Source organism: Mustela erminea, chromosome 19 (assembly GCF_009829155.1).
Source record: "Mustela erminea isolate mMusErm1 chromosome 19, mMusErm1.Pri, whole genome shotgun sequence".
Classification (NCBI taxonomy): Eukaryota; Metazoa; Chordata; class Mammalia; order Carnivora; family Mustelidae; genus Mustela; species Mustela erminea.
The window spans coordinates 33,202,144-33,438,270 of record NC_045632.1 but is presented as its reverse complement, the minus strand read 5'-3'; the positions used below and the strand labels follow the sequence as shown (position 1 = coordinate 33,438,270).

At 47.5% G+C, this 236,127-nt stretch overlaps 1 protein-coding gene, 1 long non-coding RNA gene, 1 other non-coding gene and 1 pseudogene across 5 annotated transcripts; 1 reads left to right on the top strand and 3 right to left on the bottom strand.

The window, feature by feature from the left end:
• Positions 1 to 3,365: 3,365 nt before the first annotated feature.
• GNAO1 (G protein subunit alpha o1) lies at positions 3,366 to 169,407 on the bottom strand. Of its 2 annotated transcripts, XM_032325123.1 has the most exons (9): positions 168,559 to 169,407; positions 168,291 to 168,333; positions 86,236 to 86,377; positions 29,382 to 29,542; positions 24,336 to 24,464; positions 22,351 to 22,480; positions 9,131 to 9,284; positions 5,788 to 6,003; positions 3,366 to 4,693 (listed from the first exon to the last, which is right to left on the bottom strand). In XM_032325123.1, the coding sequence occupies exons 1-8, from the start codon at positions 168,674 to 168,676 to the stop codon at positions 5,816 to 5,818; spliced, it is 1,065 nt and encodes a 354-aa protein (XP_032181014.1). In that variant the 5' UTR covers positions 168,677 to 169,407; the 3' UTR covers positions 3,366 to 4,693; positions 5,788 to 5,815. The 2 variants fall into 2 exon arrangements, with proteins under 2 accessions (XP_032181014.1, XP_032181015.1); XM_032325124.1 differs by lacking the exons at positions 3,366 to 4,693; positions 5,788 to 6,003; positions 9,131 to 9,284 and adding exons at positions 12,270 to 16,449; positions 18,437 to 18,590 and having other exon boundaries at positions 168,559 to 168,676.
• LOC116580348 lies at positions 43,326 to 43,434 on the bottom strand. The gene has a single exon (XR_004281606.1). It is a non-coding gene; the product is annotated as a U6 spliceosomal RNA (small nuclear RNA).
• A 263-nt stretch (positions 169,408 to 169,670) lies between the features above and the next one.
• LOC116579589 lies at positions 169,671 to 225,204 on the top strand. Of its 2 annotated transcripts, none has more exons than XR_004281330.1 (3): positions 169,671 to 170,248; positions 171,306 to 171,408; positions 225,128 to 225,204. It is a non-coding gene; the product is annotated as an uncharacterized LOC116579589 (long non-coding RNA). The 2 variants fall into 2 exon arrangements; XR_004281329.1 differs by lacking the exon at positions 225,128 to 225,204 and adding an exon at positions 197,268 to 197,442.
• LOC116580412 lies at positions 204,112 to 204,268 on the bottom strand (annotated as a pseudogene).
• Positions 225,205 to 236,127: the final 10,923 nt, after the last annotated feature.

Genomic DNA, 236,127 nt, shown 5'->3' with positions numbered 1-236,127 from the left:
ACGGAAGTACCCAACTTCACCGCTGGGTACTTTCGATGGTCAGACCGCTGCTCTCGGTGGGGAGGCACCCTAAGGCCACAGCCCCAGGCTCCCGGAGCCCCAGGGCGGCAGGGCATCTTGAAGTGACTCTTGGTTTGCTGGGTGGAGCGGAGGAGGGGAAAGGCCAGGGCGCTAGAGTGGGAGGAGGCGGCCTGCCGTATCCCAGTCCATCTGGGATAGCCTGCCGAGCCCTGGCCCAAAGCTGGCTTTCTTACCGGTAACGCTGGGGCTCCAGCAGCTCATGAGCACCGTTGCGTGTCTGTCCCCGGCTCTGGAGTTCACGGCCCCCCACCCCAGACACGGGGGCTGAGCAGCAGGCTTTGATTAGGATTTGAATTCCTTGGGCAAGTGAATGAGGCGATGCCAAAGCCTGTGGATTTGGTCCTTAGAGAAGAGGAGGACCTTACGCACTGGCCAGTCACCGTTAGAGGGCTTTCTCGGAAAAAGAGATCTCTCTTGTGTCTCTCCCGGAGCTCTTCCTGTTTGTCACTTTGCTCCTGGTGGTTTCATTAAACATAGGTAGGACGTTGAAGCCACCTGCCTCGGAACAGACCTGGGTCCTGAACCTGGTCTTCAAATTCTTCACACGTTTAACTTCCAGGATTTGAAACACGCAATCACAGGCTACATAGTTCAGTTTTATGTCCTCTTGGATTAAGTTTTTTTTTTTTTTTTTAATGTTTTAAAGCATAGTTTTATGATAGTCTTTTGGGGAAGAATCCAGTATTATCTAAAATTATTGGCAAAGTTAAATGTATTTTACATAACTGAAAGTTTTTGGAATGTTGACAAGTAATTGAAAAGAGTGATGAGTAAATGTTTAGGCCAGGATAATTTATTTGAAGAAATCTTTCAAAAGCCTTACCTTGAAATGCTGTTAGTAGATTTCTGTGATTTTTTTAAAAAATTGGTTTTGTTTTGCTGAGAGCATAGCTATTTGTTTTTATTGTAAAACAATAATAATAATAAAATGCAAACTCTTCTAGTGTGTTGTGTGTGGCTGGAAGCTAAGGCAGTTTCTTTTCGAGGGGCCAGAGTTGAACCCCACTTTGATGGAGGGTGTTTCCCCATCCTGACATCCTAGGTGTTGCACACATTAAAGATGACCCTCATTCTGTGTGTTCTTAGGTTTCAAATGTGTGAAAAGAGGGAATGGCTTGGAGACTGTTAGAGGGTCTTGAGACATTGGAATAAAGCTGTCTGCCCGTGATCAAAGCGGAAACCTGCCTTCTGTAGCTTAAAGTGACCCAGGAAGAGAAGCCCTCAACGCGCCCTTAGATTTTGTACCTGGACAGGAAAGAATCCTGGGCACTGTATAGTCGCTTGGCTTTTGTCACTTCTTGGGGGAATCTGGGACAGAGGCTCAGGGCAGGGCGGTGGTTGGAGGCCAGGCCAGGGTCTGGCCACACTGGGGCGGGGTGGGGGGGTGTTCATCCTGTGCTGTCTCCTGTGCACTGGCGGTCTCCGGGGCTCCAGCTCCGATTTGTCAGCTACGAACAGGTGCTGTGGGGAGTGACGGTGGACTTGCCTCTGCCCTCTTCACGCTTTTTTGGAAGTGGTCCCTGTTACCGCTCCATTTTCTTATAGGCCCTGTTTTGTTGACATCTTAGGTTCTCCAAAGTCCCTCACCCTCAGCCCCCGCCCCCCCACCCCAAATTTTGAGGCTTTTATGAACCCCAGAACAGTGGGTCTTTCTTGGGCTGATAGAGATCCTAGGTGTCCAGGTGGCCACACGGACCTGATTTCTTACCTGAGCTGTGTAGACCATGTGCCGTCATCCTCAGCCAGCAGACGCCGTCCTCGGGAGTGGAAGGCAGGCCGAGGGCTCTGCCAAGCGGGGCATAGCACATGCAGGGAGCCACGGCCTTGTGACCAGCGGTGACATCGAGCGGTGACCTCTGCCCGCCTGCCCTGCCACCCTTCCTCGTCTGGAAGCCTCCGTGTCTCATCTCATCGCCCCTACTCGTGGTAGGTAAGAAGTGGTTCCAACCTGACTGCGCACTGGAGTCACTCGTGGCGCTTCTAGAAATCGTGAGGCAGAGGTTGCCGCCCCCTAGCTCATTGTCCTGATTGACTCATCTTTCCCTGCACTCTTTCCCCCAAAATACTTCCTGACTTTGTAAAGAGGATAGGGCAGAGTCCTGTTTGTTTTTACCTACAAAACTCATCTGAAAGGTAGGAAAGAACCCTGTTGGAATATGGCTCATTTTTAGGGAACTTTAGGTAGACAAAGTCACAGCAACTTCGACCTTCTGTCTTCATGCTGGTGTGCCCCCAGACCGGTGTTATGTTGTCCAGTTGCAGGCCATGCGGGCGACCTTGCTGTCACCAGAGATGGTAGGGAGCCTCTGTGCAGGCTGGTCAGGGGCTGCTGGTGGGAAAAGCACAGGAAGGGGAGGAAGGCCAAGGGTGTCGGATTGGCTCTTTCAAACAGGGAGGCCTCTTGTTACTCCTAGCTCTGTGCCACAGTATAGACAGACCTCTACCACACCCACCCCAAAACTCAAAAGACCCTTGGGGTTGCATCTGTTCGTGTGGGGAGGGAATCCAGCCAAAGGACCTGTCTGTGACCCTCCTGTCCCCCTAGATGGCTGTCGCACTGACTGCGTGGCTAAGAAGTGATCCATGGACATGATACAAGGACTTGGCTGGGCTGGGTTCCCTCCAGGTCCCAGTCTCAAGTGGTTTGCTGGTCATTCTAGCAAAACCCAGCGAGCTAGGGGAAGAGGGTAAGGCCTGCAGCCTGGAGGAGCGGAGAGTCTGATTTCCTGTGCCAGGCTGAGCTGATCTGTTATCCTGTGTGTTCCGCCTGCGGTGGGCTTCCTAGCAGCCAGGTGCAGTAGGGGAGGCTTTTAAAGGTGTCCAGGTGGATGGATGTGACCCCTGTAGGTGCAGGAGGCCCAAGCAACTTGGCCTTGTTAGGACCGACCACCCACCTTCTCACTTTAGTGGGAAGAAACAGGACGGTATCTTAACAGAAAGTTCGGAATTACCTGCTTTGCCCATCCCACCCCCCATTTCCCCCCCATTCCAGTCCTCAATGCTACCCTCCCCTCAAACCAGCTGAGTGAGGGGAGGCGGGGGGGACCGGGAGGAAGAGGGCATCCACAGGCGGGGGAATGGCCAGCCCATTCCTATGCCCTCCTTGTTCCTAGGTGGCTGAGCTCAGTGGGCTCCCCTTGGTGGCAGCACTGGTGGGGGGGGAGGGGGTGTGCAGAAGGTCAGGCATGTGGTTGGGGGGTGGGGAGAGCCTCCCGGTGTCTGGCCCAGTCAAATCCCTCCTTCCCTCCTGTCAGAACGAAGCCCGAGGGTGAGAGACTCAGGAATACAGACAAACATTCTCTTTATTGAGCTACACATGAATTTTCCATTAGTCAGAGAAGTAGACTGGCAGTGTGTAAGATATCACAGAAACCTCACCGATTGGGAATAGAAAGGCTTAGAAAGACCCGTGGGCTGTTTTTTTTTTTTCTTTTTTCCTTTTTTTCAAGTTTTTTTTTCTGTATTTTTAATTTTTTTGTGTGTTTTGTCTTTTTGCCTCCTCTTTATCTGAAATGGCCGTGACTGGTCTTCTTCAGCCAATAGTAAGTCTTAAAAGTGACACTGTGAAGAGGTTGGGGGTTTGGATACTAGTCAAAGTAGAAATGACATAGGACGGATCATGGAAACTGGCTTTCGTGTAAACACTACATTCCATCTGTTTTTAAAATTTTTTTTTTGCTTTTTTTCCATCGTGTGGTATTTAAAAACTTTTTTTTGTTTGTTTGTCTTTTTATCTGCAGCACAAACATCCCCACATGAGAAGGAGCGAACACAGGTCACTGAAACAGAGGAGGGGGAGGGGGCACACACACAAAGGAAGCATCCATGGGAGAGACTGAGAAGCAAAAATGTTAAAGGAAAAAAAATCCACAACCCCGGTTCCCAAAGACTATGAAAGCTGATCCGGTGTGTGATACGGAGTGCTCACTGGGACAAAAACAAAAGCAAAAACGAAAACAAAAACAAAAACAAATCACAGAGGGAATCTGTAGAAAGGAGGTCGGTGGGAAAATGGTTTTCTGTAGGGCTCTATCTACATGTTCCATCGGTATTCTTTTAGGCAGCTACTGGCCAGTGATAGCTGTGCTTTTCTAGGTGAACCTGGAGTGAGCCTGGGGCAGGCTGGCACATGGCAGGTGGGGCGCTCTGGGAAGCTCAGCCTGACCACGCTCCCCAGGACCCACGTCCCCAGGAGGGGCGGGCAGATAGGTGGCACTTCTGCAGGTGTGGGAGGGTGGCTGGGGGGGGGGGGCGGCTCTACACTGGGGATGGATGGGGGTACAGGTGCAGATGTGTATGCTGCTTTATTTCCAAAAAAGAAAAAAAAAAGAAAAAAAATGGATGAAATGATTTTTCTTTTTCCTCTTTTTTTTTTAAGCTACAAAGCACATGAGAAATGTTCTTTTTTTTTTTTTTTTCCTTTCAAATTCTAAATGTAAAGACTCAACTAAAACCAGATTCTACAGCATTCTACAGAAATACACAGCCGTCAGTCACTCTGGGGTCGTAGGTTGGACAGGGGCTTGATACAGAAAGGCTGTGTGTCTTACAAAGGCCAAAAGGTCATGCTACCAGGAGATCAACGTCAACAGCAAAGAGTCCGTGAAGCAGTCTGTAGAGAGAGAGATAAGGGGGTCCGGTCTGACCATTTTCTTTGATTTTAAAAACCAACCAACCAACCAAAAATAAAAAACAAACAAAAAAACACAAAACCCTAGAAAGTTTTTAATAATGTGGGGGGTAGGACAAGATGGGGCAGCGTCACAGGAGGGATCAAGAACTCCAGAAAAGCCCAGCCCAGGCCCCCTGGGAGGCCTCACCCCACGGGACCCTGACTATGGTCAGGCCTACAAGTATCCGGCCCTCCCCAGGCCTCTGCTGTCCTCCTCACCTCCCCCCTGCTCCCTCTGGGCCCTTCTCTTCTCCAGGGGGCTGGCTTCAACTCTGCAGGTGAATTGCAGCCATTGTTTCAATGTCCCCTCCCCTCTGCTGCTTCTAGAAAGCAGGCCAAGTCTCCAGTTCCTCCAACTCTCGCCTTTGAATAAAGAAAACTCAAGAGACAGTGGATTGGTCGGAGCAATGATTCTTCTAAATCCTTGAAATTAACAACCACCGCCACCCAAGAGAGAAGCATCCTTGGTTTTCCTGTTGTTGGGAGTAGAGGGCAGGGAGGGGTTTAGGGTGTTGGCCAGTTTTTGAAGGGCTTTGGAATTTGCACAAGAGCAGGACAGAACTGAGACCGCACAGCCTCGTGGGGAGTGGCAGCAGAGGCTGGACCCCCGCCAGGCCTCTCTTTGCCCTCCCTCTGCTCACAGATAACGGGTCTCAGGGTAGAATAACGTGGCTGTTCTTAAAAGGATGGACTCCCAAACCAGGACCCCCACCACGACGTGTGTGTGTGTGTGTGTGTGTGTGTGCGCGTGTGTGCGCGTGAGAGAGAGTGAGAGCGCGTGTGCACGTGTACAAACGCACGCTCAATTGCTGTCCTGGGAAAACTCTGATGATCTATGGGATGGTGGTCAGTTCTGTCCGAAGCTCTTTCTAATACAAACTAAAAAGAATTTTTTTAATATATATTTGTATATATATAAGGTCTTGTTATACCTTTTTAAAGTTTATTTACCAACTTGCATTTGTCAGTGGTGTGTGTGTGTGTGTGTGTGTGTGTGCACGCGCAAGCTTTTCTGTGAGTGCTGGAGTCATTACCAAATAGGGTGCTATACAGGACAAGAGGTCAGTACAAGCCGCAGCCCCGCAGGTTGTTGGCAATGATTATGTCGGTGACGGCGTCGAATACCACCTGGATATTATTCGTGTCTGTGGCACAAGTCATGTGACAGTAAATTTCTTTGTTGGGTGAGCGGTTTTTGCTTTCAAATTGTGCTTGGATGTAGGCGGCCGCGTCCTCGTACGTATTGGGGCCTGCAACAAGACAGAATAGGGGGGAGGCCCCTGGTGAAAGCTGCAGTGGCAGGGGGGCTGGGAGAGAGGCTGGGAACCCCCTCCCGGCAGAGGCGCGGGCTGTGCGGTTCCGGACATGGTCGCATCTTTCAGGAAAGACCCCATCAGCTTAGCATTTGTCTGGTTCTGGCCTTTGTAAGGCCTTTGACTCTGTTTCCACACTGGATCCACCCAGGAGCCCTGGGAAGGCTAGGGCCATAGTCACCCCTTTTGCTTTTTAGGGGAGCACACCGAGGCTGGGGCCCAGGCTGCGTGTCCCCACACTCACCCGTGATCTAAACCAGGACAGGGATTCTGGTAGAAGAGCTCCTGGGAAGGGGCTGCCCCAGAACTCGTGGTGTTCCAGGCTGTGGTGGGTGACGAGCTGAGGCTGCGCTCCTTTCTCTAAGGCTTCCTCTCCCGAGAAGCCCCTCGGCAAGGCTGGGGTCTGGGAGCAGTGGTCTCCCTGAGTGGGAAGTTCGAGGGGCTTGCCGTGTGTAACTGGCCTGGCTGCCCTCCACAAGCCCTTGGCTGTCCCCTAGGATCCTGGCCAGGGCCTGGTAAGGGCAGTTTTCCAGCCAGCTACAACCTAAACCTTTGCAGTTCTGCCCTGCAGACCGCTTTCAGTGACCATGGAAGGTGGACCAACAGAGAACTGCCTGAAAGTCCCGTGGAAGGAAGATGCCCCGTTTTCACTAGCGCAGCTGGGATCTGGCCGCATGAAAACGATCGGATCTTTCTCCCCCTGCCCTAGCCTGCCCTGGCCCACTCTCCAGTGGTAAGGTGTGAGCCATGGGGGGGCGGACTGGGGCTTGGGCGTCTGTGGCCAGAGTCTCGAAGAGGAGACGTCAAAGTTAAGGGGGTGGGGAGGTCTCTGAGGTGGGGGGCAGGGCAGAGGCCTCACCCCCACTCTCAGCTGGGACCAAAAGCAGAAGTGCCTGGAGTGGCAAACGGTGAAGATATCAAGTCAGCGGCAGCTCAAAGATTAGACTCGGCCCCGGGTGGACCCCGTCAAGGAGCTTCCTGCCCAGAGAGCACCAAGATGAGGCGCTGATGGAGGGGAGAAGCCCGATGGGGCGCCCCAAGCAGGTGGCAGGGTGCCCAGCTGTGACTTCTTAGCATCTGCGCGGTCCGTCCATCCCTTCGAGCTTACCTCGCACCCCTAGCCACGCCTGCCCCTTGCCCTGTGGCCCGTTTTGTGTCCCACGGGCCTTGGCGCCCATGCGCCACCGTGTCAGGGACTGTTTGTTACCCAGCGAGACTGTTTGAACTCAAGCTTGATTCCTCTGGAGGCCCTGGAAAACTCCCCATGTTTTCCCACATTCAGGCTAACTTTCTCTGGGGGTGTCCAGAGCCCTACACCCCCAGCACCAAGACGGACCAGTGCTCGGACCAGGTCCCAAACTGGGCTCCCAGGGAAAAAGAGTCTGGGGACAAGGAAGAGCTTAGGGTCAAGCCTGCCCTGTAAGGGTAGCACTGGCCTCAGGAGGCCTGCTGGGGCCCGTGGCTTCCAAGTCCCTCTCTGGTCACCACCACTTTCTAAGGACCTGAACTGGTCCTAAAGGGCCTCAGCTGAGGCTGCGGGAGGGCAGGAGTGTCCGTGAGAGCAGGCTGCAGCCAGGCCGCCCACAGGCAGAGCCTCCCTCGGCCCCGGGGCAGCTCGGGGCCAGGCCTTTCCGGCTCGCCCCCATGCCCTCCCGGACTCTCTCTAGCTCCAGGGCCAGTTCCCCTTTCTTGGTTTTCATCCTCTGAGTAACATTAGGAAGTAGGCTTGGTGCCTGGCTCTGGTCCTTCCATTGACCCAGACGGCCACCCCGAGCAGTGGGCATTATTGTTAGGTATCGCGGTGCCTGGATGGAAGGCGAGGCACAGGTGACAGGTTTGCCCACAGTGGCAAGCTGCCTGGCTCCAGGAGCCTGTGCCCGGGATGGGGGGGGCGCCCTGCGGATCCGCAAGCAGTGTGGTGCCTTGATGAGGGGACAGGCCGATGGGTCCTCCTCCCCGCCAGCGATGAGAGGGCTGACTCTCTTCCTCATAGTAGAGGGGGAAGAGGGGGCAGCCCCTATTTCTTCTGGAATCTGGTGGGGTTCAGGGACCTGTGTAGCCCTGGGAGCCGAGTCCAGGCCTTTCTCCCTCTCTGGGGTTGTCAGCATGTGGGTTCCTGGCGGAGCCAGCTTGTGACACGTCCTCTTCTACCACTGCCCTAAGGGCCACTAGAAGCTTCTCAGTCCCCAGAAAAATGAAGGCTGGGCTCTGGCCTCCCATCAGCGCTGTTTCAGCCTTTAGCAGCAGCCCAGAGCAGGGACGTCCTACAGCAGCTGCCCTCTGCCCACTGAAGGAGGCGACCTGACCCCTCACCCGCCCCCTCAGAAAGAGCTTCTTCATGGGGGTGATGGAGGGGTCTGTGACGCGTCCTCCTGGAGCCTGATGACAGAGAAGGTGCCCCACCCCCACCCTGAGAAGATGGGAGAGAGGCAGGTAGGGAGAGAGGAGGTGTGCAGAGAGCTGGAGTGGTTTGACTTGAGGAAAAGGCCTTCACAGGAAGAGGACAGCAGGGATGTGGGGGGAGGGGGGCAGCGGTGGTGAGGGAGGGGTAGAAGGCCCTGGCCCGGCACAGGCAGGCGTGCTGCACACCATGCACCCAAGCAGGTAGGGGCTGAAAAGCAGCCCAGATTGCCTCGCAGGCCACGTGTCCATGCTTGCGAATTCATGCCAAGGTGCTGTGTGGCCCGGCAGCCTGCTGGCGCAGGGGTCAGGGGACACCACTGGCGGGAGAGCCTGGAGGAGGCAGGAGAGTTTTTCTAGAGGGTGAGCAAGATGAAAGGGGAAGCCTGTGGTCCTGTCCTGCCTCCTGAGTCCTGCCAAGGTGCTCTCAAGTCACGGCATGGCAAATCCAATGGATTGGGAGGGTCCACTTCCCACCCCACCCAGGGCTGTGTCCTGGGAAGACCCAAACCGGGTCATACCCGACTGTGCGTCTCTGCATCCCTGCTGTCCTGCGGCAGAGGCCAGGCAGCCCCGCCCTGAACCCACGGGCAGTCAGGGCTCTGGTTTGGGGCTCTGGAAGAGACCAGGTCCCAGGCAGAAGCGGGGCCTCCCCGACACCCACCTGTGTATTCAGGAAAGCAGATGGTCAAAGGTGACTTCTTGATCTTCTCACCAAAGAGATCTTTCTTGTTGAGGAAGAGAATGATGGAGGTATCGATGAAGAACTTGTTGTTACAGATGGAGTCGAAGAGCATGAGAGACTCGTGCATGCGGTTCTGCAGCCCCAGGTGGGGGAAGGACAGCCAGACAGACAGCGGGACGGACAGACACGGAGACAGGGAAAGAGAAGAGGAGAATTAGGTTTGAGAGGGAGGGTCGGGGCTGCTTAGCAACTCAGGCAGGGGCTCCTGGGCCCCCGGGACCCCTCCAAAGAGGACAGTAGAGCTGCGACCTGTCACAGCACAGGGCCACTCAGTCCAGCGTTCGGGGCCGTCTATACCGTTGTCCCAGGACTAATGGCAGAGACTGGACTGGGTCGTGGTTATGGCTCCCTGGGTGAGGCTGGGACCAGGGCAATGCGGGCCCTCCTTGGGACAGAGTCCCCAGCCACGGGAGGGGCTCCCTGCATGGGCAGGTGTGTGGGGGTGGGGGAGGCTGTGCTGGATGGAACCCGGGAGCTGGGCTGTGGCAGTTCCAGCCCAGGTCTTTCCTCTGGGGCCCAGTCTGCCCGTGATGTCCTCTGGGAGTGGTGAGGGGTGGAGGGAAGTCAGGCCAGGCTCCTGCCAGCATCCTTGGGGGCCACCACTGTGGAGAAATGGTCCTGCCCAGGCTGCCTCCAGGGAAGGGCTCTGGGGGCTGGCCAGACTTCCTCTGGCTGGGTCCAACTCAGCTATGTTGGATGCTGCAAAGGGTTTGAAGCAATGCAGGTATAAAGTACTGTCTCGCACGCCAATGGCTAGCAAAGGAGTGACTGTGGTAGGTGCTCCCAATGGAGCAGATCCTGGGGAGTAGCCCTTGGCCTGGTCAAGGCCTGGCTCATTCTATGGTAGGGTGCCAAGCTTATCAACTTGGGTAGTATCTCTTGGCAATGCAGGGGAGCACATCTCTCCATGAGTGAAGCCATTTCTGCTGGGAAGGTGGTTCTTCCACGAAATGTGCCTTCCTGGGGGAAGGGACAGCCACTCAATTTCCCCCAAGGACCGTGTCCTTGCCTGGGGAACTTATCCTTTCCAAATCCAGCTCCGTGGTTAACTCCAGGCCACGCTGTCCCTTTTTAGTAAGAAGACTGAGACAAATCATCGCAGAGAGCTGGCGTGGGCACCACGGGGCATTATTCTGTGGGGATCAGCTCATTCCCCGGGGCCCAGCAGGCAGTGGGAGCTGAGTGCATTGCTGGGGGAGTAGCTGTGGCCACCTTCCTCTAGCTGAGTGGAGGGCGGGCGGCCACCACTGGGTCACCGGGCACCAGTCACCAGGCCCCGCTCTGCCGAGCACCCAGCTCAGCACTTCCCCTGCCTCACGACCCTTAGGGAAGAGGGAGAGCTGGCAGAGCCGAGACCCAGGAGAGCAGAGATGTGGCCCCAGCTCTGGATCTGAGCCAGAGCTTATGACCCCAAACGGGTGTGTCCCACCAAGATGAGCCGTCTGCAGCCTTTAGAGGAATAAGTCAGAAGAGGCTCACAACCAGGTCTGCGCATCTTCAGCCCCTCTCCTGTGACTGCATGAGTATCCCAATGACCTGGAAGGGTCTCCCAGCCCCAAACCCTGTTCTTACGGCTCCGGCAAGTTGCCGGGACAAGGGCTCACCTGCCCCTTGGGGGCCTTCACACAACTGGCGTTCTTAGCCCCTCTGCGAGCTGTGGGACGCAGCCTTGTCCTCCTGCTCAGTAAACCAGTTCAGTAAACACCTATGATCTTGTTACCCTGCCCGCCTCAACCAGCACATTCTGTTCTCAGGCCCCCAGCATCGGCTCACCGTCTGTACAGTTGCATTGGGGGGCGGGGGTGGCTCCTGGGCCACAGCCGGGCCCCAGCTGGCTCCCAGGGCCTGTTCAGATGACAGGCAGAGGCCAAGTGAACGGAAGCCCGAGGCCAGGGGCTGGGAACTCTCCGGCTCATGGCGCCACCTCTGAGGGCGGAGGACGGATGCTCGGGCACCCAAGGACCCATTAGGAAAGAGCCTCCCACCGCACAGAGCCACCTGGTCCTGTAGCTGGTCACCAGGAGCGGAAGCCCACAGCCAGAGGCCCAAGCTCACTCCAAAACTGTCCCAAATATCATTTTGGTCTTTGGACACCATGGGATACGGTGGGACATATGCTGGAGCGCTCCCAGGACCAGAAGGGATCACCAGGGTGACCTGAGCCAAGGGGGTACTGGGTCCCTTTGGCACATGGGCCGGCCTAAAGGGCTTGCAGGAGATGTGGGGGCCGGCCATTGGGGCCCCACATGTCCACTCTGCTAAGACTCGGCCCCTCCACAGCCTCTCTGCCCAGCAGCGCCGACTGGATTTGCGTGCAGGGCTCTGCCGGGCTGCAGGGGGACTGGAGGACGAACAGCTCAAGTCCTGCTCTTGAGAGCTCACAGTCTAGCTGCGGAGATGGCGCCCACACTGGGACGGTCTTTGGTCTGCAGAGGTGCTCTGCATAGCTGGGCCTGGTTTTGTGAGGAGGTCTCGGAGGACAGCAGATCCAGGCAGCACGGGGAGAACACGGGGGAGGGGAGGCGCCGGCACTGAGCCCCCTCCGCACCCACAGGCCTGGCTGCCCTCCCTCCGCACACGGACTGGAACCCACCACCCGCTCCAGAGCTTCCCTGGAGAAAACGGGTGCAGGAGTAGATGCCAAACGGAGACGCAGCACTTGAGAAAAGAGAAAGAAGGCAGAGATCACAACCAGGCGACAGCCACCCCCTCCTGCCCGCAGCGCTTTCCTGCCCACCCCCTCCCAGGCCAGCGGCCGCAGGAAAGCTCCATGGGCCTGGCCGCTGCATCCCACAGGGCAGGGGTGAGGCTGCACCAAGCGCGCGAGGACAGGAAGGTAGGCTCGTGGCTGTCCCAAGGGGTCAGCAAGGTCAGGCCAGCCACCCCCAGAAGCCTGTGCCTGTCTGCCAGGCGGCCCGCAGTCCTGGCCCAGGGACCAGCCGGGGGACAAGCACGGGGACCTGTCATGTAGGTGCTGACGCAACGCATCACGCTGGAGGAAGCTAGCACTCTTTATTAACGGCAGGTCACTAATGAATACATTACGGCAGCCAATAAATTATTACAATAACTAGAGATTTATTAAACCAACAAGTCACTCTTCTTACAAAATTACAGTTAATGTGGAGTGGACGGCGGCAGGGCTGGGAGGTGGGGCTTGCTAAGGAAGGAGAGCAGCGCCAGGGCTCCCCTCGGCCTGGGACAGGAATGAGAGTGGGGAGGAGGGGGGAGGGGCAGGGATGAGCCAGGAGAAGAGCGGGAGGCAGGAGGATGGGGTGGGCAGGCGGAGGAGAGGACGGGTCACAGCAGTGCTGTGAAAAAGGGGTCTGGGCTCCTGCTGGTGGAACTGAAGCACTGGGCCTGCGGCTGAGCGCTTCCCCTCCAGAGGGGAACCCCCCAACCTGACAAGAGGGCCCAGGACTTAGGACTCGAAGGCTCTTTCTGCTTCTGTTCCAGCCTGCCCCTCCCTTGACTGGGTGTTTGTCTGGCTGGGGCGGGGTCTGTCTGGAGCCCCGGAGCCCCCAGAGGGAAGGCCACTCAGGACAGGGTGGCTCAGGACTTGCCTCACTGCGGGGGTGGGGAGTCGGGGGCGGTAGCTCCCTCCGCGGCCCTGGTCCCTGGTCTGTGTGTTGTGCCCCATGCCGCCACCCTGGGCTGCTGTAGGCTTGGGCGCTGACTGGGGGAGCCGTCTGTGGGCGCTCACCACTCGTGCCCCAGACTGAATCGAGGTGGCCACCAACCAGAATTGCGGGCCTCTCCATGCCTGAGAGCTGCCGGCTGCCCCTAATAACTTCCAGAAGCTTGGAGAAGAACAGTGCATCCTGACTTCTCAAAGGGGACCGGACAGACTCCCCCACCTGGTTGGGAGCAGGGGCTGAACTGGAACTGGGTCGGGTTTACTGACCAAGAGGGAGGGACAGGGAGGGAGGCTGGGGCTGGGTGGGCGGGGCAGGAAAACTTGCAGAATCAGCCACTGGGGGACAAGAGTAAACACTCCTGGGGGCAGCCCCTCCCTTCAGGGCTCATCCCTGCAGAGGGGAAGTGCCTGGGTGACAGGACTCTGGGGCCTTCCCTGTTGGGGTGTACAGCCAGATTGCTTACCAGGGATCCCGTTGCGGGGAGCGCTTGCTGTCGCTGCCCACCGTGTGGGAGAACCAACTATTTCCCAGTACGGTTGTGGAGGGCCTGGGTGTCTCCAGTTCCCGCAGCGGGGTGTGGAGCTGGGCTGGGGGAAGAGGCAGGTGTGGCCTTCTGCCAGGGCACTGTCCCCACTTGTGGGTTGGTGTATATGGCTATAGGCCCTCAGGCTCCACTGGGGCCAGAGAGGGCACAGAGGAGGGGGCATGCAAGGCCTCCATGGAAGATGGCCAATGAACCCAAAGTGTCACAGCTATTGTCGAGGGACCCAGAGCTCTGCTTTCTGCTCAGGCCTGGGGCAGAGCCCACACCCTCCGCAGACAGGTTCAACCGAGCCCCTGCTTGGGCCTCAGGCCCCGCTCCCTCCAGCCAGGCCGGAGAGCCCTGGGGACCTCTTGGTTCTCAGTAAGAAGGCCAAGACCAGGCTTTTGTGAGGGCAGTCAGTGCGGGGCACAGAACTGGCCCACAGGCATCTAGACGGCAGGCACAATTGTCACGGGTTTGGCAAAGGCGCTCCTCCTAGAAATCCAGTTTCTCCTCAGCCCACTGAATTAGAGCCATTCACAGACTTGCAGCATCGTCCTTTTGGGGACGCGCACGGGGCCACTGCGGACGAGAGACCCACCCATGTCTGGTCTCTCACACTCTCACCCTCCTCCCCTCATACCCACCCCCGCGGCGGAGCCGAGACTCATCACTGTCTGTCACCCCTCCCCATGCTGGCGCACTGGGAATGACATGGATGGGAGACGCAGTGGACAGGGAGGGACCTTCGTCCCGGGTACCCTCTCCTTGTGCGCTCCCACTAGACAGCAGGGACCCCTGCTGCAGGCGGAGCGGGACAGCGGGAGCATGGCAAGCAGCAGCAGGGCGTCCCGGGGCACAGAAGGGAGAGAAGGTCCCGAGTGACCAGCCTTTCCTTCTTGTGCTGCAGACGGGACGGTCCTGGGCCCAGGCGGCCGGGGGCTCCCACCTCCAGGGCGATGGCGTCAGAGGTGGGGCTGGACAAGCAGCCCTCCTCTGGGCCGCTGCTTTTGGGTCTGGGCTCAGGGGGCTAGTTAGGGGTGTGGCCGGTCCCTGCCAGGGTGGTAATACCGGGAGAGAACGGCTTTGTCTTAAATGGCCTTGCTGGCGCTGGCCGCTTGTGATGGGACAGGGACCGCTGGCTCTCGGGGCCTGTCCTCTGGCGCGCCAGCAGCTGGTATGAGGTGCTTCACATACAAGGCAAGTGACATTGAAGTGCCCTCAGGCTGGTGGGGTGGTTCCTGCAGCCCGGCTGCCCTGTGTTTCCCACGAGGCTGGGGGCAGCAGTCAGAGCCCGATGAGGGAGGGGGCTTACCAGGGGCGCCCCTCCCTGTAGGCATCTGGCACTAGGGGGGACACCCTGGGCCTGCCGTGCAGCAGCCAGAGCTCCGTGCCTACTGGAGCTGAGAAGCCTGGAGCTGCTGGCACGGGGCTCTTCCTGGCTCCGGGACAGTCCGGGGGCTGCACTGGGAGCCCAGGACTGGAGCCTGGAAGGCAGGCTAGGAGAGCAGAGGGCTGGAGGAAGGAGCCTGAGCCTCTCCAGGGACAAGTCTGACTCCCGAGGCAGAGCCTGCCCTACAGGCACACAGGGCCCGCCTGGAGAGCTGGCTGGTGGCGCTGGCCCACGGAAGCTCCTGGGTGAGAGAGGGAGGCGGGCTGATGACCCGCGGCCAGCCGGGGCCTGGCTTATCAGAGTCACCCCACCCCTTTCTGCTCAGTATAGCAAAGCCCCTCCAAGCCATCCTAGGATTCTCTCTCGAGAGAAGGGAGTGCTAGTGCTGGCTATGTGTCTGAACCAGCCTGGGCCCCCCTCCTGGTGTACGTTCCAGCCGGAGTCCCACACGTCTGTCCTCTACCCCGACGGACATCACAGGCTTCGGACAAACTCTGATTTCTTCACCAAGACAAAAGGAAGCTGGGGCCTTGGCTGCAGGGGCCACATCAACACCGGCCCTGGGTCTCCCCAGCCTCAGAACACGGCACCTGAAGGGCCGCGCCTGCCCCTGCCCAGCCAGAACTCGAGAAGGAAAAGCCTGTCTACCCACTTTCCGCAGCAGCTGCCTGGAGACCCAGGCGATGGGAGAAAGCGAATGGTCCCCCTTGAGCCTGCAAGCACGGGGCGTGAGGCCCCCAACCCAGACAACACCAGAGCTCCTTGCGCTCAGCCTCCCCTCCTCCGCCGCCTCCCACCTCTTCCTTGACCTCCGTCTAGGCGCGGGACTCGACCCCTCCCACCATCAACCACATGCCTTGGCAACACCAGTCTCAGAAGCATCTCCACACCTATGAGGAGTCAGGGATGGGGTTCCCCAGGAAGGCCACAGGACCCTCCGAGGGTGTGCAAGGAAGGATGGCCTGGATTAGAAAGGGCTGTGCCTGGGGCTGAGATCCAGGCGGAAGCAGGGGGGAGGCACTCGCCAAGGTCGAGCCCTGGGACCCGCACACACTTGCGCTGGTCCCACCCTGGCTTTTGGTGACGGAGCTGCCCCGACCAGACAGACCCCAGAAGAAGCTGAGCAGTGGCTCCCGCTGGCCTCACCCCGGCCAACACGGTGCCCCCCCAGAGACACCCCCACACAGGAGCATGCCCGTTCTGGACCAAACGGCGGCCAACCTCCTCCCCCCCCTTGCCAGATAAAACCCTCAGAGATGAAGCGGAGGCCCAGGGGCACTCAGCCCCCGTGCCTGGCCCCTGGGTTACCACGCGCTCCGATGTCTGGGGAAGGGGTGGCCCGTGGAGGCTGTGCTCTCCTCCCTCCTGGGCACCAGCCGGGAGCTGCTGTGTCAAGTGCCGAGAGCGGCTGCGCGGCGGCAGGGCTCTGGTTCCGGGGCAGGGGTGGGGCAGCAGGCCAGGTGGGGAGGCAGGCAGCTGGGGGGTGAGGCAGGGGCTCAGTAGAGGCCGCAGCCTCGCAGGTTTTTGGCGATGATGACGTCCGTCACGGCGTCAAAGACAAACTGGATGTTGTTGGTGTCGGTGGCGCAGGTGACGTGGGTGTAGATCTCCTTGTGAGCGGACTTGTTCTTGCTCTCGTACTGGGCCTGGATGTAAGCCACGGCTTCCGTGAAGGCACTGGGGCCTGTAGGAGAGACCGGGTGTGGGGCCGTGAGGTGAGGCCACTGCGGGGCCTGGGCCTCCCCGCGACAACCCCGAGGGCACAGCCTGATTGGGGAAGGGGCGTGATGGCCCCCGCTGAGCCCATGGGGTGTGTGTGTGTGTGTGTGTGTGTGTGTGTGCGCTATGAAATCAAGTCTGTGGTCCACGTCCAGTTTGAAAACAACGAAGCAAAATAACAAAGCTCCCGGTGGCTCCTCTGGATGAAGGGTGAGTCCCGTTTCACAGAACTGCTGTTTTCCTTTTGAATCTGCACCCACTGACTCCCACTGCGAGTGTGCGAGAAGGCAGTCCTGTCAGCCCGCAGGCCTGTCCTCCGCATGTCACCTCCTTTGGCCACTGCTGGGCGCCTGTGAGCCGCCTTGGCCTCCCCGCTCCGCCTCCTCACCCCTCCCTTACTCTGGTTGCTACTAGGGATTAACTGCCGCCTGGGGGAGCCACGCTGCCCGGTTCCAGGTGAGCCCAGGGACAGGTGTTTCGGGAGAGCAGCTGCTGTTGGGGGGGAGGGGAGGGACCAGAACTGGACTCCCGACTTTGCACTGGAGCCCTTGTCCCAACTTTGCACTGAAGCCCCCAAGGGCTCCGGCAGCCAGGTTCAAGACCTGGTAGGGCCGCCACCACCCGCTGAGGGCAGGCAGGGAGTGGGGCTGGATCTTAGAGCCCCAGTGCGGGGCTGGGTGGGAAGCCTCGGGGGGGACATATGTGGAAGGGGGTCCCGGCTCCTCAGGCACATGGGCACATGGACCTGGCCTTGAAGGTCTGCCAGACCACAGCTCCTTCTGAAATCAGGGCTGGAGGTGAGGGAAAGTGTCCCTAGGACATACAGGTCATCACTCAGACCTCCGGAGCCCCAAACCAGCCGTGGTGACCAACACATCTTGCCTGCTTCTGCTGTGCCATAGGCCACAGCCCAGGTCACCGAGGACAGGATCCATAACCCCCTACTTGGTGGCCATGAGGGCTTTGTCTGTCTCTGGTCACACGCTAAGTGGGGGCCTGGCCTTGAGTGAGGGGGCCCATACTGCTTGCCTGGCCCCAAGCTATGACCCCCATATCTCCTTTCAAGGAAGTGGAGTTCAGCCTGGAGGCTCCCCTGAGAGGCCTGCCTTGTTGGGACTCTGCCCCTGCCCTGTGCGTTCCAGGCCGGGGGCTGGTCGGGCTGGGAAGGCCCATTTCTCCTCCCACTCACCCCTCTGGCCAGGCTCTGACCATCTGGAAAAGCTGGTGGCCACCCTTGCTGGTGCATGGGGCCCTGGTCAGGCTGTCCTCCCCAGCTGCCCGTATATCCCGCAGCTGGGTCAACCATGGCAATGGTATAGGCGGTGGCTCTGACCTCCTCAGCCCCTCTGCGGGGAGCCCAGGGTCTCTACTGCTCAAGAAGCCCTGTCATCGCCCATGGTCACTCGCCGCTTGTAGAAGCCCATACGGGAGGGGCTTGTTAGTTACAGGCACCACGACAACAGGCCCGGCATGTGTTCAGTGAGTTCCTACTATGTGCCAGCCGCACGCTAAGTTCTCCCTGCTCACTGGCTCACTCTGAGTCCTGAGGGAGGGCCACAGAATCCCAGGGATTACATGACCTGCTCTGAGCCGCAGGGCTGGGCAGGACCCTCAGGCTGCCTGACTCGAAGCCCCTGCTTCTAAGCCCTTTATCGTCCTGGTGCTGTCACCTCCCTGATAATCTGTGTTTCCAGATGGCCAAGACAGGGCTCCCAGAGGGAACCGGGGCTCCAGCCGGCCTCCCCTGACTGCTTGGCCTGCCTCCTGACAGCACATTCACAGGGACGGCAGGGGGGTGGGGGGGCGTCTTTGTTCTCTTCCGGAGCCTTCCTCACAGAGCCCAGTGCCTCCTGGAGCACCGTGAAGGCCCACTGGGCTCGGCCGAGGGGCGGCTCCCTCAGGAAGCAGCTGCGCAGGCTCCAGCTGTCCCTGCCGGGACGGGGACTCTCTACCTGTGTATTCGGGGAAGCAGATGGTGAGCGGGGACTTCTTGATCTTCTCTTCAAATATGTCCTTCTTGTTAAGGAACAGGATGACGGACGTGTCTGTGAACCATTTGTTGTTGCAGATGCTGTCGAAAAGCTTCAGGGACTCGTGCATGCGGTTCTGCAACAGAGCGGAGAGGCAGGTGAGGGCTGGCAGTGCCCGGGGCCCCGACCGCCCGTGGCCGCGGACAGCACACCAAGCAAAGGCAGGGCCCTCCGACACGGCCGACCGTGCCACTGGGGGACGGAGACGGGAGGCCCCGCGGGACAGACGGACACGCTCCTCACTTCATTCCACACGCAGGCAGGCTGGGGGGCAGAGCAGGGCGGGCAGGGCGGGGAACGCTGCCCACCCCCCCCACCCCTGCAGAAGGCCGCCCTGGGGTGGGGCAGCCAAGTCCCCTGGAGGGGCTCCAGCTCATGGAGAGGACATGCACCATGCACGCGGGGGCAGGGGCAGCACCACCATCCAGCATGTCTACACAGAACCACGGGCCATGCAGAGTTCTCTACCGGGGTCTCATTCAGTTTCACCAGCGGGGGTGGGAGGGTGCACGCATTCCTTTGGGAAACATTAACCGAGGACGAAGAGATCCTCGAATTAATCCAGAGTTGGAAGCAGACACCAGGGGACAGCGTCTGGGGGGTGATCTTGCTGTGGCCTTGGTGCAGTTGGGGGGTCTGGTTGGTTGGCTGGGCCGTGGCTAGGCCAGCGGCCACTCTGGGTGGCCTCGTTGTTGGGGCTGGTTTCTCAGTAGAGTGGCCAGAAGAACCCCAAGAAGAAGCCCAGCAAAACAGCTTAACACAGAAAAGAAGATAAAAACCCAGAATGCAGGAGGAAAAGCAAGAGGAAAAAAACAGAAATACTGGTTCCACCAGTCTCGGGTCCGGGAAGTCAAGGGCAGCCCATCCTGAGGCCCCCACACAGGCTGGCAGAGGACAAGGACGTCGGGGGTGGGAGGCGGGAGTGGGCGGGGCAGGCCGTCACAGCAAGTCACCCGGAGGGGCCCTGACAACCTGGTGCTTTCAACTCTTAACTGATGGTTTCGGTTGGAGGGAGGCGCTTCATACCTGCCCAGCTTGGAGCGTCTCCCAGAATCTGCACATGGTTTTGGCCTTGGTTTGGCCAGTGAAGGCCCTGTAGGCGGCGGTGATGGTAGTGGCCTGAAGAAGCAGTGGCAGGCCGAGGCCTGGGGCTGCTGGAGCCACCAGCCTGGGGTATGAGGACAGGATGAAACCCTCGGGCTGCCGGGGTGCAGTGGGCGGGGCGGCTGGCTGGTGGGAGTGGGGGGCAGCCCCGAGGCCCCCGGGACCCCCAGCCAGGCTCCAGGAGCTGTCTGTAGACTCTTCTGTCCCCGGCAGGCCCCGCTCCTGCCCCAGGCCAGGAGGGACGTGCGGGTTGACCACGGAGGAAGTCTGAGGACCAACGATGGGTCAGCAGGGTCCTGCCTTTGCCTCCCGGTGCGGAGTGTCCATGTCCCACAGCTTGTCCTTTCGCCACACGCTGGGATGGAGCAGCCCGACTGCGGCCGGCTCCTGAGTGCCGAGTCCGATGGGCCTCACCGATGCCCACAAGGCTGCTTGGCCACTGTAGCCATTTTGCGAAGGAGGAAGGGAGAGGCTGCCACGCTCACCCCGTGGCAGGGCCAGGGCCTGGCTCTGCACCAGCGCTGTGTGGCTCCTCAGCTGCCCAGCATGGCCGTGTCCTGGCCACACAGATGTTTGCCGAGCTCTCTCGCTGTCCCCGTGGCAATGAGCTGCCTTTGTGAGTGGCTGTCCTGTAGCGAAGCCCATTCGCTCTTCCCAGGGGGCACCGACGGCCTGCTTCTGGGTGGAAAGGGCTCCAGGAAATGCCTGTTCCTGACCTTGGCTTCCCCAAGGTCCTGTGCTTCAGCCCTTGTGCAACAGGGGCCGGGAAAATGGGGCAGGAAGACGAGAGAGGGTGGAAGGGGACAGTAAAGGCAAGAAGAGAAGGAGGCGGCGGGGCCCGTGGGCCGTGTTCCCCAGAAGGTGTGCACATGCAGTGATGGGGCTGGCGAGGAGCTTCCGGGGGTCAGCCGGGCTGGACGGGGAGGGCACCTAACCAGGCCACGGACACGGGTGACCGACGGCTAAGGAGCTTGGGGCCCCGTGGCTGCCAGACCCACACGGATGTCCCTTTGCTTCGACCCGGTGCTCCAGAGGTGAGTGAGAGGCCCTGCGCCACGGCTGTGGAGCCTGGGACTCAAGGTTTAAGCTGCGCGCAGACCCAGGAGGGCAGGTCACAGGGGAGAGGCGAATGGAGGGAGCGGGGCCCTCCTGCCCTCCGGCTCTCTGCTTTCTTTGCAACCCGTGGGTTACAGACGCGATGCTAGCCCAGCCCTGCTTCTTACTCCCGGGCTTTGGAGGGAGGAAAGATGAACCGAGTGGAGCCCAGACCACATGGGTGGATGCCACTGTCAGTGAAAAGCAGCTTCGAAACCATAGAGTCAACCGGCGGAACAGTGAGAGAAGTGCCAGGGCCGTCCCTGGGCAGGGGTGCATAGTGGGTGCAGCCGGTGAGTCCGGGTCCCAGCACAGCCCAGCGCGGGCCTCTACCCACCACCTGGCTCCAGGGATCCGAGACGCAGCAGCCGGCCGAGGCCACTGACAGTGACTGCTCTACCAGAACGAGCTCCCAGCCAAGGCCCTAGGAGCCTCACCCCTAGACAAGGCAGGGCTCAGGGGCTTTGCTGGAACCCAACTCAGGGGTGCAGCTGGCCCCAAAAGAGGAAGGACAAGGCAGACCATCATGGGGTTCACCCCCGGCCCCTTCAACCCCCTGCTGGCGGCTCCGGTCCCAGTCTGCCGAAAACCTCATCCCGTGCCAGTCCCTCCCCACAGCGCGGCACCCCAGCCCGCAGCCCACCAGATGTGCCCAGAAGGCCTGCAGGACCAGTAGGCCAGGACTGAGACAGGACAGACGGCAAGAGACCACCTTGCTCAGGGCCTGCTGTGACGACCGACACATGGCTTCACGCCCTCAACGCTGACTCTGAGAGGCTAGGGCCCAGGGTTTGCACGTGCGTCCCACAGATGGGGCTGACCCCACAGCCAGGACCCCGTGACCCCCTGCAGGTGCCACGGGCTCGTCTCCAGGGACCCCGCAGGTGCATCACGCCGACACCCAGCTTCCCTTGCAGGCTCCATAGACAGGCCTGCTGCTCAGTGGACGCCACCCCCCGACACATATAGGGACAGTTGCCGGCGACAGTACAACCACCAGCTCCGCGGTTCTGACGGTTTCACGTGCATTCTCTCAACGTGTCACCGGCGGCACCGAGACGAAGTACTATGGTTACCCCACTCCGGCAGATAGCAGTAGCCGAGGCAGGGAGCGAGCCGCCAGGACCTGGCAGCACAGCAGGAGCAGGCCCAGAGAAAGGCCGCACCTCTCTCCAGCTGAGGGCCTCTCTTTGAGGCCAGCGTGGCCAACCTCCTCTGAGGAGGGGCCCCGCACCCCGTGCACTCCCCCTGCCAGCCACACGCAGCGCCTCTGGCCACAGCCCGGTCGGTGCTGGGGACAGGCTGTCAGGCCTGAGACTGGCTATTTCTGTCTTACATACATTCTTGCTTGGCTGCACCTTGATTTCTTTTAGGACTGACTGGCTTCATTTGGTTCTGGCCTGGCAGCTTCTGGGCCTCTGCTGTGTTTACCGAAGAGGCACTGACGGCCCACAGCGGCCTCTCCTGCAGCCGCATCACGGGGCGTCTGCTTGGCCCCCCTTCACAGGAGGGAGCGGGCCTGGCTCCCAGCGGCAGAACCCCAGCCAACACAGCTGGTCCCGTCCTGGAGCCCCCAGGGCCACTGAGGCCGAGTCTCTCCATGCCACCACAGGCCCGGTGGGCCCAGGGCCACTCACCGTGGTCTCGTCTTCATGGAGCACCTGGTCGTAGCCGCTGAGCGCGACGCAGAAGATAATGGCTGTGACGTCCTCGAAGCAGTGGATCCACTTCTTGCGTTCAGATCGCTGGCCCCCGACGTCGAACAGCCTGGGAGGGGAGAGAGGGAAACTGTGAGTGGTGGGCGGTGGGGTTCAGGCTGGTGTGGGAGTGCCTGGTCAAGCCCCGAGCCTCCCGGAACACCCTGTCATAGGTGCTGATGGGCGGACTGGGTCGTCTGCCCCATGATGGGCTGTGCTCATGTTGGGGCTCAGAGACCTGCCCTTGCACCTCGAGAATCTTACAAAGGGGGCACCTCAGGTGGCCCCCAATAATCGCTTCTGTGAGGCGCTTCTCTTGGGCAGCACGCATAACCTGTTGCTGGCCTTCAGCGTGTGCGGTCCTGTCTGTGGTCTGGGCAAGCCCCCGGTCCTGGGGGTGTCAGGTGGGCAGGGATCAGTGCCCATTACGTGGGGGGAAAGGGAGGCACCAAGGGCCTTGTGAAGGGCCAGTGGTCCTGATGAAGGCTGGTATGGTAGAGCGAGGGTCTGACCCGGATCTGCCTGCAGACAAGACAGCCCTGCTCCATGCCACGCCTCCCCAGCAGAGGGCTACCTCCTCTCTCCCTCTAGACGCCACCCCCAGGACATAGGTGGGCTGTAAGAGGAGACTGCGGGCAGGTGTGACCGCGTCCTGGAGGTAAGAGTCAGTCTCCTACCCTCATGGCCTGAGCAAAGACCCTCGGCCTCGGAGGCCTGGGCTCTGAGCCAGTGTGCGTGGGGATTGCAGGCCCTCCCGACAGAGGAGAACCCCTGTGGGCAGAGGCCAGTAAGTTCTGTGCAAAGAAGTAGGCTGGTTCCTGTCCTACTACCGCCTCCCATGGCTCCTTCTTCTGCATCTGAAATATAGGGTCATGGCCCCTGGCCTCTGTGAGCCCTCCCCAATGCTTATTCTCACTCTCTGCCTGCTGGCAGCCCTGAGTCCAGGTCCCCTCCCTATGCCCAGAGGCGTGGGCTGGAGACACTGAGGAGACCAGAAGGTTAGAGACACCTTGTGGGGCTGCTCAGCCGATTGCTGCACTCTCCAGATTCAGGGGAGGCTCTGGTGTCCAGCGCTGACTGTTGGGTCCAGGGCCCCCAAGGCAGAACTTGAGCCCCCTCAGTCTGTGTGAGAGCAGGACGGGGCTAGGGGGCCAGTGTGGGGTCCAGCCCTCCCAGGCAGGGCAGGCGGCCACAAAGCAGGCCCTTACACTGGTTTACAGGCCTGTAGTCCCTGCCCCCCAACCTCTCCTCCTGCTTTATGGACACCCAGAAACCACATCTGGAAGGTAGGTAGGAGCAGGACAGGGACTCTCAGGCCTCAGCACGGGAGGTTAGCCCAGGTGGGGACACAACTCTCCAGGAGGGCCTGAGAAGTCCAGCTTTCTGCCTCAGGCTTCTAAGGTGCTCTGAGCTCTTGGACTTGAGTTGTGTCCTGTGTTTGGGGACAGCCTTGCTCCTCCCAGCCCTTGGTTTCCCCACATGTACCTAGAGACGGTGGATGAGCTGATCTCTAAGACCCCTCCAGCTCTGAGATTATCAGGGTTCTTGGCGTCTCACTGTTTGGGCCTATCCATCCTCCTTCCCTCCCCCTCCCCCTCCCACAAGGAGGACTTCAAGGGGCCACCTGGGAGATTTGCCTCCCTCCTCCTCAGAAGTCATCTAGGGACAGGACTCCTCTCCTCTGTTCACTCCAATCCTCTCTGTTCCTTGGAGACCCACTCCAGAATGCCTCTTCCAGGAAGCCTCCCTGGTCGTCCTGGCCCCTGAACTTGGTGGAAAACACACACAGGCAGGTCCCTTCTTGTATCTAACTGCCTGTCCCAACTGGAAAGCTCCCCAAGGCAGACGAGACAGGGCCGAGAGGCCGGTGTTTCCCATCTGTCCCAGTGCCCTCGTCAGGGTTCGGGAAACTCCCTGGGCCTCACCTGAAGTGGAGGTTCTTGAATGTGAAGTGGGTTTCTACGATGCCAGTGGTTTTGACCCTGGTTCGGAGGATATCCTGCTCGGTGGGCTGGTAGTCGGCGGCCCCGATCCGATCCAGGCTGTCCAGGTAGCTGGGGAGGGCAACACAAGGGGCCCTGGAACAAGCTGGCCCAGTCCCGGGCAGCGCCCCCTGGGGGCCGGCCGGGGAAGCAACGGCGCCCTGGCCCCCCACCATCCATTGCCCTGTGGTTGGGGGCAGAGAGTGGGAGGAGCTTATGTTCTACCCTCACATCCTCAAAGAGCCTCTAGCTCAGACCAAGGGCTGCTTGCGCAGCGCCAGGGGCGGTGCATTTAGAGGTCAGACTCTTACATAGTGGCCAACAGTTACCTTTGACTCTTGGCATGTGTGATCATGTTTCACCCTTAGTTGCCCTGAATTATATGAACCGTTTTAGAGATTAGAAAACTGAGGATCAACAAAGGCCCAGCTGGGAGCCGGGGGCTCCAACCCGGACATCTGGTCCACCCCCTAACAGTACTCCCGAGTGCTGCCCAGAGGCCTCTGGGCATCCGCCGGTGTTTCCAGACTTGTTTAGTCTACCGGGGCACTGGTCCTTGGAAGAGAGGATCAGAGGTGACACAGCTCAGAGGTGACATGGGGATGGGACCCATGTCTTTGGCATCAGGGCTCTCTTTTCATGTCACCACTGGCTCTGGAGACAGACCATGTCTTTGCACTTTACCCATCCAGCCGGAAGGGCTTCGGGGTTAGGTTTGAACCCAAAGCAGGGGTGGGATCTGGAAAACCAGGAAGCAGGGAGGTGGGCCAGGCCTGAGGAGGATTCAGTGATGCACAGGGCTGGCTGGGCCACTTACCCCCTTGTGTTGGGGGAGAACCGCACACAGCCCACAGGGGAGTAGTCCCGAGGGTCCAAGCCCCAGGTCAATGTGGGGTCCTAGTTTGCGTGAGGAGGGGCTACCCTTCATTGGCACTAGCCCTGGGACCTGTGAGGGTCAGTTTCTCAGCCTGAGGATGCTCATGGGGCTGGAGGGGGAAATGTCTTCAGCAATGAGGGTTTCCATTGATAAACCAATAATCCAGGCCCCCCTCAAATCCTTGTGAGGATTTTCCCTGAAGAAATAAAACTGAATGAGGGAATCCCAGGGGTAGGAGGCATAAGCTTGAAGTCACATAGTTAGAAAAGGGACCCTGCTAGGATTTGAGCCTGGATGTGCCTGACTCCAGATCCCGTGCTCTTCGGGCCTGGACCTGGCAGCTCTGGCTGCCTCAGCATCTCCCGACCAGGCCCCTGGGAGTGTCTGGACTCTGGGCTCAGCCTGGAGGAGCCCCTCCCGGCCTGTCCCAATCCTTCTAACCTCTCTGGGAATGACCCCTCACACCCCCCTCACTCCCTGCCCCACGCCCACTGCCCCTGCTTAGGAGCTCTGCTGGTTTTGAAATGACCCTCGTTCTGTTGTCTCCAGCTGGATACCAGGACGGGGGAGTCTCTGGCCTTGGCCCCCTTGGCACCCCCCCCAATCCCAGCTGGGGAAACCTCTTTTAGACAGAACATCTGGCCCTCTGTCTCTCTGTGCTGCTGAGCCTCACATATGGACGTGGCCAAGGGAGGGGAGGGTGAGCAAGTGGAAGAGGCACCTACTTGTTCCCCAACCCCCCATCTCCCTGGGTGCTGGGATGAGACAGTGAATACGACCAGTACCGTCCCCATCTCCCCAGAGCCTACATGTGTTTGTGTGCACATGTGCGTGTGAGATAATTAACAGTTAAGTAAGAAGGAAAGACAGAGGCAGTTGGTAAGGAGGAGGCCTGAGGAGCATTGCTATTGGGCAGAGGCGGGGCTGGGGAAGGCAGGATGACACTGGAGTGGAGGCTGAGCCTCTCCCCTTGCAGGTACAGAGGACACCCTGCGGTGGTGGAGGGGCCTGGGACGCAGGCCCTGGGCAGGGGTGGTGTGGTGGGAGGAGGGAGCTGTGGGACTGGAGTGGGGTGATGGAGGCAAGGGTGGGGCGCAGCTTGTAGGCACTTGGGCTTTCACGCTGAGCAAGATGGGAAGCTTCTGGAAGGTTCTGATGAAGAGTACTGGAACAACGAGTCTGCTGCTGTATGGAGAGCAGATCAGGAGGGAGGAGAAAGGACCCCTGTTGGGAGGTTGCTGCAGCCCTGCAGGTGAGAGGCCGCTACGCTGGGGCCTGGCGGAGGCGGGAGTGGGAGGCAGAGCCCATTAAAGCCACCTCCTTGTGGTATAAGGAAGCTGCTCTTAGTGGGAAGAAGAGTGGGGCAGAGCGGTTTGGGGGAGGGAGGAGCTGGGAGTCCGGTGGCACATATTAATTTGGGAAGTGCTGAGATGTCCGAATGGACAGGGAGGAGGCAGGAGGGAGGGCTGGGCTGGCCCCACACGAGGGAGATCTGTCGGGCGCGTGAGGAATGGAGGTAGACGGGGCTGGAGAAGCTCACCCAGGCCCTGAGCATGGACTGGAAGAGGTTCAAGGGTTCCAGAGAGGGCACAGGCAGGAAGTGGGGAGGGAGCAGGCATGGGGGTGCTACAAGGAGGGGGTGGAGAGCCTGAGCCATGTCAGCCGGGTGCAGGAGCAAAGCCCGAGGGGTGGGCTCTGGAGAGAGGGCAGGAGAAGAAACAGGCCCAACCAGACCATGGAACTAGCTTGTACAGCCCCTGCCAGGACGTGCTTAGGTTCCTGGGCTCCCGGGGCTTGTCTCAGCACCATCCGGAGGGTCAAAGGGAGAGCCAGACCTACCCACAGAGGCCTGGGTGGAGGGAGCCTGGCAGCACCGGCCACTTCCCTGTTCCCTCAGGGCCCTGGTGTCCTCACCAGTTACGTGAGGGGATTGGGCTGGGGGACAGGGGGAGTCACTCACACCACCCCTTGGAATTGGGCCCTGAGTCAGCCCTATGGGGCTCTCTCTCTCTGTCACAACAAATCCGCTGTTAACTGTTTTGTATATTGCACCCAGGATTCTATCAGAAAAGGGGATCTGGCTGCTAAGACCAGGGTCGCAGAGCCACCCTGGACCAGGCAAGGTTTAAGGCCCTTCCTTACCTGACTGCTGTGGGTTCCTGCCCTGGCCTGTCCTGGGACCCTGTCCCAGAGACAGACACACAGAGAGAAGGAGCCAGGTTTCCTCAGCTGACTTGGTGGGGAGTTGACAAGTATTGACTCAAGCTTCTTACTTAACGTTATAAAGGCAACCACCAGAAGAACCACAGGTCATCCCTTAACTAGCAAGAAGCTGGTCATGGAAATGGGGCAGAGACATGGGAGGCAGGCAGGTGAGCCGAACTCCGAGCCCATCCCGGAGGCCACTAAATACTATGGCTGCTTGGAGGGTCAGGTTTTCCTGGACAACACTGGGACAGAGAGATGAAATAATTACGAGTTGGAAGGGGACAGACCTGGAAGAAGGAGTTTACTATTACTTTTACACCTCTCTGTAGTGTTAAAAAATTTTTTTTCCAGTGTATTTAGGTTATAATGAAATGGACAACAATTTAAGTGGAGACCACTATTTGATGGCCTGAGGGGAGTGGGGGGTGGGTGGGAAGGCCCTGGACTGGGGCCCAGCCGTGGTGGGCAAGCCATCGCCCCAACCCCCAATTGGCTCAGGGGGACGACCTGGGGCCATTGGAGGAGTGACTTGAGCGTGCGCCGGCAGCTGTAGGCACAAATCCCCATGCTCACACCTCTGCCCACCAAGGTAGCCCTGGGGGGCTCATCAGGGCCCCAGGGCCCGGCTCACTACCACCTGGGACTCCCAGAACCTAGCGTTGGCCCAGTAGATAGTCTAGGTGTGCAGAACTGGGAGGGCACTCTGGCTCTTGCTCAAGTCTCTAGTTTAGTAGCTGTCATCATGGCCAACGGACATGGCCCAACATCTGTGAGCAAGTGCCATTTTCTGGGCCCTTGCCTCTGCGACACCACCAGGGGGTAGGCCGGGATTTCTCAGGCTCAGCACTACTGACATTTTGGTCCTGATGATTCCTGCTACGGAGGGCCGGCTGATGCACTGTAGGACTCTCAGCCGCATCCCTGGCCTCTGTCCACTAGATGCCAGCACCACCACCCGAGTCGGGACAATCAGGAATGTCTCCAGACATTGCCAAATGTCTCCTGGGGGCATAGTGGTGGAGCAGCAGGGGTGAGGACCGCGGAATGAGACCGGTGGTGGAGCACACACGTCCTGAGACGGTGGGTTCAAACCCAGAGGCTCCCACTGACAACTTGGGCACAAGACTGCAAAAGTGGGGTGTGGTCCCAGAGTCTCCAGGACAGAAGACCTGCCCGCAGCCTGGGCAGACCATTCCCCGGGGCGTGGAGCCCCTGCTCTGAGGAACAAGGGCATGTAACCTGAGGGACACTTGAAGTGACAGAGCTGCTGTCACAGACGAGCCCCCACAGGCTACTTTCTCTGCTCCCCCCTGTGTTAGTCCCCCTCTCAGCCTCTCTGGCTCCCACCAAGCCTCTTCCCTCGCCTTCACTCCCCCTTCTCTCTTCTCCTTTCCTTCCCCGTATTTGGTTATAACGCACTATCAAAGGATATGTTTGATCATTTCCTTAGTCTTATTTAAAATATTCATTTTAAAGATAGAGGAATGGAACGTTTATTTCCTCTAAAATGAAACAGAAATGGCATCATGTCAATTACTTTCTGCCCATATGGCTCTTGGTTTGTACTTACAGGGTCAGGGCTTCTCCGGAGGGAAAAAGCTGTTAGACTATAGACTTTCCTTCTGGAGTGCCAGGCCCTGTCCAGGGCAAGGTGCTGACGGATCCCGCCCTCTGCGAGCCCTACTGTTCACTGTCTCTTGTGTGTTCGGCCTCCCCGGCCTCTTACCCCGGGGGTGCGAGGCGAAGCCCTTTCCCTCTCCTTCCAGACACCTTTCCTGACACCCGTGGCAGAACATGTCACGGCAGTTCTGACCTCAGCCGAGGCCCCCTCCCTGCGCGCCCACCTCCACCTCCACGCTGGCCTCTGTGCCTGCCGGCGGCCACCCCAGCCCCAAGACACTCACTATTTGGCAGAATCGTTGAGCTGATACTCCCGAGACCTGTTGAAGCATTCCTGGATTCCTGAGTCGCCCCAGAGCCGCATCATGGCGGAAAGCAGTTCTGCAGAGAAGGGCTCGGTGTCTTCCATCCGACTTACCACGTCACACACCATCTTGGCGTCAGCCTGTGAGGAGACAGGGGTGGTCTTTGAGGCTTCGGTGGGGTCACAGCCCTGGCTGGGCACAGGCTAGGGTACTGGGACCGCGGCTCAGCCCTTGGCCTGCTCAGGAAAGGCGGGCCACTGGATATAGTGGGGATGAGAGCCATTGGAGCCTTCTGTCTGGCACGGTGACTTTCAATGTGGCAGTTTCAACTGTGCCCCATGCAGCCTGATTGTCTCCTGTGGGCAGGAGGGGAGCGGATAGGGCTCAGTCCTCCGCCCGCCAGCTCAACCAAGGCAGCCGTGCTTTCATCTCTTTTGAAAATGGTTTTGCGGAGTATTCTTTTGGGGAAAAAAAAAATCAATGTTTTTGACTATTATAATTTTCTCTACTTCTTACCTAGGTGGAGCAAAGTCCCTGGAATTGGGCAAATCAGGAAGAGGGATGTTTTGGTTACTTGAGAATTCCAGGTAGCTGAGGGCCTGGCCCCCAGGGGACCTGTGCCTTGGGGGACGGAGCATGAAGCATGAAGAGGCTGGTTCTCCAGTTACGTCAATATTCAATGTCAAGAGCTGAGGCCCCTGGCTGGCCCAAAGCTAAAACTTAAAATTTTTTTTAAAGATTTTATTTATTTATTTGCAGCGGGGAGGCAGAGGGAAAGAGAGAGTAACTCAAGCAGACTCTGCGCTGAGTAAGGAGCCTGACGCAGGGCTTGATCTCATGACCCTGAGACTGTGATCTGAGCCAAAATCAAGAGTTGGTCGCTTAACCGACTGAGCCACTTAGGCGCCCCCAAAACTTAATTTTATTAAATTTTAGTTACTTATTTGCCGTTGGCCTGTGGCCTACTTCTCCCTGGGGGCTGGAGAGGCCCAGTCCTGGTTAAACAAGGGAAGGGCAGAGGGTGAATAGAGAGATAGGGAGTTTGCCTCTCTCTGCCTCTCTCCCCCTCCTCCTCGGTCTGACGGGTACCCCAGGGTGCCCCGGGAGCCCGACACTCTGCTGCCCTTGCACGGACATCATGGTATAACGAGCAGGCGTCTTCCCCCTTCCCTTTCTCTGGGATACCACACAGGGTCCCCATCTTCAGAGATGATGGATCACGGACATGTAACCTCAGACGGGGAAGGCTGTGGTCTCTGGAGACGCAGGGGCTCCTGGAGCAGTCACAGGACCTCCCCAGGCCAAGCACCTTGCACACACACAGAGCACTTCACAGCCTACAAAGCATGCGACTGGGCGCGCACGCGCGTGCGTGCACGCGCGCACACACACACACACACACACACTCACACACACACAAAGTGCCTCCTGGAGGGGTCGGGGGAGGCTGCAGTAATGGGCCTGGCTCTCTGCCTGTCTGGGTCCATACGCCCTTCGCTTCCCGTCTTTGCAATTTCTGCCCCCTGAACGCAGGACACAGTTCCTCTGTCCTTGACTGTGAGCGGCTGGGGCCCATGCTCCGATCCATATAAGGATGTGGAAGTTCTCTAGCCTGCCCTTCTGAGGCCTTGCAAGACCCCGCTTGTCCTGTGGGGCCTCCGACATCGTCATGAACATGCCCGGTCTCCCCCGTTCATCCCAGCAAGAGGATGGGGGACACATGGAGCACAGCAGAGGCACCCTGGGTCTCTGATCCCCAGCTGAACTCCTTCCCCGTGGAAAGAAATAATTTCTACTGCAAGTGACCGAGTTAGGGAAGGTTTCTTTGTACTGTTGTGGCCATCACTAACTAGTACAGTAGTCTCTGTGTTCCTGTCCCCATTTTACAGGTCGGGAAACCGAGTGCCAGAGAGAGGAAGGCACTCACCTATGCTCGCGGGTGGGGAGTGCCAGAGCTGGGAGTCGGCATCAGGAGGTTCTGACCCCAAGGCCAGCCTCTGGAATCAGACCCACAAGTTCTGAGAGCAGCTGCCCAGCAGTACCTGTGAGGGCCAATGGTGCCTCACGCAGGGTCCACACCAAGGGCAACAGGTGCTAACCACAGGCTCTGCGCTCCATTGGAGAGAACTGTTGCTTTTAACATCGAGATGGGAGCGGGAGCTGGTGCACCTCACTCATACCTGGGCACTTGTCCCGCTTGCCTCAGAGGGTCCCTGCAGAGGGCCAGTTTCCTGGCCCGGCCTCACTGGCCCTCTGCTCCCACCGTGTGGCAGGCTGCACGGTTTGGGACTTAGTGTTCAGGAGGAACACTAAGGAACACTCCTGTGAGCAGGAGTGGGTGCGCACACAGCCGGGCTGCCTTGCCCTCCTAGAGAGGTGACTCTGAGACGCGTCTACCAGGCTTTTAGAAGACCCTGGATGCCCCAAACCCCAATTCCTGCCCCCTGCCCTGCACGAACATCTGCGCTCCCTTCATTTCCCTTCCCTTTCCTGGGTCACCTACCCTGTCCCTTGGTGCTTCCTGAAATGACCTGAAATTCCTTGACTTAAGGTCAACTTTTCGAGGAACCCAAACCAGGACAAGAAGGTGCCCATTGGAGCCCAAGCCCCAGGCAGACCTTACCTATGGAGTGTTCCCATATTTCTGCCATCACAGGGCCTGCCCCAGGTCACTCTCCCGACCCCACCACGCAGCCCCTCAGCACAAGCCCCCCAAAGGTTCAGAAGAACATGTCTGCCTCGTGGCTGCTGCCTGCCCCTCCACCCCGGGGGACGTCCTAGTGGCCGGGGAAGAGGAGAGGCTGGGAGTGCAGGGCAAGGAGTGGGGGTGGCTGCCCACTGGCTCCTTCGTGCTCACATGTGCACAGACCAGCGGGGCCCAGGCCATCTCCCAGTACAGGTCAGGGGCCTAGGGTGGCAGGTGTGGAAACCTGAGGCAAGGAAGCCGAGAGGGGGCTGGCAGGCACATGCCCTACTCTGGGCCAGCTATGGGATTTTTCAGTAGGATCAGCCCAAGAGGATGCGCCCCTAGAGTCCGCCGTATCACCAAGACCTGTGTCCTGCTCCTGGCTAAGCCCCCAAGAACGAAGCTAGCAGAAGGAAGCAGGCCAGTGTCCTGGGTTCGGGCCCCTCATCCTCTCTGCGGCATGGCTCCGGACAAGACAGGTCCAGGGAGCCGAGTGGGTGCAGGGCAGAGTGGGGCTTGCGGCATCTACCCTGGCTGGGAAGTTGGTGTTGGCATTCCAGGGTCCCCTCCTCTGGCTGCCTTTCCCCGTGTTCAGCATGCACGGGCTGGAGCCTGTGGTGGGTGGGGCTGAGCCCTGGCTGGAGTTTGGGAGTGGGATGCCCCAGGCCTGCCCTATCCCTGACCTCAGGGGTCCTCTGGCCTTGGGTCTTCATCACTAGCTGATCCCTCTACCCTCAAGCCCTTCCAGCCCCCCAGTCCTCTGACTGGGCTAGAGGAAACACAGACGACTTCACCCCTGGCAGGTGGTTCAAGAAGTGAGGGAAATTGCTAGAAATCTGCAGGTGTTCCTTGGGTGGGAGAGACACAAAGGAGATGAGGTTTAGCATCTGGGCACTCCGTGTTTGACAACAGATTCTATACAAAAGGTAAGTGGGGCCAAAGCCTTCTGTAGAGACTTTCTAGAACTGAGCTGAGCAGCTAGGTAGCTATGTACGCATCAGAGGCCCGTTTACTGCGGAAGGCAGAGGGGCAAGCTCTGGCGGCCGTCTACCCGGGGAAGGAAGCTGCAAGGGCCTGGAGGCTAGCCGGCCAAGCCCACAATGCCAGCCCTGATCCAGCTTCCTTGGGGTCCCGTCCCAGAGATCCTAGCCTTCCACCCACAGTGGACATGGAGGGCTGCCCACCAAGACAGGCTGGCCCCCAGGTTCTGAACCATGCTGGAGAGGAGTTTCTGCAGCCTCTGAGCCTCCCCTGGGGCACGGACCTGGAAAGCTGGCCCTGGGGCCTGGGTGATGGGTGCCCTCGGCAGGCAGTGAGTGACTCAGGCGGGGTGGGTGAGCTGGGGTGCTGCCTCCACCTGGGGCTAAAAACAGGCCTATGAATCAGGGGCCTACATGCTGACTCTGCTCTCAAGTGCCTGGGTGACCTTGGGAAACCTCGGTCTTCCTCAGCTCTCCACGTGCTGGCTGCCTGTCCTGTGTGTGGCCTGCGGTGCGGTGGTGAACTTGGCCAGAGCTTCCCAACTTCCTCCTTTGGGCCCCACCTTCCTGGTTTCCGCCGGGTCCGTGACAAGGGAGTCAGGATGTGCAGGAGGGCGGAAGACACCCTCGGACCTGGGTTAATAAACCACGGCTACTCTTGACCCCGTTGTTTGTCCACCCCCTCCCCCTGCCGTGTCCCAGCATTCCAGCAGGATGACAGCACAGTGCGGGAAAGGCTGGGACAGCTGGCTTGCTGGGCATTCTCCAGGGGACAGCCCAGGGGCTGGAGCTGTCCTCCTGGCTTCCTCTCATCCCAGAGGTGTGGCAGTGGGGACGGGGATCCTGTGCCGGTGGCGCCCCCCACCCTCCCCCAGCTGCCCGTGCTGTCTCTGCCCAGTCTCCCCCAGCTCAGTGTCCAGCACCACCACTAGCTCAGCTGCCCAGACACAGACTAGGCATCGCCCTTGGTTCTGCTGCTTCCCTTCCAGGTCCGGTGTCCTGCTGGTTTTTCCACCAAAGCTGTGTTCAGTCACACCACTTCTCCCCATCTTCTCACACACGTTCCTGAGGCCAAGCCAGCACCATCTTTCTCCTGACTGCCCTCAGTCCCCCTCCCAAGGGCTCCCTCCCTCCCTTGCTTCTCTCTCGTTTGTTCCTCGCACAGCAGCCAGCGGACTGTTAGTGTGACATCAATTCTCCTTAGAAAAAGAACTGAGCACATGGACATCCAAATAAAAGACTGCATTTCCTCACTTTGCTTGCTGCTAGGTGGGACCTAGTGACAAGTTCCACCCAATGAGAGGTCAACCAAAGTAGAGCACCCTTTTGAAAGGCAGGTTTTACTCTTTTCTCTCACTTCTTCATTCCTGGAGCTGGAACTTGGTTGTGATGGCTGGAGTTCTAGCAGCCAATTTGGACCATGAAGATGAGGTCCATAACCTAGAGAGTAGAAAACAGCCCTAGGTCCTTGATAACTCTGTGGACACTCCAAACCTTCCGGAGATTTTTAAAGAGTTTAAAGTAAATTTATTATTGAAATCATTATTTTTCAGGGCTCTGATATTCACAGTCAAACCTAATCCTAATGGTTACAATAGGTAACCTCTGTTTAAACTCTTTTAATTGCTTCTCATCATACCTAAATTCCAAACTTATTACCTTGGCCTCCAGCGCCTGCCTAGCTCTCTGTCCCAATCACTTCGCACCTTTCCCCTCTCATGGGGGTCCAAACACATAGCCCTTCTTTCTGCTGCCCAGGCAAACCAGGGTTATCCCACCTCAGGGTGTTCTGTTGGCCAGCTGATCTGTGCCTGGGCCCATCCCGACAGCACACTGGCCACAGGCACAGCTGGTGATGTCATGTGTGCCTGTTCCTCAGGGCAGGGACGGGTTCCTGATTTCTCACAGTTCCCTAGGTCTCACAACGTGCCTTGCATATAGCTGGTGTTCAGTGGCGTTTATGGGACAAAAGGGTTTTTGGCACTTAAATATCAGTCATGGCCCCAGTTTCTCACTCCATCCTATCTGTCCCCTGACTCTTCTTATCTGGTTGATTTAAACAGTATCTGTGGCTAATTTAATCATCACGGTAACTCTATAGGGAGCCATCCTGTTTAACAGACGGAGAGACTGAGGCTCTGAGGCAAGGGAACTTGCCCAAGACCATGCAGCTAATAAGGAGGATAGCATGAGGCCAAGGGCAACCTTCCCTGCTCTCCTCTAGTCAAGAGCCCTGGACTTGTCCTTGAGGCCAGAGTGGAGGATGCACTGGTCCTAGCCCAGCTCCCTGGAAGGTAAGAAGGAACAGTATGAAGGGTCAGGCTTGGAAGGGAAGGAAGGACCATGCCAATTTGCTCTGGGACCCTGCAGAGGGAGCTAGGCTGGTGCCAAGCTTAACAAGCAATTAATAGACCCAGCGGAGTCTCTTGTCCCTTTGTCTACCAGCTTTCAGGGACCCCGGGGAAGGTGCTCACACTGGGCCTGACCTTCCCATCCAGGTCTCCTCCTGGGCCAGTAGTGAGGATGTACCCCCTCCCCCAAGCCCATTTCCTCACCACTGAGATGTCTTCCATTCCCTCATTTTCTGGTCCTAGAGTCCAGCTTCCCTGAAAGAGAGCACTTCCTCTGATCTGGCCTGAGCAGTTCAGGTGGGGCTGACTCTGTCCCCTGGTTCCAGCAGGGGGCACATGGTCTGGGCCCAGCCAGTCATCCCGCTGGCCTCAGTGAACAGTTTGGGATAGACAAAGAATCCATATTTGTTAAATTAGACTACAAGCAGCCCCACTAGCCCAGACAGCCCCAGGACATTTGTAGAAGCAGTCACATATACTTCCGACTTTCCAGTTACTTGAGTCAATCCCTTGATTTTTTCGGGCCACGCTGGGGTGCTGACCGAGGACAGCCGGCATCAGCCCCGTTGAGCGGCTGGAACGAACAACCCATCCTTCCATTCACCTGCCAGATGCTGCTGGAGCCTTGGAAGTGCCCAGGTGTATTCATCAGCTGAAACTACGGTGGCTAACTGCACTTTTAACTGAATGCTTGGTTCTTCCAAACCTTTCCCTTCTCTTCAGGGCACTATGCACTTTTCAAGAGACAGCGGCAAAAGGCCTTGGAGCTCAGGTGCGACAGAGAGCCTCTCCCTTCATCCGCACAAGAGATGAGATGCAAAGGGTGTGTGTGTGTGTGTGTGTGTGTGGGTGTGTGTGTGTGTGGCGGGGGGGGGGGGGTGAGCAGGACTTCTCGGTCGGGTGACCTGGGTTTACATCCTGGCTCCACAGCTTTCTAGCCTTGCGACCTGGCACTGCCCATGGCACCTCTCTGAGCCTCTGTTCCCTGATTAGTTCTCCCCTCCCAGGGCTGTCTGGGCAGAGGAAAACAGCCGAGGGACGTGACGCAGCTTTGCAGCACAAAGAGCCCTGCACATGTTCGTTATTATAAGCTAAGATGAAGTCCCCCAGACACAAACAATAAGCTGACATAAAATAAGCCCGCTTTTGTACAAGACTTTTCAGGCAAGCAGGATCGTCTTGATAACAATAATCACAGTGATTATAATAATAACCCCTTTCATTTGAGGAGTTGCTTTGGATCTTTCAGAGTTTTGCTCCATCTCTAATCTCCCAGGCTAAGTGAAGTGTGAACACACGGATGTACACGCTCATGCACACGCACGGACCTAGTCTTCTAGGGGCAGGGAAAAGCCAGCACCTGGCCCCACCCCACCCCGCCCTTTGTGCTGTAGTTACCTGGGCCCCCGCCAGGGGGCAGGAGCACACAGGCCAACGGGAGTGGGAGCGCCTCGGACAGCCTGAGCGCAGAAGGCCAGACAGGGCAGGGCCAGGCAGGGCAGGGCCAGGCAGTGCAGGGCCAGGCAGGGCCGGGCAGGGCGGGCGCAGTGGGTGTCTCTGCCTCCCTCAGGCTGCGAGGATGTCCTCCCAGCTCCTCTAGGGGAAGACGCACAGAGACCCCAGCTGCTGGAGGCCTGGCCTCTGACTGCAGTCCTGGCAGGTAGAAAATGGTGGGCTGGGCACTCAGCAGCGGTTGGCCCAGCCCACCCAAGCCTGGACCCTTGGACCCCTGAGGCAGCAGGGTGGTCGTGTTCTCTCTCACACGCACACCCAGGGGAAAGCCCTCGCTTCCTGTCTCCTTGGGACCGTGGGTGGAGAGGGGGCCACACCCTCACCCCTCTGGTAGGGGCCCACCTTTCTGGCCCTGGGCTGGCAGATGGCTTCCAAACTGTGAGCCTCCGGGAGGGGCTGCACACCAGGGGCAGCTGAGACGTTTGTGAAGTGTGTTCGTGAGTGGTGACCGTGGGGGCCCTACATGGCATGTAGTGGCTGAGGGCCAGATATCCTTGGGGCTTTCTTCACTTGGGCTTCCGGGTTTTAGCAAGGCCTGTGTCTATAGCACACTGTCTGTTCACAGGGTCTCTGGGGGGAAGCTGGGGGACATCACAGGTCTACCACTTGCCCTAGGGAAGGGAAACTTCCTGGGTCCCCAGAAAGATTCTGAAGCGGAACCAAGGATTTGGTGGTTTCTGATCTCACTTCTTATCAAATCTGCCCATCCATCCATCCATCCATCCGTCCATTACTGTACTACCTATTGAGGGTACCTACCCACCACACGTCACCCATCCACCCCTCGGCCACCCAACCATCCATTACATCATCTACCCATCAGCCACCCTCGTTCATCTAGCCACTCACTTCCACACCCACCCACCTGTCCCTTTGCCTCTCTTCTATCCTACAACAGCACCTGTCTGTCCCTTAATTACTCATTGCCATGCCCATTCCTTTCACTCTGCCTTGACCTAGCTAGCCACCCACCCATTCATCCACCCATTTACTCATTTACCCATTATACGCCCACTAACAAGTGCAGTCTCGGCCTCAAGAACTTTCGCGTTTGGCAAAAAAAGAACATACCGCCTAAATCTCCCCAGCCTGTTAGCTGGTGCCCCAAACACAGCAGGGGAGAACTGCCCCCTTGGCCTTTCCTCCCTATGCCCAGGTCCCCATCTTTGTCAGGGCCCTGCAGTCTTCAGGGATTTGTCCCAAGCCCTTCTGAGAACCTTCTCTGTTCTGGCCCAGGCTGCCTCCTGGGGAGGTGGAGAAGGCCGGGGTTTTCTGAAGGATCACACTCTTTGCAGCCTCAAAACCCTTGGATCTTCGAATTACTCAGAAGCAGCTCTTTCTGCTGGCTCACGATCCATCGAGCCAGGGCTTATAGTGGAAACTGTGGGCTGAATCCTCTGAGACCCTTTCACTGGTTCCAGTGCTCAACACCTAAATGTTTCCTCTCCGAAACCATCCGTCAGCCCCTGTGACTGGTCATGGGGTCCTACCCCCGGCCCCAGCCCAAGTGAGGCAGAAGGAGCCGGGGCTAGTCCAGTCATTGTTTCTTCCCCACAGGCTGGCCGGATGTCTTCTTGTGCTGAGCCCAAGGCTGGGGGTGGGGACCCACCAGCCAGCAGGACCTGGGCCTTGCCGGCCCAAGCCTGTAGTCAGTGGGGGCATTGGACGTATTAACTGATCTGACTTCTGGGAGGAGGACACGAGTAAGTGCTGGGCCTGGTGGAGAAACTGGGGTGGGTGGGGGGATGTGAGAGAGGTGTGTCCGGGGCACAGGCACTGGGGTCAGCCATGTCCAGGAGGCAGGGCACAGTCCAGAGACGAGTCTTCCTTGAGGAGGGAATTAAAGGGGGAAGACAGAGACCCTAATGGGAGTGTCCTCGAGGATGTCAGATGTCTCTCTGGCCACTGGCTGGGCCTGAGGCCTGGAGGGCCATGCTGCCCTTAGACATTAAACTAGGAATAGTCACCTTGCCTGCACAGGCGGCCCAAGGGGTGCCCACACAGACTGCATCTTGTAGGGCATCTGTCCTGAGCAGGTTAGTGTGAACGTGTGCACCTCCGTGGGGAGAGGGCTGGAGGCAGCCTCGGCCCCCTGCTGGGACAGCTCTGAAAGTCAGAGTCCCGCAGAGTGAACGCTGATGCTCCCTGAGTGCGGGGCCTGGGAAGCTCTCTCCCTCGGCCTCTCCTGCCCTCCTCTCAGTGCCCATCCCCTCCCGGCCCCAGCTCTGCTGCTCTCAGATGGCAGATGTCTCCCAAGGCTACCCCTGCAGGGTGTCCAGTGTGAGGCTGCGGAGAGCCACGGGAGGGTAAAGGGCGGTCGTCAGTCCACAGCTTCTGAGTGGGGAGGTGCTAAGGCTGGTGCAGAGTGGACTGAGACCTGTGGAGGAGGCCTGCCAGTGCACAGATGGGAAGACCATGCAGGTGACTGGCAGAAAGGGGGGGATACAGGACCGAGGCTTGCCAGGGCCCTCAGCGGGGAGTTGATGGTATGTTTACATCACCGAGGCTTCCGATCACCTCAGATCCTTGAGGATGAAGTGGAGACTCACCCCGGTCCAGAGGTCCCGTCATCACCTACTTTGGGACAGCCCGACAATGGTAACCACTTTCTCTTGGTGCCTTTCACCCCTTGGCGGGTCCAGAACCTGCCAGGCTTTACCTCCTGGGCGTCTCTCCTAGACAGGGGTGCGGGGGACAGCTGAACCACCAAGCAGGCACTGTTCAGTCAGAAATAAACTTTAAGGTGAACGGGACAGAGATTTCCAAATCTGTGATACCCTCACCCTCCGCCGCCTTTCTCCTGAGCACAATGTTCTAAGATAGGAGAAAAGAACTAAAATTGGAGAGGCTAAATTTCTAAGAAACGAACAAGGGCAGAATAAAATTACCCACACAGAGCTCAGTCAAAGGGAAAGAAAAGTGATAATGGCCAACCTCGTCTCGTCAGAACACAAAGTGACGATGGTTTAATTAGAGCCGCCTCACTTGGGAGATATTAGCAACACAATTATGTTAGAGGGAAGATGGAAGTTGGACCACCACACACATGGCAGGGGTTGGAAGAAGGCCGGCAAATCTGGAAGAGGGCAGGTATGGCCGACTGGTGCCTCTCCCCAGGCTTATTCGTTGATACCCCTTCCTGTCTCCTTGGCCCCTAGCTGGAGGCACTTGTTCATCATTACCTTGATCAGATACTGCCTTTGTTCAAAAAGGAGCGTGTCACCCTGCTTCTGGGATCTCAGGGACATGGCCTGGAGCAGTGCCTCAAGTGTCAGAAGACGTGGCCCTGCCTCCAACCTGCTCGGGGACCCTGGGCAAGCCTCAGCTCCCTCTCAGGGTCGCAGGGTCCCCAAAGGCGCGAGGACAGGATTGGCTACACCAGTGGTTCTCAAAGTGTGGGCTGCACCCATGGGGGTCTCCGAAGTCCTTGTGGGGGTCTACAAGATCAAAACTGTGTTCGGGACGACGCTAAGGCGCTATTTTTGACATTCCTAATAGCATCACAGCTTGCACTGATGGTGCAAAAGCCACAGGAGAGAACACCACTAGCTCCTGAGCCGCAAGCGGGACCACCAGACTGTCCCAGCAGCCACCACGCATTCCCGTGGCCGGTCACAGAAGATGCCACTTTTACTTAAGAATGTCCTTGACGAAGTAGTAAAAATCATGAATTAAAGAGCGATCTCTACCCCGAGTACCCATCTTTTTCATATTCTGTGGGATGAAATGGGAAGCATGCATAAAACGCTTCTGCAAACCGAAGGATGATGGTTTTCTGGAGGAAAAGCACTTGCAAGCCTGAGCTGCCAGTGAAAATAGTGCCTTTCTTCGTGGGACACCACTTTCATTTAAAAGAATGCCTGACAGACAGACAATGGTGATTCTGATCTGGTCTCTGGAAGACATTTTCTAAAAACAAACCAAGCGAGCCCATCATTTCAAGGAAAACAATGAACATATCTGTCGCCAAAATGAAAAAAAAAAAAAATTCCAGCTTTCAAGTGAAAGAATTTTGGAAAACCTGTGTTTACCATCTTGAGCTTCATAGCTTCCCACTACCTGGAGGCTTTTCTGATGAGGTGGGTGTTGACGTTAACAAACATGAGTTTTTAATCCTGTGTGCTGAAACATGTCAACACTTGGAAGAACCGTGTAACTCTGAACTAGCATTTTCCAAATGACCCAAATGGTGTTAAAAATCATGCATGGTTAAGAGAACCATTCAAAGCGCAAAGCAGATCAATGGACGTTTTCAAGAGACTTTACTTTTTAAGAGCAGGTTTAGATTTATAACAAAACAGAGAGGAAGGTGGAGGTTTCCTACATAACCCCAGCCCCCTCTGCTGTCCACACCCCTCACCAAAGTGGTCCATTCGTTGCCAAGGATGATCCTACGTGAATACATCACACTCACCCGAAGTCTGTAGTTAACCGTGGGGTTCACTCTTGGATATTGTACATTTTGTGGATTTGGACAAATTTATAATGCCCTGAATCCAGAATTGTGGAACCGCACAGAGTATTTCCTCTGCCCTAAAAACCCTCCATGCTCTGCCTATTCATCCCTTCCCCTCTCCTACCCCTGGCAACCATTCTGATCTTTTTACCGACCCCATTGTTTCGCCGTTTCCAGACTATCGCACAGTTGGAATCATACAGTAGGCAGCCTGTTCAGATGGGCTTCTTTCACTTAGTAATGTGCATCGAAGCTTCCTCCATCATGTCTTGTGGCTTAAGAGCTCATTTCCTTCCAGTGTGGAATAGTATTCCATTGTGTGAATGGACCAGTGTCCTTCCCCACTCACCTGCTGGAGGGTATCCTGGTTGCTTCCAAGCTTTGGCAGTTATAAATAAAGTTGCTATGAACATTCACGTGCAGGTTTTTGTGTGGACAAAAGTTGTCACACCTTTGCAGACAATATGGAAGAGCCTGATGGCTGGATCCTATGGGAGGAGTATGTTTCATTTTATAAGAAATTGCCAAACTGTTTTCCAAAGTGTGGCGCCATTTTGCCGTTTCCCCAGCAACGAGCGAGAGTCCTGTGGCTCCACGTCCCCGTCAGTATTTGGAGTGGCCAGTGTTCCAGATTTTGGCCACTCTACTAGGTGCGGAGTGGTAGCTTGTTGTTTTAATTTGCATTTCCCTGATGGCATATGATGTGGAGATGCCGTACGCTCTCTGCCATCTGTACATCTTCTTTCGCGGTGTGTCTGTTAGGAGTTTGGCCCATTTTTTTTTTTTTAAAGATTTTATTTATTTATCTGACAGAGAAAGATCCCAAGTAGGCAGAGAGGCAGGCAGAGAGAGAGAGAAGCAGGCTTCCTGCTAAGCAAAGAGCCCGACGTGGGGCTTGATCCCAGGACCCCAAGATCATGACCCAAGCCGAAGGCAGTGGCTTAACCCACTGAGCCACCTGGGTGCCCCATCTTTGGCCCATTTTTAAGTTGGGTTGTTTTCTTACCATTGAGTTTGAAGAGTTCTTTGATTATCATGGGCACCAGTCTTCTCGTAAACATGCTTTTAGCAAATATTTTGTCCTGGTCCCCGCTTCTTCTTCTTCTCTTGATGGTGGCCTTCACAGAGCAGTTTTAAATTTCTGTGACGAGCACTTTATCTACTCCTTTATGGATTGTGACTTTGGTGTTGTGTCTACAAGTCATCATCAGATCCAAGTTCATCTCGGCTTCCTCCTATAATCCCTTTGAGGAGTTTTATAGTGCTGACTTTTACATTTAGATCTACCTGTGATCCATTTCAAGTTAATTTTTGTGAAAAGTGGAAAGTCTGTATTTAGACTCTTTTTTTTTTTTTTTTGTATGTGATGTCCCAGTTGTTCCAGCAACATTTGTCAAAGAGACTGATGGATTCTGATGTGACAGCACAGGGACGGGTCCCTGCTATAGTTTCAGACTGCAAACATCCTTTCAGAAACCACCATTTGTCCAGTTTGGGTAAGTTTCAAAGAAGAATTATCTGAAAAGGCTAGTAAAACATTCCTTCCTTTTTGAAATATGTGTTTATGTGGGGCCAAATTTGATTCCTATTCTTCAACCAAAACAACGAATCATGACAGACTGAATGCAGAAGCACATATGAGAATCAAGCTGTCTTCTATTAAGCCAGCCATTAAAGAGGTTTACAAAAATACAAAACAATGACGTTCTTCTTACTACATTTTTAGAAATCAGAATAATTTTTCATAAAAATGTTGTTTATGTGTAATAGGTTTATCATAGTTATTTTTAAATGAATGAAGATTTAAAATTTTTCTTGGTTTTCATTTTTTTTCAACAAACAAATATTTATTGAGCGCCTATTATGTGCCAGGCACTGTTCTAGGAATACCCCCTCCCTAGAGGGAAAAAAAAACCAAAACAAGATAGAGGCAGAAAATAAAATGTGGGCTGCTTCACAAATTTGCGTGTCAGCCTTGTGCTGGGGCCATACTAATATTCTCTGTATTGTTCCAATTTTTAGGTATAGGTGCTGCTGAAGTGAGCACTCTTGGTTTTCTTTTCTAATGCAATAATAGCCTACATTAAGAAATTTTGGGGATGCCTGGGTGGCTCAGTTGGTTGGACGACTGCCTTCGGCTCAGGTCATGATCCCGGAGTCCCGGGATCGAGTCCCGCATCAGGCTCCCAGCTCCATGGGGCATCTGCTTCTCCCTCTGACCTTCTCCTCGCTCATGCTGTCTCTCACTGTCTCTCTCTCTCAAATAAATAAATAAAATCTTAAAAAAAAAGAAATTTGGGGTCCTCCATAATTTTTTAAGAGTTTAAAGGGGCCCCCAAACCACAAAGTTTGAGAACCACTAGACCAGATCATTCTTTCTCAAACATTCTCCCCTAGCATCTTTATAACTTCTACAAAAGTCCTGTTTCATCTATGACTACCAGTTATTAATTTTCTTGGACACATCTTTGTGCTTTATAAACCTCATATCCTTACAGTCAATGAAAAGCCTGCGTGAAGTATTCAAAAACGTTAGACACCCATGAGAACGACAACGACTGCGAAAGCGGACACTAACGTTAAGTTCTCGCAGGATCCCGCTGCCTGCTGCAGGCTTTTGGCCTGGAGTCGTTTTGTCTTTGTTAACGAGGGGGAGAGTTCAGAGGTGTTAAGGGGACACTAGCACCAGCCTGAGACTTTCTTCTCGAGCTTCGCAGGCTGACCGAGAGGAAGGAATCGCGTTCTGACTCGGCGAAGCCGTGTTAGTAAACGTAGTGACTCTGTCCACCGTCCCCTCTCCGCGCTCACACCGTCTCATTGCACAGAAGGGCAGCCAGCACCCCCCACCCCGGGCATAGGGGCTCCCCGAGCAGGGTAAGAGGGAGCTGATGAGGGTTCCACCTGCATAAGTGTGACTGAGTCACACACCCCCGCGGGCTGAGAGGTGGGACACAGAGCCACAGCCAATACCTCTCGGTTAGAAAATGGAGAATTGCAAGTTTTTGCCAGTGGTGGTGGACAGCTGCCAGCGCTGGGGTTCAGGAGGAACCTCTGGGGTGAGAACCCAGGGCAGGCCAAACCAACCGGGTCCAGAGGATCAGCAAGTCCCGGCTACTGCTGTGTCCAGGGTGAGCACTGGAGCTGGCAATACCGTCCCCCACACAGAGACACACTCATGGACATGCCTGCCAAGGAGGGGCCCCGAGACATAACCACAGTAGCCAGTATTTAGCGAGCACTCCCGTGGACTTTAGTTCATTTAATGTTCGTAAGTATTACCGTTTGGTCCTTTTATAAAGAGACAAACCAGAGGTCGGATGGGCTGTGAGACGGCCCAAGGTCACTCAGCCGGCAGGTTGGTGCGGCTGGGGTTCGAACACCAGCTCTCTGGCTCCAGAGTTTGCACAGCCCTGCTTCCCACGTCATGCTCTGGGGGCACAACTGAGGCCTGGGTAAAGGAGGTGGGGCCTTGTCCCAGGTCACCCAGCAAGCCTGGGGGCGGCACCCGCCGGCCGGAGTCCTGGTCTCCCGGCTTCTCCTTGAGGGCGGGGTCTGGGAAGGCCGCCCTCCTGGGCTTCCCTGAGCCCCACCGCTAAGGGGACAGGGCTCCCAGGCGGTGCCCACTCCGGGACCCAGTGTTAGCGTGTTGACGCTGGCACTGTGCACACATGAGGTGGTGGGATGGCAACAGGTGGTCAAAAACAAGGGTGACAAATAGTCTCATCAACCAAAACACTGGAGAGGCAGAGTGGCAGCTGTGGCTGTGCCCCAGCTGGGCCGGGCAGAGCGCCAGCGGGCCACCCTGGGGGCGGCAGGAGGCGGAAGGCATGGTGGGACCAGGCCAGAGGCCGGCTCCCCGGGCCCCCAGTGCCTGGCCATGAGACAGGAGCATGGGGCAGGGAGGCTGGGAATTGGGTGAAGGCGGCCTGTCTCTCATGTGAGGTCAGCAGGGAAGGGAGGATGGAGCGCCGCACCCCGTGGGGTCTGCAGGCAGCTCGGGGCCAGGGGGATGAGAGCTGCTCCATCCCGGGCGCCACCTCAGAGGCTCTCTCCAAGGCGTGGGACCAGGGTACATGGCCTCCCCTCCCTTGAGGCCCCGCTGCCCTCATCTTCCTGACATTGACCCTGGGTGATCAAGGGCATGGGGTAAGGACAAGGTCCTAGCTGCACAGACCTGGGCATGGGAGGGTGGTCAGGGGCCTCAGAGCCTGAGGCTCAAGTCTGCTGCACAGGGCTCACTGAGGAGAGGGTGGGCCGTGGAACACCCCTACCCCTGTGGGACGAGGTGTGCAGGGGCTCAAGCCAGCCCTCACAATCTGAAATGGCAGGGCCATCTGGTGCTTCCTGGGCTCAGGTTCCTCTCCCCTCCCAGACCACTCTTGCTTTCTTCTGTCCCTCTGTCTCCTTTCTCTCTGTTCCCACGTCCTCTGCTCTGGTCCCAGCCAGGGTAGAAGCCAGCCCCACAGCACCTTTGTCAGGGTTAGGAAAAAGGAGTTCTTTCCTCCATGCTACACAGTCTGGCAAGGGGAAGGTGGGCCTAGTTTCAGCCCTCTCGTGGCCGCTGGGTTAGAGACCCTTCTGCAGGCCACCACCTGCCTTGTAACTGAACTAGAGTCAATGAAGTATGAAAGTGAAGTGCGTCGCCTGTCGGCCAAGGTTCCCAAGATGTAACTGTGTCCCCGAGTGCACGTGATGACAAAGTCCTGGGCGGCAGTAGTGCCATAAGATGGAAAGAGCTGGCCCATGAATCACCACGCGGAGGAGAGCCACCCACCCGGAGCACCTGCCCTAGACTATCAGATGGGCAGGAAAGAACCTTCTGTTGCGTTTGAGCCAGGAAACGCCGGGCATGATTGTGAGAGGAGCCAGGGGTGCCCTGTCTCTGTGTCCTGCTACTGTTCCTCCTCTCCTGCTTCCTGGACAGGAAACAGAGTGCCCTCTCAAGAAGCCGGCCGCAGAAGGGCAGAGGCCTGTTTTCTGGAATATCAAAAAAATCTGTGATCCCGCTCCTCTCCCCTGCAAACAGGAAAGGAGGCCCCAGAGCAGCGCCTCCTGGGCCTCAGCCACTCACATACCTGCCACAGGCATAACTTTCGTTCACCACTGCATCTGCAGAACCCTGCGGGGTACACAGCAGGCGCTCAAGAATGATGTGAAAATTCGGCTGGGTTTGGATACCACCTGTGCCACAACTGACTTCATGATTTTCTTTGGACTTATGCCTACTTAAACTTATTTTAAGAGAAAGGAAATGTAGTATCGCTAACAATAATATATTCAGAAGTATATTCTATAGGTTAGGTTTTTTTTAAAAAAAGATTTTATTTATGTATTTGAGAGAGAGAGAGAGAGAGAGAGAGAGACAGAGTGCGTGCACAGGCTCGCTAGCTGTGGGAGAGGCAGGGGGGAGAATGAGAGAGAGAGACAGAGAGAACAAGAGAATCTCAAGCAGACGCCACACTGAGCCCGTAGCCCAACGTGGGGCTCCATCTCACGACCCTGAGACCATGACCTGAGTTGAAATCAAGAGTCGGATGCTTAACTGACTGAGTCACCCAAGTGTGCCAGTTTTTATCTTTTTCTAATATGCACTGATGTTAAGAACTACTGAGATAGAAATCAACATGTGCGTCCAGCATGCTAGCTAAGGTCTGCCCACTTCCTCCCCTTGGGAAGCAGCTTCCTGCAGCAAGCAGCATAAAGCAAGCACCCGGCCAGCGTGTCCTTGGGACTCGGAAGGGAGCAATGAATCCGGCTCCGGGCCCTAGGTGGTAGGCTGGGAACATCCCCCGATTCTGCCTGGCTTTGACTCTTTCCCACCAGCAGGGCCTTGGGTTGAGGTTCTGTGGGGTTTGGAGGATCACCCAGATTTCTTGGGAGCGTGTACTGCCTCCTGGGGACAGCACAGGGTGGGAGTGGGCACACCCTGGGCTCCAGGTCTCTTGGGCCACAGACTTCCTGTTTCCTTCTCTCTCTCAGCCTCCCTCCTTGTTCCCTGGTTTTGGTTCCACGAGGGAATGAGCTCACCGGTGGTTGCAGGTTCCAAGGAGTGTGTGGCATTCTCACTGGAAGGGACAGGGCACCTGCTTTTCTGTCCTGATGGATGCCCCCATCTCCCCACCCCCACCAGCCAACTTGTGGCCTCAACTTTGTTGAGATGACTGCCCAAACTGCTCAGACACAGATGCAGGAGAATCAGGGCCTCTGGCCTGCTAAGGAGCTTTGTTGTCATGGGTACTTCGGGTCTCCTGGCTGCCAATGTCCTCTTAAAGGGGAGCGCGAAGGTAAGTGCCCAGCACCAAGGCCAGCAGGGAAGACAGAAGGAAGGAGGAAGGGACACCCATCCTGCCCACCTGTCCCCAGCAGCTTCATGGCTAAGTGGGCATTTCCCCTCCAGTGAGGTGGGTGCCCCCCAAGCAGGGGCTGTAGGACCCTTCTCTTGGTATGCTGATGGGGGCCAGGGGAGAACCACGCCTTCCAGGGAGCCACTGAATCCAAATCTAGAATTGCCCCTTAACAAGCCTCTGAGCCCTCATCTAGCCACCAATTTAACTCCACAAAACCCCCAAAAGGAAAACCACTGTGGGTTTCATTCCTTAATGTGGATTAAGACCTGACCTTCTGAAAAAGTGGTCCTGACTCCACTTCTGTTCAACCTCCGACCCGCTCCCCCACCAATCCCCCCTTGGGGCCTTCTTTCTCCCTCTAGCTTCCACCTACACCATGCTCTGGCCTCCCATCCTAAGCCCATCCCTGACACCAATGCCCCCTGCAAGCCTCCGTCTTCCTTGCTTCCTCCGTTTGTCCTGCCACCTCCCTGCCTACCTCCGGCGGGGGCTTTCACTGCCCTCCCCATCCCCTGCTGCTGTCCGCTCACTTCTCCTCTCTCCGGATGCTGGGCCCTGTAGATGCTACTTCCTGGTCAAGGCGCTGTCTTCTAAGTCATGTGAGTCCACTGTGGGCTGTCTCCTATGTGGGCCTCTGTCGCTCCACCCAACATTTAGGTTGCTGAGGGCTCAGTCCTCAAACACCTTCTTGCTTTTGTAAGCCGCCTTCTCCCTGGGTGGGACGTCAGAGGATCCTCCTCTATGCAGGGGGCTGCCGAGTGGCTCCACCTGACCTCTGGTGGGTTTACTGGCTCCTCCACTTGGCTCGGCATGTTCCCAGTCTATCCCGCCCTCTCCCCTGCGCCTGGGTTCCTGGGCCACTGTCTCCATCACTGCCTTCCTTCCTGTCTCAGTCCTGTGATGGCTGCCAAAGTAGCACATGACCGTGGCTATTTCCTTAATTTTTAAAAATGACCTCAAATGGACTCATTTTAAATAATCAGCTTATCCTAAACAATAACCTCCATGAAATCAGAGGTCTGTGTGTTAATTTAACACATAAAAGTCCTCCAATGAAAGCTGTTGGTCTGTAGGAACGGCCCCAGGAATGCCCGCGCCACTCCACGGGGACACATGGCCCTTGTGCAATGGTAATTCTGTGCTTCCGGTCACGCAAGCCAGAAACCCCAAAGCCAGCTCCATTCTCTTCCCTTGTTCTGTTCCTCCAGCCAGTCTGATTCCCAAGAACTGTCATTTGCCCCGAGGAAGGTCTGAACTCAGACCCTCCCAATCTCCCTGCAAGGTCACTCTTGCCTGTGGATGACAGCAGGGGTCTAGCCCAACCAGTCTCCTGGCCTCCAGACTGTTTCTTTAATCTACTGTCAAGAAAGCATTTATTCACACCTCAGCCCTCCACAGCCCCCACATTTTGGAACCAAGGCTGCCCTTCTGGAGCTCATTCCATTACCCCCTGCCTCTCAGCCCCCTCACCACCCTGCCGCCCTCCGTTCGAAGGAATTGGGTAGCGACCTTTGCAGACAGGGACATGTAGAGCGGAGGAAATGGATGGCACAGAGACCCTGGTGGGTGATCAGGAGGGCGGGGGGCAAGTCAGGGGAAGCAAGTGGGAGGAAGGGGCATGAGGTCGCTGGATCTGTGGAAAATGCCAGGATCTGGCCTCCGAGGGCTCATCATTTCAACTCCGTGACTTAGTTTCCTCAACTATAAATGGTGGTGTTCCCCACGCTGTGTTCTTATCCAGGGTGCGTGAGAACCCAGGGTCTGGATGGGTGTGCTCTGGGAACCGGGCATGGCTTAAAGCATGCCGTGTGGGTGTGCGTGTGTGCATAGAGATGGGTATCGGCAATATGAGAGAGTCGGCCTGGTCAAGCTGTCTTTGTGAGCTAACCCAGGGTGCGCAAAAGGAGGGGCACAAAGGAGCTTCTGAGGGAATCCTGAGCATCATACCTGGAGTGACTCTGTCCAGAAAGCAGAACGATATCCTGCATTTTGGGTGGCTCCCTGGGCCAGCTGGCCCCTAGCCCTCCCACTCGGGAGCTTACCCTCCACCTTCCAAGTTGAAAGGGACTGGTGTTGCCTCTTCCAGGAGTCTGGGAGGGAAGGGGCGGGCCTTGTCCACCTTTTTGGGGCTTAGAGGCTGGCAGGGAGGAGTCCCAGAAGGCAGCGGCCCCTCCCCAAGAGGATGCTGGGGGCTATTACACAAGAACCAGGCCTGTTTCTATAGCACAGGGGGAGACTGGGGTGGGGTGATGCCTACAGCCAGCCCAGGCCACAGCTCTGCCCAGTAAGTGCCCCTAAGATGGCCCAGGCTGGACAAAAGCTCATTCTTCAAGGGCAAGGCCGTTGCTTCAATTAGCTCTCCTCCCAGGAGCGGGTCCACTGATCCCCTAAAAGGCGCAGCAGGCTCCCGAGGGCTGCGGCCCCCTGCGGCCCCAAGCCTTTGCTCCAGTCCCAGCCACATTGTGCCCAGAGGCCCCATGCTGCTCTTTTCACTCCCTTTGCCTGGCCAGCGGTAGGCGATGCCTTTGAAGTCGGTCCTCTGTTCCAATTGGAAACTTTGTTCAGAACCAAAATTAGAGAGGCTGCACAATCAGCTTGCAATTTAAAATGCCACCCAGGCCTCTCCCTAACCCCCCCTTTGCAAAATGTCATCTTAATTAGATGGAGCCAGGCTTCATGTTTTCCGAATTTCAAGGTAATTTCTCTAGGACATTTCTCCCCTTGTAGTTATTTTTACCTTCCGCATAAGGCGGGGGCAGGGGGTAACGTGAGGCCCATCTGCGGGCTGTGTGCACCTCCATCCTCCAGCCGCTGGCGTTAGCTGCTCCCCCCAACACTCCCCGGCTCCCCAGGAGGCTGAACACACTGATCTGCGAGCTTTCCTGGGATATCTGTTGAGGGTTTTTCCTCGGTTTAATTCATCATAACACCTTCCAGACCTCTCTGCCAGGCAAGGGGCTCTGCTAGGGGTTGGGATGGAACACTGCAGAGGCTGCTGGGGGCCCAGCCCCTTCCTCACTCAGGCTGTCACTCGCTTTCCTGCCCCCACCGGCTGCCCTGCCCCATGTGCTTGAAGGAGCGTCCCCAAAGTGTGGGCCGCTGGGGACCCTATATTATGCCACTGAGTTACACACCTGGGAGGTTTCTAATTCTCTTTCAAGGATTCTAAGTAGTCGTGGGTAAGAAAGTCTCAGTTTGGTGCCATGAAGTCTTTGACGCCCTTGACCATACTAATCATCTCCTTGGACCAAGAGAGGACAGGCTGCTTAGGATGGGTCTCCTCCAGGCTCCCGAGGCATTTTACAAACGCTGATCCACAACCCCAACCTACTCTCAAGGAGCACTCCAGGGAAGTCTCCCATCATGGGCTGAATGGTGTCCCCCCCTCCCCGCTGGATTCATGTATTGAAGCCCTAACCAACCAGTACCTCAGAATGTGACTGTACTTGGTGGTCGGGGGGTTCTTTAAAGGGGTAATTAAGTTAAAGTGAGGTTTTCAGATTGGGAGCTAATCTATTACGGCTGGCGTCCTTAGGAGGAGATTAGGACACACACAGAGGGGAGACCATGTGATACAGGGAGAAGACGGACATCTACAAGCCAGGGAGAGGGGACTCAGTGGAAATCACCTCTGATGACACTAAAATCTCAGATTTTTAGCCTCCAGAACTGTGAGAAAATAAAGTCCTATTGTTCATGCCACCCAGTCTATGGCATTTTGTTTAGGCAGGCCTAGCAAATGAACACAGCTTCCAAGAATGGGCTCTCCTTTGGGCTGGAAGCAGGGTTCTCTCTCCATCATTCTGAACTCTACCCACAAAGCAGTGCAGGATCTGGGTCCTGTCTCCTCTTAAACCTCATCCTGAGGCACCCTTGCCCTCACTTACCACCTGCCAGCCACCCTGCTCCCTTTCTAGGCTTTGCAACACACGTGCAAATTCATTTCCACCTCAGGGCCTTTGTACGGCTCCTCCTGCCACCTCAAGTCTGCAAGACTGGCTCCTTGTTTCTTCTTCCTATCTCAGTTTAGTATATGTACTGCCTGAGCAAGGGCTTCTGGTCTCGGTTTAAATATAACTCCTAGAGAAAGCTCTTCCTGACCACACCCTTCCCTTCGGAAGCAGGTGCTCCTTGCTGTCCCCTTGACGGTCTTCTTTTCTTGAATAGCTCTTATTACAACATGTAATTATGTATACTTGTTTCCTCGCTGACTCTTTCTCTTCCTAGAAGGATGGTGAGCTCCAAGAGGGCAGGGCCGCATCTGCCCTGTTGCCCATTTAGTTCATTCACGAGGTGCTGCTTGTGGAATGAATGAATTCTAGGCCGTAAGTGGAGATGGATACCAGGTGCCACCCCCTCATCCTTGGGAGGCCCAGTAGCACAAGGAGCTAAAGGTGGGGCAAGAAAGCAGAGAAAGGACCACCCAGAGCCTACCCTCCAGGTCACTGCTCAGCTCAACAGGAAATGTGGGGAAGGAAGCGAGGTTAGGGGACAGACCAGTGATGAGCCAACACGCCGCAGGTATGAATGGAAATATGATGCCAGGTGACCCCCACCTGTCCTGGACATCTCCAGGGCAACTGCAGGCAAGTGTGCTGGCCCCACTCCAGCAGAGGGAGGCAGCCTCCTCCGCAGGGCCTCCCTCTGCCAGCTGAGCAATGACAACCACATCTGTGTGTGGAATGCACATGCACCCGTTCGCAGCCAGTCCGAGATGGGCGCTCAGAGAGGTTCTGCACCTGAGTCGTGCCTGGGTCAGGGCCGTCTGCAGGGTGAAGGGGTTGGGGCTCTCCTCTCAATTCCAAACCCTCTGATATTCCTCTGAAGAGACTGTCTGGCTTGGAACATAGGGATCCTCCGCTTTTCGAAAGTTTATGTTATGCCACTTCTCTCTTACGAAAGACCCATGTTAGCACCTGTTTTCTCTAACCAGAAGTCATCCGAGGAGGATTTTCACTTTTACAGAAACCAACAAACAAAAAAGGCACAAAGCAAAACCAGCATTCAGCATTTCTTTTTCAGGGAGCCCTGACAGAGGCAACACGTACCCTGAGGAGAGAGCGGGAGCGGCCCCACCAGGCTCCTTCCCTGGAAACTGCAGCCTGCATCTCAGCCGCCATAGCTTTGAAGGTGTCTCTGAGCCCGTGCTATTGCCATTCATTTTGTGTACCCGTTAGCAAGACGCATCTCAAGGGATCAGAAACGCCTGAGAATAAGGTTATTTTGGGGGTCTACAAATGCTCAAAATTTTTCCCATATAAATTAATAGTAATTGCTTCTTTGCTTTATGTCTTTGCTTACAAAAGTTTTTCTAAGAATGCTCTGTTTTTGCGTAGTGGGGGAGACCTGTCCTGCAAATGGAAACTGAAGAAAGAACGTGAACCTCACTAAAGTGGAGAATGTTTGCCAACATTAAAAAGAGAGAGAGAGAGAAGGAACTTGTAGACCAACTTTGGAGCCTAACTCTATAGTTATGTCCACATGGGCTCAGATCCCAAAAAGTTAATGTAAACTTAAAAAAAAAAAAAAAAGTCATGTTATGTTCAGTGCATCTAATAGAGCCCTTATTTTGAACAGTAAAGAAACACATTTTCATTAATAGAAAATTAGTCTCTCCCTGGATCTGCCGAATAAAGGACGAACACTTCGAGAGGACCAGCTTGAAGAGGGATCAGTGCTCTGCCTGCCTGGGACGGCCACACGTCTTGGTCATCCCTAGAGACAAGACTGGAACCGGGGGCAAGGACTTGAGCAAGGAGAGAACAGAACACAGGCGTCCAGCTGATGGGCCACGTCCCTGAGAAACAAGCGAGGCAGAGACAAGGGGCTCACTGAAGTCTGGGGTGGCGGGATCTCAGCCTCACACCCCAGCCCCGAATAAGGGTGGTACTGAAAGAAGCTCTTACCACCTTCTAGGATACGTGTTTCCCTGGACCCTGAGCTCCTGCGACACCAGACTCCTTGCATTTAGGATATACCACTGAGCTGGGCACACCGCAGGGGCTCAGTAAACATTTGCTGAACAGATGAACTTGGTAGGTAAAGAGTTAAAAAGCATTGTACCAGGCGGCTGGGAGACTTGGGGCATAAAGAGGTATTCTCCCTGCAGCGGCCTTCCAGGTTGCTTTCCTCTGCTGTGTTCTGTAATGTAAGGGAGCTGTACCGGGTTGACCAGAGGTGGGAAGCTGGCTTCAACTTGAGGACCAACTCTGATGGAGCTGTTGGCCCCTGGGGGCACTGGTAACCTGAGAGGAGTCAGGAGAGGCTCAGTGCTGTGACAGATAAGCAGGGGCTGCCGGAGTCAAGGGCTGGGATCAATGGTAGCCCACACACCCCATCTCTGCCTCTCTTTGAATGTGATCATATCTGAGGTCACTGGTACCACCTCACTCCAAAATGCTGCAATTGGCAGGCAAGCACTTAACAAGTTCTACCATCACGAAGGGCTCTCTGGCCCCAGAGGGTGAAAGCTTCACCCAAGGCCTTGCCACCTAAGATGCCAACTGCAGCTCTGCTGCCTCTAGGCTGGGCTTCCCACCCTTGCCCGTGTTGTAGAAAATGATGGCATCTGTACAGAACCTTGCAGTAAATGTAAGAGAGGGTTCCTTGGGTGTGCCCATAGCACATTTCATGCCCCAGGACGTGACGGTGGAGGGTCTGCTCTGGGAAGGCTCTGCTCCAGCTTTCATTCCTGGCTGTCTTCTGGGGTCCTATCCTGGGCTCCGGAGCATAGTCAGCTGCTGAATGGACTTCGCTGTGTCAGTCTGGAATGCAAGACTGTGCTCCCCTCTTGGGGAAGGAGCTGTGTCTTCTCTTGGTGCACCCCCCTGCAGCCATGGGCCAGAGCACAGAGCTGGCCACCCAAAAGGTGGGGCTGAAGTCATGTGAAACTGCCCGGAAGTGGCAGAATTAGTAGTTGAAGGCTCCTTATGACGCCTGTGGCCCTTTTCCATGGGTTTCACCTTGATTGGCCCTCAGCGGTCCTGTTTCAGGCTGGGGGGAGTTCCAGAAATGGCACTGGGAGGTCCATGAACTAAAGCTGGGAAGCTAGATGATATGCTCTGGGTGTGTGCTGGATGGACGTTGGCCACAGCATTTTATTCTCCCAGAAAAATTTGAGGTGGAATTATTTATAGATAGGAAAAAAGTGTTTTTCCATGATTCACTCAATTAATTAGAAGCAGCTGTTTTTAATAATTTGGGGGCATGGAAGAAAAGGGAAATGTCAAGGCAAGGCGTACATCTAAAGTTAAGGACGCAGGTTAGGGGAGGAAAGGATACACACAGTGATGGTCATCGGCAGGGCGGGAAGTGGGCAGGCGGCGGGCAGGCGGGCTGTGCTCGAGGCCCTTTCTGAGCAGCAGCCAGTGTGAGACGCCGCAGCACGCAGGGTGCCACTGACCATGGAAAGGGGGTAGACTTTTATTTTGGGTGTGGTGGAAAGCCACAGGAGGGCGGCGGGAGAGCCAGAAGTGAGGCCACAGAGAGGAAAAAAGGATTTCACTGCAATTATCTATGCTCCCTCATCATGCAAGTTGGGAAAGTGAGGCACAGGGAGGAAGGGGCTGGCTCAAGGCTACAGGGTCAACGGTGGCTTAGCTGGTAGCTCCCAGCATGGAGGTGGGGGCAAGCTCAGACTAGCCTGGAAGCAGGAAGCAGGGCTTGGCGGTGGGGGGAGGAGCAGGTGGTGGTGGATCCGCCTCCCTCCACCGCTGTGGGAGAGGCCACAGTTCACAATGCCAAGTGGCCAGGGCCTAGGGAACCTCAGCCTGCTGGTGCTGGCCCTGGTGTCCCTGAGAACTGCAGACTGCCAGGGGCGGGCGTGGTGTGGTGGTGTCAGTGGGGCTAGAAGCAGCAGACCCTGAGCACACTGAGAAGACTGCTCAGGTCTTCCAGACAGCAACACTGGGAGCCGAACCTGCCCTTGGAGACCAGGTCTTCTTAGTCTTCAGTGGTAAAATGGGGATGATAATAGCACCTCACTGCGTGCTGTGGGTTTTAAGTGAGTTACTGTAGTCAAGTGCTAAACCCTTCAATCATGTGCAATGGCTGAGCTGTGTTCCACTTGGAAGAAATGCACAGTAAAAAAAGTTTAAGTCAGGAGTCTAGCTAAAAATAACTTACCAAAACAAAACAGAAAAATCACAATAGCCAAAAAAAAAAAAAAAAAAAAAACCAAAAAAACCCAAAAACCAAACACCAAAAAAACCCCAAACCAAAAACTGCCAATCTCTCTTTACACACAGAAACACACAAAGCAATAATAAAAAAAATCACCTGCTTCTGTGGTAAGTGCTTAGAGAGTCAGCAGCAACATGGTCCTGCCTGCCTCTTCCTCCCCTGGATAAGCAACCGAGAGCAAGGCCAAGGGAAATGGAGGCTAAGAGATCTCCGAGCTGGAAGCTAGTGCTGGAGCGTGTCTAGATCTTCCCAATCCCCCAAACCTGTGCTATTGGCTCTACCGCACATCCTCTGGAAGAGCCTTGATCTTCAAAGGCACAACCGAGTCACCTCAGTGGACGTCATGAAGTGTGTTACACAGTCCCGTCATACTCCCGGGGGCTCAAAATGGAAAACCCTCCATCAACTGCATTGCTCAGGGGCCCACAGCTCCATGTTCTAGGCCCCTGTAGCACTGAGAGCGTTAGCACTGCCGCACTGGCTGGTACCGATCACGGTCAGCATCAGCTGGCCTGGGCTCTTATGGCCGCAGAGACTGACTTCAGGGCACTGGGCAGTCCAGGGGGATGTGGCCTCACGCTCAACTGTGACAGAGCCACTTGGGTGGCGAGTGGGCCAGGGAGAACTAGGTCCCCAGACAATCAGTGGGGGCAGGGGCCATGCTTCTGGAACGGACACTGAAGATGCCTGGGAACCCCCACGAGTTAGTGGGCGACGGTCAGACCCTAATTTGTAAAATGAGGCTTAGGTAGAACTCCTCTCCTTGGTGGTTCATTGGGAGCCCTGAAACCATCCAGGAAAACACAGGGACACCTATGGTCCTGCCACAGACACGTATTAAGCTCCATCAGGCGCTGCCGGGCCAAAAGCAGGGGGATGATTTTCTGATACTTAAGTAATCTCTACACACCCAATCTGGTGCTTGAACTCACAACCCCAAGATCAAGAGTCGCGTGCTCAACTGACTGAGCCTGCCAGGCGTCCCTAAAAGATATTCTTTTTGCTTCTCTGGGATATTTCACACATGAGAAAGCTGGAATCTGGAGGTGAGTATTTTACCCAGTGAGACAGCTGGAGGGGGGGCGTTGGTTTGGGCTCTGCCACTACTGTGTGACCTCACCCAGCCCTAGCAGCCCAATCTGCTTAATAGTTCCAACTTCTTGGGGGTGTCATAAGGATCCAGGGATGAATATAAGCCATATGGACAGTGTGACACCAGCAGAGGTTAGCCGTAGCAGAAGCCAGGTGGCTCCCACCCTGACTTCAAGCAGCCCCCCATTCCCTGCACCTGCTTCCTTCAATCCTTTCCATTGTGAGAGCACAGTATGGCTGTTGTCCTTAGTTGCTGGTTTTTCTTCTCTGAGCTCTAATTTCCACGAGAATTACTCTTCTCAAAGGCTTCAGCTAGCCTCCTACACACTCCACATAGTAGGTCTTTCATGGAACATTTTCAGGATTATAAGTGGTGCCTCCAAAGGGTCTTTGAGAAAGCTAGAGGCTCTCTCCTTCGAGAAAGCACACAGCCCAAAATACACAAAACCACACGCGCCATATCTACACATCCAAATGCATGTGTGTGAGTGCACACACACACATGCACACCGCAATTTTCCTCTTGTTTGGGGGTTACAGCCGTAGAATCTCTGGTTAGGAACCTGGCCAGTCATAAAACACAGGGATGCAACTGGTTTCTAAGCTGCAAGCTTTGTGCTGATTGTCTGGGGTCCCGGGAAACGGGGCTGGTTTCTCCCAGTGGAGCAAGAAACCCGGCCACGTTGCCAGTGTGACTGTCCCCATCTGCTGAAGATGCTAGGCCCTCATAATCCATGCTGCTGGAGGAGGCTCTTTTGCCGGGTCCCCATGCAAGTTTAATAACGTTCTCAAGTCTTGGTGCTACATAAATATAAACGCGTTTCCCACTCTGAGGCTTCAGTTCTCAGGGGGAGGCTTTCAGAAATCATTCCCGGAGTTATTTGATAGACTAAGTAGACAGCTTATTGGAAAAAGTGATTCAGAGGCAAGAACGAAAGAAGAAAAGGAAGCGCTGGGAGGGGCCCTGGAAGAAGAGAAGGGGAGGCACGGGGCACTGGTGGGCCAGAGCTGGGACCGCTGGCCCCGGGGACAACGGGGCAGTTGCGGCTGTGGTCACATGCAGCGGCCGCGCCAGGCTCTTTCTGAAAAGGCTTTTCTTTGAGAGAATTAGACGCTGACTGGAGGAAGCAGGCCCAGGGCCCCACTTCCCCAGAGTGGGGTTCACCTCCATTAACCTTTCCGTAAAGAACCAGAAAAGCCTGGTTTCTCCCAATACAGCCAAGAAAAGGGCTTCACCTCGGAAGTAAAGACGAGAAGGTTCACCTGCGTTGTGTGCTCTGAACCACCCTGGGGCTGCTGGCCTGCCTTTGGAGTCAGACGGGGCTGGGGCTTGGTCCTGGTCTCTTGTCATCTATCAGCTGTGTGATCACGGGCAAGGCACTCACCCTTTCTGAGCCTTATCTGTAAAATGAGGATGATCACAGACTCAGCACGCTCCTCTGGGCAGGTGAGCGTTCCTGGACTTCAGTCCTCTCTGTCCTGCGTTCAGAAGTCCTGCCTGATCTGTGTACCAACTCTGCCCTTCAGTGCACAGTGGGTTTTTGTTGTTGTTGTTTTTTACTTGACTCACTTCTGAAAAAAGTTAAGTCCTGATTTGGGACTTCTAATATCTTGGCAATCATGAGCTGAATAGGCTACATATTTTTTGGAGTTGTATGAAAACAGATATATCACTATTATGTGAAGCAGGTCAGTCACAGTAATAATGGAAGCAACAGGGTCTGGCACAAGCCTCCCTTTACAGGGTAGCTGGTCACTGCCCTGCCGTCAGCACGGTCACTCATTAGTGCAAGCTGACGGGGAGGTGACAGTGGGGCCTGTCCAGGCACATGCGGGCTCCTAAGACTCTTCTTGCCAAAGCCTGGACCCCAACATGGGTTCCCCTTTACCTGTTTCTCCCCACGTCTCCCATACTGCCTCATGTCTACGCATACAGAAAATCACCCTATATGAAGATAACTACATTTTTATTGGCTAGTTGTACATAAAGGAGGGAATCTGTCCTCCCTGACCCAGCACAGCTGCACACATTTTCGTCTTCACAACTCCTTCCCCCCAATTTGGTAAAACCTGGAATTCTAAGGAGGGAAAAAGTACTCTATCCAGCACTCCCTGGTTATTTGTCAATTCTGCCGAGCTGACTAACCCAGAATTTCCTAATTACAACTCCACCAGGAAGCTGTAACAGTTTCACTTAAAAAAAAAAAAAAAAAAAGAAGAAGAAGAAGAAAACCCTCAACACCCTCAAATTCAAACCTCAGCAAAAATTCTCACCTTATAAAAACAAACAAACAAGCCAATCAAACAGTGGGTACACTGTACCCATGGCTTCTGCGCAGCTGGAGTCAGTGTGTGCAGAAGAAACAGGGAACAGGGCTGGGTGGGACTCCAAAGTCCCGGCACCAAGTTCAGGATTTGGACTCACCATCGGTGTGATGCTGGGCAAGGCCCTTGACCTCTCTGAGCCTCACTGCCTCATCTGCAATGGGGGTCAAGGCAGGCTGGCTGGTGAGGCTGCAGTAGGGACAAAGGGCAGGGTATGAGTGCCTTGTGAGGTGTGGGGCACCATGGAACCATTAGAGGTGTGGGCTGTTTTCTGGCGTAAGGGGTTACTTTTGAGCCTGGCCTTGACTGAGCAGGGAGGCAGGGAGAATTTATGTGACCCCACCCGGGGCACAAGGAATCCCATAACTCTACTTCCAAAGGGCTGTTTTCTCAGTTGGCCAATGGCTAATCATCACTGGAAGATGACTCTCAATCCAGGGGTTTTAGTACTTTAACCAGGATTCCTAGAGACCTAAAAGCCTTTTAAACCTGAAGGGCTCCATCTCTAACTGGGGCATTTTAGGCGTGCGGGGACAGTGGTGAGTGGGGCTCCATCACCCCCTTTTGGATAACACGCCCTTTGTAGGAGAGTTCTAGGATGGTTACGGCTTCCAGAGAACTGACAGCCTCCTGTTCTATTCCCAGCAAAGGAACTTGGGTCCCAGAACCAGCTCCAACTCTGGCCTGGAGCCTTGGGCCAACTCCTACCGCAGGCTCTGTGCGGTTTTCCAGAAGTCCCCGAAAAACCTACTTGGACGAGACCAAGCTTTGCTTTCCAGTCCCTCCCTGCCCCGGTCCTTGCCGCTGGGCCTGGGAGGCTGCAGCTGCCAGACAGCCGGCAGGTTCTGGGGACAGGTGACCACCTGGGGCAGAGGCATGGTCTTTCGACTTTCGGACTCTAGGCCTCGGCATCTGGGTGTCCCCTGGGTAGGCGCTGGAAGCGGGCAGAGCCCAACCGCACTGCTGAAGCTACTCTAAAGTGACCAGCCAGCCATTTCTGGGTCCCTGCTGATGCGGGCGCCCTTGAACGCTGCTTTCTGAGGCCACTATAGCCAGACTCCACAAGGGAAACAAAGCTGCTCCCTTCAGAGCTGAAGGACTTTGTTTCGCTGAGCTCTGTTCCCTGGAGCCTGTCGCCCTGGCAACTGGGTCTTTGGGGGATTTACATCTCCTGCATCACAACAGGGAACAGCTACTCAGCCAGTGGTGGGGGGAACCCACAACACAAAACCCATGCATCGTCCCCCCACCCCAAGAGTGCCGCTGCAAAACAAAACAGGATCAACAACAACAAAAATCTCCCACAAGCCCATTTGGCCTTGGCTGGCAACCGGCCAAACAGGAATTCAAACTTAATCAAACTTTCATGTCTCCCTTGTAAAGCTCAGGAAATCAGTAATTGGTTTTATAATTGAATTTTCTGATCACGTATTAAAGGAATGGGTCCTGCCAAAGGCCAAGGAATGGCCTGTCTCCAAGAAGGACAGCCAAGGTCCCTGACGGAGGCTCTGGAAGGTAGGGGCGGGGAGCTGACGGCTGGTGGGCTAAGAATAGGGCCTGTTATTTATAACCAGAGAAGAAGCTAGTGACAGCTGAGCCTTGCCCTTACACAGTGGTCTCCCCCAAACAGCCACCCCAGGAGCCCTGGGTTTCTGGCTCAGAAAGGAAGTCTTTGGCAATGGTGGCCGTGGCGCGTGGAGCGCAAGATGGGGTCGGCAGAAGACCGGGACCGTCTTGGTAAGGAGTTGAGTCCAAGAGCGCTGGAGAGCAGGAGGAGGCTTGACTGGGGCGGGGGCCCACACAGAGAGACAAAGATGATTCAGGAGCCATTCTGGAACAGGAAGTGAGTGAGGGGAAAGGGGGTTCCGAGGTTTTTGGCCTGAGTAACGGGGAGGGAGGCGGTGTTTTCAGTACAAAGAAGGAGACCAACAATACACACATATTGAATCATGATGTTGTACACCTGAAACCAATATAATGTTTTATGTCGAAGAACAAAAGAAGGTAGAAGAAAGCTGCTCTGTGCGGCCAGTTCTGCATGGGTTGGGGTGGTGGGGCTAGGTGCTGAGGGGTCTTAGCGACAGGGATGCTAACAGACACAACAGGGCTTTTGTGCCTTCTCCCTAGGTGCGTCGCAATCCTCGTGTCTTTTCATCTTCACACCAGCCAACGAGAATGCGTTCAATGCTGCCATTTTCCAAGCCAGAAAAACAAGGTTCAGAGAGCAGAGGCGAAGGATAAGCCAGGCTGGGACTAGGGCCGAGACCGCCTGATCCCAGAGTCATAAACGCAAGCCCTAAAGCCATTCCACCTCTTTACCTGCAGATAAAGTTACCCCACAGGTGGACAGAAATAATTAGTAAAGGGGTTCCCAACCCTCAAAAGGGAGGTACGGGCCAGGATGGGAAGCTTGAGAGTCTACGTATCAATATCCATTAAAAATGTTCATTGCAAAGGCAAGTCCCGGGCTGGGGAAAATATTTACAGGACACATACCTGACAGAGAACCTGAATCCAGGATCTATTTTTTTTTAAAACCCTCTTCCAGGTCAATAATAAGAAGACAACCCATTAAAAGGAAAGAATAAGAAAGATGTGAACGGATCCTTTACAAAAGAGGGTATAGGAATGGCCCAAAAGCACATTAAAAGGCACTAAATATCATTAGTCATCAGGAAATGCAGATGAAAATCACAGTGAAATACCACGCCGTACAAACTGGAGGAGCTAAGAGGAAAAGGGCCGACAGTTCCAAGTGTCAATGACAGGCCGGCACAGGCGGGAAGTCTCCCACATTGCTCATGGAGTTTTAAATAGTACAGCCGCTTTGGACCGCAGTTTGGAAGCTTCGTATGTGGTTCCCATTCCCCTGCCATATGACCTAGCAATTCTACTCCTGCCCATTTACCGAGAGAGGTAAAAACACGGGCACACAAACACCTGTACGGCAATATTTTGGCGGCATTATTCTTTTCAGCCCTGAGATGTCCACTGACCGATGAATAGATAGGCAAACGGTGGTCTGTGGTCTGGAGTGAGTCTGAAGGCTAGCCACAGGGGAGTGACCAGGTGTTACGGCGAAAGACAGCTGTGAGACTCCTGAGCCAGGCAGAGGATCCGGGGGGCCAAAGCTTGCAGGCATCCAGATCACATTCTGTCCAGTTGTTTGTTTGTTTGTTTTAAAAGCAAAGGCTTCTACAGTGATTGATGTGAGGACAGTAGTCCTTAAGTTCTGCAGGCTGGGTCCTGCACAGGGCACTAAGCTGGTCCCCGCTCCAGGCGCACAGGCAGCCTCGGGCTCAAAGAGGGATGTGGCATGCTTAAGTCAGCCCCACAGGAAAGGCTGGAACTGGACTCCCCTTGGACAGCCCAGCTTCTGAGTCAGGCACATCGGGCTCAGAGCCTCGCCCTGCTGCTAGCTGGACAAGTGACTTCTTAGCCTTTCTTTGCTCATCTGTACAATGGCGTTAATAGCACCGATCGCAGGACTATTGGCACGGTTAAATGATATGATGGTTTTCTTAGTAACGACATTAGTAACTAGTACCTAGTGAGCAGATAACATGTTATCATTTGATCCCTAACTGCCCTCTCTCCAACATATATATATCTATATCTATATCTATATATATATATACACACACACATATATATTATGGGGACATGCTACAGAGGAGGTAACAGGTGAAGACGGTCATACAGCTGGTGAGCTCTGGAACCATCAAGGCAGACTGGCAGCTGAGCCTTTTTGTCCCATGTCATGTTCCCAAACTCATTCACTCATGTGTCTTTTATCCCCATATCAGTAAAGCCCCCAAATCAGCTTCATCTTGAGTAATAATTTATGCAAAAGTTATGGGGTTTAAGTGTTAGAGATTAAAAAAAAAAAAGATTTTATTTATTTACCTGAGATAGATAGAGAGTGAGAGAGAGAGAGCATGAGAGGGGAGAAGGTTAGAGGGAGAAACAGACTCCCCGCAGAGCCGAGAACCCAAAGTGGGACTCAGTCCCAGGACTCTGGGATCAGGACCTGAGCCAAAGGTAGCCTAACCAACCGAGCCACCCAGGCGCCCAGTGATTTTTTTTTTCCCCTAATACACATTATCATAAATATATAACCTCAAAAGTAAAAATAAAAGGTTTGTATGTATCACTTAATTTCATAGGCACTGAAGTATGTGTGTCATGCCAGAGTAGCACTGATAGACAAGAGAAGTCCCCAGAACATTGGCTCACAGCGCATGGGGCCCAGGCCCCCGGGCAGTCGTGCAGCCAGCACCAGGTCAGCCCATGTTTACAGAGCTCGGATAAAGGAACCAGAGAAGCGTGGGGCAAGGGGAAGGGGACATTCCACCCCAATGGCCACCAAGTGAGCTTGACGCTTTGCTCCACCATGTTCTGGACAATCAATGCTCTTCAACCTCTCAGTCGGGCCCCAACGTGGGGCAGAAACAGGGCCAAAAGAGCCAAGCAATGGACTTCTCACCACCCTAGAGGCGGCATTTTGAAGAGCTGGAAGCCATGTCGCTAAAATTCACATCTGAGCCCTAGGGCAAGCCTGGCTCCCTACACTCAAGAGTATTTTGACTTTTCCTCCTGAGGTCATAACCAGACATTTCTGAGACCTCCTGGCACTTAGAAGTGACCAAGTGACCAAGTTCTGGTCGATGAAGAGTGGCCTGGCCTCCAAAAGCTTCCCTTGTAATCTTCGATGTGTCCAGCAGAAGACCCCAGGGGTCTGGCAAAGCCACAGATCAGAGAAGGAGCTGGCTCCCGACAGCATGCACTAGCCTGCCCCACCAGCTTTGACATCAGACCATGATGTGAACGAGAACAGATCCTTAACTGTGTTTAGCCGCTGAGGCTGTGGACTGGTTTGTTGCAGCAGGAGAAGTTGGGCATTTTCTGAAGTGTCAGAAAGCTTGTGTAGCCACTGTGCTGGGACTTTGTCCTGAGGCGGTACCAACACTTTCTCTAGTATTTCTGAATGACCCTGGGCCTCTCCCAGAGTAGACATTAACCAAATGGGCTAGGAGACATATGCCCCTGAATCAGACATGTGCAGTACAGTGGTGGATGGCAAATTCTGGCTGCATTTTATGCACAGGGTAGAGACAGGGTAGAGACTAGTGTTTTTTCACTGTTCTGGGGATGTGATGGTTTAGTGCATGCGAAGCTCCGAGGACACAGTGGTTGCTCCCTGTATGGTGCTCTCCCCTCCCCTTGCCCCACGCTCATGCTGTGGGGCTGTGGGCACAGCTCAGCTCACAGCCTCAGAACTCCTCAAACCCAGGGACAACCGCAGTCTGGGTGCAGGTCAGGCTGCTGGCTGGGTGAGGACCTGTTGGCAACACTGGGAGAGGATGTCCTCAAAGCAGTAAAGAGCCTGGTCCTATGACCCCAGAAAAGTGCAAGTCCCTAGAGGAGAACAGGGAAGAAAGAGGAGGAGGCCCAGAAAGGAGAGGGAGGCCCAAGGGAGAGGGCAGGGCAGAAGTGGGTGGGACATCTACAGGACAGCATCAAGGAAGAGGAAATACAACCCATAGAATGGAAGAAGATATCTGGAAGTCATATATACATATCTGAGAATGGACTAGTATCGACAATACATCAAGAACTCTTATCACTCAACAATAAGATAATCTAACTGAAAAATGGGCCACGGTTTTAAGAGTTTCTCCAGAGAACATATACAAATGGCCAAAAAGATACGACAAGATACTCAACATCCTTAGTCATTAGGGAAAAGATGTCAGAACTGGCAGGGATTTACTTTTGTGCCAAGCCTGGAGCTTGGAGCTGGGAAACACAGGGTTTCCGCCCTTAAAGGGGGCTCAGCACGGAGCTGTGTAGTGGGCAAAGGCTATATACAGGCCAGGTCAATTTATCACCAAGGTCAGAAAGGCTAAATAAATCTTTTTACTAGAAGTCTATAGAGTGAATATATGTAACCACCCAAAATTCCTATGTTGAAGGCTGTATTTGGAGTGAAGAAGTAATTAAGGTTAAGTGAGGTCATAAATGTGGGGGGGCCCTGATCTGAGAGGATTAGTGTCCTTATAAAAAGAGACATCAGAGAGCTTTCTCTCCCTGTTGGGAGCAGGTACCTAGGAAAGACCGTGCGGAGACATAATGAGAAGGTGGCATCTGCAGGTTAGGGACAGGGCACTCACCAGAGACTGAATGGGCCAGAGCCTTGACCTCAGACTTCCTGCATCCAGAACTGTGAGAAAATAAACTTGCTTTTCTTAACCTACCCAGTCAATGCTTCGTTAGGGCAGCCTGAGCAGATGAATAAGGAGCTTGCACATACCGATGTTCTGGGCAAATGGTCAGGCCCTACACAGTGTCCCAAGCACAAGGTAGGTACCACTTTTACTCCCCAGGTGACAGCTGAAGGAAAAGAAGGGCAGAGCAGATTGGCAGTTCCCCGCTGGACACACTGCTAGCTGGCAAGCTGCACCACCAGGCTCTGTGAGGAGGCAGGGACAGAGGTTACTTGCACGGGCTCTGTAAACACTGGAGGAAGGATGAAGAGATGTCCATGCCTAGGCCATGACAACAGGGAGTTCCAAGGCCACCAGGGCCTCCAGCTCCCCCACAGCAGTCTGTGTACTCTCACTCAGTACCCTGGGGGTTCTTTACCCCCCTGTTCAGGACCCGTGAATGCTATGCAGAATCCAGGTCAGGAGACTGTGCTACTCAAAGATAAATTCTGGGTGGTTCTTTTGGTGGCGCTCTCTCCTACACCCATGGGAAGCCTCCCTGCGCATCTGTGGGTGCCATGGTCCTGAGGGTCTCGGGATCCACACAGTCAGCTCGCTGAGAGACCCAGTGAGAGCATGTATTCTGGGGTTTTTCAAAGGACCACGCAGCTAGTGACTAGGAAAGCAGGACTTTTCCAGAACTCACACCAACCTGAGAGGTTGTGGGGAGGAGGAATGGGCTGGGTGCCTGACACCCGGACTCCGCCAAGCCTGTGGGGCTCATGGTGCAAGGTGTCCACAAGGACTCTCGAGTTTGTGATGGTTACTTCTTGAGGCTGGAGAACCGGGAGGGCTGGATAGGGGAGAGCTCAACAGAGCTCTGTAGGCTCAATAGAGACACTGGCAAGAGGGACCTTTCAGTTTCGGAAGGTGCGGTGCACCAGACATATATGAGATAAGTCCATTCTGACCCCAGCAGACAACTTAGCCGCCATGGGCAAGTAACTCTGTTTATGGAGCAGAGTTTAACTGAGCACCTACCTGCCCTGGGCCAGGCACTAGGCTACGTGCTGGGTACTCAGTCCCCTTGGAGCCACGCAGGCACGGTCCCTTCCTTCCCTGCGGTCTAGCAGAGGATCAAATATTCTACACACATACATTTACAAATGTGGCAAGGCCGTGAAGCAAGCTGCGAGGGCTCTGAGAGCCTCAGGACAAAAGGCCTGGCTTGCTGTTGGGGGATCAGGCAAGGATTCCCAGAGGTGACAGTAGAGCCCAAGTCTAGGGAGACAGGGCACAGGGGGCAGGGATGGATGGGGGGAGCAGGCGTGGGAGAAATGTCTCCTGCGCAGGTTCTGGGGCCAACGAAGTTACAGAGTTTAAGGCATGAGAAGCAGGCCCTGTGGCAGGAGCACAGGCCCAAGGCCGGCAGGGCTTGGTTTTGAGGGACACAGAGGGCTGTGAAGCAGAGATCAGCTACACATTTGGAAAAGATCTTGCTGGCTGTGGCTCGGAGCACTGACTCCGGGTCAGAAGAGGCTGAGGGCTAGTGAGAAGACTCCGGGGGCTTGAGCAGGGCAGGCAGGGCACAGAATGGGTCTGGGGGAAATTCAGCAGCGGCACTGGCCAGTGCTCTGAGCTCTGGGTGCCTGGAGGGCACCACAGGACATCTGCCCATGTGCTCTGGGTTTGGGGTGTGGGTCTGTCACTGACATGTGTGCAAAGCATTTGTGACAATGCCCAGAGGTGTCCCTGGCATCACCTCCCCCGCCGCCCCCGGAGCCTGTGCCGTATGCCTTGCCACCTCCTTCTTGTCAAGCGAGCAGCTCCTGAAATCCACCTTCCCTCTCCCCACCACCCAGGGAGCCTTCCAGATTGATCAGACCCAAACTGACAGCTTCACCCGGCCATTCATGGGCCCCTGTCACCCCGCAACACGGTTGCCCTTGACACAGACGCAGCAGTGGGAACACTTGACAGCATTTTTCTGCCTGGCTTAGTAGCTTCATCCCCACGGCTCGGGGCCTTACACACACAAGTCCACATGGGGCTCCTGTGGGCCTGGGGCCACGCCCATCCTTACAGCCCCTTTCTGGTCCCCACCCCAAGCTGCAGGCCCTGGGTGCTCATGGAGGACCCCCACCGGGGCGGGTTGCCGCCCTCTGCCGCTAACAGCGACTCCCACCTGGAAAGAAGTCAGTCCAACTTCCAACTTCCACACATGTCCTGCTTTTGAAACTCTGCGGTTCTTTCTCTTTTGGATAAAAGGGAAGAGCCTTGTGCTGGCAATCACCTAACCTTAGCAATTAAGCTCTGCCAGGAGAATTTATAGAACTGTTTAGAATTTATAGAACTCACATGGGGGAGGAGGTGGAGGGGAGATCTTAGAGGCCATCTGGTTCTTCTGTAGGGCCCTGTGGGATAAGGGACATGCCTGAGGTCACACAGCCAGCCGGGAGTGGGGCTGGGCCAGGAACTGAGCTTTTCTGCCATGAGCTGAGGCCTGGCAGGCCTCTGGCTTGAGAAGGACCCTCACATGATTAAGACCCCAGCCCTCCCTGATGAGAACCTGGGGATCCCAGGCAGACTGGGCTCTCGCCCCTGTGGATGTCAGGGTCACAGCGAGGAAGCCTGGCTCACACCAGCTGTTCTCCCTATGGAGCTAGGTGCCTGGTGGGGTTAGGACTGGAGCTGCATTTTCCCACTTCCCCCACTTTCCTTGCGGAGGCAAGGCCTGATTCTCTTCTACCTTTCTAGCTTGAAGACCTCTAGGACTTGGAGCCCAGAGACATGTCCTGGGCTTGCTTCCTGGCCTGCTTTGGATGGTGACACCAGAACAGTCTTTCCACCCACTCACACCTGTGGCTGGCAAGGCCCAGGAACCAGTGAAGGGGGCAGAAGAGCTGCTCGGTCAGCACCTTGACCTCACCTGCTGGCGGGCTGGGTGACCACGGCATGGTGTCAGTTGATGGCTACAAAGGCTGGCCCTTTCCTGGTCTTCCAGGAGTCACTGGTTATCTCTACGTACACAGCTCAGTGCCTGGTCCCAGACCGTGGCTCGCAGAGATCTTCTTGGTGGGGGGCGGGGGGCAGATGGAGAATGTGGGCCCACATCCTCGCTAGACTGGTTGAGAGCACACACTGCGGGCCGGGCTGCCTGGGTTTGCTCCCGCTCCGTAGCAGTGTGACCTTGGGCTTCACTGTTAGCTCCTCTCCCTGAACTTCAGCTTTCTCATCTGCAGAACGGGGGCATAACGGAATCTATGTATCAGTCAGGGTCCCACCAAGAAGTAGGAAGTCCTCCAAGGGGCAAGACGAGGACCCGATGTGTTCCCATGGAGACAGTGCTTGGACCAGTGTGGGCACAGAGGTGTCCAGGGCTGTCCTTCTCTGCACTTCTGGGCCCAAGCAGAGTGCGGGTGAGGGTGGAAGTCTTCGAGGGATAACCCTGGACCCACTCTAATTCAGGGACGGCAAGATCGAGAGCCCCCGTCTGGTGTCGCTGCTTCACTCTTAGTCCCAGGGGTCACACCTCCTACCCAGGGAGGCAACAGCAGCAGAGGGCTGGGGAGACCAGACAGGCAGCGGGGCGTGGGGCAGGGACTCTGGAGAAGGGAAGGAAGCTCGGGAACAGTTACTGGTAGGCGGGAGTGTGGCTCTTATTTCCTGTGACCTGTGATGTGACCTCGTGCGAGCCTCTCCTCCCACTGTGCCTCTGTTTCCCGTTCTGTAGAAGGAAGGGCCTGAACAAGAACGCAGGTTGCAGGGAATGCTTACATAACTTCATCAGATGACTCAAAAAAAAAAAAAACAACCCAGCAGTGGGAAATTCGGGGTGAGACACATACAACAAGCTTCCTTTCTGGAGGGCCTGGAGTGTCTTTGACAGTGCGAGGGGCATAGCGCTTCCCCAAGAGGAGACGCGATCTGGGTTCCCAAGCTCACTCGACAAGACAAACATGTTTTGCGCGATCACGTCACGGGACTAATGCCTGAGGAGTCCCAGGCCAGCTGAGTGTCAATGAGACTCCCAGCACAAAATCGTATGCTTATGGCAAGTGCTTGCAGAGAAAGCTGTGATTATAATCCAAGGGACGCGGAGGCCCAAGGAAGGGAAGCGTCGGGAAGAGCGGCATGCTCGGAGATGCTTCTCTGAGGAGGGGCCAGAGGTGCTGGGCGAGGTAGAGACCAGTGCTGCGGAAGGAGGCTGGCCACATGGGTCCTGGCCAATGGGGCTCTGAGACCCTGATGTTCAGAGAACTGCTGGGCTGTGGATGAAAAGTGGATCTGAAGCAAACTGACACAAAGCAACAAGGTCCAGGGAAGACATGGGCCGTCCTACCCTCCATGCAGTGCTAGTGGAACGCCGCTCGGCATGGGCTCTTACCCTGCTCAACACCTCTGAGCTGATGCCAGGGAGATGCTATCCTCCTTGGCCCGACACTCAAGGCCTTCAACAATCCAACCCCTCTCCTTTTCTGACCCCACTGCTTGCGATAAGGGGCAGCTGGAGCTGCCTCTCAGGCCTGAAAGGAAACAGTGACCCTGAAGGTGACAGAGCCTCTCAGCTGTGGACAGAAGGGCGTGATCCTGGGTACATCTGGGCAGCTGAGGCCAGAGAGAGACGCCCTTCTCTAATTGATGTCACTGTTACGTAGGGGTCTTGGTTATAGCAGGTAAGCCTGTATCCGGATTGAAATCCACTGTTTTTTTTGTTTGTTTAAGATTTTATTTTTAAGTAATCTCTACACCCAACCTGGGGCTCGAACTCACAGTCGAGATCGAGTCACATGCTCCACTAACTGAGCCAGCCACGTGCCCTTGAAAGACACTGGTATCATTTTTTCTATATATGAGAAAACTGTGGTTTCAGGTACACAAGGAACCGGCCTGATGTCACAGAGCCCAGAAAGCAGGGTCTGGTTTTGACCGTGTACCTGACTCCCGAGCCTGTGCTCTTTGTCCACCACATCTAGAGCTTCGTGTGGAAGTGGGGCAGACCATTCTCCACGTGTGGATACAAGAGTCAGCTCCCCCGCCCCCCCCACAAACTCCTGAACCCGGTCCTGGGGAGGGCAGGATCTGGGAGTCAAGGTACTCCGCCACTCGAACACCCAGGCCCAGAACCTGCAAACGGCGGCAGAGGCCCCAGCAGGCTCCTCGGGCCCAGACAGCTCCTTCCTTTCCTTGGCCAGTTGTCATTAGGAGAACCAGCTGGTCTGGGCACCGTGCAGGGAAGTGTGGCAGGAAGGAGAATAGAAGGAAGACAGAGGGCTGGGGAAGGGGAGGAGGCGCCCACAGAGCTGGAAACGCTGGACCTAATTTGGCAGTGAGCTATTTCAGGACTGCGCCCTGGGGACCTGGGACCAGAGACACCAGGGGGAGGGCATTCTGGGTGTGTGAACGCTCTCTGTCCGCAGCTCCTCAAGAAGCCGTCAGCCGCTGCTGGGCTGCCTGGGGAGAGAGGAAGGGAGGACCGTGGTCTGCTAGCACTTGCGCTGGGTGACGTGAGCTGGCTGGCTGAGCCAGAAGGGCCTGTGGGCGTCAGTGGAAGTAACAGGCTCACGCTGGGTTTGCAGGAGCACATTGCAATGAAAGAGCTCCCTGTCCATGGTTATTTGTTATCAGAATGACAGAATTATCTCGAGTTTACCGACGAGGAAACTGAGGCTAAGCATAGGGGTTTGAGGAAGTCAAGGCTAGAACATCCAGAAGGGACTGAAGTCAGGGGCTGGGATGGGGAGGCCACAGCACTCCGGAGGCACAGAGCCCGGAGGAGGTTCCCCCGAGGACTTCCTGGATGCCCAGAGCAAGGTGGCCAGCGCTGTCCTTGTGCTCAGGGCTTGGGGTCCCCTCTGTATCGGTTAGGCTGCGGGGGTGGAGCAGAACTCCTTCCACTCACCCAACAGACACCTGCAGGCTCTGGTAGGCTCTGAGGCGGTGTGCCTAGAGGAAATATGGCCCAGTGTCACATGTGAGGTGGGTGGTGGGCAGACCTGGGAGTCCCAGTCCCTTCTTGGGACAGACTGTGTGCCTCTTTCTCTCTGGATGCCCACAGGAGCCTCTTTACTCTTCCCCTGTTGCCATTCTTGCTGCCACCTAGCCATTCTCCATCCAGCAGCCACAAGGAAAAATCTTTAGTGGCTTCCTTCTGAGCTACGAACAGAGCCAAAATTCTTCCCATGGCTGAGAAGCCTCTCTCATCTGGCTGGCCCCTCGCTCCTTCTTCAGCCTCATCTCCTACCCCTATGCCCCCTCGACCTGTGGGCCTCAGTCACACTGGCCTTCTTCAAGACCCTTACACTTGGTCAGGACTCCTCACCTCAGGGCCTTTGCATATGCTGTTCCAACTGCCTGCAATGTCCTGTTTCTTCTCTCCCGCTCTTGTTTGCCTCATTCACGCCAGTCCCTGCTGCTCTTTGTCAGACACCTTGTCCTCTAGCACAGGCCAGGCTGGGCCTGCAGCCAGGATGTTTTCAGCTCTCTAGAGCTTCTAAGGAGTGTCCATCTCTTCCCAGACTGAGCTCTGGGACAGCAGCACCCCTGCCTGTTTCCGCTCACCCAGGGCTTGGCACTTGGCCAGTGCAGACATGGCCAGAACACAGGCTTCCCAAACAAATGGACGAGTGAACGAAAAAGAGAGACAGACGTGGGCATGTCAGAGAGGGAGCAGACATTTGTATGCGGAGGGCCTAAGGAGTGGCTTGCCATGGGAATGGCATCCACACAGCCACACAGCCCTAACACAAATTACCAGCAGCTGCCAGGCACTGGGCTAAGCCCCTGCTGACTCAGGGACACCTGATGGCGTAACCCTTCCACTGGTGAAGAACCACCTCAGGAGCTCCCCAGCCCCCTAGAACCGTCTGCCTCCCCTCCCCCTCTCTGCCGCCCTGCCTCTTCTTCTTGTTGTTCCTTCTCTGGCTTCTCTCAGGCCTGGCCAAGCTCTGACTCGGGAGCTGTGCTCCTCAGCGCCACTCTGGCCAAGCCAGCAAGAGCAGGAGCTGAGGCTCCAGAACCAGAACCAACAGGTCCGGGCAGGAGGTGGGGCGTGCGGGGAGGCCCCCTCTTTGACCTGCAGTAACTCAGAGGCCTTGGCACTAACCCTTCACGCCAAGTTTGAAACACTGTCATGTCCAGACTTCTGGTTGTGGCTCCTCCCCAGACAGGCAGTGAAGTGGGGTAAGAGGAGAAGGAAGCGACAGCTGTTTGCGGAGCGTGTACCTCGTACCGGGCGCCTTGCTTAGCTCTTTGTCTGCATCATTGCTTTTAACAGAACAAGCTTGTCAGCAGGTAGTGCTGCAATCCTCAGTTTTTGGAAGAGGAATCTGAGGTGCCCTGGGCTAGATGAGCAGCCTGAAGTCCAATGTGGTGAGAGGCAGGGCCAGGATTCAAGGTCATGTCCCTCTGACTGCAAAGCCCGGCTCTAACCCCAGGTGAACTCTGGTCACAGTGAGTGGTTGAGGGATGGGCCTGTGGTCCAGCAGGACCACTGAGAGAGGGACCTCCAGGACCTGGGGAGGTGCTTAGGGAAGAGCCAGCAAGGTGTGGCCTATCTCCGTATATGCCAGGACGCTCGCTCCTAGGTCAGGTGTGGTGGGAAGAGGTAGTGAGTCTACTGCTGTAGCCAACGATAGGCAAGGTGAGAGAGCAAATTCATGGAGCCCAAGGTAAAGATCACACAGTGGGACACAGTAGAGAAATGAGGAGAAGCCAGGGATGTCCTGGGAGCGGCTGAATCAAGCCACACCTGCAGTTGTCCCTCTAGCCTTCTTTTTTTTTTTTAAGATTTTTATTTATTTATTTGACAGACAGAGATCACAAGTAGGCAGAGAGGCAGGCAGAGAGAGAGGAAGAAGCAGGCTTCCTGCTGAGCAGAGAGCCCAATGTGGGGCTCGATCCCAGGACCCTGAGATCATGACCTGAGCCGAAGGCAGAGGCTTAACCCACTGAGCCACCCAGGAGCCCCCCGTCTAGACTTCTTAATCCCTGGGCCAGATGACTTTTTTTCACAAGCCAGTTTGATGGTACCTTCTGCACTGGTGACCAAAAGAGGCCCACTTTGTCCGGAGAAGGGTCTTTGGCAACGACACCAGGCCACTGTAAGTTGCCTTGCCAGTAACACGAAGGAGGAGGAAAAAGTCAAGTGCAGGGTGAATGTGTACGTGACTGTCAAGGGGCAGACGGGTTTGGGTTTTGCCGGGAAGCCAACCCCACCCTAACGTGTGCGGAACTTCCTTGGTGCCTCCTGGCCCCACCCCCACCTCCAAAGAAGCAGGGCCGCTGAGCTGGGGAGAGACCCGGATACCACCTTGGCCATCCCCACGTGGCCTACGATCGTGGTCTCCCCCATGTGATGCTGCTGCCTTGACAATTCTAACCCCTTTCTCAGTCCCCAGTGCCCACCAACAAGCTGGATTTTAGCAAACAGGCTCCTCTGTGGTGTCCTGCTCCTCTGTGGTGTCCTGGATCCCCAGAAAGGGACTGTACATTCACAAAGGGCTCAAACTGGGGGCTTGGAGCAAGTGAGGTAATGGACATAGTTGGAGAGAGAGCACGGTAGTAAAAGGTGACAATGCAGGTCACAAAACTTTCCCAGGTGACCCACTGCAGGACCACATGGCTGGCACTGCCCTGTGAAAGAATACAGTAGGCCTGGAGCTGATTTTTAGGTAGCACAGCTATAGTGCATTGTGTCTGCAGTGGGTCCAAGGTATTCACTGTTAAGTATATACATTTAAACTACACCACACTTTTGTGACCTTGACTTGGGCATTCTTTACTTTTTGATATGCCAGGAACCTCACAGAAATGGCATTGGTCAGGCAGGCTGTCTCTTAGCCATCTTTGGCTAGTTCTCTGCCATCTTCAGGCTGTCTCTTAGCCATCTTTGGCTAGTTTTCTGCCATCTTCTAAGGCTGAGAGGTCCCCTTGGTAGCTCGCTTGCCCCCTTAAAACCACTATGCTGAGCCGGAAGGATGCATCCACAGGAATGGCTCTGCAGAGAGGAGGCCAGCCGCTCCTGCCGTGGGGCAGCCAGACAGACACGGGACGGGCTGTAATGCAGGGGCCTCCCGGACATCACGGGAAGGGCCATGTGGGGCCCCACGTCAGTCCTGATGCTACGGGATGTTTCTTTGCACGGCTATAACATTCTCCCACCGTCAGAGCAGAGTAATTAGTGGCTTGCAGTGGGTGGGGGGAGTAAGCGAGCATGAGAGAATCAGAGAGAGAGAGACAGAGAGCCACGCAAGTGTGAGGCATCCTTGCCTGCGGCATTCATTGACTGCTCACTGCCTTGTGTTCCTACAGGGGCTCTCCCATTTATGCTTCCTTTTCCTTTTGTTTTAAAAATCCTATGGCCCTTTCTATAGGCAATGAACACATGAATGGGCAAAGGCCACGGTGGCCTGGCTTAGCACCCCTCTACTTGACATGCCACGGAAGGGGCGTTGGGGCCAGATGGGGGCCAGGGCTGGCTGCGGCCTCAGCCACACCTCATAAGCCACTGAAGCTGGGGTGTGGGGGTAGTGCAGGGCCAAAGGTGCCTGACCATTGGGCTGGGCCCGGGGAGCCCTGCCCCATGATGCTCCAGATGGATGTTCTTCCCCTGGACTTCGCCACCAGCTTTAGGCTGCTGGCATTCACTGGCCGGCAGCTATTTTCTTGTCTCTGGTGCCCCTGGGGACAACACTGACTTTCCGTGTCTCTGTGGTGCTACAGATGGATGTTTGTGTCCCTGTTGCCCTGCAAGTTCCTGTGTTGAGACCTAATCTCCAGTGTACTGGTATTAGAAGGAAGGTCTGTGGGAGGGGATGAGGTCATGGGGGCAGAGCCCCCATGGATGAGGGTCCCCCTAGGATGGGACGAGGGCCCAGTAAGCCCACAGAGCTCCCCCATCCCTTCTGCCATGTGAGGGCCCCGTGAGGAGACAGCTGCCCAGGAACCAAAAGGTGGGTCTGATCTCCAACTTCCCAACCTCCAGAATGGCGAGAAACACGTCTTTATTGTTTAAGGCTGTGGTATTTTTCTTATATCAGCCTGAGGAGATGAAGACAGTGGGACTACGGCAGAGCCAAAACCAGAGAAGAAATCAGGCCCCTCCTCTGCCATCGCCTGGAAGGACAGGTCACCCTGGAGTCCCCATCCCCCAGATCACCCGCCGCCCCCACCCCCATGGGCTTGGGGCTCGGCTTCCCATCACCTCGCATGCCACCTTCATGGGCTCTCTGCTTCTCACGGGTGCCTGCAGGGAGGGTGGCAGGCGGTACTCCATGTTATCCCTGAACTGCTCTCTGCCTGTGTCCCACTAGAATGGCAAAAGGGTCCACAGTTCTGTCTTCTCCGCTCCCTTACTGTCAGGCCAATGTGGAGTAAGAAGTCGGGATGCTCCGCTTCTTCCACCGGCCTCTGGACTCCTCGCGAGGAGGTGTGTTTCCTGCCATCTTGGAACCAAGAGCACCCAGAAAGCCTCCAAGTGCAGACCCGGGCCCTGGTGCTGAGCCCTGGGAGTGCCAATGCTCGGGCCTCCCTATCCACAAGACATTGACTGTCCTTACAGTTCCGGACACCGCTGGGAGGGTGTGTTTTTTTCCTCATGGCCAAAGGCATGCTAACTTACCTGGTGACACCTGGAGTGACTGGCTCAAGCACTTACCACTTAGAGTTAAGGGCACGACTACCTGAGATCCGAAACATCAAACACCTCCCTAACCATGATGGCCGCCTGCCCTGCTTCTCAAAGAACAAGCTCAGGGATTGTGCTCAGACTTGGCCTGGCATCTCTGGGTCAAGGGCCTCACGGCAGGAAGAATGTGGGCTTTCTCCTAGGTAAACTGTTTTCCTCAAAAACTCTGTCCCCAAAGCAAAGCACTGTCTTCAGAAGGCCCTGGGGCAGCATACTGAACCCAGTGTCCTAGGAGAACGTCCTTCACCTCTGGGCCTGGACCACAGTCCCCCATGTCCAGAGAGAGGATCCCAGGGCCCAGGGTGCTCCTCCATCAACAAGCGAGACCAAGGTGTGTTCTCAACACTAGACTACTAAGGCAGGCATGGCATGGCCTTTTATCAACATTTAGTAAAAGGTTTTCCACAAAGCCTTTAGCAAAATCCAAAGTCCACCTGAGAAAGCTCATCTTCCCCCTCAGCAGCCTCTCGTCTAAGGGCCAGACGTGCGTGAACTGGCTCGCTCGAGCCTGCTCTGGCTTCCCTACTATTCCTCTAGGATGGACAGCTGACCACAGGACAGAACCTAAGCCAAAGCTGTGTCACCCTATGTGTTCTCAGCTGCAGTGACCGTCTGCCCAGAAGGCCCGGACCTGTCTCCCTCCTTCCCCTCAGCGGCCATGCCCAAGCAACCTTTTAAAACTAGAGTAGTTGGGGGCACCTGAGTGGCTCAGTGGGTTGAGACTCTGCCTTCGGTTCAGGTCATGATCCCAGGGTTCTGGGATCGAGTCCCGAATTAGGCTACTTGTTCAACAGGGAGCCTGCTTCTCCCTCTCTCTCTCTGCCTGCCTCTCTGCCTACTTGTGATCTCTCTGTCAAATAAATGAATAAATAAAATCTTAAAAAAACAAGCGAACAAATAACTAGAGTAGTGGTCACTTTGCTTTAAGGCATATGATCTGAATACTAAGTCGCCTCTCCTGAGCACCTACTGTGTACCAGGCCCTGCTCGAGGAGCTCTTGCTCATGTCGTTTTCAGACAGCCAGGAGTTAGGACATGGTTACTACGTCTGTCATCCTCAGCTGCCTCAGGGCTCATATCACCGTGCTTCCATAAAAACAGGAAGTGCCTGAAGTGTCTGTCCTGCTTGCTCGTGCCCCTTGAGGGCAGGGGCTGTGTCTGTCCTATTCATAGGAATGCCCCTAGCACCTAGCCCAGCACTTGGCCTGAGAGGGCACACACCTGGAGTCACTCGTGAACCCGTCTGTCCACTGAGCCCTACTCTGCACTGAACACAGTGATGCGGGGAACGTGTGGGCAGATGGTGCTGCTGCCGCAAGCCTGGACCAAGCTTCCTACAGCCGGATCTGGCTTTGGACCGCAGGGAGGGGGTGGACCTGGCTGCACTGGGTCCTGCAGAGCTGGAATGTCAGGGCTGCTTGAGGCCTCAGAAATCAAGAAATCTACCTTTTCTTCCCAGAAACACGATCTCTGCCGAAGCTAGGGAGCCCCAACACCTTTTTAATCTTTGTAGCCAACCCTGCTGGATCATAATGCATGGTCTGCCATGAAGTGAGTGCTCGGTAAGTATTTGTGAGATGAATGACTGACCAACTGAATGAAAGAAAATGAGGCCCCACACGGGCTGGGTGATTTGAGGCAGACTGGTCAGACGGAAAGAGAAGAGAACCGTGACTCCAAAAACCTGACATTCTAGTCCTTGGCTGCCTCATCCTCTCTGGAGTAAGTCCTTTTCCTGTTTGGGCCATATGGGGCCTGTTTTGCCCCATCTGCAAAATGGAGCAGTAGAATTACGATGGTCTTGAATGGAGGAGTTTTCAGGTCTACCCATCTGGCCAGGCCAAGGATCAGAGCAGGACTGGGCCTGGGCTGGTGTGGCTGGAGAGCCGAGGTGTGCAGGGCGCGGCAGGCGTCCACGCTGCTGCCCCACGGAAGCCTCTTCCTGGCCTCAGGTTTGGGCACAGGTGCACGGAGGCCGTCATCCGTCACCTCCCCCAGTCCCCATCAGATCTGACAACCACCCCTGAGGTTTCTCCAGGCGGACACAGGCCAGACAGCATCCTTGTTTCTGCCCGATTCAGAATTCATGTAAACTACAGGGCAAACGCGCCGTGCAGATGAGGCCACAATATTTCCCTGATTAAAAAAAAGATAGGGTTCTGAGCTCCGCTGTGTGAATTAAATGTCAAGATTTCTTGTACCAGAGGAGATCTGATGACATTCTGGAAACCAGGTGTGAAATGTGATTCTGCCTCCCTAAAGAGCTGCATTTATCTCGGGAGGGGCGGGGAACGTGAGGGAGGGGGCAGTTCTAATGAAGCCCCTTGGTGGGACAGAGGAGCACCAGGCAGCCATGCCAACCAGCACGAATCTTCAGTCCTGTTTAGGTCAGTAACCCGGTTATTGTGCCTCTGTTTCTAACATGCAAAATGCAGATCAAACTGTACCCACTCCTCACCAAGGCCCCGTGAGGATAACTCATCAAGATCTTACCAATAATTATAAACAACAAAACCAACAAAAAAGAACAAGAGTTAATATGTGCTGTGAACTTTCTATGTGTCGAGCACTATCCCAAGCACTTTGTGTGGAGGCCAAGAAAAACAAGGCTGTACCCACCTTGAGTCTAGCCCTGACATAAATGCAGCCATCTTGATGTTCCAGATTATCACAAAATATTTCTTGGGTTCTGACCTACTCAGGTTAGCACTTTAAACAGTCACTCTCTACTTTAATGATTGATTTAAACCCCTGGACTCAGCTGCCTCTGTCTTTCATAACTCCCCTACACATTCCCTAAATGATCAATGTTGACCTGAGTAGGTAGGGACAACTCTACGCCCCTATTCAGCAGGAAGAAGTTACAGAAGATGAGACCTTCCACCTTCAACAACCTTAAAGATTTAAGGGTCAAAATTGTTCAGGGGGAAATGTGGAGGCTGAGAAAATTAAGGCCATCCCACCTCAAGTTTAGCTGATGTGGGAAACAGAGGCAGAAGAAAATCATTAAAATTCCTTACCTACTGACAAGCCCTTGAAACAGACAGAGTGGCTCTCCCCTGGGGACTTAACTGCCCTCACCTTGAGGTTTTGCTAAGGACAATCCTAGCCTGACCGACCCCCTACCCCGACAGGTCCGACCAGGATCCTGTAAGTCTACTTAAACAATTCCTTTATCTCTAAACCTCCAAGATAGTGTCGAGAATCATTCCCAAGCATATGGCCCACTGATACACACTTAAAGGGTCTCATGAGAAGATTTTTGTTATTGGTAATAAATAACCTTTCTCCCAACAATAGCTAGTCCCTCAAGGTCCTGGAGACCTTGCTTCTGAAAGTCCTTGGAGACTTACATCATCCATAATCCCCCTTGTCCTCAAGCACCCGAGTCTACCCCTACTCTGCCTTTAAAAATTCTGACTGCAATCTGGTTCAGGGTCCAAGTCCCTACTCCGCTGTGTCGGGTATACTTGGGCCCAAGCTTAAGCTTGTCAAATAAACCCACGTGTGACTGCATCCGTGCCTGGCTCCTTGGTGGTCTCTCTGACGCGAAAACTTGGGCATAACACTTTGCAAGCATTATCTCATTTAATCTTATAGCAGAAGAATGAAGAAGGTATTAGGATTATGACCATTTTGAAGACGCAAATACTGAGCACTGAGGAAGTTCAATAATTTACCCAGGGTCATAGAGCTGGTGGTACAGCTGGGCTATGAACACAGTATCTAATACTTCTTGTGTCAGGCATCGTACTGAAGATCTCTATTCTGTCCTTGAGAAGTTCATGATTTATTGAGAGAAACATGCACCTGTACAGATGGCGAACAAATGAAAGTGAGAGTATTCTTCACTGAATAAAGTCTACAAGTTCAAGGCATTACTTCTTCCTATTGCCTGGCTAGTTTACAATGTGTGTTACATACCTAAGTATACAGACATGCACATCAGTGTTACGTATGTTCATATGTACGTGTGTAATAAAATCTGTGAACGTGGGGTTGTGCCCCCATCCCCCCACTGGTCCAAGCGAACCTTCTAACCCTGTAACTGTCCAGTTTCCCCCAGCTTTTTCTTTCTTTTAGTGTCTGAGTTCAGGCCAGTTCTGCCAGACAAGTTTCTCTGCTTTTGTGATGCAGATGCAGGCCCTGGGCTGAGAACTGAGGAAGCAGGAGAGAGGGAGAGACTCAGCTCCAAAGGTTAAGACAATTTACATGATAATGAGCGGGGTGGAGGGGTGGGGCGTGTGAGGCGGGAGAGCGCAGAGGGAAGCAGAGGAAGGGGAGGGAGGAGGAGAGGGTGGGAGAAAGGAGGCGGTGGGGGGAAGGAGAGAAGGAAGGAGAGGAACAGATGGAAAAAGGGAGAGAGGAGACGAAGAGAGGGAACCTCTTGCAGGTTACAGAACAGCCTCCCAACAGAGAGGAGAGGAAGAGAGAGGGAGAAAAACGGTGGGGGAGAGAGACGGAGAAAGAGGCCAAAGGAGGAAAGCCTTGAAGGCTGGGAGTAGAGAGGGGGTGCCTGTGGAATTTGGGGGGGGGGACAGCTCAAGATGGTGGGGGTGAGCAGACAAGAGAAAGACGACGGGAAAGGATATATGGAAAAAAAAATAGGAGTGGGAGTTGTCCTTTGGGTCCCTTTTCATATTTTTAGAGAGACTTAGGATAGAGAATTGAGATTCTTTTAAAGATCTGGTGTGCGTGATTTTGCTGTGCCTATTTAAATGGGACTCTGCTCTGGACTCCAATCACAGGGCCGACAGCTTTGTTAGGAGTCCTATCTAGATCATATACCTACGTATTTTGCCTGCAGGACCTTGAGCAAGTCACTGAGCCTCATTTTTTTCACTTGTAAGGGATAACCACAGCACAGGTGGTTGTTAGGATTCAGTAAATAGTGTCAACTGTTTAAATGGGGTCCTGAAACATACAGACCAGAAGTCACTATTATCACCACCTTTAATTCCTAAAGCTTTGGTTCTCTGATCCATCTGCTTGCTGATCACTCCCACCGGGCAGCCCACTAGTTCGCAAGGAGACTCAGCACACTGGGCCCAGTCCAGCCCCATCTCCTGCTTGCTGCTCCAGGTTTCACACGCGCTCAGTGAGCCAGTCTCCGGATCCTCACCCTTCTGCCCCAGCAGCCCATCAATCCCGGGCCCTCACCTTCCTCTCATCACCACACATCACTTTGCTCCCCTTCCTTTCCAACTGCCATGGAGAACCGAGCTCTGCATGTGTGTCATTCCCTGTAGCTCCCAAGCCTTCCTCCCTACCTGTAGTCCTCCTCTTACTAGTCCCTCCACCCCTACACAAACCATCATGAGACTCTCCTAAAAACTCACTGTCATCCCACCCCTCCCCAGAAGTCCTCAGAAATCTAACAATGGCTGCCTGTTGCCACCAGGATCAAATCCAACCTCCTCGGTGCACCTTCCAAGCTCCCGCATCCCCCCCAAGTCTGGACCCCACTGCATCTTCTAACTCTCCCACACCTCACCATATCCCAACCCTCCGTTCTGGCCACTGGCCTTCTCTGTCCCTCAGATCGGTTTTGGTTGCTACCAACCCACTGCCTTTACTCCTGTTCCTCCTGCTTCAAGTCCTTTTCCTTACCCATATCTGCCCTTGTCAAGCTACATCCCTGCTTCAAGGTCAATGCCAGCCTCATTTCCTCGAAGAGGCTCTCCCTGACTGCCTTGTAATGGCTGAGTGCATTCAGCTTGGGAGCCCTGTCTTCCCAAGGAGATCAACTCCCTTTTCCCCCAAATTCTAGTTTGTTAACATATAGTGTAATATTGGTTTCAGGAGTAGAATTTGGTGTTTTATCAGTTGCATACAACACCCAGTGCTCATCACAACAAGTGCCCTCCTTAATGCCCATTACCCATCTAGCCCATCCTCTACACACCTCCCTCCATCCACCCTCACTTTGTTCACCATTGTTAAGAGTCTCTTATGGTTTGTTTCCCTCTCTCTCTTTTTTCCACCTTCTTATATGTTCATATGTTTTAAATAAACTCCTTAAAGATCAATTCCTTAAAGGCTCTGTGTCACATACCTCTGAACACTTAGCACAAAGCCTACCCATAGTAGGTACTCAGTCAGTATCTGCTCATTTAGTGATGAATCACAGGTTCTTTTCCTTTTTTCTGTGACAGCTGAGGAATTGAGACATGTCATTCCACTCAAGGGGCTTTTTGTGAAGGCCTACTATATTCTGAGCCCTGTGCAGGTTGTTTGGGTGAGGAGGGGAGTGAAAGATGAATGACACAGGCTTTGGGCAGAAGGATGTAAAATCATGAAGGAGTTCTTATTCCAGGCTTTATGAGTGCCAGAGCCCCCTGAAATTGTATGTGGGATTTCCCAGATGTGTGCATGTGTGTACTGTTCTGGAGAGAAGGCTCACTGCTTTCATTAGCTGCTCAAAAGGGTCTTGATCACCCTAGAGTGCAAGGGTCGCAGCTCTAAGGAAAGAGTAACATAACCAATCTTCATGCTGGTGCATGGGTAAGCGCTCAATGGAGGGAAAGCCTTGAGCTGAGTTCTGCTGTCAAGGGGATGGAAGAGAAAGGAGCTAAGCTGGGCCTCACTCAACAGGAGGAATTCCAGGAGGAAGAGAAGGGGCGAAGGGCACTGGAAGCAGATGTATGTCCTGAGCTAAGGCCTGGAGGCATACGAGTGTCTGGCGTCTTTGGGGAGAGGGTCTGTGGTCTGGTGTGCCTGGGACATGGGGTGTGGAAGCCCCAGACTGCTGTAAGGGGATCCCAGATACTTGCCCCCATGTAGTGGCTTCTTCAGGCTTAGATTCATGCACAGAGAGGCTGAAGGAGAAAGCAGTCGCTCCTCCCTCTACTGGAGAGCCAGGAGGGGTGATGAGCCAGCTACCAAGAGAAGTCAGGGACACCTGTTTTAATGAGATACAGCAAGGGAAGCTTCTAGATGCTTCTTTGTATGGAGACTGCAAAACTGGCTGGCCCAAGCAGACTCTGGATGTGAGGCTGTCTTCCTCTAGATGTTTCATGATGGGTTGTGGGAGGAGGGCAGAACGGGAGAAGCCAAGAGAATAAAGGAGGTCTTTGGAGGCCGAAACACGAATCTGGCTCTGCTCCACATGGGGCACTTTTCACAACATCCAAACAGCAGATACTCCACGTAGGCCCCTCCCGGGGTCCTGAGAGAGGAAGGAGAAAGCTATTGGAGACCCAGGCCTGGGTCAGGGCATCTGGGCACCATCTGGCTGGCTGTAGGCAGATCTGACTGGAAGGCATCCAGTACCCCAGGGCCCCACCCCTCTCCCAGGGTGTGGTTCAGGCATTCTCTCTTCCAACATGCCAGCCTCACTCCTTTCTCAGGACCTTGGTGCCTTGGTGCTTACTTGGAAACTTTGTTCTCCTCTGCTCGCATGGCTGGCTCCTTCTCAGAGCCAGGTTTCATCACAAATGTCCCTTCCATGTCCAGGGGAAGATTTCAGTCTGAAGTAGATCCCTGCACTCAGCTTCCCAGACGGCAAATCCATGCCAGCGCACTTCCAGAAAATACCTTCCCCAGATGTCTGGCTCACTTTGGCCTGATCTTGGGTCAACTTTTCTGTCCCTCACAGGGGACATGACAGAGAGGTGCCCAAGGGCCTGGAGGCCTTTGTCAGCCAGGAGGGTTGTGCCTGAGGAGCTGGTGCTGCCCTGGGGGTGGGTCAGACACCCCACTGTGATGCCACCCACTGTTAACAGGACTGGCCTCCAATGCTACCATGTCCAGCGGACTCTTCCGGGCATCTCCACTCTGTTCCTGGTGTCCCTCTGTACTGGTACCTTCCCTGGCCCCCTGCTTGATGACTGTCCTAACGGGGAAACCTCAAAGAAGAGAAAGACCCACAGAGGCCCCAGAGACCCCCAGCGCCGTCCTTGATACACTGTATTCCCAGTGATTCCCAAGCAATCACCTCTCTGTTCAGCATAATCAAATGGTGGGGAGGGGGACGGGAATCCCACAGGAATAAGTCGTGCTTTCAGAACTGAAGGAGAAAAGAATTCCAAAGTCAGAATGAATTTCCGTGTTTTGGTCAGGGAAGGAAGTTTTTGGGAGGGAAATGGTTGGGAGGCAGGCATGGCAGTGAACACACATCCGCTTGGAAGAGTGCATGGGCCGTGGACGTACGTATGTGTGTGTCTGTGCGGCGGGTATGTGCTGTGGACATATGTGCCTCTTGCACGGTTGCTGTCATTTGGGGGATGGAGATTCAGGTACCTTGTTCTCCCTCTGGCCAAGAGGCCTATGGCCTGTCCTTGTTTAAAGATCGCACTAGGCATTTCCTGCTCTGGGTTTTCAGGGCTGAGTTAATGAAAATGAGTTAGCATATGTAAAATGCTCAGCGCAGAGCCTGGCAGCAAGGAGGTGCGCCATAAAAGACAGCCCTTCCTATTATCACTGTGACCATTACTATTATTAAAAGAAATGGAGCCTTGTAACCTGCTAGGCTGATTCTGATGATGGGAGTATGTATGTGCTAAATGCCTGGTTTCTCGGGGTGCCACCCCCACTGGGTTCATTCCTGGATCCCCAGCAGCCAGCACAGTGTCTGGCCCACTAGAAGCTGTCGGCTTATATGTAACGGAAATAAGACAAGCACTAGTGGTACCCCTCTTTCCACAGGCCCTGGCTCTATGGCCAAAACCAAAGCCGGTCCCCACAGTGGGAAGAGCTTCCTCTGCGGAACTGGTTGCAGAACTTGGCCTCCCAGAGGAGCAGTGGGAGGGGCCCTGCTTCCCTAGCCCAGGCTGGCCTTGGACACACCCTCCATCAACAAATCACCCCCCATCCACACCACCCCCACCCCCGCCATGGAGGAGAAGCCCATGCTGGAGCTGGCATGACTCTGCCCCATGGAGTTAGAATGTTGTGCATAAAATACTGAATTTTACACTTACAGCTATCTATCAAAGTTTCCTCATCAGACCCAGAGGCAAGGATAGTTTTCCTCTGGGAAGGAGATGATTTTTTTAGCAAAGACAGGATATGTACAACGCACAACTGAATCACACAGTAATCAGAGATGAATTCTCTCTATCCAAAGGCTCCAATAGGCGGGTCTGGGCACTCAAAGACCTCCCCATCTGCTCTCCTTCTCTGCCCTCCAGGACATAGGGAAAGGGTTGCTGGGATTCACAGTGCACCAGGAGACATAGAGCCACTTCTGGATAGAATTCTCTAAGACTGTTTTTCCTTCCTTCCCTCTCTCTTTTATTTAGCTTTGCCAAGTATAGCTGTGTATGTTTCAGTCTTATGGTTAATGCAAATGTTTGCAAATAAGAGGCTTTTATACACTTATTCCATTCACTACTTATCAGACACCTGGGAATTCAACTGAAAAACAGTCCCTTATATGTAAGTGTTGAATCACTAAATTGTACACCTGAAATGAATATTAACAGCGTATGTTAACTCACTGGAATTTTAAAAAATTTAAAAAAAAAGTAAAACAGTCCCTATTCTAGGTTATCAACTTCCTGCAGGAAAGAGAGCCCCTTAGGCCCTCCAGCTCACCCGGGAGAGGCAGACAACACATCCCCTGGTGTAAAGGAGGATAGAGAGTCAAATCCAAATGGCTACAGCCTGCTCCCAAGAAGGCAAGGGATGCTCTCCTGAGGAGGGGAGATGGTGCTCAGGTATTTCTCGTCTGGTTTGAGAAATACTTCGGTTCAAGTTAATTGCCCAAGGGCAAGTACTTGTATAATGCTGCGGGAGTCCCAATTTAAGACATCAGCAACCCTCTGTCATATGCAGAATAAACCCCGGCATTGGATGGCTGTCGTCTTTGTTGGCGACTTTGCTTTGGAGGTGTGCCCAGCACCTACACCCGTTTGACCGAATTTGCCAGGCTGACTGGTGCACTGGCTTGGGCTGGAGACTAGACTTCTCTATCACAGATAGCACTCTCTTCTGGTTCCTATAAGGCAGCCGACAGTATAAGGAGGACAGGCCTTCTCCTTACAGTGCCCATGGGCTCAGCAGCCTACCTTTCTCTCCTTGTCACCATATTCGATGCCCAGAGTGTCCATGGCCCGGACGATGGCTGCCAGTGACTGGATGGTGTTGCTATAGACAACAGGCTTATACTGTTTCACATCTTCTCCAGAGAAGCCATCTTCGTGGATGATCCTAGAGAAAAAGCACACAGGCCGTATCTGATGAGTACACTGTTTTCACTTGGCACCAAGAGCCCACGACCTGTCAAGCCTCTGGGGCCAACCTCCTGGCTTAGCTGGCCGAGGGCAGGGTCCAACCTGGATGCGGAATTCCTGAGCTGAAGGAAGACTCTACCTGAATTACTGAAAATTCAGCAGGAAAACAGAATAGTGGCAAAAAGAAATGTAGTCTTTTTCCATTCCTTGTACACAGTGAGACAGATGGTGTCAGCAAGGAGCTGAGTGTACCTGAAAGTGCTTTGAACGGTGGTGGTGAGGGGCAGCAGTTGGGGGGACATACAGTAAGAATTCAATATATGTAAGCCGTTAGTATTTTTAAGCAAAGCTCAGGGTCTTAACCTAAATTTCCACTTAGAATTATGTTGATGAAGACCCCTGCAAAAAGCCTGCAAACGAATAATAATTTTTCTTTTGGGGAAAACTCACAGTGCTTGAAGGTAAGAGGACTCACTTAAACGAACTGTCTTCATCTTTGACCATGGAAGACTCCACAGAAAGGGTGTACCTGCTCTTCCATCCTCGGCTGGGATTTGACTACCACGTCACCCTTATTCTGGTGGCTCTGAACAGTGACACAGGGGACACATAGGTGACATTATAGTTCCCAGAGGCCTTGTGACACTCTCTGCTCTCCTGTTCTCAGGTTCCTCTGAGGTCAGGGATAAGGCTAGATGTGCCCTAATGTCCCTTCTCCCTGCACACAGTAGTCACTCAATACATGCTCATTGCTCCCCAGGTTCCAGAGAGGAGAGAAGGCTGGGAAGAGGTGATAAAACTAAAACTTGGCACGGATTCTCTTCCGGTTGAAGTAATTAAGAAGGAGCGAATGGTGTTGAAGACTAACCTTGGACAGGAGCCACCACCGCCCCCACTCTTCACGGGTCACGTGTTACTGTTCAGGATTGAATACGCCGTCCAGTACGGACATACATCAATCTAAGGGGTGAGGCTTCTCTTGCACCCCACCACAGCACCTTCCCATTCCTTCATTACCTTCAGCGCAGAAGGAAATCGCTCGCAAATTTTTTTTTTAAAAAGAGTTTTACTGAGATATAATCCACATGCTATACAATCCACCCACTTGAAGTGTGCAAGTCAATGTTTTTTAGTCCATTTACGAGCTTGGGCAACACTACAGTCTAATTTTAGAACATTTCGTCCTTCTCCAAAAGAAATCCTCTATCTATTAGTAGTCACTCCCCGCCCCCCATGCCTAGTAAGCAACCACTAATCTGTATTCTGTTTCTACAGATTTGCCTATTCTGGATGTATCATATAAATGGAATCATACACTACACAGTCTTTCATAACTAGCTTCTTTCACTTAGCACCATGCTTTCCAGATTCATCATGCTATAGCATTTTCCAGTACTCCATCTCTTTTTATTGCGCACTTATATTCCATTGTATGGATATACCACATTTTATTTATCCAACCACCAGCTGATGGACACTAACAATTCTTGTAAAATTTGACTTGATAGTGGGTGGTGAGTCTTTAGCTTGGATTTCTCTAAGAAGCAGATCAGAATGACCCTTCTGACTTTTCTTAGACTTCTTTAACCCTAGATCCAAGTTTCTAGAGGGAAGATACACCCAGACTGGATCATTGGTGCACTACCCCAGAGGGATCTTAGAGGAAATTGCTAGCTCCCACTGTAAACAACTAAAAAATGAGAAAATATATATACCAAGCAGTTTCAGGCACAGTACAGGACTGTGATCCTGGAGATAAGGGAAACAAATATGGTGAGTCCTCTGGTTGTGACGGCTTTCCACTTAGGAGTCATGTATCAGCCCTCAATGAAGAGAGGGAGAGCCCAAGCAGAGCAGAGCAGTCTTACTTAGCTGATGAGGTAAAGATCAAAATTCAGGAAGGCTGAGGTAGCTGGGATTCCATGGGCAAAGCACCAGAGAGAAAAAAAACACAGACAGAGAGAGAGAGAGAGAGAGAGAGAGAGAGAGGAAGCTCTCCATGCATGACCAGGCATCTCTTTGAGTCTTGGGCTGAATAGGGTGGGATTGCATGAGCTCAGCAAGGAGCAAGCATCAGGGAGCTTATAAACTGGACACTTCCCAAAGCTCACCCAAGGCTGGGAGATGTACAAGTTCTGGCCAGGCAGAGTGGAGAGCCCTTATTAAACCCTGAGGACACTCAGCAGAGACTCCAGAAGGTTCATGCCATAGTAGTAGGGCTAAACTGGCCCTAGAGTCAAAGTTACTTCAGAAGTGCCCTGACAAAGCTCAAAAATTAGATGCAAAAACATCAAGCTGATCTACAAGTAACTTGATTGCCTTAGAATAAAGTCCAACACTCTTTAAATGAGGACAACAAAATTAGACACCTAACAATATAATATTTTTAATATGTAGCATCCTATACAAAATTCCTGGCTATGTGTAGGAGCAAAGGGCGACCCATAACCAGGAGAAAAATCAGTCAATAGAATCAGACTCAGGAGTGACAGAGATGATGGAAATAACTAGTAAGACTTTAAAAAGACCCATTTAAAATATTTTCAAGAAATTAAAGAAAAACATGGACATAATGAGTAGAGAAATGGGAGACATAAAAAGAACAGAATGGAGTGGCTAGAGACGAAATATCTGAGATAAAAATTTCACTGTATGGGATTAACTCCTGGAAGATTAGTGACCTTGAACAATAAGCAATAGAAATGATCCAAACTAAAGTAAAAAGAGGAAAAAGGCTAAAAAAAAAAGGTATTGTGATATTTATAACATAAGTAAAACGAAAACTTACGCAACAATAGCACAGAGGATGGGAGGGATAAAATGGAAATATACTGTTGAAAAATTCATATACACGAAGCACTTAACAGTACAGCATGGTAAGTTAAGACATATAATATAAATTTTAGACAACTTAAAAGCTATATAAAAAAGCCCAGTGTTGCCCAGGCTCCAAGACCAGATTCCCCTCCGAGGGTGGGACACGCTGGGTGACCTGAGAGGAGCAGCTGGGATCTGTGACTCCCCATGATACCCTCTTACAGGAAGCCAGTACAGTGAGTTTCTGATTCTTCATTTTGGTCCCTGGGAGTACTTTTCAGACCCTTGGTGGCCTTCAGAATTTACCCCCACTCGGGACAGAAGTATAATTTTTCTCACCCATTAGTATCCGTCATGATAGCACCTACTAAGGCCGGGAGGCCAGGTTTTTTATTATACCTACTTGACATTAGAGGAAGTGAGCCTGAGAGAGATTAAGTAATTGGCCGAATGTCTTCTCCGTCCAGGAGTAGAGCACGGGCTCCCTAGTATACTTCACTTTTCTACCCCACCTCAGTCCTTGGGCTGGACTGGGTAGAAAACTACCTGGAAGGTCTCAGCCTGGTGCCCGGGCAGAGGGTCGGGGGGCTAAAATAAAGAAACTTCATGGGAGGTTTGCAGAAATGAGGCAATACGGGGAAAACTTGCTCTAATCACGACTACTAGTTCCATTACTTGTTCAAACGGGCGGACAGTAGCTTAAAATTGGGCTTCCTGTTTCAGGGTAGAATTTTATGTTGGCCTTTACCAAGTAGTAAGTATATTGGTCTTACTACCAGTAAGGAAAGTTGGACGATATAAGACAACACCAAAGCCAAACCAAACCAAAACATACTATTAGTAATCCCACCATTCAGGCAAAAACACTGATGTTTTTAGTGTCAGCCCTAGTATTGCTTTCATGCCACCTTCCTCATCTTCTCCCCCCAACAGGGATTTGAGTCATATATCCTTAAAAGTATCACTTGAGGCCCCTTCATTTTCTATTCCCCATGTCATCCGGAGAGGCAGAGAAGAGCAGTGGGAGGCTGACTTCTTGGGCTCAGGAGCCAGACAGATGTGGGCAACCCCAGCTCTATCCTGATGAGCTGGGTGTCACTGGTAAAGGATTTAAACCTTCAGGTCTTAGGTTTCTCCTATACGACGAGCTGTTGTGAGGAATAAATGCAAAATGCCTACTATATAGTAAGTATATATAAATAATAGCTGTGAGTAGTGATAGTTGCATTCTAAAGCCAGAACCCCCCCAAACAGAATTTCCTTCATTGGTATCAAGGACCAAAATAAGAACAGTGGTAGATGTTGGAGGATTTACTCTCTGCCTTCTGTGCTTTACACGTACCCTCTCGTTTAATCTTCAAAACAATCCTAGGAGATGAAAACTATTATCATCTCTTTACAGATGAGAGAACTGAAGCTCAGAGAGACTAAGCCACTTACCTGATGTCACACAGCTGGTAAGCATCAGCGTGGCATTCGAGACCCTACTTGTGACCACCAGACAGATGCAGAGAGGCAGAGCCGCTTCTGCCCTAGATCCCTGTATCCAGGCTCCCAGAGGATCCAGAGATCTCACACACAAAGTGAGTATCAGAACATGTCCTACGGTATCAGTGCAAGGAGTGTGGGGCAAGGAAAAGAGGCATCTGGTCAGGGTTATTTTTATTTATGTATGTATGTACGTACGTATGTACGTATGTATTTATTTATTTAAGGAGGCTCCATTCCCAAAGTGGGGCTTGAACCCATGACCCTGAGATTGAGAGTCACATGCTCTACTGACTAAGCCAGCCAGGTGCCCCTGGTTAGGGGTTGGAGAGGCAGCCCAGGGGAGTCTAGGCTCTTGTGACAGCTTAGGTCTGAGCCCTAGAGGACATAGCACTAGGATTTGGAAAGCAGGAGTAAGGCTGCGTGTGACAGCTTAACGACAGTCAGTGGCATTTCCAGTATCCTAGTGCAATAGCCCCAGAAACCGATCTTCATCCGAGGGTCAGATCACATCCCAGAGACATCCTGTGAGCCACTGGATCCAGTCATACCTGAAGCTGATTCTATCTCTACATTTTTGAGTGACAGGAGCCCAATCATTCTCTTAATTTGACTTGGGTTTCTGCCACTTACAACTGATGGAGTCGTGATAAAACATGCTTTGCACCTTGAGAACCACAATAAGCAGAGATCATCTCCTGCTAGACTTGTTTATTAATCTTCTGTCTTTACCACCAGCCTGTCAGCCCCTGGAGGTCAGGTACCATAGCCCAGCCATCTCGCTTCCTCTTCTCCGCGTTATTTGGCTCAGTGCTGGGCTCTGGACAGCGCTCAGAGAAAGTGGGACATAACTACGTGAGCCAGGAGTAGACAGACGCACAAGCTCCACCCGTCTCCAAGGAGCTCACTAACTGGAGGCGGGTGTGTGTGTGTAAGTGTGAGTGTGAGTGTTGGGGTGGGGTGGGAATCCACCAGATTTCTTACGCCTGCAGAGCCAGGCTGGCAAAGGGAAGCCAAGCTAGATGCTGCAATGGCGCCCACACCAAAGTCAGGGACCCTGAGGGGAGGACCAAGGGCTGACTCTGCAGCCCTGAGTGTTTGACTTCGGACAGGCGCCACCGGCTGGTCTCTGGAAAGTCTCAGGAAACCTGGCGAGGCAACTGCGGGAGGAGATCTCAAGTGGAAATGGGGAGAGAGAAGGAGGGAGGGAGGGAGAGCAGGTCTGAGATTTCTGGGCAGAGGCAAACAAGGAGGGACCCCCAGCCTCCCCGGCCTTGGCTCCTTGTCTCTGGGGCCTTGGGGACCTTGCAGGAGGCCTGAACTTGGGCTCTGCTCTCTGCTTTCCCCCCTCTCAGGACGCACTCCGTTGCAGTGAGACTCCCTGGGCACACTGGCCTTATATGGTCACAGAACCACAGGCTCAGGAGCTGGAAGGGACCGAGGAGGATCGTCTGGCCCAGCAGCCAGACAGCCCAAGTTGGAACCACAGATGCTTCTGAGATGGTGACAAACGCACCAACAACCAGTTTTACTCCCAGCTTCCGGTGGTTCAGAAACTTAACGGTCTGAAGTTGCTGGAACGCGGGATTTTCCATGCCATCTCCAGGCTAGACTGGATTCCTCTCCTCCGCTTCCCTTTCTCCTGCACTGGGGCTGTCTGTCTGTCCCCCACCATAGTCCTGTTAGGGATCTAGATTAAGGGGGTGCTTTGGGAGCCAGACTTGAGCTGTGGGACTGAGTAATTTAACTGTTTAGCGATTCAGCTCCCGCAGCTTTCCGTGGAGATGAGCCGGTAACACTAATTCTCCTCTCCAGTTGCGCTGTGTAAAGGCAAAGTGCGGGGCATGGCAGGCATTTGATCGGTTCTGCTATTATTATTATTATTGTTGTTGTTGTATTTGGTAGGGGGGAGGTGCAGTTGGCTGGCTGTCCCCGTCGGTCCTCTTGAGGAGGGGGTGTAACCTGGGGCCACAGAGCAACATGGCCAGGAGGCCACGGGAGGACTACTGCCTGCAGGGAGCAGGAAGCCACAGCCTCAGCCGCAGAAAGAAGATGGGGCAGGGAGAGGGGGCGTTCTCGGAACTGGAGTAGATTCGAACATCACAGGAGCAGCAGCGAGCTAAAAAGCTGAACTCCCTGATTTGGGGGCTGCTTAATGGTATTACAAAATGTGTTTCTGATCACAGCCGAAGGTTCATATGCTGACTGTCTAGGTTAGAGTCGGTGTTGAGTGCCTCACTATGTGATCCCTGACAACGGTTCCCTGTCGTCAGGGAGATGTGGTCAGCCGCGGGGCTATGGCCCTGGAGCCACACCCTTACCACGCAGGGGGCGGGGGTGGGGTGGGGTGGGGAGGACTTCCCTGGATGCACGGAACACATTTTTAACCCAACAGTGAATGGTGAGATGCCAGTGAGTCCATGACTCACACACAGCGATTAGGGGCTCCACAGAACCGATCGGACAGCACGGGGCCCGGACAGGACTGGAACATGAAAACACCAGGAGAGTATAATCTGTGTCCTGTAAAGCCACCTTTATAAAACTACATTTGTGTGTGAAGATTTTGGTAGGAGGAAGGGGTGTGGAGGGAGTAGGAGGAAGGGGGGCGGATGCTTAACAAAATATTGTCAGTAATCATTTTTGGGCAGTGGCATTCAGTGACGTTTTTCCTCTTTTATTTACATGTTTGTTTTGTTCCATTAAAAAAGCTTGCATTTGTTATTTGAAAGAACAACACATACTTCCCAGTGGGAAATAGACACCTCATGTCTAACCAGGGGCATTTTGGCCAGGGGAGAGGACTAAAGTACAAAGGGGGAGAGTCATTAATCAAGAGAAAATTTCTGACATGTTTCACTTGGGTTCAGCCTGATGTAAGGTCTTATGAGACCTTGAAGCCTGTGAAGCCTGGACTCTGCCTCCCTGGGGCCCTCCTTCTGTACGATAAGGTGCGTGTTGAGAACACCAATGCTAACGACGTAAGGTGGTATCTGCCTAGGGCCAAATGAAAGGTCCCAACAGCCATTCCCTTCTCACCATGGTGAGGTCCTCTCTCGGCCTCCCTTGCAGCTACGAGTGACCGTGTAAACCAGTTCAAGTAAGACTGAAGGGAAGTTGGCTAGAAATGCCTCTGAGAAATGGTTTTCCTTCTTGGTCCAAAGAGAGAGGTTTTTGAGAACAGCTTTCCTGCCTCCCTAATCCACTGCTCCCCTGCTCCTGGCTGTCCCTCTACCGGCCATTCCCTGGCTTCTTGCCTCTCTACGTGATTGTGTAAGAAAGTGAATACTGGCACCATGGCAGCCATCTTGTGACCTTGAGGTTAAATGCCAGCATCCTGAAGATGGCAGATCTAAGGGCTCCAGGGGTTTCCCAGGGACACCGCCGAACTGCCAAATCAATGCTGGGGCCTTCTGATAACAGAGGGCATGCTCCTACCACGGTGCCCTCTGCTGGGACAGGGAAATGTTCCTCCTTGGAGCCAACATAGAAATAGTCAGTTTCCAGGCGGGAACCAATGACTTAGAGAGAAAAGACTTGCCTACAGGCACATGGTTAGCTTGTGGCAGAACACGGACAGAATTCCTATTGTGCCTCTGAATTCCTGTAGTGCTCCCGTGAGGAGGGGGACGGGTGGGTGACACCAGGTGAGAAAAACATCTATTGGTTGCAAAGCAGAAAGATTTTTTTCCCCCACTTCTGTCTTAAAATCTCTAGTTCCCAATGATTTGGAGGCTTCTTTGAGGGTATTCTGTAAGCATCTCTGTCCATTCATTCATTCACACATTCCCTAATGCACTTTCTACACACTGGGTAGCTACTACCCGCACGGTACCAGGGACTGGGGATCTCAGATTGAACGGGAAGACACAATGGAGCTTGAATTCTACTGTAGAAGGTAGACACTGAATAAGCAATTTCACAAATGAGTAATTAAATTATAATTGGAGTAAATGTCACCAAGAAGAAAAATACCAGTGGCGAGAGATACAAGAGGAGGCCCTCCAGCATGGGCTTGGCTGCACACACAGGGAGACAGGACTCCAGAGAGGGGGACCAGCACATGCCAAGGTGGCCCTCTCTACGTGGTCCCTGCGTGTCTTCCAGAACCTCCTCCCCACCCCCAGCAGGCACACGGGGTACTAGGGAAATGGGTGCTGAAGGAACAGAAGCCTGGAAACCAGAGATCCCAGTCAGGAGGGCTGCTCTGGATCTGGTGTGGGCAGAGGTCTGAGGTTTCCTCCGGAGGGAGGGTTCCACCCAACTTCCTGGAAAACCTGTAAACAGCAAGTGTGGGAAAGGTTGCAAAAACTGGCCAGCCTGAGAGTACTGGCAGGAACAGCGGACCAGCTTGAGGGGAGGCACCCAGGGACAAGGGGCCTAGAGCACTGCTGAAAGCCCGACCTCTCCTCTTCCCTGGGGAAGCTCCCACTGACGGTTCTTGTGTCTACTTACACTTGACAGAGGGTCCAAGTGCCCTGCCCAGTGGGGTGCGACCTGCAGGAGAGACCCTGGCTCCTGAGTCTGTGGATGCCACCAAGAGTGAGGAATAAGCAGAGTGGTCAACAGGGGGCCAGAAGGTACTGTGTGTGCAGGGCCGGAGGTGGATGGGAGGTGGGTATTTCCAGCCTTGCAGCAGCCCCAGGTCCCTCAATGACTGGCTGACTGACTTCCTCCCTCCCTTCATTCCACGAATAGATAACGAGTACCTGTTAGGGGCTGGACACACCCGGACGCTCCTATTGCTAACAGTGTGGACTCGGGCAGGTTGTCAACCTCTGTGAGCCCAGGTCTCTACTGTCAAGTGGGGATAATGCCTCTGTCCGAGGGCAGTCAGCAGTATTAAAGAATGTGTGGGGAGGACCTGGCACCCGCTCAGGCCCATTAATTGCCAATTGCGGGTGTGATTTAAAAGTCACAGACCAGGATGCCTGGGTGTCTCAGTTGGTTAAGCATCTACCTTCGGTTCAGGTTGTGATCTCGGGATCATGGGATGGAGTCCCACATTAGGCTCCCTGCTCAGTGGGGAACCTGCTTCTCCCTCTCCCTCTCCCTGATACTCCCCTGGCTTGTGCACTCTCTCTCCCCTTGCTCTCTCTCTCTGGCAAATAAATAAATAAAATCTAAAAAAAAAAAAAAAGGTATAAAAGTCACAGACTGATCAGTACCAAAGCAGGGCTACACTTCTACTCTTGTCTCCTGGGTCTGGGTCCCTCTCCAACCCAGGGCAGCAGGGCCTTGACCTAAATGAATAAGGTGCTGGGGGCGGGGGGGCAGAGAATATCCATGTTCTGAATGACAGGCTCAGAGACCCCTGACTGGGCAGAGGTAAGATGTGTGTGTTTACAAGGTAACTATGCTGAGACCCTGATTTCTGATTTCCCAGAGCTCCAAGAGAGCTGAGCCAGAGGCCCTGGTGGGAGGTCAGAAGGTTTGCTCTGGTCTAAGCTTCCTTGAATAGCAGAGCCAGAACTGTCCTCAAGGGGATGGTTCCCTCTTCCTCCCATCCACAGAACTGACTACAATGTGTCAAGTGCTGTTCATACAGGCAGTGGTGAACAGGATGAACATAGCCCTTGACTTCAAAGGACTCCCTGTATAGCTGGGGAAGACAGAAAATAAAGAACTAAATGAATAAACATTATAGAGTGATAAACACAAAAAGGAAGAGTGATGGGGGTTAAAGTTAGGAGCCAGGAAAGGAGGTGGTGTATGAAAATGAGGCCTGAATGATGAAGACCAAACCTTACATACATGTGGGGAAGACAATTTCGAATAAAGAGAACAGCAAGTGCAAAGGCCCCGCGGCACCCTGTGCATTAGAAGAATGAAGAGCCAGTGGGGCTGTAATGGAGTAAGTACCAGGGATAATGAGGGCAGTGTAAGTTGTAAAACTTATATTTTTTCATAATATGCATTAAAACAAACTGCCACCTATTAAAAAAAAAATGTTTCCCCCATAAACCATTGTGAATTCTGCCATTGGTTCTGCTCTAGGTGTGGATCACTTTTAAATGGCAGCTCTCCCTCCTCCTTCCCTGACTTCTCCAGCTCTGATGAAAAGGCCTGTTGCTGGAACACTTAGGGATTCCAACTTATACAGCTAAGCAAAAAAGAAAGAAAAAAAATCAGCCATCATCCCACCACCTGCAGGGAAGCACCATCCACATGTTAGTGTATATTTCAGTCCTATTATCTGAGAGCCCATAAGTGTACTGTCTTCTGAAGCAGAATCACACGGTGTGCTTCCGTATCACCCAGCAGTTGTCACTGGCTGCTTGGTGTCCCATCATCTGATTGGGGCCTGAGTCATTCGGCTGTGCCCCAATCAGCGGACTCTCGGGTTGCTTGTGGACGGGAGCTTGCCCCAGCTTCAAAGTCAGCTGTTGGGGAGGCTGCCTGACCATGAGCCCATGTCTCCTAATAAAGGCAGAAAGCTACAAAACCTGGACGGGACAAGCTAAAGCCTGGGTGACCCCTGGCCTTCTGGGCTGGGCTCGAGAAAAGCATGTGAGCACAAATGGGACCTTTCAACTAGAAAGGAGAAGAAAGATCCAACTTAAAATCTAGCTATTTCATGGTGGGATGAAGTTGTATGGTTTGAGAAAAGTTATTTAAAAAATAGATGAGATCCCTTAGTAATTAGGACTATATTTAATACTTGATATTCTTAGAATAACATAGAATAGAAGGGTATTTAAAATAATGGTATTAAACCAATCAGTCCCCCGGGGGAATGACTGGTACAAAACAAGGGATATGTCCTGTTGACAGTGACTTGCAGAAATCTGTTATAAAGATGCCAGTTTTAATAAGGGGTAGCTCGGGCCAGAAGCAGTGATGTCAGCTGCCAATTGTCACCAGACAGAGCCAGGGGCAAGGCCAGGACTTGTTGTGATTCCAGGACAGAGCCTCTGCTGCCATTATCTGGAAAACAGAGTGGACCTTGCCCTTTCCCAAGACTCTTGGTGCTGGGGGTGAGGGGGGTCGCATGCCAGCTCTCATTCCAGGAGGGTGTGACGCTCAGAGCACTGCCTTCTAGAGCCCTGTTCCATTTTCTCTTCATAGCAGAGGGGCTGGTCTGAATCCTGGGACCCTGGCCTTGGATTAGAGACGTATGTCATGTCTTGGACTTGGAGACAGAAGACCCAGGTTCTTAGGCAGTGTGACCACTAACAAGTATCACAACCCCAGGTCAAGCGGGCAGAAGAAGTGCCCGGAGAGCGGGGGAGTCCGGCCTAGCCCTCTTTGGTTAGCGCCATCACCTTGGCCTGGGGCTCCACCTTGGTGCTAGAGGTGCTCCCCACTACGAGGATAGCCTTGGCTTCCTAATCCAGTGTTTTTAGGAAACGCTCCATTTACTGTGATGGCTTAGGCCCCAGTTTGCTCAGGAGACCTGAGCCTTGGGTCTACCTTTGACCAGGTCTGCGAACTTGGACATGTCCCATAGGTCTTGTTCACCAACCATACTGCCCCAAGCAGTGCCTAGACATCATGAATGATCAGTTAACGTTGGCTGAGGGTGCTGAATGAAACGCGATTGTTTAGGAACTCTTCAGCTCTAAAATGGTGGCTCTACACGTGACTCCTTCCTGGGAAGGTAGCTGGCCTTTAAATTGTGGGCCAGGATGAATGTGCTTTCCCGACCCACCCACTACCTCCACCCCCGGCTGTAAATCCCATCTCCCAACCTTGGGTGCTGACTGGTCTTCCTCCTTAGGGGCCAGAATCTGTGGCCCTTTTCCTACCGATGTTAATTAGAATTACTCCCTCACTCACTGATGTGAGTTCATTCCCTTTTATCCCTGACCTTGGTTCTCACGGGTTTTCTACGGGTAAGGACATACAGACACCCTATGTTGCCCACTCTACGTTCACTTCCCGGAAAATCCAAAGCCACTGTGTTAAATTCATTGGTTATGTTGCGAAGACATGACAGAGAGTTTTATGGCTTCTGAGCCCTTTTTACCATGCCTTATGTAAAGACGTGAGCTTTCATTAAACACAGTAAGAAGAGCCTGGGAGTGAGGCAGATTGGTTCAATGTTGATTTTACTGCTTAAATCTAAGGAACATTTCTGGTTTCCCATCTGCCCTATTAGGGCAGCTGCTAGATTGCCCTTTTTTCTGCTGACATAATGAAATGAAATATTCTTATTAGTTCAATGTTTCATATATGAATAATATACATTGGGAGGCCGTGTGCACAACTTTTTAATTATATTTTGTGGAAAAGGAACAAGTGAGGCTGCAAAGCTCTGCTCATCTTGCTCAGTCCTTGGGGAAAAAACAAAACCAAACCCTTCTCCCCACCTGTCTACCGAATGTTTGTTCATTATTTATGATCCCTGTTCAATAGCCCTGGATCCGGTCTCAAGAAGCACAGGAAAGGAGACAAGAACACTCGAGCCCACCGTCTCTGGCAGACAGCTCAGAGACAAGACGTTCGCCAGCTCGAGCCACCTAAGCTTCTCCTCTTCCAGCCCCAGGATGACAGGCTCTGTCATCTAGGCAGTCCAGGTGGGACTCTGACAATCTGTGGGAGGGCTCCTATCTGGGTTCCTCGCGGCTCCCTTGCCACTCGCTGTGGGGTGCAGCGGTGACTCACTGCAGATTCCGCCTATGAGCAAAGACGAGCTTTGTAAATGGCACATGAGGGCTGTCGCGGACATCTGCTGTTTTTGTTTGCCCGACTTCTACTCTCCCCTCCTTTGGAGAGCACTAGCCTTCCTCCCACCATGGGGACTCTCCCGATCTCTAGTCTAAGTTCCTGGGGTGAGCCCCTGCTCCCCACCTGCCCAGTCAGGGTAGAACATCCCTGGATCTCGACATGTCTGGCTACTCAGTTACACGAGTCGATGGCATTTCCTTCCATGCCTCAGCCACACTGAAATGATAATGACAGCAGAGCCCTCAGGAGTTTATTTAGAAGGACAGTGACAGGACACGGGACAAGCTGAGCTGACTTCCTGATCTGAAAGGGGTTGTCTAGTTACTGCTTAGCTTCTCGGGGCTCTGAGGGCTACGACACTACAGGAAAGGATGGACCCCAACCCCACTTCGCCAGTGACCAAGCCAGGTTGCCGGTCACTTTGTCCTGTAGGCATTTTCGGGGGCCAGCGGCTCCCCAAGCACTGTCCACTGCCCTGCAAGCCCAAACAAGCACCAGGAATGTCATTCCTCTTGCTTCTCTCCTAGATTACAGACCTCGACAGCCTGGAAAAGGCTTTTCACAGGCTCTTGGTTTTCCCCTTCCTGTTCTTTTTTAACCAGGGTTTGTTTTTCTTCCACTTCTTACCATGTGATTGGGAGGAAGGACACCAAAACACCACCACCAACTTGCAGAGACAAAGTGGCATGAGAAGAGTCCCCCATTCTCCACTTCAGGTGGCTTGGCATGCACTCAGGGGACAACTTGGAGATCTGCCATGGACCTCCCCCACCCCGCCATCTTCCCAGACGGCAGACAATGCTAGGTGAGTGTTTTATTCTGAAACAAAGAGATAAACAAAAAGCACCCTTCTCAGATCTCTACCTAGGAGACTTCAAGGCAAAATGTAGAGATCACCAAAATAGGGCTCTTTGGGGGGAAGTCACAATGTCCGCTGGGGGCAACGCTTGTGGTAATGTCTGCCAAAAGCAAGTCTGAATCCACATTCCTCTCCAAGGTAACTCATGTCTCCCTCAAAGCAAACAGCAGCGGTCAGTTGTCATGCCAGCTTTTGCCGGACACAGACGGCCACGTCTGTACTCGGGTCCCTGAGCCTTTCTGTGCCATGTTCTTCCGGTTCCCTCTGCGTCATCCCTTTATTGAGTCTTTAAAAGAAGGTGAGGGAGGGGGCACCTGGGTGGCTCAGTGGGTTAAAGCCTCTGCCCTCAGCTCAGGTCATAATCCCGGGGTCCTGGGATCGAGCCCCACTTTGGGCCTCTCTGCTCAGCAGGGAGCCTGCTTCCTCCTCTCTCTCTGCCTGCCTCTCTGCCTACTTGTGATCTCTGTCAAATAAATAAATAAAATCTTTAAAAAAAAAAAAAAAAAAAGAAGGTGAGGGAGAATTCCAGGTGAAGGCCTGTCTTGCCAGACCAAGAGAAATATAGTCACAGAAAAACAGAGCAAACCCAGCTTGGCCAGCCTTCCTTCCCTGGCGGTGGCCGTGGCCCAGAAAGGATGCTAGTCTCTGTGTGGTGGAATGAAATGGCCCTGCCATGGCCTCTGGGGCTTCCCACCCCAGCCTTTCTCAAGCAGATGGAAGCTCCTTGTTAATAACCGCTAAGGTATGGTCACAGCCCAAAAAGGAGAGTCCACAGAAATCACTTTGTGGGCTTCCACATCCATTCCCCTCTCTAGGGATGCTGGGGTGGGGTGGTGTGTTCTGCTCTTATGGCCGAAGTAATACATTCAGCCTGCAGGCGGGAGCCCGGCTGTGTCCTCTTGGCCGATTTTTGCCTCAGCTGGGCTTAACATGCAATGGAGTTGGGGCTCCATCGATGGCTCTGTTGCTCACCTGCGAGGCCGACAGGAGGGTACATAGTTCCTGATCCCTCGCGGTCTCCAAGCCTGTTCTGAGAAGACCGGCTTCTGGGCCAGTGACTAGCAGATGAGGGACTGTGAATGTGAATCAAGCCTGAAATTGGCAGACTGAAATCAAACGTTCCAAGGAGGATGGGCCTCTCAAGTACCATCCTGGGAATCCACTGCTCGGTCAGATGTTCATGAGCATCTCAGGTAAAGACGAAAGAGACATGCACACTGCTTACTGTCTGAGCTCTCTCGAATGCACGCCACTCAGCACACAGGGGGCAGTGAGGCTGAGTCGTGGGGAGCAATGGTGGCACCCGTTGAACCCCCACAGGCTAACAACATGTGCTGAGAGCTTCACCCACATTCAAACCTTCACTCCTTCCAGCAGATCCTCGGGCCTCACCTCCCGGCACCCAGCCTTAGGGAACAGTTTAGTTTTCTCGAGGAAACTGGCTAACAGAGAAGTTGAAGAGCTGTCCCAGGGTCAGGAAAGGCAGGTCTTCCAAGTCAGAGCCAGTGTGACGACAGAAACCTGACTGTTGAGACCTCTTCTTAATGTGGAAACGCCTTTCCCCCTCCTTTCCAGTTGGCAGTCCTCTTGCCCCTCATCAGCCCAGTCTCCATCCCCCGACTGTGCTGGAAGGTCATCAGTGCTTCTTGGAAATGGTGGTTCACAGACTTTCCATAGAGTGGTTGGGGGCTCTAAATCTTATCAAATGAACCTGTATCCTGGCTCTTCTTCTTCTTCTTCTTTTTTTTTTCCCCAAAGTATTTTATCTATGTATTTATTTGAGAGAGGGAAAGAGAGCACGCGAGTGGGAGGAGGAGCAGGAGACAAGCAGACTCCCCACTGAGCTCAGAGCCTGATGTGGGGCTCGATCCCAGGACCCAGAGATCATGACCTGGGCCCAAACCAAGAGTCAACGCTTAACTGACGGCTCCATCCAGGCGTCCCGGTGCTGGCTCTTCTGCCGACCCCTCCCAGCCCTGTACCTGCTCCACTCAACGCCCTCTACCTGATACTTCGATTCCTTGTGATGCGTCTCCACTCTCTCACTGGGCTGAATGCCCCAGAGGCAGACACGAGGTTGCGGGAGGTGTGGACGACAAAAGAATGGGTGGAATATGTCCGGGGAGATCCCTGCCCCTGCCAGGTGGCTCTACCACATTCACTCCCGCTTGTTACGACCAGGGCCAACTGCTGAGACAACTGCCCTAGGGTACTTCTGCACCCCTGTGCTCTGAGCTCCTACAAGCTCCCTCATCAGGATGGTCTGGGAGCCGTGTGGTTAGGGACTGGGAAGGCTGGTGGGAGGGGCAGAGTGTACACACAATTTGTGTCCAGCATTGGACACAAATAGGACTGCCGAATTCAATTCAGTAAACACCTCCTAACACCCCCGAAGTGCAAACAAGGCATGGTCCCTTGTCTCTTCGGTGTGTGGGGAGGTGGCATTCCTGCAGTGTGTGAGGCTGATGGTGCGCTGGGTCTAATTTTGATGTGTGGCTCCGATTCCTGGTGGGTCTTCCTGGGTGGTGCTGCCTATGCCCTTGGAAGGCTCCAGCCTTCCCCAGCTCCAACATGGACTTGCAGACTTGCACGGCTCGCAGATCATCCTTGGGGTTCTCCCAATGGCCGTACAGGAACGCGTAACCAAATATTCAGCTGCAGGGGCGGGGGTCTGTTGTTGCAAGCCTGTTACCATACTCTGAGCCTCAAATAATGGGCCATCGGAAGCCAAGTGTGTGCCTGGCAGTGCTTTCTACAAAGAACAAAGAGCTGTGTGCAGGAGCAGCTTGGACCGAGCTGTCGCCTCAAACTGAGAAGCGCCAACGGGGCTCAGGGGCCAGAGCTAAAACGGGGCTCCCCTGTCCAACCTCAGACGAACCCCTCTCCCGGTCCTGCTTTCAGGCAAGAGGCACAGCGCGCACGCATCCCTCATTGCTCTCGAAGGAGAAGACGAAAACTCTGCGTCTGTTTCCCTAGCGCCCCTCAGTCTCCTTGATGGGGAGGGCTGCCAGTCCCCAACACCAGCTCCCAGGGAAGCTGTGGGGCCACAGCTCTGGGTTGTCCTGCACAGCAAGTCCCAGGACGTCAGGAATATTATCACTGCCCTTGCTTTCATGAACCAAATAAAGGTGAGACGGCTGAGTGAGGCCATTCGTGGGAAAGGCCTGCTGCCTCCCACTGCTGGAGGGACAAAGCGAGGGGTTTCCTGGTCTAGCTGCTGTGCCACTGCCCCTCACGTTGATGAATAACCAATGCTTCCTTTTAAGTTCTCCCAGCATTTCTACAGATACTATTTGAATAATAACAGCTCTTACTGATTAAACACTAACTTTGGACTAGGTATTTACATATATTATCTCACTGGATCCTCATAACAGATCTCAGGGATGAGTAACACAGTTATCCCCATTTTACAGATAAAGACACTGAGGCTTAGGGAGGTTAACCAATTCTTTGGCCAATGTTGCAGCACTGGTAAACAGTAGAATGGGGGAGTGAAACAGAGGTTCCTCCATTATCTCCATTCCAATGGCCCTGATAGTGGCCCTATTTTCCAGTAATGGGGGGAGATACAAGTATTAGGGTGATGAGCTAGCCCCCTGTCCCAGAGCAAAGGCCTCAAACTGGCCATTTGCATCGTGGACTTGGGCCAGAGAGAGGGAGACGTGTTTTGTTTGGTCTGCAATGGTTTTGAGTTTTTTGAGTTTGGTTTTGTTTTTTATTGGAGCAAATGTATATGAATCAGGAGATTTCATTTTTGGCTTCTGGAAAAAGCTGGACAGGCTGATGTGCCTTTTCGGATAGGACCTGAGTCTGGCCACCTGCTGTGGAGCAGGGCCAGGGTGCTCTGGAGACCAAACAGGTCCCACCAATGTGCCACCCTCAGCTATGGCCCACTGGCCCTGTCGGCACTGTCACCCCTTCAAAGAGCTGCTTAAGTGACATTAGCCACATGTTCCTGGCAGAATAAACATTCCCAGCATGTTAGTAGGAAGGAAAAGTGCTAAACTCATGGCAGGTTTCTTCTTCTCCTCCTCCCTCTCCTTTTTTGTTGTTGTTGTTGTTGTTGTCCTAATAAATATGGGAGCGGCCAGGAATTTGACAGGTCCAGTGAATCTGGAACATGTAGTAGGAACCGTGTTCAAACTTGTGAAACAGGTCCACCTTGCTTCCATCCTTTCAGTCAGCCTTGTTGGATGATTCCACACCCCCTACGGATCTGACAAGATGCATAGCCAACCCGAAGGCTCTGCACAGCTGGAAGTTTGGCCACAGGCCAGGTCTGCACTTAAGTAAGTGCTGCTGGGTTAGATGCATGGAACACTAATGACAATCACGTGGCCCCGGCTGCCGAGAAGTGGTCCAGAAGTGATGGGAAGCAAACCTCTTGAGTTAGCCAATGCAAAGGCACTTAGCCAACAAGTGGGAAAGGTACCTATGCACTGGCTGACCGTGAAGAAGGAATCCAATCTCTAAACAATGCAATGCCCCCAGGGCTCAGGCTTTGGATTGCCTATCAACATCTCCACTTACTTTTTTTTTTTTTTTTTAAAGATTTTATTTATTTATTTGACAGAAAGAGACACAGTGAGAGAGGGAACACAAGCAGGGGGAGTGGGAGAGGGAGAAGCAGGTTCCTCGCTGAGTAGGGAGCCTGATGTGGGGCTCTATCCCAGGACCCTGGGATCATGACCTGAGGCAAAGGCAGATGCTTATAGACTGAGCCATCCAGGTGCCCCTCAATATCTCCACTTAGATATGCACGAGGCGCTGCAGACCAAGAGGTCCCTCACTGAACTACTGATTTTCTTTCTAAATCTCCTCCTCCGTCAGCCTTCCCCACCAGCTAAAGGCAAATACTGTTGCCTACCAAAGACTCTGAGCATGCCACCTGATCTCTTCTTGTTAAAACGGAGATTAATAAGTGTTAAAGAAGTGTCAAAGACATAGTAACACCAAATTCAAGAATTTCTATTTCTCATAATCAGAAGAATGGAAAGAGAACTGAAAAAACAGAACAAAAACTTGCCCACCATGGGCTTCACTGTAACTGAACACTGTGTCCCTGTTACTAGAACAAATCATCTGAAGGGTCATCAACAGCTCCCAGGCCGCAATGCAAGGGACCCTGGAACAAATGGTTCTGGAATCTAGTCCAGTGTCTAATCTGATTCCAGCAGATAGAAGAGTGGAGGGGGTTTTGGGGGCAAGGGGCTGGGTGATAAAATCCCTGGGCATAATGACAGCCTGCCCCTAGGAAGGAAAGCTCAGGGGTTATCCAGTCTCAGCTGACCCACAGGAAACAGAGAGGATGACAATGACTCTGAAAACAGAGCAACCTAAAGGGAGATTAGCATCTCCGATCTATCTGCCCATCCTGAATCAGAGAACTGCTGAGGCTTTTGTGGTGGGAGTATGTGTGGAAGATACGGCTGAAAAACTGGTGTGGGGATCTCTCCCCTTTACTTGAAGACCTACTTCACAGAATATCAGAGCAAGGAGCAAAGGCTGGGAAGAGCCTACCCAAGGGAGGCCTGTGGAGCCCAGTATGTATGTGGGAGTTGGGGAGGAGGGTTGGGAGGGGATCTTTGCTTGACTGGCCAGGTATCCCTGGAGCCCAGGGGGCCAAAAAGTAGTAGAACACATAGGCTGCGTACCACCTGACCCTCTGCCTCTGGGGCTGAAGGAGAACAGGGAGGCCAAGGGGGAAGGATTTTTTCAGATGACCCAAGAGCATGCTGGTGGCTCACCCGCCTTGACACTCCTGGCCACGAGGGCAAGGGGAGCTCCACTCCCCAGCGGAGTGTTATCGCTGGGGCACCACAGTAGTCTCCACAACTGGAGGCACCAACAAAGAACAAAGACCACTCACAACAGGCTTCCAAGACCCACTAGCAGAAGATCAATCAGGATAAGCAGTGCACACATGTGCTGAAGGAGGGCTGCTCCAAGAGACAAAGGACAGGTCAAACAGAAAATCACATGTGCCTTAAAGCAATTCAGCGCACACATGAAAGACTTACTGCATATTAAAAAAAAAAAAAAGTCTTGCCAACTATAGTAGGTGAATTCCTGTTGAGATGTGAGTTAGTGGCCTGGACGACCAAATGGAAAAACTCTCCAAGTCTAGAGCCAAAATACAGAGACAGAATTCATGAAGGAAAAGATAAAAGGCCTGGAGGACAGACCCAGGGAGATCTAACCTGAGAATGCTGGGAGTTCTAGAAGAAGAAAAAGGAATTGATGGAGGAGAGCCAGTAATTAAAATGACAAATAGAAGAGAATTCTCCTGTGTTGAAAAAAGACCTGAGTCTGCAGACTGCAAAGAGCTCACAGAGTTCCAGGAAGGATGACAAGAAGAAACATACACATAGGTTATCCCAGAAAGTTCCTGAACTTCAAGAATGAACACAAAACTTTAAAAGCTTCCAGTCAGACTTGATTTCTGCTCAGGTCAGGATCTCAGCGTCGTGAGGTTGAGCCCTGTGTTGGGCTCTGTGCTTAGTGCAGAACCTGCTTGAGATTCTCTCTCCCTCTGCCCTTCCCCTGTGTGTTTTTTTTTTTCTCTCTCTCTCTCTCAAATAAATTAACTCTTAAAAAAAAAAAAATAAAAGCTTCCAAACAGAAAGAACATATTGCCTACAAGAAAACAAAAAAATCAGAGTGACATCAGGCTTCTCGTCTGAAGCACTAGAAGCTAAAAGAGCATGGAATACCATCTATAGACTACTCAGGAAAGAGAACCAAATCCCCTCAAATACTCTGCCCATCATTTTTCATGGCAAAAGATATTTTCAGGTATACAAGAATTCACAGAGTTTACCACTGACACATGAAAAATAAAGCAACAAACAACAAATGCAGCGGAACAGAAACCTTGCTATGGGGAAAAATGAACAGGTCAGGAAACTATGATGAATACAGACACTTGCTTGCACACTTGCTCCCTCCCCTTTTTCCTAAACCTAAATGGAACTGGTAAATAAGGACTCCGAAAATAGAAGAGCCATACTACGAGGGGAAAATTCCAACAGCAGCCCAAAGCTAAAAATATTAAATTATCCTAACAAATCAAGGAGTTGAAGAGGAAGGGAATAAAAGTCTTCCAAGGTCTTATCTTAAGTAGTGGACAGGGAAATAATTCGAAGGTCTCATCCCACTGAAGTAGAGAAAGGCAGGGAGGAAATGAAGCATCCTGGAGGGAGAAGTAGTTATTTCGTGTTATCTTGACTTCAAATTATAGTGGAGCAATATGCATTTGATTATGAAGTAAGAGAAAAAGAATGCAACATTTAATACAATGGAAAAGTAGAGAACTTCCAGACTGACACAGGAAAAGAAGGGAATGCAAAGCCACTACATCAAACTAGCACAAACAAGAAGAAAGAAAAACACAGAAATAATGATGCACGAAATTAAAGACATACCATTAGACAGCAGGAATAAAATCAAGTATATCAGATAATGGGCTAAATGTCTCACTAAAGGACAGCAAAGGTCAGATTGGGTTAAAAAATTAAAACAAAAACAAAACCCAGGTACATGATATTTATAAGAAAACTAATTAAAATAAAGATATGCAGAAATGCTGAAAATAAATGCATAGACAAATAGATATCAGGCACACGCAAACAGAAGGAAAGTAGGAATGTCAAAATTAATTAGACCAGGGGGAATTTTAGTTAAAAAATTGCAGAGGATAAATATATCTGTAATGATAAAAGGAATGCTTTTAAAAATTTTTATTTATTTGAGAGAGAGAGAGAGAGAGAGAATGAGCAGTGGGGAGGGACAGGAGGGAGAGAGAGAGAGAGAAGAGAGAGAGAGAGAGAGAGAGAGAGAGAAGCAGACTCCCTACTGAGCAAGAAGCTTGATGAGGGACTCAATCCCAGGACCTGGGATCATGACCTGAGTCAAAGGCAGACACTTAACTGACTGAGCCACCCAGGTATCCCCCTCTGCCCCCCACCACCCTTATTTTTTTAATGTAGGCTCCAGGGGCACCTGATGGCTCAGTTGGTTAAGCGTCTGCCTTCAGCTTAGGTCATGATTCCAGGGTCCTGGGACTGAGCCCCACATTGGGCTCCCTGCTCAGAGGGAGCCTGCTTCTCCCTGTATTCCCAGCTTGTGCTTTCTCTCGCAAATAAGTAAATAAAATGTTAAAACAAACAAACAACATAATGTAAGTTCCATGCATGGGGCTTGAACTTATGACCCTGAGATCAAGACCTAGCTGAAATCAAGAGTCAGACTCTTGATCGACTGAGCCACCAGGTGCCCTGATACAAGGAATGCTTTATGAAGCAGTTACAATCATCTGAAACCTGTAGACATTAAACAAGAGAGAAGCTAAATATAAAGCATGTATTAGAAATGAAATAAATGCAATTTTAGTGTGAAATTTCAAAGATGTCTATTTCAGAAATGAACACATCTTCAAGGCAAATATTAACTAAGATAACAAAGGAAATGAATCATATAACTTGAAATACTAGAAATATGTAGAACCTCACATTCCTTGAATACAGAATGGACTACTTTTAGGGAACTGGATCATTTACAAAAATTGATCATGTATGGGGTTTCAGAGATAAAACCTGAACAAATTTTACAAAGGAAAGCTTTCATAGACCACAGTATCTGAACACAATCAACAAAATTGGAAATTAAAAAAAGTTGAGAAGAAAAATATTGACTTAGAAATTAAGGAACCCACTCCTAGATAAATCTAGGATTAAAGAGGAAATCAAAAGGGAAATGACAAATTATCTAGAAAGCAGTAAAAAAGAACATTTCATATCAGTTCTCACAGGACAGAGAAAAAGTCATGCTCAGAGGAAATTCAAAGCCCATATAATTAAAGAAGAAGTATGAAGAATAAAGGGACTTTTAGTCCTTTTCTTAAGAGATCACAAAAAGAATGAACCCAAACAAAAGAAACTATGATTGTAAGTTAGTAAAGTTAAAAGTTGGAATTCATAAGGTAAAGAATAGTGGACTAGCGGATAAAATAAATAAATATAATAAGTAAAATAAAACCCAATGTGATTGATTAAGAGCAAATATACAAAGAACAGAAATGAGAAAGGAGACCCACCCACTGCTGCAGAAAAAAAAGAAACATAGAAGAATATTACATGCAGTTTTCTGGCCAAAAACATGAAAATCTGATAATTCCCTAGCCAAATATAAATTACTAAAATTGACCCAATAAGTAGAGGAACACTTGATAAAAACAAATTACCATAGAAAAAGTTGGAAAGGTGATTAAAGATCTGTTACTGAAAATGGGACTAGGTATTTAGCACCAGATAGATTCAGTGAGTTTTATCCAACCTTTAGCAACAGAGACTTCCAATATTATTTCAAGGATCCTTAGTCGTACTAATAGATGGAGAATTCCCCAATTAGTGGTATGAGGCCATCATAACTTTAATTACTAAAACATGAAGAAGCTAGCAGAGGAAGACCATTCTCATTCATTAAAAGTGATGCAAAAATTATTTTAGAAAATTATCACATTGAATATACCCAAGTCGCATGAGAAGAAACATGTTACAATGAAACCTGTTCATTTTAGGAATGTGAGTAGTTGCACAGTATTATCCATGGCAACCACAAAGAGGGAAAAGCTATTTGCTCACATCAATAGATGCTGAAAATATACTTGGTAACATTGAAATCATTCTTCATTAAAAACCAGGAATAGAAGCTAATTACTGACACAAAATAAAAACTGTTTACCAAAGCCCAACAGAAAATATGATTATAAACAGTGACATTCTACAATCATTTCCATTAAAATCTAGAGCTGGAAAAGGGTGGTAGTAATCACCATTAGTACTTATCAAGATCTACTACTACAACCCAATGTAGTAAAGCAAGAAAATGGTATCAGTGATGTAAAACAAGAGCTACAACACCTTTTCGATGATCTCTGTGTAACCAGAAAAACTAAGAGACTGTTGTCTCTCTCTTTTTTTAAGTCTATCATAATTAATAAGAGAAATGGTAAGGTGGCTGAATCTAAGATAAATACTCAAAAATTAATGTTTTTTTCCCCTAGCAGCAAGTCCCTAAGAAAGAAAAGAAAGCAAATAGCTCATTCACAACAGTGACAAAATGATAAGCATCTAGGGATAAATTCTATAAGAAACCTACAGAACCTACATGAAAAAAAATAAAAAAATAAAAAATCTACTATCCAACAGTTCCGTGTTTGGTGTATACCCAAGAGAAATGTTTACATGTGTTCCCCAAAAGCCGTGAACAAGAACGTTCCTAGCAGCACTAGTGACAATAACTCAAAATCAAAAGTCACCTCCATCATTTGGGGAAGGAATAAATAGAATTGTGGTCAGTCCCGCAATGTAATATTATATGGCAATGCAGAGGAACGGCCACAACTGTATACGCAGCAGAACGGATAAACCCGAATGTTAAGTGAAAGACAAAGGCATACCACAGGATTCTATTATTCAAAATACCAAAACTGGCCAAACTCCTCTGTGCCGCTGGAACTCAGGAGGATGGCTTCCCAGGTTGGGGGAATGAAGAAAACACAGCAGTGCCAGCCATGTTCTATGTCTTGATTTGGGTGTCGAATACTTGGGTGTGCTCACTTTGTGAAAATTCATCAAGTTGTACATTAGGATTCGTGTATTTTTACTAGATACTTTATACTTAAAAAAAAAAAAAAGATATTTTACTGAAGGCAATAAAACAGATTTGAAGAAAAGACATATGTTCTTGAATGGGAGCACTTAATATTATTAAAGAAATTCCCCCATATATTGGGATTTAATACAAATTTCAATAAGGTATTTATTTATTTATTTATTTATTTATTTATTTTAATTGGAAGCTTGATCCCAGGAAGACTTGACATCTCCCTCCTACTTCCAAACTGAGGAGGAGGTAGAGGCTCGATGTTGGCTTGTCTCTCCCACTCAGCCACTCACATCCCCCCCAACTCCAGCTGTTTCCAGAAAACGACGCAAGTGTACAGCCCATGAGGTCAGAGTCCCACCCCTGCCTCTTACTGGGGGTTGGACCCCAGAGGGACCCAGCAGGGTGACATAAAGATCGCCACCGAAACTAAGCTGGTTAGTCCAGTGAGAATGCCTGCTTTCACCCACCAAAACCAAATGGATGGAAAGTGCTATCTGCCCCCCACTGGACTGTGAAAAAGAGTTCTACTTCTCAGATTCATCTCTGGCTTTCTTTAAAAGCTTCTCAAACACCTAAGCATTTCATTATGGGCTAGCTTATTTGATAGTCACACATATTCTGTTAAGGAGAAAGGACAGCTATCCTCTTTCTCCCCGTCTTCTAGGAGAAAAAGCAGGAGTTTGGAAAGGTAATATGACTTGGTCAAGGTCACAAGCTGACAGGCAGCCCGTGCTGGGCCTCCCACTGTGGTCTTCTGACTCCACATCCCAGGCTTCCTTCCTGCTAATCTCTGTGATAAGACCAGTCACAAGTGAGATGGGGGAGTGGTGTGGGTGACTGGTCCTGGCAACGGACCCAGGGTCCTTGAGAGAGCCTTTTTGGGAGAGCTGGCCAGATCCCGGACCAGGCTAGGGGAGGCCCGGAGGAGGGTGATGCTGTTCCCTGCTCAAGCACTTGGCTCCAGAGGTGGCTGCCGCCACTGCTATCTCATCGGACACTCAGAGGTCAGGAGAGAGCAGCTCCCCAGATGAACTCCTGGAAGGAGGCAAGTGTGTCGGCCCCTCACCCGTGAGCCCTACTGCAGCCTCAGAGTCGGGCTCCGGCATGGCACTTCCCTGGGGCGCCCTGGACTCCGCCTGCCAGCAAGGCCCAGTGAGCGGCAGGAAGGCAGCATACCAGAGCAGCTGGGTGCCCCTAGCCTCTGCACACAGGGCCCACCCAACTGCCCTCGAGGAACAGCAAGACTGGGCCGACACCAGGAGTAGGCGTGTAGGGCGTCCGTGAGTCCACCTGAAGGTCCCAGTGAGGACACTGGGTGAGCTGCTCCCCAACTGACAACTCAGTGAGGGGATGATCCTCAGGGAGGGTGAGCCCTGAAGCAACACCCGGGCCCCTGAGGGGGGGACCCAGACCCCAGGGTGGGACGGAAGAGGTGGATAGCCGAAGGGGAACGTGCTGAGGAACCGCTTTGCTCTGTGCCCTAGATCATGCTCAGTGGTTCACAGGCCCCATCTCCTTTCAGTCTGGCTCTCTGAGGAAGGTGCTCTTCTCGTCCCCATGTCACAGCGGAGACGTGGACGCTGTGAGAAGCGAGCTCATTTGCTCACGGTTACCCAGGTTGTAGGCGGCAGAGCCAGATTTCTGTTGAACTGTGAAGCCTGTGGCCCACCTGAGGTAGCTGCGTGCCCCAGGCCCTCCCGACCCCCTCCTGGGCTGCCCCTGCTCTCCTTGCATCCCAGGGCTCTACTCCGCTCAGCATGGGGCTCGCTGACTCCCCGAGCCTTCAAGCCTTCGTCTGAGAGGCTCCTGGGAGAATCTTCGTATCTGGGGAACTGACCGAGGGGGTCAGAAGACTCGGGTTCACACAGGCTGTCCCACTCGGTCCTGTTACTGCTCTGTACCCAGAGACTAGTAACCAGTGGGGACACAGCACGGCACCTATAAGTCACCTCAACACCTTCATGTGCATTCTTCGTGAATTAGGAATTCACGTTTCTGGCCTGATCAACTCACTTGACGTGGGACTTCCCTCCCTCCTCCTTGGTGTGATCCTACTTTGAGGGCAGAGGATAATTTCTTCCTCCTTATAATTTCTGCTCTTGCTCCCTCTGTAGGGGACATGTCTGATTTGTTGACCTCATGACAGGGCCTCCGAGAACTGGAGACAATTCTAGTGCCTTCTGGCCTAAAGCCTTCCGGCTCTATCTGGACCTCAGGAGAAGTATCACAAACACCCAGAAATGTAACAGGGTGCCTTTGAATCCACCTGGAGATGCCTCCTGATCAGAGAAAATGGAACCTGGCTGGCCAGCTGGAGTTGGAGTTCAGATGAGGCACATAGTCCTTCATGGTACTGGAATGACTCCCGCAGGGAAAAAAAGCTCAGGGTACCAACCTTGGGAGCAGAATGAATTGTCACATGATCTGCAGGCCTATCACCTGACAATGGTTTGTGTGAGGGCAAGGGGAGGGTGGGGTGCGGAGTGCGAGGGGGCTCATCCCCAGGCAAGCCCTTCTTTATAAAGGAGGCTGTTAGGAAAATCCAGCTCACACGTGGCCACCTGGGGTTCTATACTCTAATCCCTCCTAGGACCCATTTCAGCAGAAGGGGGAAATATTTGCTGACTGTGTTGTACGAGTTAATTAACTGTTATTAAAACATGCCCTCGAGCTTAATGATGTTCTTTATTTTACCATTTACATATCGCAAGCCTTCAAGTGATGGTAACTCCTTGAGCTGACTCTTCAACTTGATTTCATTTGTGCCGTTTCGAGAACTTCTCTCTTCAAATATGCATGCAGACTCGGAGGGAGTCATAAATGTCATGAGCAATTTTCCTGGCGGAGTAGGCTAGAACACTGGTCTCGGCGCCGTATGACCCAGATTCCAAGGCCAGACCTGCTCTTCCTGTCTGGATCACCCTGAGTAAATAATTCGATATCTCTGACCCTCCTCTGTAAGGTGGGAGAATTCCCACTCAGCCACCTTCTTAGGGATATTGTGGGGATTAAATGAGAGGTCTGTGACGGCTTGTTATAGGGTGGAAAACATAAAAGGGGATGGTGGGGGAAAAGAGGCTGGACATCCCTCAGAAGTGGAGGTAATCTTGGATTGGATGTTCGTGACGTGGGACATCCTCGTATCTTTGACCTTTTTGCCAGCTGCGTTCTGGGGTCTGTAACTCCTCTATCAGGACTTTGCAGCGTCACCCCTCTCCAGCTCTGGGTCAGTGTCGTGAAGGTGAGATCCAAGCACACTGCATGCCTCAAAGCCACGGCCAGGTGGTTGGTTCAGGGATAGGAGCATCAGCCAATTAGAGTCAGTGAGAAGCAATAAGCCTTTTCCTGGGACACCCAGGAAGGAAATGGACACTTTGTAAGGGGATTGAAAGCTGAGGCCAGAATGGCCTGAGGCTGAGGTGGTCCACTTGGAGGCCCTGGGGGGTGAGCCCATCTGAGAGTGACCTTAACTAGAGGAAAGCTGAGAGGAGACATATCAAGTGCCGATGATGCCCCGGGAGCCCTTGGATCCAGACTTTTCAGTGACAGGTGTTGCTAAGTTTCTTTCTTATTTAAGCCAGTGTGGGCAGGATTTCTACCACTGGTGACTGGAAGGGTCTGCTAACAACCTGAGTGAAAGATGGGACCACTGAAGACTCAGAATCAGTTTCTGGTTATGTCGCCCAGAGGAAAGTACTCTATCCCACGTGCTCTGCTTCCTGCCCAAGAGCCAGCAACTAACCCTGGCCTCAGCCCAGGATTTAAGCTGAGGCCATTCCATCCTCAGCACAAAGTAGAAATGCTTAGGAAAATTATCACTTATTTCATATTATTACTCATCACTTGTTACTTAGGAGTAGTCTTTCTTATTCTAATTGTCCAAGACTGCAACAATTCCTTCCTTGAGATGGAATGATCTTTGAGATCTGTGGTTTTCAAGGACTGTTCTGAAGACCCTTGATTATCCAAGATTACCCACATGTTTCGTGGTTATGGTTTCTTCCTCCCCTCTCTGCCACACTGTGCATAATTCATCAGCCCAGCCTCTTTGTCCCATGGACCTGCTTTGTATTTCATGCTTCTGTGCTTCTGCTCAAACTTTTCCTCCCACCTGGAACACCTTCCCTTCCTACTTCTCAGCACCGATTCCTCCCGACAATTCGAGGCTGGACAGACACTGTCAGTGGCCAAGCCATCCACCGTGTAGCCTATCTTTGCCGGCCAAGTAGCCGTGTTCTGATGTCTGCAACTCTTCCTGACTGTTCTAAGCTCCTCATGTAACTCCACCTGCCCAGCTGGTGACTGCCTTAAGGAGAGATATGTGACCCATATCTGTCCAATGAGACTTAAGGGCCAGTCTACCAGCAGCGCTTCTGGAACAAGGGTTAGTCCCTTTATTGCACCTGGATTTAGGTGTGTGACTCCGTGCTGCCTGGAGCTGCCACAGCGAGGAGTCAGCTAATGTGCTGAGGCTGGCAGAACGCAAAGGCAGGAAGACCTGGGTCCGTGATGGCTTCATTGGGCAATGCGGGGACTGCTTCATTTCCAGACTTTTTGGCCTGTGGGCTAGTAATTTCCTATACAGTTTAAGGCACTTTGGGCTGTGTTCTTTGTTACCTAAAGCCAACAGCCCCCTAACTGACACAAAAGCTCACCTCGAAAATCGCCTCATCCTTGGAGGTGTCCTAGATCACACCAGTCCATAGGAATAGCGTCTTCCCCAGCACTGCCCTCCCTAAAGCACATTCACTGGGATTTTCTGTCAATGCCAGCAAAGTGGAACAGTTTCCATTCTAGGAGTGAGTTTCTGAAGCACGGTGCGGAGATGTGAGGGCTACATTTCAGCTGAGCTGGGAAGAGCACTATGGCAGTGGCATGACTTTAGGAGGAAGCATATCTGGCTTAATGTGTCTAAACACAACTCCTGACCTTGCCACCTGAATCTGTTCCTTTTGTGGTCTTCCGTGTCTCAGTGAGCAGCATCTCCATTTTATCAGTTACTCAGGCCCCGGACCTTGGACTCACCCCTGACTCCTTCTTTCTTGCACACTCACAATCGATAGGAAAGGAAATCCTGTTGGCTTGACCTTCAGAACATCTCCGGAACCTGACTGCTCTACCGCCTCCCTAAAGCACTATTGCCCTAGTCGAGGCCACCATAGTACCTCCCCTGAGTAACTCCAACAGTCCCCTAAGCTTTTTCCTGCTTCTACTCCTTGTTCCCAGGCTGTTCTGTACAGTGAGATCAATACTTTCCAAAGACTTTTGTCAAGCTCAGAATGGAAACTCAAGTCCTTGCTGCGGCCTCACCCATGGCTAATATGCCCTCTCCTGACCTCCTCTTTCCCCACGCCACCGTTCGCCAGCCCTTAAACTCATGAGGCCCCCCTTCAGGGCCTTTGCTATTCCCTCTGCTGGGAACACTCTTCCCACTCTCCCACATTCCCTTCAAATCTCTGCTTAGAGTTACCTTGGAGGGGATGTCTCTGACCACCCTCAGCTCCCTCTAACCCCCTTCCTGGGCCTTACTTTCCTTCTTAGCATACCTGCCCCTGACATACTTTACTCCCTCTTTGGTGGCTCTCTCTTAGTCACTGCTGCACCTCCGAGACTAGAGCAGCTCCAGGCACAGAGCAGGGGCTTATTCAGAGGACAAACTCTGTAACCCTCAGGAGATGAATACATGCCTCTTTATACAGGGCTTCAGGGAAGAAGATGTGAGTTGGGCTTTGGAGGACTGTTCATCTCATTGTAATCCAATTATTTGTTGAGCGTCTATTATGTGCCCAGTGCTCTGCTGAGGCCTTGCAACTTCAAAGACAGGGGGTGGTGTACAAAAGGTTTATAATCCCATATGTGAGATAAGATCTGGAAAAAGACTAACCTTAATAAAAAGCAGCAAAATGTCAGATGTCGCAAGAGAAAAGAAAAACCACCCATGTTCTAAAGGGGCTCAGAGGAGGAGGAAGCTGAGGGAGAAATCAGGTGGGGCTTTGGGAAAACCATGACACTTCTCGGCCTAGGAGAGGTGGGTGTGACAGGCAGAGATGTGGGACATGTGGGTGGGGTTATTCCAGGTAAAGGAAAGCGTGCACTCCAAGGCAGGGAGAGAGCAGAGCGCAGGGTGCTGGTGGTAATGTTCCGCTCAGAAGGGCCAGCCCCGGCCTGCGTGCTCTGGGGAGTACAGATGGGGTGTGTGTGTGTGTGTGTGTGAGAGAGAGAGAGAGAGAGATAGACCAAGGGGAGTGGAGCTGGGCAGAGGCTGCTTCAGCAGGCATCTGGACACTGGATTACACTGGGGAGAAAGGAGAAAAATGACCACTTAAAGAGGCTGTCATTCTAGGGCTGGGTCACGTAGGAGATTTAACTCAGCCAAATGGGCTTTTTATTAACACTTTATATTGATGTCATATATTCTTTTTATATGTACCGAATATTACATCGTAAAAAGGCCTATTTGACCAATTTATTTAATGAACAAACACAAATTAAACTTTTGCTCTTAAAAAAAAAATCTTTGTGAAGAGGCGGATACCCAGGAGAGAGAGCGGGGAGGGCTGGAGCAGGGGCAAGAGTTGAGGAAAGGAAGCGGGGAGGAGGGCCACAGCGAAGACGGCGGGGGGCCGCCTTAGCTTGGGGGGCCGGGGGCACATGAGGGAGAACGAAGAGCACAAACAAGGCCCACAGCAGAGTACTGGGGGGACAAAGGTGTTATGAGCTATTCCTAAAGGAAAATCCTGGGCAGAGGAGAAGCATCTTTGGTCCATGAACGTACTGGCTTCTCTCCCTGCCCTGGGCCGCCACCAGGAAGCTCCCTAAAGCTGCATGGAGCCAGGAGGCCCTGAACTTGATCATAAGCCCATAGATGGTGGCAGGGCCTGGGGGTTTCTGCAACTGGATCCCTGCTTCTGTGTACCGGGCTCTGGGTGTGTCACCATGAACGCAGACTCCATGCGAGAGATTTTCCTCACCGATGCCCTTTGTGATTACAGATGGCAGATTTAAACAGGGGTTTTCCACAACATGACCTTTGAGGAAAGATTAACGACGGTTTTAGGAGGGCCGGAGACTCACGAGCCCTGAGTTGCTGGATGAAAAGGAGAGTCTGGATGGTAGGGCTGCTCTCTGACTTCACCTCAAACAGGTGAAGGGAGGTGGGAGTCATATTTCCCCCAAGTCAAGCAGGCAGGTACACGCCCTGAGGTCATAAGCTGAGGGGTGGCCGGGCTGCGAGGAAAGGAGGTGAACCCGGGGGCTCTGGAGACCTAACATCTGTCTCTGACTGACTCAGGGACCCTACAGAGATCTCTGTTGGGAAGAAGCAGACTATTCGTGAATTGCGCTCTGGACTCTGAAGATCTGGGTTGGAATTCTGCTGCTCCTTCCCCCAAACCACCCAAACTAAGTTACCACCCTCCCACTAGCCTCTCTCCCAAATGCCTGTATTTTCCCCAATTTCTAGTGGGATTGCTTGTGTGTTTATTGTTGCTCACCTCTATAAAACCTTCCAAGCCCCATTAGGACACAGGCCGCGCTTGTATTGCTCATCATTCGGTCCCAAGGGTGGTACCTGACCCGGCACACGGAAGTATTTATTCACTGTCTGCTAAGTGGATTGATGTACCTCGTGAGCTAACGCCTTGACCTCCCTGGGTGTTCCTGGTGCTCACGAAGCACTCAGCCCCGTGTGCCGACACCATACCCATCAATGGATGGGAGCTGCCCATTAGAGCCTCTGAAAAGACAAGGAGCTTGGGGCTGGGTTTTCAGAAGTTAGAGAAGAAAGCAGATGACCATCTGTCTCCCTAGCCCCATCATTTTGAGGATGGAGAGCCCCGCACAGAGAGGGGAAGTGATTTACCCTGCCGAGCTTCCCAAGGAACCTGCCCTTCCTCCACCCCCTCAGCTGTAGCCTCCAGACTTGTACTCTGACTGTCTCAACTGCTATTTTTCTGGTTCTCCGTGGGCCATGTTTTGACAGACAAAGTACACCATATCAGTTCCCAGATCTTACGAATTCCTGAGGGGCCAGCTCAAATGCTATCTCCTCCAGAAAGCTCCCCGGGCCCTCGAGCATCCAGTTGCCGTGCTTTATATTCGAGAGCCCCAGCCCTCCTTCTGGCCCAAGTGATTTCTGCCCTCGCATTTAGGTGATTAGAGCATGTGCCGGCAAAACCCTTACCTTCTGGCTCAGGAACACATGCACAGCAACCACTGCCTGCTTCCCAAACACCGAGGGGAAGGCTGCTGAGTTTATGCATTAACGAGTCAGTGCGCGAGATGTGCTAGTTCCCCAAGGGCGCGCCACTCTTTAACGGGTCAGGGCCATGAACTCTTGTACAAAAGACCCGAGCATCACCCCAGCCAGGCTGAATCAAATGTAGCTTCAAAGCTGTGATTCCAAGACAAATCCATACAAACTGAATTTAGTGCCTTCTCAGAGCAGAGGCCACAGTGACGGGTTTCCACGGGTGGCTAAATGGTCCTGATGAGTGGAAGCAGCGGCACTAGCCTCCGGGAAAGGCCACATCTCCCTGGACCAACAGTGGCAGAGGAGGTGTCTTTTAAACAAGCCCAAAGGGTTTTCTCATCTAGAAGAATAAATAAATGTTGTTCAGTGGCTGCTTCTTGGCTCAGTTGTCTTGGGGCTCCAGTGTAGGCTGATCCCAAAGGCACTCTTTTACGCAATGGAGACATTTTAGTAAAACAGGTTTTGAGAATTAGTGACATAGCACACGAGTGCTGGAATAGGCCTGAGGGGCCATCAGTGGAGCCCGTACCTCAATTACTCCTAATCCGGTTTATTCGCAGAGCTCCCCAGGCACAACGGAGGATGGTGCTAGTGAGCGGGCCTGGAGCCTGGCCTTCTGCTGGAAGAGAAAAAGCAGTGGTGGCTCAGAGCATTGCGGGCCCCGCCCATTGTCCCATTGGCACGGGTGCTGGGCCAGTCACCCACTGGATGATTGTCCCAAACTCCTGAGTGAGGAGGAGAGGCCTCCTTTGCTGGGACTCTTTGCTGGGAAGCCGAGAGTCCAGGGCCAGGCTAGTCCCCTGGGGTCCCCTGGAGTCAAAGGACCTTGGAGGATCACTAGCTCACAGAGAGGCAGAGGCCTCCAGATGCGTGCTGGCCTCACCCAACAAGAGGCCCAGAGAACAGGCTATGGAGGACTGCTGTACCACGTAGCACTTCCCAAGCAACGAAGGATTCCATTTCTCATTTTTGCCAAGCACAGTCAGATATGAAACTGCCAATCAGAGCTTCTCATCAGCCTGAGGTAACCAGGGTTACTGCCCGGACTAGATGTAATTCCAGCCAGGAGCAAAGACGCTCCCCAGTTTCATTAGACTGCAAGGCCTTTCCCCAGATAGGATCACTGCTAGATTTTTTTTTTTTTTTTTAAATGCTAAAGGTTGTCCACAGACCTGTATGACTAACTTCAAAAACCCCAGGATGGGGCCCTCTTGCATCTGGCCTGGTTTAAGAGAAGAGGTTTAAGACATGGGTTAAGAGAAGAGGAAACAGGCCCAGTAATGCTGCACCTTACCTAAAGTCTGTGTGAATTAGTGTACATGGTCATCCACAGTGTTTCCTGGGTGTCTTTCTCTTTTACGCGCATGGTCAAGTAGATAGTGACTCCCTAAGGCCAGTGACCTCTTCCCTTTATATCTGGCACAGCACACCAGGTGGCCAAGAGTGGCGGGGTCTGGTGCCAGGCAACAATTCTGCTTCCTCGTGTGCTGGCTACATGACAACAGACACAGGACTGCAGCTCTGTGCCTCAGTGTCCTTAGGGGTTAAGGTAAGGATAGTACCTGGGGCAACTCTGTTTTAGCTTCTTCAGCTGCAAAATGGGCGAGATTCATATAAGAAGGCATACTGCCTTGGGTGACTGTGAAAATATTCAGTTAATAGAGGTAAAAAGCTTAGAACTGTGCTGGCACTTAGTACTCAATAACTATTTTTAATTGCTTTGTTGGAATTTAATTCAAATACCATACTGGTCACCTATTTAAAGTGTACAATTCAGTGATTCTTGGTATATTCACAGATATGTGCAATCATTCGCACACTCAATTTTGCACCACCAAAAAACGGTGGCCCGCTTTTTCTCAAAAAGAAAGCCTGTAGCCATTAGCTCTCACCCCTCTCTGCACCTCCCCTCCCATGTCCCTTCTCATACCTAAGCAACTGGTGAGCAAACCGATTTTCTGTCCCTACCAATTTCCCTCTTCTAGAGTTTCATATGAATGGAATCATAGAGTATATAGTCTTTTAGGACTGGCTTTTCTCACTTAGTATAATGTTTTCAAGGTTGATCCATGTTATACATGCATCAGGATTTCATTTCCTTTTATGGTCCAATGATAGTCCATGGTATAGATGGACCACGTCTTGTTTCCCCATTTCTCTATTTGGGTTGTTTTCCAACCATCAGGTCATAAAGTCAGACCGCAGAGGCACAAGGTAACTCTATGTTTAATTGTCTGAGGCGTTGCCAGATTGCTTTCCATGGAGGCTGTACCAATTTTGCATTCCCACCAGCAGTGTACGAGAGTTCTGATTTCTCAGAACTCTCTCTTGAGAGTTCTCTTGACCCGCACTGGTTTTCTGACTAGCCATCCTAGTGGGTATTAAGTGGTATCTTGTGGCTTTTGTTATTTGCATTTTTCTGATGGTTAATCATGCTGAGCATCTTTTCATACACTTCTTGGCTATTTGTAGATCATCTTTGGGGAAGCATCTATTTAGATCCTTTGCCCATTTTAAAATTAGGATATTTGTCTTTTGAATTATAAGGGCCTTTCATATGTTCTGTATACAAATCTCTTATCAGATATATATGAAATGCAAATATTTTTTCCCATTCTTTGGGTTGCCTTTACATTTTCTTGACGATGCCCTTTGAAACCCAAAACCTTTTAATTTTCACAAAGCCCTATTTATCTACTTTCAAATTTTGTTGCTTGTGCTTTTGGTGTCGTATCTTAGAATCCTTTTCCAAATTCATAAAGATTTATCCCTGTGTTTTATAAGTTTTTGCTCCTGTATTTCTTTGATTCATTTTGAGAAAAATCTAATATATGGTATGAGGTAAGGGTCCAACACCATTCTTTGCCATGTGGCTTATCCAGTTGTCCCAGTACTGTTTGTTGAAAAGACTGTTCTTTCCTCATTGAGTGGTTTTGGCATCCTTGTAAAAAATCAGCTGGCTGTATGTTTGTTTCTGGACTCTCAATTCTATTGCATCGAAGTACACATCTCTGCTGTGCCAGTACCACACTGTTTGATTACTGTTGCTTCGTAGTAAGTTTTGAAACTGGAAGGTGCAAGCCCTATCTTCTTTTCTTTTTTCAAAAAATTTTAAAAAGATCTTATTTATTCATTTGACACAGAGAGACAGTGAGAGAGGGAACAAAGATGGGGGAGTAGGAGAGGGAGAAGCAGGCTTCCCGCTGGGCAGAGAGTCCGATGCGGGGCTCGATCCCAGGACCCTGGGATAATGACCTGAGCAGAAGGCAGTCGCTTAATGACTGAGCCACCCAGGCGTCCCCTTTTCAAGATGGTTTTGGCTACTCTGGTTTCCCTGAAATTCCACATGAATTTTCAAATCAGCTTGTCAGTTTCTATAAAGAAGGCATCTGGGATTCGGATAGGTTTTGCAATCAATCTGCAGATCATTTGGGGGAGATTATTGAATAAATATGAACTTTTCTCTCATCTTTTTCTTCTTCCTCCTCCTCCTCCCATTACTACTATTCTACTATTACCATTAGCATTAGGAGAAGTAAATAAGACCATCCTTGCGAAGTGTCCGCACGCAGTAAGAGCTCAATACATGTTTGTTATTAGTGTTTCTGCAGTGCCTGAGGCTGTCCTAGGCTGGCAGGAGAGTGGGCTGAGTGACCTCCACAACCCTCTGATTCTGGTGGTAACCACCCTATAATGCAGGGCGTTTCCAGGTATGGTACAGGGAACACCCAAGTCCAGGGCTTTTCATTTTCCCAAGTGTGGCTTCCCACTGAGGCTTGGGGTTGGGGTCTCTCTTAGCAACTGCACAACCTCAGCTCATATACAACCCACAGGCCTGTAAGCAGGAGCTCTTGAGAGTGATACAATCCACACGAACTCAACCAAAATGCCTTCTCAGCTGCCTTGGCAAGAAGGGACACGAGGACTGCGTGGTAAGGAAAAGATGGGTCTGATTTAGCGTTTCTCAAACTTTGGTCATTCAAGGACCACCTTCCTGCTGTGTGCTCATAGCTGGGTACCACCATACTTCATTAGCTTAGTAGTTGAATATAATTCTATACACTAGAAACAAATATCTTATTATTTTAAAAAAGGAATTTTATACTGTTGCCTTAAATGGAAAGCTGGTATCACATGCTTTAAATAAGAGATAGCCATGAAAATAAATACAATGGAAAAAAAAAACCCCATTTACTAAAATGCTCTCTGTTAAAAGAAGATTAGCAAGCCTTGGAGGGAGATGTTAAAGACATCTTATTGCCCAACTGAAGCTCTCTCCTTGACGTGATCAGGACTGGAAGAGAACAGAAGAAGGCTCATTTCCCCCACTCAGTGACTGAGTGGTATCCAAAGTTGCACACTAGGCTGAGAAAGGGGCTAGAGAAGTGAGGCTCCCCCACCGCCCCCAGCTTTGCTGCTCCACCAAAGTGGCATTCCCTGATGGTGGGAATTCCCACGCCAGCTCTGGGCATCATCCCCCATCCACAGTGCTCTGAATTCAGCAGGAAAAATGCCATAGGAGTGCTGCAGGGTCAGGGGCAGAGCACTGCATGGCCCCTCTTGGGCTGCAGAGCCGGACTGCTCTGTTCTCAAGGTCTGCTCCTGCTCCGTGATGCAGAGAGAAGAGGCTGGGCCACCAAGCACACAGTGTGCAGAGGACAGGGTGCTAGAGACGGGGGGGGGGGGGGGGGGGGGGGGGGGGGGATGGTGCTGATGCCACCTTCCCAGAAGGAGCGCTTTTCCCCCGCGGAGGCACCTTGGCCTTGGCTGTCACCTGCCTTCTCCCTCTGCACAAGGGTGGCCATCCTGAGCACAGACAAATCAAACCAGAGCCCACAGAGAACTTGTGCAATTACAGTTGTCCAAATACTCCTCCCACACCTGTGCTCTGAAGGCTGACCCCACTAGAGAAGAACCCCTTGGCCCACTTCACAGCTCACAGCTTTGTTATCACCCTCAGCACCCTGTGGCTGGAGAGAGGGAGGAAATCACAATCCAGACAACCAATTAAACCAAGATTAAGTCAAAGCTTCACTTAGCATGTTGCATAGGATTTCATGGAGGAACTGGCAAAGGTCTACAGAAATGGGAAAAATTAGATTCTGATATGAGATTCAGATAAAAGTCAAAGACAATAGAAGAAATGCCTTCTGACTGACATGTTCAAAAGTATACACATATGGGACCCCCACCCAATGAAAGAATTAAACAAAGCCATGACTGATGGGACAAAAAAACAAGCCATTTTAGGGAAATAGTGGAAAACTGCTATTACCCTGGGGAGTGAAGCTTCTCTAGTGTCCATATCTGCCTCCTCCACAGACACCTGAAGGGCAAGGCAACCAGTGTTGGGCACCACTAAATTTGGGTCTGGGGTATATAAACGAAACAAAATTCGGATTCACGTAACTAGAGGGACAGGCAAGGGAATGGTGTTCATAAGACAAAGGGTCTCCACGTCTGCCATTTAGCCCTCTTGCACTTGGCACAGACTGAGCTGACACCGATGAGTGGACACTTCCCCAGAGGATGCTGGGGAGACTTTGAGATGCATCTCCCATCTTTTCCTCAGCCATCAGGGGCTGCCTGAGCCCCTGTCCTGAACCCAGCATTTGTTATATGAGGCCTCCTGCTTCACTTTTCAGACCAGCACAGGGTCACCTTCTGCAGTCCTAGGGGACAATGAAAGCTTGATCTACCTTTGTGGAGACAGGACTCCCCTTCTGAATGGCCCAGGGGCAGTTCCTGAGACCCTTCTCCTCCAGAGGCACCACCACAGTCTCTACCAAGTTGCCTCCCCCCAAGATGCTGTATGTTATCTGTTTCCATCTTTTAATGAATACATAGCAATCTCATTCATCCACCTTGGGAAAGAGATCCATAGCCAAAGGCTTCAGTGAAAGCAGTGGCATTCAGAAGGGTGTGGCACCTGGATTATATGTAGTGGGCTCCCACATTTGCCAGTCTGTTCTGAATACAAAAATTCTTAACTTTTCCCCTAGAATAATTAATATTCAGCAACTACCTCTAGAACTTACTGCTAAAGCAATTTTTCATTAAAACCAGAAGAATAGGATGCCTCATTACCTCTGGATAGTGGCTCCAAAAGGGGACAGATATTATTTGGTAGTGTCTTACCAGTCCTGGTGGACTCAGTGGCTGGGGGGGACTAGGTTGTTCCGGTATGTCCCCAAGATCTTCACTATCCCTGGAGGGTTTTTTTTTTCCCAGTTGCAGGAAGCCTAGACTGGAGAAGGGGACACTGACCTGGCTGTTTTTTATTAAAGCATCTAATTACTAATGAGAGTTCTATTAAAACATTTTCTTTGCTGTGGCAACCTACTCAGTGCTTCTGAGTGGCATCAAGGCAATTTCCCACGGTAGCCATAGTGATGGTAGCTGATGGTGCATTTTACAGAGCTGGCCTTCACCTTGGCCATGACTCATGGCTGAGGCACTGAGCGTATTCATAATTACAATTCACATGGGAAGGGCCTCAGCCTCGTATTTGTGATAGGCCACTACAAAACTTTCAGAGGTGCTTATCACGTGAGTCTGTGATGCAATGGTAAGTTGTAATTTCTGTAGTCTCTGTCTCTAAAGGCAAGAAGAGAGAACCAAAAGGAAAAGATCTTTCAAGAGGTCTGCACAGCATGCAAAGTCATATGCAACTGCATTTGTTTGATATGTGTAAATGTCCAGAGTCCATACTAAGTATAAGGATGGTTATCAAAGTGTTCAGTTTGATACTAATCAAAGTGATCAGTTAGATACTAATTTTTGTTTAAAAACACGCACATGCTTTGAGAGAAATCTGAAAATAGATACACCAAAATGTTTCCCTGAGTGGTGGGAAAGCAGGTGATATTTATTTTCTTCTATTTTTAAGTCATTATATTCTAATTTATCTACAACAAACAAGTGTTAATTGTGAACAAACATGTTATTGAAAACACATGTGTGTAGAGAAAGGCATGCCAGAGTAATGGGTCTGAGTCTACCACTGTCTGTTTGTTCCATGCACCACACAGTGGAGACAAACAAAGAGCAGAAGCAGAGTTGAGGGCAAAGATGGCTCTCCGGAACCTGTTTTCCAAAAGAAGGACCGTTACGACCAATTTTTATAGTTACACTGACATTACCAACATTAACAAGAATGTCATAAGATGGAAGGCAAAGGCAGACACTATGGAGCTGTTATCGTCTATTTGCCCCTACTCTCAACCTGGTCTCAGTTCCGAGACGTTAGAGCCCAGCTGTGCCTCTGAATGCATACATGGGCAGGGATGTTCAGGTATGTCTTCGGCCAGGATGCACCTTTTTCTTAAGGAAAAGAAATGCACCTTTCTAGATTAAGATGGAAGAGAAGGAGCTGCCAACCTGCATCTCGACCTCAGTCTCAAACCCTGGGCTCTGCTGGCACCTCCTACAGAGGCTGTCACAGATCAGGGGAGTCTGACCCTCTCAGCCCCACCCTTGAAAAACCTCATCTTGTGGCCAAATACAGAAGGATCCAAAAAGTGTTCTCCCCTATGCATGTGCATGCGGGTATGTGTGATGGGGACCCTCTGTCATCTGAGACTCAACCCATGCACCTCCTGCCCCTCTCACTTCCTTAGGACGTGGTAAAATGTATGAAATAATGCTTTGGGCTCAAAGCTTTGGGAAAACTTGAAAAAGGAGGTTCTATCACAGCCAGTTTTGGCTTATACAGATGCAACTGTACAATTGGTACCCCCAGGTACCTAGATACTGAACTTTTTAATCCGCTGCCAGCTGGTCTTGCAGTGCGCAGCTGCTAAATAAACAAGAAAGGGCTCGTGTTTTAATTTAGATGACTTTGTGCTCCATAACTTGTCCATTTTTTTTTCCCCCGGAGCCAGAGTGTTTGTTATTTCTTTGCAATTTCAGAAGTTATGAAATGATTCATGGTTTTGTTGGAGCTGAAGTCAACCAAAACCATTCATAATTGTGAACAATCTCTGTTATTGTTAGACGGAGAACGCCAAGGCATCTGTGCTTCCCAAAAACACATGGGGGGAGAATTCCAGTTTGGAAATGGAACGGCTGTGCTTTTCCCCCTAGAGTTAAATTTACACAGACTGATTTCCAGGGAGATCGTTGCTTTCTTATGGTTGGAACAGTGGAGTGGCCACCAGAATGCATGATTTCTTCTCTCTCTGACACAGGGCACCCCCATGGTGACAATCTGCACACTGGTGTTGACCCATTAGAGGCAGGTCTCCCTTCCAAGAGGGTAGGATTCATGGAGGTAACACCGTATCTGTCTTATCACCCAAAAATACAGCTTGCACATAGTAAGTGCTTAAAATAAATACCTGTTGGATGACCGCACAGACCCCACTAGGCTAATGTTATTACTTTTTAGTTCTTGGATTCTTCATGTTTATTTGTGTTGCTTGGTAAGAACTACAACTGTAAGAGAAACTAAACAAAAATGAGAGAGAAGAATAAAATGATGGTGATGGTGACATTAAGGACGACGATGGCAAATATCTGAACACTTTAAGTGCCACCAGCATGCTAGACACTTCATAGATAGCATTCCATCCCACTCAGTCCTCATGACTTTATACATTAGCTGCCATTATTATTCCCATCTTGCAGATGAGGTATGTGAGGGACAGATAAGTGAAATAAACTTATCTAAGATCCCCCAGCAGTTAGTAGTAGAACTAAATACAGACATCCAAATGTGCCAACCCCTCCGGTCCACCGACACTGCCTGCCGTTGGTGAAAGCACTTCTGACTCCCCTTTCTGGAATGTACTCAGCCTCTAAAAATATTTAGTGGTGGTAAAACTTCATTCTCTATTGGTGAGTCTGAACATGTAAAACAAACAAAAGTCATTCAAAGTCATAAGGAATTTGATGATCATAGAAGATTGGGAACAAAGCTGCTGGTTTGATGATAAGGACAGGAGGCCAGTTTGCTCTGCTAAGTCATTGACCAGCCAGGAAAGATCACTCCAGGGAAGAAGTAACATGGTGTAGTGAAACGGAGCACTGGACTGGGAGTCAGGAGTTTTGTTTGCAGGATGGCCAAAGACTGGTATTTCATCTCTCTGAGCTTGGCCAATGAAACTGACAGCACTGGTCTGGAGCAGTGAGGTTCAGACCTATTGGAAACTTAATCTGGGAATCTCTAAGGTCCCTAAGAATGGTACTTCTACTTCCCCTTCCTCTCTTTCAGTCTACCTCTGACAGTTAATTCCACAGATTCAAACTGATCGCCATGTGAGTGCATGTGTGCACGTGTGACAGGAAAGGCACAGTTTAACATAGGCTCCCTTCTCTCCAACAGTTCTAAAAGTTTGGAGTCTTCCAATATCAGCTACTGCAAGAAATGCCCCTACCACTCAGTTCTTCTCTTCAGAGGAGAGCAATATGGATTTTCCAACAAAGGTCAACCAGTTCAGCATCTTTAGGAAAGATCTGAGATGCAATGATGGGAGAACAAAGTTTCCTCTTTACCTAGACGTCAAATCAAGCACAACTTCCTGGACTCAAATGGAGCCTGGGCTGACAGATGACAAAGTCTTTATCTTAAGACCGATGCTTAGCTTCTCCATGTCAGAATGCACTATGACTCAGACTCCCCATCTCTGATGAGTCCTGATCCCTCTCTGCGATGATTTCAAATGACAAAGCCTTACCCAAATCATGTACATAAAGTGCCGATCCATTTCCCTTCCTGTTTGACACATGGCCATGAGATGTGCACAGGTCCAATGGTGAAGATCAGTACCTTACCTCCTGCCAGAACTAATGCACATTCATCTTGGTCCCACAGGCTAGCTGCAAGGTGGGATTATGCTTTCTTAGTCCCAGGACAGAGGTGAGTGACGTGGCCAGAGGGTAAAAGGATGCAGAGACTGTAGCCCACATAGCAGAGCAGTCAGGGAGGCCTGAAGAGGCCGGGCCTGCTGCACATCTCCATCAAAGTCCCATTCAAGTGGAAGGTTCTTTCTCCCATCCAGGTACTAACCAGGCCCGACCCTGCTTAGCTTCCGAGATCAGACGAGATTGGGCACGTTCAGGGTGGTATGGCCGTAGACTGGAAGGTTCTTTCTTAGCCATCGTTCCACCATGAGCACTACATTTGGAGACAAGTTTTAGATTGGTGTGTCCTCTAAGGGCACACCCTGAGAGTTGAGGGGAAATGACTGATGGCAGTGGCTGCCAGAGCATTGGACATTCACCTGCCATGTGTCCCGGTAGACTCTGTGGGCATCTCTGCTTCCTCCTTTGTGAAAGGGCCAGGTAGGACACATGCTCTCTTTAACTCTGGACTTCTCTTTGATTCTAAATCCATTTAGAATGTTTCTGGATGAGCTACATGGACTGAGCCTTTTGTTAACATCCCGATAGCACATGCGACCACAGGGAAATCCTGGAATTTCATATCCTAGAAGAAATAATTCATCTCAATCGTCAGCCCTCAAGATGGCACAAACCTGATACCCTTTACCCTGTCTCCAGCCATACCCTAAGAGCATTGTGAGCTGCGGCTAAGCATCTCTGCTTGGTCAGAGAATGCGTGTCCTCTGTGGGTCTCAAACACCTGGTCCCACGTTTAAGCTCCCTGGGGAGCAGGGGTAAGATTGATATGGATAACATGTGCAGGGGAAGCTGGTGGCTGAACCATCACAGGCCAGGTGCAGAGCAGCTGTACATGGCCATGCACTTGTCACCCTGAGTGAAACCCAGACCGTTGACCATAGGGAGAGAGGCAGACTGGTTTCTTCAATTCCTAGGGTTAGAACGTGCTCGCTTGGGAATCTTTGAGTTGGAAAAGGCCATCTACACACCCACTGCAGTCACTAGAACAAGTGTTGGGGCGTGGTGGTGCTGGTCCTATTCTGAACCACGTGCCCTCAAGAACTCTGATGCTCTCAGACAAGACTCTCCAGATATGAGAAGCAAATGACCCAGAGGCTAGGGGAAATGGAAGGTTCAGAACTGAGAGAAGCTGAGTCAGCTCTGAAATAGTTCACAGGCTCACGCAGGCTTCTGCCTTTGGTGAGATCTCTCCAAACTGGCTGTTTGAACCCCTTGGGAGAGTTGAGGAATCTCAGGCCTGGCTGAATCACGGCTAACCTCTTTTTCCAGCTGCACTTCCTGAAAGATAGCGTTCAACTGCGGCACTCAAGCATTTCTGTCTGCCCCCGCTCTAGAGATCAGTCTGATATGCACCCTACCCCAATCGTAAGTGTCCCTAGTCTAAGGACATTCTGGGCCAGAGGGCCAAGGACATGAGCCTGATGGGTCACACAAGTTTTGCTTAGACCTTTGTCACTCCCTAGACTGTTTGCCACTGGGTTCTCCAGCCAGAGAGAGTGGGGCAGATTCCCCCTGAGGTGTCACCGGAGACCGGGAGGGTTTGGGTCACTCACAGTCCTTAAAAATACCTAAGTCTAGGTAAACCCTGGCTCCTTTAGGAATAAAACAGCATGGGACCACACTGCCATGAAATGGAGTGGAAACAACCCCTTAGCTTAGGTGTCCCAGGCAGGGTTGAGGTTACCGGAGGCGAAGAGAGGCCAGGGGCAAATCAATATCACGGCTTCCCGGCAGAGCGGGGTCAGCACAGCATCTTGGCTGCTTATTTTGGTCTAGTGCCTTGGTTTTGTTTCCTCAAGAGAAAACAAAATCAACATTGGCAGGCCAACGGTTCACATGCCATTTTGTGGTTCAAACCCCAGAGGAAGGAATGTGGAGCCTGGGTTGGGGGGCAAGAATGCCAAGGTGGCCAAAGAGCTATTGGTCCTGCTTTGATAGCAAGGGCCACTTCTCCTTCTGGAAAGCAGCTGCAGAGGTGGCCTCTCTCCTGTGACACTGCAAAGGTAAAGCGTTCTCATGCTGGCAACTCTCCGGCTGGGGCAAATACAGACCTACACGCGATAACCAGGAATAGAAATCCACAAGGCTCGGAAACCTCGAGGCCCGAAGCATTCAGATGACACTGTCACCTTCCAGGAAATTGCCTCGCACTCTGCTTCTGAGTTCTACACCGTGACTTGCATCATCTTGGGTGCTGGCTCCCCATTTATGCACAGAGAAGACAGGGCAAAGGAAGCCAAAACCTTGCCCTGCAGAAAGTGGCTCATTTTTAACCTGGTGCCTGCTCTGCTGGAATCCGAGTCTCCGAAATGTGCTTTGCTGTCCATACAGAGAAGATCATCCATTCATTTTCTCACTCATTTGACACATCTTTACTAAGCACCTACTATGTGCCAGCCCCTGTTCTAAACACTGGGGGTACAGGAGTGAAGAAAACAGCTGCTGCCTACTTAGGGCTCTCATTCTAGCAATGATAACATTAAAGGCAAGTGCTGGGTGAATATTGCCGCTGCCCCGCACACCATTCTAAATGGATCAAAACACGGATCTCGCGTCATCCTAAACCAGTCTTGGGCAGATACCGTGAGCACTCCACTTAACAGGAGAAGGAACTAAGACTATAGCCGAGCTGAGTAACACCCGCTGGATATGGCAGGATTCAAACCCAGTTAACCGCAATGACACTCTCCCTTCCACGCTATGTGAGCGTCACTGATGCACCTTCCTGACGGCTGGTCTTGAAAGCCGTTTGTGAGGAAGACGCTGTTTTGCTATACTCAAAAAATGCAAAGAGCCTACGCCCTGTCTCAAGACAACAAAAACAGAATCTAAGATAGAAAGAAGAGATGTCCTCATGAAGCCGTCTTTCTTCCATCCTTCTAGTAAGAAGCAAAAGGCTAGCTGGGGAAACTCTACCTCCATCCTCTTTGAGGAGGACTTTCAGTTTCCCCCAACATATTTTACTATTAAAGAAAAAAAAAAAAGCAAGCAAAGAAACCCAGGAGTGTATAAAATAGAAAAACTGGGTACTCACTTGAGTGAGTGATGGAGTTGGTCTGTGGCTGGAGGAGACCAGGCCTGAGAGGCCGACAGTTTTTCATGCAGAGAGTTCTGAGGTCAAACAAGTATGGGGAATGCTGAATTAATACAAAAAGAGCTGCTGAGAGTTTTTTGAACTACAGAACTTCTCAGAGCCTTTAATATGCTAACGACAACTGTATTTCTCCAAGACAGGGGTTTAATTGGCAGCATTTTCTAGACTTCCATGCTGTACAACTATTTGGTGGGGAGGTACAGAACACATGTTAAAAGTTCATGCAATCAGGGATGCCTCATTAGTGTGAGACTCTTGTTTTCAGCTCAGGTCTTGATCTCAGGATTGTGAGATCCAGCCTTGCATCAGGCTCCATGCTCAGCACAGGGTCTGCTAAAGTTTCTCTCTCCCTCTCTCTCCGGCCCCTCCCAACTATGCGTGTTCTCTCTTTCTCTAAAATAAATAAATAAGTCTTAAAAAAAAAGTTCATGCAATCAGAATTCCAAGGGCTATGAACCTGGGAAACACTTGACTCACTGGAACTCCTTGCTTTAGACTGAAACATTTGTCTCACTGGGCACATTTCTGACTATGTATGCATTTCTCCAGTAACTACCTCAGAGTTAAAAGGTTTAACAGGGATGTGTCAATCATATTAAAGCAGGCATTGGAGGGCCTTGTGAAGGCTTTTGTTTGTTTGTAGGGCGGGCTGTAAGAGGAAGGAAACATCAAAGAGAAACAGTGGTAAAGTAAGAATTTAAAAAAAAAAAAAAAAGCAGGTTCCAATCTGGGCTCTGCCACTGTCTTGCTGCATGCCCTTAGATAGGTCCTTTACCCACTCTGGGCATCGGTCCTCACTTACCCTTCTGCAACAGATGGACTACAATGGCCTGGGGGACTCTCTAGCTCCCATAGTCTCTCTCACACTATGATCTGCCACCCAGCGCAGGCAGCATGGGGTGACTGTAACAGAGACACACGTGCCTCCCGGGACTAGGTTCACCCTGCTGAGGGCCCTGCTCTGCTCTGGGGGAGGGTATTGGGCCTCAAAGGACCAGAGGCCCATAGGGAAAGCAAGTTGGGCCACCGGGGAATCAAAACCCCTTGACTTCAGGGGTGCCTGGGTGGCTCAGTGGGTTAAGCCTCTGCCCTCAGCTCAGGTCATGGTCTCAAGGTCCCTGGGATCTAGCCCTGCACTGGGCTCTGCTGGGTGGGGAACCTGCTTCCCCATCTCTCTCTGCCTGCCCCTCTGCCTACTTGTGATCTCTCTGTCAAATAAATAAATAAGGTCTTAAAAACAAAAACAAAAACAAAAAACCCTTGTCTTCAGATTCCAGTGCCTGGTATCAAGCTTAGTGAGTTTTGAAAGAATCACAGTCTGTTCAGATTTACGTAAATGGGTCAGAAACCAGGAGGATATTTACTCTTTCCTTGATCCAGTCCCTCCCCATTGTTCCCCCCAATACTACCATCTCTCCAATCCTATCCTATCACTGCCTCTCACTGCTACCCGCTGGTCTGAAAGCACCTCCAGGTACCCCACATCCTGCAGAGGCCCCCAATCCACACATGCCCTTCTCGCCCATTCCATAGCTCTTGGTCTTCCCCAGAACTGCCTAATTCCTCCCAGTACCTTTGCACTGTACCCAGTTCCTCCATTCCGCCACAACTCCCCATCATTCCTCCTTTTATTCATTCAACAAATACGTAGTAAGCACACAGAACATGCCAGGTACTCGTCTAGGTTCTGGGGATACAGCTGTGAACAGAGCAGACCTGACATTCTGTGGCCTTGGCCCACAGGGAATGTCTGTTCTGGAAAGGGGAACAGACATGAACAAATAAATACATGAGAGGTCATGGTTAGTGAAGAGTTAAGCAGAGTAAGGGCACAGGAAGCGATGAGGGTGCTATTTTTTTTTTTTTTTAAGATTTTATTTATTTGAGAGAGAGGGTGAGAGGGAGAGAGAATCTGTAGCAGACTCCATGCTGAATCCAGAGCCCACTGAGGGCTCGAAACCAAGAGTCAGATGGTTAACTGACTGAGCCACAGGTGACCTGAGGGGTGCTATTTTAAATGGCAGGGTGTCAGGGCACTTGGGTGGCTCAGTCATTAAGCAGCTGCCTTCAGCTCAGGTCACGATCCCAGGGTCCTGGGATTGAGCCCCACATCAGGCTTTCTGCTCAGTGCAGAGCCTACTTCTCCCTCTCCTTCTTCTGCCTGCTGCTCTGCCTACTTGTGCTCTCTATCAAATAAATAAAAACCATAAAAAAAAAAAGGCAGGGTGTCATTTTGAAAGAAGGCCTCCTGGAAGAGGTGATATTTGGTTAGAGATTTGAACGGGTGGGTGGAGCGAGTCTATTCTCGCCAAGCCAGCCACGCTAGGCTTCAGAGAGTTGGGACGTGGCCGGGCTGGGTTTGAATAGGGACCGACCAAGTCCGTCAGAGACAGAGTAAGCCAAACTGCCAAAGGAACGGCGGCATCCTCCTTTGGACTTGGATATCCTCAGTCTCCTTGCCTCTTGCTGTGTCCTTGAGTCCTGGCCTAGGATATAGCCATGGGATGGAGGTTAACCAGAGGGGAAGAGTGAACAAAGCCTCAGCTCTTTCCCAGCAGAGACAGACACCCAGGCACCAACTACACAGCACTGGACTGGGAAGCTGTAGACAACACATCACAGCAGGGTGGGGGCCTCAGTTTCCCGTCTGTGAAATGTGTGGGCTAGATGGAATCTAAAAGCCCTTCCAGTTGTCAACCACTGTATGACTCTGAACACGCACAGACATGGTTTCCAGGAAGAGGCAAACAGAGACACACAGAGGAAAGAACCCGCATCCGAGAGCCGGTGGAGCGCCGTCACTCCCCCCTTCGAGAGGTGATGGGAAACTCCGTCACTGGCATTAACCTGAAAAGAGGTCCCTTCCGAAAGGCCCTCGGCTCTCCCGACATCAAAGTCTTGTGGACTGAGTCTCTGCGGTCCATTTCACATACCACACTGGACTTCTGGTTTATATAAAACAAACCATAAAGGTTATACCAACAGCTTCGGGGCTAGTTCATCCTCTCCCCACCCACTCTCTGACTGGGGATGAAGGGCAGAGCTATAAAATCTGCTTGAGAGGCAAGCCCTTATCAGGAGGCCAGGCCAGGCACTGTTTGCTGAAGGCCCCATTCGCCCAGGTGCAGCCACCATCCAGGTCTGAAACAACAGATGGCTCGGGCTTGGCAGTGAACATCCCGTTTCCCCTGGACAAGCCGTGTTTACACAGGGACGAGAGGCACGAGATCCTGCCACTCGGGGGATGGAAGGGACCAGGCCCCACACCAGGCCCCACTGTAGCCTTCGCCCGCTGGGCTGGACGACTCCTGGTGCACGGAACTCACACCAGGAGCATACCACACACAAGGTCAAAGCCGAGCGGCAGCCCTCATGAAGTTTTAAAAGAATTATGCCGTGTAAGTAGCTAAATAATCAGAAGCATCATTTTCACAGTAAGATAGATAAGAGGAGTTTCCTTTATGGTCTGACTCTCACGTGGGTTTTTAGAATCAAAGGCCAGATGTCCCAGAAACTCTGGGCCTGCGGTGGGCTGCTCCAGCAGCTGCCCTTGGCCTCCCTGTGCACACACTTCCCTTCCATGCGGCTGACCCAGTCGAAGGGCCTGAGGAACTTGCTCAGGGTAGTAGCTGGGCTTTCTGTCACTGCACAGATACTCCCTGCGGGCTGCCGTGTACCCACCAGGGCTGGAGGCACGGCGGAGTTAGGTACGTTGGACTTGCTGGGCCTCCAGTGTTTGTTTGTTGTTTGCTTTTATTTTGTAAAACTGAGATAATAAACTTACCTCGGTTATGGCGTAAGTTAAAGTCTTTCTTTTTGTCTGTCTACCCCCTCCTAGAACAGGGCCTGGTAATCAGCAGAGACCCCATTACTCATAGTTTCCATCCCCAGATGATAGGTAAGACAAGTGTAGTGTCTTCCAACAAAGCAGACACCCCTTAAAATGATTCTCCCTCTACCCTCTACCCTCCTCCTTCTGAGCCTTCAAGTCAGTTTCTGTTTCTCCTCCATCACAAAGGTTCACTAAGCAGCGTTAGGTTATATAGAGAAGAGGTAATTCATTCAATCAACAAATATTTATTGAGTTCCTTCTACATGCCAGGCACACAGCAGAGAGCAACAGCTGATCCTTGCGTTCACACACGTGGGGAAAGACAGATAATGAGCAAAAAATGTATAAAAACATGTCAGAGTGCAGTAGGCATTTTTAGGAAATAAAAGATAGGGAAAGGGAAGGGGTGGCAAATAGTGGTGTGGGATACTAGTTGACACAGGGCAGCTGGTTGGAAAAGCCCTACGAAGGCGACATGTGTGTTGACCTGAGGCAGTGAGGCGAGGACGTGCTCACTGCACAGCACATGGCAAACTAATGAGCAGCCCTGGGACTCGGAGGACCCCCCCCCCCCTCGGGCTCTTCCCATGGCACTAGCTCTAGGCCAGCAGGCCTGGCTTGAGGACAGAGGTGGAACCAGATAGAGCACGCCGCTATGATCCACAGGGGCTTAAAAGAAACGTGAACCTTTCTAGTTATGATAATTTTTCTATTTGTCCTTAGGCATTTTAATATACATAATATAATTACATATATTTAGGATACAGACCCAAAGGTTTTGTACTAAAAGAGGTACAAAATCCATAATGTCTGGGGAGCCCTGCTGTCCCCCCAAGTGGGCTCTACCTATCCTAGTCCAGCCTGGCTGGGCCCAGATTAGGCCTAGGGGAACCTTCCTCTCTGGGGGCACTGAGAATACATGAACCTGTCCCGACGGAGGTAGCTGGGACTACTCCTCTGGCTCTGGAAAGCGCCACTAGCTCCAGAGCCATGTTCAGGGTCACCAGGTCAAGCCAACTCCAGGATGGGACCTTCCCATCAATCTTACTGGGCCGCATGTGTGTCCAGCAGGCAGGTGGTGACGCAGGGGACAGAGGAGTCTGAGATGGTGGCCAGAGAATGCACACTCATCTACAATGATGGCTCTTTCTTTGTTCTTTTAAAAAATTCAAAAGAGGCCAATAAAACAAAATTAAACAAATTAAATAGTTCCCCTTCATCAACCCACCCCCCATACCCCACACAAAATATCTGAGGGTGGGGCGTGATGTTGAGGCAACCGTACTGCAACCTCTGTTCTGAAAGTTGTTCCCGAACTTTCTCAAGACTCACTTTTAAAATCCTAAGAAATGTAGGGTAGAGCTGAGGATGGCACAGTTTCTGGGTGGCGGTTGGGGAGGGGGCAGTGTGTGCAATGCTTAGGCTCTTGGGGGTGATATCAAATTCAACTGAGTTCAAACTCAGCTTTGCCATCTACTGGCTGTCCAACCTCGGTTCAGTTAATTAGCCCTTTTATCTGCACCTTATTCTTCTGTCAGTGGAGAAGAAACCACCAAAAGCTTTGGTATCGGAAAGATTAGCATTTAATGAGATGAAGCATGCACATGCCCAGGGCTTAGGAAGCAGACATCCTACATGCATCTGGACAAGAACGTGGCCAGAAGGGAACCATGTTTGTCCCTGTCCCGCCTCACTCCCCGGGTGTCAGCACTCCCACTGAGCTGCTCAGAACCAGGCCCCTTAGAATGATGGGGGTTCCTCTTGTGGGTGGGGACCCCCCACCCTCCGCAGCTGAATCAGCAGTGTGCTGGAGCTGGCTCACCCAAATTCGCAAGAGCTAGCTGCATCGTTCACTGTCGGTCGGACTGGTAGCCTGAAAGCAGCCCTGGTGGGCAAAGGACACCACAGACACTGGCATGGTATAAGTAAGGGCTTCCCTTCTACCTCAGGCTGGGCACATCACCACTACCACCAAGGCTGGCCACACCACCACCACCACCGTCCTGCTCATGCCCCAAATACTGCCCGATTCCAGTAACTTCTCACCTCCAAGACCAGAACCCAGGTCCCCCAGTTGCCCCCATCTCTCACCCACCTGGAGGACTTGGAGGCCTTCTCCCTATCTCCTTGCTCCCTCTTGCTCTTCTATGGCCCTCCAGATATGTCCTCCAGAGCCAGAGGGAGCCGTCAAAGTAGAAATCAGATGCCACCAATCCAGGGAATCCTAATTCACTCCCCCCAGGGGCTTCTCAACACACTTTCTTGAGGTCCCTAAAGGCCCCTAGGCCCCGCCTATAGCTCCGGAACCACCCCACCCTCAAGACCCCACTTGGCTTCAGCCACTCTGGTAGGCTTCATGTGCCACTGACTCTAAATTTGTGTTCCTGCTGTTCCTCCAGTTTGGGAAGTTCTTTCCTAGGTCTTTGCTAACCCTTCTCATGACTGGGTCTAAGCTCAGATCTCATTCTATAAGGAAGCCCCCCACACCCACTGACCACTTAGCTGAAGCTGCTCCCCAGCTCTCCTCTATCCCATGTCCCTCTCTTGTTTTCTTCACAGCATTCAGTTCCTGTCATCTATTATTAGTGTTTGTGTGACCTCCTGAGACTGGAATGGCTGCACCCTTGGGCAGGGACTCGGACTCTCCTTCACAGCTGTATGGCCCGTGCCTGGAACAGCACATGCAATAGACACTCAGTAAGCACTGACGGTCTTACTGATGGGTGGGGCCGCCATCATTCCACCACTGTTTTACCCATGCTCTCTCTGCTAGAATGAACCCCCTGTCCCAGCAGAAGGAAGGCAAGAAGGCTCCAGCCCCACCAGATCTGCACAGAATACACACACCTGCAGGCTCACCTGACAGCTGAATGAAGCTCAGATTCAATTAGGGAGAGCCCAAATAATTCCTACAAGGGCCCTTTGGGTGACCAGGGAGAATCACTGCTACCCAGCCTCCATTTCCTCCTCTGTAAAACTGGGGGGAAAAAATTCTACCTGTCTCGAGGGACTGGTGTCCGTCAAGGCAGGCAATATACAGAAGTGCCAGGCCCTGGGCAGGCATACAGGAGGAACACATGTTCGTCCCACTTGCACAGTACCTGCCCCCCGCTGCATCTTCTGTTCCTCCCATAAGTCACCTGGTACCCCGTCATTGTGACACTGGACATTCCTTGCTGAGAAAGGAACCATTCAGACTTTGATCAACTCTCCTCACACAACCAGACATAGCAATGAGGCCCTAATTCCCACGCGACATGGAAAATGCCCCATTCGGCTCCACAGAGATATAATGGCTTTCCCTGTGGCGGCCTCGTGTCAGGGGCAGCCTGGCACAGCCTCAGGGACCACAGACACTGGGCTCCACTCCGTCCCGCCTTAGCTGGCTCTCATGGAGATAGGGGACACTACCAGCTGTCCAGAAAGATCTCATTGGCTGCTAAGCTGTGTTCAGTCTAAGCAGAGCCAGGGAGCCCTGGGGACAACAGTACATCTCTGTCCCTGAGGTTGATGCGAACATTCTCAAATCAGCCCTCTGAAAGGGGCCTGAAATACAAGGCGGTCACTTGGCAATGTGGAGATGTCCAGATGGGTTACAAATGAGGCAACTGAGTCCCAAGGAACCACATGGCCTTTGGTCCCGTAATGCTGTAAGTGAAATGGGTCGGCCCTACTCAGGTGCCTTGCTATTGCCAGCCACGCAGCTTGGGTCGAAGCAGGGGAGCATGACCGCAGGCATGAGAGGGCATCAGGCTTCTGACTGCTGTTCTACGAGGGAGCTGCTGCTAGAAATCTACAGAAGCCTGAAGGACAAGCTACAGTGAGGTCTTGCCAAAGGCCACCTCTAAGAGAAGAGGGTGGGGGCTTTCTCTTCTGTGTTAGTTCTTCTCTCCGAGGCTGTGCCAGGGGCCAGGGCCAGATTCAACTCCTCTATCCTGCTGGGCTGCCTCTGGCTTGGCCAGTACCGCAGGGTCTAGAAACCCCCCCAGAAGAGAATTCATCGTGCTGTAGAGAGACGTACCGACCAGGGAGGGACAGGCTACATTCCGGGGCTCTGCCACACTGGTCACCAGAGGCAGGATTCCTCTCCATCAAGCTGATTTCCAGCTGCAAAATGAGGGGCTTGGGCTGTTGACCTCTAAGAGACTCTCTCTTTCTCTGACACTCTGAGTCTAATGGTGCTCAGACAGGTCATTTCCTCTTTCCAGTTCTCGGCCATTTACTCCACATACATCTCTGAGCATCTTTCCTAGGTAGGCACTGTATTAGATGCAGCGGGGATAAAGAGATGAATGTCCTCTTTCTCTCATGGGGTTTTGAATGTTATTCCTTAGGCAAGTTATGTAATGTCTCTTAGTCTCAGTTTCCTTGACTATGGAACAGGTTTGATAATAATTCCCACAGTTAACACTGAGTAAACATTTACCGCGTGGGCCAGGACCTACCAGGCTAGGCTTTAGGTTCAGGGCTCATAGCCCAGGGGCAGGAAGCATCATCTTCCTCACTTAACAAAACTGAGAAGTTCAGCACTACTTCCCTCAGTCACTGTGATAGGAGAATAATGGATGGCCTCGCAAGGATGCCCCCACCCTAATCCCTCCGCAACCTTACCGGCCAAAGGGGCTTTGCAGATGTCATTAAGGTTAGGGACATTGAGAGGAGGAGATTATCTTGGATTATCCAGGTAGGCCCAGTCTAATCGCATGAATCCTTTCCCAACTGGGTCAGAGAGAGATGCAGTGACAGAAGAGGGACGGAGAGATGCCGTGGAGGAGGACTCCCCTCACCCCTGCAGGCTCTGACCATGGAGGGAAGAGGCTACAAGCCACAGAAGGTGGAAGCCTCCAGAAACTGGGAACAGCCCTCAGCTTACACCCAGGAAGAAAAAGGGAACTCCTATAAACACCAGGAACTGAATTCTAATAGCAATTCGAGAGAGCAGGAAACGGATTCTCCCCTAGTGATTCCAGAAAGGCATGAAACCTATCAACACATTGATTTTAGTCTGGCGAGAGCTGTACCAGACCTCTAATCTACAGAACTCTAAGATAATAAATGTGTATTGTTTTAAGCCATGAAACGTGTAACAACGTGGAACAGCAGAAATGGGAAACTAATGCAGCTACTACCCACCCAGAAGGTACTGGATCTGGGGGCTGGGGTTCCAGGGCGCGTGTTCTGTGCAGGGCCTTTGTGCATGCCACGGACACTCGACCATGCTATGACGCTCAGCTCACAGAGAATGCGTAAGAGGATACCAATTCACTGTGCTTGGCATCCAGCAAGCACTCAAAATATGTTAGCTACTATAATCGCCCTCATCAGCAGTTCTCCTAAATCTAGCAACGAAGCGATGTCACACTGCCTTCCCATGTGTCAAATGAAGGGGCTGGCCCGCATGCTCTCCCGGGATCGGTGTCCTGGGTTTATCCTCGCTCACTCCCTTCCTGCATTTCCACCTGAGCTGGAAGGTCAGGCTCCCAGGCTCCAGGGTGCACCTCAAGTCTTCAGAGGGGCTGACTGCAATTCCCTGCACCTGGGAGCACACGTGAGAAGGAGAAGCTCTCGATGAGGGAACAGCTCTGATCCTTTTTTTGGGGGTAGGGGGGAATGCCACCAATCCAGGGAATCCTAGGGCTCCAGGTTTTGGGGGTACATTCTAACCAAGACTGTCACATCACCCTGGCTGGAGAGGGGCAAACCCCAGGTCCCCTCTTAAGGATGCCTTACACAGGGAGTCCACCACCACCTGCTATGACAACCTTTGTGTCCTGCAATTTCTGGGGTGTGGGGGAGTTCTCTGCTACTCTTGTGGGTCTGTTGCAGAGCGAATGAAACGGACTGCAAGGCACGTTGCAAACCAAGGAGGCGGCCTCACTTGCCCTGCAAAGCTGTGAGCACGTTGCTGCTCCCTTCCTCCCTCCCACTGACATGCTCTGCTCTGAATAGGGCTCCCATAAAGATCTCTCCTGTGAGATAATCATAGACTCTCCGGGGCACGCCACTCTTAGCTGTCAGCAGCACTGAGGAAGACCTTATAAAGGCTTTCTAAACCTCCTGTTCATCTCAAAGTTGAGCTCTTAGAAACCCTGTGAAATCCCATTGCAAAACTTTGGTGGTTGACTCCCAGCTCCTTTCCTAAGTCTCCCCCACATCCCATCTGGCCTCTGGCCATCGCCCCCACAGAAGCAGAGTGCTTGGGTCCCACAGCTCCATCTCGCTGACCGCCATTGCTGGCACTGGTGCTGGTCACCCTTCTCTCTGCTTTGGCCTCCTCCCCGACCCTGAGATGACAAATCAGACTCTACAGGATGCTGACACAGGTACAGCTTTGCTCAAATGATGACAACGGCCACAGAGACACACCCATGCTCCTATCCTCTCTTTGCGGCGATCAACTGCCTTTGGAGAATTAACAACTATTCTCACAGAGCAAGGCCATGGCCTCATTGTCTGGTCCTGAGTTTCTTTATCGATGATCCAGGAGCACCCCAGGCAGGGCGTGGCGGGTCAGGGTGCTGCCTTTGGGAGACTGTTAGCCCCGTATACAAGCACTGTTTCTTCAAATTCAAAAATGCAAGAACATTTTTCTGAGGAGACTCTTAATAGCTTCATCAGTTTCCCAAAGAGGTCTATGACCCGAGGGACATTAAGAACCTTAGTTTTAGGCCCTAACCTCCTCCAGGAGGTTTGGGACACTTGCAGGAGAAACTCCAAGACCCCTCTGTTCCAGAAGCCTGGGCCTTGCCATGGAACCTGGTTGTAGTGGGCCTCTCAGTAAATGATTTTTTAAAGGAAGATTTCTGAAAGGACCCTCCAAGCTGCCGTGTTCATGTGGGGAGGAAAGCGTGCACGGAGGAGGTGGGGGTGAATATTCGCAGGCAGGTGGGCACAGTGGCAGACTCGCACGCTGTGAGGTCTGAGTCCTCACCCCAGGTGCCCAGTCTCCAACTTGTTTCTCTACCTGCAAGAAGAGGCCAGAGACATCTGTCCCACACAGCTGTCCCAGGAGCTGTGGGGAGGTTTCACAAAACTAATAGGTGTGGAAGAGCTCTGTCAGCGAGTGCCGCCATCTCCTGCCCTTCTTGGCAGGTTTCTGTGGCTACCATTCCAGTAGTACTGTTTCTCAGCATCAGGCAGAGAGACCATATTCCTCTGCTTTGCTGGAGTTTTGGCTGACGAGGACCTTCTCTAGTTCTAGAAATTTAGATCCTCAGATCTTGGAGAGTCCAAAGCAATCAGGGTCTTTTCATACTGATGGGAGCCACGAGGCAGGTTTCCCCTCTGCTCTGGAACCTTTAGCATACATCTCCACATACTTCTCTCTCAGGGGCTATTTTGTAGGTTGGGGGTTTTAGGACTCTTCCAGAGAACAGAGGAAGTCATGACAGAGCCACATAAAAAGTAGAGCATGGCAATGGATAAAGGCCTGCATCAAGGGTCAAAGAGATGTGGGTTCAAGTCTTGACTTCTCGTTTGCTGTGACCTAGAAAAAGTTAAAATTCCTCTCTCTGTGTTAGTACCTTTACCTGGGGGATGGGGCATAGGGTGGGAGAAGGAAAGATCTCCAATTATCTGCTACAAAAGAGAAATCTTCAAAGACCTCTGGCTTCCTGGAAGGCAGTTACAATCGTGATGATCTGACCCACTGAGGGGACTCCTGAGAAGACTTTTGTTTTGAGAGGACATAACCAAGAGTGAAGACTCTATGGGACACCTTAGCTTTCCAGGTCTGGCTGACTTCTCAGCCACACAGGAACTTCCTTCCTAAGCTAGGGGCTTGCAAGAGAGGGCAGGGTTAATCATAGCAGACCTTAACCCAGTATGGTGGTTTCAACCCAGGACCTACTGGGATCCAAAAGTCATGATAGTTGGGTACCAGTCTGCTTCCTAAGTTCATCAACATCTCCAGCAACTGAGTTGAGACATTAGGAAATTTAATATCTCTGACATTTTAACAGAAAGATGTAACTTGCTTTTGGACCATAGCTGTGCTGAAGTGGAGGAATGGGCTGCCCATTTTGGGCTGAATCTTCAGGTCTCACAAGGAGTGGGGATGCTGCTATTTCTAAGATGCACATTGCACATTTCCTACATTTCATATCTGTGTATTTGGATAAGAGAGGGAGCAGGACCAACATGCTTATACAAAGTGATATGGACTGAAACAGTACTTCAAAATTTTGACTGTTGTGAAATAAAAACAAATATATTTCAAAAAAAAAAAAGGTGTCTTTAGGGTACAGTGGCCTCTCTCTGAAATGTGTCAACTCAGAAATGTAGCTTGGGGCTTGGGGGTGGCTAGGAGGCAAGGAATGGTTCCAACTGAGCACATTTCCTCAAAGTAGTGTTGTTCATATTTTCAAGAAGGTGTGGAGGTATACCCACAATGAAAAGATCATAGAAGGAGTAGTGGGTAGGTCTGAGCACTGTGCGATGAGAACCCCAGTGGCCAGTGGGTTCAGAGGAGTTTTCTGAGAAGTAGTGTCTGGGCTGAGGCCTGGAGAGTGAGTAGCTCTGGACAGGCAGAGGAGGGTAGAAAGGGTGCCAGGAATACGGCACAATGTGGACCAAGGCCGGGAGGTGTACGCAAGAGCACACAGGGTCTGTGTCAGAAACCGAAGGAGGATGAGTGCAGTTCAAGCGTACAAGGAGGCAAGGTGACTGTTGAGGGAAGAGGCCAGAGAGGCAGGCAGGGCCAGAGTGGTTGGAACCTGGAGCCTGTCCTAGGGAATCAGGCAGCAGGGCGTCAGCAAGTCGCAGCCCAGCTCTCATGGGAACAGAAAAAAATGCCCTTCTCAGTGCCTGTGGAGCCAGTTAGCATGGTGGATGGCTGGGTTGGGCCCCAAGTTCACTGTCAGGTCTCACCATCTCACATTTTACGTGAATATTTGATGCTGGAAATCTTTCTTGCCAAACATACCACAGCAGAACATGAATGCTCTGTCTTTGTTTTCTCCACTGACACTGGTACCTCCCTGGTACCTCCCGTCCCACTTCCTCCCTACAACTCACACCCCAGCAAGAACCAAAAGGCTGGATGATGGTCTATCCCCACCTACCAGGAAAGGCATGTGAGGCTCAGACAAAATCACCTCCTGACGCCGGACAGTGTGAGCCAGGCGAGCCTCCAGCCTGGGGAGAGAACAGCTTTACTCAATGCGAGGGGGCATTTTCCATCTCCTACAAAGAGCAGTAAGGGAAAGAAGAGGGAAGCATCAGTGGGCCATTTGAGAGGACTGTCTAGTCCATGTAGGGCTAGGCACTGCCTCATAACTGCTTTTGGCATTCCCTAGAATATCAGAAACACACACTGGACATTTGAATCGCAGTGCAAAGCACAAGAGAACTGATTTCAGATTATGTGCTGTTTGGCACCTCCCCTGCCTCCACCTGAATCAGCAGCCCTGCCCTCCTGGGAACATACACAGTGCATTCTCTGCCCCTTACTAGACTTCACCGTGTGTTACAGTTTATCTACTGATGCTTTTGATCTCTCTTACTTGATTTTAAGCTGCTCCGAAAAAAGATCTTCATTCGTAATACATTAACACAGTGGGAATACTAACCCTGGAACCCTGGAACAGTGCAGCACAGGGTCCTAGGAAAGCTCTTGAAATCATATCCTGGCCACACCCCACGATGGTGAGCTTGGACAACAGACCTACCCTTATTTTATTTTCTTATCTGTAAGAAGAGAATCATAATACCTACCTCATGGTGTAATGTCTGATGACCAAATCATCTTACTGCATGTAAAACACCCGACACCTGGCCGACCTTCAACAGAAGTGGCCTTATTTTCTGCATTCCCTATAGTATACGGCCAAGGGCTTCATAAAGACTCCTTCAAAAACTGGATGAAGGGTCAACACTCAACTCTAATGCTAGGGTCTCCTTCAGGCTGGCAGCCCTGAAGCCAGGAGGTCAGCTGGATAGGACTTCTTAGAATCCAGGCCCATAACAGGAAGTTGCAGAGGCTCAGCCTGTAGAACTACTATCCTGAATTTGATGTGCACACTACCTCACTGCAAGCATTTAGCTAAATCTGGTGTCCTGTTAAAAATGACTATGCAGCAATCACCTTGAATTGAATAAGAAGACCCAGTCTGTCACTTTTTCGCTGAATTGTAAATCAGAGAGCTCACAGTTGATGCCGCAGCAAAACTCTGAAGGCAAGGACATGTCACAGGGGGCCTTTATCTACTAGGCAAACTCGAAAGATTAAAGGTTTTTAGGATGGAAAAAAACTTACCAAATACAGCAAATAATCAATCTCAAGTCCCAAGTCATGGAAAATATAGCTAGTGCACGAAGCAGCTATATTGAAATGAGATCTTTAAAGAAAAATTTTTTAACCCCTGTTTCTGCTCAAAAAAGATGTCTTCTCGACACTTAGCAAACATCTTTGCTCATGGTAGTATTAGCTGCGTAACTGAGCCCTGAGCAAAGTTCTTTACCTGGATTAACTCTTCTAATCCTTAGTACAACCCGGTGGGGCAAGTGCTGCCAATATCTCTAGTTTACAACCGAGGAAACTGAGGCATCATCAGTGTGAGCAGCTTGCTAAGGTCATACTGCCAGTAAAGTGGCAGGGCCAGGACCAATGGACCCAAGCAGTCTGCTTCTAGAGCTTTCACGCTTAACCACTGGGCATTACACTGGCCGTCAAAACCTGGGCTCTCAAACACGGTGGAATTACGCTGAGCCTGGGGGCGCACTTAACTGACAGTTTATATTTCCCATCCCTATGAGACTTCACACCCATGATCACATTTGCTACTCCTGACAACCATGAGACTAATAATGCAGGTCTTAATACCATCTTACAGGGGTTAACTCCCTCCCCGCCCCCTCCGAGGCTCAGAGAGGGTAAGGACTTGCTAATTCCTAGCCCACAGGTGGCAGAGGCAGGACATGAATCCCTGGGCCCCGCGGTGGCCAGTGGGTTTGTGCCAGAGAGGGCTGTGGCCATGAACTTGGGTGCTGGGCAGTTCAGGGCATCTAAAGTGGGTGCTGGGGCATCTTCTCCCAGTCCTTCACTCCCAGGTTGGGTATGAAGGAAGTTCACAGATGGCTGATGCTAGCAGTTGAGCAGGGAAAACTGGGGTGTCTGGGGCCTGCCCTCCTCTTTTGAGCACCCCTCCCTGCTCCCCACAGAATCAGACTCTCCCAAGGCTGGTAGATTCAGGGAGGTAATGCTTAATTTCCTAGGCCCTTGGTTTCACAAAAAATACCTTGACCACCCTTTCAAGGATTGAGAAATGGCACATGTAATAATACACATAGAACAATAAATAGAGTAAGACATATGCATTTTAGGTGTCACTCAACAGATTTGTATTGGTGTGTAGCCTGTGCGAGCACTGCCTCGATCAAGATACTGCTTCCTTTAGATTATTGCCCTCAGCAATACATGTATAGGAAGGGAAGGCCCTGCCACAAACGCCTCTGCTGCTCACATCTGGCCCCAGCACCTGCTGGAAGGAGTTGAAAACTGAAGATCTGTAAGACAAGGGAACGGAGGCATGGGTCTAGGCTGTGGAGAAGGGAGACAGGGGAGTCGCAGAAGGAAGCTCCCTCCATAGGTGTGCAGACAGCAGAGCCCTTCCTTTTCCCTGTATATAGTAAGTGCTCAATAAAGAGCTGTGGTGTGGCAGGCTCACCCTTAACTCACTGGGGACCCAAACATAAAATAATACACACCATGTATGTATACTGAAGTTTCACATAAGCATTGCAAAAACTTCTTCTACACCCAACAGTCAATTTACAGGAAAACCCACAAGAGCGTAAATGGGGGGTGTCCGGGTGGCTCAGTGGGTTAAAGCCTCTGCCTTCGACTCAGGTCATGATCTCAGGGTCCTAGGATTGAGCCCCGCATTGGGCTCTCTCTATAGCAGGGTGCCTGCTTCCCCTGTCCATCTGCCAGCCTCTCTGCCAAATAAATAAATAAAATATTTTTTAAAAAAGAGTATAAATGGGCTCCTCAACCTATTATGTAAATTTACCCTGAATATTCACTGTGCACATCGGACCTAACTGGCTCATGGGGTAGAAATGATTATGAATTGGGATTCCCTAAACAGGAGGCTTACAGCCTAGATGAAGAGGCTAGTCTTAACACATACCAAGTATTTGCCAATTGGTGAACAATAACAACCATGGTTATTATTATGTTCCTAGTACGGGGCTAAATACTTCCCACTCTGTTTCATATGGTCCTCACCCCCACTTGCCCAAAGTCACACAGCTACAAGGTGGCCCAGCCAGGATTCAGAGCCCTTGCTTCTTCATTTCCTCTTCCCCAACTGTATGTGGCAAGCTCCCTTTTCTCCATCAGGTCTAATTTCAGCTCATGGTGCCCAGGATGGCGTTAGAAGACCACTGTTAAAAATGGTAACATGTTCCCTCTTCCCCTTCTCTCCTCAGTAGGCACTCAGTACATGTCTACAGACTGAAAAAAAATGAATGGACAATATTGGTGAAGAGCATTTTGACCAAGGGGTTTCAAACACTCTAGGATGAGGGCTACGAACATCTGAAAATGGCCAAATCCACATTCTTTTTCCCTGGAAGAATTGCTAGTGGAGGTCTTGACCAAAGAGTAGCAATTGGGTCTGGCCTGGCTTTGCTGGGTGACCTTGCAGTTCTCGTGCAGGTGAGGGGACATCCGTGGTGCCCACTGCCATGGAGAGCTCCCAGAGATGTCCCTGATAATCACACAGCATGACCCCATGTGTGCCCATGTCATTGTACAGAAAGGGCCCAGCAGAACCCTTCTGCCACAGAGATCCTACACACAAGCCTCCCTCTTGCTAAAGTCAGCCCAGCATCTTCTGTAACAGACGACAGTGCATCACCCTTGTCTGGAAGCTACTTGTCCATCAATTTCTGTGACTCGAAACCCTGCCAAGAGCCATGAAGGACAACAGAGAACTCTGAGGAGCAGAGTGCACAACACCAGCAACCGTGTCACCCTCACACACATTTATAGAGCATTTCATAGCAGCCGATTTGTTTTTACACAATTAATGCCGCAGCATTAACAGGCAGAAGTGCAGAAGGGTCCGGGCACCAAAGCGCAAGCGGCCTACTTGTAGAAGATGTCCTCGCTTCTATCTTACTTAGTCTTGCCCTACACACTATTGCAACACACCCAGTCATGTAGTTTCCCAGGCCCTTCCAGATTCAGAGTGGAACCAGAGAAGGGAAATGAGGCTCGAGGTAGGAACACAGAAAGCATCAAGACATGACAGATGACAGCAAGTGAAGAGACAGGACAATTACGGAAAGCATATCAAAGTGGAGTTAATTGCATTCCAAGTCCATGGGGGCAGCGCAGGGGGGACCGGGGGTGGGAAATGGTCTGTACATCAATTGCCCTTCGGGGCACTGCTGACTTTTAGCACAAAGCAATAAGAAAAAAAATGATGACTTGGGGCCATCAGAACAAAGGTTAAATACTGTGTACGGCATTCAATTACTTTTGGTAACACCATATGACTACTTTCTTTTGTAAATGTCCCTCCTAGTCTCTAGAACTCTCTCTGAATTGATAAACAGAGTTTGAAAAGAACATTTACATTTTGAAAACAAGTTAAAACCCACTCTCACAAGTAGGCCTGTGACAGGACTTCCTGGCTTTTCTCGGTTGCTAAAGACCTTCCTCCCATCCGATCGCCAAGTAGCTGAAGTGTGCGCTCTACCGCTGTAGGTCTAGGCCGAAATACACAGCTTGCCCCTTCCTTTCCCCCATTGGTCCTCATTGTTTAACTCCGGGGTTGCATAATTTACAGTCAGCCTATGAAGGGCCGTGTGTTCCAGAGTAGGAAGCTGTCACACTGAATAGAGCACTGCTGGGCTGTGCTCACAAACAGAGCATTTCACAATTTCTTTGCACAGCCAGTAACAGCAAACCTCTTCTTTGCATGCAGGCAGTTCCCGCCAATCAGCGAGACTGGGGGAAGGGGTACCAGGAAGAACTACAACCATAAATTCTCTCTAGTCCACTGTATAACAAAGCAGGGTCATAAAACCCCAACCATATTTCCAAGTGAGGACTGAAACAAGATGCCCAGGGCCAGTCCTAATTTGGTTCCTAGAACCCAACAAGTTGTGAACTAATTCTCTCAGCTGGGAGGGAATGATGGAGGGAGGGCAGGGTGAAAGTGATCTCAGGACTTTGGGTAGGAACTCCACCCAGGAGCTGACCATAAGCAGGCTCCTGTGAGTCTGAAGATGACAGTACAGCTTTTTTAGAGGCAGCCCCAGATCTGGCCAGGGCGGGGGCCCTGGGAGATGGCCTGGTTGAAGTTAGGAGGCCCAAAGACTTCTGTGGGTGTCTAAACTTGAATGAGAAGGTGTGCAGACTGGTATATGCATGAAAGAGAAATAGGACTCCTCCAACTTTGGAATGTCCTCTCAGTGATGAACCAAGGTGTGATCCTCAACATATTTTTTGAATAACCTCAGCGGCTTAACCCACTGAGCCACCCAGGCACCCCGTTATAAATATTTTTAAGACAAATTATGATATCCCCATCTGTAAAATGGGGATAACCGAAAATCAGCCTCCAGTGACAGTTAAGCTGATTATGTGTACTAAGCGTCATAAATAATAGCTGCTCAGTAAATGTTTTTTTCCTCTTCCCTGATGGCTTACCCCAACCCTTCCTGAACAGTTGTTGGGAGGTAGAAGTGGGAGAAATGGGACCACACTCATTCTTGCTCTGCTACTACCTAGCCATGGGAACCTAGATAGGTCACTTCCTTCTCTGGGCCTTACAATCTACAGATTAGCCATTTGAATTTATAGAAAAGTAAGTTTCATGAATACAAAATCAATATACAAAAATCTATCGTTATTTCCATATACCACCAACAGATACAAAATGCAATTCAAAAAGAGAAGTGGTTACAAGACCACTGTAAATAGCAAGTATTCAGGTATAAATCTAAATGAAAGTACATAAGACCTCTACGGGAAACACTATAAATAAATAAAAGATTTTATTTATTTATTTGACAGAGAGAGATCACAAGTAGGCAGAGAGGCAGGCAGAGAGAGAGGAAGGGAAGCAGGCCCCCTGCTGAGCAGAGAGCCCTATGCAGGACTCGATCCCAGGACCCTGAGATCATGACCTGAGCCGAAGGCAGCGGCTTAACCCACTGAGCCACCCAGGCGCCCCGTTATAAATATTTTTAAGACAAATTATGATAACCTACATGGACCAGGAAAACTTGAGATTTAAAGACCAATCTGAAGATGTCAATTGTATCCAAACAGATTAGTGTCATAAACGGAGTCTAACATTTACATGCAAACACAACGGGCCAAGACCAAAACACCCATGAAGATCACCAAGAGGAGGGATTTGCTAACCCAAACATCAAGACATGTTAGAAAGCTGTAGTAATCGAGACAGTGTGGTACTGATATAGGAACCAAGTCCAGCGGAATGGTCTAAATAGACAAGAAACAGGTCCTTGCATATATAAACACATGACTTAAAATAGAGGCAGTTCTACAGAACAGTGCCTGAAAAAAAAAATGACTTTTTGGATAAGCAATGCTGGCATAAATAGGTATCATTTAGGGAAAAAAATGAAAACTAGACCACCATCTTACCCCACATATAAGAATTACAGGGGAATTAAACACCTAAATGTGGAAGGAAAAAAGCTTCAGAGCTTTTTAAGAAGGTAAAAAAAGAGGGTAGCTTTTACCACTTCAAGAGAAAGAAAGATTACTTAAATAGGATACAAGAAACAATAAGCAAAAAGGGGAAGACTGCAAAATCTGGCTACATTAAAAATAAGAACATCTTTTTATCATGGCTCACCATTAACAAAGCAAAAAAACAAGCTAGCAAATGGGAGGTAATATTTGTAATGAATAAACTGGAAAAGGACTAATCTCTAGAACATATAAAGAACTCCTACAGATTAATAATAAAATTACAACCTAATTTACAAGGTCACAAAAGAACACGTGCTTCACAAAAGGGGAAATCAACTGCCCAATATATATGTAAAAAGATGACCAATCTCATCAGTAATCTGTACTGTTTTACAAGGATACGTACAGTAAAAGCACAGTGAGACACTACTGTTCACCTATACAGTTGGCAAAAATGTAAAATTCTGATAATACCAAATACTGGCAAGGATTTGGAATAACAGGAATCCTGTCTGCCAGCACAGTACAAAATCGAATAACCACTTTGGAAAACAATGTGGCATTATCTAATATAGGTGAAGATTCCCGGCAATTTCATTTCAAAGACTGCTTCAATAGAGGCACGTGTCTTATGACCACATGGGTGTTCCTAGCAGTAGTACTCTTTGTAACTGCCCAAAACTCAAAATAACCCAAAGGCATATCAACAGTAGAATGGATAAATATATCAGAGTATAATCATAGCTGGTAAATAATGATGTGTACTATATAGCAGTGAAGTCAATAATATATAGCATATTCATCAATGTACATAAATATTTGTAAATAATTCACAGAAAAATGATAAATATTCAGAAGAGAATGCTATAGAATACTTATAGCAATGAAAATAAATGACATACAGCCATGCACGATGTGGATGAATAATACAAATGCAATATTGAAGGAAAGACATACAGTATGAGTCCAATTACATTCCAACCAGGAAAAACTGAACTATATGAGTACAGGATACATATGTGGGTGGTAAACTCTACAGAAGGATAAGAAAACACCACAAAAGTCAGGAGGTAGGGAGTAAAGGAGGGAGCTGTGATCAAAAAGGGTATTTAAGGAAATTTCCTGGCCATTAGCAACATCCTATTTTTAACCTAGTGATGGTTACATGAATGCTTGCTTTTTAAAACAAATTAGCATTTTGGACGTATATTAATTTATGTCACAATTAAAATGCTTTTGTTGTTGTTGTTTAAAAAAAGATATTTTCAATGCGACCTCCTCCAGGAAGTCTTCCAACACCCCAGACCGATGTAGGTGTTCCCTCAGCATTTTCCATTTCTTACCTGGCTATAATGCTTATTAACTGTAAGGGCAACTCCATTTTCAAGGGCAGAGATGGATCCCGTCTTGGCTCACCATGACATCCTACACAGTGCCGAGCACATGGTGAGTGCTTAGTAAGTATTTGTGGAATCAATCAATGATGGTGTTGGTGGATCTGACTTGGTGAAGAGTAATCAGTTAGCCCAGTACCAGTATGCTGCCAACTGGTAAGGATGCACTGAGTGATATGACAGAAGGAGAGACACACCTGGAGTAGAAGAACTGGGATCTAGCTCCATCACTGGTACAGACCATATCACCCTGAATAGATCTCTTTTTTCTGATAGTAACAGTGAATTTCAACTATGTGCTAAGTGCTTTTAGCTCTGTTAACTTCGTTTAATCCTCACATTGTGTCTGTAACGTGTTTCCTATTCATCCTTCTCATGATTAAGAAATTCAAGTTCCAAGAGACTAAATAATGCTCCCCAAATCACACTGATAGTCCACAAATGGCAAAGCTAAGATCTCCAAGATTCACGCTTCTCTGATACTGCTACTTCTTTTCCCCTCAGTTTCTTGGTCTTTAAAATGGGGATACAGGCACTGGTTATATGGCCTGACAGGACTGTTGTTAAGGCCCAAAGGTGACAGTGAACGTAAGCTCTCAAGCACCATGCAGATGTAAGGACAGTAATATGTAACAGTATCTACCATGGGTCCACATGAAGGAAGCAGATGGCTTCTACCCCTGTTGAGCTCTCAAGTCAGTTGTAAAGGAAAGCTAAGTAAACGGAGAAACTGGGAACACATATCAATAAACTGCCCTAAGAAAGCCACCGGGAGAAGCACATAATATAGCTCAACTCTAAGACCAGCGGTGAGGGCACTGAGTCAGGCATGCAAGGCTTGTGCACTCCCTCCAGCCTCCACCTGGCAGCCAAAGGAATTTTGTTAAGGCTTACTGCAATTCTTTTTCTTTTTTTTTTCTTTTTTGATTAAATGATGTACTTTTTACAAGTCAGATTTACTGAATTATAATTTAATTACAGTAAATTCACCCTTTTAAGGTATGGTTTGATGAGGTTTGTTAAACATACATGGCTGAGTGACCACCATACAATGAAGAGACATTATTTCTATCAACTCTGAAAGTTGCCTCATGCCCCTTTGTAGTCAATTTCTCTTTCCCACCAACCGTAGAAAGCAGTGAAGTGATTTCTGTTCCTATGGATTTGCCTTTTTCAGAGCGTAGAGGGATCTTTTTGATACACGAGTCAGGTCAAGTTGTCCTGCATTTCAACCACCCGTGGCATTCAGCATGAAACCCAAATGCCTCTCTCTGCATGGCCACCAGGCCTCTTTAATCCCATTTTGTGTCACTTTTCCTTTCCTAAGGTCCAGCTTCCCTAGCCTTCTTTCTGCTTCAGGGATCTTTTTTTCTTCTGTTTTTAGGTGAGAGAGAGATAGAGAGAGAGAGAGTACGCACACATGTGCACAGGGGAGGGTGATAGGAGTGGAGGGACAGGGAGCGAGAGAACCTTAAGTAGTTGGGCTAGAAGCCCGACACGGGGCTTGATCTCACAACCCTGAGATCACGACCTGAGCTGAAATCAAGAGGCAGACACTTAACCCACTGAGCCTCCCAGGCACCCCTTCCTCAGATCTTTCTTGACCCGCTTCCTTATCCCTTATTTCTGCCAACCACTCTCTTCTGTTTAAATCTTACTTCCTCCTTTAGAACATATCACGGTATGAAATGACCTTACTCATTCATGTACTTGTCTATCTTCCTTCTCTAAAACTGTAAGATCCTTGAGGGTAGAGAAGCTGTCAGTCTTATTAAGAGCTCCGTTCCTAGAAACTTAGAATGAACACATGATTTGTCTTCCACTAGTATTCAGAGTGAACAAACAGGACCCATTGAAGGGAATAGGAAAGTTTGTGTAATTGAAACTTTTAGGAAAGGATTAAAAAACGACAGACGTTTTTGCACACGGGAAAAAAAAAAAAAGGTAGTAAGACCAGATGCCATTCTAACATCCAGGTGAGAACAGATGCCATTCTATCATCCCTTCCCCAAAGTTCTGCATCGACAGGGCCACAGAGTGCCTGAGAGACAGAGCTGCCACCTCCTCTGCCCTTGCCTTCTAGTGACCTCAGGCTTGTTTCTTTCCTGAGGCATGGGTCTCTCTCTGGCTCTTCTTCCGCCCACCCTGGCTGGAGCTCCCCCACACAGCTAGCTCAGGTTCATAAGCCTTCTTTCTCCTAGCCAGTGAATTCAGAGAGAGAGGACCCCCAAAGTTGTTTTGTGTTTGCAATCCAGAATCATCTTCAGCACTCCTCCCCAAGCAAGAGGAGCACAGAATCCTGCTCCTGTAAACCGTGATAGCATGCGGAGACAAAGTCCTACCTCACAGGGCTCCACACGCTCTGTGGAGAGGACACGTGGATGCACACGCGCTGGTGTCCACAATTCCCTGAGCTGATGTCCCAGTTTTCTTTCTCAATTAGCACTAGACTTCTGAAAGCTTAATTTTGTTATAATTTATTATCTCAGTTGGGGGTGGCCAAGGGAGAAGGCGGGGAATTCCTTTGCCACAAAAACATCTGTTTTGCTGGACAGCAAAATTTAAATTATGACCTCAAGACTTGAGCAGGAGTGTGCAGATCATTCAATCCGGTTTCCTAATTTTGTAGATGAAGCTCCTAAGGCCTAGAGAAGGTATGAACTTGCCTCGGGCCACCAAGCTAAATAGGGACAGAGCTGAGGTAGCACTCAGGTTTCTTTACTCCTAGCCCAGACTTAGCCACCCTAATATCTTGAGGATGGCTTCTATCTGAAACTTCTCTTCCAAAGGCCAATAATAGCCATGGTCACCAAATACAATGGCCCTTTCTCAGTCCTTATCTAGCTTGGCAGTGCCATGGAATAGAGCCCTGCAGCCACACAGAACTTCTGGAAGCACATTCCCTCCCTGGAGTTCTCAGCAGGGTACCGCTCCTGCTCCTCTTGACTCCCAGCCTCTTTTCCCAGGGGGAGCTACTTATGAGCCTACCTAAGGCAGATGGCCCTGCTTCCCTCCACATCGGGGTGGGGGGGGCTTCTCCTCTCCATCTGCATACTCATCCCAGGGGAGCTACACCCCCTCTCACGGCCTCACCACGCAGGGCAGCTGGGCCCAATCCTCCTGCCAGCCCTGACCTCTCTTCTAAATGCCAGAATGCCTTCCTAACACAACCACTGAATAATGTGAGCATAATACAAAAGTCATCCTGGAAGGACCCAAAATTCGCCCTTGTGCTTTGACTTGCCCTCTTCTGTCTACTACCCCACTCCCCGGTCCTACGCCTCCTGACTTGATGGCATCACTAAACTCTAACATCCAGGTTCAAAACCGGGAGAACTTGTCTGATCTCCTTTCTTCTCCCCATGCTCAACTAGACACCAGGTCTCACCCATTCTGCCTCCCTCAATCTCTTCCCCACCCGGTTCCTCATTGTGGTTCCTTCCAATTTCCCAGTTCAGACTACAAAAATCTCCCTCTGCTTTTCAGCGTCTCCACTGGTCTTCCTCTTCAAGCTCTGCTGACTTGGCACCCTACTACCTTACCATGGATGGTAGTGCACACTACTCTATGTTCTAAGTATATGCACCTTAGCAAGGCAGTCTGGGAACCCCACAATCTAGCTTCGCTCTTCCTTTCTAACCACTGCTCCTCAAATTCCCAACAAGCCCTTTGGTCACATGATTGCCCAGTGCTCCCTGATGGCGCCCTGCATGTCTGAGTCCTCCTTCTGGGCTTAGCTCACACTGTTTCTTCTTCCTGGATGACAGGGAACAATTCCACCTGAAATTAGTTTACATAAAAAAAGGGATTTACTGGTTCACAGAGCCAACTTCAGAGATTAGATGTCTTTCTGGCTTCCTTCGTCTTATTCTGCCTTCTCTTCATTCCCTCCCTCACACCTCAGTCTCTCCCATGATAAGCAAGCTTCCTCCTCACAGAGTAAAGGAGACTTGGAAACAAGGCCTCGGACAGCTCCAGGCTTTCATCATTCCAACCCAGGGAAGATCTTGCTGGGATCCCAGAAGAAGAGCTTCTTTCTCGTACAGACTATCAAATTCCAAAGAAGGACTCTGACTGGCCTAGACTGAGTCTTATCCCATCCCCCAGTCACTGTGGCCAGGAAAATGTGATTTTGTGAATGGCAAGGTCTGGGTCACACACCCACTTCTTATCTTCCAGTGGCAGGGGGACAGTGACTGGCAGCCTCACTGGAACAGCCTGGAAAAGGTAAAACAAAGGGTATCCACTGAACTCTCAGCTCTCCACCTAGATGTCTTGAGGCATGTGTGATCCTAAGCTGTTGTCCAAATCAGACTCCACCGTTGCCTCTTCTGGGCCTTCATGGCACCAATTTGTCTCCTTCAACTGACTCAACTCTCTTGAGGGTAGGAATTGAATCCCTCGGTGATCAGTGTAAGGTCTTACTCAAAGGTGTGACTCCAGAAAAATTTTCACAGTCTGCAATTACAATGCCTGACTATTTGTTTATGAAGTTATTGCCTGAGTCCCCTGGGACCTGACTTGTTCACCACTGAATCTCTAAGCACCCAGAATGGTGCCTAACACATAACAGGTGCTAGATATATACTGGGTAAATGAATAAATGAAAGGTTTGAATAAAGAAAGACTACCAGGCTTTGGTGTCCCGGTAAAGGAGCACAGTTGCTTTTTCAATTCTTCTCACTTCAGCAAAATAAAAGGGAAGGCAGGAACCCCCTCAACATCTTGTCCCCATCATGCCCCCTTCCAAATATTTCTCCACGCACTCACTAGCCTCACTGCCCTCTGGCAGTCTCAGGGAAGATGACACAACATTCGTGTCAATACCAGCTTGCCCAACCATACTCTGCACCCCATCTCTGCCCCATCCTCTGCTCCTTCTACTACTTCATTCCTATACCTTCAACATCTCCCTCCACATGGGCCTTTCCTTCCTGCTTCTCAACAGAACCAGGTCCTACCATGTTAACCAAACAAACTATTAAAATAAAGCCCCTGCTCAACCTTATTCCCTCTCTCCCTTATTCTGTCCCTCTCCTTCGAGAACCCATTTTCTTTTCTGGGGGTCTCCATTCATGGCCACCACATGCTCAGTCCCACTTACTTAATGCCCACTGCAATCTGGCTTTCCTCCTGCCACTCCACTGGGACTGCTCTTGCCAAGTTCACCAACAATTTCCCAGATCCACTGGGTACCTGTCAGGCTTCAGCCTATTTGACTACTGCAGTATCTGATTCAGCCTCCTCCTTCTGGAAATTCCTTCCTTCCTTGGCTTACATGGTGCTGCTCCACTTCAGTTTTCTTTCCGTCCTTTAGCTCATCACCTTCTTGGTTTCCCTCACAGGCTCCTCTTCTTAAATGACTATCACATCCTGGAGCTGGGGCGCATGCGTGTTGTGGGGGCTGCATCTTCTGTCTTTTCGCTTAGCCTGGTGAGGTGATGAACTTTCGTGGCTCCCACTGCTCACAGTAGCACAGAATCCCACACGGACCCTTCTCCCCAGGTGTGTCCTACGTCCTACCCCACATATCTGACAGCCTGACAGGGATCTCCACTTAGATGATCCACAAGAATCACCACCATGAACAAAGTCAGTCATCATTTTTCTCTGCAGGCCTTCCCTCTCCCTCTTGCATTGCTCATCTCAGGAAATGGCACTACCACCCCACCAGTAGCCCAACTAGGAATCCTGAACTCATTTGTATCTGTATTCTTTACTTATTTATTTTTAAAGATTTTATTTTATTTTTTAAGTAATCACTTCACCCAGTGTGGGGCTCAAACTCACAACCCTGAGATCAAGAGTCACATCTTTTCTGACTGAGCCAACCAGGCTCCCCCTTGTCTATATCCTTTAAAATGAAATTCCTCAGGATGCCTGGGTGGCTCAGTTGGTTAGGCGTCTGCCTTTGGCTTGGGTCATGATCTCATGGTCCTGGGATCAAATCCCACATTGGGCTCTCTGCTCAGTGGGGAGTCTGCTTCTCCTTCTCCCCCACTCCTCCCCACCGTTTGTGCTTGCTCACTCTCTATTAAATAAGTAAATACAATTTTAAAAATAAATAAATAAAATGAAATTCCTTCCCAATGCACTTCCACCTGATTATCAAATAAGTTCAATTTTCCCATTCCCCCAGTATCTCTAGTCTGTTTCCTTTTCCCATTCCACTGCTTCAAGTTACTTTTTAATCTTTTCCCACCTGGATCACAAAAATAACTTTCTGCCTGGTCTTTTAACCTCTGGGCATGACTCTCTCTAATCCACATATGTGATCCTTTTCAAGTGCAAGAAATGACCCTGCCACCCATTTCCTTAGACCCTTATGGGTCTCGAAAGTTCTCGTCACAAGAAAAAAAAATCTGTAACTATGTGTGGTGATGGATGTTAACTGGGCTTACTGTGGTGATCATCTTGCAATTTATGCAAATATCAAATCATTACCTTGAACCTCTGGACGTAATATAATGTTATCAATTGCACTTCAGTAAAAAACAAAACAAAACAAACAAATAAAAAACCCTCCTGGTGGCATCTTATTGTATTTAGAATAAAATCTGAAGTCCTTAGCACATCCGACAAGAAGCTTCATGGTCTATCTCGGTTTCCTCTTACCTCCGTCATCTCTGACAGTCCTCTTAGAGGCTATGCTCTAATCAAACTGAGTTATTTTACACTCCCATCCTGCTCCATGTGCTGACATAAGAGCTTTTTTCACATGTTGGTCCCTCTGCCTGGCATTCCTTTTTTCCACCTGGCTAGCTACCTTCCACTTTTAAGACTCAGTCCACAGGCCACTTTCTCCCTGAACTTCCTGCCTAGAGATGGTGCCCTTCATCCTCATGGGCTTCCTGATCTGAAGTATAATCATCTTTTACATGTCACTCCCTTTGGGCTAAGTTCCTGAAGGGCAGAGACCTAGACCTTCCTCTCTACTTCCATGACACCATGTACATGTCCAGTGAATCAGGAGATGCTCAGTAAATACTTATGGATGGAAAGACAGATTGACTGAAGGATAGATGGATGGATGGACGGTTGAAAGGCTGTATATACACTACTTTGTCTTTCCTAAGTCTCCTCCGAACCACCTGCTTCTACCAAAGCCAAAGTCTTCAGTGGTAGCTTCTCTCTCCTGCCACCCACAAAGAGCCCACACTTCCGAGGCAGCACCAGCAAATGATTTCAGGAGCTGTCCAGATGGTGGCTGGGGAACAAGCTGGTGTCAGAATCAGTGTCAAATGTGAGGATGGCCACCACCTCCATTTCCAAAAGGAACTCAGCACCAATCAAATACCTGCTATTCTCTCAGCCCCTATCTTCAGCCAAAGCTGCTGATGGGTACTAGGTCCCATCTGCCAGCTCTACCCTGCCCACACTGGTGGTGGTCTAGAAAGAACCCCGTAGGGTTAGAACGGAAAGGACATGGGCTTTGGAAGTAACCACATCATGGTCTAAATACATCACTGTCACTTACAAAGCTGTGTGGCTTTGAGAAAGCCACCCAAATTCTGAGCCTCACTCCTTCATCTGTAAGCTGGGAGTTGATGGCTATTTTTCCTCACAGGTTGATGTGAGGGAAAAAAAAAAAAAAAGAGGATAATGGATTGCATTGAAAATTATGAATGCTACGATCATCAAAGTCATCCAATATTATTTATTATTCTGGCTTATGTACAAATGAGTTTGAGTTCATTGTGAACCTCATTTCTTTCTCCTCTCTTCACTTATCAAGCATTTATGAAGCACCTCCTGTGTGTCAGACATTGGGCTCAAGGCTGTATTATGAGCAAAAATAAGCCACCATCCCTGCTTTAGGGAGCTGTGGTAAGCAAAAAAGACAGATCTATTACATACATAATTAATTGACAATATATAGTTAGTGCTCTGAGACCCTGGAGGCAGGTGACCCAGAGTTGATTTTATGGCACAAGGAAGCTGTCCCTATAAAGTAACAATTTTCCATAGAAAAACCTCTCAGTTGGCTATGATGTAGACAGAGAATCCAGGGTAAGTTCTTAGCCATGTACTATCCTGACATGCGATTCCCTTTTTCTTTCTTCCTTCTTGGTTGAGAAATTAAGTGAGTAGGGGGACAAATTCAGGGCACTGACTATTAGCCTTGGAGGATTTTATTTTACTTTAATTTTTTTTGTGCTATGAAAAGCACAATGTTTTTCCTCTTCTCTGTAAAGAAAATTAGAACTAAAGATGGCTCAGCAGATAAAAGCTGTGGGCGGTAAATACTCCCACTATTCCCCCTTGCATTTCAGGCTTCTAGGTTTCTCTTTGCATTTACTGGATCTTAGAGCTAGAAACCTGAAAGAGGCCTGAGAAATTCTGTGGTGAAAGCCCACGTTCTAATTAAGAGATGAACAAACTGAGGCCCAGAGGGTCTAAATGACCTGTCCAAAGTCAAATTAGAGAAATGAGTCAAAATTTAAAACACAGTTCTCCTTATCCTCCCCTTTTACCGATCTGCAAAACTCCTAGTCCCTGGATCTGAGGGACCTGACCCCAGGCAAGTTCCTTTACCTGCAGCCATCCCTGGTAGAGCCAGGCTGTCTCCATTTCTAAGAATCCTGGAAGCCACAGACAAACCACTTCTCCCTCTAACATGTCACTGGGGCTCTCCTCCCAGAAACATCCTGTTTTTTACTAACAGGATACTTTCAGATCCTCCTCTTTGGTTTGAGAACCACATCTGCATGAAAAGTTTGGTTAGAGGTGGTTTCCTCAAAATGCCTCTCAGGACTAGGACTTTCTTGGCTGACAAAGCTTTGTGGTTGAGGTTGCTATTCAGCAATTCTCTTGGCCTTCAAAGAGCTTTCACAGGTACCCCCGACCCCTGCAGGATGGAACTGTAATTGATGCTTTTATGCTTAGAACCTCTCATCAAAGTTCCCAATTTCACGGACTGGTCAGAACAGGGAAGGAGCTGGGGGGGACAGAACCCTCAGAGAGGCAGGGGGAGAGCCACTTGTCTTGACTCCTGGTCCAGTGCTCTTTCCCACTCTTTGTAATATCACTCCAGCCTCATGGGCTGAAGCAGCTGCACCATCAAAAATGTCACATCAGTTATGACAACACAGTGTGTTATATAACGGCGTGCAGAGCAGGCAAGGGGAAGAAGCCATGAGCATGAACCGCAGCACTCCCCTTCTGGCTCTCAAGGAAGGTAAGGCCCACATACTTCAGAAGAGAACTCCATATGGGAAAGGAACACCCACTAATCAGTCAAAGGAATAAAAACTAGAGCTGACATTTGTATAATGATTTTTAGAACACTGTTACATGGGCATTTCATACACTACATTATTTACTGCTCCCAACAACTCTATTAGGTATTATTATTATCAGCCCCATTTTACAGGCAAAGAAACTGAAGTACAAAAAGTTAAGCAACTTGTTTAAGGTCACACACCAAGTTAGTGGCAGAGCAAAGATTTGAAGCCAGGTAGCCTGGTTACGGAGTCCGTGCTCCTAATCTCCTGTCAGTTTTAGAGAAGCATGCTAAACGGCTTCTCTAAAAAACGAAACCAGTTATTTGCTCGAACTAGTAATAGGCCACTGCTCCTTCCTCTCCTATCCCTCTATGCTAATGCCGGATTTGTTAGATGGTTTCTTTTCTAGCCAGTATTGTGTATGAGCAAGAAGCACAGGATAATATAAGAATGTGATGCAAATTTAAAGAAATTCTTAGAATGGAGATCATCTGAGCACCGTTAAGCTGTTTAGAGTGATGCAGTCCATAAGGTAAAGTGCCCTATCCATAGTGCCCGCTGTTCTTAAATTCATGTAGTATGTGTACAGACACACACAGAGGTTTTTTTTGTCAACATCAAAAGTTCTTCTTCGCCAGTATCAAGTCTGGGGGTAACCTTTTCCAAAATGTTTTCTCATTTTGAAATCATCCTTTTCCCAGCTTGCCTATTGCCTTTCAGATCACGATGTGGCTCTTGTGATAATGGTCTGTCTAGCTTCTGAAGACACCCTGGGAGACAGGAAATCAAGTCCTTGCATCCAGATGGACTGACCACATGTCAGAAAACCAGGACCGTATTCTGCTCATATTGAATCTCCAGTGTGAACAGAGATAGGGTACTGTGAGTCACTGAAGAACATGAGTGACCTGTCCTATCTTTAGCAGATGTGGCACTCTGAGGAGCACGCCACAATCTGGGGAGTTCCAAGTGCTAGAGAAACAAGACCGTACTCTGACTCTGAGCATTGCGCATCTAACCTAGTCCCACACCGAGAGAACAGCAACTCCGGAATCTGTGAGAACCATGTCGATCCAGAATGAAGCCTCATGCATTTAATCTAGTCAGGAGCAACCCCTTCGACAAGCAGACGCGTTCTACTTCAGAGTCCAACAGGTAACTGGGGTTCAGGAGTTCTGCGGCTGATTCCTGAGATCAGGTGGACCGTTTACTACTCTTCTGGCAGGAAGGTCTGTTGGTATTTACAGCTCAGTGAACAGTAAGCAGGGAGAAAGCACCATCCATCAGCAAAGGAGAACTCGTCTGCTACTTGATCTGACATTCTGTTTGCGCTCACGCGGTCTCCAGAGAGCAAGGTGCATCCATTTGAATAAACATGGAGATAGGAGGAAGGGGGAAGGGCAAAGCAGCCAAAGAGAGGACTCCAGAACTAACAAGTAGGAAGAAGAGCTGCTCTAAGAAGAGTAGCTCTCCAGAGTGCTGCCTCCACGTGGGACCATGTGGGACCCTTCAGGGATGTGCAGGAAACGCCCTTTTAGACAGCTGCCCTTTATAGAGTAATGGCTGCACGTGGTCATTCCCTTCCACACATGACTGCCACTTAATACAGGTGCTGCATGGCAGCGTGCGGGATGAACACGGACTTGCTGTGAACGTAAGCTACAAAGGCAGAGACACCCAAGTTACAAAGGCAGGGTCAGCTGGTGGGAGGACACCTCCAGCTTTTGGTGGCAGGTGACGACTGAAGACCCCCTGCCCCAGCAGGATGGGGTCTGTCCTCAGAATCAGAACCTGCCGTATGGGCTGGGATATTTGTATGAGAAAGGACGTCTTCACCCGGCAAATCCTGCCATTTATTTTACAGTGGCACCGAGCAAGCATTTTGGGAAAAAGCACACACCCCAAGTGCCCCATTTTACTGTGTCCATTTATATACAAAGCCAGCAGCTTGCAGGCCACGCCTCTGTGCCACCTTTCAACTCTCTGTCTTCCTAAAATCCACTTACTGCTCCAGAAGCAGACAGCCTGAGTGTGACATCACAGACAACTCAACACCTCAAATGAGGGTGAACTGTGGTACCTACAGCAACTCCACGAGTTCTTTCGTTTTTTTGTTTTCATCAGGTACGTAGCCCTAACAGTTGTCACGGCACAAAGTGGGAAGTCCCTTAAAATGATATTTCTGTTCCTTCCACACTTCATAAAATATGATTCTTCAGGAGAGCTCTTTGTATTTTGGTAATTAAATAAAATTAATACCTCGTTTTAAATTTTTGATTAGTCTGAATAAAGTGTCCCACGGATTGCAAAAATGATGAGGCCGTATCGTAGGTGAGGTCCCAGCCTCCTAATGAGCAGAATTATGTAAATACCATGTATTGAAAAAGGTCACTGATTACTCATGGTATGTGTAAAATTTTGTTTGTGTTGTGTCAATGATCGTTGTTTATTTCTCAGTACTGAAATGTTGTCTGACACAGAGCTCCCAAAGGCTAACTCATGATCACCTATGCAAAGGAAAACAAAACAAAACAAAACAAAAACACCCCAGCAAGCTATGTTCAAAAGAAACTTTTAATCAAGCATTAAGGATCGGGCTTTGAAAATGATGGTCTAATCTGTGGCACCTCTTAAATGGATGGAGGTTTCCCACTATAACATGCATCAAGCGAAAGAATTTCAAAGGTCAGTCTCCCTGCAACGTTCTTAGCCTGAAGTGGGTGTTAATACTTTGTTCTGAGCAGCATCTACTATTCAGTCCTTTGTCATATAACTTCACTTACTATTTATATATGGAAGCCTATTCCTTCCAATCAGTACGTCACAACACACAGTTGAGAATACAGGCTCAAAGGAATGGCTCTTTGCTCTTCTGGAAATGCTGATTTAAAAGGATCTGGAGAAATCTGAATATCAATATTCTTTCTCTCAATCCAACAGGAGCTATTAAACCCCAGACCCCATTAGGAAATCATCAAATTCTCACAGGGCAATCACCCATGCAGAACTCTAATTTCATTATCCAGGTGAAATAAAACAGCATCTAAATTAATTCATACATATGGCCTGATAGCTTGGTCACCAATCCCACTACACAGGGAAGTCCAGAAGTGCTTTCTGCAAATGCCACCCAGATTTTTGGGCCCCACCCCACCCACAGTTCAGGTCTCCTGACTCAAGTAACTCTCAGTCAAGTGGCGATTGGGAAAATCATCTCTGCAAGGGAGGACTCAAAAGAATTTGTCACTAGGATACAGTGACACCAATCCCACATTTTGTGGTTAATAAAACAAGTCCTGCATCCAGCTTGGCACAAGGCCCTGATCTGATTTATTTCGAGCCAAGCTGGAGGGCTCACAGAAAAAGCTACCATTCATGAATGCTTCAGGAGGACAGGATGGCAGGGTCCCTTGCAGCAAAATTTACGGCCAGAAATCTTTTACACTGACCTTTTGAACAAACCTAGCCTATTTCCTAAAGAGTTGGTGTATTTTTAAAAAAATTTAATAGTTTTACTTATAAAATCTCAGTTTTGTCTGACATTTTTCTCCAAAAATATGTCCTGTGGGAGTAAGACAAGTGGGGAGTAGGGGGTACAGGGGAAAGAGAAGAAATGCTGATATCTGATTTAACCATCTCAAACATCAAAGGCTTGACTTTTTCCCCCTCCTCAGTGTAACTAAACATAAGACACATAAGACTTTCCCCGGAAAAGCTTACATGCAGCCTTCATTTAAGATTTCCTGCCCCAGTATATAATTAGGAATTTTCATTCTAAAATGGCACACCTATTTCCTCAGAGAACTCAGCTCTCTTTGAATAAAAAAGGCGACATACCCTTTGGGGGACTCGGTATGTATTTTTAAACTTCTTATTAAATCAACCTAATTTATGGGACACATTCGGGGGAAAAAAAGCAGGTAAGGAGTTGCCTTGCTGGATGGAAAGTTAATTTGCAGACTACCCCCACCCCCTTCCCCGAGCCTTTCCGAATGCCTCCGGCCCCCTCCGAAGCGGCTCGGTTCTCTCCGCCGGAGCCCCGACTCCGTTCCGAACACTGCCGAATCCCTCCGAGCCCCGCGCCCAGTCCGCACCGAGCCTAGCCGAGCGCCACCGAGCAGAGCCCCATCGACTTTTCCGGCCTCAGCTGGGCGCTGTCCACCACTCGCAACGCCTGAAACCTCACCCAGCCCCGGTGGCTGGGGCTTCTACCCGGCTTTGAGGCCGCCACTGCAGATTACAGACTTCTGAAGTTTTGAAACATCCCCCTCTGGGAGAGAGGGGTGGCGCTGCTTGCATTTACCGACCTGCAAGGGCTCCAGGAAGATGCAACATGCACCTTGTTGCAAAGAGCAATTCCCCAGGCCCCGCCTCCCCATCCATTTGGGCTGCACAAGCTCCAGAGAAGCCCCAGGCCAAATTACCCGTGGCTCAGAGGGGTGCGGCGAGCCGAGGGGGCCTGTGCAAAGAAAGCCCCAGGGAGCTCTCTAACGAAAATAAGAATATGTCAGGCAGACGTGGGGAAATTGTCTCTGAGTCGCTACTCCCTACCATCATGGCGCCGCCTAGAACCCGCTTGTCATGCCTGTTACACATGCAAGATTTTTTGCATCTTGGTTCTGAAACCGCAAGCATGCTTCGTCTCCCACCCACCTTTCCGCGAAAGGGGTTTTTATTTTCCATTGTTTTCCTACGGGATGCAATTACTTCAGCTATTCTGTCAAGTTGAAAAATAATCATTTTTGTTTACTGCACAGCAACCCCTAATTAGGAGCTGTGTGTGCACGAAGGTGTCACAGCAAAGCGACGTGGAATCCTCGCTAAACGGTCTTAACGAACTCCTCAGTCCCGAACTGACAGCCCAACGGAAGCAGCAGGGCCAGGAGGCCGTGAGGGCGCACACCCCTTCCCCGCAGGCCACCCCCTCCCAAGCAAAGCTTCCTGTGGGCTCACCAGGAATCGCGAGTGGATGGGGCAAGAAGCAAGCCTGAGAGTGGGAAGGAGGGGCGAGGCTCCTTACTGAGAAAGTGTGGAAGGGAAGGAATATCCCATTTTGTTTAAATTTTCAACCATCACTCAAATCCACCCCCAGTTAATTAGGAGGGGAAACTGATATCTTAGGCAGAAGGGGGCGGCCAAGTGGGGCCTGAAATCCGCATTGTGGGTACATTACAAGGAAAATGGCCTATGCAGAGTGTAAATGAATACATTGATAAAGGCCACTGAGTGAAGGAAAACTGCCCCTATCAGAAGAGCCAACGCTGGGGGGGCGGGGGCAGGGGGCCGGGAGGGGAAGTAAGGTACTGGCATTCAGCCTCAACCAGCATCCCTCTTCCACCTCTGCCTTGGATACAGCTGTGCCAGTCACATCTGCTTGGAAACCCATCTCCTTCCCTACCACATACCCCTTCCCTACCACAAACCCCTTCCTAACCCTAGTCCTTTTGGGGGGGCCGGGGGGGTGAGAAACCACAACCTCCAATTCAGCACCAAATCCCTGAACAGCAGACACTTGATCCTCCACCCCAGCCTAGGGCTGGGTCCCCTCCATCTTTTAGTCAAGTTCAAAATCACTGCCCCAGTAGAAGAGCAGGGGCAAGTGAGATTAAGGACGTGGAAATGGAGGGGGGGCGGGTGGAGGGAGGAGGAGAGAGAAGTACAGAATGAAACAGAGACAGAGATAGAAATGAAGGTAGTGATACACCCAAGAAGAGTAATGATCATAATCATGCCAATAGTGTGATGTTCTGATCAATATGGCGGACACTGTCATTCATACAACTACAGGCGCTCCATTCCCCCCACCCCCGGCAAAAAAAAAAAAAAACAAAAACCACCCACCTGGGAGTTGGGGTGGAGGACCCAGAACCAACGTAGGGCGGGGGGGAGGGGAGTCAAATCCAGGTAGGGGTGTGTGTGTGTGTGTGTGTGTGTGTGTATGTGCGAATCAGAAACCAGGCCTGGAGAGCAATGTAGAATGAGCAAGGTAATACAAATGACAAAAAATTAATAAAAGTACAAATCCCAAGACCACAGGGACTTACTTCATCTGCTTCACAATGGTGCTTTTTCCTGATTCTCCAGCCCCTGTTGGGACAGACAGGGGGAAAAACTGGTGAGTGTCAGCTTAGGGGAGGTGGGGGGGGGGCATGGGGGTAAGGCAGGCGAGAGGGTGGACGATCCTAGCTAGGCACACAGTGGTGCCAAATCGGGGACCAGGTCTTCCCAGGCACGAATAGGGTGGGAGAGCAGGTGGAGGTGGGTGCGGAGTGGCCGGGGTCGGGAGATGGGGGTGGCAGCCCCGGTCCTTACCCAGCAGGAGTAATTTCACGTCTTTGGCGGCGCTGATGCCATCCTCTTTGAGGTTTTTCTCAATCGCCTTGCTCCGCTCGAGGGCGGCTCTCTCCTCTGCGCTCAGAGTACATCCCATGGTGGCCCCTTCCCTGCCACAGCCCGCACGACTCGGCTGGCACGGCTCCCCGGCTCGGCGCGCCCCCCACCCCCCCCAGAGAGCAGAGCCTGGGCTCAAAGGGGAAAAAAACCACGATATCCTTCCCTTGGCCGAAAACAAAAATGTCGGGAAACCAGAACCCCCCAAAAAGACAGCCGCTAACAAGATTCCAGCGCGGAGGCTCGCGGCAGCTGGCGGGCTCTAGGGGTGTCGAGACGAAGGTGGCCGGGGTCTGGGGCTCCGGGGCCAAGGGAGGAGGCGCCCGCGGTCCGAGGAGGCGCGGGCTGCAGGCACTGAGGCTTGTGCACGACCCAAAATAAATAAAATAATAGTTGAGGCAGGAGCCGCAGCCGGAGCCGGCGGAGGGTGGGGTGGGGGGCAGGGTGGGTCCTTCTGCCGCTGCTGCCGGAGGAGGAGGAGGAGGCGGCGGCGGCGCGGGGTGTGGAGGGAGTGAGTGAGGGGGTGCTGCTAGTGCATGTGCATCGCGGGTCCTCAGCCGACGGTGCGTCCGCGGCGCCTTTGCCGACCCCCGCGCGCAGAGCAGGGCTGGGCAGGGGGCCGGGCCGGGGGAGGGGGCAGGTCTCTAACGGGAGGCGGCGTCGCTGTCTCCCAAAGCTCGCATCGCTCGGTGGAGGCTACCGGAGAGAGAGGGAGAGCGCGAGGGAGCCGCAGGCAGCGGGAGCTCGAGAGGGAGAGGGAGAGAGAGAGAGAGAGAGAGGGAGAGAGGCTGGAAGGGAGGGGAGAAAAAAATGAAGGGAGAGCAAGCGAGTGCGCGCGCCACAGCCCGGGCGGGGGAGGGGGCGAGCGCAGCGCGCGAGTGCGCCAGCGGCTCTGCGCACCCCGCACCGCAAGCCGCCCGCTGACGTCAGCAGGGCCGCGCGCCGGGCCCCCGGGACGGGGAGGGGCGGGGGCCAGGGGAGGCGCGCGCGCAGGGGACCGCGTCAGCTGGCGGAGGCGCGCGCGGCGCTGCCTCTCCTCCCCCCAGCGGCCCCCGGCCCGCGGCTCCCCTAAGTGGGCGCGTGCGGGGCCTGGAAGGGGGCGGAGCCTGGGGCCGGGCGCGCGCCGGGGCGTCCCTCCCTGCCTCCGCCCCTGCCCCCGCCCCCGCCTGGCGCGCGGGCGGCGTGGACCTCCTGGTCAATGGGAACGCTGGACTGGGCCGCCGGTGACGCGGTCAGGTGGGCCCCCCAGCTCGCACCCCGCGCCGCCTAGTTAGCTCTCCCGCTTCCGCTCCATCTTGGCTCCGGTAGCTTGGCTTCTTGTTACTCTCCAGCTGCTGGGGCCGTAGCAGCCGGGACCAAGTGACCTCAGCAAACGCGAGGAGACAGTGGGTCTGAGCAAACCCGCGTTCCCGAGAATTCGCCTGGGGCGTGAGGGCAGATGTGGATTGTCCGCTTCCTGCGACCCACCAACATTAACTGAGCACCTAGTATGTGAGACAGGAAGCTGTGAGGAGAGGAACACATCAGGATGAGACAAAGCCAGGGCCTGTTCTCAAGGAGCCTCTTCCTCCCCGTGCCGTCGTGGACCTTGCTCCGAGATTCCCGGCCATAGGTATCAGCCCAGCACACAAGTCCCACCCTGGGAAGCTTTCTGATCGGGAGGGACAGGTTTTCATGAGCTCCTAGCACATGCTTACCCTCTACGTAGAGTTTAAACGCTTTTGCTCATTTTGAACGGTTTAGCTTGGTTGGAGTCTTTGCATTGAATTCCCTTGTCCTGCCCCTTCCCCAAAACACAAATACGTAAAATAAATTTTAGATTTTTGGTGACAGAAGAGATTTTCTCCCTTTTGTCAATTTTTAGAACACTTTCCCCCTCTTCTTTTTTCCAAATGAAGACCCAGAAACCGGGGTCAGTTATTTAGCATGCAGCTAATCAAATACCGAGGAAACACGTACATATTTGCCAAAAATCAGGCATGTTCTGGGCGGTCTCTGAGATTTTGAAAAAACTAGTTTTCATTGCACAAAATGGTTTTACAGTTAGTTCCCGCAGACAGCCCCAGGGGCCCTCCTAGAGAAAGGGGCCAATAGGAAAGGTTGCATGGGGATAGGACAGGCAAGAGGCCAGTGGAAAACGTTTTCTCTAACAGTTGGGCACTTCTGTGACTCTGAAAGCAAACTTGTTTGTTTCATTTCAACAATAGAAAAAAGCATTCCTGTTTTTGGAGATGTTACCCAGCATAAAAATATATTTGCAATGGTAGTTGGGTGGGGGAGAACTAGTTAAGGCCCACCCAGAAGAAAACATTTTTTTCCCTTGAGTTTTTTAATGAGTTATTTGTCTCTTTATATGAATAACTATGTCAACAGTTGTTGTAATGCAATTACAAATTGTTGTAATGCAATTTGAATATTTAAATTTGAATCATATTTTATGTATTCTAGGAAACCTACAAAGGGCTTCTAAAGAATTTGTTTTATAAAATAAATAACTTCTTCGCTACCTCTCCTGACTCCATCCTCTTTTGGTGTGTCTCTGGGGAGGGGAGCTTAAGGGATAAATCTGGTTTGCTTAAAAATCAGTATGTCACTAAAAATCAGCCTTTCAGATACAAAACAGAGCTTGGGTACCCAACGTTCTATAGAATTTATTATTTCCTCTACAGGTTGCTAAGATGATTATGCAGATCTATCTGATAAAGGGAAAAAATTTCAGCAACTTCACCCAGCTTCTACTATCTACGCGGCTGAATTTGAAAGGCCAAAGAGGTAAGAATATAATCATTTTTTTGAAGATGATGGGCCAGGTCAGTCTTACATTTTAATACTCTTTCACATCAGATAGTTCTTAAAATGTTAGCCTTGTAGGGAATTGTTACGAATTTTGGGGGAATGGTTAAATCAAACTATCCTTGCTTTTAGTTTTATTTATCCTTTCTCAGTATTTCTTTTCTTTTTTTCTTTTTCTTTCTTTCTTTTTTGGTGTGTGTGCTTTATTTACTCAGTACTTACTAAGCACCTATCTGTCCTGCCCTAGGTAAAGTTCTAGGCATCACAGATGTAGTAACTTCAGGTTTGTCTGCGTGTTTTCTTTTTCTGGGTCACTTTGCATCTTTATAACTAGACTTCATACAACAACTAAGAATAATCCACTTCATCTGTATAGTGCCTTACAGCTCATAGAACGCTTTTGTAAAACTTATCTCTTAGGATGTTTCCATGTAAACCTTAGTTAGGCATTGTGCTGTGGGGAATGGCAAGGAGGAGTGGAAAGAGCCAGGGTTATGAGTGCAGATCAGCCCGGGTATCCATTTTACAGTTGAGAAAACTGAGTCTCTGAAGGGGCGAATAACTTGTTTAAGGTTAGGCCATCATTAAGTAATAAACCAGAGCTCCTTTTATAGGTTTGTGGACTATTTGGGCAATAAAACATTATATAATAGCCCCAGAACCCACACGTATTTGCCCCCTCAAAGGAAGTCAAGATGACAACATCCCAGTTCTCTGTGAGCTATTAGTAATTAGATAATACTGCAAGTGTTTAATTTGTCCACAATTAATTCCTGTAGGAATGGGGAAATTACAATCCTGACATCAGGAATGATCAAGGACAGATTCCATTTGCTTTTATTTTGTATGATCCCCAGAATTATGTTTCTCTGATTATTGCTTTTGGCCAAAGAATCATGCGCATTTACCGAGTTCTCAGTCCGCTCTCTTCGTTACCATATACACACACTGTTCAGCATATTTTAAGTTTTAAAAGTAGGTAATTAGAATGTTCTATATACTCTCTAAAAGGGGCAACAGTAAAAGCCTACATTGAGTTGCCTTTTTACTACATGCGCTCCTAATGCTGGAGGACAGGAATTTATGATACATACAATCTGACTTATAGAATGCGGGCTCTGATTAGATGAGCTGAATTTCCCTATTTCTTCTCATTTGTAATTACCTTAATTAAATATGCATATATTGATAATCTACTGTGTTTAGTATGTTGATTTAGATTCAAAAGAAAGTTTAGGTAGGTATAAACTTGGATTCTTGAAACCCTAAGACTGTTTTTTTCAAAACCATTCACATCAGAATTCGCTGGGGTGCTACTTAAAAATTCAGTTACCTGTCTTACTTCTATGGAGTCAGACTCCTCTGCAATCTGCATTGATGGCCACTCCCCAGGTGCCTTTTCTGTACAGAAAGTGCTAGATCTTGTACGTTATACAGAATCTATATGTGCCAATTAATTCTGCTAGGAGCTTACTTTTTAAAGTTCAAATATCTCACGTTTCCAAATTCAACTTTATGTTTACTAGTTTTTCATATTTTTTGCCAAAGGAAAGGATTATAAAAATTGCTCTTCCTGGGGCGCCTGGGTGGCTCAGTGGGTTAAAGCCTCTGCCTTCGGCTCAGGTCATGATCCCAGAGTCCTGGGATCAAGTCCTGCATTGGGCTCTCTGCTCAGCAGGGAGCCTGCTTCCTCCTCTTTCTCTGCCTACTTGTGATCTCTGTCTGTCAAATAAATAAATAAAATCTTTAAAAAAAAAATTGCTCTTCCTTATGAACACTACTGTCGTGGGAAGAAAATAGGCTAAAATGTGTGGTTCATGAACTAAATGAATCCATACTAAATGGCAGGTGAATTAGGCATTTTAGGGAGAATCATAGATCACTAGAGATTTTAAGCTTGTGCGCTAAGGGTTTCTATTATGAAATTGATAACTCACAATTTAACTTAGTGGTCAATATAATTTGGGAAAGTGTCTGGGGTTGGGCTAAGAGATGACTTAGTGTTTTCTGGTGGATATCTGACATGAATGAAGGAGATGCTTTTTTTTTTTTTTTAAATCAAATCTCTGTTTATGTCCCTAGAGGACGGGCCCCCAGATTTGTCCCTATTCAACACTTTTCTGATATTATTTTGAACACATCTCTCAGACCTACTGGAACAAGGGTTCTCAAATGTTAAATGGTGCTAAGAGTTACCTGGGATGCTTTAAAAAAATGTGGATTCCTGGGTCCTGTCCTCAAACTTTATCAATCAGTAGGTCTGAGATGGGGCCTGGAATGTTCATTTTTATAATCATACCTTACCCCCAAGTAATACTGATGCACTTTGGGAACCACATCACTGGAAACACAGCAACTCCTTTGAGGTGAGGGTGTTGTCCTATCACTTTGTGTATGTCCCAAAAGGTCAAGCATGGCCCACTCTCCACAGGTTGTCAGTCTTAATACTTGTAAATCACATTCACATATCTATAGGCAAGGGTTAAATCAGATCACTTATCAAAGTTCTCCCCAGCTCTGAGACTTTTTGATTTTTCGAATAGAAAAACTTGATGATTTGGGAAGATTTTTAAGATTAAGTTCAAAGAGGTAGTAGCTTTTTTTCAAGTCAGGTTCTAAAAACTGAAATGATACTGAGTTTAAATAAATAAATGGGAGATTTATTGGTATTTGGGAGCTGGTGAGAAGAGAGCATATGCTAAATGTTTTTGAAGCCCCATTAGAAAATTCTTTGCTAAATTTTGTGTCTTGTTTGTTATTTTGTAGAGTTCATGAAAAAAAAAAAACAGTTGTTTCTTTATTTCTATTGTTAGAAATAAAAGATGCTATGGGAAGAAATGAAGGTATTGTGTATTTTTTTTAAATGAAGGGACTTGCATGAAGGAGCAGATTAAGGCTTGTAGGTAATTGAATTGAGCTCTTAAGTTATTGAAATCCATTATGTGGTCACTCTTGAGAACATTATTTGTTGAGTGTACTTTGATAGTTCAAGAACCCCAAAGAGGGTGTGCTTTATGATTTTTCTCAATTTAGGATAGCAAGAGAATCCCCCAGGGATGCATTTGGCTCAGACTGAGTGGAAAGTTTGAGGGGCTAAGACTGGTGCTTTCACATTGATAAGATTGACCAAGAGCTGAAATTAAAGTTGGAAGCTTGGCTTAATATAAAGGCATCACCTACCAGCCATGGTCTGTGTTAGAATTTTCTTGGAACATCTTTCTTTAGAAGTCAAGATTCTCATTTTTTTATGCTGGGAATAATGGTACGTTTCAACCTCCCTTGGCTGAAGTTGACAGATAAGAATAGCAGGTACTTGTTTATAAAGTATTAATTTAATATTTACTAAGTCCTCCAGAAGACAGGAGATTTCCTGACACCAAGATTTCTTGCATTATTTATCATATTTTCTATCTCCATAGAGCCTTTCATGCATGCAGCTCCAGCACGTTTTAGACATTATCTCATTAGTCTTCTGTAAGCTTCAAGGTCCAAAGAATTATCATCACATTGCTCTCTACAAATAGAAATGTTTCTCTTTGTTCCTGTCAGTTGTATTTGTGAAAGCAAAAAGTAGGAGAATTTTTATCTCTGTCCAGTTAATCCCAGTTTGAACTGGCTGTAACAAGTATGACTGGGGAGACATTAATTAATTCAAACCTATTAGAAGTGGGTTGAAGGTAGAAGTAGGTGGACTCGACCGATTTAATTTTGTGACCCTTCTCCATCCTCTTCATGTGATTTGGGGTGTTCCCAAGGCCTGCCAAATGTCAAGAACATGCTGTTCCAGTAGGGTAACATCGTCTTCAGTTGAGCAGACATTTGGGCATGCTGTCTGTTCCCCAAAGGCCTGAAAAACCCTGACCTCTGTGACAGAGAAAAAACATTTTAATGAAATTCCTATGTGTGTGATAGGCACACATCTATAAAATTAAAGAAGGGCAATTCAAAGAAACACATTTTTAACCAGACACCTACCCCAGAGGACTTTGAGCTAGAATCATTCAGAGCTTCAAGTAGAAAGAAAAGAACTGAACTGATTTCTTCTCAAGCTGTCTCTGTCGTCTGCTACCCCTCCCCATGGCCACTGTAGCTTTCAGAGAGGGCTACGAGGAGAGGAAAGAAAAAGGAGGAAGAGGACTCTGAATTAGTTATATACATTTTAAATAAAAAGCAGTGCTGTTCCTAATGACCAAAGAGGGAACACATAACAGATCTCAGTAAAAACACTGAATGCAGTAGTTTAAAATGACCAAAATTAATGAGGTGAATGCCCAAAAGCAATCTTTTTTTTTTTAATTTTAAAGATTTTATTTATTTATTTGACAGAGAGAGCACAAGTAGGCAGAGTGGCAGGCAGAGGGGGAGGGGGAAGCAGGCTCCCTGCTGAGCAAGAGAGCCTGATCCAGGGCTCCATCCCAGGACCCTGAGATCATGACCTGTGCTGAAGGCAGAGGCTTAACCCACTGAGCCACCCAGCTGCCCCGCCCAAAAGCAATCTTAAAGAAAAAAAAAAAATTAACGTTTCGATCTCTGGTTATGAGGTGGGATGAATGGGGCATGGAAAGAGTTGGTTGGTTTGATCGTCCTTTCTTTTGATTCCACCACCTCTACTCCTGTTCTAGGAAAGAGGGGACACCAATCATTTCTCTTTCTATTTTGCCTTTCCCATTTCTGCTCCACTCCTGTACTTGGCTTGACTCCCCCTACCCCCATAAACATTTCTCCAGCAAGAAAATAGTGATAAGAAAGACGTTTCCCCCATCATTGGCTTTATTTATTTACTACGTGTTCAGTGTGCTTGTACCACATGCCAGACTCTGTGCTAGGTGTCGCGAGTAAACTGTGGAATACAACACACATGGTCCCCTGGCATCATGGTACACGTCGTCTCTGATTTTTGAATTATACCAGTCTCTCAGACATTATTTGATTTGATCTTTTCAACAACTTTGAAATAGCCAAGATTTCTATTTACGTTTCATGTATAACGAAGTTAAGCTTTGAGAAGTTCAAGTGATTTGCTCAAGACCAGCTGGTAAATTTTATGATCAGATGGTCACCCTAATTTTCTACATTCTAAGACAGTGGTCTTCCTGCCATATCATGCTACTTCCCTGAAATCTAAGGTTCAAAGATTATATCTAAAGTTGCTCTGTGAAATGGCACCCAGACCAATTGTATTATTCACATTTTGGTTAGTTTTTGCTTTACTCAATAATCCTCCCCTGCACTTTCAGATATTATTGATCATCATGAATGGACCTTATCCAAGCAATTCGTGATCCCATGATATTTATTCTAATAAATGATTCCTAGCTCTTAATACAGAATAAATCATTTTTGTAGTGCACAATTATCAGAATGCTCTCCATGTTTGGGGGAACCCCCTCTCTCATAAAGATAACAGCTAGAAACTGGGAGAAGATGATGTATAGCTGTTAAAGGAAGATAGTAGAAAGCTTTAGTCCCAATAGATTTGGACAGATAATAAATGAAAGTGATTTTGAAAACTAAAAGGAAGTGGCAGCAAGAAAGGCAGCAGAGTATAAAGAGCACTGCACTGAGAATCAAGAGACAGAACTTTCAGTCTTGGTTCAGCCAACTTTGGGACATTCAGTTCTTTTTCCAGGGCTTCATTTCCTCAATCAAGGAACTGAATTTCAGGCACCTACTGTATTCTACCTACGTAATTCTAAATCTGAGTTAAATGGACAGAGATTCTGGAGAGTGACATTGGGGAGGCTCTAGAAGGCAGATCAGTCGGCCCCTTCAATGGAGTAAAGTGAGAAAATGTTACAAATCCATTCAGTCCTTGAATATGAACCCACCTGTTCCACTTCTGAAATGGTTCCCTTTTCTCTTTTCCTCTCTTTGGATCAAAAATGAATCTTCCATACCTCTTAAGTCATTTGCTTTAGAAATAGAACACCTCTGTAAACAAGACAAGCCGGTATTATGAAGGGACCTTAGCTTGACTTTGATTTTTCACCTTAGAAGGGACACCACTCCTAGATACAGTAGATTTTTTATTTTTTTTTTTACATCCATCACCCATCGTGAAAGGTTTTCTACAGATTGCCTCATATTCCTTTCAGCACAGCAGGCAGATAATGGCTCATAATCACCACCCAATTGATTTTGAGAGTATTTCTTCGTGGGTGAATGGAATGAGTGGGGAACATCTCACAGGGCTGAAGAGGGATAGCCAAGGGATTCCCATAGATCCAGGAGTGAGACAGCCAGTGGTAAGTAACCAAAGGGGCAGAAACGCTTGCCAAGTGGTCAGCCTTTTCTCCACAACCTCTACTAGATCTCTTCAGTACTACCACTGTGATATTCTCTGGCATTGGCTCTAACAGTTCTCCCAGTGCTGCACTTACTTCCCACACCCCCAGAGTACATCTGCCAGATTAGTAAGCACTCTGTTAGAGAATACTAGTTGCTCCCTGCCTGTTTGCTGAGTTTCACCCAGGGACTAGAGGAATTCAACATATGCTTTCACAACTTTAGAGATACCAAGCTCTAAGCTCACAAGAACCAAGGATTTATGGGTTCATCTAATGGTGAGATAAAAATTAAAGTTTTTCTTTTACTACAAAAGTAATCTATTTTAAAGAAAAGTGGACGGAACAGAGAACACCTGGATTCTCTACCCTGGAGTAACTAGGCTGTGACATTTCACAATTTCTTGGGGTGAGGACAATTGTTGTTGACTCCAGGATCCAGTTGCTCCTTGCTCCCCTTGGGGAGCTATTCTATTTAGGACTCAACCCCTTTCATAGCTAGCTGCCTACATTATAACTGCTGAGAAGAACCACTGTCACCCCTGTGGCAACATCCTGAGGCTTACATCTGGAGCAGAATTCAAGTAGGGAATGGGAAGTTGGGTCAGATAGGTCCTTTGCGGTCTTGTTCCCTGGAGCAAGCTAACTCTTGTAATGGATCCTGGACTGATCCAGTCTGTGAGCAAGGAAGTCCAAGAGCCCCTAGATGTGCTGCTTGGTAGCTGAGCATCAAATCAATCTTTGTGCTGGTCCTCCTTTGAGCTAACTCTGACCCTACAGAGTAGCCTCTTACTTTGGTCCATGTGACTGATTCCAGTAATGGGCTGTCTAAGTTCTTTCTGACTCTGCTTTGGGATTGGAGTTCTACTTTGATCCTTTCAACTTTGTAGAAATTAGAATCCAGTTCTTAAACCCAAGTCTGCCTGACTTACTACAAGCTGCCACATCTCTGAAGTTCATCATCTGTTTGAAACTTTACCTGTTGCTAATCCCCAACTCCTAATACATCTCTCCAGTTTGGTTTCCATCTGTTAATATTGTAGGACCGTCCTCCTACCCCCGTAATGGTCAATATGAACAATCTGCTTGCTGCCAAATTCCCTTAACACCATGTCTTGCCTGCATATTTAGAGATTTTCCTGAGTGGATCCATTATCCTGCCCAGTTCCACTGTGATTGTCTATAGTCATTTTCAAACTTTAATGTGTATAAAAATCACCAAGAGTGCTTTTTAAAAGTGCAGGTTCTGGGTCATTACCTTTAGAAATTGTGATTTAGTTATTCTGAAACAGGGCTTAGAAACCTGCATTTAAACATATATCTCTACATAATCTTGAGATGTAGATAGTATGAAAACTACACTTTGACAGACTCGGTCTAGTCTCTGGAACTTGATTGTTAAGTTCATCCCATCACCAACCAAATCTGATTTTGACAGATCATGAGAAAATCACTTTTCCATGAGGATTTTCTGAATATCCTAATCGTTATGACATTTTAGAATATTGTTTTTGTTTCTACTTTTCTGCTTACTGGAAACTTCACAGAGGTTCTAATTCTTAGCTGTCAAATCTGGCTAGTAAGTCATTTAAACATACTACAATTTAAAGACATCAGATTTTGCTTTATACTTTGGGTGCTGACTTCTCTGTGGTAAAGATATCTGAGTGTTTTAGAAATGCATGACTCAATGTCTCTGTCAACAGCCTGCATTTTAAGGCATTGGAAGAATGTGTCATCCTCTTCTTGGGTCTGGAGTCATGCTTAAATATTGCCCTTGTCAAAGTGCCTATATATGATGTCTTAAGAGTAACATAAACTCATGTATAGATTGGCATAAAGAGAAAGGAGCTGGACTCAGGAGCTCTGGAGACAGAAAGAGTACAAGTGCAAGAGAATGTCTCTATTGTAGTGTTGTGGCTTATGTGAGGCCCACCCTGGTCCAGATGCAATATTCCTCAGATTCAGGTTAAACATTTTTGGAAAGAATACTTCAAAGGGCATATTGCGTACCTTCCACACCATTATATCAGGTATGTGAAAAGGCACTCCCTGTGGTGCAGAGAAAATTCTGAGTCCTTTGGGACCCCCAGGGGTATCAAGAATCCCAGAGAAATAGTTCTTTTTCCAGTCAGATTGGAGTAACAGGTTCTGCCTGTTTATCCTCCCACCTGAAACAACTAGAAAAAAACAGATAAAATACATGAGAATGTATTTTAAGACCTTGGACATCAGGCAGTGAAGGACACTGATTCCTGAGAGACAGGAAACAAATGAGGTAACCCTATGATTGCTACAGTTTACTGTCTTGAGGGAATTTTCAGACTGTGGTACAGGGAGGGAGAATCTAAGGGAGTTCAGCAGATGGAGTTGAAAATCCAGGAGGACCAAGGATGGTAGAGTTCTCATGGCAGAGTTCCGGAGGGGAGAGATCTGCATAGAGAACTCTGGATAACTACAGAGTCCTTCTTGAATATTCAGCTTGCTAATTGGCACATGCATGTGAGGAAACTACCTAAGACCAGAAAAGAACCATCAGAGACAATTAGAAGGAATAGTGGCAGCACTCACACAGGTCCAAAAATAGGGCCTGTTCTTGTTAGCTAGAACAAATATCTCATAATTCATGGAATATTTGAGAGAGTACTCAGAAGGTTCCTGCCTCAGTAGTGGAGAATAATCAATTTCAGACTAAATATTGCATTGATCCTACCCAACAAGCAAGATCCAACATGATCAAACTGTTTCCAGGAGACTTTATTGTTATGAAATAAAACTCAAGAATATTTAAAGAAATACAAAAGATACTCAGAATGTCTGACATCCAAACAAATATTACCATGCATTCAAATAAACAAGAAAAATCTGACCCATAAAAGGGAGGACAAGCCATCAAGCAAAACCAAATTAGAACTGACACAGACATTAGCATTAGCAGAGAAAGTTAGTAAAAGTTATTGAACTCCATCTTATCTGAAAGTAGAGACTTAGAATATTTTTAATGTATAAATTAGATGTCTTGGGGTGAAAGTTATCATAGATGAAAAATACACTAGATGGGGTGTGCAGCATATTAGGTATTAAGAAAAAAAAATTCATGAACTTGGTAATGTAAAATACAAACTATTCAAATGAAACACACAGAGAAGAAAAGAGTTTTAAAATATGAGGCAGCCATAAATCATAACTTATCAATAATTATATTAAATGTAAATGGACTAAATACTCCAAGTAAAAGGCATAAATATGACCCAAATATATGCTGTTTACAAGAGACAGTCTTTAGATTCAAAGACACAAATACACTGCAAATAAGAGGATGGAAAAAAAAAGATATGTCATGCAAATAATAATCAAAGAAGAGCTATAGTGGCTACATTTTTATCAGACAAAATGACTTTAAGACAAAAATTGTTAGAAACAAAGAGGGATATTTTATAATGATGAAAGGAAGATATAACAATTTATAACATTTGGGTATAAAACAATTATAAACAGAAATACACTTAATGTCTCAAAATACATAAACAAACATGGACAGAATTGAGGGGGAAAGTAGACAATTCAGTAATAATGGTTAGATGCTTCATTATACAACACTCAATAATGAAAAAAATAATTATACAGAAGGCCAGCAAGGAAATAGAAAATCTGAACAACATATAAGTCAACTAGGCCTAGCAGGCATCTGTAGCATATTCCACCCCAAAACAGCAAGATTCACATTCTTCTCAAGCCCACATTGGAATGTTCTCCAGGCTAATTAGGTCATGAAACAAGCCTCAAACTTGAAATAAAATAGATGGAATAATAAAGAGCATCTCCAGCCACAATGGAATTAAATTATAAACCAGTAACAAAGAAATTTGGAAAATTAACAATTATGTGGAAAATAAATGACACATTTCTAAATAATCAACAGGCCAAAGAGGAAATGACAAGAGAAATTAGGAAATATTTTGAAAGAAATGAATGTGAAAACACAACATGCCAATACTTATGAGATTTCAGCTGATGCAGTACTTACAGAGGGAATTTATAACTAAAATGCTTATATTAGGAAAGAAAATAGAAAAATCAGTATCCTCATCTTCCACCATAAGAAACTAAACGAGAAAAGCAAACAATTTCAGCAAATAAACTGAGGAAGGAAATAATAAGATTGGAAATAGAAGAAGTAAGGAATAGTAAAAGGGAGAACATCAATGAAGCCAAAAATTGGTTGTCTGAAAAGATCAACAGAATATAAAAATTTCACTTAGAGTGATCAAGAAAAAAAGAAAAAAGCCTCAAATTACTAAAATCAGAAATGAAGGAAATTATCACTAATCTTAGAGAAACAAAAAATATTACAAAGGAATGCTATGAAAAATTGTATGACAACTAATTAAATAACATAGGTGAAATGGACAAACTGCTGAAACTGACTCAAGAAGAAGTAAAAGATCTGAGTAGACCTATAACAAATAGAGTTTGGATTAATTATTTAAAATTTCCCAGGACGCCTGCCTGGCTCAGTTGGTAGAGCATGTGACTCTTGATCTTGGGGTTGTGAATTCAAGCTCCACGTTGGGTGTAGAGATGACTTAAAAATAAAATCTTACGAAATGAAATAAAATTTCCTACAACTCCCAGGCCTAAATGGCCTCACTAGTGAAATCTACCAAACGTTTGAAGACGAGTTCTAACATTTTAAAACCCTTTCAAAAAATAGAAGAGGAAGAAACACTTCTAAACTCAATCTATGGTAACAGTGTTTCTGTGATACCAAAACCAAAAATATCACAAGAAAACTTCAAACAAATATCTGTTGTGGATATAGATGTAAAAATCCTTAACAAAATACTAGCACTGAATCCAGTCATATGCAAAAGAGATGCACCATGACAAAGTAGGATTTATCTCAGAAATATACACAATGTTGATATAATATCTGAAAAACAGTGTAATGCACCATCTTCATAGAATAAGGGGTTAAAGATATGATCATCTCAGTTGACACAGAAAAGGCTTTTGACAGATCCTAGCAACAACAGTCAACAAAGTAGAGATAGAAGGCAACTATATCAACATGATAAAAGACATCTAGGGAAACCTTGCAGATAACATTATATTTAATGGTGAAAAACTGAATGCTTTCTTCCTAACCTCCCGAAGTTAGGATGCCAGCTATCATTCTGTTTTAATATTTTACTGGAGATACTGGTCAGGGAAATTAGACAAGAAAAAGAAATTAAAGACATCCAGATTGGAAAGAAAACAAAACTCTCTATTTGTAAATGACAGGATCTAGCAGGCTTGCAGGATGTAAGATCAATATACAAGGCAGTTGTTTCTCAATACACTAGCAATAAACAATCTGAAAACAAAAATTAAGAAAATTTAATCTACAATAGCATTAGAAACAAAAAAATACTTGCAATAAATTTTTTAAAAAGAAGTAGGACTTGCTCATTGAAAATTACATAGTGTTGTTGAGAGAATTTAAAGAAGATCCAAATAAATGGAAAGGTATCCCATGTTCATGGATTGGAAAACTTAGTATTATTAAGATGGAAATACTTCCCAACCTGATCTACAGTTTCAGCATACTCCTTATCACACCCTTAGTTGGCTTATTTTGAAGAAATTGTCAAGCTGATCCCAAAATTCATGTGGAAATGCAAGGGACCCAGAATAGCTAAAACAATTTTGCCAAGGAAGAACAAAATTGGAGGACTCATACTTCTTGATTTTAAAACTGAATACAAACCTGCAGTAAGGAAGCCAGTGTAATACTGGCACAAGGACAAACATATAGAAGCATATAGATCAATAAAAAAGGATTAAGAGTCCAGAAATAAACTCTTATATTTATGGTCAATTGATTTTCAACAAGAGTGCTGAGATAATCTAATAGAGAAAGAACAGTCTGGATAGGTTAAAAAGAATAAAATTGGTCTCCACTTCACACCAAACACAGAAATTATCTCAAAATGGGCCCTAGGACTAAATGTAAGAGTTAAAATAATAAAACCTTTAGAAGAAACCATAGGAGTAAATCTTCATAATATTGAGGAGATGCTTTCTTAGATACAACACAAAAGTACAAGCACAAAAGATAAATAAATAAATTAGACTTCATCTAAATTAAAGCCTTTCATGCTTCAAAGGACATTATCATGAAAGTGCAAGACAACCGAGAGATGGGTGAAAATATGTGCTATCATATATATGTTAAGAGACTTATATTTAGAAAATATAAGGAACTCTTACAAATCAATAATAAAGAAGACAATAATCCAGTTTAAAAATAGATACAAGATCTGAAGGGAGATTTCCCCCAAGAAGATACACAAATGGCCGATAAGCACATAAAAAGATATTCAACATCATTAGCTACCAGAGAAATGAAAATCAAAACGGTAGTGAACTACCACTTCACACTCACTAGAATGGCTTTAATAAAGGGACAATAAAGTGCCATGGGGGGGTGTGCAAAAATTGGAACCCTCACAGATTGCTGGTGGGAAAGTAAAATGGTGTATCCACTTTGGTAGTTCCTTAAAAAATTAAATATACCTCATAACCCAACAATTCTATTCCTATTTCCAAGAAAAATGAAAACATACATGGACACAAAAACTTAATCTCATAGCTGCATTATTCATAGTAGCCCTAAAGTGGAAACATGCCAATTGTCAATCATTTGATGAAATGATAAAATGTGGCATATCCAATAATAGAATATTATTAAACCATAAAAAAAGAATGAAGTGCTTATATGTACTACAACATGGATGAACCTTGAAAACATTATGGTAAGTGAAAGAAATCAAGCATGGGAGACCAGGTATCATAAAATTCTGTTTATAAGAAATGTCTCAAATAGGCAAATCTATAAAGACAGAAAGTTAATTAGTGGTTGTTTAGTGTGGGCAAGGGAGAGGATGGGGAATTACTGTTAATAGGTTGCCAGGCATAATAGTGGTCTCCAAAGATGTCCATACTTTAATCTTTAGAATTTGTGAATATATTACCTTACATGACAGAAGGGACTTCACAGAAGTGATCAAGTAAGTATATAGACCTTGAGATGGTGAGATTATCCTGAGTTACCCACACAAATATCTAATCACATGAATCTTTAAAAATGAAGAAGCTTTCCCATGTTTAGTCAGCGAAGGAGATGTGAATAGTTAGAGACATGCAATGTTGCTGGCTTTTTAGATGGAGGAAGGGGACCATGAAACCAGAAATGTGGGAGCCCTGTAGAAGCTGGAAAGAGCAAGGAAATGCACCTTTTCCTAAACCTTCCAAAACAGAATGCAGGCCTACCAGTATTTTAATTTTAACCCAATGAGGCCATTTCAGATTTCTGACTCCAGAACTCTAAGATAATAAATTTGTTTTGCTTAAGCTACCAAATTTGTGGTAACTTATTGCAGCAGCTATAGAAAACTAATATAATGGATATCCTTTAAGGATGATGAAAAAGTTGTAAAATTATGTAGTGGTGATGGTTGAACAACTTTCTGAATATGCTAAAAATTGCTGATGTGTATACTTTAAACAGATGAATTTTAACATATGTGTCTCCATAAAATTGCTTAAAAAAGAGAAGAGCATCTGTGAAGTAGGAGAGCCAACATATATGTAATTTGAGATCCCAGAAAAAGGCAGAAAAAGTATTTGAAGAAATAATGACCAAAAATGTTCAAATTTTGATAAAAACTTCAAACCCTTAGATCTAAAGATCACAGTGAACACCACACATGAGAAACTTGAAGAAAACTATACCAAGTCTCATCATAATCAAACTGCTCAAAACCAGTCATTAAAGAAAAAACTTAAAGGCAATCAGGGAATAAAGATGCATTATGTGTACAGGAACAAAGATAAGGATGAGAGTGATTTCTCTTAGGAAATGAGAGAAATAAGATAGTGAAATGATATCTTTGAAGGACTAGAAGAAAAATACTGCTAATATAGAATTATATACCTACAGAAAAGGAGTCTCTAAAAAATAGAGGCAAAACCCCCCACTACTTTCTCAAGATTACAAAAGGTATATTTATCACCAGTAGACCCACACTACTAGAAATTCCAGTAGGAAGTTGTTCAGGCAGAAGGGTAATGGCACCAGGTGAAAATAAAGATTTTAGAGAAAGAATTAGCATCAGAGTTGGTAACTGTATGAGTAAGTATATAAGATTTATTCTTATTATATAACTTTATTTGGAAGAATTTATTGTCTAAATATAAATATTAACAATATGTTGTGGGGTTCATAGTATAATGGCAAAAAAGGTAGGAGGAGAGAAATAAAAATACACATTTTAGGGCAATAAGATTCTTCCATGTAAACTGATATAATATTATTGGAAGTTACATGTGATTAGTTAAGGATGTATACCATAAACGCTGAAGCAACTGCTAAAATGTAAACTAAGAGTTATAGCTAAATAAGCCAACAAAAGACATAAAATGGAAAAATAAAAACTCAATTGAAAAATAAATTGAAAAAGGAAAAGGGAAAAAGAATAATTGGGAGAAATGGAAAATAAATAGCAAGATGATAGACTTAAACTGAGCTATATTAGTAATCACATTAAATGTAAATGGTCTAAACACCCCAATTAAATGGCAAAGATAGTCAAATCAGATTTTAAAAAATGATCAAATTAGATATGGTGTTTATAAAAAACACAACTGAAGTATAAAGACACAAATAGGTCTAAAAGGATGGTAAAATATATACCATGCTGACGCTAATCAGAAGAAAGCTGGAGGGTCTACCTAATATTAGACAAAGTAGATTTCAAAGCAAAGAATATTACCAGGGAGAAAAGAATATCATTTCATAAGGATAAAGGGACAATTCATGAAGGAAAAAATATGAATTCAAACTTGTATGCATAAATTACACAACTTTAAAATAAATGAGACAAAAACTGATAGAAATTTAAAAAGAAATCCTCAATTATGGTTGAAGTTTTCATAAGATTCAAAGTGATTCATAAGATATATAGAAGATTGAGAAAAATACAAATGATTCTACAACCACTATCAACCAGCCTGACCTATAGAACACTTTCCTTCCCAAGTACTGGATGCAAATTCTTTTCAAGCACATATTCTAGGCCATAAAATACATTTTTATTCATTTAAAAAGATTCAAACCCTGCAAAGTATATTCTGTAACCATATCTAACCATATCAAATAAGAAATCAGTAACAAAAAGATGTCTCAAAAATCCCCCAATATATGGAAACTAAATGCCATACTTCTGAATCACTGTGGGTCAGAAGAAGTGAAGAGGGAATTTAGAAAATATTTTGAACTGAATGAAAATGAAAATGTACCGCAAATTGTGGGATGCTGCTAAGGCAATACTTAGAGGGAAATTTGTAGGACAAAATACTTAAGTGAGAAAAGAAGAAAGTTTCAAATCAATAACCTAACATTTCACTCTAAAACTAGAAGAATAAATTAAATCTAAAGTATGCAAATGAAAGGAAATAGTAAAGATCAGAACAAAGATCAATGGAATATAAGACAAAAAATAGAGAAAAAAGAGATAAACCCAAAAGTTGGTTCTTTGAGAAAATTAATAGAACTGGTAAACTCTGGTCAGACTGATAAGGAAAAAAATATATAGGACACAAATTACTAATATCAAGAATGAGAGAAGTGATGTCAGTAGATTATGCTGATATTGGTAAGGATAATTTGGGAATACAATGAACAACTAAGGTGCCAATAAGTTCAACAACTTAGGTGAATTAGACAAATTTATTTTGAAATACACAAATTACCAAAACTTACTCTAGAAGAGATAGATACCCTGAATAACCCTATGTGTTACTGAAATTGAATTTGCCATGAAGAAAATGGCAGGCCCAAATGGCTTCATTTGGGAGTTCTAAACTTTTAAGAAAGGAAAAATCCTAATTCTCACAGATTTCCAGGAAATCAAAGAGAAGAGAATACTTCCCAACTCACTCTATGAGGCCAGCATTGCCCTGATAACAGAAACAGACAGACATTACAGTAAGAAAAAAATCACTGATCAGTGTTCCTCATGAACATAGATACAAACATTCTAAAGAAAAAGGAAATTAATAATTCTTTACTAAAAGCAAAACTCTAGTGCCTCTCCTAATTCAGCTGAGGTTTTTGATAGACAGCTACATGCATTTATATTTCTAATAAAGTAATAAAGTATATACAATAGATGTACATTTTGGTATTTCGTGTTCCTAAGAAACTACTTCAGTGTGAAGAGGCACTGGAACATTAAAAAGCCACAAACAGAAATGGTTTTGCCCTCTGGGAGAACTTTATAGTGGCTTTCACTATGTAAAGACAGGAGACTGGCCACCTCTGTTTATATATAATTTAATTTATTTGACAGTCCAGATACAATTTATTTTAAGGTGAGCTTACTCTTTCTTTCTTTTGGCTATCATTTTTTTGCATTACAAAAAATCATCTGTAATTAGCACACATGGTTCCAGATTTTAAAATTCATTACTATGATTTATTCTAGAATATTTTGAGCTTATGATATTTAGACAATATTTCACCCACCTTTGTCTCACTTCTTCTCAATTTTGTCAAGGTTTGTTTTAATAAAGGTGAAATGAATATACTGTTTCTATATTTTAAAAGTTTATTTTTATATTTTAGTGATTGCCTAATATACTAAAGAAATTATTTAATGCTTTATATTCATTATGTATATTTTTTATGATAATCTTAACAGGTGATATCTTAAGTCTACTCATAAAATGATGAACCAAATATGTTTTATTCATATATTGTTTTACCAGAAATATGTTGGTTAACTTTTGAATTTATGCCAATCTATCAGTTAATTGGGTTATTTAAAGGATGTATACAATACTATCCTTGGTCCACACAGGTAAAACTGGCTTTATTTTGTTATTTTTTAATTTTCTCATTTGTTTTTAACCCTTCTCTATGACCATATAATATGCTTTTAAAAAGCCAAGATTCTAGCAATGTTTCAAGCTCTTGCTAATACTGTTGTTTTATCATTATTATTACTAATTTTAATTTTGAAACTCTAAACACAAAATTAGCTCACAGAATCATATGGGCCCTATGAAAAATACATTTCAGTCTATAGTTGTAAATATAGCATTACCATAAACACTGACACTATTGGTGTATAATCATTTAGATAAAATTATGTTATGGTAAAACTACATCTCACTTAAGAATGAAGCAAAATCTATTTGGTGAGACATCGAACATTTGATTGTGATAATTCCAAGTATCTTGATTATGCATGAAGATGATAAACAAACTAAGGATATAATTGAAGGAAGTGCTATCTTGATTTAATGGCTCTCCAGAGGTTATATTCAAATAATTATCTTTCATTTGTGGATTGATAAAATAATTAAGTTAATAAATGGAGCCCTAAAACTGTTTTAGAAGCCACTACTATAACAACGATAATCATCATGTTAACAAACCATAATAACAATTATTACTGCTACTATTACCACCATTTGTTGAACCATTCATTGGGTCAGTCAGGCAAAATACATTCTTTATTTTCATTCTCACCACAGTGCTATAATGTAAGAGTTGCTATCCTCGTATATAATGGGACAGTCTCTCAGTTTTTTTGTTTTGTGTGTGTGTGTGTGTGTGTTTGTGTGGAATCCCATCTCCTCCATTGTTAATCCATATGGTGTAGGTGGGAATGCTCTAGCCCTGGGTGCAGAGGGAACAACAAAGCTTAGAACTGGCCAATTTGAGAACCTCCTCTCACTGGTTACAGTGTTTGCTTTAAGGGGCAAGTGACTCAAGCTGAGCCAGTGAAGATTTTCCCAAGACTATTTCTGGAGCTGTTGCTACTTTAAGTAACAGTATGGCCTATCTCAGACAAGATGACAGCAAGATCAGATTGGATGTTCAGGATGGGAGATCCAATTGCTAATGATTAACACCTATATTCCCCTGTCCCTAAAGTTATGATGGAAGGTCAGAAACATTCATGGGCACATCTGAGCCTTGCTCCTGGGATTCATGTGGGCAACATAAAGTGGACTTTTACATGGCTATCTACTTTAGCCTCATACTAAGCTCCAGATCAGTGAAATCATGGTTTTTATTTTTTCCTGTACACATTAAGGTAATCACATAGCCATTAAAAAAGTGATATCTATGTACCATCTAAAATAGTTTCATGTCTTCCACAACCATGTTGTGGGGACTGTTGGGCTAGAGAAGATACTGCATCATCTCGTGTTGTTGAGGATGCTGCTCTTGTTTGTGCATTTGTGTTTAAAGTCCTATATTGACATCTATATTGTAGCAACTTGATTTCAAAACAAAACAAAAAAAGCTACCACGAGCAATGAGGTTGGGGAAGGACACCTAGAAAAAACACTTCGGATTGCATTTGAAGTCATATTTTGAGCCTATAGGTCTTTGAAATAGTTATGAGGTGGTCCCTTTGTGTGTATTTGGTAATATTTTTCTCTTGTAGTCCATACCATTTCTCTGGAGCCTTACCTGTAGCTCTGGGCAAAAGGAAGCCACAGTCCCAAAGCTCCCAAGTTAGAATATCTTTCTCTTACTTTCCTATTCAAATACATCCTTTCACTTCTGTTTCCTTCTGTTTAATCTTACAGGTTAAGCTCATGAGGTCAGGCTCAGGTCTGTTTGCTTTTCTACCATATCCATAGCACCACGCCAGTGCCCAACACAGAGTGTGGGGGGGGTGTCAATGAAAATGTGTTGAGTAAGTGAATGAATGAATGAATGAATGAACATGTTTACACAACGGCTTATCAGGTAAGCAGGTCAAATATCATTGATGGTGGAACTGAGGTAGGGAGTTACAAGGTGTCTTTAATGTCATATAATCAGTGACAGACTTGGGACTTCTTTTACCCCTTCATAGTGTAGCTCCCTGAAATAAATTTGTTGAACAAATAAGTTAATGAAACAACAATATATACTATTCTCCTAAACACACTCAGACAGAAAATGAATTTGTTAGATAGAAAATAATCATTTTATTTAACTGAAAAAAATGTTGTTTTTAGAAGAGGAACATTTTAAGGAGAGACATTGCCTTTGTGGCTAATGTCATTAGGAACTAACGGGAAGGGGGGGAGGTATAGGAATGAGGAAGAGAGAATAGACAGATTTAAAATGACTTAAATACCTTAGAAATAACTGAACATATTGTCTATCAATAAGAGTCGTTTAATGACGGAATGGCAATGTATGCCTTAAACTAGCTCACAGGCCAGTTTTTGTCTTTGTCATATAATGTGATTAATAAGAAACTTGTTTCCTGCTGGAAAATGCTGCTTGTGAGATATATATTTTGGCCCACAATGCGCCAAAACATTTGTGTCTATTTACCTTGAAAAAAATCCCCTTCGGAGATAGCATGTGGAGAGGAGCCATCTGTTCAGGATCACACTCTGAGCGCGCTGACTCTGTATATGTTAACTGAAAAAACAAGGACTGTTTCCCCGTTCGTCTATCAACACTATGGTAAAAATGTACATACATTCTAGAATGCATTAGTAACTGCTAATTGGCTATTGAATAACATATTAAACTGGGCACCCTGGAGTCTGTGTACTCAGTCGCCATTTTGCTGTTTTTACTCTGCCACCAGACCTTAGAACAACTCATTAAATGTGTATCCCATGTACATATGAAGAAATGAAGAGCAACACCCTAACCCGAAAGGAAGCATTTTGTGTTTCATTACAGAGCAATTTTATAGCAAAAATAGAAATGACTGTGAACCAGCCAAGAGGTTTTTTCCAGTTACTTTGTTTGATGAAGTTTCTTTACTGTACCTTCAAGGTCACCCTCATATAAAGAAAGCAGAGTTAACATCTGGATTTCAAAGAAAATTAATCACTTCTTCTGAAAGCTGTCCAATTAATCTGTTAGAAGGTGTCATCATTAAGAAATTAAAATGAGAGCGCCAGTACTCCCTTCCTAAGATTCGACTGGAGTGATGAAACTTCTGCATTCTATTCTGTAGTTTGGCTTTGGCAACCTTGAACACATCTTAACCTTTTAAAACTCATCTAAAGCATGTCCCCTAGAGTTTTGTTTGGGTTTAGAACCACTTTGACATTTTTTGATTAAGTGGTGAGGTGGACTGAAGCTTAAGGAGGCTTGGAACTAATGAAATATTTTTTATTGTTCTTTTCAACTTTCTTCTCTAGAGGATCAAGGAACATTTTATTCTTGGACCATTTACTCATTCACCAAACATTTATTGAGTACCATGAACCTGACCACAACTAGCACCCTCCTCTCTTCCTCTGGTACTTTGCTATTAGATGATGCTTCTGAGAACGCAGCAGGAGGCTTTTATTTCCCTTATGGAATGTGAGTGCATGGTGGCTGTTTGCAGGGACTTCCATTCTGCTGTCTACGCAAGAGCAGAATTTTCTGGCCCTCCATATATCATGAGTACTTTATCATCTACTGCTTTATTGCTATTAAATGTTTTATAAGCATTTGTTATTGGAAGGTAAGCTCCTTGAAGGAAGAAATCATGGCTTATTTTTCCTCTATTTCTCTATTAAGTACAAAGCAGTAGTGAGGAATTCTTTACCTAGGAATCCAACTGGCTTTATAGGACTTGTGAGCTCCCTGAAACTGTGAAAATTATTTTTGCATGTGCAGTTTTCTATGGAGAGAGTCTGTCATTTTCATGAGATTCTTAAGGCAGTCAGTGGCTCAAAGGCTAGCCACTAGAGGATAATCACTCTAATGGGGTTTAGAAGAATACTTGAATGGTAGAGACTACTCAAGACAGATACGACCTTGATATACAAGAACGTGTTGTCATGGTTAGAAGGCATGCTTGGTGATGGCTCTCTGGTTCCCTAGCACCGGAGATGGTCAGTGAATAGCTGGGTAACCCATCAGTGATAATACTGTTGGGATGTTGATCTACTCTTTCTGCTCTATTCTATGATAATAATTTTCATTAGAGAATACTTCTAATTCTTCACACTTCCCTCTGACCCCTCATATCCATTTTTGCGTGACTCACTTGAACTATTTTTATACCTAAGGAATCTTTTTGACAGATAACCAGAGGCCTACAAATCAAGCTATGAGAACTATGACCCTAAGAATATGTGAGAAATACCGAATAACAGGCAGCAAACTTGGTATGAACTCTAGAAAATACACAGAAGGTGGAATGATTTTTGAGTTGAGGATGGAAGAATCAGAAGAGAGCAGTTGACAAGCAGGTCAACACAGTTGCTAATAGATTAAACAGAATAGGATTTAATTGAGTACTAAATTGGGCTAGTTACCTTTAAATTTAGGCCTCTGAGCCATTTCGGTTTGTGCTGTAATTTTGCTACTTTCATTCAGAGAAATTAGGACAATGCAACTTCAGAGATGAGTTTCAAAAGTGCAAAGTGGTGAAAACATACTCATTTTCGAGTAAGTATATATGCAAATTCATGCATGAATAATACATACATGTGTGCAATAACAAGTTCATGCCTCAGTACCCGTGGGGGTACCGCTCTAGCCACATGAATGCATTAATTCACACATATACCAGATGTGAGGATGACTAAATAGAAAATTTTCACTTGCAGAGAGCTAGAGTATTTTCAAGCACATATCCAGCGGGTGAGAACAATATATAATGTGCAGATTGATGTCTCTTTCAGGGTTGTCTCAAAATGTCACAAAACACAGGATGTCACAAAACACAGGATGTATAGGAACTGCATACAGGCAGAACCCAAGCTGACAGTCTCATACCAGGAGATAGTCTAAGTGAGAGAATCCTAATGATATCCATTATAATCTGAAGGAAATTGGCCATACGACATGCTCCAGTTTTCCTTAGTATATTGTTAAATCATAATCACCAACAGTTCCAGTCCCACTGTCTTGGGTTGGGCATGGGGCCCTCTAATGAAATGTTTCCTCAAAATGCTTTCTGGTGATCTTCTGAGCTAGCTGCTTTGTTTACTCTTCAGCATTCTGCAAAATCTCACTTAGCATCCTTTAGCCTGTGCATTTTTGATGAGTATGGTATTACTATTTTTACATACGTTTTGTAAACTCCTTTGAGGAACACAGAGGGGGTACCCAGAAGGAAAGAGGTGGTGATGAGCACCTTCGTTTACTTAATCCATCCCCCAATCTTGCAGGGACCAGTATAAAGCTGTACCTATAAAAGCTCACTGATTTGCCAAGTATTTTTGCTCCGAAGGGACATCACCTATTTTTAGCAACAAAGAAGTGTTAGGAAGGGGAGGAAAGCATACCTCAGAAGGACAGATCTGAAATGAAGCCCAGAATACTGAGGAGAGTGGAGTGGAAAAGCAAAAGAGTGCCTACTGAAAAGTCGCTGAAGCAGAGAGTGCAGATCTCATGCTCTGGGTGGTTGTAGGAAAACCTCAATTAAGAGTTCTGTTAATAGAGAATTGGGGAAATGTTATTCAAAGTCCTCTTAGCCAGGCTAATAAAGGAAATCAGGCCGTGGCAAACTGAACTGATTGTTTAATTTGTTCAGTAATCTATATTTTTTTTAGATTGAAGCAAGCTATCAACACATTTATTGAGTGAGTATACTTATACAAAGCATTGTGCTAGGAAATGATTGGAAGGGTGGGAGTATGGTATTTAAACAATACAGAATGAGTACATGTTCTCCAAAAATATATGAGCAGCTATGTGTTAGAAGCTATGTTGCATGCTTTTTTTGTATCTTATACCATTTAATCTTTAAAGCAATGATTAGGAATCAAAACAATTCCTATTTAACAGATGAACATTCTGAGACTCAGAAAAGCTAAGCTTTTCCCTCCCTCCCTCCCCTCTCTTCCTCTTCTTCCCCCCCGCCCTTTTTCTTCAAATGAGGTTGAATTCAAGCAGTTAGTAGAATATGGTTCCTTTCTTTCAGGGTTTCACTCTTTCTGAAGATAGCAGGATCATAGATCTGTAAAAGAGCTATAGTAGAGGTATGAACCCAGTAATAAAGGCATTTAGAGGATGGGACATTCCATTATACTTGGTGATATCAGAGAAGGCTTCCTGGAAGAGGTAACATTTGAATTGAGTGTTAAAAGATGAGGAGTTCATCTAATAGATAAGGAAGATAAGTCAATATTAACAGTGTTGCAGACACTGTTGGCTGCCCAGTCAACACCCATCACCTTCTTTCTTTCTGGAAGAGCTGACATTTTCCTCAGGAGTCTTTTCCCCAGCTTGACCTGTTCCTACCTTTAGGGGTAAGTGCTGATTGGTTTAGCCAATTATGGTAGGTCCATTTCTCTTGTTTTATTAGCTTAGAGGTAAGCATACCAACCAGTTTGGGCCAATGGGACATAAAAGGGCATCTGTTTAGGGGGCTTTAGGAAAAGTTTCTTGCTCTTAAGAGGGAAGCACTGGAAGAGATTGGCCTTTTTTCATCTCTAGGTATTTCTGTGCTTTGAAGGGGTGCTTAGAACTACTGTAGCCAGTTTTTGACTATGAAGGGAGCCAGTCTGAGGGCAAATTGAATTTTTTGAGGATGGCAAAGCAAAGAGAGAAAAAGACCAGGGTGGAGTTGTTGAACAGCTGTTCCTGCTTTTCAACTTCCTGTCACATGATGTTACAATTGTCCTTGTTCGATCAGAGGAACCTGATTTGACCTGGAGTCTCCCAGGCATCCTCACTGATAATAGAGAAGATGCAAAGGCATGGGGCTCAGAGAATCCACAGGGCACTTAGAAATTGCCAGTGGTTCATCATGACTGAAATGCAGTATATTGCGGAGTGGAGAGTGATGTAATGGCTAGAGGTGAAAGAGTAGATAGGGGTCAGATCATGAAAGCCTTATATGTGAGGATCAGACATTTGGACTTTACGTTGCAGATAATGGGGAGATACTGAAAAGTTTTAAGCAAGGTCATGGTATAATTAGATTTGTGGTTTGGAAGCATTTCTCTGACTACAGTGTGGAGGATTGAAGAGGATAAGATTTATCCTTCTGAATACCAAGCTCATTCAGTTCAGAGGAAAATGGAATCCTATGTAGGTTGATCTCTCGCTCCCTTATCATTCCATGGAATTGGAATTGGAGAATGGAATTGGAAAGGCAGAAGTTAAGAAAATATGCACAACGTGGAAAATTAGAGGTAGATAGTAAGTGCTTCAGGATTTCATCAAATAAGACTATATTGGGAGTCACGGGGAGTTTCAAAGAGGGGGTTGAATTTCAGCTGATACTGAAGGACTTGGAAAATTTGGGTATGGAATGAAGCATAAGACAATGTAGGGCAAGGCCAAGTCAGGCTGAAGGGAGAGTTCTGGGGGAGAGGGGGAGGATAAAGCTGGAATGATCCCTTGCAACCAAAATGGCAGAAAAATTGAAACTTTACCTGAGTTCTTTTACTTAGCAGCTGTGGAACACTGGGCTTGATAAACTTTTGTTTCCTCATTAGTTGAATTGGGATTACAAACATCATTATTAACATCACCAAGTGATGTTGTACCAATATCACGTACCCCTGATATCATGTGATCAGAAAGACACTTCCTATTTGTGGTATTTGGGAAAAAAAAAAAAACAACACAAAAACAAAACCATGAGAGAAATGATCAGACAAACTCAATTTGAGAAGCATTCTACAAAATACCTGATCAGTACTCCGCAAAACTGTCAAGGTCACCAAAGGGAAAGAAACACTGAGAAACCGTCACAGACCAGAGAAGTTGTCACAGGCCAGTCACATGACAACTGAATGCAGTGTCTCCTGGACTAGATCCTAGTCATTAGACATTAATGATGAAACTGGGGAAATCCAAATAAAATTCAGAGTTTAGTTAACACTAATTTCCCAGTGTTGGTTTCTTAATTTTGGCAAACTAACCACAGTAATGGGAATAAAAACAGTAAGAGCCACAGAAACTGGGTGAGGCCACGATGTCATGGCTATCTTTGTAAATTTTCCGTAAATCTGTAGTTTTCCAGAATAAGTTTATTTGAAGACAATATATCCTTCACTGAGCAGTTACGAGGATGGAATGAAAGGCTGTGTATAAAGCAGCTAGTACGGTGCCTGACACGTAATAGGGCCTCCTGTGTTCTGTAAACTAGTGATTCTCACATTTAAGGTGTATAGAAATCACCTTGAGGTGTTTTGTCAGAAATGCAAACAAATCCCAGGACCTCAGTCTCAGAGATTCTGATTTAGTGGGTCTAAAACAGGGTTCAGGAATAAGAATTTGTAATAGGTGCCCTCTAGGGATCTTGACATGGGAGTTGCTGCTATAGAGTGTAGGGATCCTGGGCTAGGAGTTGTATATTCCCCCAAGGAGGAAAATAATGGAGATATAAACGCCTGCCCTATTTACCTCAAATGGGTTGAAGGAAGAAAAGGGGGGAAAATGTAGAAGCAAGCACTTCAAAAACTGTAAGTTATAATTTAAATCATTACAGATTAATTTGGGATGAAAGAGAGGTTTGATTAGGTAGCCATTTAATAATAACAGCAGTGTGGTTGAAATCTAATTTTTATTCATTTCAGCCACCTAAAATTATTCAGCTGCCTTTCCTGCTGAAGCATTCAGATGACCCATAGGACAAAGGCACAGTTCAACCCCTTCAATTACAGACGAGCTAACTGAAGCTGAGAAAGGAGATGTGACTGATTCAAGGTCACAGAGCCAGTTACTAAAAGAATGGATTAGAACCCACTTTTTTTTTTTCCAGGTTTGTTGAAGTATAAGTGACAAATAAAAATTGCATATATTTAAGGTTTGCCGGTGACTTTTTAAAAGATTTTCATTTTTAAGTGATCTCTGTGCCCAAACTCAAACTCACAACCTTGAGATCAAGAGTCACACGCTCCACCAACTGAGCCAGCCGGGTTCCCCAGTGATATTTTGATATATGTACACATTGTGAACTGATCACTACAGTCAAGCTAATTAACATGTTCATTACCTCACATAGTTACCGTCTTTTTTGTGTGGTGAGAACACTCAAGATTTACACTCTTAGCAGATTTCAAGTATGTAATAAATACAGTGTTGTTAACTGTAGTCACCATGCTGTATATTACATCCCCAGAACTTATTCATCTTGCAGAACTGAAACTTTGTACCTTTTGACCAACATCTTCCCATTTCCTGCTCCCCTTAGCCCCTAACAACCACCATTCTATCCCTTGCTTCTACGAATATGATTCTTTTAGTCATATCATGCAGTATTTGTCTTTCTGTGTTTGGCGGATTTCATTTAGTATAATGCCCTCCAGTTTCATACATATTATTGCAAATGGCAGCATTTCCTTCTTTTTTTAAGGCTGACTAATATTCTGAGTGTGTACATAATATTTTCTTTATCCGTTCATCTATTGGTAGATACTTAGGTTGTTTCAATGTATGGACTATTGTGAATAATGCACAGCAAACAGGGGAGTGCAGATTCCTCTTTGAGATAATGATGTCATTCTCTTTGGACATAATGCTAGAGGTGGAATTGCTGGGTCATACTGGAGGAACCTTCCATCCTGTCTTCCAGAGCGGCTGCCGCAGTTTACATTCCCACCGGTGGTGCACAAGGGTAGAAGCTACTCCTGCCAGCTCCCGTTCAGGTGGTGGTTTCTGCGATCAAATGATCATTGGATGCCACAGACTTTTCATGTGGACTCTGGAAATAGAGAAAGGAGGTCTGACTTGTTGAGGAGGATGCCAAAAGTTTGTTGACCTAAGTTCTGATGACAGGTTTGTTCTAGAATAACTTTTCATTTCAGCTGGATAGAGGAAAAAAGGATCACCTGAATAGGAGAATAGCCCTTTGTAGGTCCTCTTCCATCATGCTCAACGTCCACATTCTCATATCAGCCTGTGCTTCAACCTGCAAAAGCTCGGCAGGCTTTCGGAATTCTAACTGACCAAGCAGACACACCTTCCTGCCCTGCCTCAGCTTAACCACATCACCGTGGCTGCACTGCTGCTAAGTCTGCTATTCTGAGGTAGTGTGGAACCTGGGACTACTTAGGAAAAATAGAAACCAAGGCATATCACTGTCTGTCTTCCCTATCTAACTTGATAGAAGGGAAATCAGATTTAAATTAAGGTTATCCTCTCAGCATATTTTGTCTTGCCCTTCTGCTCACATTGTAGCTTCCTGGGGCTATGTTCTGAGGAATAGAGGTGAGGGTGCCCACCCACGTATCTTAAGGCTGTCTGGGAGTCTCCATCATCCCTTGGGGTTTCATTCCAAGAAACCCCAGGGCAGGAAATACACTGTCCCTGAGTCTTCACTTTCTTGCGCCACCTCCCACCCCTGCCCCAGTGCCTTCTCACAGCCCAGAAAGTGCTTTTCCTTCCACTTTATGTACTCGGAAATGTCTTTGCATTATAAATTATATCCTCCCTACTCTGTGATTTATGGTAAAAACCCATTACTCTGAATGTTCCATGTTTTGGACTTATTAATAATTTTTATTTTTACAACAAATTCTGGTTCTTGCAAATAAAATAAAGATGTAACTCTAACTGTTGTTTTCTCCAAAATAACCTTTATTTAAGAACCTATCATGAAATCCAGAAGTTAAAAACTGAAGAGGAGGGGTAGGGAGTGAGGTGCTGGGCTGAAAGCAGGGCAATTAAGTTGAAATGTGCATTTTGATGGATGAGACCCCTCCTTCCTTCCTTCCTTAGCCATTTACATTCTCTCAGAAAGCTACAGGAGGTTGAGCTCCACCACAGTGAGGGACTAACCAAGAAAGAGGAGGTTTGGGATTCAGGAAGCTGGCAGAATTGGGTAAGGGATTCTCAGGATGGTACCGAAGGAAGGTCCCAGGATGACAGCTGTGTGTTTACACCTAGAAAGCAACCAGTCCAGCCCGGAAGGGAAGGTGGAGGGCTCCAGGGAAAAACGATCATCATCTTGCTTTCACCAAGTGAAAAGTTGAATTCAGTTGTTCTTAAAGGGTATGGGAAAATCTAGCTTCTAGAACAACACAGCAACAATGGAAATCTTAGCCAATTCTAAGGAAGAGCAGTTATTGACCTCAGAGAAAAAGAGTTGCAATAAAAAATATTTAATAAAGTCTGACTCTTGCTTTGAGTAAAAGAGAACATTTATATTAGAAAAATGAGGAGAGGAATGTGGATGTAAGTGAGCTATATCACCAAAATAGTGTGGTAAGTCAATGATTAGTGTCCAAAGTCCATGAATCAAGACATAGCAATTTGCGACAACATGGATGGAACTAGAGCGTATCATGCTTAGCGAAATAAGTCAAGCAGAGAAAGACAACTATCATATGATCTCCCTGATATGAGGAAGTGGTGATGCAACATGGGGGCTTAAGTGGGTAGGAGAAGAATCAATGAAACAAGATGGGATTGGGAGGGAGACAAACCATAAGTGACTCTTAATCTCACAAAACAAACTGAGGGTTGCTGGGGGGAGGGGGTTTGGGAGAAGGGGGTGGGATTATGGACACTGGGGAGGGTATGTGCTTTGGTGAGTGCTGTGAAGTGTGTAAACCTGGTGATTCACAGACCTGTACCCCTGGGGATAAAAACATATGTTTATAAAAAATAAAAAATTAAAAAAAAAAAAGACATAGCAATTTAAGCACATTACTTAGAAATACAGGAGGATGACAACAGAGAGAAACAGCTAAAACATTTGAAAATATTTGCTATTTTTTAAATTTTTTTAAAACATTTTATTTATTTATATGACAGAGAGAGAGAGAAATCACAAGTAGGTAGCTCTCTACCAGGCAGAGGTGGGGGAAACAGGCTCCCTGCTGAGCAGAGAGCCTGATCCAGGACTCCATCCCAAGACCCTGAGACCGTGACCTGAGCCAAAGGCAGAGGCTTAACCCACTGAGCCACCCAGGCACCCGGAAAATATTTGCTATTAGAGAACAGAATATGACCCCCGGTTTTTTATGGTTCTTTTCAATAATACTCTCTCTCTAACAAAAACTAAAATCCATTTAACAAATCAGTTTGTTTAGAAATTAATGTATTGTATACTCAAAGGCTTAAACTAGCAAAAAACCAAACACAAACCAAGATACTTCACATTGTGCCTGAAACAACCCAATTTTTTCACTTGGTTTAAGATCCCTGATCTACAACTCACTTAATCTTGGAAGCACTTGGGGGACATGAAGTTTTCATATGCGCATCGTCCACACTCTCTGTTAAACTGACATGCCAACATTTCTAGGGTTGAAAGCAACTACTGATAGTGATTATGAGCTTCTGATGATACCACTTTCTTCCTGCTTTTAGGTCTTTCCCTTATTTATCTATTTATTTATTTATTTGGGGGAGAGAGAGAGAGCATGAGCATGAGGAGAGAGGCAGAGGGAGAGGGAGAAGCAGATTCCCAGCTGAGCAGGAAGCCCGCTGGGGGACTCAATCCCAGGACCCTGGGATCATGACCTGAGCAGAAGGCAGACCTTCAACCAACTGAGCCACCAGGTGCCCCAGGTCTTTCTCTTTTTACCTCACACCTGGGACACCTTGTGGAAGTCTGCATCATGATCCTTGCTATTTCCAAAGATTCATGACAGAAGCTACTAAACATATGTAGTTCTAGCAGTTCCTAATTGTAGATGATAAAATAGCAGCTATATCTATTTATTCATATTTACTTATATTGCCTGGTAAACACAATTAATTATCTTAGATACAATACTTAGTTGGTATAATTGTTGCACTTGAGAAAGCCATATGGTTTGTGACTAAATACAGTGATTCCGTCTCAGTGCCCCCTTGTATATACGTTGTCTAGATTCTTTTCGCTTCTCATGTTTACAACGAAAATAGCCATCATCACTGAGTAGATGTTTCAGTGCAATATCCCACACTGACTCGATGCACTTAACTTCTGTACCGGTGTCATGAATTGCCGTCTGTGGAGTAGCCCCCTCATCTTCTATGTTCCGCTTGTGCTTGTTGTTTACAGCCAGTTACGGATTTGTATCAGTGCTGCTCTGTGCAGATCCCTGCCAGAAGCCTTCACTCTTGTCATCTTTAGAAGTTCCCTTTGGTCAGCTTTCTCTGCCTTCTCTTTTATCCGAGAGCTTCATTTTGGTCTCCTAGTCTCATTAACATTTTCCCTATAATTTCTCAGAGTTCTTCACATGTTAGCAATTTTTGCATTCCTTCAGAATTTTTAAGTACTTTTAAAATATTTTTAAATAAAATTTAAAAAAATTTTTAAATATTAGGTAGCTCAATATTAACAATACTTCATTTTTGATACACATAAGAGAAGTAAAACTACTACTGTGTACTCTGTTAGGTTTACAAGGGTGCTAAAATTTAATGTTACCTGGTAGAAATTCTAAGCTGATTCTGTAAAACTAAGTGAATAAAATCCTAGGAATGTATACAATTCTTATAGTTACATGTTACCTGTCAATGTAGTATTTATAAATTTATAAATTAATAGTCATGGAATTTCACTTGACTGCTGAATGCTGGCACAGTCTGGAATGAGCATGTGAAAGCCATCCGAGATTTTCAGATGCCTGGCTGGCTGGCTGGGGAAAAAATTGTAGAGAGATAACTAAATAGATGAATATGTAGATTAGTCTGATGTCTTGGTTTTCTTCCCCCAGAGTGTTCTTGAGTTACCCATTCAGTGATCTGGAAGGCTAACAATGCTAGAAAATGGAGTTCTCTACACCATTTTATAGGTGTGTAATATTTTAGGAAAATAAAACATGAAAATAGGAACTTACAAAGAGATTCAAGAATGATTATTTAGTTTACAAGAAAATTTACCCAGAGTCCTTCTTTAAGGAACATTAGATTTCTTGTAATATGCAAGGCTAACCAGTCCTGTATATGTGTTACTCCTGTAGTTTTCTTTTAGGATTGGTATATTTTGTCCTCCCTAAATTGTTGACTGCCAACAGTTCGGGATCAAGTTGAATACAAACTGAATTTAAAAATACGTGTTTACTGAGGTGGTTGATACAGCATTGTACCTTTGTGCACTGAGCTTCTATCTGACAGTAAGTCCTGGGAAATGAAACATGGCAACATTACTGCATATTTGATAAAACCATTTTATCAAATGAAAGTTTGCTTGAAAAACAAACATTTTTAAAATTTTAATGAAGTTTTTTTTTTTTTTTAAGATTTGTTTATTTTAGAGAAAGAGCGTGAAAGTGAGAGTCTATGTGGATGAGCAGGGGTGGGGCAGAGGGAGAAGGAGAGAAAGAATCTCAAGAAAACTCCACACTGGCATGGAGGCTGACAACCCTGGGATTATGACCTGAGCTGAAACCAAGAGTCAGATGCTTAACTGACTGAGCCATCTAGGTGCCCCAAGGCTGTTTCATTTTGTTTTGTTTTTTAAATATGAAGAAAAATATAGAGAATATAACAAAAACCAATGAACCCATTATCAGATTTAATAACTATTAAGATGCTGTCATATTTTCTTATCTTCCTTTCCTCCTTAGAGATAACCACTGTCCTGAAATTGGTGTGTTTGAATCGTTCCATGTTTTTGTGTTTTAAAAAAATTCCATAAATATCATAAGTAATATATTCCATGGTTTTGTGTGCTTCAAAATGTTAAATAAATGATATCATGCCTTCTAAATCCTTTTGCAGCTTGCACTTCCCATTTAGCATTAGGTTTCTGAGATTTATCCATGGTGATACAGTTCATTCATTTGAACCGTGATATAGAATCTATTGTACAACGAGGTCAGTTATTTATCTCTTCCCTTACCAAAGATGCCAAGACAGTTTTCACTTACTCTGGTATTACAAATAGTGTCATAGCAAACATCCTTACATATTTCTCCTTGTGCACATGGACAGGAATTGTCTAGAGCAGTGACTCTCAAACTGTGTGCATCAAAATCACCTCATTTGCTTATTAAAACACAGATTGCTGGCGCTGGAACTGTATTCCCTCCACCATCATACAGATCCTGCTAGATCCAGGCTTCCATAGCTAAGACCTCCAGATCCATGCCATTTCTGTCATGACTTGCATTAGCCAAGTAACTCCACCTGTTGCCTTTTTGCCCATGTAATTGAGGTAAATGTACAATGTATCATCTAACTCAGAACTCTTTTGAGTCTGAAAGGGAGCATTAGAATTGCGACGCCCTACTTACCATCCGTTTTTGGATCAAAGGCTCTTGTGACTCTCTGATTGGAAAAATACAATTAGGAAGATTTGTAATTTAACAGATCTGCACCTAAGAGTGAAGCAGTCTGGGAAATATGGCTTTATGGATTCTAGTTTGGGAAGGTACACTTAGTCTGTGTAGAAATATCAAGATCAGCCAAAATCCTTCAAAAAATTTTGAACAGGCCTCTTTAACAATGATTAGTTGTAATTATTTTAAGTTTTTTTTTTTCTTTTTAAAAAAATCTGTCTTATTACACTGGATAGGGCCAACAGAAGAATGTTGAACAGTTATAGTAACACCCATTATTTTTCTCTTCTTTTTCTTTCAATTAGCAATAATTGTGCCTCGGATAAACCTCATTGGCTACGATACTGCCACTGAATGCTTCTAAAGTTATATTATTAATTATGATGTTTTCTGTAGTGTTTTAAAATATATTGTGTCAGGTTTTTAAAAATTTCCTTTTATTTCTGGTTTTTGGAGAGTTTTTCTTTTTATGATAACTATTCGTTAAATTGAATATTGCCTTTTTTACACATAGTAAGGTAATTAATTTTTTTCTCCTTTAGTTTACAAAAGTGTTAAAACACACAAAAAGATTTTCTAGTATTAAACCAGCCTTGAATTCTAGAGATTATTTCTACTTTGTACTTACATATATATGTGTCTGTCTGTGTGTGTTTATATACAAAGTATAAATAGTTGGTTTTGGGGTACTAATATATTCCTTAGGATTTTTTAAAATATGTTCATGAATGAGCTGAGTTACATCCTTTCTAATACTGTATTTTTTCAATTTTTGTGTCATGGTATGCTATCCTCAATAAAATGGGTTGGGAACATTTCTGTTTCTTGTATTCTCTGGAAAATTTTTAACATAATGATCACAGAAAGTTCGACTGTGTTCCCTATAAAGCCATCTGGCTTGTGATATTTTTTGGTGGGGGGAGTATATATTTTTATGTATCAGTTCCAGTTCTTTAATTAATATAGATCTATTCAATTTTTTTATTTTCTATGAGTCTATTTTGGTAAGTTATCTTTTTCTAGAGAATGATTCAAATTTTGTTGTTTCCAAATTTACTGGTATCAAGCTACTCAACCTATTTTCTTACCATTTTTAGGAGTGTCTGTTGTATTTGTGACCCCCTTTACTTTCATATCTGTTTTATTTATATCTTCATGTTTTCCCCCATGCTTAGTCTTAATCACAAAATAGTTCATTTATTTTTTTCTTTTCAAAAAACAAGTTTGAGGTTTGTTTCTATTGTTTCTTTGTTTCCCATTTCATTAACTTCTGCTTTTATATTTATCTTTTCATTCTACCAACTTCTTCCTAATATCTTGAGTCATTACTTTTTAATTTTTCATGTTTTATAATTTGTTCATTTAGCTATGCCCCACACATTTTGAAATACTCTTTTCTTTGTGCATCAGTTTTAAATATTTTATAATTTTCATTGTAAATTCTTCTTTTAGTCATAAATTATTTAAGAGTACATTGAAAATTTCCAAATACATGAAATATTTTTAGATTTTTTTGTTGCTGATTTCTAAACTTAATGTATTTTGAGTAGATATTGTGGTATGTGTTCAGAGATTTTTTTGAGATTTGCCTTTGTCTGATATGTGGACAGCTTTTTTTTTTTTTTAAAGACTTTTATTTATTTATTTGAGAGAGAGAGATCACAAGTAGGCAGAGAGGCAGGCAGAGAGAAGGGGAAGCAGGCTCCTTGCTGAGCAGAGAGCATAACTCGGGGCTTGATCCCAGGTCCCTGGGATCATGACCTGAGCCGAAGGCATAGGCTTAACCTGCTGAGCCACTCAGGCGCCCTATGGACAGCTTACATAAATATTCCATTTTTATGTCAAAAAGAATGTAAGTTTTCTAATTGTTGTATATGTTATTTTATGTAATTATTGTCATTATGGCAAGTCTTTTAATTGTGTCATCATATCATTTACAGCCACAGTGTTTTTTGTCTTGATTACAGAGGCACATTAAAAAATCAATCATGACTGTAAATCTTTTCCTTTATTATTATAATTCCATTTTCCTGTATATTTTAAAGTTGTTAGGTTTATACAAGTTCAGAATTATTTTGTCCCTTAGTGAATTAATTTTTTATTTTTATGTATCCCTAGTAATACTGTTTTTCTTTGTACATTATTTTTGTTAGATATAAATATCTTTTTGTTAGCATTTGCTTGGTATGTTTCCCCATCATGTATTTTTAACTTTTCTGTGTCCTTATGGTATAGTTGTGGCTCTCAGAGCCAACAGATAACTGAATTTTATTTTTAAATCCAAATTTAAATCTCACTTGTCCAATATTGAAATCTCACATGTCCAATATTGAAATTCTTTTTGTTTCAATATCCATGAAATGTGACATTATTGTTTATTGCTGATGTTGATGTTTTACCAGTTTCTTACCTCTTCTTGATTCTTTTAGTCCATTCTTTCTTTTTTGGGTTCAATTTCCTTTTTTTCCTAAAGTACACCCTTAAGTAAATCTTTCAGCAAGGGTATCTCAGTGACTTGCTGTCTCACAGGAGAATTTCCTCTACTCAGTGTTCTGGGCAGATAATAACTTAACTGCTTTGTGTAGCTGGTGGGTAGAGTTTTCTCAGTTCGGTTGCCACAGTCAAAGCGATCCTTAAAGGGAGTTGGCTTTATGTGGAAGCCCAGCTTTCAGCTTTCTACCACTTCTAACCCAAAACTATATTTCCTGAGTCTGTGCCTTATAGCTTCCAGGCTCTAGGACCCATTTTTAGACTAAATACCACTTCTTCATAATGTCTCCTGCTGCTCTGGCTTTATATTCCCACTGTATTCTTTTCACCTGAGGGGAATTCTCACTTTCTTTTAAGCTTTATTATTATTATTATTATTTTACTAATATGTATTATTATTATTTTACTACTACTATTATTATTATTATTATTATTATTTTACTAATATTTTACCCAGCAGTTCTATCCATTTGGAATGAGAAACAATTTTATTTCTATTTAGAACACCATGATCATAGATGTTGAATCCTAAAGTTCTTTTCCAAACATGTATGTTTTTATCTTTAATATGATTTTCAGTTACACTGTATCTTTGGCCATATTTAGGAGATTAAATAGTTGGACACTTACTTTTTAACTGTTTTCTCCATGTTGCAAGTGAAACACCTTTTCAATGTGCCTGTATTGATACATTTTTGCTAATGGCCTAGAATTTTTCCTACCCCACGCCCCATTGGCTCTCTCTTGCATACCTTCCCACTACCTTCTTACTATATGAGTAGTTTTTAAATCATCACCTCCTCTCATTGAAAAGTGATATGGTGAACCTAGGTTTAAGTGATTTGACTGTGGCCCCCCAAATATCTCCTTCTGAAAGTGTCTGTGTCTTAATAGAGTACTGGGAAATACAAAGAATGAGTAGATTTGAGGATTGAAGAAGGTTATCATGAGAGATATTTGGGTTCCAGTAATCCAATATTCTCTTCTGGTGCCCATAGACCATGTGGCCTCACAAACTGCTCTCTTTGCTATCTCTGTTTAAATGTATCTCATCCTCTAAAGAATTCAGTATCAACTCTCATGGACTTTGATGTAAATAGAAACTCAAAAGTGGGGCAGGACCAAGAAAGCAACATGGCTCCTAAACATCCTTCCTCCCATAGATACACCTAATGTACTGCTACACATGGAGCAGTTCCCTCTGAGAGAAATCACTTCTGTACATCAGATAATGGAGAAAACACCTACATCAAAGTGAGTAGGAAAGGCCATGACATACTCTGATCATAAACCCCATCCCTGGCATAGTGCCATATAATTGGGTAGGACCCTTAACTCCCAGCTTCTCCTTCAGAAGCACAGGGTTTGAATTGCACATCTAGGTCCCAGATTTTAAGGCTCCCACTCAAGGGATGGGTTCTCCAAATACCTAGCTCTGAAAGCCAATAGGGCTTGTATTCACAAGACTCTCAGGACTATGGAAAACAATGGATTAGTTTTTAACAGGTGGGTGAACACTTACTGTGGCTGTCTCCTGAGGTCTTAACAAATATGGAGTAGGCAAAAATGCTCATCTTCCTGTCTTTCCTTTGGAATAGGATTGACTGCATACCTCACCTTCTGCTGCCTGAGGTTCTAGCTTCTAATTTGCATACATAGAAGGGCTAGCTGCTGTAGTCTTCCACAGAGCCTGGGGGGCGTTGGTGGGCACTTTCATTGTTCTCTGTCTCAATCAGTTCAGTGATAAAATCAGGTCACCAACATCTCTTTTGAAGGATCTTGTGCACATGCCTGTCACTCCAGCTTTTGCAGTTGTAGCCTGAGAGTTGGACCCCTGAATTACCTTTCTCTGAGCTAATAGGGCTTGCATTTATGTATCCCATGGGACTGTGGCAAAGAAGCATTTTTAATTTTATTTATTTATTTGAGAGAGAATGAGAGAGAGAGAGAGAGAGAGCAAGAGAGGGGGGAGGGTCAGAGGGAGAAGCAGACTCCCCACCAAGCAGAGAGCCCGATGCGGGACTCGATATCAGGACTCCAGGATCATGACTGAGCTGCAGGCAGTCACTTAACTGACTAAGCCACCCAGGTGCCCCCAAAGAAGCATTTTTAAATGAGTTCAGGGGCACCCCTTCATGGCTGTATGCTTAGGCTCAGTTTACAGGGAGGAGACAAAAATGCCCATCTCCCAGATTCTCTCTGGAGGAGTTTAACTACATACTTGCCCAGCTGCTGCCTGAGATATTCTAATATCTTCTAATCAGCCTATATTTATGTGCCGATTCTGATCCTCCCCTTTGGGACACTGACAGGTCTTGGCACACCCTCAGTTACTAGAGCAACCAAGAATAAAGACAATAGCTTGAAAAATCACTAAAGTTTTAGAAAAAACCAGGTGCTCAGGCCAGGCTGATTGACAACATGCATCTTCTACATAAGACCAGTCTATCAAGACTAGGAGAGGTGACTGTTTTATCTAATGTGCAGAAACCAACACAGAGAGTTAGGGAAAATGAAGAAAAAAGAGGGATATGTTACAAATAACATAAAAATCTCTGGAAACCAATTTTAATAAAGTGGAGATAAGTGATTTATCTGGTACAGAGTCCAAATAGCAGTCATAAAGATACTTAATAAGGACAGGAAAGCAATGAATGAGCGAAGAGAATTTCAACAAAGAGAAAATATTAAAAAGTACCAAACAGAATTCATAATGCTGAAGAGTGCAGTAATGGAATTGAAAATTCAACAGAGGAGTTCAACAGACTAGACAAGTAGAAGAAAAGATTTGTGAACTTGAAAACAGAGCAGTCAGATTTATCCAATAAGAGGAGCAAAAGGAAAAAAAAAGTGAAAAGAGCTTAAAGCACTTATGGGACACCATGAAACAGACCAATATATGCATTACAGGGGTCCCAAAAGGAGGAGAGAGGAAAAAAAGGAGTAGAAAGCTTATTTAAAGAAATAAAGTCTGAAAACTTTACTAACCTGGGAAGAGAAACAAACATCCAGATCCAGGAAGCCCAAATAATTCCAAATAAGATGAAGATTAAGTACCCACCTCAATACATATTATAATTAATTTGTCAAAACTTAAAGACAGAGAATCTTATAAGTAGTATGAAAAAAACAACATGCAGGGGAGCTCCCATAAAACTACCAGCAGAATATTTCAGCATAAACTTTGCATGCCAGAAGGGAGTAGGATGATATATTCAAAGTGCTGAAAGAACTGCCAGTCAAGAATATTCTACCTGGCAAAATTGTTCTTCAGAATTTAGGGAAAGAGGAAGAATTTAAGGAGAGAGTTTTCCAGACAAAAGCTGAAAGAGATCATCATTACTAGACCAGCTTTATAAGAAATGTTGAAGAGAGTTTTTTAAGCTGAAATGAAGCATTCTGTGTGAAAACATAAAACTCGCTGGTAAAGGTAAGTATATAGTTATATTTGGAATAATGGTGATGGATAAATCACTTATAACTATAGTTTAAACATTAAAAGACAAAAGTATTAAAAATAAATGTAACTGCAGTAATTTGTTAATGGACACACAGTACAAAATTATTTACATTGTAACATCTAAAACAATGTGGGGGTGTATAAAAATGTTATTTTTATATGTATTTAAAATTAAATGCTTATTTAAGTTATCAACTTAAAATAGACTGTCACAGCTATGTTTTATGTAAGCCTCTTGATAACCACAAAGTAAAAGTTTACAGTAAATACACAAAATAAAGAGAAAGGAATCAAAACCTGCCACTGTAGAAAGTGGTCAAATCACAACAGAAGAAAAGAAGAGAACAAGAGAGAAAGAAAGGGACAAAGGAAAGAGACTCATTTCTGCCTTAAACAAACACATAGACTGAAGGTAATAAAGGAATGGAAAAAGGTATTATATGCAAATGGAAGCCAGGGAAAGCAGAAATGGCTATCCATACATCAGAGAAAAATTTTTTTAAAAAATTATTTATTTGAGAGAGAAAGAACACATACACAGGTAGGCAGAGCAGCAGGCAGAGGGAGAGGGAGCTGAACTAAAAGCAGACACTTCACGAACTGAGCCACCCATATACTCCAAGAAGATGAGGTTTTTTTTTTTTTAAAGGATTTTATTTACTTACTTGACAGACAGAGATCACAAGTAGGCAGAGAGGCAGGCAGAGAGAGAGAGGAGGAAGCAGGCTCCCCGCTGAGCAGAGAGCCTGATGTGGGGCTCGATCCCCGGACCCTGGGATCATGACCTGAGCCGAAGGCAGAGGCTTAACCTACTGAGCCACCCAGGTGCCCCCAAGAAGATGAGTTTTAAGACAAAAACTGTAACAAGAGACAAGGTGATTATATAATGGCAAAGGGCCATTTCAATAAGAGTATATAATAATTGTAAATATTTATGCACTCAACATCAAAACACCTAAATGTATAAAGCAAATGCTAACAGATCTCAAAGGAGAAATATATAGAATAGTAGGGAGGCACCTGGGTGGCGCAGTCAGTTAAGCAGCCAACTCTTGATTTCAGCCTCAGGTCATGATCTTGCGTCCTGGGATTGAGCCCCAAGTCAGGCTCCATGCTCAGTGGGGAGACTGAGATTCTCTCTATCCCTCTCCCTCGGCCCCTCCTCCCCCCTTCCCTCACAGTGTGCACTTCCTCTCTGTATAAAATAAATAAATACGTCTTTAAAATAATAGTAGAGAACTTCAGTACCCACTCTCAACAATGGATAGGTCATTCAGATGGAAAATCAATAAGGAAACATTTCACTTAAAACATGCATTAGACCAGAAGGATCTAACAGACAAATATAGAACATTACATCCAACAGCAACAGAATACACATTCTTCTCAAGTGAACATGGAGTATTCTCCAAGAGGGCTCATATGTTAGGCCACAAAACAGGTCTTAATAAATTTAAGAAGATTGAAATCATATCAAGCATTTTTTATGACCATAATGTCATGAGACTAGAAATAAATTATAAGAAGACTGGGAAATCTACAAATACATGGAGATTAAGCAGCATGCTGCTGGACATTGGGTTAAAGAAGAGATCAAAAGGGAAATTTAACAAGTATCTTGAGATAAATGAAAATGGAAACACAACATGTCAACACTTATGCAGTACTGCAAAAGCCATCATAAGAGTGAAGTTTATAGTAATAAATGCCAACATTAAGGAAAAAAAAATCTCCAATAAGCAATCTAATTTTCCACCTCAATGAACTAGAAAAAGAACAGACTAAGCCCAAATTAATAGAAGAAAGGAGATAACAAAGAATGGAGAGGAAATAAATGAAACAGAGACTAAAAAGACAGTAGGAAAGATCAATGAAACTAATATCTGGTTTTTCAGAAAAATAAAATCGACAAACCTTTAAGTAGACTAAGAAAAAGAGAAAGAAGACTCAAATAAAATTAGAAATGAAAGAGGAGACATTACTACTGATAACACAGAAATACCAAATACCATAAGAAACTACTATGAACAATTATATGCCGACAAATTAGATAACCTAGAAGAAATAAATACATTCCTAGAAACATACAACTTTCCAAGACTGAATCATGATGAAATAGAAAATCTGAACACCAGTTACTAATAAGGACATTTGTAATCCAAACTTTTCAACAAAGAAATGTCCAGGATGAAAAATGCCTTCATTGGTAAATTCTACCAAACATTTAAAGAACTAATACCAATCCTTCTCAAACTCTTACAAAAATATACAAGAGGAGGGAACATTTCCAAACTTGTATTACAAGACCAGCATTAATCTGGTACCAAAAGACAGACATGGACACTACAAGAAAAGAAAACTACAGGCCGTTATCCCTGATGAACATAGATGTAAAAATCCTCAACAAAATATTTGCTAACCAAATTCAACAGTACCTTAAAAAGATCATACACTGAGATCAAATGATATTTACCGCAGTGATGCAAGGATGGTTCAACATATGTAGATCAATTTATTAGATATACCCCATCAACAAAATGCAGAATAAAAAATCATATGATCTTCTGAATAGATGCAGAAAAAGCATTTGACAAAATTCAACATTTATTTATGATAAAAGCTCTCACAAGCTGGGTATTATACCTCAACATAATAAAACCATAGATGACAAGGCCACAGCTAATATTATACTCAGTGGTGAAAGGCTGAAAGCTTTCCCTCAAAGATCAGAAACAAGACAAAGATGTTCACTCTTGCCACTTTTATTTTATTATTTTATAGTACTAGAAGTCCTAGCCAGAGCAATTAGGAAAGAAAAGGAAATAAAAGACATTCAAATAAGAAAGGAAGAAGAAGTAAAAAATGTCTCTGTTTGTAGACAAACTCTCTGTTTGTCTCTGTTTCTACATATATGTAGAAAACCTAAAGACTTTACTACAAAACTGTTAGAACTAATAAATGAATTCAGTAAAGTTTTAGGATACAAAATCAATATGCAAAAATAAGTTGTGTTTTTATACAATAACAATGGACTATTGTTGGAAAGAGACATAAGCTAAACAGAATAAGGCACAACCTTCATGGTATCACTTTTATGTGAAATTCTTTAAAAAGTCAAACTTATAGAAACAAGGTGATTAGAAAAATTAGAGGTCGGGAAAATTTGGGAGATGCTGGTAAAAGGGTATAACTTTCAGTTATAAGATGAATAAGGTCTTGGACGCTGGGTGGTTCAGTCTGTTGAAACACTGCCTCTGGCTCAGGTCATGGTCTCAGCATCCTGGGATTGAGCCCTGTGTCAGGATCCCTGCTCAGCGTTTGTCTCTTTCTCCTTCTTCCTTTTCCCTCTGCCTCTCCTCCCACCCGTGCACTCTCTTTCTCTCAAATAAATAAAATCTTAAAAAAAAAAAAAAAAAAAGAATAGGGTCTTGGGACCTAATGCATAAGGTAGTAACTATAGTTGGTAATATATTATTGAAATTTGCTAAGAGAATAGAACCTAAATGTTCTCAGCAGAAAAGGGTGGGGGAGTAAGTATATGAGGTGATAGATGTGTTAATTAACTTTATGGTGGGAATCCCTTCATGTATACATGTATCAAATCACCACATTGTATACTTTAAATATATTACAATTTTATTTGTCGGTTATACCTCAGTAAAGGTGAAAAAAATGAAAAAAAAAAAAAAAAAAAAGAAAGTCATGTCAGGAACTATTACCTGGGGAGAAAAAAAGAAGGTATGAGAGAATTAACACTCTCAGAAGACACATCAACCAAAAGGGACAGAGCCTTGTTTAATGCCCTTAGGGAGAGACAATTCTCTGAGGTTCCAGTGACCTCAATAACACATTCTTCCCTTGCTTTTCTCTTTTTCTTGTTTCCCTGTACCTGATCCTTCACTCTGTTCCCTTGGATCATCCTCAGTAAATGTCCTGCACTTAAGTCCTGGTCTAAGGCTTTGCTAGGGAGCCTGCAATCCAAGACACATCTCTCCTGCAATTTTGTACTGCTTATATGCAAGTGTAGTTTTGTCATGATGTGCTTGCAGGCATCGAGAGACAATGTACAGTATTCTTTTTAAACTCTATAATTAGTATTATACTACTAAAAAAACCCTCATAACAAATAATTGTCTCCCTAAAAGGAAAGCTTTTCTCTTCTTCTGATCTTTTTCTTCATTCTTTCTCAAAACAAACCAAAACAAAACAACAAAAAAACCTCAAACTAAAACAAACACAACTCATAATTAAAACACCCTATTTCCACAAAAACATCATAACCTAAGACATAGCATCACAATAGCAGCACATCAATTGTGAAAATTATAGTCCAGATGTAGAATAGTATCTGGGCCATCTTTCATCATAGCATGAACGTGAAGCCTATTTCAAAGAGAATGAAAAAGAAAGTCATGTATTTGTATGTGAAAGTTTCCATAAAAGTATGTGGGGTCTGTCATATTTGTGCATCTAAATCTAAGAGGAAATTAAGTAATTCTGTAACTGCACACAGTCATCACCAGGAGTTCATCATGTGAAAGAATAAAGATGGTCAAGGAAGACCTTTAGGCTTATGTCAGAAAATGTTCCCAGATGCATAAATGCCTAATTCAGCTACTAGTCCTTACCAGTTAAACAGCTTGTTGAAAAGTCAAGCTCCAGTCAGAAGCTGCATCCAGGCTCAGATGTTGAAATCGGTATGTCCTGCTGGTTAGGCTGTGACAAGCCAAAGCTATGGCCTAGCTTCTTCACTGAACCCTCTGGAGTGGCATGGCGTTTAAACTCCAGCTCCTTTATATACACTCATGTAGATGGTAAACCATTAGGAATCTCAGAAGGTGAGGGTGAGAAATCTACTTATTTCAGTCTCAGCCATTATATTTGGAGCATTAGGCAATGAATGTCCTAGTAAAGTCAGCAGAGGGCAACCAGATTACTTGGGATAATAATTGACAGTTAAGGAATAACAAACAGGTAGTAGATGCAAGGAGTTGTAGGACAGTTTGTAGAATAGAACTTTATTTGTAAATGCCACCAGTGGCACTGCTAATGATAATAAAGAAGCAAGGAGCTGATGTTAATAAATGGGTAAAAAAAATCATTTCAAATTAGCACATTTGTCATTTAGAAACAATATTTGTATAATGAGGGTTCAGTTCCAACTTGTAGGGCTAACTACTGTTAACAGTTAATTGTGTATCTTTTCAGAAGCTTTTTTTTTTTTTTAAGGTAGAAACCACTTTCTTTTTTCTTTTTTCTTTTTTTTAAAAGATTTTATTTATGGGGCGCCTGGGTGGCTCAGCGGGTTAAAGCCTCTGCCTTCGGCCCAGGTCATGATCCCAGGGTCCTTGGATCGAGCCCCGCATCGGGCTCTCTGCTCAGTGCAGAGCCTGCTTCTCTCTCTCTCTCTCTCTCTCTGCCTGCCTCTCTGCCTACTTGTGTTCTCTGTCAAATAAATAAATAAAATCTTTAAAAAAAATAAAGATTTTATTTATTTATTTGACAGATAGAAATCACAAGTAGGCAGAGAGGCAGGCAGAGACAGACGAGGAGGCAGGCTCCCCGCTGAGCAGAGAGCCCAAAGTGGGACTCGATCCCAGGACCCTGGGATCATGACCTGAGCTGAAGGCAGAGGCTTTAACCCACTGAGCCATCCAGGTGCCCCTCTTTTCAGAAGCTTTTAATGAATCTGTAAGCACATATAAGCATATCTTGTATTTTTTTACCTAAAAAAAATCATATAACTTGCATCATAAGCATTTTTTCCATATCAGGGCATATAGATCTTTTAAATTCTTTTAACTGTTGCAAAGTGTTGTGGGAAATACTTTATTCAACTAGTCTCCTAATAGTGAACATTTACCTTGTTATTATAATCCTTGAACTTTCACTAAGCCTACAATAATTAACATTATTCGTGTTGCATTTATACAAGTGTGAGTATATTTGTAGATATTGCTGGTTTACAATTTGTATATATTTTGAACTTTGATAGAAAATACCAAATTTTCATTCAAAGAATAAATTCCTTGAAACCAAGTGGTATGTGCATTTTATATTTCAGAAATGTTGTACCAAGTTAGATAATCTGAATATATTCCCCCCAAAAAGACACCTGGAGTATTAAACAACATATAACAAATAGCCCATCTATAAAGCTAGGGTTGAAAAAAAAAAAAAAAGTGAGGCAAATCCCCAGGTACCAAAAATGAAGAAGAAGCTGAAAACCAAGGAAAGAAGAAGGCATTGAAGCCTCTGATGCCCAAAGGTGTTTGCTGTTCCAGGTAACCAAGATGCTCAATCTTTAACAGTTACACGAAGACTAGACCTTGGGCCCAGCATGTGGAGAAATGAGGACCCTCATATGAAACTGAATCTTCAAGCATATCTGTCACGAAAAGATGGACTAGAGAAAAAAATAGCCAGCAAAAGAGATAATAAGGCAAATTCTCTGACTTGACCTCGTAATACAGTGGGTAATACAGTGTCTCTTGAGAATTCATAACCAGAGACATGGTCTCAAATTGATTAGGTGTTCTAATATGTGCTATCTTGGGCACCTTGGGTGCCTAACAAAAGCAAGTGCAAATCTTCTGTAAAAACTCACATCTTCTACTCAGGCTGCCTAAGATTCCCATGGACATAAGGCTTGATTGAACATAAACTGATAAGACAAACTTGCACCGTACAGGAGGAAATGGATTTCCATATATGTTACAAGCAGAGAAAAAAAGTGGTTATTAGAACTTTTGTATCTTTAAGATAATTGAGCCATCAGATAACTGAATATAACATGAATTTCATATTTTTTGAAGATTTAAGGAAATGATATCAGAAGATAGAACTAAGAATATACACACAGCACAAACAAGACTTAACAGATTTTTGTTTTTATTTTTCTAAATATTTTATTTATTTGAGAGAGAGAGAGTAATATTTTATTTATTTGAGCGAGAGAGAAGGAGCAGGGAGAGCAGCAGAGGGAGAAGGAGAAACAGACTCCCCAATAAATAGGGAGCCTAATGAAGGGCTCAGTCCCAGGACTCTGGAATCATGACCCAAGCTGAAGGCAGGTGCTTAACTCACTGAGCCACCCAGGCGCTCCATGACCTAACATATTTTTAAAAACAAAGTAGAACTTCTAAAAATAAAAAATACAATAATTGAATTTTAGAATGGAATAGAAGGGCTATATAAGATTAGACTTAGCTGTAAAAAGACTTAGCAAACTGGAAAAATCTAAAGGAGGTAACCAAAGTGTAGCACAAAGTTGTGAGGATGGAAAATATGAAAAATGTTGAATGTGCAACACGAAAAGGACAAACATACATTGCATTGGCATTCTAGATGGGGAAGAGAAGGGGGGGGAGGATTGGAAGTGTTTGAAGAGATAATAGGTGATAATTTTCCATAATAGATAAAAGACATGACTCATTAGATTCAGGAAGCACAATGAAGTCCTAATTCTTCCACTGCTTTTTAGCATAGACAACATATTTTTTACAAAATATAACTATTTTCCAAGACCAAATTCATGAGATTGTTTTACATTTTGCAAATATTTTTCATGTCTGGCCTGATAGATAAAGGCTAGATTCTCATATCTGCTTCTGCATTCAATCTGTTAGATTCTCATATCTGTTTCTGCATTCAGTCTGTTTTAATATCACATATCATGTAGCCTCTGGAAAACTCCACCTTGTGAGAGGAGAATGAAAAAGATGAATCGTGTTGTAGTATTATTACAAATACAGTTTTGACCTTGTGGAACTTAAGAAAGATTATCCAGTTGCTTTAAGATCTCTGGAGCATACTTTGAGAATCCCTAATTTACAGTAAGTTTCCTTTTACAGGTCATGATTGGTGAACTCAGTGTCACAAATTCTAAAAAAAGGAATATTCTACACATACACACATACACTGTCCATATATGCTCTACAGGAACCATGCTTTTTCAGGGAATTAGAATAAATGAAATACACTTGGATCTGAAACCAGACTCAAGGGATTAATTTCATCTCTCTTCCATGATTCAGAGGATATTTTAGGGTCCTGCAAAGCCATCTTTGTGAACATGAAGTACATTATGTTGGTATGTGCAGAAGTCTTGAGTTACACCAGATGGTTTTGTTTTGTTTTATTTTGTTTTGTTAATAAGATGGTAGATAAACTACTTGTTACCATAGCATGACTGAGTGATATATGTGAAAGATGAATAGCATTCTCTGCTACATAATTGCAAAACTGCCCCAGAAGTAGAAGATAAAATTATCTATCAGGAGACCAACACAATGTTTCAGAATCATAAGGAAACTGATGCAACAATTGATGTAGAAAAGCTGACTTTAGAGGCCACTGGGGGAGAATTAGAGGATAGTTTATAATTGCCTGGGAAAAACCTTGTTTACTTAGCTTGAGTTCAATGTTGCCATCAAATTTTCTTTAACTAATCTACATTTGATGTTTCTCAATTCCGATTTTATATCATTAAAGAGATGGCCCCCATCTGAATCCGTTAAGGAATCAGATTCTTGTGCTCTGTCAGTCTTGTCCACATTGAACAAACATGATCCCTTTGCTTTTCCTTTCTTATTTATCTCATTGTATAAAACCTAAGACACAAGACTTTATTTCAGTACTGCCCAAGAGAAGCACAGCTATAATAACCCATTAGATCCCAGTTATCTCAATTTCAATTAAAAAGACTAACATTCTCTCTAAATATTTGGGTGAATCCCTAAGGCTTAATCCAAATTCATTTCGGCTGAAACCTAGATAGTGGAAGATTAGCTGGCCAATTTTTAACATGGGACACCCTGTGACTTGCAAAATGATGGAAAGGATTAAAAATTGTTTGTTCTCCACCTCATTACAAAAAGGATATGAGATAAAAGAATGATTTGTTCCAGTAGAATTTTGTTCATTATACAAACATATAATGAGTACCTTCTGGGTACTAGGCAGTTCGCTAGGCTCTGGTTTAGAAATCAGAAATAGTCTTTGCCTTCATAGCCCCACTAGAAGAGCTATACCTATAAATAAGAATTGATTAGAGTGTGATGAGGTTTATAATTAAGAGGGCCCCCTGGATGGCTCAGTTGGTTAAGCATCTTACTCTTGATTTCAGCAAAGGTCATGATCTCAGGGTCATGAGATCAAGCCCCGCATCAGCCTCTCTGCTCAGCAGAGAGTCTGCTTGAGATTCTTATGCTCTGCCCTTCCACCCCACTCATGCTCATGCTCTCTCTCTCTCTCTCTCTCTCATGAATAAATAAATCTTAAAAAAAATTAAAAACTTTTTTTTTGTTGTTGTTGTTGTGCTTCTTAGAACTCTCACTCTCAGGGCATCTGGGTGGCTCAGTCGGTTAAGCATCTTGGTTTCTGCTCAGATCATGATCTCAGGGTTGTGATATGGACACCTGCTCCCTGCTTCCAGCTCTGTGCTGGGGATGGAACCTGTTTGAGATTCTCTCTCTCCCTCTGCCTATCCCTGCACCTGCTTTCTCTGTCTCGAAAGAAAGGAAGAAAGAGGAAGAGAAAGAAAGAGAAAGAAAGAAATCTCACTTTGGCTGAAGTTTGGACAGTAGGTTAGAGGCAGAGAAGCTGGGCCAAAAAATGAAAGCATAAAATCAGTAGGTCTGGAGAGGGAGGTGACAGTGTGTCAGGGCAAGCCCTAGGCTTCTGACTTATAGAGGTCTACCATGGAAAGGCTAGGAGAATGAGAAGGGCACTGAGGAAAGCCTACTGGGCTTTCAACTTCTACGGAGATGTTGGAAGAGCCAGTGGAGGAGACTGAGAAGGGAGGTGGGGAGGAGAGAGATTGAGAGAAAGTTGAGCCAGGGAAGAGTGCTCCCATGGAAACCTTGGAGGCAAAATTTCAAGAGGGGAGGGATGGGCAGCATCCAGGGTTTCAGGAAGACCTCGTGGGATAGACTGAGAAACCCTCTCTTGATTTGCTGGCTGGTGAAGCTTAGGAGACTTCCATGGGATCAGTTTCAGTGGAAACCAGATTGCAGTGGGCTGAGAAGTGAGTAAGTGGCAAGGCAGCAGAGACAGTGAGACTAGACATCTTCATGGGGATGGTTTTGAAGGCAGAAGGAGAGAGAGAGCATGATTGCCAGAGAAAATGCCGGGGTGGGAGGTAGGAGTTTATCAGTATGCATGGTGGAGGAATCCAGAAGAGTGGAAGATTGAAGATAAATGCTTTCTCTCTCTCTCTCTCTCTCTGTGTGTGTGTGTGTGTGTGTGAGAGAGAGAGAGAGAGAGAGAGAGAGAGAGTGATTACTAAGGGAGGTCCCTGAGCAGGTGGGAGGAAACTAGTCTCCAGCATAGGTCTTTATTGAGAAACCGTTAAGTGTCTGAGAATTTAGTAAGAGTATATTCAGCACACTTGTGTACACGTATCTCACATATTTGAGAGATTGGTGGGGAGGGGGTGCGGCAAGTTTATGGAGTAGAATTTTGAAAATAAATTTCAGTTTTATCAGGGCACTGGAAGATTTGGTGTATCAAGGAACTGTGGAACCTGAATTTTTTTTAGTTATTAATTTCTCTATTTAGGACATTCAAATTTTAGAACAACAAGGCCACCTTTATTGAATCCTGACTGCTAGCTTAATGATTTGTTTTGGAGTGCTCAGGAAAGACATGCATTTTTATCACTGGAGACTACTTAAGAAATCCTTCCCTCTTTCACCTTTTTCTATGCCTTTATCCCTGTTGGCTCCGAGTTTTCTATGAGTCATCCAAAGCTGTTTCGCCCTCGCTGTTAATATACCTTGTAGCGTTCCACAGTGGGTTTTCATGTGCTGCCTATGGGTCATCTACTTCTTAGATTAAATAGTATTTTCTTTTCCACAGCTGGATTCTAGTACAGATGCTGGTGACCCTCTGAGTCAAACCAGATGTGTAAAGTTATTAGCCTTTGGGGATGTCTTTAAAATGAGAAACGACATCATCCTCTCCAAATAGTTGCTGTTGGTTTTGTGCTTTAAGAACATCAGGGATTTATAATAACCTATTATGTCACTTGCTGTTGTCTTGCTTGTAGGATTGGTGCAGAGGGGAAGGGAAGGCAAGGTTTGGTGGACACACAACACTGAACAGGGCTGGGGGGGGGCATGCCTGAAAGCCTATATTTGTTCTTGAACTGGCTACTCATTTCTGTTGTGGAGTGAGAGAAGACTCTTAAATCCCACTGTGTGTTAGATTCTTGCTCTGCAGAAAGGAGAGGAATAGAGCATCCGCAGGTAGTTCATGGGGGAATGCAACACTTATGTAGCAATTAAGAGGAAGTTTAACCTAACTAATATCATAAAATGTTCCCGACAGTTGGGCTTGTTAGAGTATGAAATGGCCCCTGGGGAGAGCTTCACTTGGCACAGGCTTCACCTGGCCACAGTATTTATTAATGATTATGAGAGTTAGGCTAGGTCTCCCAGACAGGGACAAGCTTGGTTCCCATGGTGGTGTTTTTTTTTTTTTTTTTTTAATAGATTTTGACATTGATTTCAGACCAAAGACACATAAATCTTCTTCCCACCTAATCTACTAAAAGAAACACGATCCCAGTTTATTCAGTGCACCCACTCTATCCACCCTTGGGAACTCCTCCTAAACATGTACTGTTACAATTTCCAGTCTGTAGTCACTGAGTTTATGTTGCCAGCAGTTGCTGACTTAGCTTCCGCTGCTAGACCACCTTTCTTGTCACCTGAGTTGGTTTTTATTATTCCCCAAACATACAGAATATATTTTCTCCAAACAGTATCCAAATGCTAGACTGTCAAAAAGAAGTTGACAAAAGTAAGCCGTGCTACACACTATGAAAGGGACTAATCAAAGCAGCTTTTTAATTGCCATAGTAATGATTTAGATGTGCAAAAAATACTAAAGTTAAATTTGCATGACTCATTAATTAAGCAAAGCTCACAATTGACAAACATAATTAGCACATCCAAAATTGAAACTACATCCTGGTTCTCTTAACTTGGAGCCAAAAGAGACAACGTGGAGCACTCAAAATCCCCTTCCTTTCACTGTCTACAGGTCTCACTGCCAATTCTCATATTTAGGTTTGTTAGGCACAGAGCATGGTTAATTGCAAAACATTCCTGAGGATGTTACTTTTTTTTTTTTTTTATTAACAGAAATCTCAAGAGTTTGGCATATTTGCTCCATCTTTTAGCAGCTAAATTCTATCCAGTAGAGGAGATACCTTCTCAAATAGGGGCAAAGTTATCTGTTATCTCTATCATCTATCTTTTCCCTTATTCATTTCTCTTTCCAGAGATGGTTATTAGACCAGTATATCTGGCACATAAATGTTTTATGTGGGCAACTAGTTTCATTTAGAGAACCTGAAAACTGTGTAATGGTAAGTCAAGTTACCATGAGGCTCCATCAGTGAATGTACCTATAGCTTTCCCAGGCAAAGCATGAGGTTCTGAAGGAAGTCAGAGTCTCCTGGAGTCCTCGCTGAGCCCAAACCACACTGGGTTCTGAGGAAGTAGGGAAAATATCCTTCCAGTTCTCTCCTGCTCATCCAATGTGTGATATCACCTGGCTACCAAAGTAGGATTACTGTGTTCAGAGTAGCCTGGGGGGTGAAGTCACTTCCCCTGTAGCCTGGATTCTCTTCCTCTTTTTATTTATTTATTTATTTATTTTTATTTTTAAAGATTTTATGTTTTTATTTGACAGAGAGAGACCACAAGTAGGCAGAGAGGCAGACAGAGAGAGAGGAGGAAGCAGGCTCCCTGCCGAGCAGAAAGCCCGATGCAGGACTCGATCCCAGGACCCTGAGATCATGACCTGAGCCGAAGGCGGAGGCTTTAACCCACTGAGCCACCCAGGCACCCCACTTTCTTCCTCTTTTTATAAAGCAAAAAGACCCCAGTTGGATGGAAGACCGATAATGAGATCAAGCACCGTATTTTATTCCCCATTGTGAACCCTCAAATGTTACCTGCAAAACCAAGTCCTCATTCTTAAACAATCACAGCACAACAATCATGGCAAACCTCCTTGCTTGCAAATTGGCCCTTGAGGGTCCCACCCACCAATACATCACACTTCATGCATTTCACTGAGCCAGTGCTGATGGAGTGCCTGCTTTGTGCAAGACACTGTTCTAGATGCAGGTCACCGTCTCTCTGATGCCAAACTGCATGTGTGCATCTGCTGTGCGGGTGTACGCATGGGACTTCATGGGCAGAACTTTCTTTCCTTCTGGTAGCAGCTATTCTGCTTGTGTGTAGCTAGTAAGTGTTTTTCATCCTTGATACATAAATAGCAAGAAGCATTTTTGCTATCTGTTTTTATTACTAATATTACTACTAACTATTTTTACTATTACTTTTTACTTTTTTGTAAGGTGTCTACTAGATTACTATCAGGAAAACTTCCAAAAAATACAGGAAACTGCTGAGGGCGACACTGGGTAATGCCCACTAGCCATCATGCAGAATTTACAAATGACATTTATTATATTTGTTTCAGATTTTTTTTTAATCAAAGAAGTCATGTCTTACTGATAAATTGTTGATCCTTCTTTAGCTATTTTCATTTCCTTCTCTCTGTTCCTTCCCAGAGGCACCACTACTGTGATTCTGCTCCGTAGCCATCCCCTGTATTGTTTATATTTTTACTAAACATAGAATTTGCCCAAAATATATGCAGTATTATTTTTATACATTTTGTAAATTCCACATAAATACTCTTATACTATCTATCTGTCTGTAATTGAGCTTGGCCCATTTTACTGTATTTACATCTAGCTCATTTTATTTGTTGTATATTACTCCTTTCTGTGAGTTTATACCCATTTTCTCTTCTTTCTCTACCTATGGTTATTTAGTGTTTTTCTATTTTTTTTTTCTTGTTAAAAGCAATGCTGAAGAGTATTGATTTATACACATAGGGGAGAATTTTCCTAAAGTTTCTATCTAGAAGTAGAATTATTAGGCTGAATATTATATACATTTTCCAATATTAGATGTTGTTTTCCAAATGGTAGGAGAACTTCTACCAGTGATAAATAAGCTTCTACGTCCATATCCTTACCAATACTTGTCATTTTCAGATTTTAAAATTTTTGGCAGCCTCATGAGTTTCCCTGATTAGCACCATTTCACATGTGCCAGCTGAGCACCTGAAATGTGGCTGGTCTCCATCATGCTATACATGTAAGCAAAACAAAAGAAACAAACAAACAAACAAACAAAAACCTCACCAGATTTTGAAGATTTACTATGAAAAAAAGTAAAATACCTCATTGATAATTTTTTGTATGGATTATATGTTGACACGGTAATTTGTAAGTGGGTTAAATAAAATGTATTATTAAAGTGAATTTCTCCTGTTTCTTTTTACTTTTTTTAAATGTGTCTACTAGAAAATCTAAATTGCATGTATAGCCCTCAGCACCTTTGTATTGGTCAGCACTGGTGTAGAAACTACAGGACAGTGTTGAACAATCGTGGTGAAAGTAAACTTCCTTGTTTTACTTGTGACCTCACTGGTCATCCTTCTGAAGATTTGCCTTTATTTCTGAGGTTTGCCCTTGGCGTTTCATTACTTTGTTAGATTGAGGAGGCTCTTCCACCCCTACTTGCTGAGGGTGATTATAATGAATGAATCTTGAATTCTGTGGCTTTGACCACATCCATTAGGATGATCATGTTCTTTCTCCATTTAATCTTTTCAGTAAGGTCAGCTACTTCAGTTAAGTTTTTTGAAAAAAATTCTAAATGTGGAACCACCTGAGATAAACCTACCCGGCCATTGTGTACTCTTTTATATCCCTACTGGATTTCATGCCTGACTTTTTTCCCCCCTGAGGAATTTCCCATGTATATTCATAGATGAGATCGCTCTATCATATTGATTTCTTTTGTACTCTTTGGTACCAAGTTCACAGGACAACAGCTGCTGCTAATAGCCAGCATTTATTGAGCACTTACCAGTACCAGGGCCTCTGCATGTACTCTCTCACTGATTCCCCGCACCAAACCTATAAGGTAGATTCTATTATTAACCCCATTTTATAGAAGATGAAACTAAGATACAGAGGGGATTGGTAACTTGATAAATGATGGCATGCCATTTTGGGCAAAATGGTAGACTAGATATCCCAAGAAGCCCTCCTGATCCAAGCATCTACAAATATTGAATATATATTTTTTAATATTAAGATGAATTTTGAACCTGGAAAAAAGGTAAGGGAAATCCTTAGATTCCGTTGTTGTTTTCATCCTTTGACTTTCAGTTTCAATAGATCCCTGATGGAGGACAGGAGAGAAAGCTGAGGTCCCCAGCAAGGTGCGGAGCTGGATTCAAGACCTGCTGGGTAAGTCTAGGACCCATACAGTGATTAAACTGGAAAACAGCTCACACCTTTTGCATTCTTAAGGTAGGCAAAAGTCCATCAAAAGTCTCTAATGCTTCATTTATTCTTCTCCTACCCACTTAAGCCCCCATGTTGCATCACCATTTCCTCATATCAGGGAGATCATAGAATAAATGAAACAAGATGGGATTGGGAGGGAGACAAACCATAAGTGACTCTTAATCTCACAAAACAAACTGAGGGTTGCTGGGGGGAGGGGGCTTGGGAGAAGGGGGTGGGATTATGGACATTGGGGAGGGTATGTGCTTTGGTGAGTGCTGTGAAGTGTGTAAACCTGGTGATTCACAGACCTGTACCCCTGGGGATAAAAATATATGTTTATAAAAAATAAAAAATTAATTTAAAAAAAAAGTCTCTAATGCTTCAGTTGTTCTCTTCTCCTTCTGAACAAGACAAAGAATTTATCAGGCTTTAATTACCCACAGAATCCTTTCCTCAAGAGTGCCATGAGGTTCAGTCCCACAACCTTGAGATCATGACCTGAGATGAAATCAAGAGTCAGATGCTTAACCAACTGAGCCACCCAGGTGCCCCAAAAGAACACTTTCAAAGAGCAGATATTTTTACTGCCTTTGGTTCTAAATATTTTACAATTCCCACTGTAATTTCTTTAATCTTTGATTATTTAAAAATTCAGTTTTCATTTCCCAAATAGTATAAGGATGTTTTTATTTTTACTCTTTTCTTTTTGATTCTAATTTAATTGTACTGTGGTCAGAGTATGTAAACTGTATGCTATTGATTTTTTGAACTTTGCTGGAACTTCCTTTGTGATTAACTATTGACTTTTTTGTAAATATGCCACATATACATGAAAAATATATGTTATGGGGCTCCAGAGTGGCTCAGTTGGTTAAACATCTGCCTTCAGCTCAGGTCATGATCACAGGGTCCGGGGATCGAGCCCTGCATCGGGCTCCCTGCTCTGCTGGGAGCCTGCTTCTCCTTCTGCTCCTCCCCTCTGCTCATGCTGTCTCTCTCTCCCTCTCTCAAATAAATAAAATCTTTTAAAAAAGAGAAAAATGTGTGTTCTCTATTTTTTAGGTGAACTGTTCTCTTAATGTATCTGTCCAGTTTATGATGTTTGGTAATTGTGTTGTTTGATCCTTTGTCAGATTTATCCATCAGTGTCTGAGAGAGTTGTGTTAAAATCTCCTACTACGAATATGGATTATCTAATTTTCTTTGTAATCTGTTTTTCATTAAATACACCTATGTGGGGGCCCCTGGTTGCCTCAGTCAGTGGAGCCTGCAACTCTGGATCACAGGGTTGTGACTTCAGCCCTACATTGGGTGTGGAGATTACTTTAAAATAAAATCTTTAGGAAATAACATAGCATATTTTATATGTTATGAAATAGATATGTTTGTATTATAAATTTAAAAATTTTTATGAAATATATATTAAATAAATATACATATATAAATTATATGTAATATGTTATAAAATATATATATTTAGTTTGTATATGTAAATTGAAAAAATATTTATGAAATATATGTATATACCTATGCTGTATTAGTAGATGCATACAAATTCATGATAGTTATAATTTTTTTAGACCTAAAAATATAATTTGAGAATGAAGCTCTTTATTTCTGTTAATGCTTTAGCCTTAAATTCTGTTTTATCTGTTGTCGGGAATGCTCACTCAAAATCTTTTGCTTGGAATTTGCCAGGGTTATCTTTCCTCATCTCTTTATTTCCTTTGTTTTAGGTATGTCTCTTGAAAGTAGTTCATTGCTGATGTTTATTTCTTTATCCACATAGTAGCTTTCTTGATTAGCTGAGCTTAATCAGTTTCTGTTGATTGTGATTAATGACATAGTTGGACTTAATTCTACCACTTTGTTATTTTTTGTCTACCAAGCCTTTACCTACTTAAAAAATAATTTCTTGCATTATTTTGGATTTATACATTTCTATTATTCTTTCCTCAACCTCTGCCCCAGCAGTTTGAAAATTTTAGATTCTATTTTTTAATAATTTTTTTTAATGTTTTTAACATACACTTTAGGCTCTCTACCAAAAGTCTGTAATGCTTCAGTTGTTCTGTTCTCCTTCTGAACAAGATAAGGAATTTGCCAGGCCTTAATTACCCACAGAATCCTTTCTTCAATCTACCATCTTATTGTTTTACCAGTTTTTCAAAGTACAAAATTAATTGTTATTGTCGTGATTATCATTAGCAACAAATACTTACATAGATTTACCAATACATTTTGTTAATTTTTGCTAAGTATGTTCCTTATATTCCACTCCTTTCTTCTGGGTTCAGTTTTCTTCTTGCTGAGGGATATCCTTTCAAAACCTACTGCCTTCAGAATAACACTGGTTTTGCGTGATATTTGCTTATCGCTTGGAAGCTATTTTCCCACCATCCACTGGTGTCATTTCACCCATAAGAAGCCTGCTTTCAGTCTAATGACTGTTTTTTGGTAGGTAATCTGTCTTCTCTCTTGGTGGCATTTAGGATTTTCCCTTTATCCCTGCTGTTCAGAATTTTCGCTATGGTATGCTTAATTGTGGATTTATTCTTGTTCTGTCTCAGCAATTGATGTAAACATTCACTCTGAGGACTGGTGGCTTTCTTCACTCCCCCAGCTTGGAAAATTCTCAGCCATTCTCAGCTGTTGTTTCTTCCAGTGGTGCCTTTGCCTCTTGACTCCTCTTTGCCCCTTTCTAAATTATCTGCTTTTGGAATTACAGAGAGAAACACTGGAGTTTCTCCCATTCTTTCATGTTTTCCAGCCCTTTATCTTTTAATACAAGAACTTAATTTTATGTGTGCAAGTTAAGTACATGTAACTTTCTTTTCACCAATTTGAGAATACGTTGCTGACCTGATGTCCTGTTACCCTTTAATACTTTAGTGTGTATTTCCTACATAAGTGTGTCTCCTATATAACTGCAATGCAATTGTCAAAATTGGGAAATTAACACCGATATATTACTATCTTACAATCCTCAAACACCGTTCTACTTTCTCCGGCTGTGCCAATAGTGTCTTTTATAGGAAATTGTTCCAAGTCAGAAAAGTGTTTATGTTTAGCTGTCATGTCCCTTAAGTTTCCTTCATTCCCCAGCTGCTCCCCAGTCTTTCCTTGATGTTAAAGATCTTAATTCTTCTGAAAATTTAGAGACCAGTTATCTTGTAGAATGTCCCTCACTTCGGGTTTGCCTAATGTTTCCTTATGATAGGGCTTCGATAATGTATTTTTGGCAGGAATATCACAGAAATGATGACATATCTCTTATGTTGATGTGTCTTACTAGTGATGGTGGTACTTTGATCACATAGCGAGAGTGGTGTCTGCGAAGTTTCTCCACTTTGAAGTTAATATCTTCCCCTTTGTAATTAATAAGTACCTTTTGGGGAGATACTCTGACTATGCAAATATCCTGTTTCTCATCATACATATTTTTAAAAAGGTTTATTTATTTATTTATTTTGAGAGAAAGAGAGAGAGCAAGAGAATCGGAGGGGGGAGGCGTAGAGGGAAAGGGAGAAAGCGAATCTCCAGCAGACTCCCTGCTCAGTGCAGAGCTGGACTCAGGGCTTGATCTCATGACCCTGACATCAGGACTTGAGCCAAATCCAAGAGTCAGGCGCTCAACAGAGTCCACCACCCAAACGCCCCTTATCACACTTTTGCTTGATAATTTTAACATCCATCAACAGCAGCAATTAATTCACTAGTGTTTGCTTACTGGAGATTTTCTTATTTTCCCTCATTCCTTCTGCATTTATTAGAATTCTACTGTAAGAAAGAGCTGGACGTTCTCCTCTGTTCATTATTTATTTTTATTTTGGCTTTTTAAATACATGAAAGGATTTTATTTTGGTAAAATATATATAACATAAAATTTACCATTTGAACTATGAGTAAGTGTACACTTGTGCAGCAGTAAGGACACCGACACTGTCGTGTGGCTGTCTCCACTACCCAGCTCCAGGAATTTTTTCATCTTCCGCAGCTGAAACTCTTTACCCATTAAATACTAAGTCCCTGTTTCTGCCTCTACCATTCTACTTGCTGTTCCGGTGAATTTAACTCCTCCAAAAATGTTGCAGAAGAGGAATAATATAATGTTTATCTTCTTGTAACTAGTGTATTCCCTTTTAAATTCTGCTTATTTGTTTAGATTAATATGGTCTCATGGGTATTTGTTGTATATTCCATGGGTTATAATTCATTACTATTAATATTACTGTTCTTTTGTTGCTCAGATGGTCCCAGTTTTGGCTGTTAGGAGCTCCTTCATTCAGGTCGACTTCCATGTCCCTTTCACAGGTCCTTTGCTTTTCTGAGCACTTCTTTACTTTCTGACACACAAGATATTCCAGGCTCATCTTGTATTTTCCCTTTCCCAGCTGGAGAACTGATCATTTCTCCAAGAAACCCAGGTCCCTTTCATTGGAGAACGTTATTTAGAAACCAGGATCTGGGCACTAGATGTCTGTTCCCACATGACCGAGTGTCATTTTTTTCCTGGGCTCTCTCCGTGGACAGAATGAGGAAGTATATGTACATACATGAACACACATGTATTCAGATATGTGTGTGTGTGTGTATAATTTATTCCTGTATATATCCATATATATATATATATAAAGAACCTTGGGTTTATACTGATACCCCTGATTTCAATTTTACCACACTGGGCTTTCTCTTTTCCTGGCTTTCTCTTTTCTTGGCTTTTTCTTTTCCTGATTTGTAGCTTCTTTCTCTGACAGTAGGGAACCTAGTTCTCAGTATCCACAAAATATATGTCATCATGAAATTTTACTATGGTTCTAAGAGTCCAAATTATATAAAAATGTATATTCAGAGAAAGTCGCTCCCCTCTTCCTTACTACCTGTTCCCGTGCCCCCCGTTTTCCTCCCTATTCCACTAGCAACCAGAAAGTAACCACGCTCATTGGTTACTGCTTTATTCCTTCCTGTATCCCTTTTGCACAGAGGAGCGGATACGTATTTTCCTCCCTTCCTGTCTTTCATACATAAAGGGTAACATACTGTTGATACTCCCTTTGTACTTTCCTCTTTTTTCCCACTTAACAACATGTCCTGAAAATCTTTCCATATCATTTCATAGAGATCTTCCTTTTCCTTGTTTGCTACTGCACGTAATGCAGTACTCCATTATGTGGATGACCAGTTTTTTCAATTACTCTCCTGTGTATGGACATTTAGATTGTCTCTAATATTTTCCAATTACATTATTGCAGTGAGTAATCTTGTCAGTCTGTATTTTTGTATTATTGGAGTTATATCTTTAGGCTAGAATCCTAGAAGTGGAATTGCTGAGTCAAAAGGTACGTGCATATGTACTTTTGTTAGATATGGCCAAATTCCTTTCCAGAAGAGTCCGTCAGTTTACCTTCTCATTAGCAATGTATGTGAGTGCTTGTTTCCTTACAATCTTGCCAAGACAATATGTTGTCATTCTTTAAATTTTTCATCAATTTAATAAATGAGAAATGGCATCTCCATGTTTACGTTTGCATTTCTCTAATTATGAGAAAATTTGATCACTTTTTATTTGTTTAAGCACCACTTTAGATTGTGTGTGTGTGTGTTCATGTCATTCTTCCATTTTAAGCTATTATCTTTGGATTTTTAAGATTTCTTTATGTATTAGGGATATTAGCGGCTTGTGGTATGTGGTATGTGTTGCAGATATTTTCTTCTAGCTTATCAAAGCCTTCTGATTTTGTTTGCTTTAGCCATACAAAATTTTTATTTTTATGTAGCCAAATTTATTAATCTCTCCTTTCACTTGTCTCTGGGTTTTGAACTATGATTAAAAGCTTTTTTCTAACCTATAGACGAAGTAGGAATTTGCAAGCTTCCTCTAGCATGTTTTAGTGTCTGGTGAGGGCTTAGTTCCCCCCCACCCCACCACAATCTCATGGTTTTTCTTTTTCTGTATTTTCCTGACTATTCTTGCATGTTTGTTTTTCCATATGAACTTTAGTTTCAACTTGCCCAATAACACAGAAAATCTTGTTGGCATTTTTATTAATAGTGAATTAAATTTATAAATAAACTTAGGAAGAGCCAACATATTTATGATGTTGGATCATCCCCCCAAGGATAATTGCTGTATTTTATTACTCACTCGCATCTTTATATTGGTGTCAACTTTCTAGGTTATTTCTATTTCTTTGTCATCTATGGTTCCATATACCATTTACACACCTGTAGTTTATACCATTTTATATCCCTATCCCTTAGCTCTTTTTTTTTTAAATTTTTTATTTTTTATAAACATATATATATATATATTTTTAATTTTTTATTTTTTATAAACATATGTTTTTATCCCCAGGGGTACAGGTCTGTGAATCACCAGGTTTACACACTTCACAGCACTCACCAAAGCACATACCCTCCCCAGTGTCCATAATCCCACCCCCTTCTCCCAAACCCCCTCCCCCCAGCAACCCTCAGTTTGTTTTGTGAGATTAAGAGTCACTTATGGTTTGTCTCCCTCCCAATCCCATCTTGTTTCATTGATTCTTCTCCTACCCACTTAAGCCCTCATGTTGCATCACCACTTCCTCATATCAGAATCCCTTAGCTCTTAATGGTCAACTTTGTATAAAGGCCACCTGGAAAAGAGTCTTCTTAATGGGGACCCTGGCCTGGTTTGGGGAATCCTGGGCAGGGTCTATAATCTATAAACTGGGGTGGAGTTAGAGTGGTCTTAAGTGGGAGGTCTTAAGTAGTCAGTTGTCATAGAAAAGAGGACTCGTTTGTAGACTGGCTAATAAGCTTCAGCTGGTGGCAGCTTAAGATCTGGGAGAAATGGGGGAATATGACTTGATACAGGCCTGAGGTATATATTAATGTAACAGAATGAACATGGACTGGAGTCAGACAACGGGTTTGAAGCCAACTCTGCCATTTTCTGGCAAGTTGAGCCTTAGTTTCTCATGACAGATGTTAATAGTACCTGTTTCACAGTGTTTGTGAGGATTAAATATGATGTGCATAAACCACTTAGTGTCCGTTAGATAGATACAGGCATAGATATAGATACAGATAGACATATGGATATAGGTGTAGGTATAGATATAGATGCAGCTATAAATATATAGATATGTGAGTCATCTCATCACGTAACGTAGGCCAGACTAGAATAGACTATGAGACAACAGAATAGGAGCCTGTGACCTGTAACCTGAATCCTGCTTTTCTTTCATGATCCCAGAACCATGATGGACCTTAGGCTTTGGGAGTATGGAGGATGGCTGGTCATTAACCTTCAGGTTTGGGGTTACGTCTAGGGCCTGTGGTTTCTAATGTTGGACAGAAAATTATAGTCTTAACAAGGGTTTTGATACCCCCATGGAACAAATGGAAGATGAATCTTCTGAATCTGGGGAGTCTTATTCACAGGCATATTCTTCCCTGGGGAATCCTTCTTCCCTGTGGCCTGAGCTTTTGATTGAATCTTTGACAGTTTGAGCTATAGGGAACTGTTGTGGCTTTGGCTGGCAAACAAGGCATGATGTTGGGAGGCACAACTGAGAGAAGTATTGCTTCGATTTCTATCTGTTGGCTAAGGACTTTTTCACTTACAAAGGTACGTAGTGGGAGTAGAGAGAGCTATGTGTCTGGATAGTGGGTCGTCTTAAATATCTGTATGAGTATCTAAAGTGACAAGACATAATAAAACTTGCAGCCCAGGGAGGGGCTACAGGAGTGTACCCTGTTCCCTGCTGGGGGTAGCATGTAAGCATATGGAGGTGAGGGTCTAGCTTAGCAAATGTAGTAGAGTTAAAAGCGTGAGGAGAGAGGCCTGGAAATCCTAGGGATTCCCCTTCAAAGTCAGAAATAAAAGGAGTCGTTTAGCAAATAAATGTAAATCCTGCTGACTGTGAGAAAGGGAGAAGGAAGGACAAAGGGAGGAAGAACTGGGATCCGAGGGACGAAACTAATCAATAAAGTGAAACAACAGGAAGGTCAAAGAGTCAAAATCAAGTGTTATTTTACTTAATTCAAGACATCTGGCCAACTTCTCTTTGGAAAAAGACAACACAGTGAATAAATCAAATGCATGGAGAACCTCGGTTGTCCTGTTAGCTCCTCCTCCTCTATTCCCAAATTTTGGGCAGATCATATGAGAAGTTAAAATTTGCTGATTTGAGTCTCATCTTCTATTTCCTCTGCCCGGCATGTGAAGAGGCCAGTGAACCTTAAAATAACCAAATGGCAGAAAACCAAGGGAATAGGAACAAGCTTAAGTGCCTGGCCTAGATAATTAGTCTTTGAATAATCAAGAATGGGGTGCATTATAATCCTAATACTGGCACAGTAATTAGACTTAGAAGCTTTGAACTGTGATGTTAGAATTTCTGTTTGTGGATGTGAAGTTGGATAGTTTGGGGATAGTTTAGTTGTAATTTAGGAGCAAAGTAATTGATTTTACCTTTTTCTAAACATATGAACATCTTGGTGTGTATTTCTGGGAACTCTGGAAGGACAAAATAAAAGCTTAGACTGATGCAGTGACCACAGGTGCCATGTTGTTTTACCCAGGACGTCCTCCACCCTTAGTATTTTGAATGCGTACAGTGTCATTCCCACAGCAGCTTTCAGACTCACGATGTTTGGAGACGCAGCTGACTCTCAATTATAAAAGTAAAAGCAATTATCTAGATTCTCACCATGCATTTAAGATTCTAGTTTTATGTTTATTTATTAAAAATAACACAGACCAGGCAAACCATTTATTTAAAATGCAGTGTGTGCTGAAACTAAATTAAAGCAGTAACCACAGACATAGCCCTTGTGATTCTCCCAAATATCCCTTTATTCCTTTGCAGTTTGAATCCAAATATCCAGCTTTGATTTTGATGCCTCTTCTAAGTTTTGCACCTTTCTGGGCCCTTTGCATATTAGAGATGAAGACAGGGAGAGAGAACTAAGAATCCCAAAATATGACATTCTAAAGCTCAAGTTTAAGAGTTATTTTGGTCGACAATTAAGACTTCTGTTTTGTGTGAGCTGAAGTTACAAGTGCAATTGTTTATGAAAACACCCACAACATAGAATCTGGACTTTTCTAAAACAGCATTCCTATCTTCCGAAGCAGAGAATGCGTTTGTGATTCTATAGCTCCTACTGCATAGATTTTAGAGGATCTAGAGAAGGTAATACTTACCTCAAGTAACCTTAAAATAAAAAAGCAAATGGAATATGATTTGAATAAGGCAAATATCCTGTAATTAATTGAAACTCTTTTTAAAAATAATCATCTTTAGAGGCTGAATGGAGGACCATATTTACAAGGTTAAATGTCATGCTATATTTTAACACAAATCTTAAAATTAGGAAGCCCAAAACAACACAAAACCTGAAGCTTCAGGCCATCACCTCCACCTTGTCTCAGAAAGTGGGTCTCTCTTCCTGAAAGGCAGGAGTTCCTAAAGCCTTGGTGATTTTCCAACAACTCCACGCTCTTTTGAAATGACATTTAACATTTATTCTCATTCTCCTCTAACCCTTAAACTCCCTGAACTTAGCACACATGTTGGTACTGCTCTAAGAGTAAATCTTCTGTCTCATTTCTGTGTACTTTTAAACTCGTCTTCTCAACTAGATGATAAGCTTCTTGAAAAAGGGGGTGGTATACTACTGGGTATTTACCCCAGAGTTACAGATGTAGTGAAAAGAAGGGGCATGTTCACCCCAGTGTTCATAGCGGCAATGTCCACAATAGCCAAACTGTGGAAGGAGCCAAGATGCCCTTCAACAGATGAATGGATAAAGAAGATGTGGTTCATACATACAATAGAATGTTCCTCAGCCATCAGGAAGGATGAATACCCACCATCTGCATCGACATGGATGGAACTAGAGGGGATTATGCTGAGTGAAATAAGTCAAGCAGAGAAAGACAAGTATCATATGGTTTCATTCATATGTGGAACTTAGGGAATAGCATGGAGGATATTAGGGGAAGGAAGGAAAAACTGAACAGGGAGATGAACTATGAGAGACTATGGATTCTGGGAAACAATCTGAGGGTTTCAGAGGGAAAGGGGGTAGGGTGATAGGGTAGCCCGGTGATGGGTATTAAGGAGGGCACATGTTGTAGTGAGCACTGGGTGTTCTGCACAAATAACAAATCATGGAACACTACATCAAAAACTAATGATGTACTGTATGGTGACTAACATAATAAAAAAATAAAAATAAAGAAATAAAGAACGAGAAAGAAAAAAGGGACCATGTATTCAACTTAAAAAAAGATTTTATTTATTTATTTATTTATTTGGAGAGAAAGAGACAGTAGAGGGAGGGAAAGGGAGAGAAAATCTCAAGCAGACTCTGGGCTGAATGTAGACCCTGATGTCAGGCTCTGTCTCACGAGCCTGAGATCATGACCTGAGCTGAAATCAAGAGTCAGACACTTTACTGACTGAGCCACCCAGACTCCCCCATATATTCAACTTTAGAAAGATCTTCTCACATAGCGTCTAGTAGCATGCCTTAATATATTAGAAACTCAACAGATAGATACTTCTTCCTTGACTTCATTGCTAGTATTTTCAATAATGTCATATGCTTGAAGATCTTCAGACTCTTTAAATATATGCTCTTAAGAGGTTTGCTCTATTCTGTAATTTCATTACATTTAGGAACTCAATTCTGAGTTAAATGCATTCTGTTAATTAAGAGACACCTGTGTAAATATGCCCCCCACCCCAGCAGACACAGAGGCAAAAGGAAACATAATGGTGGGAATGACGGAGAATGGGGCAAGGGCGTGCATTTGCATTGATTAAAGAGGTCTTTGAAGAAGCAGACATGGCTGACTACACAGGTAACCAGCAGCATAA

Excerpts from the sequence above, each read along its gene's own strand:
- GNAO1 (XM_032325123.1), bottom strand. The coding sequence starts at position 168,676 with ATGGGATGTACTCTGAGCGCAGAGGAGAGAGCCGCCCTCGAGCGGAGC. Across the intron at positions 168,334-168,558 it reads CGTGAAATTACTCCTGCTGG|GGGCTGGAGAATCAGGAAAA; the intron begins GTAAGGACCGGG and ends CTGTCCCAACAG. Across the intron at positions 22,481-24,335 it reads TTCAAGAACCTCCACTTCAG|GCTGTTCGACGTCGGGGGCC; the intron begins GTGAGGCCCAGG and ends CTCCCCTCCCAG.